The sequence below is a fragment of the Salmo trutta genome, chromosome 18 (assembly GCF_901001165.1).
Source record: "Salmo trutta chromosome 18, fSalTru1.1, whole genome shotgun sequence".
NCBI classification, from domain to species: Eukaryota; Metazoa; Chordata; class Actinopteri; order Salmoniformes; family Salmonidae; genus Salmo; species Salmo trutta.
The window spans coordinates 21299351-21587708 of record NC_042974.1 but is presented as its reverse complement, the minus strand read 5'-3'; the positions used below and the strand labels follow the sequence as shown (position 1 = coordinate 21587708).

General features: G+C 42.4%; 4 protein-coding genes and 4 long non-coding RNA genes across 14 annotated transcripts; 3 read left to right on the top strand and 5 right to left on the bottom strand.

Annotated features, from left to right (window-relative positions):
• Window positions 1-2417: 2417 nt before the first annotated feature.
• Window positions 2418-17017, bottom strand: LOC115152994 (leucine-rich repeat flightless-interacting protein 2-like). Of its 3 annotated transcripts, XM_029697969.1 has the most exons (12): window positions 16964-17008; window positions 12813-12878; window positions 12747-12778; window positions 9480-9551; window positions 8135-8305; window positions 7575-7667; window positions 4750-4882; window positions 4501-4550; window positions 4206-4356; window positions 3889-3968; window positions 3601-3705; window positions 2418-3494 (listed from the first exon to the last, which is right to left on the bottom strand). In XM_029697969.1, exons 1-12 carry the CDS (start codon window positions 16983-16985, stop codon window positions 3384-3386), a joined length of 1086 nt encoding a protein of 361 aa, XP_029553829.1. In that variant the 5' UTR covers window positions 16986-17008; the 3' UTR covers window positions 2418-3383. The 3 variants fall into 3 exon arrangements, with proteins under 3 accessions (XP_029553829.1, XP_029553831.1, XP_029553832.1); XM_029697971.1 differs by having other exon boundaries at window positions 12747-12878; window positions 16670-17017; XM_029697972.1 differs by lacking the exon at window positions 9480-9551 and having other exon boundaries at window positions 12747-12878; window positions 16670-17015.
• Window positions 17018-17025: 8 nt separating this feature from the next.
• Window positions 17026-26020, top strand: LOC115152995 (uncharacterized). Its single transcript, XR_003867624.1, has 5 exons — window positions 17026-17381; window positions 17489-17638; window positions 20980-21242; window positions 21341-21468; window positions 25445-26020. It is a non-coding gene; the product is annotated as an uncharacterized LOC115152995 (long non-coding RNA).
• Window positions 26021-69082: 43062 nt separating this feature from the next.
• cutc (cutC copper transporter homolog (E. coli)) lies at window positions 69083-75256 on the bottom strand. 2 transcript variants are annotated; one of them, XM_029697963.1, is made up of 10 exons: window positions 75164-75256; window positions 73773-73925; window positions 73564-73634; window positions 71618-71677; window positions 71178-71387; window positions 70989-71024; window positions 70719-70852; window positions 70433-70460; window positions 70196-70301; window positions 69083-70070 (listed from the first exon to the last, which is right to left on the bottom strand). In XM_029697963.1, the coding sequence occupies exons 3-10, from the start codon at window positions 73631-73633 to the stop codon at window positions 69959-69961; spliced, it is 756 nt and encodes a 251-aa protein (XP_029553823.1). In that variant the 5' UTR covers window position 73634; window positions 73773-73925; window positions 75164-75256; the 3' UTR covers window positions 69083-69958. The 2 variants fall into 2 exon arrangements, with proteins under 2 accessions (XP_029553823.1, XP_029553825.1); XM_029697965.1 differs by lacking the exon at window positions 75164-75256 and adding an exon at window positions 74113-74200.
• cox15 (cytochrome c oxidase assembly homolog 15 (yeast)) lies at window positions 74132-94841 on the top strand. Its single transcript, XM_029697962.1, has 9 exons — window positions 74132-74265; window positions 87706-87887; window positions 88126-88248; window positions 88855-89041; window positions 91132-91299; window positions 91384-91465; window positions 93381-93535; window positions 93783-93896; window positions 94049-94841. Exons 1-9 carry the CDS (start codon window positions 74191-74193, stop codon window positions 94178-94180), a joined length of 1218 nt encoding a protein of 405 aa, XP_029553822.1. The 5' UTR covers window positions 74132-74190; the 3' UTR covers window positions 94181-94841.
• LOC115152991 (uncharacterized) lies at window positions 75405-76985 on the top strand. Of its 2 annotated transcripts, none has more exons than XR_003867621.1 (2): window positions 75405-75453; window positions 76004-76985. It is a non-coding gene; the product is annotated as an uncharacterized LOC115152991 (long non-coding RNA). The 2 variants fall into 2 exon arrangements; XR_003867620.1 differs by lacking the exon at window positions 75405-75453 and adding an exon at window positions 75498-75838.
• Window positions 94842-95824: 983 nt separating the features above from the next.
• LOC115152989 (Kv channel-interacting protein 2) lies at window positions 95825-204559 on the bottom strand. Of its 3 annotated transcripts, none has more exons than XM_029697967.1 (8): window positions 204199-204559; window positions 106502-106626; window positions 104604-104673; window positions 104147-104217; window positions 103593-103700; window positions 101978-102082; window positions 101796-101858; window positions 95825-98379 (listed from the first exon to the last, which is right to left on the bottom strand). In XM_029697967.1, the coding sequence occupies exons 1-8, from the start codon at window positions 204284-204286 to the stop codon at window positions 98332-98334; spliced, it is 678 nt and encodes a 225-aa protein (XP_029553827.1). In that variant the 5' UTR covers window positions 204287-204559; the 3' UTR covers window positions 95825-98331. The 3 variants fall into 3 exon arrangements, with proteins under 3 accessions (XP_029553827.1, XP_029553826.1, XP_029553828.1); XM_029697966.1 differs by lacking the exon at window positions 204199-204559 and adding an exon at window positions 143371-143728; XM_029697968.1 differs by lacking the exon at window positions 204199-204559 and adding an exon at window positions 114001-114109.
• LOC115152990 (uncharacterized) lies at window positions 182246-184934 on the bottom strand. The gene is made up of 2 exons (XR_003867619.1): window positions 183205-184934; window positions 182246-183070 (listed from the first exon to the last, which is right to left on the bottom strand). It is a non-coding gene; the product is annotated as an uncharacterized LOC115152990 (long non-coding RNA).
• A 49202-nt stretch (window positions 204560-253761) lies between the features above and the next one.
• On the bottom strand, window positions 253762-254555 carry LOC115152993 (uncharacterized). The gene is made up of 2 exons (XR_003867623.1): window positions 254325-254555; window positions 253762-253970 (listed from the first exon to the last, which is right to left on the bottom strand). It is a non-coding gene; the product is annotated as an uncharacterized LOC115152993 (long non-coding RNA).
• Window positions 254556-288358: the final 33803 nt, after the last annotated feature.

The following is a 288358-nucleotide window of genomic DNA, read 5'->3' as shown; positions in this document are numbered from 1 at the left end:
TTATTGCAAAACATGTAAATGATGTAGCCTCACTGGCAACACCATTCTGTGTTTTAGGAGGAGACTAGAATTGTCCATTGAACCCACTGGTCGATCAAAAACCTCCCAACCAGAAGGTATCTAGGATAACTAAGGGTATACATATTTGTGATGATTTCTGTCTGCATGATTTCGAGCACAACCTATTTAAATTTGTCAGAGCATGTAAGCGCTTTTCAATACAGATTACACCATGCCTGTGAGTTTGCCAGTGAGAATCTGGAGAAGGCACAAACGAAAATAAAAGTTTGGTATGATCGAAAGGCCCGAAACCGCACTTTCGATGTGGGTAACCAAGTCCTGGTTTTGTTGCCCGTTCTGGGGTCACTGTTGCAGGTTCGCTTTTCAGGCCCTTACCTCATAATGAAAAAAAAATGTAATCTGGATTCCATCATTGCCACACCAGAGCACAGGAGAAACTCGACTGTGTCATGTCAACATGTTGAAACCACACTTCACCCACTACGATCGGTGGCAAAGTTGGTGGAAACCAGTAATCATGTTCTGCCTGTGGCCATTGCTGTCACCGTTGACTATAGTCTTCTCAATAGTATGAGGAAAGCCCAATACACCCTGTGCCAGTTGGACGGTTGAGCAACTGAGATTTTGGAAAACCTTGATGTATTTTTGGCATACTTGTCTGCGGAGGAAAAAGGCGACATTGTTGCACTGCTTTTAGAATACTAGGGTTTATTCTCAGATGTGCCAACCCAAACAAATGTACTCGAGCATGACATTGACATTGGGGACTCTGCCCCGATCCAACAACATGTCTATCGAGTGAACCCTTTAAAGAGAGAAAAGTTACTAAGAATATTGTAGGAGTTTCCCCTTGAAATCAGACAAGTCTGTGGTAAGGACAACTTGGTTGTTGATTGTCTTTCAAGGTTGGTCAGTTCATAAGTTTTGTGTTGTCTTTAGCCAGTGTGTAGCCCTGGCTCACCATTTATTTTGACTGTACGTTTTGCCGTTTTAGATATGAATATTGTTTTACACTGATTTAATAAAATCAAAAAGTAACAAGAAAATTGCATAATAACAAGGCTATATACAGGAGTTACCGGTATCCAGTCAATGTGCGGGGGTACAGGTTAGTCGAGGTAATTTGTAAATTGACTAAAGGGGGGGGGGGGGGGGGGGGGGGTGTCAATGCATATAGTCTGGGTGGCCATTTCATTAATTGTTCAGCAGTCTTATGGCTTGGGGGTGAAAGCTGTTAAGGAGCCTTTTGTTCCTAGCAGAGAGAACAGTCTATGATTTGGGTGACTGGAGTCTTTGACAATTATTTGGGCCTTCCTCTGACACCGCCTAGAATATAGGTCCTGGATGTCAGGAAGCTTGGCCCTAGTGATGTACTGGGCCGGACGCACTACCCGCTGTAGCGCCTTACGGCCAGATGCCGAGCATTTGCCATACCAGGCGGTGATGCAACCGGTCAGGATGCTCCCGATGGTGCAGCTGTAGAACTTTTTGAGGATCTGGGGACCCATGCCAAATCTTTTCAGTCTCTTAAGGGTGAAAAGGTGTTGTCGTGCCCTCTTCACAACTGTCTTGGTGTGTTTGGACCATGATAGTTCGTTGGTGATGTGGACACCAAGAAACTTGAAACTCTCAACCTGCTCCATTTCATTAAGATTTACCCATTGAGTAAAATCTTCTGAGAAAACGTCAAAACAGAGCTTGAGGGCATGTTCATATGTCCTATAAGAATGGACCCATGGCTATTTGTACTGGGTGTCGTCGGGAACAGGCCCTCACTTACTTAAGCACAGCTTAATCTTCTTAAAAAAGTATTATTTGTGGCCTGCAAATGCATTCTCCTTAACTGGATAAAAGATCACCCACCAACAATAAATCAGTGTATTGTGAGATCTTCAAAGTGTTACCACTGGAGAAAATTAGTGCTATATTTAGGAACAAAGGAGATTTCTATACAATATGGGACCCCTTTTTGCTATCTCTTCCCCCTAATCTTGCAGATACCCTGAGAAGTGTCAATATAAAAATTGGATTAATTTATGGGTCAACTGGACCTTGGTCACTTTCTTGTATAAAATAAATATCTTGTTGTGTAGGTATTTTACACACTACAGCCACATGTGTTGCGTGTCAAATTATTAATAAAGGTATCTAAGGAATGAAATGTAAAAATAAAAAATAAAATAAAAAGCAGAGCACTGAAAGGGAATGTATAATCATTGTTTTGGTATTTGTTGGTTATGTTTTATGTTACCGTTTTGGAATTCAAATATATGTACATACTGTATGTACAATTTCTTGATGTTGACCCAAAACAAGGAAAATTATATAACAATAATAAAAAATATCTAACAATTTGTTCATGATTGATGGAAAAATGTTACAAAAAAAGGCCAGTATAAATCTGGTATAGAGTTTATTCATAGAGTATTTCAATGCAGTAGGTGCCCCAGTCACAATTACTGTGTGGTCCTGAGACTTGAAACTGCTTGGCTTTCAGAGCAATGAACAAGGTTTGAGGACAAAGTGGAATGTAGTGCCGTCTTCTGTTGCTGTACTTGCCTTTCTTTTTTAGCTCAAAGAACCCTGAATCATCACTCCTCTTCCAAAGGGAATTCAATGTGCCATAACCCATGCAAAAAAATAAAAAATAAATCCACCTTATATATACACACAGTTCTGTCATTTGCACATTTATTTTCAAGAAATCTTTTTAAATATATATATTTTTTAAATTCTTTATGAAATCTCAAAACAATTGGTTCTATATATTTCATCAAATCATGACTGCACCTTTAAATACATTATTTTGTGCAAGTTATTATATTTGTTTAGAATCTTAAGATAATGTAAAACCCTCAGTCTCTAGGTGTGAGAAGGCACTTCACTGTGTGAGGGACTATAGATAGGTGCAGGCCAGAGAGAGCAGCCTTGAGGGTTTAACAGTTCAAAATAGTCATAATACTCATTCATGCAACTTATCAAAAAATACAAAACAAAGAAATAGCCAATCACCCAGCCAGAGAGAAGTAAAACCTTGTGAATAACATGTAGTCCAAAGCATTGAAAAATAAAGTCATGAGTTGCGAATTTCTTAGATTCATCATCATCCCCTAATAACTATGGTTTAATAGGTTTTTGAGGTTCCCTTCGAAAGACACTGGCACACAAAAAAGACAAACCAATGCCTATATTTTATTTAAAAAATACTTTTGCCTCTCTGCTACCAGTGTTGCTTTTTTCTGTAAGTGTTTTTGGTTTTGCTACACAACAAGTGTTACTGAGGAAGAATGGAAACGTGCCTCAGACGCAATATGGCAGTCAAAGGTACGAGTTTAACGGCTTCTGTGGCAATCCAGCGGCCTTCACTGCTGAGACAGAAGGGCGTTCCGATTGGCCTTCATCTTCTCAAGGCGCTTTACTAGGTGGTTGTTGGTCATCTCCATCGCCTCAATCTTATCTAGTGCAATACGCAGCTGTGGGAAAAAGAGGGGAATGGTTAGAAATGAAAGATTAGACTATGTTTTATGTCAAATCAAACATCGGCCACTGACATTTTTTATCTATTGTTTTGTTCCTTACCTCTCTTTGAAGTTTCCTTTTTTCAATATTCAGTTCATCTTCTATTTTCTCTGAGTTATCCACTGATGCCTTGTATCTGGACACTTGTCCTTCAAGTCTGTTGATCTAGATATGAGGATAATGAAACAAAAACAAAGTAAATGCAACCTTCACATCTGACGCTGACATTTATTTTCATTTTCTCATTCAAACACTAAAATGTATGTATATTAATGTGTCTGGTTCAGCAATTTGCATTTGGTCAGCTAGGGTACATATGGAAAGTATGTCAGTGTTTCCGTGACTTACGTTTTGTTCCATTGTGCCCATTTCCTGTTCTGCCTTTGAGAGCTTGAACTTGTATTCACTTATCTGTCTGTTGGCATCTCCTGCAGAGAGTAAAACATTAGAACATTTGAGTTAGTACATTTACATTACACAGGACAAGGGAATTAAGATGTGAGCCTTGCTGTTAGTTTCTTTTTGGCAGTATATGTTTAATGTAAAGAGAAAGCCTTTTAGTGAGTGTGCATAGGCTTTGTATCAATGGTGACGTGTATGCCTTTGTATGTTTTGTGTGAATGGTAGTGTGAACTTTTGTAGGTTTGGGCAGGAACGGGACTTACTTTGCATCTCAATGAAGTGCAGGTCAGTGCCATTCTCCATCCTCTCTCCATCTGTGAAGGCATTCTCCATCCTCGCTCCATCTGTGAAGGCATTCTCCATCTTGGAGTGCTTCTGCCTCTCATCCTCCAGACGCATTTTCAACTTCCTGATCTAAGGGACACCACACAGAATGGACAGCATGACTAATTATAGCTGAACAGACAGTTAAAAAAGATCATGAGAAAATAGTCAAGAGGAAACTAGTATAGCCCTGCCAGACATCACTGGGGTCGAAGAGGAAAATTATACATGTACCTGGGCTAAAAGTTCGTCCTTTTCATCCGCAAGCTTTTGTATCCTAACATCTGCAAAGGAGAAAAAAATATAATAATTATAAAAAAGGTGCCTTGCAACTATGACCGCAGCACCATTGTGCTAAAATAACAATGAAGTTCGCCCCCTGGTGTATTATTGACTGAATAACACATGTACATCACAGATATTAATTCATTTATTTCTCCCACTGCTCCCTTTAGGAGAACCTGTTCTGTCCCCTCCACTCACCCAGAGACCCTTCCCCTGCTGACTCCAGGACCTGGGCAGCCTCCTGTGTGACCACGGTGATCCCTGTGGCTGGGTCATTATGGTTGATGTCCCCGTTAGGCATTCCCTCTGGGATGATGGCCAGGCCGTGTTTCTAAGGAGTCAAAGGGACACAGGGTTAAAAGAGGATCTCAACACAGAGAGGCTATGTCTCAATATCCACACTAGCATACCACTCAGTGTGAATTGGACCATGATAGTATGGTTATTGAAACTTGGCTAGTGTGAGGCAGCATAGGAGGGTTTACAACTTAATGTATTTCACGGTTTGAAATGCAATAAGCCACAGAGCTGTATGAAGTAACGGTTTACTGAGGTTTCCATTGCTTGTACACAGACTGACAGACACACAGCATACACTTAGTATACAAAACATTAAGAACACCTGCTCTTTCCATGACAGATTGAACAGGTGAAAGCTATGATTCCTTATTGATGTCACTTGTTAAATCCACTTCACTCAGTGTAAATTCAGGGGAGACGACAGATTAAATAAGGATTTTAAGCCTTGAGACAATTGAGACATGGATTGTGTATGTGTGCCATTCAGAGGGTGAATGGACAAGACAAAATATTTCAGTGTCTTTGAACTGGGTATGGCAGTAGGTGCTAGTCACACCAGTTTGTGTCAACAACTGCAACGCTGCTGGGTTTTTCACGCTCAACAGTTTCCCGTGTGTATCAAGAATGGTCCACCACCCAAAGGACATCCAGCCAACTTGACACTAATGTGGGAAGCATTGGTATAAACATGCGTCTGTGTAATGCTTTTGACACCCTGTAGAGTCCATGCCCTGACAAATTGAGGCTGTTCTGAGGGCAAAGGGGGGTGCAACTCAATATTACGAAGGTGTTCCTAATGTTTGTTATACTCTGTGTAGTTCAACACATTTGTGGAAGAAACAACCTAGTAGGAAAAAAGACAAAACAAACTTAGGTACACAAGAAGACATACATAGCTACATACCACAAGTTGCTTTATTATCACTGTTGTTTCTAGCAAGCTTATTCCTGGAACCTACTTCGTCTATTCAATGGGGATATAGACTAATCCCAGCCCTCTGGTGGTGAGACCTACCTCTCCTGTTTTGGCCTTCGCCTTGATGTCAGCCAGCTCATCCCTCTTATTCCTAATACAATCAAATAACTCTGTCTTTCTAGGGCTTGGTGACCACACGCAGGAGGGAGAGAAGACAAAAGGAAAGAGAAAGGAGAGAAAATAAGTTGAGGAATGGTTGGAAAGACTGATATACGTACAGTATATGCATGCACACTACAATGACCTTTGTAGATGCACATTTGTCTGTATAGACATGCAAACGGTACACCAGAATGGTAAGGTTGAGTTGGAAAGGCAAAGCGACAGATGTTGACACAACCACCACATGCTCACAGATAAAACACCACATGACAAAACAGTTCTGTAAGGGAGAGCTAAAGGCCAAATAAAAATATCAATCTGACACTAGACAGGCAGAGCTTTAAGTCTAGGTCTATATAACTTAAATGGATTTCATGCTGTCATTTCAGGGTAAATAAAATGAGTTTTAAAAGGGGAGAAATTTCTATTTTTTTCCCCGATACACATCAAATGCTTGAAGGTTCACAGTTTCCCTTGCACTGACTAAACTTTACGGAGTGCACACAAAACCTACATCTTAACCTAAAATGACCACAGCATCAAAGGTTTATGAAATTAGTGAGCCCACAGTCATCATATCACATGCAAATTTAGGGAAACTCCAAACTGTGAATTAGAATTGGTCCAACAACTACTGGCTATTATCCAGAGTCCCTGTCGTGCAACTATGAGAGGCAATAAACTGTTTAGGACCAGTCGATTACCTGATACAGATTTCATTGATCGGTGAATCAGCACCAAGTTTCCTTCAGGAAACTCTAGAGGTTTATATGGGTGGTCCGATTCCATAGCCTTCTGCTGAATTGTACACTCATATGACTGCCCCTCATGGATTTAAAAGGAATTGGACTGATGTAAGGAATATGGTGGAAACTCCCTCCAGCCATGCTTGCACCAACCCAATGCTTTTAAATACACGGGAAGGGAGTGAACGACTGTACACTTCTGGGTGAAGGGTATTGAATCTAAACACAAACCTTCAATTTCCATTTGGTCAGAGAGAAACATACAAACTAAAACAATACAAGCTGTCTGTGCATATCTATTGCCTCTCACAATCCTTCAGAGTCCCCCCAAGCGTGACCTCCTACCCCAATGTTTTTGTCCTTCCAGTTTATCGTTTCCTGCAGGGCAAACACCTCTCTGGTGAGGGTATCTAACTTAGTCTGGATTTGCTGGTTCTCCTTTAGTGGTATTGCGTACAGAGAGTGAGATACGGGATACAGGGTAAAATAGAATGAAAAACAGAATAAAATAGATGAAAAGGATGGAAAGAGAAATGACAGGATGAAACATAAAAATGTCGATGGCCTTGAATAGAAAGTGAGTGATAGAGTGATGAAAAGTAAGGGAGCAGAAAAAAAGACAGGTGGCCAGAAAATGATCTGGAATAGAGATAATTTCAGTATAGAGAGACGAGGCAAAGAAAAGTGACAAAGACCAGACAGAGAAAACGATGAAAAAGGAGAGGAGACACTGGGATGAGTGTGAGACTATGAGAGAGAGAAGTATAGTCTCACACTATGGATCTTCATTAAGCTACTGCAGTACACAGACTACAGGACTGGAAAGAATGGAAGTGTAGAAAGAGGTGTAGGTGTGAAGTGATGGCCACCAAATGTTGGTTTTCTTAGTGCAGCCATACCGCAAAGTGCTCATCTCTTCGGCGGATTCCCTCCTTTAACTCCACTTGTTTTTGCTGCAGGATTGCGCATGTGTGCTTTTGTCTTTCTAGTTCCTGGAATGAAAGAGGGCCGTTGTAAGAGTCACAATCAATCAGAAAGTGCAACCATTCTTCATTACACAAGTTAAAAATCTCAAAACCACCCCAAAAAAAGAGTGCAGTCATGGGCAGTGAGCAAGATTCCATTGACATTTACACTTATAGCATTTAAGTCTAGCCAGGTAATTGGATCAGAGAGATTTGGCCTTGTTTCCTCTGGAATTATATAGCTACACCCATTGTCAGCAAAGAGCAGTGGATCTCATGGTCAGACAGACAATGGTGCAGTTGGACTTGGCTGCTTTGCTGATTATAAGACCTGCACACATGAATGAGTTAAAGTATGTGAGCAAGTTGATAGTGCGGTTGGAGACTTTGCTGCAATTTGCATATGCTCACCTCTGTCCGAGTCTGCATATGTTAACAGCAGATGATAACGGTTATCTACTATGCTGTGTGTGAGAGAATGTTTAACACTTCACCTTAGACTTGTCCTCAGTTTCCCTACGCAGCTCGGCCATATGCTCTTCCATCTCCTCGATGACATCTTTGAGTGTGTCCACGTTATAGATGAGGTTGGCTTTGTCGTTGTCCAGCTGTGCGTTCGACACCATGGCTTTCTTATACTTCTCCTCCACCTCCGACAGCGACTCCTACCAGACACACACACACACACACACACACACACACACCTCTTTACAGAATGAACCATGAGGGAGATACCACAGAACAATAATTACTATTATTACTATAGTAATTACAGTAATAATAGTACAGCTCTGCACAACCACACTAGGGTTGGGCGATAGTATCGTCTGTCGACGATGATTGACAGCCATCATCAATGGTGACAACATCGTGATGTGACAGACGACGATGGTTTAGCTTATTTGAACTTGACCGGCGCCGCGCAGCAAAGAAAACAGTCTCGCAGTGCACAGCAGGGCAACACACAAGTGACATTCCGAGTAATTTTCCTATTTCTTTTTGCTATAGCCTATTTCAATAAATATTCTATATAGCCTACAGAATGCAAGAGAGGAATGTAGGCCAGACAGAGCGGAGAACTCCACCAAAGCAGCGCAAAATGTCCATTCAGAAAATATTATTTCTCTCTCTCTCCCATTCATGGGCATTTAGGCTATAGCCTAAACCTATTTATTATTATTTTTATTATAAAAGGACACTAGTGAGATCGACAAGTAATAAAACTGATCCACTTGATATCGATGGTGCATTGATTCAGTCGGCGGAATGATTCAAGCCACTGATAAAAAATTTATAAATAAGGAACTCTCAATTCCAAAGAACAAAAATATATCAAACTGGAGTGAGTTCAGCTATTGTGTTTCAGTTCTACCAAAGTGCAGGACATGCCAGGAATCAGGTGTGTTAGTCAACTACCCTTTTAAACACAAATAGATTCAGAGAACAGTGAGCTTTTAGAGTGACTACAGAAAAGAAACCAGGAGTTCCTCAGAGCTGTGTGAATGAAAGCTAATTATAGATTTTAGCGTAGGACTACAAACCTATCCAACAGACAGAAGATTGTTGAAAGACAAGACAAATCATGGTCTTGTTCTTACTCCCCAAGCACTGCTAGAGTTCAAACGAGGCTTTCAATCCATGCCATAAACAGTGCGTTTCAAACTGAGCAGGAAAGGTCATGCAGGGAATATGCCATCAGACTGAGTGTTTTTGGTGTTACAGTTAGCGGTTACAGTCAGTGGGGCCCTAGAGGGGGTGAGTTGTAGGTACAGTGGGGTTAGTGATGCCATAACGCTACCAGGGGACAAGAGAAGGCACACTGAGCTCAGGTCTCTCTACCTTCAGCTCTTTAAGTCCCTGCATGTACCGCCCCTCTACATTCTGAATCTGGTCCTTTAGATCATAGATATCCTGTAGAGCAGATGGGAAGAAAGGGTTCATGGGTTGGGGTGAATTGGGGGAAACCAGGAAGAATTAAGGACAGATTTCAAACAAAGCACCCATGCCGTTGGCATCTCCAGACAGTAATTTACTGTAATGGAAATTATATGATTAAAGGTTTGACTAAATGATTTCACCCTGAAAATGTATAACCAAGTGATTATAATGTTAATGTACTAATGTGTGGGCATGGGACAAGCTGAGACTTTAATATTTAGCAATGTAAGTGAGACGTTCAAGGAAAAGGGGAACTGTTAACAGACAACTTGGGACCACGGAGGAACTGATAACAGGAAGAATGTCTCCCCACCCAGGGAGGGGAGAAACCTTGAGGCTTACAGTGGATTGGGTACCAGGTGCAAGATATGAGAAACAATGTATGTGTTGTAGCAAAGTTTGTAAACTGCATCGTCAGTGTTAGAGAAGAGGAGGGACATTTGTATGACGAAATGTGTAATATAAAAGGCTGTTTGCATTGTATGGATTTTAGAGCTCTCGTAAATAAACATTCTGATCATTGTAGGCTGGGTCTCAGTCTGTTTCTTTCAACCGGAACCTTACACCTTCTGGTATACAAACTGAGTAGTTAAATTGAAGTTCGGTTTAAGAACATTGATAACTTAATTCCCCATAACATTTACCCAACGGTAGGCCCAGACATACAGGATGACAGCTTTATAGGAAGTTTAAAAAACATGTCACATACAATCTTCCCGTGCATACATGAAGTCCACATGTTAAATGAGGTGCTGAGTAGCAACGCACATGCCCCGCCCACCTGAGGATCTGTCTTTTTAAGCAATCTATTTCCTGTGTTTGAGGGACGCAAAATCCGCTTGTCACTTAAATCTCGCTGGATTGATTGCTTTCATTTTACTCCAGTGACTCTTTCATACTCTTGCTTGTGCCTGTTGTTTTCCCCCGTTAAAGTTATGAACGCGGATATGTTTATAATGACCTGTCAAACACCAAAATGAAAACTTGGATAATAGTGATGTCTGATCTCACAATGTAAAGTATGTATAGATAGGTGTAATCTAGAGCCAAGCATGTTGATTTTTGATCCGAGGGTATCTTGCTATTGACACGCTTGTTGAATTATGCAACAGAACGTGACAACAGTAATTAAATGAGGAAATCTAGACAGTGCAGGTGAGTGCAGGTAGGCCTAGACAAAGAAAGTTTGTGGTTCCAGCCCTGTTCCACCCCTCTATGTTAATGTATTCATACCCCTTGACTTATTCCACATTTTGTTATGTTACAGCCTGAATTCAAAATGTATCATTTATATATATATATATATTTTTTTACCAATCTACACACAATATACCCCATAATGACAAAGTGAAAACATGTTAGAATATTTGCAAATTGATTGAAAATGAAATACAGAAATATCTAATATACATAAGTATTCACACCTGAGTCAATACTTTATAGAAGCACCCTTGGCATCAATTACAACTGAGTGCCTTTCTGGGTAAGTCTAAGAGCTTCCACAAGAGGATAGTGCAACATTTGCCCATTATTCTTTTAAAAATTCTTTCAATTCTGTCAAATTGGTTGCAGATCATTGCTGGACAACCATTTTCCGGTCTTGCCATAGATTTTTAAGTAGATTTAAGTCAAAACTCTAACTCGGCCACTCAGGAACATTCTCTGCCTTCTTGGTAAGCAACTAAAGTGCAGATTTTGGCCTTGTGTTTCCTGCTGAAAGATGAATTAATCTCCCAGTGTCGGGTGAAAAGCAGACAACCAGGTTTTTCTCTAGGACTTTGCCTGTGTTTTGCTCCATACCATAGATTTTTTATTCTGAAAAACTCTACAATCCTTAACGATTACAAGCATACCCATTACATGATGCAGCCACCACTATGCTTGACAATATGGAGAGTGGTACTCAGTAATTTTCTCCAAACATAACACTTTGTTATTCAGATCAAAAAGTGAATTGCTTTACCATATTTTTTGCAGTATTACTTTATTGCCCTGTTGCAAACAGGATGCATGTTTTGTAATATTTTTTATTCTGTACAGGCTTCCTTCTTTTCACTCTGTCAATTAGGTTAGTATTGTGGAGTAACTACAATGTTGTTGATCCTTCCTCAGTTTTCTCCCATCACAGCCATTAAACACTAACTGTTTTAAAGTCACCATTGGCCTCATGGGGAAATACCTAAAGCGGTTTCCTTCCTCTCCGGCAACTGAGTTAGGAAGGACGCCTGTATCTTTGTAGTGACTGGGTCTATTGACACACCACCCAAAGTGCAATTAATAACTTTGCCATTCTCAAAAGGATAATCAATGTCTTTTTTGCGAGGCATTGGAAAACCTCCCTGGTCTTTGTGGTTTGAAATTCACTGCTCAACTGAGGGACCTTTCAGATAATTGTATGTGTGGGGTACAGAGATGAGGTAGTCATACATTTTTTTTAAATGTTAAACACTATTATTGCACACAGAGTGAGTCCATGGAACTTATGTGACTTTACTCTTGAACTTATGTAGGCTTGCCATAACAAAGAGGTTGAATACTTAGACTCAAAACATTTTAGCTTTTCATTTTTTTAAAACATAGTTCAGTTCCACTTTGACATTATTGGGTATTGTGTGAAAATGTCAATTTAATGCATTTTAAATTCAGGCTATAACACAAAATGTGGAAAAAGTCAAGGGGTTTGAATACTTTTTGAAGGCACTGGACATCCAGTATATTTATGCAAATAAAGCAAATCTAATTGTCTTTATTTTAACACAAAATAAATACCTGATACCATTAGAAAATGTATGACTGAATTCTAATAAAAAAAACTGAAATTTGACAAAATGAATACCTGAATTCCCACCAGAATCCCTGAACTCCATTCTTAGTCTGTGCCAGTAAAACGTTTTAATGTGCTATAATTCAGTCAATACCAGATGCATACCAGTTTGGAGTATTTTCATCATTGTCCAACTGTTGCATTTATTAGAATTGTTTAAAACATGAACAATTTTGATCACTGTTGCTACGGAAAGCCGAGAGAACTGTGGATGTTTCAGATATTATTCTCTGACCTCAAATAAAACAGTAGTGCGGAAAAGAGTAAACTACTACACAAATGGTTCATGGTGGTTAATGGTGGTTATGCAAGTGGAGGTGTGTGTTGGTGCGCAGGCATCTTACCCTAAATTCACTCAGACTGGTGTCAGGATCGACAATGCTGCCCGTGTTTGCACTGCCCCGTCTCGAGGAGGTCCCCCCCAGGGAGGCCAAGTTGCCCGCAGAGAGACAGGGAGTCGTGCAGCACGAAGACGGCTGGAAAACAATATAAAACAAAGCACCTTAGTTAGAGCTCAAGTCAACACAGCAAATAAAAACAGTCAACACACCCCAGGACTGTCATTCAACACCAACCCTGCCATCTGACACCACCGGGCCCTGGCTTCACTTATTCTCCCACTAAGCTTGAGCAGTATACAGTATATACCCTGTATACTGGGGTATTCTGAAATACCAACTATTTTGGGGGGTTGGTGGCCACTGCTTATTATAAATTAACTATCTAAGATGTGCCAAATAAATTATCTCCAGCTCAGGGCTCAAGCTATGCCCCCTTCCATAGACCTACATGGTAACTATGACGAGTTCCGGAGGACATTCTCTAACCAATCAAAGCTTTTGCCGTATGAACTGATATGTTGTCCATCCAATTAGAGGATCAGAGAATGAACCTAGTATTACGCATGTGGATTTAGAAGCTTGGTGAAATTATGACATTGTTGGATAGATTGAGATAGTTAAGCATTTTTTGATATTATTCAATTCAAATTAGTTTATTCAATCTACAGGAGATGGAGGAGGTAGATTATATATTGTTTTCTTAGTTTTAGAACTTTATTTTCGTGTCAAGTTAGCAAATTTGTAGTAGCAAGCAGCTAACTAACTACCAGAATCCAGTTATATCCACCAGAATGGCTAGCTAATGACAATTTAGTGGATTTTTATTTTTTCTTAAGAACCCTTTTTATTGAAAAAGCTGCATCAATCAGGTAATGGATGAAGGTCTGCATATTCAAACTGCAACTCAACGAGAAGGTAAGAAGAAACAGACTTTGACACTACTGCATTTTTGGGCAACACATAGTACCAGTCCAAAGTTTGGGCACACCTACTCCAAAGAAATTGTTAAACAAATCCAAATATATTTCATATTTGAGATTCTTTAAAGTAGCCACCTTTTGCCTTGATGACAGCTTTACACACTCGTCACGTGGTTGTCTAAGTCTTAACTGAAAGGAAAAAACACTAGGCCCTCCATGGAATGAGTTTGACACCCCTGGTCTAAACCATTCGATTATGAGATGAGGGCGAAATACAAAGTTGTGCAAATTTTTGAAGATAAATATTGATACATTACTAGCTCAAACACTTTTACATTTGACAAATTAATTAGTGTGTGATTGTGATTTCAGATCAAATGGGGGGGGGGGGGCTCAGCTCAGGTGCCTACATACACACACACACACACACACACACACACACACACACACACACACACACACACACACACACACACACACACACACAGCTCAGATAGATCCAGCTCAGAGAGCTCATAAGCTCCATTAGCAACAGATTTTAATATAGAATGGAAAATTAAGGTGTTTATGCAACAAATGTTTGCGCATCGAATCAAATAGCATTGAACCGAATCACATCGATTCGTTCCTCTAATCAAACCAAATGGTTTTAAACTAAAATGTATTGTTCCTGTATCGTAACCCATGTATCTAGATACACATCGAATTGTCTTGAAAGGAAAAGATGCACATCCCTACTGGTTAATATGTCTAAAAACAAGTTTGTGGGTGTCCTAGCAAGCTAAACAGACAATTAGCTAGCTTGTCAGTGACCGTAAAAGTATGTAAAAGCTTTTTTTTCCCGCATGGCTGAAACCACAGACATCAACTGTGGCTCGCAGTTGTAAGTTATAGCCAGTAATGTGGATGATCAGGGCTTTATTCAAGAACGTTTCTTGGGCTGCATTGATGTGTCAAGTGGAGGGCACAGGCCCACCCATTTGGCAGCCAGGCCCACCCACTGGGAGGAGAGGCTCAGCCAATCAGAATGAGTTTCTCCCCACAAAAGGCCTTTTTACAGACAGAAATACCTCCTTTTTTTCTTACCCTCGCCCCCCTTCTTAGATATTATGCACACTGATAGCAAATGTCCTTGCCATTTGATTAATCATAGTAGCAGGCTAACAAGAGGCAACAGCAGTCTGAATGATCAGACTGAAACAGAAGTGAAAATGATCAGGTGAAATTATGACACGAGTGGACAGAGAAATACAGCTTCACTATCCAATCAGAGCAGCAGGACCAAGGTACACCCCGCCCTTCTCTTTACAGACAGGCAAACTAGCCAGTTGAGTTATTTAGACCATGTAGAGCCTCACTTGACTGACCAACATGAGAAAGATGCGTGCTGGCACCAGAATATATTTTTTTCACCCTGATCACAGATCATTACAAAATATATTTAGATCGTAATCATATTCAGAAAATTGCCCATATCCGTTACGATACTAATTTTGTCTGACTACAAGGCCTCTACTTCTTAGCAAAGAGTAATAACTCAAACAAGAATTTTGCAAGGACCATCTGGGAGTGGTCTGAGTGGGGAGGAGGAAACTGAAAATTAGCTGTTATTGGCAGAGAGGTTTGGAACTCTTTCCTATTGGTCTATTAACTAATTTACCACCTGGTGATGTCACCAGGCAGGCCAAAACTCTATCCCACCAAAACAGGCTGAAATTTAAGGCAACCTTTTCAAACAGCTCTTACACAAAGGGCATTATCATTTTCACAATATTATTCCAACCTCATAGTGCGGAAATAAAATGAACAAAAATATGAACGCAACATGTAAAGTGTTGGTCCCATGTTTCATGAGCTCAGTTGGTAGAGCATGGTGTTTGCAACACCAGGGTTGTGGGTTCGATTCCCACGGTGGGCCAAGTACGAAACCCCCCCCCCCCCAAAAAAAAAAAAAATGTATGAAAGGAAAATGAAATGTATGCATTCACTACTGTAAGTCGCTCTGGATAAGAGCGTCTGCTAAATGACTAAAATGTAATGTAAAATGTAATAAAAAAATCTCAGAAATGTTCCATATGTACAAAAAGCTAATTTCTCACTTTTTTTACCTCCCTGTTAATAAGCATTTCTACTTTGTCAAGATAATCAATCCACCTGACAGGTGTGGCATATCAAGAAGCTGATTAAACAGCATGATCATTACACAGGTGCAACTTTGTGCTGGGGACAATAAAAGGCCACTCTAAAACGTGCAGTTTTGCCACACAACACAATGCCACAGGTGTGTCAAGTTGAGGGAGCGTGCAATTGATATGCTGACTAGGAATGTCCACCAGAGTTGTTACCAGATAATTTAATGTTAATTCTCTACCACAAGCCTTCGTTGTTTTAGAGAATTTGGCATTACATCCAACTGACCTCACAACCGCAGACCAAGTGTAACCACACCAACCCAGGACCTCCACATCCGGTTTCTTCGCCTGCGGGATCATCTGCATTTTATCGATGGCAATTTGAATGTAAAGAGATACCGTGACGAGATCCTGAGGCCCATTGTTGTGCCATTCATCCACCGCCATCAACTCATGTTTCAGCATGATAATGCACAGCCCCATGTTGCAAGGACAGGGCTCTACAGTGCGAGTATTTCACTTGCATTTGCCCCTAAAAATAGAAATGTGCGAGCAGAGTGTGGGAGTAAAGATTACAACCTACCGTGATATATTCCCCCCGCTGCTAATTGTTTAAAAACTACAGGTCCCTACATTCCACAAGCGGCATGCGCCAATCACAGTAGAGTTGTATGTGATGACGCAGTCCAGTCAGAATGAGAAAGTTGAACAACACTGGAAAAAAGTATCGGTATAGGCTATAAATTAATTTGCAAGACATCTCTAAAAATGAAGCCCATACAATTTTATTTTAAGCGAAAAAGAGACGAGAAAGAAGAATCCGGCGAGGGGAATTCGCAAGGTTCAACTAATGAAGCCTTTTCACAAGGTTTACCTGAGGTGGATAACGTTAGGGATGCTGAGAACAACTTTAGCGAAGCTGCTGAGAACAATGTTAGCGAAGCAACCGTGACCCCCGCTGTCACTTCAACGTCCACTGTAGCCGGCGGAGGGAGAACATATAGATTCAGTGCGAATTGGCTCAAAATGTACCCATGGCTAGAGTTCTAAAACAACGTCATGTTCTGCAAATATTGTAGAGGGCAGAAACAGGCTCGTCCTTCGTGTCAGGAAACTCGCATATGAAAAGAACATTTCGCGGCGGCCTATCCAGTGCAGAGATCTGTACCTGTTGAGACAGGAGAAACCATCAGTCAGCGTATCAGCAGCATTGAGGAGGCAAGTGCTGCTGTCTGAGGAGGAGAAGAGGAGGCGGCTGAAATTGAAGATAAACATCGCATATTCATTGTGAAGGAAGAAACTTCAGTCAAATTTGGACCGCTTATCAGACTCCACCACAAAAACGGAGTTAACATTAATCCCACATACGACAATGAGGTAAAATGTGCGAAGATGATCGGTCAAATTGCTGACATAATGAGAGAGAGCCTGTCAGCAAAGCTGAAAGACGCAAAGTATCTTGCCGTTCTAATAGACACCTCTATCCAACACCAAATGCAAGATTTTCTACATGCGCTTGTTGGAGGATGGGAAGCCAGTCAATCTCCTGGTCGGACAACAGACCCTTGAGCACTCCCATGCCATTGGTAAATTGTTTCTCTTTATAGGCTTTATTCTTGTGTCAAGTTTAATCATTATTTGTAATGGAGATACTTTTGTATAATCGTTTTTTTGTGTTTTGGATGCCACCAAGGCTGCATTTCGTGCTGTTTGTCCAAAGGATGGAGGGTCATGGATAAAGTGCCTCTCCTTCGGGGCAGATGGTGCCAACGTGGGGGAGTGATTGCCCACCTGCAGAGAGAGGCAGGGGGGCATATACACTGCGTGCACAATTATTAGGCAAGTAAGTATTCTGATCTTATCATTATTTCTATTCACATTTTCGAACTCCAAACCATATAAACTTGAATGCTTATTGGATTTAATCATTTTCAGGTGATATGTATTTGTGTAATGAGGGAGGGTGTGGCAAAAGTGAATATCACCTTATATCAAGGTGTGCATAATTATTAGGCAGCCTCATTACCTCAGGTAAAATGGGCCAAAAAAGAGATTTAACTGACACTGAAAAGCCAAATGTAAAATGCCTTTCAGACGGATGCAACACTCTTTAAATAGCTAAACTATTGAGGCGTGACCACCGGACAATCAAACGTTTTGTTGCGAATAGTCAACTGGGGCGCAAAAACGCATGGGGAAGAAAAGGCGCCAATTAACTGCAAAAGACTTGAGAAGAATTAAACATCAAACTACTAGGAACCCATTATCCTCCAGTGCCACCGTATTACAGAACTGCAACCTACCTGGAGTGTTCAAAAGTACAAGGTGTCAAGTGCTCAGAGACATGGCCAAGGTCAAGAAGACTGAAACAAGACCACCACTGAATAAGATTCACAAGTTGAAGCGTCAAGATTGGGCAAAGAAATACCTGAAGACAGATTTTTCAAAGGTTTTATGGACAGATGAAATGAAAGTGACTCTTGATGGACCAAATTGATGTGCCCGTGGCTGGATCAGTAATGGACACAGGGCACCACTTTGAGTTAGGTGCCAGCAAGGTGAAGGAGGGGTACTGGTATGGGCTGCTATCATTGAGGATGAGGTAGTTGGACCTTTTCGGGTTGAAGATGGACTGAAACTCAACTCCCAAACCTACTGCCAGTTTCTGGAAGATTCTTTCGTCAAACAGGGGTACAGGAAGAAGTTCTCAGCACTCTAGAAGGCCATGATCTTTATGCAGGACAATGCTCCATCACATGCATCCAAGTACTCCACTGCTTGGCTAGCCAGCAAGGGCCTCAAAGATGCCTGAATAACGACCTGGCCCCCTTCCTCACCTGATTTAAATCCTATTGAGAACTTCTCAAACTTGAGATTTACAGTGAGGGAAGACAATACACCTCTTTGAACAGCATTTGGGAGGCTGTGGTTGCTGCTTCAGTGAAAATTGATTGTGAACAGATCAATAAACTGACAGACTCCATGCATGGAAGGCTCATGGCAGTTCTTGAAAATAAGGGTGGCTATATTGGTCACTGAATATTTGTGAAAGGCCAAAAATGTTATACAATTGTCATTTTGTGTTACTTATCTGTTACACTTACTCTAAAAATGGAGAATCAACAAGTGAGTTGAGTGTTTTTGTAACTTAGTTGCCTAATAATTCTGCACACTAATAGTTGCCTAATAATTGTGCACACATATATTTCCCTGAGAAAGACAAAACTCACTTCTCCTTTGTTAAACATTCAGGTTTGAGGTTCAATAACGTTTTGGATTGTGTTTATTTGTTCATCAATAAAATTAATCCAGAGGAATACAATTTGCCTAATAATTGTGCACACTGTAATCTCAATCCACTATATGCCACATAGGTTTGTAACTAATAAATTCTCTATGATTTAGTTTTATTTGCTTGCAGAGAATGTTAAACAATACTGTGTGTGTGCTAAGTGCTGGAATGGTAAATACCATAGAATTGTTTTCTGTTGGCACAAGAGACAGGGGGGAAGGAGACGTTGAATTGTTTGGAAGATTCTGTTCTGACTTTCACAGGCTAGAGCTGGCAATACTGACCATTCAGAAAAAAGATCCAAAGGTGTCTGTCATGTACGACCTTCTGAATCTGATATGGAAGATGTATCACTTCAGCGGAAGATCCAAATGAGAGCTCTATGTTCTCGGGCAAGAGCTCGGTGTGGATATTTGCACACCGTCTAACGTCAAGGGAACTCACTGGAACCCCATGTCCGCAGAACACTCAGTGTTCCTGCAGCATGGACAAGACAAGGACCTTGCCGACGAAGGCCAGTACTCCGTTGTTCTGCAGGACCTGGACCTGGCCGTAGTATCAACAGCGGAAGTTCAAGGGCGAGCAAAGAAGTTCAGTTTTACACAGGAAATGTAATACCACACTAGTTTTAAAAAATAGGTTCAAGACTCAAATTAACTTTAAGAATCAAGTAATTGACAGGTGACAGTTTATTTACTGACTACTTAACAGATACATCGGGAAATGGAGAATGCACTTGTGTATTCTGCCATTTTCTCTCAGACATGCTTGAGGAGCTAGCCTCACTCTGCAAAGGAATGACCTGATCCTCCCCCAAGCCACATCAGAGTTGAGGAAGACTGTGACCAGACAGGAAGCACTAAAGCTTAGGGCAAAGGCAGGAGGCATGCTGGAGAATATCCAGACCATGCTTGCTCAGCAGCAGGGTGATGAGGAGATTCCAAGTGTGTTAGGATGAGAGCTTGTTAGGATGTAAGAGAAATCGATGATTACTGTAATTTCCGGACTATTGAGCGCACCTGAATATAAGCCGCACCCACTGAATAAAAAAATATATATATATATTTTGAACATAAATAAGCCGCACATGTCTATAAGCCGCAGGTGCCTACCGGTACATTGAAACAAATGAACTTTACACAGGCTTTAACGAAACACGGCTTGTAACAAAAATAAATAGGCTTTAACGAAACACGGCTTGTAACAAAAATAAATAGGCTTTAACGAAACACGGCTTAAAATAAAAAATTAGCAGTAAGCTTTAGTTGTCTTTTTGCACTGAGTCAATTCCTCACACTGCTGTTTCCAACGTCTTATCATCGACTCATTAAGACCAAGCTCCCGTGCAGCAGCTCTATTTCCTTTTCCAACAGCCAGATCAATCGCCTTCAACTTGAAAGCTGCATCATATGCATTTCTCCGTGTCTTTGCCATGATGAGGGTGACAAAATGACTACCGTAATCAGAATGATGGGAAGTTTGAGAGCGCTCGATTTAATCTAAACAGTAAACAAAAAAGTTGTTTGACCTTAACCCGTTTGGCAATTTCATTGGTTTAATGAAAGATTCATGCCGCCAAAAACTGAGCACGTCACAGAATGTGTTTTTTTTGGAGAAAATTCAATTGAAAGCGGGAAAAATCCATATATTAGCCGCGTCATTGTTTAAGCCGCGAGGTTCAAAGCGTGGGAAAAAAGTTGCGGCTTATAGTCCGGAAATTACGGTAAGACAGATTCTCGGTGTGAGAATCAATGTACGTTGCCCAATATAATGATTTGAGGATAAGGAGGGAAATGCAGTGGAGAAGTCTTTAAAAAATGGTTTTATGGGAGACAGACAAATGGCCAAACATTTCATTGTGTGTTGGTGTGTGTGTGTGTGTTCTGTTAAAGGGAAATAACACTGAAGGGGAATCTGAAAGGCTTCATGGACCTCACCAATCCCCAGCTGAAGCAGCATATGGAGCCGGCCATCAACATGGATGATCTCAAAGCCAGGATTGATGGTTTGCTGAAGGATGAGGGTGTCCAGACCCCAGTGGAGTCTTTCAGAGTGATAAACCCTGACACATGACCAGAAGACCAGGCCAGCCTTCTCACCCATGGCGATGATGTTGTGGCAGACCTGATGAGGCATTTCAAGGAGCCCTAGAGAGGTAAGAATTTATTTCACACTGCATTGCCATATGAGACAATGTTATGTTTGCATATTTTCAAACTCACTTGCTCTGTTCAATCGGGGTGTGACATGCAGATCGGGGTGTCACATGGCTGCAATCCAGGATGAGTGGCAGGGACTGAAAATCCTGGTCAGCCACAAGTCCTACAGTGGCCTGTGGGAGACCATGTTGACAAAGGACCCCTACAGGCACGATTTACAAGGTAGGCTAACAGTCCCGAGTGGTTATGAATGGTATCCTTCTATGGTTGGTTTTGATAAGTTAAAACCTGTTATGGCTTGATCCCGTTAGCGGGATCGATATGACGACAGCCAGTGAAAGAGCAGGGCGGCAAATTCAAGACAACAAAAATCTCATAATTAAAATTCCTCAAACACACAAGTATTATACACCATTTGAAAGCTTTACTTCTTGTTAATCCAGCCACAGTGTCTGATTTCAAAAATGCTTTACGGCGAAAGCAAACCATATGATTATGTTAGGTTAGCGCCAACACACACAAAAACACAGCCATTTTCCAGCCTTAGAGAGGAGTCACAAAAAGCAGAAAGAGGAAAAATGAATCACTAACCTTTGATCTTCATCAGATGACACTCATATGACTTCATGTTACACAATACATGTATGTTTTGTTCGATAAAGTTCATATTTATATCCAAAAATCTCAGTTTACATTGGCGCGTTATGTTCAGTAATCTTTTGCCTCCAAAAACATCCGGTGATTTTGCAGAGAGCCACATCAATTTACAGAAATACTCATCATAAATGTTCATGAAAATACAAGTGTTATACATGGAACTTTAGATAAACTTCCCCCCCCTAGGAAGAAGTAAACATTTCGCGCCCCCCAACTCTCCGCCGCGACTGTAAATAGTATCATTTGTCTATAAAATTGTTATAAGTACACCTCTGAATAACATTGTATCCTTATTAACATTAAAGAAAACAAAAAAAGAAAGAAATATAGATCAACTTACAACAAAGAATAACTTTAATTGTTTTTTAGTCTGTAACAGAAAAGACTTAAAGTGCATCAATTTGCCTGAAATTCAAAAAAATATATATTTAAACTGTAAACATTTTTTGACCATTTGATACTGAAAAATAAAATTAAAAATAAAATAAATTCAAATTGATCAGCAACATTAACTCAGGAGCACAATATATGAAACACTTTGACCTATAAAACAAAAATGAAAACAATTTGTGCTGATTTTTAAAAAAAAATCAAAATGAGGAAGTCAGGATTAATGGCTACAATGAGCACGTTTTGCAGAGCACAGCTTTTCGAAGCGGGGTTTGAAGCATGATACTGCAACTGTCAGCTCCTGCTCAATGTTTAGCTGGGACCTGCACTTGGTCTTCACTGCAGCAACAGCAGAGAAGCCAGTCTCACAAAGATAAGATGTTGCAAAAGGAAGAAGAATGCCCATGGCCCTCTGCCCTAAGAGTGGATACTGCCTCTACACTCAGCCAGAATTCACTCAGTGTCTGTGATGTGAACCTCAGTCTCAATGTGGAGTCAGACGTCATATCAATGAACTGGTCCTCCTCTGCAGAGCTGAAACCAGTTGGAGCTGGTGCATTGAAAGGATCTCTCACCCAGTCATATTGGGAACTGTTTTCAGGGAAGTACTTTTTAAAGAATCCCATCAGTGATGAAATATGCTCCTTAATATATGGAATCACTGAGGTGGCATCATAGTCAGTAGTGTCAACAAATTCATGCAGGTTCTCCAATGAATCAGTATTTCCTTCATCAAGTCGCCTGCCCCACATTGCAAGCTTTCGAGTGAAAGAGCTGATCTTGTCTGTGACCTGAGGGAGGTGTTTATCTTTCCCTTGAAGCTGTAGATTTAGTTCATTTAGCTTTCCAAATATGTCACTCAGGTAGGCCAGTTTTGCCAGGAAGTTCTCATCACTAAATTTTTCTGCGAGGTCATACTTGTGCTCCTGCCCCAAAAACATTATTTTCTGCTCTCTGAGCTCAAAAACTCAAGACAATACTTTTCCTCATGACAGCCACCTTGCTTCACTGTGAAACAGCACAGCTTGATGTTCAGCTCCCGTCTCCTCACAGATAGCAGAGAAGACTCGTTTTTAGTGGTCTGGTCTTTATAAAGTTGACTACACCTACAATGTCAGTCATAACCTCACTTAATTCAGAGGAAAGGTGCCTTGATGCCAGTGCTTCTCTGTGTATAACACAGTGTGTCCACTCAGCATTAGGTGAGGCCTTCTTGATGAGTGCCCGAAGTCCTTTTCTCATCCCTGCCATGGTCTGTGCACCATCACTGCAAACACCAATGCAGTTCTCCCACTTTAGCCCATTCTCAGTCAGGAAGCAGTCCAGCATTTTGAATAGCTCTTCAGCTGTGGGTCTGTCTCTGACATATTTACAAAATAGTAGCTCCTCACACAGGGAGTTTGTCATGACAAAACGTACATAAGCGATAAACAAATAGTCTTTGTTGCTGTCAGTTGCTTCATCGAACTGTAAGGCAAAACATTTGTCTTTATCTACCAGCTGTTCTTTAAGATCGTTAGCAATATCATTTATACGTCTGGCGACAGTGTCATTGGACAGAGGGATAGTTTTTATTTTTGCAGCACTTGCGTCATCCAGCATGACAGAGACCATGTCTAATGCTGCAGGCAGTATCAGCTCCTCTGCTATGGAGTGTTTTTTTTTTTGTTGCACTGAGCAATTTGGTACGCCACCTTATATGATGCTAACAGTGCTCGCTGGTTTACTGAAGTAGCATTCACAAAGTGGGACGATTGTTGGCAATATTCGGCACGTTTTCACTGAAAACTCAAGCGGCTTATCAGCGTGATTGGGGTGTAATGTCTTTAAGTAACGCCTTAATTTATTTGGCTTCATGCTGTCCGCTGCCAACATTTTTAGACACAGTAAACATACCGGTCTCTCCTCGTCTCCCACCATAGTCACAGTGAAGCCAAGCGCTACATACGCTTCGTCATATTTCCTCGTCTTAGCTTTCGGGAGACTTACGTTTGTCTCATTATCTCCGTCTCTCTCCGCCTTTCTTTTCATCCCTGTTAAATATTTTTCCATGGTGTCTCTTAAGGGTTTGTTATCTGCACTTCATATCTTCTGCTCTGTGCTGTGTGCTCTTGTTTGGTGCAAAAAAACCCTACTCCCTGAGGCAAAAAAAAGCATGTTCCCCGGGGTCACACGCGCCCCCCTGGCATCGCTCCGAGCCCCCCCAGGGGGGCGCGCCCCACTATTTGAGAAGGACTGCCTTAATGCAACCATTGTGTCAGATTTCAAAAAAGCTTTACCGAAAAAGCTATAATCTGAGTACGGCGCTCAGACACAAAAACATGCCATACAATATATCCGCCATGTTGGAATCAACAATAGTCAGAAATAGCATTATAAATATTCACTTACCTTTGATGATCTTCATCAGAATGCACTCCCAGGATTCCCAGGTCCACAATAAATGTTTGTTTTGTTCGATAAAGTCCATCCTTTATGTCCAAATACCTCCTTTTTGTTTGCGCCTTCAGTTCACAAATCCAAATTCAGGACGCACATGTCAGACAAAAACTCAAATTTCCATTACAGTTCGTAGAAACATGTCAAACGATGTATAGAATCAATCTTTAGGATGTTTTTATCGTAAATCTGCAATAAGTTTCAACCGGAGAAATCCTTTGTCTTCAGAAATGCAATGGAACTGAGGTACCTCTCACGTGAGCGTGTATGCCTGAGGCTCATGCCCTGCTGGCAGTGTTCTGACTCCAGTAGCTCTTATTCATCACTTTACAGTCGAAGCCTCAAACAAGATTCTAAAGACTGTTGACATCTAGTGGAAGCCTTAGGAAGTGCAACATGACCCCACAGACACTAGTTTGAATAGGGAAATAATTGAAGTCCTACAGACCACTTCCTGTTTGGATTTTTTGTCAGGTTTTTGCCTGCCATATGAGTTCTGTTATACACAGACATCATTCAAACAGTTTTAGAAAATTCAGAGTGTTTTCTATCCAAATATACTAATAATATGCATATCTTAGTTTCTAGGAGTGAGTAGCAGGCAGTTTACTCTGGGCAAGTCAGTCATCCAAGCTACTCAATACTGCCACCATCCATAAGAAGTTAATGGTAAGAGTTTAAATGCAATTGAAAGATATAATCTTTTCCCTAGAACATACTGGAGTTTATGCTGGCGCTCCCCATTTCAGCTGCCCAGTGTGAGCGAGGCTTCTCTGCGCAGAACCGGATTAAGAATTTGACAAGAAGCTGCCTTGGGGCCTCCACCACCGAAGACCTGATGAGGATCAGCCTGGATTGGCCTTCTGTCGAGGAGTTCAATCCCACTCCTGCCGTGGACCGCTGGCTGACCTCTAAGCATGCCAGACGGCCAACATACAAAAGCAGCTGGACAACTGATATCCTTTGTGTCTAGTAGGCATGGGTCAATGTGTGATTTTGGTGGTTTGTGCTGTTGCACAGATGTGTGTCCCTTAGTACACGCACACACACGCAGTATAAATATGTATGTAATGAATTGTTTGTTAATTTTTTTTTTTTTTTTAAATGTCACTGTGCTCCTAAAGGTCTTTGTGCTCCTACATTTTTTCATTTAGGGAAAAAAAGTTTGCATTGAGCCCTGAAGGATCTTGCACACAATTCCCGGATGCTGAAAATGGTCACCAGACATGTCACCCATTGAGAATGTTTGGGATGCTCTGGATTGACGTGTATGACAGCGTGTTCCAGTTCCTGCCAATTCCAGCAACTTCGCAAAGCCATTGAAGAGGAGTGGGACAACATTCCACAGGCCACAATCAACTCTATGCAAAGGAGATGTCGCTCTGCATGAGGCAAATGGTGGTCACACCAGATACTAACTGATTTTTCTGATCCACACCCCTACCTTTTTTTTAAGGTATCTGTAACCAAGAGATCCATATCTGTATTCCCAGTCATGTGAAATCCATAAATTAGGGCGTAATGAATTTCAATTGAAAGATTTCCTTTAATGAACTGAAACTCAGTAAAATGTTAATTGTTGCATTTATTTTTGTTAAATATATACAGTTGAGTTCTAAACTTGAAATATTGTTAGTTATCAGGTATCCTATTGGAATATTGAGTGCCATAGTCTAGTTGCTACACAAGAAGTTAATGGTTATCTGTACGGGGAATGTATTGAGTAAAGGAAGGGAATTCTAATGTTAAGGTGCATCAATACATATGGATTGCTGGATGATACGGTACAATTAATTACATACAAGGCTCATAGTCTGTGTCTTGCGTTAAGACCCAAGGATGAAAATGAAGGCGACGGGCATGGGGACCCATGGGCATAGAACAGAGCGGACAGAGTCCCCCCCCCCCCCCAGAGGAGGGATTGGTGTATATTGACTAATTGATTTGAGAATGTTTTAGTATGGCTATAACCATAGTAGTGACTAATGTGTTACGGGCTAGATGGAATGATTTATGTGCAAATGTATTTGCAGCCTGTGTTTGAGACAGAATGTTTGCATAAGGCTGTTAATCATAGAGTCTGGGCTCATAAATTAAGGAAGTGGGTAATAGAGTCTCTGGGGTACGATACCACTCCTATGTATATTGTTAGAGGGGATCGCTCGAAGGAGAGGAAGGACAGCTAACTGTACAATATAGAGACTACTATGACGTTAAATTGAACGTCACACATACCCAGATCATGGTGAGAGTAGCAGAGATAGTGTTGTCATTTCAGACAATATTGTCCACTTTCAAGAAACCTGTGACTCAGAGTTTTGTTTGGTGGGATAGTAGTAACTGAAGGATACTAAGGTAACAGGAAGGAATTGGACTAGGGCGCAAATTAGGGATTATAAGGTATGAGTCATGGGCAGTGTTAGTAGTAGCAGGGGTTACTTTAGTAGCATTGTTGGTGTTACGAATCCCTTTGGCCCTGCAGTCTAGGGGGGGATGGAGACGAGACCCGTAACATAACCCATGCAAATTATAATAGTGATAAAGAACAGTGAGAACCAATAACCACAGACAATTTAACTCTACCGTCAAACTCTTAGGGTTTATTTATGAACACACGGTAATGGGGGTGTGAGAAAAGGGGCTGAGCTGGACCCAAGCAAAGAAACAATAATCCAAAACACCCCTAAGCTAGACTAGCCTACTTCAACAGCTAACTAACCAAAAATACAGTGGGTGGTCCGCCCAGTTCTAACTAGGGTACTTAGACAAAGTATTCCTACGGGTAATGTATGCACATGGGCGACTTGTCTTGGTACCCCCTTTTCCCAACAAACAAACAGTCAACACTTTAACAAAAACAATACTCACAGGTGGGATGGACAAAGTGACATGTAGTTGCAAAAACAAAAGAGATCAATACAGAGAGATAGCGATAGATAGATAGAGCTGGAGAGAGAGAGAGAATTAACTACATAGAGATTGATCTGGGGAGAAAACAACTGACTGGGTTTTTAAACCAAGGGAAAGGGGATGTGATTGGTTGAGGGAAAAGGAGCAGGTGTCTTCTGATTGGGGAGTGATGATTGTCACCTGTGAGGAGGAGAAGGAGAGAAAAGATATACACACACACACAGGACACCTGTATCCGTAACAGTTGGGATATCATTTTCTGAGGGGATTGATGTTGAAACGTATATACAGTGCTGAGTTACCTCAAGAGGAGGTAAAGTTGATTAAGGCCACCACATGTACAGTTGAAGTCGGAAGTTTACATCCACTTAGGTTGGAGTCATTAAAACTCGTTTTTCAACCACTCCACAAATTTCTTGTTAAAACTATAGTTTTGGCAAGTCGGTTAGGACATCTACTTTGTGCATGACAAGTCATTTTTCCAACAATTGTTTACAGACAGATTATTTCACTTATAATTCACTGTATCACAATTCCAGTGGGTCAGAAGTTTACATACAATAAGTTGACTGTGCTTTTAAACAGCTTGGAAAATAACAGAAAATTATGTCATGGCTTTAGAAGTTTCTGATAGGCTAATTGACATCATTTGAGTCAATTGGAGGTGTAGCTGTAGATGTATTCCAAGGCCTACCTTCAAACTCAGTGCCTCTTTGCTTGACATCATGGGAAAATCAAAAGAAATCAGCCAACAATGTAGACCTCCACAAGTGTGATTCATCCTTGGGAGCAATTTCCGAATGCCTGAAGGTACCACGTTCAAGTATAAACACCATGGGACCACGCAGCTGTCATACCGCTCAGGAAGGAGACGCGTTCTGTCAACTAGAGATGAACGTACTTTGGTGCGAAAAGTGCAAATCAATCCCAGAACAACAGCAAAGGACCCTGTGAAGACGCTGGAGCAAACGGGTACAAAAGTATCTATATCCACAATAAAACGAGTCCTATATCGACATAACCTGAAAGGCCGCTCAACAAGAAGGATACCAGTGCTCCAAAACTGCCATAAAAAAACAGATTACGGTTTGCAACTGCACATGGGAAGAAAGATCGTACTTTTTGGAGAAATGTCCTCTGGTCTGATGAAACAAAAACAGAACTATTTGGCCATAATGACCATCGTTATGTTTGGAGGAAAAAGGGGGAGGCTTGCAAACCGAAAAACACCATCCCAACCCTGAAGCATGGGGGTGGCAGCATCATGTTGTGGGGGTGCTTTGCTGCAGGAGGGACTGGTGCGATTCACAAAATAGATGGCACCATGAGGCAGGAAAATTGTGGATATATTGAAGTAACATCTCAAGACATCAGTCAGGAAGTTAAAGCCTGGTCGCAAATGGGTCTTCCAAATGGACAATGACCCCAAGCATACTTCCAAAGTTGTGGCGAAATGGCTTAAGGACAACAAAGTCAAGGTATTGGAGTGGCCATCACAAAGCCCTGACCTCAAACCTATAGAATATGTGTGGGCAGAACTGAAAAAGCGTGTGCAAGCAAGGAGGCCTACAAACCTGACTCAGTTACACCAGCTCTGTCAGGAGGAATGAGCCAACATTCACCCAACTTATTGTGAAAAGCTACCCGAAGTTAAACCCAAGTTAAACAATTTGACCCAAGTTAAACAATTTAAAGGCAGTGAACCATATACTAATTGAGTGTGTAAACTTCTGACCCACTGGGAATGTGATGAAAGAAATAAAAGCTGAAATAAATCATTCTCTGTACTATTATTCTGACATTTCACATTCTTAAATTAAAGTGGTGATCCTAACTGACCTAAGACAGGGAATTTTTACTAGGATTAAAATGGAATTGTGAAAAACTGAGTTTAAATGTGTATATATATATATATATATATATGTATATGTGTATGATATCTCAACTAAAGCACAGGTAAATCATGGTTTTGACTGCACTGGGCCATTAATGATTTAGGCCTGCATTGGTCATATTCATCAATGATAGAAATAAAATGGCCTAAAGACGAACAATAGAAAGCTCTCTTGCTCGTACTCACCCGGCTGTAGTCTACGAAGGTCTTATCACATTTTTCCTCCAGCTGAAAATAAGGAAACAATTATTAACAGACATGCCAAATCCGTTCATAGCCTGCAAATCAAAAAGAGTTAGTCGATAGAGTATGAGTAAAAGGTACTGCTGCATGTTCATAGATCACACCAGGCATAGACAACCGAACACACACACACACACACACACACTCATATTATGAGCCAATAAAACATACACAGGTTATTCAGAACAGATAACTTTATTTAATTGTCTTTATTTGTACCAAACACATGCTGTTAAGACACAAACATATCCATAATACTATTCATAACTAGTCCCTGATTTTTATTTCACCTTTATTTAACCAGGTAGGCTAGTTGAGAACAAGTTCTCATTTACAACTGCGATCTGGCCAAGATAAAGCAAAGCGACACAAACAACAACACAGAGTTACACATGGAATAAAAAAGCGTAAAGTCAATAACACAATAGAAAAAAAAGAAAGTCTATATACAGTGTGTGCAAATGGCGTGAGGTGGTAAGGCAATAAATAGGCCATAGTAGCAAGTAATTACAATTTTGCAAAATGAACACTGGAGTGATAGATGTGCAGATGATGATGTGCAAGTAGAAATACTGGTGTGCAAAAGAGCAGAAAAGTAATTAAATACTATGGGGATGAGGTAGGTAGATTGGATGGGCTATTTACAGATGGGCTATGTACAGCTGCAGTGATCGGTTAGCTGCTCGGATAGCTGATGTTTGAAGTTAGTGAGGGAAATATAAGTCTCCAGCTTCAGCGATTTTTGCAATTCGTTCCAGTCATTGGCAGCAGAGAATTGGAAGGAAAGGCGGCCAAAGGAGGTGTTGGCTTTGGGGATGATCAGTGAGATATACCTGCTGGAGCATGTGCTACGGGTGGGTGTTGTTATCATGACCAGTAAGCTGAGATAAGGCGGAGCTTTACCTAGTAAAGACTTATAGATGACCTGGAGCCAGTGGGTTTGGCGACGGATACGTAGTGAGGGCCAGCCAACGAGAGCATACAGGTCGCAGTGGTGGGTAGTGTATGGGGCTTTGGTGATAAAACGGATGGCACTGTGATAGACTACATCCAGTTTGCTGAGTAGAGTGTTGGGGGCTACTTTGTAAATGACATCGCCGAAGTCAAGGATCGGTAGGATAGTCAGTTTTACGAGGGTATGTTTGGCGGCATGAGTGAAGGAGGCTTTGTTGCGAAATAGGAAGCCGATTCTAGATTGGAGATGCTTAATGTGAGTCTGGAAGGAGAGTTGATAATCTAACCAGACACCTAGGTATTTGTAGTTGTCCACATATTCTAGGTCAGAACCTTCCAGAGTAGTTATGCTAGTCGGACGGGAGGGTGCGGGCAGAAATCGGTTGAAGACCATGCACTTAGTTTTACTAGCATTTAAAAGCAGTTGGAGGCCACGGAAGGAGTGTTGTATGGCGTTGAAGCTCGTTTCGAGGTTTGTTAGCACAGTGTCCAAAGAAGGGCCAGATGTATACAGAATGGTGTCGTCTGCGTAGATGTGGATCAGAAAATCACCAGCAGCTAAAGCAACATCATTGATATATACAGAGAAACGAGTCGGCCCGAGAATTGAACCCTGTGACTGCCAGAGGTCCGGACAACAGGCCCTCCGATTTGACACACTGAATGCTATCTGAGAAGTAGTTGGTGAACCAGGCGAGGCAGTCATTTGAGAAGCCAAGGCTATTGAGTCTGCTGATAAGAATGCGGTGATTGACAGATTCGAAAGCCTTGGCCAGGTCGATGAAGCAACTGCACAGTACTGTCTTTTATCGATGGCGGTTATGATATCGTATAGGACCTTGAGCTTAGCTGAGGTGCACCCATGACCAGCTCGGAAACCAGATTGCATAGCGGAGAAGGTACGGTGGGATTCGAAATGGTCGGGGATCTCTTTATGAACTTGGCTTTTGAAGATTTTAGAAAAGGCAGGATGGATAGATATAGGTCTGTAACAGTTTGGGTCTAGAGTGTCTCCACCTTTGAAGAGGGGGATGACCGTGGCAGCTTTCCAATCTTTGGGGATCTCGGACGACACGAAAGAGAGGTTGAATAGGCTAGTAGTAGAGGTTGCAACAATTTCGGCTGATAATTTTAGAAAGAGAGGGTCCAGATTGTCTAGCTCAGCTGATTTGTAGGTATCCAGATTTTTGCAATTCTTTCAGAACATCAGCTGCAGGGGATGTTGGATGTTAAAATGTTGGCCAGGGTAGGGGTAGCCAGGTGGAAAGCATGGCCAGCCGTGGAAAAATGTTTATTGAAATTATTGATTATCGTAGATTTTTCAGTGGTGACAGTGTTTCCTATCCTCAGTGCAGTGGGAAGATGGGAGGAGGTGCTCTTATTCTCCATGGACTTTACAGTGTCCCAAAACATTTTGGAATTAGTGCTACAGGAAGCAAAATTCTGTTTGAAAAAGCTAGCCTTATCTTTCCTAACTGACTGAGTATATTGGCTCCTGACTTCCCTGAAAAGTTGCATATCGCGGGGGCTATTCGATGCTAATGCAGAACGCCACAGGATGTTTTTGTGCTGGTCAAGGGCAGTCAAGTCTGGGGTGAACCAGGGGCTGTTAAGTCTGGGGTGAAGAGCAACCAGGCATCCTCTACTGACGGGATGAGGTCAGTATCCTTCCTTCCAGGATACCCGGGCCAGTTCGATTAGAAAGGCCTGCTCGCTGAAGTGTTTTAGGAAGCGTTTGAAAGTGATGACGGGTGGTCGTTTGACCACGGACCCAGTACGCACGCAGGCAACGAGGCAGTGATCGCTGAGATCCTGGTTGAAGACAGCAGAGGTGTATTTAGAGGGCAGATTGGTCAGGATGATATCTAAGAGGGTGGCCATGGTTACAGATTTCGGGTTGTACCTGGTAGGTTCATTGATGATTTGTGTGAGATTGAGGGCATCTAGCTTAGATTGTAGGATGGCCGGGGTGTTAAGCACGTCCCAGTAGAAGTAGAAGCTCTAATTGTTTGGACACAGACCTGGATAGTAAGCCTGCAGAGTTCTGTCAATCTCTGCAGTAGATTGCAACTCTGCCTCCTTTGGTAGTTGTATCTTGTCGGAAAATGTTATAGTTAGGGAAGGAAATTTCAGGATTTTTGGTGGGCTTCCTAAGCCAGGATTCAGACACGGCTAGGACATCCAGGCTGGCGGAGTGTGCTAAAGCAGTAAATAAAACAAACTTAAGGAGGAGGCTACTAATGTTAACATGCATGAAACCAAGGCTTTAACGATTACAGAAGTCAACAAATGAGAGCGCCTGGGGAATGGGAGTGATGCTGGGGGCTGCAGGGCCTGGGTTAACCTCTACATCACCAGAGGAACAAAGGAGGACTAGGATAAGAGTACGGCTAAATGCTAAAAGAACTAGTCGTCCACTGCGTTCGGAACAGAGAGTAAAAGGAGCAGGTTTCTGGGCGCGGAAGAAATGGTTCAATTCATTGTACTTCCGGCGCCAACAGAGATGGCCGCCTCGCTTCGCGTTCCTAGGAAACTATGCAGTATTTTGTTTTGTTTATGTATTATTTCTTACATTGTTACCCCAGGTAATCTTAGGTTTATTACATACAGTCAGGAGGAACTATTGGATATAAGAGCAACGTCAACTCACCAACATTACGACCAGGAATACGACTTTCCCGAAGCAGATCCTCTGTTTGGCTTACCACCCAGGACAATGGATCGGATCCCAGCCGGCGACCCAAAACAACAACGCCATAGAAGGGGCAGACGAAGCGGTCTTCTTGTCAGGCTCCGTAGACGGGCACATCGTGCACCGCTCCCGAGCATACTACTCGCCAATGTCCAGTCTCTTGACAACAAGGTAGACGAAATCCGAGCAAGGGTAGCATTCCAGAGAGACATCCGAGACTAACGTTCTTTGTTTCATGGAAACATGGCTCACTCGAGACACGCTATCTGAGTCGGTACGCCACCTGGTTTCTTCACGCATCGCACCGACAGAAACAAGCATCTCTCTGGTAAGAAGAAGGGCGGGGGTGTATGCCTTATGATTAACGAGACGTGGTGTGATCATAACAATATACAGGAACTCAAGTCCTTTTGTTCACCTGACTTAGAATTCCTCACTATCAAATGCCGACCGCATTATCTACCAAGAGAATTCTCTTCGATTATAATCACAGCCGTGTATATCCCCCCCAAGCAGACACATCGACGGCCCTGAAAGAACTTCATTGGACTCTATGTAAACTGGAAACCACATATCCTGAGGCTGCATTTATTGTAGCCGGGGATTTTAACAAGGCTAATCTGAAAACAAGGCTCCCCAAATTTTATCAGCATATCGATTGTGCTACCAGGGGTAGCAAAACCCTGGATCATTGTTATTCTAACTTCCGCGACGCATATAAGGCCCTCCCCCGCCCTCCCTTCGGAAAAGCTGACCACGACTCCATTTTGTTGCTTCCAGCCTATAGACAGAAACTAAAACAGGAAGCTCCCGCCCTCAGGTCTGTTCAACGCTGGTCCGACCAATCGGATTCCACACTTCAAGATTGCTTCGATCACGTGGACTGGGATATGTTCCGCATTGCGTCGAACAACAACATTGACGAATACGCTGATTCGGTGTGCGAGTTCATTAACAAGTGCATCGGTGATGTTGTACCCACAGCGTCTATTAAAACATTCCCCAACCAGAAACCGTGGATTGATGGCAGCATTCGCGCAAAACTGAACGCGCAAACCACTGCTTTTAATCAGGGCAAGGTGACCGGAAACATGACCGAATACAAACAGTGTAGCTATTCCCTCCGCAAGGCAATCAAACAAGCTAAGCGTCAGTATAGAGACAAAGTGGAGTCGCAATTCAACGGCTCAGACACGAGAGGTATGTGGCAGGGTCCACAGTCAATCACGGACTACAAAAGAAAAACCAGCCTCGTCGCGGATCACGATGCCTTGCTCCCAGACAGACTGAACAACTTTTTTGCTCGCTTTGAGGACAATACAGTGCCACTGACACGGCCCGCTACCAAAACCTGCGGGCTCTCCTTCACTGTAGCCAACGTGAGTAAAACATTTAAACGTGTTAACCCTCGCAAGGCTGCAGGCCCAGATGGCATCCCCGGCCGCGTCCTCAGAGCATGCACAGACCAGCTGGCTGGTGTGTTTACAGACATATTCAATCAATCCTTATCCCAGTCTGCTGTCCCCACATGCTTCAAGAGGGCCACCATTGTTCCTGTTCCCAAGAAAGCTAAGGTAACTGAGCTAAATGACTACCACCCTGTAGCACTCACTTCCGTCACCATGAAGTGCTTTGAGAGACTAGTCAAGGACCATATCACCTCCACCCTACCTGACACCCTAGACCCACTCCAATTTGCTTACCGCCACAATAGGTCTACAGACGACGCAATCACCATCACACTGCACACTGCCCTAACCCATCTGGACAAGAGGAATACCTATGTAAGAATGCTGTTCATCGATTACAGCTCAGCATTTAACATCATAGTACCCTCCAAACTCATCACTAAGCTCGAGACCCTGGGTCTCGACCCCGCCCTGTGCAACTGGGTCCTGGACTTCCTGACGGGACGCCCCCAGGTGGTGAGGGTAGGTAACAACATCTCCACCCCGCTGATCCTCAACACTGGGACCCCACAAGGGTGCGTTCTCAGCCCTCTACTGTACTCCCTGTTCACCCATGACTGCGTGGCCATGCATGCCTCCAACTCAATCATCAAATTTGCAGATGACACTACAGTGGTAGGCTTGATTACCAACAACGATGAGACGGCCTACAGGGAGGAGGTGAGGGCCCTTGGAGTGTGGTGTCAGGAAAATAACCTCACACTCAATGTCAACAAAACAAAGGAGATGATCGTGGACTTCAGGAAACAGCAGAGGGAGCAGCCCCCTATCTACATTGACGGGACAGTAGTGGAGAGGGTGGAGAGTTTTAAGTTCCTCGGCGTACACATCACGGACAAACTGAAATGGTCCACCCACACAGACAGCGTGGTGAAGAAAGCGCAGCAGCGCCTCTTCAACCTCAGGAGGCTGAAGAAATTCGGCTTGTCACCAAAAACACTCACAAACTTTTACAGATGCACAATCGAGAGCATCCTGTCGGGCTGTATCACCACCTGGTACGGCAGCTGCTCCGCCCATAACCGGAAGGCTCTCCAGAGGGTAGTGAGGTCTGCACAACGCATCACCGGGTGCAAACTACCTGCCCTCCAGGACACCTACACCACCCGATGTCACAGGAAGGCCAAAAAGATCATCAAGGACAATAACCACCCGAGCCACTGCCTGTTCACCCCACTATCATCCAGAAGGCGAGGTCAGTACAGGTGCATCAAAGCGGGGACCGAGAGACTGAAAAACAGCTTTTATCTCAAGGCCATCAGACTGTTAAACAGCCATCACTAACATTGAGTGGCTGCTGCCAACATACTTACTCAACTCCACCCACTTTAATAATTGGTAAAATTGATGTAATCAATTTATCACTAGCCACTTTATATTATATAATGTTTACTTACCCTACATTACCCATCTCTTATGTATATACTGTACGCTATACCATCTACTGCATCTTGCCATCTGATGTAATTAAATGTATCACTAGCCACTTTAAACAATGCCACTTTATATAATGTTCTCATACCCTACATTGCTCATCTCATATGTATATACTGTACGCTATACCATCTACTGCATCTTGCCATCTTGATGTAATGTATCACTAGCCACTTTAAACAATGTCACTTCATATGTTTTCATACCCTGCATTGCTCATCTCATATGTATATACTGTACTCAATACCATCTACTGCATCTTGCCTATGCCGTTCGGCCATCACTCATTTATATATTTTATGTACATATTCGTATTCATTCCTTTACACTTGTGTGTATAAGGTAGTTGTTGTGAAAGTGTTAGGTTATATTACTTGTTAGATATTACTGCACGGTCGGAACTAGAAGCACAAGCATTTCACTACACTTGCATTAACACCTGCTAACCATGTGTATGTGACAAATAAATTTGATTTGAAGGCATAATGTACAGACAAGGGTATGGTAGAATGTGAGTACAGTGGCGGTAAGCCTAGGCATTGAGTGACGATGAGAGAGGTTGTCGTCTCTAGAGGCACCATTTAAGCCAGGTGCGGTCACCGCATGTGTGGGGGGTGGAACATAAGGGCTAGCTAAGGCATATTGAGCAGGGCTGGAGGCTCTACTGGGAAATAGGGCAAAAATGACTAACCAAAACAGCAATAGACAAGGCATATTGACATTATTGAGAGGCATGTGTAGCCGAGTGATCATAGGATCCAGTGAGTAGCTAGGCGAACTGGAGGCACGGCGGTTCAGACATGTGTACCGGAATGGCATGCGTTTGCCTTTTAAAGTAGGTCCTGAATCCTAAGGTGGTTTTTAGAAATTAGTTGTGCCTAGACACAATCTTGTCTCGGAGCTCTACGGACAATTCCTTCGACATGGCTTGGTTTTTGCTTTGGCATGCACTGTCACCTGTGGTACATTATATTAGACAGGTGTATGCCTTTCCAAATCATGTCCAATCAATTGAATTTACAACAAGTGAACTCCAATCAAGTTGTAGAAACATCTCAAGAATGATCAATGGAAACAGGATGTACCAGAGCTCAATTTAGAGTTTCATAGCTAAGGTCCTGAATACTTATTTTTTGGCTTATATATTTAAAACATTTCTGAAAACATGTTTTTCGCTTTGTCATTGTCAGGTATGGTGTGTAGATTGCAGAGTCTGTGTTCTTTTTTAATCCATTTTAGAATAAGGCTGTAACGTAACAAAATGTGGAACAAGTCAAGGGGTCTGAATACTTTCCAATGGCACTGTATATCACTACTACATTTACCGTTAATTCCCAATCTACAATGTTTGGTTACGGACATTTATGTCAATATGTTATTACAGTCGTTTACCTTTCTCATTGTCGGAATGACACATTGTTTGCAGAGCACAAAACCTATGCTACACTTGTAAGAAACCAATTTTTGGTTTATTTCATTATATTTGCGAGATGTCCATTTATTCATTGTACAGTGCATTCGGAAAGTATTCAGATCCCTTCCCTTTTTCCACATTGTTACGTTACAGCCCTACTCTAAAAGAGCACTCATGACCTCAGATGGCGGCGAAGGTTTACCTTCCAACAGGACAACAACCCTAAGCACACAGCCAAGACAACGCAGGAGTGGCTTTGGGACAAGTCTCTGAATGTCCTTGAGTGACCCAGCCAGAGCCTGGACTTCAACCCGATCGAACATCTCTGGAGACCTGAAAATATCTGAGCTGCAACGCTCCACATCCAACCTGACAGAGCTTGAGAGGATCTGCAGAGAAGAATGGGAGAAACTCCCCAAATACAGGTGTGCCAAGCTTGTAGCGTCATACCCAAGAATACTCAAGGCTATAATAACTGCCAAACGGTGTAAAGGGTCTGAATCTGCCTGCCTGGAGCGCTCCTGTCATATTGAGTAAGGACGCGCACCTGATTATGCAAATTAGTAAAAATAGACTACCTGGCCTGTGCGCAAATGTATAAATGTGCCTTAGGGAGGTCCCAGTATTTTTTACTTCACCTCAAAAACAGCAAGTAAACAAAGTATTTTCACATTCATTGAGAATGACAATAGTTCCTCAATGTATCCAGCCATTTCCCTTTCAATAACTGGGTTTTGGCATGAAAAAGAAAAAAAATGTCATGCTCTGATTCAGTAGAAACATAATAAAATACCAGATTACTTGTGTGTCTTTCCAGAGCTCACTGGCACAGGAGACTGAGGGCCCAGTATAGTTTATACAATGTTGCAAGTTTGCTAGTGATAGCTGCTGGCTATACCCAGTTGATACAATGTTTCAAGTTATTTGCAGACAGGCTTAGTAGTGATGAATGCGATTGAAGAACATGAACAAACCCCCAAGCATAGCCAGTGACTTATAGGATATTTATTTATAATATCAGGATATTTCCTACCTGCAATGTTTTTATTTGTTGGCTTCATGTAGACCATTTTAACCTAGTTGAAAATAGAACAAAAATACATACATACATACCTACCTACCTACGAGAACCAGTCAAATATTTGGACACTTAATAATAAGGGTTTTTCATTATTTTTACTATTTCATTATTTTTACTATTTTCTACATTGTATAATGTATAAAATCCTCCCCTTCATCTACACTGATTGAAGTGGATTTAACAAGTGACATCAATAATGGATCATGGCTTTCACATGGATTCACCTGGTCAGTCTATGTCATGGAAAAAGCACGTGTTCCTAATGTTTTGTACACAGTGTATATGGGAAAATAGGTTTTAAAAAATGTAGCAATCCATTGGTCAAAAGAACAGAAGACTCTCGGTCGGGGACAGCCCTAACGGACTGACAGACGTGCTGTGGGAATGCGTGTTCACAATGCAGATTACAAGAGTCGTGAAAACGAACGGCACACCAAGTCATTGCTACATTTTGAGAAAGTAATTCAACAGTTAATAAGTTGAATAGATTTTTTGGTTAGGAAAATATGATAGTGTTTCATAAACAATTAAAATGTCCATTGCTAACATGCCGATTCATTTGAGGTAGCCAAGTAATTTGTCTATATTTAGACTTTAGTCTTAATAACGCCATCTCAGCTGTTTGAATGTTGTTAGGAGCCACATAGCCATAGGATCTTAGCCTACCCCATAACAAAATATAGCACTGCCTAATATATACACTGAACAAAAGATAAATGCAACAATTAAAGATTTTACTGCGTTACTGTTCATATAAGGAAATCAGTCAATTGATATGAATTAATAAAGGCCCTAATCTATGGATTTCACGACTGGGCAGGGGCGCAGCCCTCAATCTCACACAAATCATCAAGGAACCTACCAGGTACAACCCCAAATCCGTAAACACAGACATCCTCAGATATCATCCTAACCAACCTGCCCTCCAAATACACCTCTGCTGTCTTCAACCAGGATCTCAGTGATCACTGCCTCATTGCCTGCGTCCGTAATGGGTCTGCGGTCAAACGACCACCCCTCATCACTGTCAAAAGCTCCCTAAACACTTCTGCGAGCAGGCCTTTCTAATTCACCTGGCCCGGGTATCCTGGAAGGATACTGACCTCATCGTGTCAGTAGAGGATGCCTGGTGATTCTTTAAAAGTGCTTTCCTCGTCATCTTAAATAAGCATGCCCCTTTCAAAAAATGTAGAACTAAGAACAGATATAGCCCTTGGTTCACTCCAGACTTGACTGCTCTTGACCAGCACAAAAACATTTTGTGGCGTATTGCATTAGCATCGAATAGCCCCCGCGATATACAACTTTTCAGGGAAGTTAGGAACCAATATACACAGTCAGTTTGAAAAAGCTAGCCTTTCCTTTCCTAACAGAAACTTGCATCCTGTAGCACAAACTCCATAAAGTTCGGGGACACTAAAGTCCATTGAGAATAAGAGCACCTCCTCCCAGCTGCCCACTGCACTGAGGCTAGGAAACACTGTCACCACCAATAAATCCACGATAATTGAAAATTTCAATAAGCATTTTTCCTACGGCTGGCCTTGCTTTCCACCTGGCTACCCCTACCACGGCCAATAGCTCTGCACCCCCCACAGCAACTTGCCCAAGCCCCCCTCTCTTCTCCTTCACCCAAATCCAGATAGCTGATGTTCTGAAAGAACTACAAAATCTGGATCCCAAAAATCAGCTGGGCTAGACAATCTGGACCCTCTCTTTCTAAAATTATCCGCCACAATTGTTGCAACCCCCATTACTAGCATGTTCAACCTCTTTCGTATCATCTTGAGATCCCTAAAGATTGGAAAGCTGCCACGGTCATCCCCCTCTTCAAATGGGGAGACACTCTAGACCCAAACTGTTACAGACCTATATCCATCCAGCCCTGCCTTTCTAAAGTCTTCAAAAACCAAGTTAATAAACAGATCCCCGACCATTTCGAATCCCACCGTAGCTTCTCCGCTAGGGAATCTGGTTTCCGAGCAGGTCATGGGTGCACCTCAGCCATGCTCAAGGTCCTAAATGATATCATAACCCCCATCGATAAAAGACAGTACTGTGCAGTTGCTTCATCGACCTGGCCAAGGCTTTCGACATTCTTATCGGCAGACTCAACAGCCTTGGTTTCTCAAATGACTGCCTCGCCTGGTTCACCAACTACTTCTCAGACAGAGTTCAGTGTGTCAAATCGGAGGGCCTGTTGTCCGGACCTCTGGCAGTCTCTATGGGGGTGCCACAGGGTTCAATTCTCGGGCCGACTCTTTTCTCTGTATATATCAATGATGTTGCTCTTGCTGCTGGTGATTCTCTGATCCACCTCTACGCAGATGACACCATTCTGCCCCTTCTTTGGACACTGTGTTAACAAACCTCCAGACGAGCTTCAATGCCATACAACACTCCCTCTGTGGCCTCCAACTGCTCTTAAATGCTCGTGAAACTAAATGCATGCTTTTCAACCGATAGCTGCCCGCACACGCCTGCCTGACTGACTAGCATCACTACTCTGGACGGTTCGGACTATATATGGACAACTACAATTACCTAGGTGTCTGGTTATAGTGTAAACTCTCCTTCCAGACTCACATTAAGCATCTCCAATCCAAAATTAAATCTAGAATTGGCTTCCTATTTCGCAACAAAGCCTCCTTCACTCATGCTGCTAAACATACCCTCGTAAAACTGACTATCCTACCGATCCTTGACTTTGGCGAAGTCATTTACAAAATAGCCTCCAATGCTCTACTCAGCAAATTGGATGCAGTCTATCACAGTGCCATCCGTTTTGTCACCAAAGCCCCATATACTACCCACCACTGCGACCTGTATGCTCTCGTTGGCTGGCCCTCGCTTCATATTCATCACCAAACCCACTGGCTCCAGGTCATCTATAAGTCTTTGCTAGGTAAAGCCCCGCCTTATCTCAGCTCACTGGTCACCATTGCAACACCCACCCGTAGCATGCGCTCCAGCAGGTATATTTCACTGGTCACCCCCAAAGCCAATTCCTCCTTTGGCCGCCTTTTCTTCCAGTTTTCTGCTGCCAATGACTGGAATGAATTGCAAAATTCACTGAAGCTGGAGACATATCTCCCTCACTAACTTTAAGCGTCAGCTGTCAGAGCAGCTTACCGATCACTGCACCTGTATACAGCCCATCTGTAAATAGCCCACCCAACTACGTCATTCCCCAAATTGTTATTTATTTTTGGTCGTTTTTCACCCCAGTATCTCTACTTGCACATCATCTGCACATCTATCACTCCAGTGTTAATGCTAAATTGTAATTATTTCACCACTATAGCGTATTTATTGCCTTACCCCGCTAATCTTACCACATTTGCACACACTGTGTATAGATTTTTCTATTGTGTTTTTTACAAAATGTGTTTATCCCTCTGTGTGTCTCTGTGTTGTTGTTTGTGTCACACTGCTTTGCTTTATCTTGGCCAGGTCGCAGTTGTAAATGAGAACTTGTTCTCAACTGGCCTACCTGGTTAAATAAAGGTGAAATAAAAAATTCAAATAATTTGCGAGCGAGGCCCATCCACTAGGGAGGAATCCGATTGAGTTTTTACACACAAAAGGGCTTTATTACAGACATAAATACTCCTCCGTTTCATCAGCTGTCCGAGTGTCTCGTCTCAGACAATCCCACAGGTGAAGAAGCCGGGTAATGGAGTTCCTGAGCTACCGTGGTTACACGTGGTCTGCGGTTGTGAGGCAGTTTGGACGTACCGCCCAATTCTCTAAAACGACGGGGCAGCTTATTTTAGACATCTGTGACATTGTTGTATGACAAAACTGCACATTTTAGAGTGGCCTTTTATTGTCCCCAGTACCAGGTGCACCTGTGTTATGATCATGCTGTTTAATCAGCTTCTTGATATCCCACACCTGTCAAGTGGATGGATTATCTTGGCAAAGGAGAAATGCTCACTAACAGGATTGTATACAAATTTGTGCACAAAAATTTGAGATAAATAAGCTTTTTGTGCTTATGGGACATTTCTGGGATCTTTTATTTAAGCTCAAATCATGGAACCAACACTTTACATGTTGCGTTCATGTTTTTGTTCAGTATAGTCCAGCTATCTTTCTGTCACCCAGCTGTGAATTCAACACTGGTTTTTTTGGCCAGCAAACCCATCCCTGCTTCCTTTCTGCACAAACAGTCATGCCATCCATCCCATCCAATCTTTATCCTGAAACATACACCACCAGGTCTCTTCAACAAGAGGTGCTGGCCCGGCTTTAATGAGATGCCCAGGTTTCGCAATGAGGCCGACTTCAATACCAGAACAGACACATCACAACATAATTACTCAAGGAACATTGAAGTATTCCAATTTCCATGTTATACATGATCAAAGTCTAACAATTAGACATAAGCCAATGCAATTTTGACAAGGTCAATGGCTTCAAACGTCAGTGTGGCCTTTACAATAAAATTCTACATCCATATTAAATAGACTAAAATAAATCGCATGACATCGTCAACGAGATGTAATGTACCCACCCTGCAGCTTCCAGTGCTGTGGACCAACATGACATCCTGTTGCGGAGAAACATGGGGGACAGAAATAGGACAGGACAAGTTAGGACGTAAGGTGAGAAAGAGATATGAAGTAAAGGATACAAACCCGGCAATGATGGCTACTGGATCTACTAGTGCTCCAGAGTGTCGGCCATTTCTGTGTCAGCCTGGTAATGGAGGAGAATGTTGGTAAAGAGATGAGGGAGATGCAAGGAAATGCAAGGAAAAGGAGCACAGTAAAGGTAAACACAAGAAGATACAACAGGCTAATACTCTACATGTGATGGCACAAATAAATTGCCAACAAGCTGTGCAGCTCCATTAATCCATCAGAAACACTGCAACAGGAGCTGTTCAACCACAAATGGACAGAACTTAAGGGAGAAAACCTGGGCTTGCATTCTCCAGGTTTCCACAAAGAAATACCTTTGAAAGGTTACTAGCTAGATACAATATTGAACACTCCTGTAATTTCACTATGTGACTATCACAATATACTACAGTCAGTTCATTCCAAGTAGCATAACCAAGGCCGAGTTTTGGTTGGGGGCCTATGCAACCCATCAGGGGTAAGTTTCCATAAAACATAAAGATCTTTAGCTTACCACTGGACTTAATAATCTTAGTGCAAAAAATGATCTTCATGTTTTTGGGAACTCACCCAATTTCAGCAATGCTCACTCAATAGTGGTTAGAGAACAGAAAACAGGATCAAACTGCCTCATTCCAATGAAATTCAACATGAGCCCCAAACTGCCTCATTACATAGCATAAGTCTAAAATAAGGTAAGACGCCAAAGCCAACTAAACGCACAGATAAAGGCGTCTCCAAAGCAAATATATGGCTGAACAATATTTGTAATGTGATGTAAGGTTCTGTCAGAGGGCACTCTTCCGGGGGATAGAGGCCAAATTCCACAACAGAGCAGACTGATAGTAGAGAGAGGACCATGCTCCTTGGCCTAGCGTTACCATCCATTGGTGGATCGAGCCCCAGCTTTTCCTGCTGCTGGATGAGGAATGGTGAGAGGAGAGCTGGACAGAACAGGGGGGGGGGGAGAGTGCTAGGGAGTTTACATACAAATACCTTATATGATATAGACTCAGTCAGTCACAAGGTTAATAATTTGCATACAAGGGAAAGAAAAATAAATACAGATCTGGATTTGATCTGTGAACATGCAGCATCTCCTGGTTCAACAGAAATGGCGGGAACTCTTTCTTGAATGAATCAAAGTTGACTGTACCTGTATATGTGTGGCACGGTATACAGAAACTTCAATTACTTTTGAGACTCGAACATAAAAAAGGTTTGGTATTAGATAATTTTTTACTTTCAGTACTTCTGTCAAATGTCTCACGTCATCCACAAATTGAGAGGATTGAGTCGGTCTAGCAATTTGTTGGAATCTTTTCAAGAGAGCAGTAGTAGGCTGGCTACTTGCGCTTGCAGCGGACACAGCACAAGCCACTTTTGAGAAGCAAGCGAGAGGAGAAAATGCAGACAGCATGGCTAACGAAAACATACCTCCACGCCCGCAGCTTGTTGACAAAACTGGCTCCAGAAGCGAACGATAGGAATACTTTGCTAACAGAGGAGATGAGGCCCAGCCTCAAAAGGTGTTACAAAGCAGTGCAAGGGAGGTTTGCACTTGAGATTAATAAGCTTCTTGTGCGTATACTTTTGTTCAGTGTATTTAGAAGACTTCATGTTTGTCTGGGCTTACTATCGGTAGCCAGCCAGCAACCCTTGGTTGAGTATTGCACCCTGGGAGTTGAAATACACAGCATATCATGACTCCGAGTGTAAAACCTATTGTGTCTACGATTTATAGACTTTATTGCAATATAGAAGCTTCAGATATGAGCTTCAAAGTGTTTTTGTCATTTTGGGACCAAAACTATTAATTTAATACGTGAAATGATTTAGCTGTAATGAATCATAGGTCTAATTAATGTATTTGACCCAATATTATGACTATAGATGAGCATTTTTAACCTTGATATTTACCAAATTAGATATCATTGGAAAATTGTGAATGCTCTGAATCTCAGATATGGTTTTGCATAAGGAAAATGTAAGATATTAATTAACCGAATACTAATGGTATTTTTTGTAAAAATTTTAAGAGATTGAATTTAGAATATATTCTATTTTTTATTTTATTTCTACCAGTTAAACATATTGTTCAATGTTTTTTTTGTTTTTTTAAACCTAGTGGTTATTCTGTAACTTAAGCCAATAATTATTTTTTTTTGCTGTGGTATCAAGAATCGTTTTGGTATTGAGTATCGCAATACTAAACCCGGGATCGAAGTCAAAATTCTGGTATTGTGACAGTGTGTGTAGGCAGTGGCGGTTGTAGACCATTTCAACTGGGGGGGCCAAGCTGGGGCCAGTTCTACTGTTAGAGGGGGCAGTTACATTAGACGTTATTGTTGTCATATCGTTTTCTTCACTGCATTGCAGGCATTAGCAGGCAAAAGACCATGTAAAAAAAGAACGACAGCAAAAATTAATTATGAGAAAATGATTTCATACTTCACATTTAGGGGGGCCACAAGGGGGTCCAAAATTGTTGTCACAGGGGCACTGGCCCTCCCTGGATCCCCCCCCCCTGTATTGATGCACGGACCAGTTAGGGTTTTTCCCTTTACCTTCCTTCTATACATTTTTTTTAAATGTTTGGCTTGTTAAATGTGATACGCTACTTCACCGTGTGTAACATCCATTTTTAGAGTTTACACCGCTACTTGAGAAAATCTCTCTCTGCTCCCTCTATCCATGCCGCATTCCACAGACCCAGCCCCGCCCCCGTCACTCAAAGAGCACAGTTGTTATGCAGGAAATGCAGAAATGTATGAAAATGCTGAAATAAAATGTGAGTTGAAGTTTAACTGAACAGTATAAAACAATCCAAATGGAGAAATCCACATTGAAATAATTTACAATGTATGTGTTGCCACCCTAGGGCATTGCAATACACAAAGTAGATATATAACTTTTATTAAAAAACATAAAATACCGTGAAATACAATCAGAATTTGGAAAAATAATGTTTAATGATATTTTGGCCATAATGCCCAGCCCTGTGTGTGTGTGTGTGTGTGTGTGTGTGTGTGTGTGTGTCTACCTCTTTCTGTTGCCGTTCAAGTTCTCTCATTCGGATGTCCCTCGCCTCCGCCCTGGCTGCTCTCTTTGCAGCCAGCCTGGCCTCCGCCTGTGGGACACAACATGAATACAATCCTTTGGGCTGAATGCCTACTGGCAGGTTCCCTTACTCTGGGGAAACTCACATGTGAGAGGTACAAAAACATCCACAAGGGTCAAGTAGCCCACACTACAGAAAGAGCAACCCCACCACAAAAGTATTTATCACACACTGAACATTAGAGAATTGTTTTATATACAGTACCAGTCAAAAGTTTGGACACCTTCTCATTCAAGGATTTTTCTTTATTTTTACTATTTTCTACATTGTAGAATAGTGAAGACATCAAAACTATGAAATAACACATATGGAATCATGTACTAACCAAAAAATATATAATGTTAAATCGAAATGTATTTTATATTTGAGATTCTTCAAAGTAGCCACCCTTGATGACAGATTTGCACACTATTGGTATTCTCTCAACCAGCATCCCCTTGAATGCATTTCAGTTAACAGGTGTGCCTTGTTAAAAGTTCATTTGTGGAATTTCTTTCCTTCTTAATGCGTTTGAGCCAATCAGCTGTGTTGTGACAAGGTAGGGGCGGTATACAGAAGATGGTATTTTACCAAATAGGGCTGGGTCCATATTATGGCAAGAATAGCTCAAATAAGCAAAGATAAACAACAATCCATCGTTACATTAAGAGATGAAGGGCAGTCAATCAGGAAAATCAAGAACTTTTAAAGTTTCTTAAAGTGCAGCCACAAAAACCATCAAGTGCTATGATGAAACTGGCTCTCATGAGGACTGTCACAGGAAAGGAAGACGCAGAGTAACCAGACAGCTGTATGTTGATGTTGTCGTTCAGCCACGGGTCATTTGAAAGAAATAATCTCCAGCAACATCTTGCTAAGTGGATGGGTCTCTACAGAAGGTGTAAACGGTACAACGAAATGGTTACTTGCAAAGTAGCAATATCAGAAACAGATTGTGTCAATAAAGAAAATAATATTGAGTATGTACAAGAACAATAACGATATCAGTGATTGATGAGGTAGTTATATGCATACAATCAGGGGTAAAGTGGTTGAGCAGCAGGATAAAAAAATTGAAGCAGCAACATATGGCGTGTGTGTTAGGCGAGAGTAATTTGAATAGAGGCACTGCAGATAGTGCTGATGACTGGGAACTCGCCCCCAGTGATGAACTGGTCCATCCGAACCACGCATGAACAAGATAATCTATATTCGGAGAGGCTGTTTCTGTTTTGCCCTTGACATTGGAGCCGGAATTGTGATGTCCATAGCCTCTTCGTCGCAAAACTCCCTGATCTTCTCAAAAAGATACGTTTGACTAGCTGTGCCCAGTCCAGGTGGTGCTTGTACAGGGAGACCATCTATGGGAGGAAGGATATCAGCATTGCACAGCAGCTGAAACCTGGTCCCGACGGAGTCCAAACACTCCTTGGCGACAACACCAGGCTCCAGAGCATCGAAGCTGTAAAACAGGAAATAACAAAAAATAGGCTGTAAAATCAATAAAAGTAGGTCCAATCAAGTTGGAGGTAAATTAAATAATCAAAACGTGTTGTTTATGCTTTACATACCAAGTATTGTCATTGATTCCTTGTAGAGACGCCACACCGCTGCTTGTCGTCACATTGGATGGCAGCAGCTTTCCACCAAGTGTTTGTGTTCTGGATTGTGTCCTGGTAATACTATTTATTGCATTATCCTCTGCGTAGTTGTTGATGAAGTTCACCACTCGCTGCAAATCCTCATGCTTCAGGTGTAACCTGTGCTTGCTTGGGCCAACTCTCTTTTTGATGGGAAGCAATGATGGGAGACCATTCTCCTTGTATGACTGGTGGAGGAGAGTCAGGCATGTTCTACTGATGCTGAAAGACAAATTCCAGATACAAATATGTCAGCATTATTATACGATAGCCGTAATCACCGTCAGAAGTGGAGTCTTTTAGACATGCTAGCTAAACAATGAGCCATAATCCTAATCCATAGGACTAGCAATACAAACCGGTTGTCATAGCTAGCTAAAGTTACCCAAATAGTTTCAATGTTAGCTAGCTAACATTAGGCAATAACTTGAAATGCAAATTGCATTTGAGATACTACACACAGATCATAAACGTAATGTTAGCTAGAGAGCCAGCCATCTAAATGTCAGCTAGCTAACAGTAAGCTTTAACTTGCAATGAAAATAACTTAGACAAAATTAGAAACCTATATCTGAAACTGTAGCTAGACTCTTACCCGTATACATGGATGAATGCTTCACGGCAGACAGCAACCCCGTTCATTAAATAAGACGTCCTGTGTCGTTTCCGTTATGTTTGTACAGCTTGCTTGGCCCGTTGGGTCAAGTCACTCTGGTTCACACTGACTGTGTGCAATGCCATAAGAATCATCTTAAGCTTTAGCCCCCACCCAAGCACCGACCATTTTACTCGCCCTAGCAGAGCTGGTTAGGCTGTTTTCATGTTATCCAGAGCGTTGGTGACTAACTGTGCTCCTGGCAACAATTGAATTATGCTTTATTGCAGAGGTTTACTGACACCGGCCATATTCAACCGGTGTTGAGCATATGTAAATTCATCAGTTATTCTGCACTCTGGCACACTCAGACGAGAGTGCTCTGAAACGGTTGTTGCAGTGACATTCTATTGAAATGGATACTTGCATAGTGGCGTCTTTTGTTAAGTTTTACTACGCGATACATTTTTTTTTAAAAGCCACGTTAGACAGGATTACTCAGACATACCAACCTGTTCAAATAGACAGAAGCGTGCTATATGGCAGACCAATTCAAGCTCATCTCTCGGCATGTCCAGCCGACTCATTATCTTAGCCAATCATGGCTAGCGGGAAGGTAGCTGGCTTTTTCTGTGGCTAAACCAATTTGCCTCGTAATTTAACAATTGCATTCGTATTTACAGATGGCATACAAGTGTTACATGAAAGTTCACATGTTCCAGAAGGGAACACGATAACATTTTTGTTAAAATAAAAAAAAAGTTTACATTCAAACGGCTCTCCTGTGAAGTAGTGACCAGCGACATACGCCTAGTTTCCTGAAACAGGTCACATTTGAGAAATTTACCGGACCCATATGCATTGGGTGCGTAACCTGATTAGGGCATTCACTCACAGTGCTCAGAATGACAAATCAAATTTAGATCATTCATATTAACAGAACATACAAGTGGAGGATGCAATGATATGCGGTCCTTCTTACCCAATTCTGATGCGCACTTTGAAGATTGAAAATGTGGACCGTATTCTTACAACCAGAAGGAAGGCCTAGGCTACATTTAAAAGTTCAAAAGTTATGAGTCTGATTCAACAAATTAGAACATTCAACTTAAATTGATAAACTAATATTTCTTGACATTATAAGAACAACAATGCGCACAAGGCAGTAGGTAACGCGCAAATGTTCATTCCATAATGCAATTAGCGGGAAAACATGTATGTTGGAAATAACAAGATTATGTTATAATACTTTTATTGCATCAAATGGTTGTTTTATGCAACAGAATAAGGGGTTGTTAGAACGTTCATCTGTGTGTGTTCTACTGAGGATGGGCCTCTGGGAGATAACACTGACAGGAGATTTACAATGTATTTTGGGTGATAAAACCTAGAGACCACATTCCAGAGCATGAGTTAATGTTTCTGTTCTATATGGTACCAGTGAGAGATGACCCCAGGGCCAGACCCTGGTCTCTACACAAAGATAACTGTTTTTACAGCAGATACTTATAATTCACCGCAGACAGTATCTTTCATACCAATCTTCACCTTGTGACCCATTCTATACATCTGTTGTTCGTCATGTAGGTTGAAAGGGGTGCATCTTGGCTATAAAAGACCTTTGTACTTTTGTTTCTGGGCTCTCAACGAATCATCTGAGGGTGATTCGTTGACCAGCCATCATTATTGAAGAGCACTCAATCGGTTGTCTTTATATGTGTGCGTTGTATTGACCTGCTCCCTTAATAGTCAATAAAGATTTTGTTTATGTATAACTGACTTGTGTGATAAGTTTGTCTCTCCTCATTTGATAGTAAAGAAATTAACCATCACACACAGAAGCGATTTCATGTGACAGATGAAAATATCCATGAAATATTTAGAAAGATGGGAGATCTAATAGGCTATGCAACAACTAGCTTGGGTTGCTAATGACTAGGATTGTACCTTTGGCTACTGGACAATGAAAGAGAGTTGATATAAAATAATTGCCTCCACAGATGGTCTGATTTTGGTTAGGTTACTTTATTATGCCTCAATATGTAGTAAAACATTCAGGTTTTAAAAATTAAGCATGTTCCCAAAATGCATATTGCCTCCAGCTCATTGTGTGAGGTGCTGATGAAACCTGCCTTCTGTTGCCTATGCATTTGCAGTGTGAGACACTAACAGCGTTGTACGCATGTGATAAAGATAGAACAAATATACTTTACACACAAATGTAATTCTAATCAATTATGCAAATGAACCAAAAGACCGATAAGCATCACCAGTCAAATGTATTTCCATAAATGAATAGGCTAAAAAGCATTATTTCCCAATGGGATTTTCTCTTCTGCAGAACAATTGGCTGGTGCCAATTTTATTTATCTGCATTTCTATTTATTTAAAAATCAGAGTGAGAGAGATCAGTTAAGACAGATCCAGCTATAGTGAGTTTATGCAACATATGTTAGTGCATCGAATCATATTGCGTCGATTCGTTCCTCCAATCCAGTGGCTCCCAAAAACTTTTTATAGTCCCGTACCCCTTCAAAACACTCAACCTCCAGCTGCATACCCCCTCTAGTACCAGGGTCAGTGCACTTTTTTGCCATCATTGTAAGCCTGCCACACACACACAAATACATTTGTCACAACCCAGCTCGTGGGAAGTGACAAAGAGCTCTTATAGGACCAGGGCGCTAATAATAATAAATAATTTTACTCTTCATTTAGCCATCTTACATATAAAACTATTTGTTAATCGAAAATTGTGATTAACTCACAGGTTAATGAGAAGGGTGTGCTTGAAAGGATGCGCATAACTGTGCAATGTTGGGTTGTATTGGAGTGTCTCAGTCTTAAATCATTTTCCACACACAGTCTGTGCCTGTATTTAGTTTTAATGCTAGTGAGGGCCGAGAATCCACTCTCACACAGGCACATGTTTGCAAAGGGCATCAGTGTCTTAACAGCGCAATTTGCTAAGGCAAGAAACTCTGACCGCAGCCCTATCCAGAAATATGGCAGTGGCTTCTGATTCAATTCAATTTTCACAGAACCTCTTGTTCAGATATCGGTAAGTGGACTGGAGGCAGGGCATGACAGGAATAACGAATCCAGTTGTTTGTGTCGTCCGTTTCGGGAAAGTACCTGCATAATTGCGCACCCAGCCCACTCAGGTGCTCCACTATATCACATTTGACATTGTCCGTAAGCGCGGGTTCATTTGCACACACACACAAAAAACTTGAGTTCATTTGCACACAAAAAATCATACAATGATGGAAAGACCTGTGTGTTGTCCTTGTTAATGCAGACAGAAAAGAGCTCGAATTTCTTAATCATAGCCTCAATTTTGTCCCGCACATTGAATATAGTTGCAGAGGCCCTGTAATCATAGATTCAGATCATTCAGGTGAGAAAAAGTATCACCCAGATAGGCCAGTCGTGTGAGAAACTCATCATCATGCAAGCAATCTTTCAATCTGTCAGGAATTCCCTTGGCAGCAAGAGCCTCTTGGTGGATGCTGCAGTGTACCCAAGTGGCGTCGGGAGCAACTGCTTGCAGGCGCGTTACCACTCCACTGTGTCTCCCTGTCATGGCTTTTGCGCCATCAGTACAGATACTAACACATCTTGACCACCAAAGTCCATTTGATGTTACAAAGCTGTCCAGTACATTAAAAATATCCTCTCCTGTTGTCCTGGTTTCCAGAAGAGAATATCTTCCTTAATTGACCCCCATAAACGTAACGGACATATACCAGGAGCTGTGCCAGACCGCCACATCTGTTGACTCATCCAGCTGTAACACATAGAATTCACTGGCTTGTATGCGAAGCAGTAATTGTTTCAAAACATCTCCTGCCATGTCACTAATGCGTCGTGAAACAGTGTTGTTTGATGAAGGCATTGTCTGTTGGGATGCACAAAATATCGGTGAACATATCACAATCGGACGATATTAGCTAAAAATGCCAACATCGGTATTGGCCCGATGTCTAGTTTAACGCCGATGTGCAAAACCGATGTCAAAGCTGACGTGCATACCTATATAACGTAGGTACATAACGTAATGATGCCACATAAAATGTTGCGCTACATGTGCAACACAACATTCCTAACCTAGCTCACAATGTCTGCTGTGTGGATCGAGCACTCAACATGTCGAACAGTCATTTGAGAGTAAGAAAATTTCAGCCAAACAACTCATGCAAAATCCATTAACGCCACGATAATTGAATTCATTGCCCTTGACAATGAACTGTTCTCTGTCGTGGGTGATGTTGGCTTTCGCGACTGGTCCAGCACCAGTACAACCAACCAAGTGTGCTATTTTTCAGATGTTGCACTACCGAAGTCACACAGTAATAGCGTCACTGCTATTAGCTTCACGACATACTATGGAACACAGTTTGGGTCTTTGCGTGCCGAAAAACATACACGTCAAATAACACTATTTGATGCGTTAAATACTATTTTAATTTGACACGTCAAATAACACAGTTCTATTATAGAATGTTGAGTGTTCTGAATTTGCACATGCAAGCCAAGCGCCACCACTACTATCAGTAGCACTGTCAAAGCTGTACAAAAAAGTCTGCAAACAAGCAAACACCAGGCACGAACGATGTGTTTACAACCGCAACTTCAGGGGTACCTAGCTAGCTGCAGTAGAAACTGCAGTCATTTTCATTATTATTAGCAATGATTCAGGAATCTTTGTGAGTAAGTATTAGCTAGGTAGCCACTTGTTGTTCGCCTATTGAAATTGAACTTCAGTTCATGAAAATAAATAGTTAGCCAGCTAGCCTTGTTGCCGAAAGCTAACGTTATAAGCAGCCTGCTAGCTTCATCTGGCTCGTAAGGCTTGACCAGACCGGGTTATGTGTTGTGAAGCTAGCCACAATAAGGATTAGGCACAATAGTGGAATTTGCGGTTTGCCTTCAAAATAAAAGTGATGCAGAAAAAAAGTGACGCAGAAGGTTACAATTGGTGGAACCATGCCACATTTAGACTAGATAATGTTAAATAAGGTTGGAATGTGAAGCAATGAAATGGGGTATCAGTTTACTCGGTGACACCCAGAGAACACAACTGTGAAGAGTTTACGCAAATATTAGCGTTGTAGCTCTTATCGCGGGACTGTGACTGTGTGAAATCACCTCCCCAGTCAGCCTATTGTGTGTATTGACATTCATATAGCACTGTACAGCTCTAACTATGGATTGGGTATCAATGAAATGGGGTATCAGTCTACTCAATACCCACGCTATTTTTTCCCCAACGTCCTCTTTAGAGTTATCAGACTCCAAAACATCCACGCAGTAATGCTTTTCCTTGGGAATAGTGTTTAATACACACAGGTTGACAATAAACGTGGCTCAATTCACAGTTGTTTCAGAGTCCCGCAATAAGAGCTATGATGCTAATGTTCTCTGGGTGTCACTGAGTAGACTGATACCTCATGTCATTGATCCACAATCCATAGGTAAGGTTGTACAGTGAAATAAGTATGCTCCCAATGCAATTTTAAAGTATAATACATCCAGTGTGATTTCAACAGAATTTTGTCAAATTAACAAATTATTGTCTTTTGTTGATTTTATATAACAACATTCCAAACTCGTTTAGCATGATCTATTCAATTATGGCATAATTCTACTATTTGTATTCATTTGCATCACTGTCAGTGTCATACTTTTATTTTAAAGGCTAACCACAAAGTTCACTATTGTGCCTAATCCTTATTGTGGCTAGCTTCACATAGATGGGTCCGACCACCATTAATAAAACAATAACTGCCATATAAATTAGGGTTATTTTAGATGATGACACCTAGCTATATAGTTAGCTAGCTACTGACAACTGAAACAGATGTCATTTTGCTATGTTATTGGGGAAGAACATTGTTTGCGTCCATGAGCTAGCTAGCTTTTTTTGACCAGCACTGTAGGTGCGCGAGACAAGTTTACCAGCATCAAAGCATATGTATCGATGAATCGTTGTGACATATGAAATATGACTGATTGTGTAATCAATGTGTAATAACTACGTAAAAAATTTATGAAGGCGTTAAATTTTAATGTGACGTGCAGCCATATTCAGGTCCTGATTCGTCAACAAGCGTATTAGTGTTTTGACTTGTATCTTTTTTTGACATGCAAAGATCCAAACAGCGTTCCACAGAAATCCTGGTTGAGAATGAAATGACTGAATAAATGAACAATGAAACAGCACAGCAAGTAAGTGAAAGAAATAGGTTTTACTGGTAATGGGGACATATGTAAATGCCAATAAAATAAATTTTTGGTCAGTGTGGTGTGTGTGTGTGTGTAACCTATATTTAACTAGGCAAGACAGTTAAGAACACATTCTTATTTACAATGATGACCTACCCCGGCCAAACCTGGACGACGCTGGGCCAATTGTGTGCCACCTTACGGGACTCCCAATCACGGCTGGTTGTGATACAGCCTGGATTCGAACCAGGGACTGTCGTGACACCACTTGCACTGAGATGCAGTGGCTTAGACCGCTGCGTCAATGTGTGTGTGTTTTAACTATTTAACTGTATTAGAATGCTTAAAAGGATCAGTTATCGGTATCGTTTTTTTTGGGAAGGAAAATATCGGATAATGGTATTGGGCAAAAATGTCATATCGGTGCATCACTAATTGTCCGGATAGTTTTTTTGTGCCTTTTCCCCCAGTATTGTCCCAGCCATATCCGCAGCAGCAGGAAGAATTAAGTCCTCCACAATAGTATGGGGCTTGCCTGTCCTAGCCCCTTCTTAATGGTATCTGTTGCTTTTATAGGTCGTACTACTCAAAATTCGTCTCTATTCTCGCTCAAAAAACTCCCGTGGCTTATTTTTCTAATTGTCATGTTTCGTTTCTAAACGTATGCGCAAGAGTGAAGGTTTCCCACGAGAGAGTAACAGTTATGTGATTGGATGTTAATTATTTGACTAGGCTACCTGTATTTGACATTGTGTTGTTATTTCGCTGAACACTAGATGGTTTAATTTTATTTTTGGCAGTGAAACGAGGCTACTCAGGTGAGAAAAAACTTCACCCAAATGTTGGAAAATTTAAATGTAATGTTTGATATAAAAAAAATATATATATAATTTTTTTTTTTTAATCACATTTTTATTTGGCGTACCCCCGACGGCGTTGCTCGTACCCCTGGGGAATACCTGTTCTAACCCATCGCTTTTTATTACATATAGTAATACGATTAAATTATAACTTTACATTAAAAACCAATGTCTATCAGAATTCCAGTCATTCCAATAAATGTTATACCCCTTGATCTTCAAGAATAGGACTTGGAAATATGGAAGTATAGGTTAGCCATATTGTTTTACCTGAGTATAACCCCAAAATGAAGGACTTATTAGCCAGCCATACTCTGTTGTTTATGATTTTGATGTCATGGAGGACAGATTTTGCTCATTGATTCCAGTTGAAAAATAAATGCTGTGCTCATGGGATGGCATGTCTTGAGCACTACTGAAAAATGCTATTTACATGTGAAAAATGAATGCCATATGCTGCATTTGCTATAGGCCTATTGTTAACCTTTTTGTTTGTGACACTTTGATATCTTGATAATATTTAAAGGGCAAATCTACAGATGAAACAATAACAAAACGGCCACCCCGCCTCTGTTTTGGTTAAAAGCTGAGGGATTGGCCTGGAGAAATATAAGGCCTGACCATCCATGATATCAACATTATTGTATTTACCATGTTATGAGGCTATACAGTGTTTGTCAAACCATTGGACACTGCTGAGCCGGAGAAGCTGACCACGACGCAGTGCCACGAGCATATCAGAGAGAGATAGAGCTGGTTTTGGGGCTGTGTTCACAAACACAACCAGACCCCACAGAGCCCCAGGAGCGCAATACAATTGGACCCAACCAAATGATGAGAAAGCAAAAAGGAAGCAAAAAATATGACACACTGGAAAGAATCAACTAAAAACCTGAGCAAATTGGAACGCTATCTGGCCCAAAACAGAGAGTACACAGTGGCAGAATACCTGACAACTGTGACTAAACCCAAAATTAAGAAAATCCTTGACTATGCACTGACAGTGAGCATAGCCTTGCTATTGAGAGAGGCCACCATAGGCAGACCTGGCTGTCTCTGAGAAGACAGGCTATGTGCCAACTGCTCACACAATTAGGTGGAAACTAAGCTGCACTTCCTAACCTCATGCTAAATGTTTGACAACACGGAATACACATTTCCTACAGAGCCACAAAGAATTTGAAAACAAATCAAACATCGATAAACTCCCATATGTTAGGCGAAATACCACAGTGTATAATCACAGCAGCAATGTTTGTGTCCTGTTGCCATTAGAAAAAGGCAACCAGCGGAGCACAAACATTGTAAATATCACCAATTGTCACATCTACTCCCCTCTGGTGTTCGACGTCGCCGGTTGACTAACCACCGGACCTGGCATTCATCATTACGCGCACCTGCGCTTCATCATTAGGTACAGCTGGACTCCATCACTTCCCTGATTACCTCCCCTATATATATATATATATATATATGTCACTCCCTTAGCTCCATTCACCAGGTAGTATTGACTATGTGTCTCATGTCTGTACGCTACTCGTGGCCGAATCCGATACTTCTCATGGCATGAAAAATAATTGTCAGTTTTTACAATGTAAAAATTCGAATAAACGCAACTAAAGGTAATTCGAGTTGCCCATTTGTTAGATTCCCCCCATCTCTCTCAGAACTAGAATCAGATTGACTTTATCTCTCCCTCGCTCTCTGTATTCTGATAGATATAAACCTGCAACTCATCTATCCAGCACTGCACTTCATCATTTATTTCCTTATAGAGCCGCCCGAAGGGTTCTGGAGGAGCTGCAGCACGCCTGATAAATTGACATACATTTGCCAACGTTAGTTACTGCTGTCTGTTCAGAAATTAATTAAATAATAGCCTCCACGAGAAAGCCTCAAATGTAGCTACAGAGTATAAATAGCTTTCTTAAGAAATAGCCTAACTGTGGAGTATAGCCTACAGTCGGGAACGCGCAGCAAATCTGTCAGTGAGCAGACAAAACCGGCCTTTCGCAATATTGCAAATAGTCTGCAATAGCGGGAAAACACAGTTTGGAAAGAAAATGGCGCCTGCTGAAAAAAGAAGACTAATCTGTCAACTGTAGGCTACCTTAACATTTGATCAACTGGTCTTCCAAAAATAGTTTTACAAAGTAAAATGAGAGAGAGAGGCTTTTGGCACGAGCGTATGCCATCACCAGGGAGAGAGCTGCGCATCATTGGGTGAGTCAGTGAAACTGGAAAGCATTTTTAGGACTATAATTTCCTCCTCATATTGTAAACATACAATGTCTCCACACACCTAGGCCTAGGCTATTGATGGATTCAAGACAAGGTCGTTTTGTTTGGTTTAATATTCTCAGTTTGTCAGTGTCAACGTAGCCTGTCATTTGGATAATTTGTGCTTTCAAGACAACTGGGAACTCGTAAGAAAAACTAGGTCGAATCATGACGTCAGTGATCTTCAGGTCGGAAAGCCAGAGCTCTAGAAGTTGCCAGAGTCCTTCACTTATTACCATATCTAAGGATCAACAGGAAAGATGCTCATTAAATTGTATACCTATTATTGAAAAAAATAATAAGTTGAACCATTGGTTGCAGAGGGATTTATCCTTGAAAGGTCGAGTATTGCTTTCTAAAGCTGAAGGTATCTCCAGACTTTCTTATGCAGCCCAGTCCCTATATCTTGACAACAAAATAGGTAAAGCAGTTGACCAGGTGCTTTTCAACTTCATCTGGAAAAATCGTACACATTATATTAGGAAATCTGTCGTTATGAACTCCTATGAATAAGGTGGTCTCAATTTTTTTGATGTTCATACTTTGAATAATAATTTTAAGATAAATTGGGCTAAACATTTTTTTAAGAATCCAACTTCAATTTGGAATTTCATCCCTCATATCTTCTCACGTTTTGGTGGCCTCCATTTTATGTTACTTTGTAAATATAAGTTTCCTGCAAAATTATCTGCTTTTCATAGACAAGTATTCATAGCGTGGTCGTTAATATAAACAATTTTTCCCCGCATAGGTATTTCATTTGGAACAATAAGGACATTTTGTATAGAAACAAGTCTTTATTTTTTAAGAAATGGTTCAATAATCATATCCTGCTGGTGAGTCAACTTTTTAATGCACAAGGATTGTTACTTAATTATGAGGAATTTTTATCTCGTTACAATATCCCTGTAACACTTAGAGAGTTCGCCATAGTCTTTGATGCTATTCCATCTGGAACTCTCATGTTATTTAGAGGTGTAGCCAGACCTCACCTTCTTGACCTACCCTCGCTTAATCTAGTTGACTCTCCAATAGGGAAAATATTTTTCTCTTTGCTCCCTCAGAACAACAGATCTATATGTGCTTTGTTTCAAAGGGATATTGTATCCATTCCTTATGTCACAAGTTACTGGAATACATTGGTCACTAATATCTGTTGGGGGAAAAAGTCTGGTTATTACCACACAAATACTTGCTTGTTAACAAGGTCAAAGTGGTCTCTTTCAGAATGATCCATAAGTATTACCCTGCGAATCATTACCTGAAGAAACTCAAAAAAGACATCAACATTGATTGTACTTTTTGTGTTGAGCATCCAGAAACAGTTTCGAATTTATTTTGGCATTGTCTACATGTAAAACAATTATGGAAAGATATTCACAGTTTTATAATTGTTAATATTCTTGAAGACTTTTGTTTTATGGGAGAATGTGCTGCTCGGTGTCCTTAACCATAATAAGGATATTTTTTTTAATTTTTTTATATATTTTTTTATTTTTAAAAAGAGTCCCCCACTTGGAATTCCGTGCTGGATGACCGTTCAAAACAAATTTTCCCAGTCAGAGCTAGATTTTCCCCAATTTCCCAGTTGTCTTGAACGCACTGAATTCGGAAGTAGGAGATTTTACAGCTCCGAGTTCCCAGTTTTTCTGAACGCAGCATTAAAAAAAGATTATGCCAAAGTCTCCAGTCATGTAAAATGAGGTAGAATGCAACTTCTGTAAGTGCCTCTACAATGCTGCTCTATGCCACTACACAAATGTGATGATATGAATGCAATGCTTTATTAGAAAGGTGATATTTTTTAAATCATGTGTTCTGATTCCCACGGGGGACCAGTACGGGAAAGAAAAAAAAAATGTATGAAATGTATGCATTCACTACTGTAAGTCACTCTGGATAAGAGCGTCTGCTAAATGACTAAAATGTAAATGTAATACCTCAGAGCTCCTCAGGTCATCCCCCTCTCGCGCTCACTTTTTGTTCCGGCACCTTCGGATGTACAATTTAAGCACAGGGCTACAGTCACATTAGCATCGTCAGATTCCATAACTGTTAACAGCCGAACCGATGTTAGCAAGGCAGCACTGCAAGCCGAAACTTCAACAAAAAACCCCATCAAACTATATACATTCGGTAGTTGGTTGTCTTAAGGGATTTTTTTAATGCACGTAATGCTGAAATAATCCATGTAATTTTGTAGTCTGGGACCGGGTCCTAAATTCGGACTATTGTCTCGAATCTACATTGGGTCTGATATAATTGCCACGGGTCTCGGTTATGGGAAATTATAATTCATTTATATACTGGACCCGCCCTCTGTTCATTTAATGTGTGTGTGTTAGGTGATTAGAACGGTGCGAGCTTGTTATCTGTGTCAGCCAATTGAATCTCAATAAAACATATAGTTGAGTGCATTCGGAAAGTACCCTTGACTTTTTCCACATTTTGCTACAGCCTTATTCTGAAATTGATTAAATTGTTTTTTTCGTCATCAATTTACACACAATACCCTAAAATTACAAAGCAAAAGCAGGTTTTTAGAAATGTTTGCAAATTTAGAAAAAATGTAACTGAATTATCACATTTACATAAGTATTCACTTTGTTGAAGCACCTTTGGCAGCGATTATAGCCTCGAGTCCTCTTGGGTATGACACTACAAGATTTCTCCCATTCTTCTCTGCAGATCCTCTCAAGCTGTCAGGTTGAATGGGGAGCCTCACTGCACAGCTATTTTCAGGTCTTTCCAGAGATATTGGATCGGGTTCAAGTCCGGGCTCTGGCTGGGCCCCTCAAGGGCATTCAGAGACTTGTCCTGAAGCCACTCCGTCATTGTCCTGGCTGTGTGCTTAGGGTCATTGTCCTGATGGAAGGTGAACCTTTGCCCCAGTCTGAGGTCCTGAGCACTCTGGAGCAGGTTTTCATCAAGGATCTCTCTGTATTTTGCTCTGTTCATCTTTCCCTCGATCCTGACTTGTCTCTCAGTCCCTGCCACTGAAAAACACCTTCACAGCATGATGCTGCTACCACCATGCTTCACCGTAGGGATGTTACCAGGTTTCCTACAGCCGTGACACTTGACATTCAGGCCAAAGAGTTCAATCTTGACTTCGTCAGACCAGAGAATCTTGTTTCTCGAGGTCTGAGAGTCCTTTATGTGCCTTTTGGCAAACTCCAAGTGTTCTGTCATGTGCCTTTTACTGAGGAGTGGCTTTCGTCTGGCCGCTCTACCATAAAGGCCTGATTGGTGAAGTGCTGCAGAGATGGTTGTCCTTCTGGAAGGTTCTACCATCTCCACAGAGGAACTCTGGATCTCTGTTAGAGTGACTATAGGGTTCTTGGTTACCTCCCTGACCAAGGCCCTTCTGCCCCGATTGCTCAGTTTGGCCAGATGGCCAGCTCTAGGAAGAGTCTTGGTGCTTCCAAACTTGTTCCATTTAAGAATGATGGAAGCCACTGTGTTCTTGGGGACCTTCAATGCTGCAGAAATGTTTTGGTACCCTTCCCCAGATCTGTACCTCAACACCATCCTGTGTCGGAGCTCTACAGACAATTCCTTCGACCTCATGGCTTGGTTTTTCCTCTGACATGCACTGTCAGCTTTGGGAACTTAAATAGACAGGTGTGTGTCTTTCCAAATCATGCTCAATCAATTTAATTTACCACGGGTGGACTCCAATCAAGTTGTAGAAACATCAAGGATGATCAATGGAAACAGGATGCACTTGAGCTCAATTTGAAGTCTCATAGCAAAGGGTCTGAATACTTAAAGTAAATAAGGAATCTGTTTTTCATATGTAATACATTTGCAAAAATTCTAAACCTGTTTTCGCTTTGTCATTATGGGGTATTGTGTGTAGATTGATGAGGGAAAACAAATATTTAATCAATTTTAGAATAAGGTTGTAATGTAACAAAATGTGGGAAAAGCCAAGGGATCTGAATACTTTCTGAATGCACTGTATGTCTGGCTGCTCAACTCACGTGTGCCTTAACTTTTATTTATTTCCATATTTATCATTTGTTTTATTATTATTGTATATTATTAGTATTGTAGGCCTATTTAAGAATGTTAAACCAGTTCTTTAAATATGCAAGTGTTTTGTTTCATTTTGTTGAGACATTTTCGTTGGCTAAATTAAGTTTGAACTCTTTTTAATTTTGTTGCCGTATTTAGCTTAAGATAGGTTAAAGGTAGGCCTGTTTTAAAATAAATAACATTAGCCTTGTTGTCATTTGTTGGGTAGTTTGCCTTTGTTGGTAATTGCTGCAATATAAGCCTGTTCAAAACTTTTGAGACATTTTCTTTGGACAAATTAAATCACATCTGTAATGTGTTTGACGCAATATAAATAATTACTGGTAGGCCTACTATAGGGCTACTCGCACACATGAAAAGGCAAAACTAAAGAGGGCGAGATGGAAACTTAATTTGATGCCGCAATATAACTTGTTCATATTTTCTCTATAAACAATGACTTGACTTAATTTTGATATTAAACTAATAAAATTAAGAAACTTTTGAAGGTTTGGTGTGGTATGGCTATTATTAGGCTTAGCTACTGCATGCCTAAGAATGCAGTGCGCAACAGCGTTACAACGGACTCCAGACAGTTGAACTTGAGGTGAGGAAGAATGTTGAAGGCCTACCAGAATATATCTAACAATATGTTTATCTTTATAAAAAATATTCTGATTGAACATTTACAAATTAGCCTCATTTACGCCTATATCTGTATAGCCGTAGTAGACTATCTGACAAGTATAAATAAATGCATGTCGGTGTCGGGAGATGGCATCAACATATCCATATCTTTCTCTCAGTCTCTCTAGGGCTGTGGTCACCCACCGGTTGATCGCCATCGACTGGTCTATCTCCAACGCGTTCCTAGTCGATCACCAAACATTTCTGTAAAAAACCCAACGATAAAGCCTTGCGTTCATATTTTTGTTATTCGTTTCCCGCTGTTGACGGTAGGTGCACCCCGGAAAGGCAAAGTGTTCCCATTTTTAACAATTTCATTTGTTTGAAGGTAGAACTCTGCCTACCCGGCAGGCCCAGAGATCAAATCAAGTGCACCTATAGCTCTACCGCTGGCCAATCAGATATCTCAGATCATGTCTGAAAAAGTTTCCTCAAGCTATATATTGTAAAAAGAAGCCTCGAACGCACAGAAATTGACACGGTGAGATTTCAAAACTTTTAAACCATGACTAGAGCGAGACGAATACAACAAAAAGCTGCTGTTATGTGTAAGTTCATGTTTAAGTTTTTATTCAGCACTGTCGGCAATTTGTTCAACACCTTTATAAGCCATAAAATGTGCGTTCTCCCTACGCTACAACCAGCACCGCAGCTGCAATGAATGAGTATAGGAACGTGTTCCGATAAGCTTGCGTTGTTATTATTAGTGGCTTGTGTCTTTTTTAATATCGAGGAACATTTCACATTCTTTAGTCATAGGAGTAACAACATGAATTTGTGCATGAGACAAAATAATGCTGTGCGACATGAGTTTCGCCATCAGCTGGAAGACTGTCCCCTTTTCTCAGAGTCGGGTGACAGGCAGCCTCACCGCTGCTCCCTCCCCTCAGACTGACCATCAGATGCAGGCCATCAGTTCAGTAAAAACATGTTTATTTTTTCTATTATGAGCACTTAGCTGTGCCTCACAAGTTCTGACGGCACTGTACACTGGTAACTTTTTTATTTGGGAGACTATAATTCTCTAAATTGGGGAATAGGAATAGAAGAGCATCTGCAAGGTTAAATTAACAAACTAGGCATGCATAGCTCACCGCATGACCCTCAAACCAATGACTGGCCAAACTCGTGTTTCTAAAAGTGAATTCAATGACATTGTAGAATGACTGTATAGCCTAATTTTGTTGTTTAATTGTTGTTTAGTTCTAAGTCATTTAAATGAAATTTTATACAGCCTAAATGCAAAATGTATAGGCATGCTGTTGAAGTGCTTTTGTTGTTTAAATGCTGTGTTTCTGCCAGGCTTTCGTGTATCACAAATGCTTCACAATTTATTAAATGGCATCCTATAGCCTTGAAATAATAATATTGCCTAAATAATTAATTTTCGTTCTTTCTTAGGATACCTGCTTGCTCCTGACTTATTTAGAGTTAGTATGTTGTTTAATAGCCTGTTGAAATGTTGAACGTCAATTGATAGTGAGAGAATCACACATTACTTCCCAAGTCCATTTTTGCCCCCCGGCTGTAAAGGTTGTTGCGCAGCCTCTGAGTCGCATCTTTCCCCGGCATTTTAAAACTTGTTTCTAGCATAAAGCATTGTGGACTAAAACATTGTTATAGATCTCTTTATATAAATCAGGTACATTTATTTAATTTTTTTTGTCGAAAGCTAACAAGGGGTAGGCCTATGCTTTTAGCCATTTTCTTTAACAAAAGCCACAATACCTTCACAATTTGAGCCCTGGTTTTAACTTAACACACCAAGCCCTTCACTGATACTGAGATATTTAAAGAATGCATGGTGACTGAAATAATTGGCTGACAAAATCTATGGATAGTAGACTGTGGCAGTGGAATCAACCAATCACAATGTGACTTGTAATGAGTGGGACTGTTTTTACAAAAAAACGTATGGAAACTTCTGCCTTCTCAAAGGCCAACAGGTCACTGTGCAATAGCGAGCAGTAGTTCTCCCGTGATCTAGCTAGCTTTCTTTTGTTGTAGGCTAGTTTGCAGTGGCGGCGGCAGGTGTTTATTGAAAATAATGTTTTTGGTCATTTGTTAGCGTCTCCCTTTTCAAGAATAACTTTCAACAAGGAGTTTTACTGCGATGGGCTGAATCAGGGTCACAGGGTGATTCTTGGCAGTCTTAAACAACTCTACATTGAAACGAAAGAATACACTTCACACATGGTTATGGACTTGGCACCTGTACCATTACATTTACATTTAAGTCATTTAGCAGACGCTCTTATCCAGAGCGATAAAACTGAATACATTTCAACTAAGTTTGCATCCCAATATTACACTAAGGAGTATTTTTGGTATAATAATGTATTTTGTTTTTGCTCAATCTGATTGGGTGGGCCCAGGGGCGGAAATCCCGGGGGGGGGGGGGGACACACGACCCCCCCCCATCCTGGGAAAAATATGATTTGTCCCCCCCAATATCACTGAAACATAACTATGTAATTTAAATAATATTAATAATACGCAATGAAAGCAATTGTGCTGATTATAGACACTTAATAGCGCGTTTTTAAGTTTCAAAAGATTGCGACCCCCCCACCCTTTGCCTCAATGGTTTGATCCACTGCCAGTTCCTTAGTTGGCAAGGTAAGAGGGGTCGTATCCTCTGTCTGAAAGGCACTCAATGAACGTAACTGACGTGAGGTTAATCCCGTCAATCGCGCACACACACTAGCTGAATATGCAGAGCTAGCGCGCAAATATTAACTATTAAGCTAGCTAGTACCTATTCCATTTGTGGCCTCGTCAAAGATGGAATCTTTGCTATCGTCAATTTATTCCAAGATCAGCATGCAGATGATGTAAGTTAGTGCTTCAAAGTCCCTGTGATAAGGTTAGCGATAAACTGAAATCCAAACTGAACAGAACTACACTCTTCTACCATCGTCTTAAATATATTTAATGGTCTCGTTGCAAAAGCTAAATTGTCGCAAGGGAACTTTTATTTATTTTATTTCACCTTTATTTAACCCGGGTAGCAAAGATTATAGCAAACACCACTGAAACGGAATTGGTGCTCGCTAGCTTTGCAAATTCAGCTATTGTTGGAAGCCAGCCAATATGAAACAAACTATTACAATTACAAATGGTTGCAGCATATGTTGTGTAAATGGTGAACTCATACAGCTGTCAACTCTTGTCATTTTAATCCGTTTCACATTTGCTAGCTACCTTTTAGATCGAAGCCCAAATAGAATGATAAAAGATGATAGAAGCCCATCTCCTACTGTAAATAACCTACACACTGTGTGTGTGTAGCCAGCCAGCCAGGTAGAAAAATGGCAGAAAAATAAAAGACGGGTATTTTTCAGTACACCAAAACGCAAAGTAAGAACCCTAGTAGCCTAATATCTCAAAGACTAGTTGATAAAATGTTCATAAGAAAGAAATGAAATTCTAATGGAAATGTTTCACAATGATGTCATTAGGCAGAGCAGGCAACAGATGGCACACAGACAGCAGAGTTGGGGACAGACTGGCAGAGACAGGGAGTCTCAGGTAAGTTTGTTGAGTCTTTGTTTGGCAACATTATGAAAGGTTCTCTTTTTTTAACTTGTAAAATAGGAACATAATTGGAAAATGCCATGGATACCCCCACTCTCAACTTAAACTGGTGACTGAACTAAGATTTGTTAAAGGCAATGGTATTGCTGTTGTGATTAGTTGTGTAGTTTTGGGTACCGGTAGTTAGGAGTACGGCAAACACATTTCTTTGGTTCCTCAATATACATTTACCCTATTACAATGTAGGCTATGTGTTACAGCACTACTTTTGGTGTTCCCCTCAGGAATTGCTCTTGAGAAAATGTAATGTAATTGTCCCTTCCAAAGTTGATAGATTTTCGCCCCTGGGTGGGCCTGGCAGGGCCATGCCTACGTCCCTGATACAAACAGCACATGATGACTGAATTACACATCATAAATAGCCTACTAACCCAGACTTTGTACCAAACTTTTTCAATACCTGGTACTTGGTAGATATCATAAGTTGAAACGTCTTTCCTACCTACCTTACCGGCCACCGATGTCATTCTTCTGTGAGCTGCTCCATGCCAAAACCAGATGAGAACTGCGAGCAGATGATATTCCGCTGAAACCAGGCTGTGTGCTGCACGCATGTGAATATATTTCATATGCTTTGTGATTGTGTAGGCTACTTTGTGCATGATTTCTCTACTGTACTACATCATTGATAAATCAGTGGGGATTGAGGGAGTATACACAATGCCCACTGAAAAATAAGTGTGTATACGGCTTATAACTGCATATAGCATCCACTACACCACTGGCCATTTGTGTTTTACAAAAAGTGCACTCCTACATGAGTATGCTCATCTTATTGTTGCTGTCCTTTCAGCATCACGAACCAGTCACACTGACGACCAAGGTCCAATAGGTTCGCCACTGCGTAAACATGTCAATAATAGATAAAGACTGTTCAGGTATGTCCCAAGAAAGGAGTGTATATATTTGGCCTGGTGAAGCGGTTTTAGGAATTTACTCCGCTGGTCTCTTCAAAACGGGCAGACACTCTAGACCCAAATTGTTACAGACCTATATCCATCCTGCCCTGCCTTTCTAAAGTCTTCGAAAGCCAAGTGAACAAACAGATCAGACCATTTCGAATCCCACCATACCTTCTCCGCTATGCAGTCTGGTTTCCGAGCTGGTCACGGGTGCACTTCAGCCACACTCAAGGTCCTAAACGATATAACCGCCATCGATAAAAGACAGTACTGTGCAGCCGTCTTCATCGACCTGGCCAAGGCTTTCAACTATGTCAATCACCGTATTCTTATCGGCAGCCTCAACAGCCTTGGTTTCTCAAGTGACAGCCTCACTAACTACTTCTCAGAGTTCAGTGTGTCAAATCGGAGGGCCTGTTGTCCGGACCTCTGGCAGTCTATGGGGGGTGCGACAGGGTTCAATTCTCGGGCTGACTCTTTTCTCTGTATATATCAATGATGTCACTCTTGCTGCGGGTGATTTTTTGAGCCACCTCTATGCAGACAACACCATTCTGTATACATCTGGCCCTTCTTTGAACACTGTTAAACCTCCAAACGAGCTTCAACGCCATACAACACTCCTTCCGTGGCCTCCAACTGCTCTTGCTAGTAAAACTAAAATGCATGCTCTTCAAATGATGGCTGCCCGTACCCACCCGCCCGACTAGAATCACTACTCTGGACGGTTCTGACTTAGAATATGTGGACAACTATAAATACCTAGGTGTCTGGTTAGACTGTAAACTCTCCTTCCAGACTCACATTAAGCATCTCCAATCTAAAGTTATCTAGAATCGGCTTCCTATTTCGCAACAAAGCCTCCTTCACTCATGCTGCCAAACTTCCCTCGTAAAACTGACTATCCTACCAATCCTTGACTTCGGCGATGTCATTTACAAATTAGCCTCCAACACTCCACTCAGCAAATTGGATGCAGTCTATCAGTGTCATCCGTTTTGTCACCAAAGCCCCATATACTACCCACCACTGCGACCTGTATGCTCTCGTTGGCTGGTCCTCGCTTCATATTCGTTGCCAAACCCACTGGCTCCAGGTCATCTATAAGTTTAAGCCAATGACTGGAGAAAAAAAATAAATCACTGAAGCTGGAGACATATCTCCCTCACTAAATTTAAGCATCAGCTGTCAGAGCAGCTTACCGATCGCTGCAGCTGTACACCGCCCATCTAACCAACTACCTACCTCCTCCCCATATGTTTTTCTGCTCTTTTGCACACCAGTATTTCTACTTGCACATCCTCATCTGCACATATCACTCCAGTGTAAATTGCTAAATTGTAATTACTTCACCACTATTGGCAGATTTATTGCCTTACCTCATTTGCACACACTATACAGATTTTTCTATTGTGTTATTGACTGTACGTTTGTTTATCCCATGTGTAACTCTGTGTCACACTGCTTTGCTTTATCTTGGCCAGGTCGCAGTTGTAAATGATAACTTGTCCTCAACTGGCCTACCTGGTTAAATAAAGGTGAAAAAAAAGAAGTAAAATAAAGTCTTAGGTAGAAATTACAAATGTATCCGATATCGAGACAAGACCCAGACACTCAAAACGTTGTCTCTAGACCAGACTCCAGTACTACAACATTGGAATCAGGAATGAGGGGCAGCGTCGGGCACACGTCGAGATATAATAAGTAGCTAATTCCCAAACATTGAGCAATATGACATTTAATCGATTACAAATTACATGACCCTCCCCTGGACTAAATTTAAAAAAAATACTAAACACGCCCCCATTGAAATATAAAAAGCATGACCCTCCCCCATTTTCCTCCTGGTGATAATTGTGTAAATTTCGACTGCTCCCTAAGAACATTTTAAACATGAATTTATAATAAAAAACATGTATTTTTCATCATTAACAGTGTGCAGGTCTCTCTTTTCTATCAATAACTAATAATAATTGGATTTATATTGTGCTTTTCCCTATATTCAAAGCACTTTTCATTGTATGGAGGGGAACTCTCCACATAACAATCAAGTAATGACATCAAGCTGAACCTCCCGGAAACATGACTCTGCGATTGCATAATTCAATGCATAATCAACTATTGTGAATACAAAGCTGTATGAAACCTCACACATCTTACAATGCCTAAGGGATTTGATGATAGCCCATTTACCTTTTTATTTAGTCATTGTGTAAACATGACCTCACTTTTAGAAATGACTACAAAAACCCATTGATTAGCTTCCAACTTACACCCTATTCCAGGGTACTCCAACCCTGTTCCTGGACAGCTACCCTCCTGTAGTTTTTCAATCGAACCCCAGTTGTAATTTACCTGATTCAGCTTATAAACCAGCTCATTATAAGAATCAGGTGAGCAAGATTAGGGTTGGAGGGAAGACCTACAGGATGGTAGCTCTCCAGGAACAGGGTAGGAGAGCCTCGGAACTATTCCCTATATAGTACACTATTTTTGGGTCAGGCTCAATAGGAGCAGGAGGACCTGCTACCCAAAGGGGCTGAGGACAGCTGTCCAGCAGCCATACAGGGAGTTCAGGTGTGTATGTGCTTGTCGTCACTACAGGGTGTTCTTGGCTATAGCGTTCAGAGAGCGGACTTTGCTCACGTCTGCCACCTTCAGGCCATACTCGGGAGCTGTCAGCGAGGCACCCATGTTCACACAGGAGTTTCTGCAGCGGAGAACAGACAGAACTAATAAATGAAGTACTAATTTCATTTATGTAGCACTTTTAACTAAACGCATTGTCACAAGTGCTTTATGGGTAAACGGGTTTGCTTTATGGCAAGGACTCACCTGAACTTCATGGCAGAGTCCTTACTGGAGCGAGCAGAACAATGGAATTCCAGAACCCCAGAACTTTCTAGAATCCTCTGGAGATTCCGCTCTGTAATACCCCCTCCTAGAACAGACACACACATTAGAAAGATAAGAACATTAGGTACATTGTTACTGCAGACTTGTATGCAGTATCCAGTGATGATCAGCTGAAAGGGGGAATTCACTTTACTTATACAAATGTAGGGCACTTACCAGGCATAATGGTTATTCTCCCTTTAGCCTGTTGGATGAAAAAGTAGCAAAGGACAGATCAGAAAACATGTAAGGGGACAGAGGGGCATGATAGGTTGGATAAATAAGGTGTGAAATTAGTTTTGAAACCTATTTCTTCGAAGGTAAATGGGAGGATATTAGGTGAGAAAGTCTCTTCAGACTATTGAGATGCACCCTGTGTGTAGGGAGTTTGGGGTTGTTTTGGGACTGGGTAGGAGGAGTAAGTTTTAGGATTGGATCCCTGCCCATTGTTCCAGACTCTCACCTGTTCCACCAGGCGTTTGATGAGAGGCAGTCCCTCCAGAGCGGAACAGTCACATCCGCTGGTCAGAACACGCTCAAACCCCAAAGACACCAGCGTCTCCAAGGTAACCATGGGGTCGTGCACCATGTCAAAGGCTAAAACACAGCAATCAAAGGTCAGGGTTGGGGTGAATTTCTTTCATGTGTCAGCTGTTGCTTCTATGTCTTAACATAAATGTCACCAAGACCAGACCAAACCAATCAGTCATGAAACCATAGGAATCTGTTTTACCTCTGTGAAAAGTAACAGGTAGAGGACGAGAAACAGCTGGTGGAGAGAGAGGGAATAAAGGAATAAATTGGATTAAATGATAATCCGCATCACTGACAGTTTCTGTTGATTTTCAAACACTCGCTCAAGGATCCCAGGAACCTCAGATGGCAGGGCCAAGACCCTGTGCCCACTCACGCACACTCCTACCTAGCAATTCCATACAGAGTTCAGCGTCTACTCTCCCATCCTCAGTCAGAGCTCCCAGCACCAGTCCATCTGCCCCATGACTCCTAACCAGCTCAATGTCCTTTCTCATCACCTCCACCTCACGGTCCGAGTACAGGAAATCCCCCCCGCGTGGACGGATCATGGTATAGACCGGGATACGTACATACTGCTTCACCACCTGCAGCAGACCTGGGCCAAACCAAGTGATGGAGAGATAGGGGGAAAGAGAGGTTACAACACAGCATTGATACTTAAGTTATGAAAAGTGAAAAACACTACCTTCATACAACATAAAGCACAGACAGTGAAAAGCCCTACATGCACGCAATCTTTTATGCCATCCGTTGACAGACACCCATAAACATGAATTGAGATCTGTATGGGTTTACCCATATACAGGCTGTGGGTCTCACCCTCACCTATACTGGGCGTGATTCCTCCTTCTAGCAGACTAGAACACAGCTCCAGCCGACCAGCACCTGTGGGTTATAAACATACACCAAGTATTTATTTTGATTTAACTAGGAAGTCAGTTAAGAACAAATTCTTATTTACAATGATGGCCTACTCTAGATAATGCTGGGCCAATTGTGCGCTACCCTATGGGACTTCCAATCATGTGATGCAGCCTGGATTCGAACCAGGTACTGCAGTGACGCCTCTTGCACTGAGATGCAGTGTCTTAGACCACTGCGCCACTCAGGAGCAGATTGGTGTTACGTTTCCCTTTTTAACTCGGCAAGTCAGTTAAGCACAAATTCTTGTTTACAATGACGGCCCACGGTGTGTAGCGATGATCAACTACATACCGCGCCCGCCAAGTTAAGCCACGCAAGAGCTGGGTTCAATAGGGTCTGGCTTCAACAGACATGTGTGCTAGCTAGCTAGCGTTGTACATGCTAGCTAGCACACGCTAGCACTACCTAGCTAGCTATTAGCATTACATCACTACATGCCGCACCCACTAGCATTACGTCACTAGAAGCATTACATCATTACATGCACACTAGCTAGTACTAGCTAGATAGTGTATATTAGCTAGCGTGCATGTAATGACGTAATGCTAGTGGGTGCGGTATGTAGTGACGTAAAGCGAATGGTAGTTGTACTCCTACAAGTACCCTCAATGACAGTGAGTGCCACTATAACCTTCAACCTGGTATTTCTGCTTTCCACAACCGCACTGTAGTTCCACCAATCTGTCTTACAGTCTCTGCATATGATACATCATGACTGATTATATATCTCAACCTCTCTGCACCTGGTATCCACTGAATACTGCACTATGTTCCCCTCCACAATTACAACACTTAACCTTCACATTGCTCCCATATATTCACCATAATCATGTTCCCCTCCACACTTGGCACATATTTTATTTCCTTTACACTGAACAGCTACATGTCCCATTCTTTGACATTTAAAACACAGCAATGGGAATGGCGACAAATTCTCTGACATTGAAACTACGGAATCCTATCTGTACTTGTCCAGGCAAAACCTCAAACCTCAGCAGCACTGATACGCTTTCACATCTTTGACCCTCTTTCCTACTGATCAACCTTTTGGCCTCAATCACTGCCTCCCTTCACATTAATATATTCTATGGACATAGATATTGGAACCCCGGCGATGACTCCCTCAACCTAGCATAAGCACCAGGGACATGGCTTTTAATCTTATCTTTTTTATTGGCAGGATCTTCCCTTGCTGAGCCGGACTACCACAAAATATTATCTATCTACCTTCAACGAACCGGGCTAGTTTGACTTCACCTCGCTCTTTCTCTATGACATTGGTTAGTCAGATGTGGTGTAAATGAGGCCTTGTGGTCTCACCAAACACCATCACCACTTTCCACTCCAACACATTATTACTTGTGCGTCCTACCTTGGCCTTCTTTATGATCGCTCTTCTTCCTTCACCCTCATCCTCCCGCTCCATAGCAATCAGAACTGACACCAATATTGTTCGCATTCCAGCACAGCTGTTGCTTCTCCAACCTTTCCTCCATGTCGTCCACAGTACTGGCTGCCATTTCCAACCCGAGCGTGTTGTCAAGACCTTTCTCACACTCAAACAAGGGCCAGCCTTATCATGTTTTTGATGAGGTAAATAACATTTAAACTGTTTTCAGCGTCACAAGTCTACTCCTCTTCGGCAAGCACACACCCAACCCTAATCTAATCTAATGCACCTGATTCTAATAATTAGCTGGTTGATAAGCTGAATCAGGTTAGTTACAGCTGGGATTGGATTGAAAACCTACAGGAAGGTAGCTCTCCAGGAACAGTATGGCAGAGTCTTGGTCTAAAGTCAACTTCACTTAGGGGAGGTTAGTTTACACTATAGTATTACAGCCTACCTCCCCTCTCGGCGTTGATGGCAGACTCCACACTGTCCACACACACCTCCATCAAAAAGCCCTCTGCCATCCTACACACACGGAGAGAAATATTGTTTCCATGAAATGCCAGACTGGTGTAACGTTACTCAAAAACAATTCACACAGCATATGTCGACAAATACCAAACTTTTATGCTATTTCAAGTTTCGACTTCCGTGTTCACCTACCCGTCAACCAAAGATTTGTATTACTAGCTCCTTGTTCTGTGTGCGCGTCAACTCTCCACCGTTTCAGCCTTCACTAGTAGTCAAGATCCAACCCTTCATTCGGCCATTGGTCACGCTCATCTGTTTTGCCCTATCTGTGATCGATTAATCGTCCTGGTGAAACGTCAATCATAGAAAGAGTTGATTGAATATGGGTTTTTAATCCACAAGTATCAATACATGTATGTTTGTGATGTTAAAAATGTTTTAAATAGTACAACTGTAAAATGTTATTTGCGTAGCCTCGATGTGACGTCAGAGGTCAGAGTTGAATTGCATGGCTCTGTTAGGAAACACTTACGGTTGTGTAACGTTTTTTTTTTTAATCGATGCCCCGTCTTCCTACCGCTGTTGCGTGAGAGGACCATTTTAAATAAGGATGCTGCTCCCTTCGTTACGGACGTTGGTGTCGTGTGGCTGTCGAAATGCTGGGAGAGGATTTCAGCAGAGCAATGTAAGTGGAGAAAATGGGCTAGCTAGCAAGTTGCTAACGTTATCATGACTGACTAACCTGTATCATGTCGGGAAAAATGGTCATATCATGACGTCAGTGATTTTTCAGGTCGGAAAGTCGGAGCTCTAGAAAGATGCCCGATTTCCCGTCTTGGAATTCTAGGTTGAATGACCGTTCAAAACTATTGTTCCCAGGCGGACCTGGTTTTTCAACTGAGTTCCCAGTTGTCTTGAACGCACTGAAATCGGAGTTTCGAGTTCCCTGTTTTTTTTTAACGCGGCATAAATTTCACTCCAAGGTGAAGGAAGCACAGTAGATGCGGTAGCTAAAGAGGGCAATGGAACGCAGACCGTGGGGTATAGAACAAGGACGCTCGATTGAAGCACATTAAACAACTCTGATCTAACAAAGTGGATATTCGTCATGATTGATGTATTGTAACACGCCCACAATGTGGTTACTAAAGTCAAATTTGGATATGTGGCAGTTTTTCGCTGTATAACATTTAGAAGTTGTTCCTTTTCAGATTTAGAAGTGACTGCTAAATGCTAAGTCCAGTTCATATAAACTGGTAGCATAGCTAGCATACAGAAATCGGTGCTGGTAGGCAGTCGTTTTTAACTGCAATGCAGTTGATTGGTGACGATGACATTTATGGGGTCAATTTCACGCCATATGTATTGAATTAAAAATACATTAATTGTTAACATGAAAAATAAAGTTGAATGTAAACATTTGAGGACGGGTTAAATAATGATGTTGTTAGCAAATCATTTTAAACTCTGTGACATGATTAAAAAATATTTGAAAACGAATGCAAAGTCGTTTATGGTTAAACTTTCCCAGCAATCAATCCTATTGAATACATTTTGCCTACGCCCTTGCCTGCATGTACTACCTTTTTGGTTGCGCCACTCGTATCTTTGCTTTCACTGCCAGTCTTTTCGATTGCGAGTTTTGTCATTATTTTTCCGTGAAGGGCGGGGTTTAGAGGGAAGCGTAGACAATGAGTCTCCATTGGTCCGCTAGTTTTGGAGTGACGGTTCGTCTTAACCCAATCAAATGAACATGATAGACAGGCTTTTTTCTTCTATTGCCTACTTAAGTAGATGGTCTGAATTACCTGTTGCACAGGTGTATGGCAAACCAGTTACCAACACCTGCGCCGAACGTTACGTTGTGCAACAGGTAATTCATATGTTTAACCAAGTAGTTAGATGGTTTGTCATTAAATGTATTAGATAGACATGCTTCTAATATCCGTACATTATTGACCCATGACTGACAATTTTCAAGTACATTAGCTAAAACGAGGTGACGTCAGACCGTCTACTTAAGTAGGCAATAGAAAAAAAGCCTGTTCAGGAGACTCCAAGATGGCAGCTTGAGCACATGCTTCCTTCTGAGCTCTGCATACCAACTTTTTTGAAAGATAGTGAAAAGTGTATTATTTTGAACTACCAAATTAATACTTTGTTTGCTAAAAACACCAGGTTATTGATGACTTAAGATTATATTTTCCAAAATGTGACAAAGAGAAATCTTGGCTACCTCCTCGGTCGTTATACAGGAGGTAAGTGCTTTGATTGACAACTGCCACAGCTATACTGGCCTGACAGACTGAGGATTTTCCTTCTTTGCGTATAATCCCACGCAAACCTCCAGCTTTCAAGAAAGGCATGTTTGAACTGGGCCCAGATGCCACTGGCAATAATGATGTTATCACCACTCTTTCCAGGCTCATCAATGCAAGGCTGATGCCATAGAGAAAATGGTCAGTGACAACGCAATGAAATAGAGGGCTTAAAAAAAACTGTTGACTTTGCATGCATGGAAATCAAGAATGTTAAGGTCACCCACATCAAAAGCATGTCAAAAAGGAGGGAAAGATGGACTTGTGCTGAAGAAGAATCGCGGAACTCGAAAGCTACTCCAGACGGTGGATTCTGAGACTATGGAGTTCCCGAGGCAGATGGGGAGAACGTGTGGCAAGAGACCATCAACGTCTGCCAAGCTATCCTACCTAAGGAGAAGGCTAAGCTAGCAGATGTTGTCGACACTACATTGCCTCGACACGAGAAGGCAGGGTGACTCCAAGCCCAGAGGTGTCATTCTCCAGTTCACATCACGGATCTACAGGGATACCACTTGGGAAAGCAGCCAAGAAATCTACCTTCCTACGTGACCGCAACCTGCGGTTTGCTGAATACCTCTCGAAGGCAGACAGAGAAAGGAGAGAGAAACTGTGGCCAGCTATGGAAAAATCACGAAAAAAGGGGAAAGCGGCTTACTTCATCAGAGGGCGCGCTTTCATCAACGGATCCGAAATCAACCTTCCTCCATGAGGACTGTCATGGACTGTGCCTGGTGATAAGCATAGGCTACCTAGATAGCTAGCTCTGTGATCAGATCCCATTCCCGGCTCTAAGGTTATTTCACTTTCATTCTAACTGCACAGGACTACTGGAGTAATGGATATTTACTATTTCATTTCTGATATTTTTATCTGCAGTATAGGCAGTGAGCAAGCTCTTTTTAATCTTTTATGCTAAACTATTCTCACTCAATCATTTATATCTATATGGTGTGCAATGCTGGTTTCTTTTCATTCTGACTCGATTTGCGATTGTTTAGCTCGTAGTACTTTCTGTTCTGTATTCCACTTTGTCGTTGTCTATAGTTTTACTCAATAAAGCTAGGGGGTTAAGAAATAATGTAAAGCGGAAAGCCTTATTTTTATTTGCCAAACAGTTTAAAACAGATTTATGTTTTTTTCAAGAGTCTCATTCAGTTTCTACTGATGTCAACTTCTGGAGATCTCAGTGGGGAAGTTATGTATGGCTCTCATGGTTCTGAACGCTCTGCTAGAGTTATCACTCTAAAGAATAATTTCAATGGAAGCATTTTTCACTCTGACTGACTCTTTTGGTCACTTTCTTTGCCTTGTTATTAACTGCAACATTATTATTATTATTATTATTATTATTATTATTATCACCAACATTTATGGTACAATTCCATACTTGAAAATGATCAGTTAGTTGAATCTTTGGAAAAGCGTATTCTCCATTGGCTAACCAAGTTCCCTAATGCTTTACTTATAGTAGGTGGGGATTTTAATATTTCTCAGAATAATTAAATTTATAGATGGCCTCTGGGACAGTCCACTTCTACGAATACAAGTTTGAGGCAGTTTATGGGTCTCATTGGGTCTCATTGATATTATAGGTATTTGGAGAGTAAAGTTTCCTAATGACAAGTCTTACCTGGAGTAATAAGGCACACTCCAGACAATCAGGCATACATTTTTGGCTGGTGTCTAAATATGTTGATTAACAGGGTAGTTCTGTTAACATCCTTGCCACTCCCCTTACTGATCAGAGCTATTTATATTGACATTCAACTTTTAATCTCTGATTATGGTCTTGGCAGAGCATCCTACTGGAAGCTTAATGGCTCTATATTAAAACATGAGTTGGTCAAGATGGAGATAAACAATTTAATCACACACTTCTGGAACAAAGCTGTAAATGACAATTCATACAGTAATAACTGGGAGATTTTTAAATATGAGGTTGGAAAATATTTACGAAACTATGGGAGTATTCTTGCCGAGGAGAGCTGAAGAAGTGTAATTACAAATATCACCTGTCTTGTTCAAAAGCCTGTTGAAAGTCTCTCAGAGGAGGATAAATATGTTCTGAGTTACAACACAAGTTGGAGGATATGTATTAACTTAAAGCAGAGGGAGCCTTTCAGATCTAGGAAGAAATGGCTAGAGGGTGAACAAAATTCCTTTTTTTCAGGTTAGAAAAATACCACTCTAAAAATAATACAATTCAACAATTAAATGTTAATTTTCTCATCACAGATGATCCCAAATTAATCTAACTTTAGTTGCAACTTCTACAGTAATTTATATAGTTCTAAGTTTTGTGAGGTTTCCTCAACTCTCTTTTTTTTGACTCTGGGGAATGTGAAATCAATTGGGGAGGAGGCTGAGAAGGAACGGTGTGATGACCCTATTATAGTTGAAGAGGTAATTTATTCTATTGAACACCTTAAAAATAATAAGTCTCCTGGGACTGATGGTATATCTGCTGAGTTTTACAAAACTTCTTCTCAACAGTTAGCCCTATTTCTGTTGGTCTTTTCTGAAAGAATTGCAAATAATGCTTTCCCTCCCAGTTTGACTCAAGGTCTGATTGATTACATTAATATCTAAGCCCAAGAAATACTTGCTTCTCCTCAGTAATTGGTGTCCAGTCTGTCTGCTCAATAATGACTACAAAATATTAGGCAGTATTGGACTCAATTATATAAGAGACCCAATCTGGCTTCATGAGAAATAGACATATATCTAGTAAGATCTGACTGGTGTTATTGGTGTTACCTTATTGACTATTCTGATCTAATCATCGAAGATAGTTTTGTCTTCTTAGACTTTTATAAAGCCTTCGATACATTGGAACATGCATTTCTATTTCTCTCCCTTGAAATTTTGTTTGGGGGAATTATTTTGTTGTACTATGAATGGGAACAGTTCCATTAAATTAAAGCATGGTATTTCTCCTAGATTTGATTTGAAAAGAGGAATTAGGCAAGGTTGCCCAATTTCGCCTTACCTCTTCCTGCTTGCAACCCAACTTCTTACAAGTTCTGTTAAATCCAGCAATTTTAAAAGGGATCTCTATTGCTGACAGAGATATTATCATAAGTCAGCTTGCAGATGACACCACCCTCTTTTTGAAAGATGCTGACCAGATTCCTAGAGCAGTCGATGTGATAAATATTTTTTCCAAAGCATCTGGTCTTTGCCTAAACCTTAAGTGTGAATTGTTTGCTGTTAAACACTGTGATACCCTCTATATGCAATGTTCCAGTCAAGGAAAAAGTAACATACCTTGGGATTACCGTATCTAAGGTAATCAACAGGAAAGATGCTCATTAAATGTCATACCTATTATTGAAAAAAATGAAAAGAAGATGAACCATAGGTTGCGAAGGGATTTATCCTTGAAAGGTTGAGTATTGCTTTCTAAAGCTGAAGGTATTTCAAGACTTACTTATGCAGCCCAGTCCCTACAAGTATAGGTAAAGCGGTTGTCCAGATGTTTTTGAACTTCATCTGGAAAAATCGTACACATTATATTAGGAAATCTGTCGTTATGAACATATATGAATATGGTGGTCTCAATTTTTTCTTAATAATGCTTTTAAGATAAATTGGGCTAAACATTTCTTAAAGAATCCTACTTCAATTTTGAATTTCATCCCTCATATCTTCTCCTGTTTTGGTGGCTTCAATTTCATGTTACTTTGTAACTATACTCTCAAAAAAATAAAGGGAACACTTAAACAACACATCCTAGATCTGAATGAAAGAAATAATCTTATTAAATACTTTTTTCTTTACATAGTTGAATGTGCTGACAACAAAATCACACAAAAATAATCAATGAAAATCCAATTTATCAACCCATGGAGGTCTGGATTTGGAGTCACACTCAAAATTAAAGTGGAAAACCACACTACAGGCTGATCCAACTTTGATGTAATGTCCTTAAAACAAGTCAAAATGAGGCTCAGTAGTGTGTGTGGCCTCCACGTGCCTGTATGACCTCCCTACAACGCCTGGACATGCTCCTGATGAGGTGGCGGATGGTCTCCTGAGGGATCTCCTCCCAGACCTGGACTAAAGCATCCGCCAACTCCTGGACAGTCTGTGGTGCAACGTGGCGTTGGTGGATGGAGCGAGACATAATGTCCCAGATGTGCTCAATTGGATTCAGGTCTGGGGAACGGGCGGGCCAGTCCATAGCATCAATGCCTTCCTCTTGCAGGAACTGCTGACACACTCCAGCCACATGAGGTCTAGCATTGTCTTGCATTAGGAGAAACCCAGGGCCAACCGCACCAGCATATGGTCTCACAAGGGGTCTGAGGATCTCATCTCGGTACCTAATGGCAGTCAGGCTACCTCTGGCGAGCACATGGAGGGCTGTGCGGCCCCCAAAGAAATGTCACCCCACACCATGACTGACCCACCGCCAAACCGGTCATGCTGGAGGATGTTGCAGGCAGCAGAACGTTCTCCACGGCGTCTCCAGACTCTGTCACGTCTGTCACATGTGCTCAGTGTGAACCTGCTTTCATCTGTGAAGAGCACAGGGCGCCAGTGGCGAATTTGCCAATCTTGGTGTTCTCTGGCAAATGCTAAACGTCCTGCACGGTGTTGGGCTGTAAGCACAACCCTCACCTGTGGACGTCGGGCCCTCATACCACCCTCATGGAGTCTGTTTCTGACCGTTTGAGCAGACACATGCACATTTGTAGCCTGCTGGAGGTCATTTTGCAGGGCTCTGGCAGTGCTTCTCCTGCTCCTCCTTGCACAAAGGCGGAGGTAGCGCTCCTGCTGCTGGGTTGTTGCCCTCCTACGGCCTCCTCCACGTCTCCTGATGTACTGGCCTGTCTCCTGGTAGCGCCTCCATGCTCTGGACACTACGCTGACAGACACAGCAAACCTTCTTGCCACAGCTCGCATTGATGTGCCATCCTGGATGAGCTGCACTACCTGAGCCACTTGTGTGGGTTGTAGACTCCGTCTCATGCTACTACTAGAGTGAAAGCACTGCCAGCATTCAAAAGTGACCAAAACATCAGCCAGGAAGCATAGGAACTGAAGTGGTCTGTGGTCCCCACCTGCAGAACCACTCCTTTATTGGGGGTGTCTTGCTAATTGCCTATAATTTCCACCTGTTGTCTATTCCATTTGCACAACAGCATGTGAAATTTATTGTCAATCAGTGTTGCTTCCTAAGTGGACAGTTTGATTTCACAGAAGTGGGATTGACTTGGAGTTACATTGTGTTATTTAAGTGTTCCCTTTATTTTTTTGAGCAGTGTATAACATTGATAAGATTCCTACAAAATGATCTGCTTTTTATAGACAAGTGTTCTTAGTGTGGTCGTTAATATATAAACAAAATTTCCTAGCATAGGTATTTCATTTGGAACAATGAGGATATTTTGTATAGAAACAAGTCTGAACTGGTTCAATAATCATATCCTGCTTGTTAGTCAACCTTTTAAAGCAGAAGGATTGTTACTCAATTATGAGGAATTTTTATCTCGTTTATAATATCCCTGTTACACCTTGAGTTCGCCATAGTCTTTGATGCTATTCCATCTGGAACTCTCATGGTGTTTAGAGGTGTAACCAGACCTCACCTTCTTGACCTACCCTCGCTTGGGGCAGCAGGTAGCCTAGTAGGTAGAGCGTTGGGCCAGGATCCGGAGGTTGCTAGATCGAATCCCCAAGCTGACAAGGTAAACATTTGTCATTCTGCCCCTGAACAAGGCAGTTAACCCACTGTTCCTAGGCTGTCAGTGTAAATAAGAATTTGTTCTTAACTGACTTGCCTAGTTAAATAAAGGTTGAATTATTATATATTTTTTTTACGGCATTCTAGAGCGAGTGTCACGTCCTGGCCAGTATAAGGATTAATTGTTATTGTAGTTTGGTCAGGACGTGGCAGAGGGTATTTGGTTTATGTGGTTCGGGGTGGTGTTTTTTCTAAAAGGGCATTTGATTTAAGTATTCCGGGGTTTTTGGGCACTGTTCCTTGTTTACGTATTTCTATGTTGATCTAGTTAGTTGTATGTCTATGTTTGGTTAATTGGGGTGGACTTCCAATTGAAGGCAGCTGTGTGGTGTTGCCTTTGATTGGAAGTCCTAAATTAGTTGGGTGTGTTTGTCTGTGTAATTGTGGGAGATAGCGTGAGTGAGCCTAAACAAGAACCAAACAGGACTGTCCAGTATATCGTGAGTACGTTTTGTTATTTTGTATATTCATTTTGAGTTTATTAAATGTTGAAAATGAACTATCTCAACTTTGCTGCATATTGGTCTTCATTTTCCGACGATGATTTCGCCATATCGTCTGACGACGAAGAAATCCCTGACAGCGAGTGTTAGAGGATTGCGCAGTCAGATGGACGAGAGTACATGTGACCGACCGCCTCGATCTTATGTAGCAACAATTTAATTTTTACAAATATTTACATTGGATAAAAGTGGAGACGCCGAGCTAGAAAATTGTATATCATACACTGCAATTGAGGAACAATGGGAAAGTAATTCTGCTTTGAAAGTTGATGAACTTGTAACCCCGCTTTTGAGAAAATGATCCTTGAATGTTTTGGTACATCTACTGGAGCGTTCTTCTTTGTCTACACCCATTTAACATCATTCACATGCTCTTAAGCCTTAGCCCAGCCCGTCTCTTTAAGGATTCACATGTGAGACCATGTGCTAAACAGAGTGAGTAGTTTAGTAAACAACCAAAGATTTCAAAACTAAAAGTGGTAAAAGTAGTAGCCTACAATAAGGGAAAAACTGCAGGTAAAAATACACTTTAGCTAGCCCATAGCCTACATCCTAATCTGACTGCAGGTCATGAAGTTGGACATTTACATACACTTAGGTTGGAGTCATTAAAACTCGTTTTACAACCACTTCACAAATTTCTTGTTAACAAACTATAGTTTTGGCAAGTCGGTTAGGACATCTACTTTGTGCATGACACAAGTAATTTTTCCAACAATTGTTTACAGACAGATTATTTCACTTATAATTCACTGTATCACAATTCCAGTGGGTCAGAAGTTTACATACACAAAGTTGACTGTGCCTTTTAACAGCTTGGAAAATTCCAGAAAATGATGTCATGGCTTTAGAATCTTCTGATAGGCTTATTGACATAATTTCAGTCAATTGGAGGTGTACCTGTGGATGTATTTCTAGGCCTACCTTCAAACTCAGTGCCTCTTTGCTTGACATCACTGGAAAATCAAAAGAAATCAGCCAAGACCTCAGAAAAAAATGCAGACCTCCACAAGTCTGGTTCATCCTTGGGAGCAATTTCCAAACGCCAGAAGGTACCACATTCATCTGTACAAACAATAGTACGCAAGTATAAACGCCATGGGACCACGCACCTGTCATACCGCTCAGGAAGGAGATGTGTTCTGTCTCCTAGAGATGATCGTACTTTGGTGTGAAAAGTGCAAATCAATCCCAGAACAACAGCAAAGGACCTTGTGAAGAAGCTGGAGGAAACCGGTACAAAGTATCTATATCCACAGTAAAAGGAGTCCTATGTCGACATAACCTGAAATGCCGCTCAGCAAGGAAGAAGCCACTGCTCCAAAACCGCCATTAAAAAAATCCAGACTACGGTTTACAACTGCACATGGGGACAAAGATCATACTTTTTGGAGAAATGTCCTCTGGTCTGAAAAAAAATAAAATAATAGAACTGTTTGGCCGTAATGACCATCGTTATGTTTGTAGGAAAAAGGGGGTGGCTTGCAAGCCGAAGAACACCATCCCAACCGTGAAGCACGGGGATGGCACCATCATGTTGTGGGGGTGCTTTGCTGCAGGAGGGACTGGTGCACTTCACAAAATAGATGGCATCATGAGGAGCAAAATTATGTGGATATATTGAAGCAACATCTCAAGACATCAGTCAGGAAGTTAAAGCTTGGTCGCAAATGGGTCTTCCAAATGGACAATGACCCCAAGCATACTTCCAAAGTTGTGGCAAAATGGCTTAAGAACAACAAAGTCAAGGTATTGGAGTGGCCATCACAAAGCCCTGACCGCAATCCCATAGAACATTTGTGGGCAGAACTGAAAAGTGCGTGGGAACAAGGAGGCCTGCAAACCTGACTCAGTTACACCAGCTCTGTCAGGAGGAATGGTCCAAAATTCACCCAACTTATTGTAGGTAGCTTGTGGAAGGCTACCAAGGCAAAACCCTGAATTAGTATTTGGTATCATGCAAACTTCTGACCCACTGGGAATGTGATGAAAGAAATAAAAGCTGAAATAAATCATTCTCTCTACTATTCTTCTGACATTTCAGATTCTTAAAATAAAGTGGTGATCCAAACTGACCTAAGACAGGGAATATTTACTAGGATTAAATGTCAGGAATTGTGAAACACTGAGTTTAAATGTATTTGGCTAAGGTGTATCTAAACTTCAGACTTAAACTGTATATTGTACTTCACATTACTCTTGTCTCTGGTAAACACACTATATCAAATAAAATCTACGTGTATTTGCACAGGATACAGAAGGTGTAAATGGTACAGTGAAATGGTTACTTGCATTAGTAGCGATATCAAAAACAGAAAGTGTCCAGATAAAAATATTTTATAATTTTTTTTATAATTATTGAACTTGTCTTAATTGATGGGTCATATGAAGGAAATGCTATAATGCTGTTCACTAGCTAGCTAACAGTATGCTTTAACTTGCAATGAAAACAAAATTAGAAATTATAATATCTGAAAATGTAGCTTGACTCTTATCCATATACACAGACGATCGCTTCACGGCAGACTGGAACCATATAACTATGTTTTGTTTGTAGCTACATCTTGTTTGGCCAGCGTTGTGTCAAGTCACTCCGGTTCACACTGACCGTGGCATGTGCAGCAAGTAGCCCATCACTTTTTGCTACTGATCTGTCGATAGCGCCTGCTAAATTCGGGGCATCAATGTTGGTGAGAAAAGTAGCAAAACTTTTGTAATTCTCAATGGCTAACGTTATATCTTTGAAAAACGGCGCGGTAGAAAGGACTATCAACACATACTGAACAGCTCACATTATAGACAGAAGCGGGCTACATGGCAGACCAATCCTCCAAACTAATCTCCTGGCATGTCCAGCCCATCCATTATCTTGTGGAATAGACACCGGCTGGAATGCGGTTTTAACCAATCAGCATCCAGGATTAGACCCACCCATTGTATAATTAAGCAATAAGACCTGAGGGGTGTGGTATATGGCCATTATACCACGGCTTAGGGCTGTTCTTAGGCACAACACCCTTAGCCGTGGTATATTGGTCATATACCACAAACCCCAGAGGTGCCTTATTGCTATTATAAACTGGTTACCAACATAATTAGAGCAGTAAAATAAATGTTTTGTCATATCCGTGGTATATGGTCTGATATAGCACGGCTGTCAGCCAATCAGCAGCATTCAGAGCTTGAAACACCCAGTTTATAATCCCGGTATATCAGCACAGTAGAATTCAATGGCTAAAGTTCATTCTTGCATGTTCTATGTTTGCGCTGCCTTAGAAGCATAAGTCGAATTGAAAACGTTGTCATTGTTGAATTCTATTTTCAAAATAGCAAGCCAGGACCGATGGTTTGGTTAGCTAAACTAGCAGGTTTGTTTTGTTACCAAGGCAATGTGCTAGCTACTTCAGTGAATGTTGAACACATTTCTACCTGCAAATGTATTAAATTATAGCCATTGTATAAAAGGATTAATCAACTCGGCACTCTGTCTTCTCTCAAAAATAATGCTACTCTGGAAAGGGCAATTTCATGAATATTCATGAGTCTCGACATAGAACCCACCGTGTGATTGGTTGAGCCTTCTTGAGTGCGTGACGTCACACAGATGCTCTACAAAGCCTTCTGTTTAGCAAGCTCGTGCCGCCGGCAAATTGTCAGAAATTGTCAGTCATGTTTTAATAAGGGTTCAGAGAGACGTCACGCAACCAAGAGAATCTGTCGGGTGATTAGTTTAGCCCTATGTCGTAACTCATGAAATTGCCCCCAGCCTTCCTACGAAAGGAAATTTCACTTACCGCATCCTATAGAGATCTTATTAAATACTAGAGGGGTTATGTCATAAACCCTAAAAGTTCCATAATGGGGTGAAAATGGGAGCCATCTTGGTCAGGGAGAAATCCAAAACCAGTCTAATTGGAATGAATGGCAGTAGAGGCATCCCACCTAGAAAAAATGTTGTAAAGACAACTGCCTGACATCCAATCTATTCTCAGTTTTGGTTGAAAGTGAAAGTTAAAGGACACAATTTTCAGGTCGTTGTTTCAATGACTTGAAACAATTTAATTTCAATATACTTGTTACCTATACGCATGGACGCAGTATAGAATATTTTTTTATGAACAATTTTATTAACAATCATACATCACTCCAGTATTTTTTTACAACATTCAAGTGCTAATTGTTTTTATTCCACTGAAGAAGCATGACTCAAATCATCGTACCTACTCATATTTCAAACATCCAGCATGACAAAGACAACATTTTCCCATGCCTCACTATTAACTTAATTATTGCCAATACATATTAAGAAAGTTTTTTTTATTTTGACCTAATTTTCAGTTCATGTAACATTTAGTCATTATTATTTATGCAACAAACTGATAATTGTTTTGTACACTTATATTGTTTACCAAAACAAGCTGGACATTACATCCGATTCTTACTCTTTTAATCAATGGCATCAACATATTGCAAAACCAATGAACTGACCAATCAACCGACTGTTGCAAAACCAATGAACAAATATGTGCAAAAACAACACATCCTGGTCCATCTTAGTATGAGAAACAAGGGCCTCCCGAGTGGTGCAGAGGTCTAAGGCACTGCATCGCCGTGTTGAGGCATCACTACAGCCTGGGGTTCAATCCCAGGCTGTGTTACAGCCGACCGTGACCTGGAGTTCCATAGGGCGGCGTACAATTGGCCCAGCGTCGTCTCGATTAGGGGAGGGTTTGGTCGGGAGGCTTTACTTTGCTCATCGTGCTCTAGCGACTCCTTGTGGCGGGCGTCTGCAAGCTGACTTCGGTCATCAATATTTCCTCTGACACATTGGCTGGCTTCCGGGTTAAACGAGCAGGTGTTAAGCAGCGTGGCTTGGCAGGTCATGTTTCGGAGGACACATGACTCGACCTTGCAGGGATGAGACAAGATCACATTTTGATATCACGAAATTGGGGAGAAAAAGGGGGTAAAAAAATAAAACGCAGTATACATTCATAAAATTGTCCATGGTATGTACTGAGTGTACAAAACATTAGGAACACCTTCCTAATATTGAGTTGTACCCCCTTTTGCCCTCAGAACAGACTCAATTTGTTGGGTCATGGACTCTGTAAGGTGTCAAAAGCCTTCCACAGGCCCATGTTGACACCAATGCTTCCCACAGTTGTCAAGTTGGCTGGATGTCCTCTGGGTGGTGGACCATTCTTGATACACATGGTCAACTGTTGAGCGTGGAAAAACCCAGCAGTTTTGCAGTTCTTGACACACTCAAACCGGTGCGCCTGTCACCAACTACCATACCCCGTTCAAAGGCACTTAACTTTTGTCTTAGCCATTCACCCTCTGAATGGCGCACATACACAAACTTTAACCTGCCTCCTCTCCTTCATCTACACTGATTTTCTTTAAAAGTGGATTTTAACAGGTGACATCAATAAGGGATCATAGCTTTCACCTCGTCCGTCTGTCATGGATAGAGTAGGAATTTCCTAATGTTTTGTACACTCAGTGTATAGCTGAAGGTTTAACATCCCTCTCTTCCATAACAACAGCGGACTCCTCATTTGCGGCAATGGCTGGCGAAGAGAAGCCAGCACTCCATCACAGCAGAGGCAGGAGTCAACACAGCTCCAGCTACATTTCCAAACGCGGCCACCAATCGGATCCTCGGCCGATGGCTGTTGGGCTGCAGTGGACTGGTGGTCGGGGCAGTGGTGTTGGGTGGTGTCACAAGGTAATGCAACACATCATGGAAGTGAAGCAATGTATTATGTACTGTAGTTGTAACCACATTGAATGGATCTTCAGTGTTCAAGGGAATTACAACTGAGAATGGGCCTACTTTGATTTAATGTGAGATGAAAAACTTGGAGCTGCAAGACCTAGCTAGTTAGCTGTAATGGTTGTGAAGACGACTCCTACGTAATATATTGTATTGAGAGATCCTGTTTGTGTGTGTTCTCCCTATCCAGGCTGACGGAGTCAGGGCTCTCAATGGTAGACTGGCACCTGGTGAGAGAGATGAAGCCTCCTCAGACTCGGGCCGAGTGGGAGGCTGAGTTTGCCAAGTACCGGCAGTTCCCAGAGTTCAAAATGTGAGTGCCTGGCCTGAATGTATAAGTCTTGATAGTTAGGCTACCTCAAAGTCTACATCAACAGAACATGTATAATTATGTTTTAAAGGGATACTGGGAGATTCTCCTGTTTTTTTCTACTTAGTGTTTGATGAACTCGTGGACACAATTTATTGTCTCTGCGTGCGATATGAAGGAAGTTAGCAGTAGTTTTGCGAGCCAATGCTAAGTGGTGTTAGAGCAATGACTGGAAGTCTACAGGTACGCTAGCATTCTTCCTCTGACTTCCTTCATACTGCACACAGAGACATGCAAATGGTATCCACAAGTTCATCTGATTTTAGAATCATGCAATATCCCTTTAAGAACCTGTTTCTGACCTTTCTAAGATACTTGACAGTGGTGTGAAAATGCTCAATTTATAGCTGCCTTAAAAAATAAGTCCTCCAAATGTCCTCTTAAAATGCTAAAGGAATTAACTGTCTCAAACCATTGGTTAGTTTTAATTTCACCTGGGAATCACTCTAAAATAGCAAGCCTTTCTGTCAAATATAGCTTGTTGCAAACTACTTAACTTTTGACTACTCATCTCATTGTTGACTCACTGTCCGCTCTGTTTTTCTCCAGAATGAACCATGACATGACCCTACCAGAGTTTAAGTTCATATTTTACATGGAGTGGGGCCACAGGATGTGGGGCAGGCTGGTAGGGCTGGCCTATGTCCTCCCCACCATCTACTTCTGGAAGAAAGGCTACTTCAACAGATCTATGAAGGGACGTGCACTGGGACTCTGTGGATTTGTCTTCTTTCAGGTAAGCGAGTAAGGATGGGGGGGTTATAGTTCAACAAATTTATGAAGGGATGCGCACTGAGACTCTAGATTTTGTCATCTTCCAGGTATGGAGGAGGGTTGGAGGATGAAGTGATGGAGAGGGAGAAAAAGAAAGTGAGAGCGAGCACACGATAGTTCAACAGATAGGGACATACACTGGGATTTGTTTTCTTCCAGGTAAAGAAGGATGTGATTGAGGGTGAGAGAGGGATTTATTTTATACTTGCCTGGGTTGAACCTGGAACGGGCGAAAGCAGGGAGGGAGGAGCGCCCTTCTCAAATCGAAAAGTAATCTGCGCCACTCGGTCATGATGTCAACAAGGCAGCATGGTGTATCGTCCAGAAACGTACATCTCTTTTCCATAAAATAAATGCTGGAATTGAACTCGTTTTCATTGGGGAGGCATGTAAAGTGTGTTCACTTTGCATGGGAAGACACAGAATCTTACTAATTACAACATGTGCCTAATTCCGCCACTTTGTTTTGAGCCGGCTTCGCCATCAGACAGAGCATGGCAACTGACTCACACTCGACACAGCCTGGTTCCACATCGAATGCAATCAACTTTCAGCCGGTGCAAAACATGCCTACACGGGCGCCCGGGCGAGATTAATCGAACCCCCTCAGAGTGAGAGGGAAAGGATAGGTCAACCGATCTATGAAGGGAATGGCGTAGTACTGAAGCACTGGATTCGCAGACCTGACAACCTGCAGGCATTTTGCGTATCATGCACACAATTTGAGGTAAAAATATGCTGGTACAAAAAACTACTCTAAAATATGCAAAAAAAAAAGCTTATTGTTGGCACGTTGTGGTTTTTGACTCAACCGTCTGAAGTTGGAGCTGAGCCAATCAGGGGGGCATCTCATATTGTATGTGTTAGTCAAGCACATATCCACAATTCTTTTGTAATTTGCTCCTTAGCTAAGGCGACATTATGACGAAGGTAGTTAGCTACAGCGGTTAGTCAACTAAGCGAAAAACGTTCTTGCCCACACGTGCTTTATCTCTGCAACGGTAGCGAGGCCATTCAGTAACATGCGGTGTTGCGAAAGTTCAGTGCGCATTGCTGCGTGGATGGAAACAAACATGGCAGATACCGTCCTTCAGAGAGCTATGTTAGACTGTTAAAGATTTAGGAGGCTTATGTTAGTTAATCGGTTCTTGATCTGTCCTCTTGATCCAGCTGTATGTCAACAGTAGGCTGCAAATGATGTGATAATAGTCAGTTCACCAATGTCAACAAGGCATGTTGAATGAATGGGAGCCTAGTAGTCAGACCTAACTTGATGGAGTAGGTCAGGGATGGAGACAATGACTGAATAAATGAAGATGATGGAGCTCTGAAACAAGCTCATATAGACCTAGTTCAGTTGCTTCATATTCTAAGTAACCTACAGTACGCTAGACTTCAAGATGGTATCCAGTAATTTAATTCCGAATTTTCTCCCCAACAAAATGTAAGAATAAGACAATTTATATTTTCACTAGACTATCCACATAAAGACACCTATTAATTAGAATAATCATTACCACTAAATGTTACCTATGAAAGTGTCATGGAGACCACCTTAATTTCATTAAATATCAAACACAAGGCTTTTGCTATAATTTAATGCTGACCACCTCTGGACCTCCACCCTACCCAACCTTAGGCTTACATCAGCACCACCTTGTCTGAAAATCCTAGGGAGAGCCCTGATTGTACATTTAAACGTATTTCTAGTTAGCTACTGAAGAGCAGCCAATTACCTAGTACCCATAACTCTATAGCCTACCATTCCTACCGAGGCAGTCTTCTGCCAACATCATTATTAGGCAAAAAAAGGTGCATTTGCCTATGACTTGAGCAGTGTGAGTGTCGCTTGCGCAGTTGTGGGGACAAGCCACGATGCTGAAGTGGTACTCATACAAATTATTCAAGATTGGCAGGTCTGGATTTGCCTCTTCCAGATGATACAGTACACAAATGTTCTGGGACTGTCTGAGAACCTAATCTGTACATGGCTTCTACAGTCTTAAGTTGTCTAAAATGGTTTCCCCATCTCTTTCCATTCCCTTCTTGTAGGGCCTCCTGGGCTGGTACATGGTGAAGAGTGGTCTGGAGGAGAAGCCAGAGTCCTATGATGTCCCCCGAGTCAGTCAGTATCGCTTGTCTGCTCACCTAGGGTCAGCTCTGCTGCTCTATTGTGCTAGTCTATGGACCGGACTCACACTGATGGTCGAGCCGCACAAGGTACTGAAACACGCACACATGCGAAAGCTCAAACTTTGCATATTAATCATGTTTTGAATCCGTGTCCCCTTCCTCTATTCCTAGTTGGCTAATACTAAGCGTCTGAACCAGCTGAGGGGGTTTGCTAAGGGCACTGTAGGATTGGTCTTCCTCACCGCACTCTCAGGTAATGGTGTGTGCTGTGTGTGCCAAAGTGACGGTTGTAGCAGGTTTGGATGTGCATTGTGTATATACAGTGTCTTCGGCAAGTATTGAGACCCCTTGACTTTTTCCACATTTTGTTAGGTTACAGCCTTATTCTAAAATTGATTAAATAATTTTTGTTCCTCATCAATCTACACACAATACCCCATAATGACAAAGCAAAACAGGATTTTATACATTTTCGCTAATAAAAAAAAAGAATATATTACATTTACGTAAGTATTCAGACCCTTTACTCAGTACTTTGTTGAAGCACCTTTGGCAGCGATTACAGCCTCGAGTCTTCTTCGGTATGACACTACAAGCCTGGCACACCTGTATTTGGGGAGTTTCTCCCATTCTTCTCTGCAGATCCTCTCAAACTCTGTCAGGTTGGATGGGGAGTGTTGCTGCACAGCTATTTTCAGGTCTCTCCAGAGATATTTGATCAGGTTTAAGTCCGGGCTCTGGCTGGGACACTCAAGGACATTCAGAGACTTATCCCAAAGCCACTCCTGTGTTGTCTTGGCTGTGTGCTTAGGGTCATTGTCCTGTTGGAAGGTGAACCTTCACTCCAGTCTGAGGTCCTGAGAGCTCTGGAGCAGGTTTTCATCAAGGATCTCTCTGTACTTTGCTCTGTTCATCTTTGCCTCGATCCTGACTAGTCTCCCAGTCCATGCCGCTGAAAAACATCCCTACAGCATGATTCTGCCACCACCATGCTTCACCTTAGGGACGGTGCCAGGTTTTCTCCAGATGTGACGTTTGGCATTCAGACCAAAGAGTTCAATCTTGGTTTCGTCAGACCATAGAATCTTGTTTCTCATGGTCATTGTAAATAGTGTTTGGCCAATATTCCGTTAGGCCAATTTACCATAAAGGCCTGATATATGGAGTGCTGCAGAGATGGTTGTCCTTCTGGAAGGTTCTCCCAACTCCACAGAGGACCTCTAGAACTCTGTCAGAGTGACCATCGGGTTCTTGGTCACCTTCCTGACCAAGGACCTTCTCCCCGGATTGCTCAGTTTGACCGGGCGGCCACCTCTAGGAAGAGTCTTGGTGGTTCCAAACTTGTTCCATTTAAGAATGATGGACGCCACTGTCTCAGAGCTCTACAGACAATTCCTTTGACCTCATGACTTGGTTTTTGCTCTGACATGCACTGTCAACTGTGGGACCTTTTATATAGACAGGTGTGTGCCTTTCCAAATATGTTCAGTCAGTTGAATTGACCACAGGTGGACTCCAATCAAGATGTAGAAACATCTCAAGGATGATCAATGGAAACAAGATGCTTTGTCATTATGGGGTATTGTGTGTAGATTGCTGAGGATTTTTGTGTTTAATACATTTTAGAATAAGGCTGTAACGTAACAAAATATGGAAAGAGTCAAGGCTGTGATCAAATCAAATTTATTTATATAGCCCTTCTTACATCAGTGATGAGACCAGTATTGTAAGGCTGTGATGAGACCAGTATCACAATACTTTTTTCCAAGGGAAAAATAAATAAATGTGACTCTGGATGACAACAGGGCGGCAGGTAGCCTAGCGTTGGGTCAGTAACCGAAAGGTCGCTGGTTCGAATCCTCGAGCCGACTAGTTGAAAAATCTGTTGTTGTGCCCTTGCTTCTGTAAGTCACTCTGGATAAGAGCGTCTGCTAAATGACAAAACATTTAAATGTAAACATAATGATGTTTCCAACATTAGGGCTGTTTTCCTAAAGACTTTAAATACGCTTCATGTTTTGTTTCCTTGCCACGATACCAATGCGTATCGCCATGCTGGTATCGTCCCGTCCCTAGTTTTGTTTCCTTGCCACAATACTGGTATCATCCCAGCCATAATAACCTTAACATGACTGACTATGGTGTGTGTCCGTGTTTGTGTGTTACAGGTGCGTTTGTAGCAGGGCTGGATGCTGGGTTGGTGTATAACTCGTTCCCTATGATGGGAGACAGATGGATCCCTGACGACCTTCTGGCCTTTTCACCAACACTCAAGAACTTCTTTGAGAACCCCACCACTGTTCAGTTTGACCATCGAGTTCTGGTACATAACGCACACAGCCTCGTTTTATTAATCTGATTTCTGTTATTTATGTAGGTGATTAATTTCGCACTTCATACCTTTTACAAAACAATGCAGCTTACGCTCATGCATGCATGCATACATTTTCGTATGGATGGACCCAGCGGCAATCGAATCCACAATCCTGGCGTTGCAAGCGCCGTGCTCTACCACCTGAGCCACAGATGACAACTAAACAGTAACTGTTACTCCCTGCCTCTCCCTCCAGGCAATCTCGTCTCTGACGGCCATCACAGGTCTCTATATGTTCTCCAGGAGGATGATGCTACCTAGGAGAGCTAAGATAGCCATATCCTGCCTTACAGCTATGGCCTATGCGCAGGTACACACACACACACACACACACACACACACAGTACGTCATACACCAATGCTTTCTTTTACACTGATGCTTTTAACTCTGTGAGGGGAGAGTGCTTTTGAAAATCAGTATGTACAATGGGTGTTCATTTGTCCCTGTGTTTCCATCCTCAGGTTGCCCTGGGCATCAGTACCCTGCTTCTTTACGTGCCCACTCCCCTGGCAGCGACCCACCAGTCAGGCTCTGTCGCCCTGCTCTCATTGGCCATCTGGGTCCTCGCAGAGCTCAGGAAGGTGGCCAAGTAGATGCCCACTTTGCCATGACTCAAACAGGCCTCCAGAGACAAACCAGTCCAAGGGGGAAAAAAAAAAGAATATTCACAAGATGTTCCAGGAAAAAAGAGAGGAGAGGAGAGAATCATTCTATAAAAAAATGGTTTGTGTCTTTTGATACTATGTCGGAACTTCTATGTTGCAAAGCTGCAAGCTCCTTCCATGGGTTTGAAGTTATATCATAACATTAGAATTAAGTCATATAAAGGTTGTTTTGATTGATGCAATGGCAAGAATGTTCAAGCTTATTTTACTAAATTTTTCCCCTGCAGTGCAGTGGTTGGGCCAGGAGGTGAGTCGCCTGTAGTTCAGAAATCTCACTGAAAGGCATTACTGTAGCTGATGACAGATGTAATTTCAATGTCACTAAATAGTGACTATTAATAAACTGAAATTGAATTGAGCAATGTAGAATTTTAGCAACCAGGAAATTAGCGATTTACACTAGATGACACGGCCACAAATTCAGAACAGCTTTCCAAGTTTGAAAACCGATTCTGCTCCGGCGGGAGAAATCAATAGGGGAATATCACAGCCAATCACAACACTGGCGGGTAAGTAATGCTGTGAAACACTGATTCCACTGTTAGTGGCAGACATATTATGGACATTTTCTGAAATTAAATAGCAAAAATTCTAAAAAGAAATCCTATGTTGGCACCTTTTAATGCCTTCAGAAAGTATTCATACCCCTTGACTTATTCCACATTGTTGTTACAGCCTGAATTTCAAGAAAAACTCATCCATCTACAGTGCATTCTGAAAGTATTCAGACCCCTTCACCTTTTCCACATTTTGTTACGTTACAGCCTTATTCTAAAATGGATTCAGTCGTTTTTTTTACTCTTCACACTACCCCATAATGATAAAGCAAATATAGGTTTAGAAATGTTTGCACTCTCCCCTCACATATATAAAAAACTATCATATTTACGTAAGTATTCAGACCCTTTACTCAGTACTTTGTTGAAGCACCTGTTTTAATTTTGTCATTATGGGGCATTGTAAATTCAGGCTGGAACGCAAAAGTCAACTGATCATTTTAAAGGCTTGCATACAATAATTACATAATACTAACAGGTACATAGGAAGTGTGTGTGTGTGTGTGCGCCTTTTGCTTCTGAAAAGGACAGGACATGAATGCTTTTGACTTTAGTTGTTTCTCATCCTTTGACTTCTGTCTGTTTCTGCTGATCAATGCACTGCCTCTTGATTTTTCTGTATTTTCATACTGAGGTGAATATTAATGCTTGCGGTAACCACAGATCAAGGATCAGTTACCCAACCCCCCAATCCTTACCTGAACGATTGAGGTATACCGGCATATCTGAGCCAGGATCAGTGGCTGGAAGGCAATCTTTGTATGTTAAATAATGTATTATATATTGCTTTAGGACGTGAGTGTGTGTGTGATAAATACATATGGAATCTTGGGTTTGTTTTGTTACTCGAGATGTCTTTAAATAAAGGCAATGTTAAACCATATCAGTATTTTTAGAGCTTCATAACTCCACACTCTTTCCTTCTCAATGGACACAGTTTAGGAATAGGTTGTAGTTACATAGTGAAATTGCGAATGAAGCAAAATGATCACTAAAAACCCTTCACACAAGAAGATGCATAGCAATGTGATTTTTATTCTCTGTACAAAATATACACATCTTAAATATGCAATGCAACAGTTGAGGCTAGCCAACTTACTAGACACGGTCAGTAACAATGGGTTAGTAGGTATCATTGCTTTATGACAGTACATGCGAGTATAGACAGGTTTCACTGGTGGTCAGTTCAGGAAATCCCCTACGGGACCTGCAAGGGGGCAATCAGAGCCAGACCACTCCCCCCGCCTCCCCAAAAAAGAGATGTGAAAACGTTCAATTGGATAAAATGGAAATGTAAAGAAATCAGAAATTACAAATACTGTGTTGGAAGAAAGTGCAGGTTATTACAACAAGGGTGTTAACCGATTAATAAAACACTCTTGGTGGAAGTTGGCCTTAACCAGAGTTCTAGGGTCAGTTATCCTTCGCAATCATAATCAGTATGTGACTGTAGGAAAATTGGAGTCTGGACCAGTGGGTTAGGGGCAACTTTTATCTACTCCCAGGAGTAGGTAAAAGGGGGTAAAATATGGACATTATTGCTTATGCCACTGTTGTCGTTTTATTGACCCACCTGATGGCATATTATAATTTTTTGGGGGGTTGAAAGTGAAGTAATTAATGTAATTTAATGAAAGACACAGGAAGTAGTTGATGGATACAGGTAGTGCTATCTTACAAAAGATCAGCATTCTATTCAGAACCACGAGGCAGGCGTTCCACACCATTTCAAACAGCATTTTTTTAACACCCAGTAGGAAACGACATCAAGTTGGCAAAGAATTGGGAAACTGTACTATTCAATCGACAAATCTTCACTCTCTCACAATGTACACACAAAAACACTCATACTCTCCTTTCCACTCCAATCTCTCTTTCTCTCCTCCTCTCTTCCCTCTCTCACATTTCACAAATGTGTCTATTTATACCCTGATATAACTGAGGGTGGCTTTAAATACTTCAGTTGGTGTGCCTGACTCTTTGGTGTCAGTGTGGGGGAAAGGCAGGAAACATTGGTGGTGTCTTCATACCCACACACCCACATGCACACACGTAGACATGTAACAAGAGGCTTAATTTGGATTACGAAGGAGATTAAATTGTTCTTGACATGTTGCTGCTCTTTCATAGTTGATCTAAACAGAAATGCTTTCAGTTTCAACTGTATGATCAGTATAATGCAAAATAATCATTATATAATGTATTACAGTATTGAACTTCAATTCCCATAATTCACTGCATCAGTTAGTCACCTGTAAATACAGAAAGGGGTCTTCGGGAGCCTAGATGGTCCAACCAGCATGTTCATCAATATAGCGGCACAGACTGTTTAGTAATTCTTGACCACAGGGTTATTGGAAGAGGTACAACAGTCAACAGTCAGCATACACCTACAGCTAAGGTGACAGGTATAAAGGCCAGAGGGTAAGTTAGTGTTAGTACGAAGGAGGTCTCATGGGTTTGAAATCTGAATGGGTTCCTACCGGAGACGGGAATGCCAGTACAGCCTCTCTGACATGCACGCAAATACGTACACACGCATGCACATTCGCACACATACACGGAGCGAGGCACCTGTGGGTGACTCTAGGACCAGCAGACAGACAACAGACAGGCTGTAGTATTTCTGTAAATATATATAGGTTATTATTAAAGACATCGTCATGCGATATTAAAATCAGTCCCTTATCGAAAACAACTATGTCTCTTCTGTTCGTGAAGAGTGAGTCTCATCCTTCAGATCCTCAGTCCCTTCTGTTCTGTTCTCTTTTCCAGGTGTCCTTTCCTCCCTTTGTCCACTAAGTGGTACTAGTTACCTCTGTATTAACGACAGAAGTTTCAGGAGTCAAGCTGCTCTGGTAGAAGTTGCCATCCACAGATCTAGGATCCGCTGAACCACTCCTGACCCTAACCTTAACAATTAGGTGGGGATATGCAAAACTGACCTTAGGATTAAATCCCCCTAGTCACTGATCTATGTTGAGTCCAGCCAGCAGGCTACAGCAGCTTTCTCAGAAACGGGAGTGTTTAATAATAAAATGGTTAATGAAACGAGTGTATTCAATGAGGCAAATCACCTCGAACGTTGCAGATAGACAAATAGAGCTGACACGATTGACTCCCTATTACAAACGACAGGCAATCATATCTGTTCTGCACAACACATTTCTATCTGAACATTCTGTAATGTTGCACATTCCTGAACAGGTCCTTGGTGTGGTTGTGGGTGTGGATCAGAGTCTATGAGCCAGCCCCTCTCTTCTCTGTGTCTTTGGAAGAGATGAAGCGTTGGATAAGAGGAGGCGCCTCCTTTTGGCTTGGAGTGGGTGCGGAGAGAAAGGAGCTAGAAGGAGGGGTCAGGATTTTGGGGGGGGGGGGGCTGAGGGTTAATGTCCAAGGCCCTCTCGGAGCCCCCCACAACACACAAATGCACGCACACACGTGCACAAACACACAAATACAGGCGCACACTCACACCCACACCTCCCCTGTTCTCCAGACCCTTTTCTGTGTCAGAGGCTCCTAGATGACGTTGTCAAACAGCTGCATGGACTGCATGATGTTCTCATCCTGAAGAGAGTGAGAGAGGGATGGAGAGAGAAGGAGAGATAGAAATCTTAGTTAAAGAGAGACAGCAAGGACAGCAAGTTTCCAGAGGCACAATGAAACCCTGTTTGTTTCAGCTTCTTGTTCTTTCTCATGGGAGTCTGACTCCCTAAAACAGAGATGACAGTAGAGGTGACCCTCAGAGTAGTCTCTCCCTCTCGTCGGAGTGCATGCTGGGAGTGAGTCAGGAAGCAGGCGCGAATGTGGTATCAACTGGAATTATTTTAACTATATTCGGCAGTTGAGTTGTTTTAAGGTTATATTGTCTCACTATCACTGAGCACGTATAGGGGTGGTGGGATCGTTGAGGTTGGTTCTCTCCAGGGCGCAACCAGTGGGAGAGGCTGGTTGTAATGGCCACTCGTGGAGGTTTAGAGTTTGAAAAACTTTGTCAGGGGCATGGGGTGAATATTCCAGTTGCGGCAGGGTGTTCGGTGGAAGAATGTAGTTAAGCAGTGGGCGCTATCATTGGGTATGATAGCATAAAATCAGCCTCAATGATGAATAGCGCTGTAGTAATATTCTTAGATTCCATTTAAAAGGTGAATACGATAGTTGAGAGTGGTGTTGTGTTGCGGTAGACACAGACCTCGGTATTCCCTCTGTTGAATCCGGCGAAGAAAGTTATACTTTCTAACGTGCCCCAATGTGTTAGAGATGAAAGTGTTGGAGCGAGAGTTCTCGTCATGGACAACTTGTATCTCCAATAAAGAATCTTATTTTTGGATGCAAATCTCCTTTGCTGAAACATGTATCTCATAGGAAACAAGTGCACATGATTGTAAAGAAGGATACTGACGAATTGAATTGAGCGTTTTAGTTTCAAGATTGATGGCTTTGATTATGTGTTCTACGCTTCTACTAGGGCTATTGGATTAGATGCTGGTCTAATTTCAATTGATCAGGAAAAGGCATTTTGAGGCTTTTGGTTTTAGCTCTGATTTTATTGCCATTATCAGGGTGATATATGGTGACATTGAAAGTGTATTGAATGTTAACGGTGGTTTGAGTGCCCCTTTTAAAGTGTGTAGAGGAATTAGGCAGGGGTGTTCTTTGTCAAGAATGTTATATGCCATCGCTATAGAGCCACTACTAAATAGCATTAGAAGTCGCATTGAAGGGGTGCACCTTTCAGAGGATATTCCTCCTATTCGTCTCTCAGCCTATGCTGATGATGTAGTTATTTTGGTGAAGAATCAAGCAGAGGTGGATAGTTTGAGTCTCATGGTTGATCGGTTTAAGGGAATATCCTCTGCAAAGGTAAATTGGGAAAAAAGTTGTGCTTTACAAAAGTTGTGCTTTACCTGGGGCGGCAGGTAGCCTAGTGATGAGCATTGGGCCAGTAACCGAAATGTTGGTGGCTTGAATCCCCGAGCTGACAAGGTAAAAATCTGTCCTTCTGCCTCTGAACAAGGCAGTTAACTCGCTGTTCATAGGCTGTCATTGTAAATAAGAATTTGTTCTTAACTGACTTGCCTAGTTAAATAAATGTTAAATAAAATAATAATAATTACAGATTGGGAAATGGTCTGGAGGGGTCATGGCTTTGCCAAGGGGGTTGGAATGGTGTAAGGGAGGTTTTAAGTATCTTGGAGTGTACCTAGGGGATAAGGGGACAATGGAAAAAATGTAATGGGGTGCTTGAAATGGTGGAAGGAAGGATGAGGAGATGGCGTTGGTTGTTATCTTGAATGTCATACAGAGGCGTACTATTATTGTTAACAATGTGGTTACCTCTGCACTGTGGCATCGGTTGTCATGTTTAGAGCCACGGTCTGGCCTTCTGGCTAAGATACAGGGAATTATTGTAGATTTATTTTGGGATAAATATCATTGGGTTCAACAAAGTGTTTTGTATTTGTCAAAAGAGGAGGGGGGACAAGGTCTTGTACATCTTGCTAGTAGGGCTGCTGCTTTCCGGTTTCAGTTTATTCAAAGGTTGTTTTATGGACTGAAAAATGTGGTGTGGAGAGGGGTGGCAGGTCTTGTATTACAGAAGGTAGGGGGATTAGATTTAAAGAAGGCTTTATTTTTGGTTGATAGTAGCCAGATTTCTAGGGATGGAGTACCTCCATTTTACAGAGGCCTTCTTAGGGTTTGGAGTATAATGAAGGTGTCCAGACGCACTAAGGTGGAGTCAGTGCATTGGCTGTTGGAGGAACCTCTGATGTATTATGGGGCAAGACTGGATTGTACAACTGAAGCTGTTCCACATTTCTCCAAGATGCTGGTGAAGGGCAAAATCATCACCCTAAGGAAGTTAATGGACATGGCTGGGCCCACATTAATGGATGGAGGACAAGTGGCTGAACATTTGGGGGTGAGGTCGGAAAGGATTGTCGGACAACTGCTGGAAGTTGCAGGAAGGCTCTGTCAGCAGAAGAGTGGATTATGCGCAAGAGTCACAAGAAAAAGGCACAAGATGAAGACGCCCATTTTCCAAGACTTGGGATTACACCTAATATCCCAGAGTCAGACAGAAAGGTTTAATTACTGGATTTGAGGGGGTTGGAAGAGGTGGGTTTGGATGAGGTGAATGGGAAGGAGTTATATAAGGGGTGTGTCAAGGTTTAAAATAAAGATACATTGAAAAATAGAAAAGACACTCCTTGGAGGGTAAAACTGGGCCTTGATGACAAGGTAAAGCCAGCATGGAGAGCACTGTACAAGCCACCGGTACAAAAGGGCACTGGTGACATGCAATGGAGGGTGATGCATGGAATCATTGCAGTTAATGCTTTTGTAGCTGTCATTAATTCAGATGTTGGAGATGGATGTCCTTTTTGCAATATAAGAAACAATTTTTCACTGTTTTATGGAGAGGATAAAACCTATTTTTGAAATACTAGAGCCTTTGATTACAGCTGTAGCAGAGATTTTCAATAACACTGTTTTTATTTTGGGGTTTCAATACAGTTAGCAACAGAAAAGAAAATGTCAACTGTTCAATTTTATTTTGGAACAAGCTAAGATGTCAATTTTTCTGAGTAGGAAAAATAAAATAGACATGGTAAAGATGTAAGATGTGTTTTTAAAGGATTAATAAAAGCGAGAATAAAAGTGGATTTTTAGTTATTCTCGGCTGTAAAATATCTCCCATTGTGGACTTATGCGAAGTGGACTTATGAAGGAGCGGTATGTTTTGTGGAGGAGGGGAAACAATTTTTTGTTGATGAAATAAGTTGAATGTAAATCATTTAACATTTTTATTATATATTTTTTTTATATGTTTATTTAAGAATGACACATTGTTGTGTAATTTCCGAAAAGGCAGTGTGCCAATATTTGTTTTAATACTTGGGTATAAAATAAAGCCTCCCTCCCTCCCTCCCTCCCTCTCTGGTCACTTAAATAACTTTAAATAAAAACACACAACCTACCTTTTGGCATGTCTCAATGAACTCATCAATAGTGACCACCCCATCATTATTACGATCCATTTTCTAGAAGGGAGAAAGGGGAGGAAAAATGGGTCAAATGTCAAGCAGTGCCTGCCTGTGGAACAGTTTGGGGGTTAAGTGCCTTGCTCAAGGGCTTTGATAAACACAAAGTGTCTGTTGACCTGGAAGAAGCTCTCCACATGTTCTCTGGGCGCTTCGTCCTGCATACAGGGATATGTGTACTTCCCCATCATATCATAGATAGACTTCATTATATCCATCATCTCCTACAGAGAGAGGGAGAGAGAAAGAGAGCGAGAGATGACACAGGGTATACTTCCACAGTACAAGATCTGTCAATCACTCTCCAATTTGAGATTGATGGTCAATTTAAGAACTGTCCATTTTAGAATAGACTTTAGATTTCTGTCTGATTTCTCTATTGAGGCTTATGTCAAATGTAAGTGATTTGCTCATTTTTTAACGTTTTTAAAAGTATAGATATCATACAGTGTAGTTTAGTAAACCTGGGAAGATATGCTGCTTTAAAAGTTGATAAACTTGTTATCCCATTTAGGAGACAACTTGGAGAAAATTCCCTTAGCAAGAATTTTGCTAGGACTCTCTAGGAGTTGTTTTAATGGGGAGGGCAAAACTGAAAATGTATTAACCACATGTTGATTTCATCATGGAAGGCAAAAACAGCCTGAATTTCCAGGGTGTCTTTTCAAACAGCTCTGACACTAAATGGGCATTATCATCATTTTCACAATTTCAAAGTATTATTCCAACCTCATAGTGTGGAAATATATATAAAACACAGGAAAATCACATTTTTGTGAGTCAGCATAGCATTGTCCTCCAGAAAGTAGTCTCTTTACTTAAACCCAGCTAAATTATCGTTAATGCCGTTTTTGGTGTGCTTATCTATGATTTTTTTAACATTTTTATCGAGTCAAACAAAAGTGTACATTGCGTGAAGTTTAAAATGCATTCTGTCATTACTAAATGTGTAATGTGATATATTTTAACATTTTACAGAAAAAACTAAAACATTTGATTAATAAAATATTAAATCAGTTGTCTTCCTTAAATGAAGGGGATGATGATGCAATCTTTGCAAGAGGGAGGGAATCTGACTTCCTTGGTCCTCAACTCGTGGCTCAGTCATTTGATTCAGGGTAAGTGAAGTTAGCCGTGAGTTAGTCTGTTAGCCAGGTTAGTTGTGAAGGATTCGTTGACATAGAAATGTATCTGGCTAAAAGGTGAGCCACTTTCGTATGACCGGTTAACTCGAGTTGAACTCAGAGTTGACCAAAGTTACCTCACTAACTCCTCAAACCTGCTTCATTGGATACCCCTCAGGGAAGCCCCCATTATGTTATAGACAGAAGCCTGTAACATGACAGACCAATCAGGACTTATCTCTCTGCATTTCCAACGACACAATTATCTCAGCCAATCATAACTAGCCAGGAAGTATCCTGTCTTTCTCCCTGAATAGCTCAGTGCTTTCTCCTTTGGTATTCTAGGCAATTTTTTTCTTGATATTTACAGATCTCATACACATTTGTAATTAAGGCACATGAAAGTTCACATGTTCAAGAAGGTTTTAAAAAAAAATGTAAATAATGATTTTTAATGGCCTGTGAAGGAGGACATAGTGTCAAACGCCTCCTGTAACCGGTCACATTTAGAACAAAGAAAGCTCAGAACTTAGAACTTCAGAATTCAGAATGGTAGGTATATTGTGTGCGTGTGTGTGTATATGTATGTGTGTGCATCCGTGTGTGTTACCTCTTTGGTGATGCAGCCGTCTTTGTTCAGGTCGTACAGGTTGAAGGCCCAGTTTAGCCGGTCATTTATCGTTCCTCTCAGAATGATAGACAGACCGAACACAAAGTCCTGTGAAAAGACAGAAAAAAATTCCTCGCCACCTGTCACACATTCAACATTTACCTTTTTTCCACCACTACAAGTTAATAACCATCCATACAAGCTGTTTAAAGCTATGCACTGACATTGAGTGTGAGGAAGGGCATATATTGTGTTGTGATATCACAATACGAGTTGCCTGGGGCTATAGCATCAGCAAAGAAGATTATGTGGCTCACTGCAATACATTATATGCTCACCAGTGTGTTCATCAACAATGTTGCGACCCTTAGGTTGTGTGTGTGTGTGTGTGCGCGTGTGCGTGCGTGCGCGTGCGTGTGTGCGCGTGCGTGTGCATGTGTGTGTGTGTGTTGAAAAGGAGAGGAAAGGTATGTATTATGTTACAGCTGCATATTTACAGATGGAGAGTTTTCCTCACTCCCTTAGGAAGTAGACAATAGTAAAAATAGTCTTACCTCGAAACTAACTGATCCATTCTTGTTAGTGTCAAAGGCTTCAAACAAGAAATGTGCATACGCACCCGAATCTGAAAGGACAGAGATGTACACAATGTATCATAGAAAATATATCTGGGAATACTTCATGCAAAAAAAATATACTGAGAACAAGACCCAAAGACCCTTTCCTACTGTAACTTGATCAAACAAGTTGTGAGTACATATATGTCACTTCAAACAAGGCACTATCCACCTGTGACAAGCAGTTGAATAAAAATTCAACCTAAATATAATTTCAAACACAGCCGTGTAAGTGTCCTACTGTAAGTAGCACAGACATAATGTTTAAAAAATATATTCAATGGGGCATCACATAAATACAAGTGTCATTGTTGTTAAATGTTGCCCTCCTTGTTCAATTTGTCAGTTACTTTGGGGAGTATCAGATCTTTGAAATACTATGTTAAAAACTCACCACCCTGGGGGAAGAATTTAGAGTAGATGGTTTTAAAGGTTTCCTCATTCACCACTCCACTCGGACACTCCTACAAACAACAACACAGAAAATAACAGGATCAGAGTCAATTTGCAAGTCTGCTACCATGTAAATACTTCTACTATAACAGTTGAAGTCGGAAGTTTACATCCACTTAGGTTGAAATCATTAAAACTCATTTTTCAACCACTCCACACATTTCTTGTCAACAAACAATAGTTTTGGCAAGTCGGTTAGGACATCTACTTTGTGCATGACACAAGTCATTTTTCCAACAATTGTTTACAGACAGATTATTTCACTTATAATTCACTGTATCACAATTCCAGTGGGTCAGAAGTTTACCTACACTAAGTTGACTGTGCCTTTAAACAGCTTGGAAAATTCCAGAAAATGATGTCATGGCTTTAGAAGCTTCTGATAGGCTAATTGACGTCATTTGAGTCAATTGGAGGTGTACCTGTGGATGTATTTCAAGGCCTACCTTCAAACTCAGTGCCTCTTTGCTTGACATCATGAGAAAATCAAAAGAAATCAGCCAAGACCTCAGAAAAAAAATGCAGACCTCCACAAGTCTGGTTCATCCTTGGGAGCAATTTCCAAACACCTGAAGGTACCACGTTCATCTGTGCAAACAATAGTACGCAAGTACAAACACCATGGGACTACGCAGCCATCATACCGCTCAGGAAGGAGACGCGTTCTGTCTCCTAGAGATGAACGTACTTTGGTGCGAAAAGTGCAATTCCAGAACAATAGCAAAAGACCTTGTGAAGATGCTGGAGGAAACAGGTACAAAAGTATTTATATCCACAGTAAAACGAGTGCTATATCAACATACCCTGAAAGGCCGCTCAGCAAAGAAGAAGCCACTGCTCCAAAACAGCCATAAAAAAAGCCAGACTACGGTTTGCAACTGCACATGGGGATAAAGATCGTATTTTTTGGAGAAATGTCCTCTGGTCTGATGAAACAAAAACAGAACTGTTTGGCCATAATGACCATTGTTACGTTTGGAGGAAAAAGGGGGGGGCTTGCAAGCCGAAGAACACCATCCCAACCGTGAAGCACGGCTGTGGCGATGCTTTGCTGCAGGAGGGACTGGTGCACTTCACGAAATAGATGGCATCATGAGGCAGGAAAAGTATGTGGATATATTGAAGCAACATCTCAAGACATCAGTCAGGAAGTTAAAGCTTGGTCGCAAATGGGTCTTCCAAATGGACAATGACACCAAGTATACTTCCAAAGTTGTGGTAAAATTGCTTAAGGGCAACAAAGTCAAGGTATTGGAGTGGCCATCACAAAGCCCTGACCTCAATCCTATAGAAAATGTGTGGGCAAAACTGAAAAAGCGTGTGTGAGCAAGGAGGCCTACAAACCTGACTCAGTTACACCAGCTCTGCCAGGAGGAATGGGCCAAAATTCATCCAATTTATTGTGGGAAGCTTGTGGAAGGCTACCCGAGATGTTTGACCCAGGTTAAACAATTTAAAGGCAGTGAACCAAATACTAATTGAGGGTATGTTAACTTCTGACCCACTGGGAATGTGATGAAAGAAGTAAAAGCTGAAATAAATCATTCTCTCTACTATAATTCTAAAGTGGTGATCCTAATTGACCTAAGACAGGGAATTCTTACTAGGATTAAATGTCAGGAATGGTGAAAAACTGAGTTTAAATGTATTTGGCTAAGGTGTATGTAACTTTCTGACTTCAACTGTATATATCAAAACAGCTTTGCTTAAAGAAAAGCTTGTGAAACCCCTGTAAAGAACTTGAAGTTTCCTCCCCTTTCCCAACCCCCATCCTCAGCCGCAGGCTTCTAACATCCCATAACTCCATCCCCATACCCTCTCCCGCATCCCCAGACTCACATTCTTGAAGCCCCTGTAGAGAACTTGTAGTTCCTTCTTGGTGAACTTGGTCTGCTCCTGTAGTTTGTCCAGACCCTCTGGTCGATGGCACACAGTGGACAACTCAAAGTCATCTTCTACGCTGTCTGTGGGACAGAGAGAGGTACTGTATGTTATATATACGTACCTATAGGCTACTCCTACAGGTGCCTGCCTGGCACACCTTATAATTGGTACTAGTAATTAAAAACATAACCAAGCACACTGAGTGTACAAAACATTAGGAACACCTGTTCTTTCCATGACATCGACTGGCCAGGTGAATCTAGGTGAAAGCTATGATGCCTTATTGATGTCAATTGTTAAATCCACTTCAAATCAGTGTGGATGAAGGGAAGAGACAGGGTAAAAAATGATTTTTTTTATCCTTGAAGCAATTGAGACATGGATTGTGTATATGTTCCATTCAGATGGTGAAAAGCAAGACAAAATATTTAAGTGCCTTTAAACGGGGTATGCTTGTAGGTGCCAGGTACACCAGTTTGTGCTTAGAACTGCAGCTCTGCTGGGTTTTTCAAGCTCAACAGTTTCCTGTGTGTATCAAGAATGGTCGACCACCCAAAGGACATTCAGCTAACTTGTCACAAGTGTGGGAAGCATTGGAGTCAACATGGGCCAGCATCCCTGTGCAACTCAATATTAATAAGGTGTTCTTAATGTTTTGTACACTCAGTGTATATCAATGTTAATGATCAACTTTTGAAATATCATTACACTACTGTAGCTTTACCTGAACATACAGCTAGATATAAGTAATCGTTACATTTACATTATATTACAATTCTCCTAAACTGAAGAGCGCCGCTAAAGCTAACTCTCTCTCCTCTGCTCTCATCCTTCTAGACCTATCTGCTGCCTTTGATACTGTGAACCATCAGATCCTCCTCTCCACCCTCTCCGAGCTGGGCATCTCCGGCGCGGCCCACGCTTGGATTGCGTCCTACCTGACAGGTCGCTCCTACCAGGTGGCGTGGCGAGAATCCGTCTCCGCACCACGTGCTCTCACCACTGGTGTCCCCCAGGGCTCAGTTCTAGGCCCTCTCCTATTCTCGCTATACACCAAGTCACTTGGCTCTGTCATATCCTCACATGGTCTCTCCTATCATTGCTATGCAGACGACACACAATTATTCTTCTCCTTTCCCCCTTCTGATAACCAGGTGGCGAATCGCATCTCTGCATGTCTGGCAGACATATCAGTGTGGATGACGGATCACCACCTCAAGATGAACCTCGGCAAGACGGAGCTGCTCTTCCTCCCGGGGAAGGACTGCCCGTTCCATGATCTCGCCATCACGGTTGACAACTCCCTTGTGTCCTCCTCCCAGAGTGCTAAGAACCTTGGCGTGACCCTGGACAACACCCTGTCGTTCTCCACTAACATCAAGGCGGTGACCCGATCCTGTAGGTTCATGCTCTACAACATTCGCAGAGTACGACCCTGCCTCACACAGGAAGCGGCGCAGGTCCTAATCCAGGCACTTGTCATCTCCCGTCTGGATTACTGCAACTCGCTGTTGGCTGGGCTCCCTGCCTGTGCCATTAAACCCCTACAACTCATCCAGAACGCCGCAGCCCGTCTGGTGTTCAACCTTCCCAAGTTCTCTCACATCACCCCGCTCCTCCGCTCTCTCCACTGGCTTCCAGTTGAAGCTCGCATCCGCTACAAGACCATGGTGCTTGCCTACGGAGCTGTGAGGGGAACGGCACCTCCGTACCCTCAGGCTCTAATCAGGCCCTACACCCAAACAAGGGCACTGCGTTCATCCACCTCTGGCCTGCTCGCCTCCCTACCTCTGAGGAAGCACAGTTCCTGCTCAGCCCAGTCAAAACTGTTCGCTGCTCTGGCACCCCAATGGTGGAAGAAGCTCCCTCACGACGCCAGGACAGCGGAGTCAATCACCACCTTACGGAGACACCTAAAACCCCACCTCTTTAAGGAATACCTGGGATAGGATAAAGTAATCCTTCTAACCCCCCCCCCTTAAAAGATTTAGATGCACTATTGTAAAATGGTTGTTCCACTGGATATCATAAGGTGAATGCACCAATTTGTAAGTCGCTCTGGATAAGAGCGTCTGCTAAATTACTTAAATGTAATGTAAATGTAAAGGAAGACACGTAGTTGTCAAGTCATCAATAGAAAATATCAACATCACACTGTCAGTTTCCTGAATATCTATGCAGTGGTTAATATAGTAAACTGATGTACTCATTGACGATAACGTTCAGTGAAAGTAGTGGTAACCTATCGAAACAACAGTGTAACAACAAAAGCCATCAGATCTTCAACCAAAATGATATGATCCTCACATTACATCTCTCCCTCCTCATCCATTTCTCTCTCCACTCATCCCTCTCTTCCTCTATCCCAACCTCCTTACACACACGGTCAGCTGAAGACAACCATCCCCCACTTGTTCTCCTATCCCAACAGGTATAGCATGGGCGACTGTCTGTCCCCATCTCACCTCTGCACATCAGACTCCATCACACACCATATCAGACAAAAATATCATCATTTTCCCAGGAGACCAAAACACACAGTACAATGATACTGAGATACAGTATATCCAGATATATATTGTGTGTGTGTGTGTTTGCGTGGGTGTGTGTGTGCGCATTTGCGCTCCCGTGTGTTTGTAGAGAGTGAAGAGTCACTTGCATTGACTGACTGAGGCGGCAACGGAAGGCGTGCAGCAGGGGAGCAGCTTGAGGAATCTCTGCTTTATAGTCTTTTTACTTTTGATGGTGGGAGTGTTACCTGTAATCACCAACCATAGCAGAGGTTAGACAGAGCACACACAGAAACACAATCTCACAGACGTAGACCTGCACATGCACATAAAATGACATGCAAACCCACAGCCATGCACGCATGCATGCACACACAGCATAAGCAACACGCATTGAAGCATGCGCGGCAGTCTCCCATAGTAAGGGCAGCGGTTTGCGGTTTGGTTCGCTGACCTGGCTTTTCTAGGACGGGCGTCCATTTCAGCTATTAGTTTACACCACCATACACAGACCTCTACGGGGGAGTCATTGGCAAACACAAACAAATCATGAATACTCAGTATGAAGCCATAATTACATCTTTAGTCTGAACCGACTATAGGGAACTGAGGGAAGTCAATGGCAAACAGAGCAAGATAAAAGGTTCTTATGAGGTAGGAATCACATTTATGTCATATTTTCAGAGAGATTAAGGAATTAATGCAGCACAATTTCTAGACAATTCCTAGGCTACCATAATACGGTAAGCCAGTTGAGGGCAATTCCACAATAACAGATTTGTCAGTTAAAATGTATGACACACAACAAAACATTGATTTCAAAGTTGAACAAACCATACAACTCCATACAACTCAATGGGTTTACACACGGTAACGGAATTGCGGTAACGGAATTTCATCATGGTTCCCTGATCTGTACTACAAAGAAATGCATAATTATGGATATGAATGTAATTCTTTTCATGGTGATAGGTACAGAAAGGTATAAATATTCAATGTCCTCCTTTGCATATTTGGGTATTATTCTACACACTGGCTATTATTTTAATGAACTTTGCCCCCAAACAAGACTACAAGTCTGAACCAATCATAGACGTCTATGTTTTACAAGTTTGGACATCAAAGTAAAGCACAGTAGATCATAGTACAGTAGAGTTCAGTACAGTAGAGTTCAGTACAGTATTGTGAACCTAAACCTGTGAACCCAAATATGTTTTTTTAATACTATGATTTGCCATTGTAGCCAGTTGAATTGCAGAAATTCAGCCACCGATTTGGTAACGGAATTTTGAGTTTGGATCACTTAATGGGAGCTTGGTCATAAACAAAATTGATATCAGTAAAAACACTAACTTATTGATAGTTTTACATTTACTTGTTACTTCTATGAACTTTCATTATTAACGATATGTGGGTTTTTGGTAACGGGATTTCAAGGCACAAGGCAATGTTTCTTAAACTTACAGAAGGCAGAAAAATTATCCTAAACTAAAATGTGTTGCTATTAGTTGGCAGTGGTCTTTACTTCAACATTGTTATTTTTTTATATATTTCTAATACATTTTAAGACTTTTTTTATTCCTAATTATAAGGATACAAAATGGTTGAAAAATGTATATATGCTTTCTTTTCTCCAAAATAGTTTTCATTTGATACCCAATTTGACATGCTCCTATGAACTTCACATGTTGGTGCTCATGGGTCCTATTACTTGGAAACGACTTTGAGCTATCTGTTCGATCAAGATTCACAGGGACCTTAATCGAACAACTCAAACCCCACCAGTCCTCACATTCTCACAGAGCAGAACTCATCCACCAGAACTCAGCCATCAGATCTCCAGAACTCATCCATCAGAACTCCAAAACAAATCCATTAGAACTCATCCACTAGAACTCATCCATCAGAACGTCTCCATCAGAACTCATCCACCAGAAATCAGCCCATGTTACTCGCTGCTCACCCCATCTTCACCTTATCACACAAACAGTACAAGTACAACCCAAGTATAACAATACTGCATCCCTCTGTGTCCTAAAGGTTAAGGCAAAGAGAAGAAGAGAGGGACTTACTCTTGCGTCTCCATGGTAACAGCAACTTCACACCTTTGAGTAGAACTCCAGCAGTCTGAGGGATGAAGGCCATGATAGAGACCAGCACTGTATAACCTTAACCCTAACTATAGCAATACATTAATACACTTCTGTACTCTGTATTGTATATCAGTACTCTCTATCTATCTAACTCTTTACCTCTCTCTTTCTCCATGTCTCTTCCTCTCTCCTGGTCTGTGCTGGTCATTGGGAGTCTGTTGTTGTCATTTGAAAGCTGACCATGCAGCCAATTAGGCCTCAGATAATACATCTGGCCACGTCGCACAGTTCCAGTCAGCCCTCAGCCCCAGGGTGTGTGGTGTGTGCACTTGAGAGAAAGAGAGAGTGTGTGTGTGGATGGGATTCTGCCAGCAAGTAATGTACTTTATAATTTGTGCTTGTCAATGCAGTGTTTTGCCATTACAGAGATTGAATTACACAAGTAAAGTAGTGGAATACAGCTCAGAGGGATGTACCAGAGTGGTTTTAGGAGCAGCGTATAATCATGACAGCTGCTACTGTATCTGTATGATATATTACCTTATTTTTCAGCAGAATTTTTTATTTACTCCAGTCTGAATCACCTAAAGAGATGAAAACTCTTTACCCAGGTGGGAACTCTGTGTATGCAGTTGTGAAGGCCGGGGGGGGGGGGGGGGGGGGGGGGTAACAGATGTCTCACTTTGCTCACAATAGCTCTATATTGCTCTCTGTCATCTGGTAACCTGAATGTCCCACGGCAGCCCCCCCAACGGCAGCCCCCCCAACATGCACACGCACACAGTGCCCTAATATACACACAAACACACACACACAGGTTGACATAACAACGACTATGTTTCAACGACAAGCTGTTGACCTGTTTACCGTAATTTCCGGACTTTTAAGCCGCTACTTTTTTCCCAGGCTTTGAACCTCGCGGCTTAAACAATGACGCGGCTAATATATGGATATTTTTTTTTTTTTCAAAAACAAACAAAAAAACACATTCTGTGACATGCTCAGTTTTTTGGCGGCATGAAGCTTTCATTAGACCAATGAAATTGACGAACGGGTTAAGGTCAAACAACTTTTTTGTTTACTGTTTAGATTAAATCGAGCGCACTTAAACTTCCCATCATTCTGATTACGGTAGTCATTTTGTCACCCTCATCATGGCAAAGGCACGGAGAAATGCATATGATGCAGCTTTCAAGTTGAAGGCGATTGATCTGGCTGTTGGAAAAGGAAATCGAGCTGCTGCACGGGAGCTTGGTCTGGAGCAATGACTTTCTTGGTAGGCAACTGTTTACTGCTCATTTTTTATTTTTTGTTACAAGCCGTGTTTCGTTAAAGCCTATTTATTTTTGTTACAAGCCGTGTTTCGTTGAAGCCTGTAAAGTTAATTTGTTTCAATGTACCGGTAGGCACCTGCGGCTTATAGACATGTGCGGCTTATTTATGTTCAAAATAATACTTTTTTAAAAATTCAGTGGGTGCGGCTTATATTTAGGTGCGCTCAACAGTCCGGATATTATGGTACCTTGTCCTACCCCCTACAGGTGTGCTGCCAAAATAGGTATCTCAAGGTTAGATATTAGAGCTAGAGGTACTGACACGCACACACACACACACACACACACACACACACACACACACACACACACACACACACACACACACACACACACACACACACACACACACACACACACACACACACACACACACACACAGTAGCCCAGGGAGATGGGATGTAGTGTGTGTGTTTGTGATCTGGCCCAATCAGGGTAATCCCAGCCATATGGCCACTAGGGCTAAGTCACTCACATACTGCTCCGTCTCTAGCCAAAGCGCACGCACACACAGGGTGACATTATTACCTATGTAATGAGGAAAAGCAGTTGATGAAATGGACCCTATCATCTCAAGTCAAAGAATGTCTGGAATTTTTGTTGGGTCTTTTCGGCTAACTCTGCCTTGTGTTCCCTTGAGGGTACCCATACACAAACCACGTTTAGGAAAAACATGTTTACTATTAACCTCAAACTGCCACAATCCATGACCCACTATCCAAAAAATTTCATCTTTCCAGTACAAATATAAACTCTAGACTGTCCCAGTCCACAGCTCATTAGGCACAGAGAAGAGTGCAAGAGGACAGAGAGAGTAGACACACATGCAGAGCTATTTCTGCCCCACATCTCCCAAACCATCGACACACACACACACACCTGATGATAGGGAGAAATCAGGTCATGCTAATTTACTACGTATGTTTGGGTTAGGGCGCATTAGCATGGCTTCACACACACACACACACACACACGCACACGCACACGCACACGCACACACACACCACTTACTTAGACATACAACAACCTGAATTATAGCCAATAAAGTCCACCATTTATCGGATAGCTGAAGGATTTAGTCTTCTTGCCGCACATAGACGTTCCTGCCTTGAATAACAACCAGAAACATTTCCCTCCTTTAATATTTTTATTTTCTCTTTCCCTTCTTCTTCCCCTACTGTTATCCCTACCCCGGCCTGAATCACCACCTTCTACACCTACTTCTGCCCCAGAACATGCTACTGCCCAAACCTGACTATCTTTTACCGAAACTCTAGTGTTTACCCCTCTGCCTCCTACCCTTCCCTTTCCCCGGAGCTTATCCTCATCCTAATTGCAACCTACCCCTGTCCCCAAACCTAATCCATGTCCCTAACCCTCTCCCTAACCCGAAGCTCCTACTTCTGTCCCCAGCCCATAACCTTGCCTATTCTCCTACCCATATCCCTACCTATGCCTGTCCCTTACCTCCCCCTGTCCCCTGTCTCATATCCATCCCTCAGCCCCCTGTATCTTACCTTCTGAGGAGAAATCGATGAGCCCCAGGAAGTGCATCAGTTTGAGGGAGCTACAGACCACCAGGAGTATCCCCACGGTTTGCAATCCCTCCATCTCCCACACCTCATGGAAAAACAACAACTGCATCTTGACACACTGTCCCAGAGAGAGAGAGATAGATCTCTCCCTTCCCTCTTTCTTTTTCTCCTTCTCTCGGTCTATCCGTGTCAATCCAAGAGAGCCCCCCTTAGCTCAGACCCCCTCCGGTCTCTCAAAGTCGCATTTATATCTCTGTCCACCTTGATCTCTCTCCTTGTTCAGTCTCCCACTATCTGCCAGTAGAAAGCCATGGTACGTCCACTCAGGTCAGAAGTGATGACGATGTAGAGTTTCACTCTCTCTGTCCCCTCTACTCTGTCTGTAGTAGGTAGTACTGACATTGCAGAGTTGACTCTGTCCATAGCAGCAGACCTGTCAAGAACAGCTCACAGGTGGTTGTCTGTCAAAGGTATAGAGAAGGTCCTCTGTAACTCAGCCCCACGGGTTGACCTGTCAGCCAGCCTAGTCAACTCTCATCAATCGTCCGTTACTTCTAATGATCGTTATCTGGACTAAGAAGAACTCTCCAATATCATTAGGTAGTTAACCAGAGTAAAGAGGTGATCATAGTTCTCTGTAGATCTAAGCTATATCTAAGGTTCATGATTTTACTCTCACTCCTACACACTTAGAATAAACGGTTCCAAAAGGGTTCTTCGACTGTCTCCATATGATAACCCTTTTTGGTTCCACACTCTCTGTCGAAAGGGTTCAACATGTAACCTAAAAGGGTTCTACCTGGAACCAAATGGGTTCTTCAAAGGGTTCTCCTATAGTGACAGCCAAAGAACCCTTTAAAGTTCTAGATACCACCTTTATTTCTAAGAGTGTATCTATCTACCTACTCGCTTTTCTTTCTGTAACTCTGTTTGTTTCTCTTCCCTCCCTTTTTCCATCTCTCCATCCCCTCCTGCTCAGTCCCTCCTAGTGTGTAGTTGGGTAGGTAGCATGAGTTTGGATAGAGGGAGGAGAGGGATGAAAGGAGGTGAGAGGGGAGAAGAAGGAGGAGAGGAGGAGACGGTGGAGAGAAGAGACAGGATGGTTGAGTCGGGGGAGAAGAGAAGAGGGAAGGAAAGGGGTGGAATGGGGGAGGTGAGGGAGGAGAGGGAGTGACATGCAGCTAGGATTCACACGTCGCTGGCAGCTGTGGCCAGACTCACAGATGTGGCTCTCTTTCCCATGAGTGCTTCCCTTGGCTTGCATATACACTAACATACCCACATGAAGGTAGGTGTGTGCCAGTGAGCTGTAATGTGTAAAATTGGGTGAAATCTGACTCCGGGTGTATCACGTCTCTGTGCCAGTAAGATGCCAGACCTCAGGATGTTTAGACTGGATGTCATAATAACACCACAATTGCCAAACTAACACCATGCCAACATACCAAAAACTGACACCAAACCAACAGTAAACCAACCAATTAGACTAACAGACCAACCATAGTTCAACTTACCTAGCCAAACAAAGCAGAGACTGACAAACTATAGCCACAGTTAAACTAACCAGTGAAACTAAGTGATCAAAACTAAACCAAACCAACACTAAACCAACACTACGCTTAAGCCTAAAAAAATGATCTCACTTTATAGCAAAAAGAGAAAGACATTGTGTCACAACCTTTTAGGTACAAGATGTGGGACATCAAGTGGAACATTTCAACAAGTGGAAATATATCCACTCTCAAGGAGATTGATAAAACTGTGGAAGAAGAGTAAAAAGGAACAAGGGATGAGATGGAAAGTGGGTTGAGGATCAAGGCTGTGTGTGTGTGTGTTCTCAAGGAATTTTCACTCAAAAAAGCAAAAGGGGGAAAAAGGGGGGTGAGGGGGGAAATAGAGGGGTGAGAAAGGGGGGAGAAGAGTGAGGAGGACTGGTCTGTTTGCTCAGTGATTAATAATGCTCCACAGGCACTATCGGAACTAAGCTCCTTGGCAAAAGCTCTTAAGGAACCATGGAACACTCAGCCACACCACTGAGCAAAATGAGTCCTCCAAGATTCAGTCCTTGCTAAATCAAATAACTTCACTCAACACACACACACACACACACACACACACACACACACACACACACACACACACACACACACACACACACACACACACACACACACACACACACACACACACACACACACACACACACACACACACACACACACATTCCTGTTGCTTAACTGTCTTTTAACCCTTTGTATTGCATAACAGTTCAAATGAAATGCCCCTAATATACAGTGCATTCGGAAAGTTTTCAGACCCCTTATGTAAAATGTAAAATTGTTTTCTTCCCTCATCAATCTCCACACAATACCCCATAATGATAAAGCAAAAACAGGTTTTTAGCACATTTTGCAACTTATAAAATAAAAAAAACTGAAATATCATATTTACTTAAGAATTCAGACCCTTTACTCAGTACTTTGTCGAAGCACCTTTGGCTTCGATTACAGCCCCGAGTCTTCTTGGGTATGACGCTACAGGCTTGGCACATCTGTATTTGGGGAGTTTCTCCCATTCTTATCTGCAGATTATCTTGGATGGGGAACGTCGCAGCACAGCTATTTTCAGGTCTTTCCAGAGATGTTCGATCAGGTTCAAGTCCAAGGTGAACCTTGGAAGGTGAACCTTTGTCCCAGTCTGAGGTCCTGAGCGCTGCCACCCCCATGTTTCACCGTAGGGAAGGTACCAGGTTTCCTCCAGACTTTGCGCTTGACATTCAGGACAAAGAGTTCAATCTTGTTTTCATCAGACCAGAGAATCTCTAGGAATAATCTTAGTGGTTCCAAACTTCTTCCATTTAAGAATGTTGGAGGCCAGTGTTTTCTTGGGGACCTTCTGTGCTTTGACACAATCCTGTCTCGGAGCTCTACGGACAATTCCTTGGACCTCATGGCTTGGTCTTTGCTCTGTTCTTACAGTATATAGACATGTTTGTGCCTTTACAAATCATGTCCAATCAATTGTATTTACCACAGCTGGACGCCAATCAAATTGCAGAAACATCTCAAGGATGATTAATGGAAACAGGATGCACCTGATTTTTTTTATTTCACCTTTATTTAACCAGGTAGGCCAGTTGAGAACAAGTTCTCATTTACAACTGCGACCTGGCCAAGATAAAGCAAAGCAGTGGAACAAAAACAACAACACAGAGTTACACATGGGATAAACTAACGTACAGTCAATAACACAATAGAAAAATCTGTGTACAGTGTGTGCAAATGAAGTAAGGAGGTAAGGCAATAAATAGGCCATAGTGGCGAAGTAATTACAATTTAGCAATTAACACTGGAAGTGATAGATGTGCAGATGAGGATGTGCAAGTATAAATACTGGTGTGCAAAAGAGCAGAAAAACAAAAACAAATATGGGGATGAGGTAGGTAGTTAGATGGGCTATTTACAGATGGGCTGTGTACAGGTGCAGCGATCGGTAAGCTGTTCTGACAGCTGGTGCTTAAAGTTAGTGAGGGAGATATGTCTCCAGCTTCAGTGATTTTTGCAATTCGTTCCAGTCATTGGCAGCAGAGAACTGGAAGGAAAGGTGGCCAAAGGAGGTATTGGCTTTGGGGATGACCAGTGAAATATACCTGCTGGAGCGCGTGCTACAGGTGGGTGTTGCTATGGTGACCAGTGAGCTGAGATAAGGCGGAGCTTTACCTAGCAAAGACTTATAGATGACCTGGAGCCAGTGGGTTTGGCGACAAATATGTAGCGAGGACCTGCCAACAAGAGCATACAGGTCGCAGTGGTGGGTAGTGTATGGGGCTTTGGTGACAAAACGGATGGCAACTGTGATAGACTGCATCCAATTTGCCGAGTAGAGTGTTGGAGGCTATTTTGTAAATGACATCGCCGAAGTCAAGGATCGGTAGGATAGTCAGTTTTACGAGGGTATGTTTGGCAGCATAAGTGATGGAGGCTTTGTTGCGAAATAGGAAGCCGATTCTAGATTTAATTTTTGAATTTTAATACATTTCAATTTTTTTTTTAACTTGTTTTCATTTTGGGGTATTGTGTGTAGATTGCTGAGGAAAAAAACTGTATGTAATCCATTTTAGAATAAGCCTGTGACGCAACAAAATGTGGAAAAAGTCAAGGGGTCTGAATACTTTGCGAATGCACTGTATAGTGTGCTGCTGATGTTTTCCAGTTGTTTGCTTGTGATGTTGACCATGTCACGGTCAAGCCAAACACCAATTTTCTACATGGATTCAATTTCCATCTATTCTCAGTGATAGTGACAGTTCTGTGATATGTAGGTCATGTGGTGCCATGCTAGAGAACGTCTTGTTTGTCTGTTACCTGCGAGAGCGAGTTCTGAGCGGTACTCTGGATCTGCCTGGTGCAGGTTTGATATGTGTATGTTTCAAATGACAGTTTGGAAGTAGGGCAAACTGAGAAACCTTTTCCTTTTCAAACCGAGTTGTCTTTATACTGCAACCTTTTATGCTCAGACTGAAGAGATGATAATAGGATAATTATTTTTTATATCTTGATTGCATCTGTATGTGTGTGTGTGCGTGTCCTGATATCCTGAGAATGTACACCATTTCACTGCAATTAGCTCAGTTAAATGGGCTGTCTGTCTGTCAGACATTCTAGAGACATGCGTTCAATAGCTCCCATTCCATGTCATACTAACACACACACACACACACGCATGCACGCACACAAACACACATTCTTCACCTGGATCAGGTCCTTCATAGATTCTGAGCTTATTGCAAATGGCTGGGCTAATCAAATACAACATTGTGTCTGATGAATATCCTGCTGAAATGAATTCTTTTTCCAAACAGGCTCCTCTGCTCTAGCTCCTCACTGTGTAAAAGCAATTATTCATCCATCATTGTATTCTCTACCTTACAGGAGGTGGCGACAGGTAGAGAAAAGCTGGAAGATTGTTAGTTTAACTATGGAACAAGGGGGAATTGAACTGGAAACTGGAGGGCTGCTAGTTTCAGATGCCAGGTAAAATCTACTATCATTAGGTAGACCAACATCTTACTATGAACACCTACAGTAACTGTAAGATAATGATATGTGAATACCTGGTCCTCCATCTCTGTCTAAACACAGCTTGAGGCAGCAGAAATGTTGACATATTAACCACGCCCTGTCTGAAACGGACCTGTATCCCTCTGTCTATTTCAATCCTGTACAGTCTGTCTTGGTTTGATGACTGCTGCGTCCCTGTAGGGATGTCTGTTGGCCTGCTGAGTAGCAGGTAGGGCAGGATGGACACACACAAACACACACACAGACAGCCTTACACAGCCCTACACAGAAAAAAAGGGTTCAGAAAGGGTTCTTTGCAAAGGGATAGGGTTCTACCAAGAACCGTTTTCATCTGAAGAACCCTTTTTGGAAGTAGAGGGTTCTTTGTAAGGCAAAGGGTTCTACCTAAAACCTTTAACATCCTAAGAACCGTTTTCTTGGAAGAAAGGGTTATTTGATGACTCAAGAAGGAAGTCAGTAAGGATTCTTTGGAAGGCAAGAAGGGTTCTACATACAGTAGAACCCTTCTGAATCTGATAGGCTTTTTTATTGTCTTTTTAAATTTATTTTAAATAGTTAGTGTTAGTGTTTACCTCAGTGTTTATCCTTTAACATCAGGAGTTTGAGTTTAAAAAGATACTTGTGAGAATGTTTTAAAATGTACCTATATGGGAATATTTGCGCATGTATCTAGCATTCCCTTAATCATTTTACATACAGTATACAGTACGGACATAGTTGATCTCTTTGACATGATTTCTATCTTTCAAATTAGTATTTTCTGTGATTTTATTGAGCAGAGAGTAGGAGAATAGAAGGGAATGAGTGAACCAGCAGTGTTTTGTATGGTAAACAGCAAATTGCCCAGTTTTACTTAGTGCTGATTTTTCAGTGTAACATGTCTAGTGTTGATTCAGGAGTTAAATTAACGCAACACTCAGTGGTGTAAAAGAACCTTGGTGTTGGTGTTAAAGAGCCACTGAACACGCCGATGTGCTCGTGTATTTCTGTTGCTCACTAGAAAAATGCGATTTCAGTCTTGGAGGTGTGTTTCCTGACCGATTCTGTATTTGGTTAATGATATTTGTCCCCTATGAGACACTGTGGCCTATTTCACTTCCTCGAAATCCCTAGAATGCTGATGGGCAGGTCTGTCTCACTGTCTATGCTATAGAGAGCAATCACCGCAGCTGTTCACTCCATGTAAGTGAGTAAATGGACATTGACAAATCAAAACCCAACCTTAATTTACACGTTGTGATGCACAGATGTTTCAAACTCCATTTTAGACAAGACTGACTTTATGACCAAAATTATCCTATTTACACTTTGTAGTCAATTTTGACACTAGAATAACTGTTTCTGACTCATATCGATGCCACATAGGTCATTTTCATAGGAATTTGTTGCTTTTTTAGCAAATTTTTACTCTATGTAGAGTAAAACGCTCAAAACCACACCCGTCATGAACATATTTCCCAGCATGCTCTACTGCAGGTTGATTTTCAGAATTGCAGAATATCTGTGTTTTTGCATGTATATTGTTTGGTTGATTAATATTATGCTACACAAAGATAAAATATATATATTTTTCTAAACGAATCCAATCTTTTCATAGTTGGAGTTATTGCACATGTTACTGAGATGGTTGTTCCAGTTTAGATTTTTTTAGGTAATCTCCTTACTCAATTTTCCCTATTCTGGCAGTCATTCTGAATGCAGGATGCAGGTGATTAAAAGCTCCAATTGTTGGATATCCTCACTCTGGCTGGATTCCAATAGGCAACTCCTGGTTTACAGATGTGGCCTGTAAACCAGGAGTTTCCTAACACCACTGTGTTAGGATATAGCTAGGCCCTCAAAGAAGGTCTTATGATATAGGCCTGTGTAATGTATTGTCATAAAGAGTTTACTTTTGAATATTTTTTTGAAATATTGTGTGCATATCCTTGTATTTTTAATTTGTGTGACCGTCCTTGTCTATTAGTGTATCAGTGTTTTGTTACTTTTCATGTTTTGTGTTTTTTTGTGGACCCCAGGAAGAGTACCTGCTGCTTCTGCAAAAGCTGATTAAAAAAAACTAATAATAAACAAATAAAGGCTAATAAGGCTGGTGGAACTGTTTATAGAGGGTTCTGGGAAGAACCCTTCAAAGATGAAAGGGTTCTTGGTAAAACCGTTTATAGAGGGTTCTGGGAAGAACCCTTCAAAGATGAAAGGGTTCTTGGTAAAATCGTTTAAAGAGGGTTCTAGGCATAACCCTTCATATAGGTTTTTAGATAAACAACATTTACAGAGGGTTCTATGAAGAACCCTACATAGAACCCTACATGGTTCTACCTTCTTTTCTAATCAGCCGAACTGTGTATTAGTTATGATGATGAATACTTTGGAGCGGGAGCAGGCGTGACAGTTATTGTGAAGTGGAAACATCTAGGAGCAACAACGGCTCAGCCGCGAAGTGGTAGGGCACGCAAGCTCACAGAACGGGACCACCGAGTGCTGAAAATTGCTCCTCGGTTGCAACACTCACCAGACAGTTGAAACACCTCCAGATGTAGACTTCTACCTTTGGAATTATCCCTCTGAAAAGATAATAAGCAAATTAAAATATCTAGCTGTGTGTGTGTTTCCATGTGTGTGTGTGTGTGTGTGTGTGTGTGTGTGTGTGTGTGTGTGTGTGTGTGTGTGTGTGTGTGTGTGTGTGTGTGTGTGTGTGTGTGTGTGTGTGTGTGTGTGTGTGTCTGTACGTGTGTGCACGCATGTGTGTGAGTGAGTGCGTGTGTGTGTATACTGTAGGTGAGTGAAAGAGGGGAGCATTGACGAATGGCGCTCAAAATTGGGTAACATGTTTCCAATTACTGTAAGTAAATGAAAGGGGAGATCATTTGCATAGATCATTAGCTTAGGGGAGTTTTTTTAAATAGGGATCTGAAACAAAAATAGATTAATTACAATAACTAAGCCCTTTTGGCATGAACTACAACAACGGACAAATCTTACTACAAAGTAGGAAAAATCTTCACTGTGTTCAAAACAGAAGTATGTACGCACACACACATGCACTGAACTGGCAGCATTGAAGGATCTGCTTTGAGGATGTCTTTTTAGTCACATTATCAAAGTTTTGTTGACGCCTCCTTTCTAAGCCAAAATACAGCATTACCTTTACCTTATTCTGCTCAAATTATGTTATTCTTGCTCATTGGTACCTAATTTTAATAATGCATAATAAACTAGTCATAACAGTCATTAATCAATTCATGATTGGAATTCACTAACATTCCTCCTGAGGGCAGTGTTGTATAAATCAAATGGAGCATTATCATTAACATTTGTATTCAACAGTGATTTGTCTGTCTAAATTCTACCTCCTTTATTTCTTCCTGCCTGCCTGCCTGCCTGCCTGCCTGCCTGCCTGCCTGCCTGCCTGCCTGTCTGTCTCTCTGTCTCCTCTCCCTTTCTGTAATTGTCCTTCATTCAGATTGTGACTGCGCAGACAAACAGTGGGAAGGTAATGAAGGATTATTGGCTATAAAAAGACATGCACACAGCACAGAACTTCACAGTATGGCATTCGGTTCTTACTGAAACGATTTATACATAAATATTTTGTGGGTGTTAATGGTTATGATTATGATTATCATCAACATCATAACCATTTTTTAATTTTTTTATTTAACCTTTATTTAACTAGGCAAGTCAGTTAAGAAAAAAATATTATTTACAATGACGGCCTACTCTACACTGAGTAAACCAAACATGAGCCTTGGCAGTAGAATGGCCCGTACTGAAGAGCTCAGTGACTTTCAATGTGGCACCTTCATAGGGTGTCACCTTTCCAACAAGTCAATTCATCAAATTTCTGCCCTGCTAAAGCTGCCTCGGTCAACTGTAAGTGCTGTTATTGAAAAGACCTACGCTGGAAATGAGAAGCAGGTACAGGGAGTTGAACATTTAATGTGGAACAGACAGGTAACAAGACAGGAACAGCGTCAGCACACGGGTAACAACAACATTCGGGCATTTAATGCAGCTTCAGGGAACAGAGCTGGGGAACAGACAAATATAGAGGAGGTAATAAACAGGTGATTGAATCCAGGTGAGTCCAATAATTGCTGATGCGCGGGACGGGCGGAAGGCAGGTGTGCGTACTGAAGGTGGCAGGAGTGCATAATGCTGGGGAGCCTGGCGCCTTCGGGCCACGCTACAGCATACAATGACATTCTACACGATTCTGTGCTTCCAACTTTGTGGCAACAGTTTTGGGAAGGCCCTTTCCTGTTTCAGCATGTCAATGCCCCCGTGCACAAAGCGAGGTCTATACAGAAATGGTTTGTCGAGATCGGTGCGGAAGTACTTGACTGGCCTGCACAGAGCCCTGAGCTGAACCCCATCGAACACCTTTGGGATGAATTGGAACGCCGACTGTGAGCCAGGCCTAGTCGCCCAACATCAGTGCCCGACCTCACTAATGCTCTTGTGACTGAATGGAAGCAAGTTGTTGTGGCAATGTTCCAACATCTAGTGGAATGCCTTCCCAGAAGAGTGAAGTCTGTTTAGCAGCAAAGGGTGGACCAACTCCATATTAATGCCCATTATTTTGAATGAGATGTTCAACGAGCAGTTGTCCACATACTTAGTGTATTTTGTCTTGCCCATTCACCATCTGAATGGCACACATACACAATCCATGTGTCAATTGTCTCACGGTTTAAAAATCATTTTTTAACCTGTCTCCTGCCCTTCATCTACACTGATTGAAGTGGATTTAACACGTGACATCAATAAGAGATCATAGCTTTCACCTGTAATTCACCTGGTCAGTCTATGTCATCGAAAGAGCAGGTGTTCATACTGTTTTGTATACTCAGTGTATAGCGGTGTTACATAAAAATCAGCAGTAACTAAGATCAAATCAAATCAAACTTTATTTGTCACATGCGCCAAGTGTAGACCTTACCGTGAAATGCTTACTTACAAGCCTTTAACCAACAGTGGAGTTTAAGAAGAGTTAAGAAAATATTTACCAAATAAACTAATGTAAAAACAAAAAAATTATAAAAAGTAACACAATAACAGAACAATAACGAGGCTATATACAGGGGGTACCGGTACCGAGGCAGTATGCGGAGGTAGAGGTTAGTTGAGGTAATTTGGACATGTAGGTAGGGGTGAAGTGACTATGCATAGATAATAAAGAGTGAGTACCAGCAGTGCACAAAACAAATGAAAGGGGGGGTCAATGTAATAGTCTGGTGGCCATTTGATTAAATGTTCAGCAGTCTTATGGCTTGGGGGTAGAAGCTGTTAAGGAGCCTTTTGATCCTAGACTTGGCGCTCCGGTACCGCTTGCCGTGCGGTAGCAGAGAGAACAGTCTATGACTTGGATGACTGGAGTCTCTGACAATTTTATGGGTTTTCCTCTAACACCGCCTATTATATAGGTCCTGGATGGCAGGAAGCTTGGCCCCAGTGATGTACTGGGCCATATGCACTACGCTCTGTAGTGCCTTCCAGTCAGATGCTGAGCAATTGCCAAACTAGATGGTGATGCAGCTTGTCAGGATGCTCTCAATGGTGAAGCTGTAGAACTTTTTGAGGATCTGGGGACCCATGCCAAATCTTTTCAGTCTCCTGAGGAGGAAAAGGTTTTGTCGTGCCCTCTTCACGATGACTCTTCATGTCTGGTGTGTTTGAACCATGATAGTTAGCTGGTGATGTGGACACCGTGGAACTTGTATCTCTCGACCCGCTTCACTACAGCCCCGTTGATGTTAATGGCAACCTGTTAGGCCTGCCTTTTCCTGTCGTCCACGATCAGCTCCTTAGCCTTGCTCACATTGAGGGAGAGGATGTTGTCCTGGCACCACACTGCCAGTTCTCTGACCTCCTCCCTATAGGCTGTCTCATTGTTGTCGGTGATCAGGCTGTTGTGTCCTCAGCAAACTTAATGATGGTGTTGAAATCGTGTTTGACCACGCAGTCGTGGGGTGAACAGAGAGTACAGGAGGGGACTAAGTACACACCCCTGAGGGGCCCCAGTGTTGAGGATCAGCGTGGCAGATGTGTTGTTGCCAACCCTTACCACCTGGGGGCGGCCGTCAGGAAGTCCAGGATCCAGGTGCAGAGGTAGGTGTTTAGTCCCAGGGTTCTTAGCTTAGTGATGAGCTTCGTGGGCACTATGGTGTTGAACGCTGAGCTGTAGTCAATGAACAGCATTCTCACATAGGTGTTCCTTTTGTCCAGGTGGGAAAGGGCAGTGTTCAGTGTGATTGAGATTGCGTCATCTGTGGATCTGTTGGGGCAGTATGTGAATTGGAGTGGGTCTAGGGTATCTGGGATGCTGTTGATGTGAGCCATGACCAGCCTTTCAAAGCACTTCATGGCTACCGACGTGAGTGATACGGGCGGTAATCATTTAGGCAGGTTACCTTCGCTTCCTAGGCCACAGGGACTATGGTGGTCTGCTTCAAACATGTAGGTATTACAGACTCGTTCAGGGAGAGGCTGAAAATGTCAGTGAAGACACTTGCCAGTTGGTCCGCGCATGCTTAGAGTACACGTCCTGGTAATCCATCTGGCCCTGCAGCTTTGTGAATGTTGACCTGTTTAAAGATCTTGCTCACATCGTTATCACACAGTCATCCAGAACAGCTGGTTCTCTCGTGCATGCTTCAGTGTTGCTTGCCTTGAAGCGAGCATAAAAGGCATTTAGCTCGTCTGGTAGGCTCTCGTCACTGAGCAGCTCACGTCTGGGTTTCCCTTTGTAGTCCTGAATAGTTTTTAAGCCCTGCCACATCCGACGAGTCTCAGAGCCAGTAATCCTGTATTGACGCTTTGCTTGTTTGATGGTTCATCTGAGGGCATAGCGGGATTTCTAATAAGTGTCCGGATTAGTGTCCCGCTCGTTGAAAGCTGCAGCTCTAGCCTTTAGTTCGATGGGGATGTTGCCTGTAATCCATGGCTTCTGGTTGGGATATGTACATACTGTCACTGTGGGGACGACGTTGTCGATGCACTTATTGATGAAGCCAATGACTGAGGTGGTATACTCCTCAATGCCATTGGATGAATCCCGGAACATATTCCAGTCTGTGCTAGCAAAACATTCCTGTAGCGTAGCATCTGCATCATCTGACCACTTCCGTATTGAGCGAGTCACTGGTACTTCCTGCTTTAGTTTTTGCTTGTAAGCAGGAATCAGGAGGATAGAGTTATGGTCAAATTTGCCAAATGGAGGGCAGGGGAGAGCTTTGTATGCATCTGTGTGTGTGGAGTAAAGGTGGTGTAGAGTTATTTTCCTTCTGGTTGCACGTGACATGCTGGTAAGGATTTGGTAAAACTGATTTAAGTTTGCCTGCATTAAAGTCCTCGGCCACATGGAGCACCGCTTCTGGATGAGCCTTTTCTTGTTTGCTTATGGCCTTACAGAGTTTGTTGAGTGCGGTCTTAGTGCCAGCATCGGTCTGTGGTGGTAAATAGATGGCTATGAATAATATAGATGAGAACTCTCTTGGTAGATAGTGTGGTCTACAGCTTATCATAAGGTACTCTACCTCAGCCAAGCAATACCTCGAGACTTCTTTAATATTAGATATTGCACACCAGCTATTATTGACAAAAACACACACACCCCCACCCATCGTCTTACCAGACGTAGCTTCTCTGTTCTGCCGGTGCATGGAAAATCCCGCCAGCTCTATATTATCGTTTGAGGAGAAGCAGTCTGCCTGCTGCCAACCAGCTAGTACGATTAACTGACAGATAGCAATCTAAATGCCCCGCTATATGTAAACTAAGCAAGCTAGCACACTAATTAGATATGGTTACGAGTAGAATTGCTTGTTTTCAGATACAAAAATATAGCTAAAGTTGAATCATTGACATTGTAAAAAAAATAGCACCATTGCATTGATTGGTATGCCGTGTTGGTGGCGACTTTGACAGACTGAGCAGTAGCCTACTGGAAGAAAGTGAAGAAAACCACTCAGTGGGGTAGTGTCGCGGAAATTCCCACCAGGGACACCTGAGGTCAATCTTAAATTAATCATTATGTTTATTAACAGCAAGCTGGAGAGGTCACAGTCGAACTTAAATGCATAAAGTACCGGTCTGAAGTGAGCTCCACCTGGGCAGTCCTGTTAGTTCTCTTATATACTGCTTACACAGACAAGTTATTTTTGCATGATTTAGCTTATTCATATTGAATTCATCATTAACGTTTGGTTCATACATGCGACTGACCAATTCCTCACGAGGCTTCTTCTCTCCAAGCTGAGACCTTGAAACTGAGATATCCTTTTTGTTCTCAAAACAAGGTTCTGGGCATACCGCCAAATTGTAGATACTGATAGGGAGGATTCCTCCCAGGCACGATCAATCAGTCACTTGCATGAACCCAGTCAAATTGGTTATTAGAGACGCACAAACATAACATTTTCATTCACAGTAGCTAGCTACTATAATGTATCTATCTGGCTGTGATGTGTTAATCTGATCCCTTCCAGAATGTCAACAAAATTACAAGATGTCTATACCCTTTTATTCCAATAGAGTGTGCATGTCCTTCCATATAAAACAGCATGCACCAGTATCATGAAAGGTAATAGGTAATTGACCTAATGGTAAATGCTAACTTTGAATTGTGGTCATGTCTAGCATTTGACATTTATGTTTCCATCATTCCCCGCCCCTGGTATGGTGAAAAGCTGAGGGATGGGCCTGGAGAAATGTAATACCACTCTCAAATTCATAGACAGATGCAGGGACTGACCATTCATGATATCAAAATTATAGTTTTAACCATGTTGTGAGGCTATATAGGGTTTGTTTACATTTTCCTTGTTTAGTAAAACAAGCTTGTACTTTGGGTTCTGATCGGGTATGACAGTTGAACTAAAGCTCATGAGGCTTTTACAAGTATATTCTTCAAGAATCAATGAATACATATAATTAAGTAAGAAAATTGATGTTACAACTGCTGATTGCCCCTTGAAAGTTTGCACATTGGAAAAACTATCCATCAATGCCAATTGGAGGCTACCCCACTGGAAGAAGAGGTCAACCACCTCAGGTGTCAACTGCCTGTCTCTGCCACCTCAGAAAACGCAGTGCCTTGCCCACACAAAGGTAGTGACAAGGGAGACGGAGGCAAAAGCACCAGTCAAGATCCAGGGAGGAAACTGCTGGCAGACCATGCCAGGGCTGCCCACAACAGAGAACAAAAAACATAGGCCTATCTTAAAATACTTATCTCTCAACTCCTACTCTATAAAAAGGCATATTATGCAATAAAATGTAGCCTAAGCTATGATATTGGATAGCCTATTAGTATGAAGTATCTATTATCATAGTGTTTATGATGGAAAGTAAAAATTGTTATCAAATGATTAATAGGCATCAGGTAGGTGCCTGTAATGGTGTTCTGTAATGTCCGTATTTATGCTGTTTCAGAGTTTGATGAGGGCTGCATTTTCCGTGCTAAACTGACCAAGACGCACCTCCAACAACACATAACACCTCACATTATTCTGCCCAAAAACAATGAGAACTTCTCTCACCCAGTGGCGTAGGGGCTATTTAGGTGAGTGCTGATGCCATGATAGGCAGTGCCCCCTTTGCCAAAGGCAGGGGCACAAAATATTTAGCTCCACCAACACTCCAACAAATTAATTGAACGTTTTGTTGCCTACGGTGGAATGAGTAGTAGCCATTGTGGGTTTTTCTGTAGCCCATAGACTGGAGACCAAATGTATCACAATGTCATGAGACAGACACTTTTTAAATCATTAAGATATTAACGAGGAGAGAGAGTGCAAGATAGAGGCAGTCACAATGCCCAAGCGATAGGCAACTAAAGAGCACCATGCATGGTGCAGCTCTAGTAAGAGACCTGCAATTTTGCAAAAGGCCTGAATGTGTACAAGCAAGCACATACAGGAATGATGTGCGCACACACACACACACACACACACACACACACACACACACACACACACACACACACACACACACACACACACACACACACACACACACACACACACACACACACACACACACACACACTCCCCTGGACAGGACCAACGATACTCCGTATCTAAATCATGTTACTTGGCAACTTCCTACACCACTCTGAACAGACTCTGACAGCCTCACAACTTCCTACACCACTCTGAATAGAATCTGCCAGGCTCACAATATTCCTCAAAGTACAAATGAGCAATACATACACTTTTGCCAACTGACATTCAAGGAGTGGGGAGAGGAGGAAGGGAAGAGGGGTGGAGGAGTAATGAATGAGAGGTCCTTTGGCTGTGTCCCCGGAATGAGGTGAAAAGTAGAGAGAAATAAAATGAGAGAGAGAATGGGAGACAGAGAGAAAGAGGAAGGAGGGAGAGAGGTGGAGAGAGTGAGACAAATAGAACATCCTCTCAGAGTAATAAGTTATCAAAAGGATTAAAGATCAGCTCACTCAGTGTGTGTGTGTGTGTAGGTGATGTGTAAGTGTGTGTGTGTGTGTGTGTGTGTATATATGTGTTATCATGGTCCTCCAGCCCCCAGTCAGCAGAGCAACAGCGCATCGATACGACCTGTTCTCTTATTCACTGACAGAATTACAGAAAAGGATGCCACACAGGCAACACACACAAGTCTCTGTCCAAATCCGTCTGATCGGCATGAAGTAGTAAGGGGCTAAATGTTGATTTGGAAAGGGAGATCACACAAGGCATCCTTTCATTCATGCATTATACCTCTGCTCGATCTGACTAAAATCATTGAGATCGAAAACTTGTCTATAAAGGTGGTAATTGCAATCATATACAGTGTGCTGGCCTTTCTGTTCTTTTAATGTATACTTTATTAGCACAGCACCTAAGTTTTTGTGTGTATAACCACACAGTTTTTTTATACAGATGTAGGATCTTAATTTGATCCCTCTTTTGTTGCTGAGAATTTTCCTGCATCTCAGGAGATGTAGATGAGCGTTATGATTGACATGAATTCACAGAAAACACGCAATAACACATGGTTAGATTAACAAGATTGCACTTTCATGCAGCCAAATTTTGGCCAGCTAATAGCCAAACCACCGATGAGGCAACGTTATGGACTAAACGTTAAAATCCTTTTGCTGCAGAATTTTTTTACTGCGCCAATATTGGTCAAATTAAGATCTTACACCTGTACCTCTTCTCTCCAATATACACTAAGTGTATCAAACATTAGGAACAACTTCCTAATATTGAGTTGAACCCTCTTTGACCTCAGAATCTTGTCAGGGCATGGATTCTACAAGGTGTCGAGAACGTTTCACAGAGATGTTGGCCCATGTTGACTCCAATGCTTCCCACAGTTGTGTCAAGTTGGCTGGATGTCCTTTGGGTGGTGGACCATTCTTGATACACACGGGAAACTGTTGAGTGTGAAAAGCCCAGCAGCGTTGCAGTTACTGACACACTCAAAGCGGTGCGTCTGGCATCTACAACCACACCCCGTTCAAAGGCCCTTCAACTTTTTGTCTTGCACATTCACCCCCTGAATCCCTGAATGGCACACATACACACATCTCAATTGTCTCAATGCTAAAAAATCCTTATTTAATCTATTTGGGATAGGGGGCAGTATTTTCACGGCCGGATAAAGAACGTACCCGATTTAATCTGCTTACTACTCCTGCCCAGAAACTAGAATATGCATATAATTAGTAGATTTGGATAGAAAACACTCTAAAGTTTCTACAACTGTTTGAATGGTGTCTGTGTGTATAGGCCAAAACCTGAGAAGATTCCATACAGGAAGTGCCCTGTCTGACAATTTGTTGTCCTTCTGTACCATCTCTATCGAAAATACAGCATCTATGCTGTAACGTGACATTTTCTAAGGCTTCCATTGGCTCTCAGAAGGCGCCAGAAAGTGGAATGACGTGTCTGCTGTCTCTGGGCGAAGAACAGCAAGAGAATTTGTTAGTGGTCAGCCTGGGAACAGTGAGACTGAGAGGCGCTTTCACAAGAATTCTCAATTTTTTTCTTTCAGCATTTGAATTAATACAACATCGCCCAGTTGGAATGTTATCGCTATTTTACATGCTTCGAAGTACGGTAATGGCATGCTTCGAAGTACGGTAATGGAATATTTTGAAATCTTTTGTCACGAAATGCGCTCGCGCGTCACCCTTCGGATAGTGACCTGAACGCACGAACAAAACGGAGCTATTTGAATATAACTATGGATTATTTGGAACCAAAACAACATTTGTTGTTGAAGTAGAAGTCCTGGGAGTGAATTCTGACGAAGAAAAGCAAAGGTAATCCAATTTTTCTAATAGTAATTCTGAGTTTAGTGAGCACCAAACTTGGTGGGTGTCAAATTAGCTAGCCTGTGATGGCCGAGCTATCTACTCAGAATATTGCAAAATGTGCTTTCGCCGAAAAGCTATTTTAAAATCTGACACCGCGATTTGCATAAAGGAGTTCTGTATCTATAATTCTTAAAATAATTGTTATGTTTTTTGTGAACGTTTATCATGAGTAATTTAGTAAATTCACCGGAAGTTTGCGGTGGGTATGCTAGTTCTGAACATCACATGCTAATGTAAAAAGCTGGTTTTTGATATAAATATGAACTTGATTGAACAAAACATGCATGTATTGTTTAATCTAGATGTTCCGCTAGCGGAACACCTGCTCCAATATCCAATGATGGGCGTGGCGCGAAATACAAACTCCTCTAAAATCCGAAAACTTCCATTTTTCAAACATATGACTATTTTACACCATTTTAAAGACAAGACTCTCGTTAATCTAACCACATTGTCCGATTTCAAAAAGGCTTTACAACGAAAGCAAAACATTAGATTATGTCAGGAGAGTACCCAGCCAGAAATAATCACACACCCATTTTTCAAGCTAGCATATAATATCACAAAAACCAAAACCACAGCTAAATGCAGCACTAACCTTTGATGATCTTCATCAGATGACACTCCTAGGACATTATGTTATACAATACATGCATGTTTTGTTCAATCAAGTTCATATTTATATCAAAAATCAGCTTTTTACATTAGCATGTGACGTTCAGAACTAGCAAACATACCGAAAACTTCCGGTGAATTTACTAAATTACTCACGATAAACGTTCACAAAAAACATAACAATTATTTTAAGAATTATAGATACAGAACTCCTTTATGCAATCGCGGTGTCAGATTTTAAAATAGCTTTTCGGCAAAAGCACATTTTGCAATATTCTGAGTAGATAGCTCGTGTTACACGGGCTAGCTAATTTGACACCCACCAAGTTTGGCGTTCACTAAACTCTGAATTACTATAAGAAAAATTGGATTACCTTTGCTGTTCTTCGTCAGAATGCATTCCCAGGACTCTACTTTACACCCAATGTTGTTTTGGTTCCAAATAATCCATAGTTATGTTCAAATATCCTCTGTTTTGTCCGTGCGTTCAGGTCCCTATCCGAACGGTGACGCGCGGACGCATGTTGTGACAAAATATTCCATTACCGTACTTCGAAGCATGTCAAACGCTGTTTAAAATAAATTTTTATGCGATTTTTCTCGATAAATAGTGATAATATTCCGACCGGGAGTAGTTGTTTTCGTTCAAAGACTGAAAGAAGAAATGGTGTCTTCACGTGCACGCGCGCACCCGTTTCATTGTTCTCAGATCGACCACTATCCAAATGTGCTACTGTTTTTCAGCCAGGGACTGCAGAGTCATCATTCCCCGTTCTGGCGCCTTCTGAGAGCCTATGGGAGCCTTAGAAAATGTCACGTTACAGCAGAGATCCTCTGTTTTTGATAAAGAGGCTATAGAAGGCCAAGAAATGGTCAGAGAGGGCACTTCCTGTATAGAATCTTCTCAGGTTTTGGCCTGCCATATGAGTTCTGTTGTACTCACAGACACCATTCAAACAGTTTTAGAAACTTTAGGGTGTGTTCTATCCAAATCACACACTTATATGCATATTCTAGTTTCTGGGCAGGAGTAATAGCCAGATTAAATCGGGTACGTTTTTTATCCGGATGTGAAAATACTGCCCCCTACCCAAGAGAGGTTAACGAGAGTCTTGTCTTTAAAATGGTGTAAAATAGTCATATGTTTGAGAAATTGAAGTTATAGCATATTTGAGGTATTTGTATTTCGCGCCATGCTCTACCATTGGATATTGGTGAGGCGTTCCGCTAGCGGAACATCTGTCCTTAACCTGTCTCCTCCCCTTCATCTACAAGGCATGACGTGGATTTAACAGGTGACATCAATAAGGGATCACGTATTTCACCTAGATTCACCTGGTTAGGTCATCGAAAGAGCATGTGCTCCTAATGTTTTGTGCACTCAGTGTACCTACAGTGCATTTCGGAAAGTATTCAGACCCCTTCACTTTTTCCACATTTTGTTACGTAACAGCTTTATTCTAAAATGGATTAAAGAAAATAAATGTGCTCATCAATCAACACACAATACCCAATAATGACAAAGCGAAAACAGGTTTTTAGAAATTTTTGCAAATGTATAAAATCTCAACAGAAATACCTTATTTACATAAATATTCAGACCCTTTGCTATGAGACTCGAAATTGAGCTCAGGTGCATTCTGTTCCATTGATCATCCTTGAGATGTTTCTACAACTTGATTGGAGGCCACCTGTGTACATTCAATTGATTGGACACGATTTGAAAAGGCACACACCTGTCTGTAGAAGGTCCCACAGTTGACACTGCATGACAGAGCAAAAACCAAACCACGAGGTCAAAGGAATTGTCCGTAGAGCTCCGAGACAGGATTGTGTCGAAGCACAGACCTGGTGAAGGGTACCAAAACATTTCTGCAGCATTGAAGGTACCCAAGAACCCAGTCGCTTCCATCACTCTTGAATGGAACTAGTTTGGAACCACCAAGACTCCTCCTAGAGCTGATCGTCCGGCCAAACTGAGCAGTCAGGGGAGAAGGGCCTTGGTCAGGGAGGTGACCAAGAACCCGATGGTCACTGACAAAGCTTCAGAGTTCCTCTTTCGAGATGGGAGAACCTTCCAGAAGGACAACTATCTCTGTACCAATAAGGCCTTTATGGTAGAGTGGCCAGACAGAAAACACTTCTCAGTAGAAGGCACATGACAGCCCGCTTGGAGTTGGCCAAAAGGCACTGAGGGGAGTCAGACCATAAGAAACAAGATCCTCTGGTCTGATGAAACCTGAATGCCAAGCGTCACATCTGGAGGAAACCTGGCACCATCCCTACGGTGAAGCATGGTTGTGGCAGCATCATGCTGTAGAGATGTTTTTCAGCGGCACGGACTGGGATTCGAGGGAAATATGAACGGAAACCTGCTCCAGAGCACTCAGGACCTCAGACTGGGGCGAAAGTTCCTTTTCCAATAGGATAGTGACCCTAAGCACACAGCTAAGACAACACAGGGACAAGTCTTTGAATGTCCTTGAGTGGCTCAGCCAGAGACCGGACTTGAACACAATCGAACATCTCTGGAGTGACCTGAAAATAGCTGTGCAGCGATGCTCCCCATCCAACCTGACAGAACTTAGGAGGATCTGCAGAGAAGAATGGGAGAAACTCCCCAAATACAGGTGTGCCAAGCTTGTAGTGTCATACCCAAGAAGACTCAGAGGTTGTTTTCGCTGCCAACGGTGTTTTAACAAAGTACTAAGTAAAGGGTCTGAGTACCTACACTACTGTTCAAAAGTTTTAGAACACCTACTCATTCAAGGGTTTTTCTTTATTTTTTACTATTTTCTACATTGTAGAATAAATAAAACAAATGATAATCACACTAAGCCCAAAACAGATGGGATGGCGTATCGTTGCAGAATGCTGTGGTAGCCATGCTGGTTAAGTGTGCCTTGAATTCTAAATAAATCACAGACAGTGTCACCAGCAAAGCACCCCCACACCATCACACCTCCTCCTCCATGCTTCACCGTGGGAAATACACATGCTGAGATCATCCGTTCACCCACACGTCTCACAAAGACGCGGTTGGAACCAAAAATCTCCAATTTGGACTCCAGACCAAAGGACAAATTTCCACCGGTCTAATGTCCATTGCTCGTGTTTCTTGGCCCAAGCAAGTCTCTTTTTCTTATTGGTGTCCTTTAGTGGTGGTTTCTTTGCAGCAATTCAACCATGAAGGTCTGATTCACACAGTCTCCTCTGAACAGCTGATGTTGAGATGTGCCTGTTTCTTGAACTCTTGTGAAGCATTTATTTGGGCTACAATTTCTGAGGCTGGTAACGCTAATGAACGTATCCTCTGCAGCAGAGGTAACTGGGTCTTCCCTTCCTGTGGCGGTCCTCATGAAAGACAGTTTCATCATAGCGCTTGAAACTTTCAATGTTCTTGAAATGTTCCGGATTGCCTGACCTTCATGTCTTAAAGTAATGATGGACTGTCGTTTCTCATTGCTTATTTTGAGCTGTTCTTGGTATTTTACCAAATAGGGCTATCTTATGTATACCATTCCTATACCAAGGAAAGAAATTCCACAAATTAACATTTAACAAGGCACACCTGTTAATTGAAATGCATTCCAGGTGACTACCTCATGAAGCTGGTTGAGAGAATTATAAGAGTGTGCAAAGCTGTCATCAAGGCAAAGGGTGGCTAATTGGTTACTACATGATTCCATATGTGTTATTTCATAGTTTTGATGTCTTCACTATTAATCTACGATGCAGAAAATAGTAGAAATAAATGATGAGTAGGTGTTCTAAAACTTTTGACTGGTAGTGAAAAAAACCTGTTTTTGCTTTGTCATTATGGGGTATTGTGTGTAGATTGATAATATATATATTTTTAAATCAATTTGATAATAATGCTGTAACGTAACAACGTGAAAAAAGTCAAGGGGTCTGAATACTTTCCGAATGCACTGTACATGTATAAAAAGCAGCATTTTTCCTTCTCTCTCTGGTTTACCTTTATATACTAAAGACCAGTGATACTTTGCATTGTTAAGAGATCAGAGGCCCATGTAATGTAAAGCAAAAGAGACAAAACAAAAGAGACTCTTTCTATCCCTATGGAATAGACAGCTGTAAATGTACCTCAGACTCCCCCAATTTTGTAATTTTTACATTTTTGTTTTTTAATTGAACCTTTATTTAATGCTAGGGCTAGAGTCCTTTTTTTCTCAATTTCCGCCTGACTGATGTGCCCAAAGTAAACTGCCTGTTGCTCAGGCCCTGAAGCCAGGATATGCATATATTTGGTACCATTGGAAAGAAAACACTTTGAAGTTTGTAGAAATGTTAAAATAAGGTAGGAGACTATAACATAATAGATATGGTAGGTAAAAATCCAAAGAAAAACCAACCGGAAACGTTTTTGTTTTGAGAGCCTATGCTCTTACAATGGAAAGTATAGGGAAATAATGAAATCTAGCTCCCAGTATGCAATTCCTCTGGTTTCCATAGGTGTCAGCACTCTATGTTCAAGGTTTCAAGCTTGTTTCTTCCAAAACGAGTAAGAAATATGAGTTTTAGTACTGGGACACACGTGTTTGGACGTGCGATGAAGACAAGACGCACCTGCTAATATCGGTTTCCTATTGAACGTACTTCTTTCTGTATGAAATATTATAACTTGATTCAATTTTAGGGTATCTCAGGAGTCAATAAAAATGTATTTTGACTTGTTTTAACAAAGTTTAGCGGTAGATTTTTGGATTCCTTTCTCTGCATGTTGAACGAGTGGTTAACTCAAATCGATGGCTCCAACTTAACTGACTTTTTGGGATATAAAGAAGGATTTTAATGTAACTAGTTGACTCTGAATCAGATTCCCTTTTCTACCCTAGGGTTTTTAGGCTAGAGTACTTGAAAGTTCATACATGTGGTCCCTAAAGAGACACCTATGAAGTTGTAGCTCTTTGGTCTCAGGTAAAACAATAGCAATAGGTAGCGTTCATACTTTGTTGTCTTTGCTGATGACAATGCCCAGGTCTGTGAAATCCTCAATGCAACCTCCAGATTTACAATCCCCCATGTCAAACTTCTAAAAAGCCAAATACAAATCCCCATGTTGAACCAAATACAAGTCAACACGTCCTGTCAGTCAATTCCTTGGCAATATCTGAGCGTGATTTACCAATCCGAAGCTCACTATAGATTCCAGCCCCTATTGGATTGGCTGTTGATACCTAGCACTACCTACCATGCTACTAGGTGGCATGGAGAGGATCTGTGTCTGCACCACGTGCTCTCACTACTGGTATCCACCCAAATAAAATAAAATGTTATTTGTCACGTGCTGAATACAAGCATTTCACCTCACAGTGAAATGCTTACTTACAAGCCCTTAACCAACAATGCAGTTATAAGAAAAATACCTAAAAAAATAAGAAATAAAGTAACAAATAATTAAAGAGCAGCAGTTTGATTAGATGTTCAGTAATTTTATGGCTTGGGGGTAGAAGCTGTGCAGAAGCCTCTGGGACCTAGACTTGGCGCTCCGGTACCGCTTGCCATGCGGTAGCAGAGAGAACAGTCTATGATTAGGGTGGCTGGAGTCTTTGACAATTTTTAGGGCCTTCCTCTGACATCGCCTGGTATTGAGGTCCTGGATGGCAGCAAGCTTGGCCCCAGTGATGTACTGTGCCGTATGCACTACCCTCTGTAGTGCCTTGCGGTCGGAGGCCGAGCAGTTGCCATACCAGGCAGTGATGCAACCAGTCAGGATGCTCTCGATGGTGCAGCTGTAGAACCTTCTGAGGAACTTGAAGCTCTCAACCTGCTCCACTACAGACCCATCGATGAGAATGGGGGAGTGGTCGGTCCTCCTTTTCCTGTGGTCCACAATCATCTCCTTAGTCTTGATCGCGTTGAGGGAGAGGTTGTTGTCCTGGCACCACATAGCCAGGTCTCCGACCTCCTCCCTAAATGCTGTCTTGTTGTTGTTGGTGATCAGACCTACCACAGTTCTGTCATCAGCAAACTTAATGATGGTGTTGGAGTTGTGACTGGCCATGTAGTCATGAGTGAACAGGGAGTACAGGAGGGGACTGAGCACGCATCCAGGGCAGAGTTCTAGGCCCTCTCCTCTTTTCTCTTTACAGCAAGTCACTTGGCTCTGTCATATCCTCACATTGATTCTCCTATCGTTGCTATGTAGATGACACTCAACTACTCTTCTCCTTCGCCCCTTCTGACACCCAGGTGGCGACACGCATCTCTGCGTGCCTGGCAGACATCTGAGCTTGGATGTCGGCCAAGAGCAACCTTGACAAACTCCTTCTTCCCAGGAAAGTCCTGCCTGCTCCAAGACCTGTCCATCATGGTTGACAACTCCATGGTTTCCCCCTCCCAGAGTGCAAAGAAGAGGAAGCTGGTGGGAGAAGCTGTAGGAGGACAGGCTTATTGTAATGGCTGGAATGCAAAAGATGGAACAGAGTCAAACTAGGTTTTGATATATTTGATACCATTCCATTGATTCCATTTCAGCCATTTCAATAAGCCCATCCTCCTATAGCCTTCACTGGTGAAAAGAACCTTGGTGTGACCCTGAACAACACCCTGTTGTTCTCTGCAAACATAAAAGCAGTGACTCGCTTTTATGAGCTGGCGGGATTTTCCATGCACCGGCAGAACAGAGACACTATGTCTGGTAAGACGAGGGGAGGGGGTGTGTGTCTTTTTGTCAATAACAGCTTGTGCGCGATGTCTAATATTAAAGAAATCTCGAGGTATTGCTCGCCTGAGGTAGAGTACCTTATGATAAGCTGTAGACCACAATATCTACCAAGAGAGATCTCATCTATATTATTTATAGCCATCTATTTACCACCACAGACTGATGATGGCTATAAGACAGCACTCAACACACTTTGTAAGACCATAAGCAAACAAGAAAAGGCTCATCCAGAAGCGACGCTCCTAGTGGCCAGGGACTTTACTGCAGGCAAACTTAAATCAGTTTTACCAAATCCTTACCAGCATGACACATGTGCAACCAGAGAGAAAGAAAATCCAAGACCACCTTTACTCCACACACACAGATGCATACAAAGCTCTCCCCTGCCCTCCATTTGGCAAATTTGACCATAATTATATCCTCCTGATTCCTGCTTACAAGCAAAAACTAAAGCAGGAAGTACCAGTGACTCACTCAATACGGAAGTGGTCAGATGACGCGGATGCTAGGAATGTTTTGCTAGCACAGACTGGAATATGTTTCGGGATTCATCCAATAGCACTGAGGTGTATACCACCTCAGTCATCGGTTTCATCAATAAGTGACCGTACGTACATATCCCAACCAGAAGCCATCGATTAGAGGCAACATCCCCCATCAAGCTAAAGGCTAGAGCTGCAGCTTTCAAGGAGCAGGACACTAATCCGGACGCTGATAAGAAATCCCGCTATGCTCTCAGATGAACCATCAAACAAGCAAAACGTCAATACAGGATTAAGTTGGAATCCTATTACACTGGCTCTGACGCTCGTCGGATGTGGCAGGGCTTGAAAACTATTATGGACTACAAAGGGAAACCCAGACATGAGCTGACCAATGACACGAGCCTACTAGACGAGCTAAATGCCTTTTATGCTTGCTTCAAAGCAGGCAACACTGAAGCATGCACGAGAGCACCAGCTGTCCTGGATGACTGTGTGATAACGCTCTCGGTAGCCATTGTGAGCAAGATCTTTTAAACAGGTCAACATATGGATTATATGGATTACCAGGACATATGGATTACCAGGACGTGTACTCAAAGCATGTGAGGACCAACTGGCAAGTGTCTTCACTGATATTTTCAACCTCTCCCTGTTTCTAGCAGACGAGCGTAGTCCCTGAGGCCAAAGAAGCGTAGGTAACCTGCCTAAATTATTACTGCCCCATAGCAGTCACGTCGGTAGCCATGAAGTGCTTTGAAAGGCTGGTCATGACTCACATCAACAGCATCCTTCCAGATACCCTAGACCCACTCCAATTCGCATACCGCCCCATTAGATCCACAGATGACGCAATCTTAATTGCACTCCAAACTCCCCTTTCCCGCCTGGACAAATGGAACACCTATATGAGAATGCTATTCATTGACTACAGCTCAGCGTTCAACACCATTGTGCCCACGAAGCTCATCACTAAGCTAAGAACCCTGGGACTAAACACTTCCCTCTGCAACTGGATCCTGAACTTCCTGACGGGCCGCCCCCAGGTGGTAAGGGTTGGCAACAACACATCTGCCACGCTGATCCTCAACACTGGGGCCCCTTGGGGTGTGTACTTAGTCCTCTCCTGTACTCCCTGTTCACCCATGACTGCGTGGTCAAACACGACTCCAACACCATCATTAAGTTTGCTGACGACACAACAATGGTAGGCCTGAACACCGACAACAATGAGACAGCCTATAGGGAGGAGGTCAGAGAACTGGCAGTGTGGTGCCAGGACAACATCCTCTCCCTCAATGTGAGCAAGACTAAGGAGCTGATCGTGGACTACAGGAAAAGGCGGGCTGAACAGGCCCTCATTAACATCAACGGGGCTGTAGTGGAGCGGGTCGAGTGTTTCAAGTTCCTTGGTGTCCACATCACCAACAAACTATCACAGTCCAAACACACCAAGATAGTTGTGAAGAGGGCACGACAAAACCTTTTCCTCCTCAGGAGACTGAAAAGATTTGGCATGGGTTCTCAGATCCTCAAAAAGTTCTACAGCTAACTATTGAGAGCATCCTGACCGGTTGCATCACCGCTTGGTATGGGAACTGCTCGGCATCTGATTGTAAGATGCTACAGAGGGTAGTGCATTCGACCCAGTACATCACTTCCAAGCTTCCTGCCATCCAGGACCTATATAATAGGGGGTGTCAGAGAAAATTGTCAGAGACTCCAGTCACCCAAGTCATAGACTGTTTTCTCTGCTACCGCACGACAAGTGGTACTGGAGCGCCAAGTCTAGGACCAAAAGGCTCCTTAACAGCTTCTACCCCCAAGCCATAAGACTGCTGAACAATTAATCATATGGCCACCGGACTGTTACATTGACCCCCCGCACATTGGCCACTATTACCTCAACTAACCTGTACCCCCGCACACTGACTCAGTACCGGTGTCCCCTGTATATAGCCTCGTTATTGTTATGTTATTGTGTTACTTTTTATTATTTTTATTTTTTACGTTAGTTTATTTGGTAAATATTTTCTTAACTTTTCTTAAACTGCACTGTTGGTTAAGGGCTTGTAAGTAAGCATTTCACGGTAAGGTCTACACTTGTTGTATTTGGCGCATGTAACAAATAAAGTTTGATTTGATCAAGACAAGAGAGACAACACAACACTACATAAAGAGAGACCTAAGACAACAACACAACATGGTAGCAACACAATATGACAACAACATGGTAGCAACACAACATGGCAGCAGAACAACAGGGTAGCAGCACAAAACATGGTGCAAACATTATTGGGCACAGACAACAGCACAAAGGGCAAGAAGGTAGAGACAACAATACATCACGCAATGCAGCCACAACTGTCAGTATGAGTGTCCATGATTGTCTTTGAATTAAGAAATTGAGATAAAACTGTCCAGTCTGAGTGTTTGTTGCAGCTCGTTCCAGTCGCTAGGGATGTGTGTGCTTTGGGACCCAGGGATGTGTGTGCTTTGGGGACCTTTAACAGAATGTGACTGGCAGGACAGGTGCTGTATGTGGAGGATGAGGGCTGCATTAGATATCTTAGATTGAGGGGAGTGAGGCCTAAGAGGGTTTTATAAATAAGCATCAACTAGTGCGTCTTGCGATGGGTATACAGAGGTGACCAGTTTACAGAAGAGTATAGAGTGCAGTGATGTGTCCTATAAGGAGCATTGGTGGCAAATCAAATGGCCGAATGGTAAAGAACATCTAGCCCGCTCGGGAGCACCCTTACCTGTCAATCTATAAATTACGTCTCCGTAATCTAGCATGGGTAGGATGGTAATCTGAATCAGGGTTTGTTTGGCAGCTGGGGTGAAATAGGAACTATTACGATAGAGGAAACCAAGTCTAGATTTAACTTTAGCCTGCAGCTTTGATATGTGCTGAGAGAAGGACAGTGTACCATCTAGCCATACTCCCAAGTACTAGCATGAGGTGACTACATCAAGCTCTAAACCCTCAAAGGTTGTAATCACACCTGTGGGCAGAGGGGCATTCTTCTTACCAAACCACATTACCTTTGTTTTGGAGGTGTTCAGGACAAGGTTAAGGGCAGAGAAAGCTTGTTGGACACTAAGAAAGTTTTGTTGTAGAGCATTTAAAACAAATCCGGGGAGGGGCCAACTGAGTATAAGACTGTATCATCTGCATATAAATGGATGAGAGAGCTTCCTACTGCCTAAGCTATGTTGTTGATGTAAATTGAGAAGAGTGTGGGGCCTAGGATCGAGCCTTGCGGTACACCCTTGGTGAAAGGCAGTGGCTGAGACAGCAGATGTTCTGACATTATACACTGCACTCTTTGAGAGAGGTAGTTAGCAAACCAGGCCAAAGACTCCTCAGAGACACCAATACTTCTTAGCCGGCCCACAAGAATGGAATGGTCTACCGTATCAAAAGCTTTGGCCAAGTCAATAAAAACAGCAGCACAACATTGCTTAGAATCAAGGGCAATGGTGACATCATTGAGGACCTTGAAGGTTGCAGTGACACATCCATAACCTTAGCGGAAACCAGTTTGCATAGCAGAGAGAATACTATAGACATCAAGAAAGCCAATCAGTTGATTATTGACAAGTTTTCCCAACACTTGACAAACAGGGAAAAATAGAAAGTGGCCTATTAACAGTTAGAAAAGTGAAGGACGACCGTTATACCGATGACGTGTTTCTGCTCATGAACTTAGCTAGCCAACGTCGCTTACAAGTGTGATCAGGGATTTCTATTGGAGAAGCAGTTCCTGCCTATCTTCATACTGTACTTTCTTTGTTTCTATTATATTTTACAGCATATTTTATGCAGCAATTTAGCAACAAACTGAATATAGCTGTTATTTTGATAGGGTCATTAAAGAGAAAATATTAGTGTGCCATTCATCTTCATGACAAATTAATTCATGTTTTCTGTATGGTCTCTCTTAATCTATCAATTTCTCTTTCAGTCTGTCAAATCTAACCTGCAGAAATGACATTGATTCTAGCTGAACTTGTTCTGATTCTTTTTGTGGGGGCTCAAACCAACATGTGGGCTTAAGCCAAAGCTAAAGCCAAAACGGTAGCCAAATAGGCCAAAATGCCAAATGCCCCCCCGTCCCCGTCCCCGTCCATTACCTTCCTCTCCTACAACTTCGAAGAGTCCAAACTGCTCCAGGACTTTGACGATCAGTCCCATCACCACCAGGACAGCTATAATCTCCAGCCCATCCAGACTCAACATCCTGGGGACACGATCTCATCAAACCAGGCCCAGCCAAACCCAGTCCCTTGTGCCGGATTACACCTATATCCTTTGCCTTTTCCCCCAAACAGAGCAGTACATCTGCCTGTACCAACAGAACTAAGCTGGGCCAACCAGATTCAAGGTGGGTACACCCAAGTGGTCACCAAGTATCCACAAAAAAGTCCTGTTATCCCATAATCTCCTGCAGCAACAGTTGAGAGAGCTATTTGGATTTCTCTGATCCCTCCTCCAGAACCCGTCCTCTCCTCTGCGCTCGCTCCCCGCTCTCCCCATCCTGGGATCAGATCCCCCCCCCCCCCCCGGAGCTAGAAATAGGTGTCCATACAGCCCCAATAATGTATCAGTCCTGGACTACCATCAGGTAAAAATTCCCCCTTCCTCCTCCAACATCACAGGGAAAGAGTGAAACTCTTCTCCTCTACTCGCTTCCCTTCTTCTTCTCCTTTCTGCTCTTTCCTGTCCTCCACCCCCTGTTTGAGTAAAATAATCCGGGGAAGAGTGCTGTCTGCTAGTCCTTTGGCTGTGTGTGTGTGTGAAGGAGAGATGACTGAGTGAGGTAGATGCGGGAGACAGCGGGAGGGAGAGAGAGTGAAGGGGAGGCGGGAGAGTAAGAGAGACAGGGAGGAGAGGGAGGTATGCCCAGTGATATTACTTTCATTGATTTGCCAAATGTGGTTTCCAAGGTAACTGGCTGAAATTGTTTGGAAGAACCAAACTCGACAACATGCATGACTACAGAAGCAACATTTAATCTTGCTTTTAAAGAAACAACTATTTCACAATGACAGAAATAACTGTTTAACTTTTTAAATAAATGTCTAATTAGATGTTTTGGCAGTCTCAATACACTCTCTTGCAGTATGCAGTAAACCTCTACCGAAATAATGAATGCAGTATTTCATTATCTAGGTTACGTAAACACCAACACAAATTCCCTTCAGTATTAGCATTAGGAGAAGCAGCAACAGATGCATCTTAGCAATGAGTGGGTGGAGGCAACAGTTAGATGGAGGAACACTGGTAAAATTGAATGGCTTAGACTGATGTTTAATCAAAACAATGAATCACAAAGATGGACCCAATCACAAGAAGGTAGAGACAGATCAATACCCGATTAATTTAAAACCAGAGTAGTATTTCACTACATGACAGGGGGAAAGAGGAAGGGAGTGAAACAAATAGAGAGTGCATGAGAGCAGAAAAAGGTTAAAGAAAGAAAATAAGAGAGAAAGAGAGAGATGAGAGGGTCACTCCTCCCCACTTGTGAGTGTAACTCTAGCTTATTCATTTCTGTATTCTCTCCTAGACCAGGGTTTCCCAAACTCGGTCCTGGGGCCCAACATGGGTGCACGTTTTGGTTTTGTCCAGCACTACACTGCTGATTCAAATAATCAAAGCGTTAGGGCAAAGAGCTCTTCTCCCATGCTTTGTGAATACAGAAATCATCCATGGGTGGTCAACTAAAATAAAATGTAAATAATATATATATATACACATACAGTGCCTTCGGAAAGTATTCAGACCTCTTGACTTTTTCCAATTTTTGCTGTTACAGCCTTATTCAAAAATGTATTAAATAAAATACAAATCCTCATCAATCTACACATAATATCCCAGAATGACAAAGCAAAAACAAGCTTTAAAAAAAATAAAAAAATTACCCGATATAAATAAATATTCAGACCCTTTGCCATGAGACTCGCAATTGAGCTCAGGTGCATCCTGTTTCCATTGATTGAGATGTTTCTACAACTTGACTCGAGTTCACGTGAAGTAAATTCAATTGATTGGACATGATTTGGAAAGGCAAACACCTGTCTATATAAGGTTCCAAAATTGACACTGCATGTCAGAGCAAAAACCAAGACATGAGGTGGAAGGAATTGTCCGTAGAGCTCCGTGACAGGATTGTGTTGCGGTACAGATTTGGGTAAGGGTACCAAAAAATGATGGTCATTCTGAAAGAGCTCCAGAGTTCCTCTGTGGAGATGGGAGAACCTTTCAGAAGGACAACCAGTTCTGCAGCACTCCACCAATCAGGCCTTTATGGTAGAGTGGGCAGTTGGAAGCCACTCCTCAGTAAAAGGCACCACAGCCCGTTTGAATTTTGCCAAAAGACACCTAAAGACTCTCTGACCATGAGAAACAAGATTACCTGGTCTGATTAAACCAGATTTAACTTTTTGGCCGGAATGCCAAATGTTACATCTGGAGCAAACTTGGCACCCTCCCTAAAGTGAAGAAAGGTGGTGGCAGCATCATGCTGTGAGGATGTTTGTCAGTGGCAGGGACTGGGAGACAAGTCAGGATTGAGGAAAAGATGAACGGAGCAAAGTACAGAGAGATCCTTGATGAAAATCTGCTCCAGAACACTCAGGACCTCAGACTGGGGTGAAGTTTCACCTTCCAACAGGACAACGACCCTAAGCACACAACCAAGACAACGCAGGAGTGGCTTCGAGACAAGTCTCTGAATGTTCTTGAGTGGCCCAGCGATAGCCTGGACTTGAACCCGATCGAACAACTCTGGAGACCTGAACATACCTGTGCAGTAAAACTGCCCATCCAACCTGACAGAGCTTGAGAGGATCTGCAGAGAAGAATGGGAGAAACTCCCCAAATACAGGTGTGCCAAGCTTGTAGCTTCATACCGAATAAGACTCGAGGCTGTAATCACTGCCAAAGGTGCTTCAACAAAGTACTGAGTAAAGGGTCTGAATATTTATGTAAATGTGGTATTTCAGTTTTTTTAAACAGTTTTTGCTTCATCATTATGGGGTATTGTTTGTAGATTGATGAGGGGAAAAAACAATGTAATCCATTTCATGATAAGGCTGTAATGTAACAAAATGTGGAAAAAGTCAATGGGTCTGAATACTTTCCGAATGCACTGTAAATGTGATATTTCAGTTTATTTTATTTTATAAATGTGCAGAAATGTCTAAAAACCTGTTTTTCCTTTGTCATTATGGGGTATTGTGTGTAGATTGATGAGGGGAAAAAACGATTTAATCAATTTCAGAATAAGGCTGTAACGTAATAAAATGTGGAAAAACTCTAGGGGTCTGAATACTTTCCGAATGAACTGTAACAGCACTGGTAAAGCATTCTCTCTCTCTCTCCTCTCTCTCTCTTCTCCCCCTCTGCTGGTGTGATCTCACCAGACCATTACTTAGGCCTATGCTAGCTAGTGTACTATAGCTCCCTGAGATGGTTGTAAAGCCATTGTATATCAGGTTTCCCTTCTACACCCACATCAGCAGGTGCATTTCTCTCTCTCTCTCTCTCTCTCTCTCTCTCTCCCTCTCCCTCTCCCTCTCCCTCTCCTCTTTTCTCTCTCTCTCTCTCTCTCTGGTTGTCCTTTTCTTGTGGCAACAGGTCACACATCTTGCTGCTGTAATTGCACACTGGCATTTCACCCAAAGGATATGGGAGTTTATCAAAATTAAATTTGTTATCAAATTCTTTGTGGGTCTGTGTAATCTGAGGGAAATATGTGTCTCTGATATGGTCATACATTTGGCATCAGGTTAGGAAGTACAGCTCAGTTTCCACCTCATTTTGTGGGCAGTGTGCACATTGCCTGTCTTCTCTTGGGAGCCAGGTCTACCTACGGTGACCTTTCTGAATAGCAAGGCTATGCTCACTGAGTCTGTACATAGTCAAAGCTTTCCTTAATTTTGGGTCAGTCACAGTGGTCAGGTATTCTGCCACTGTGTACTCTCTGTTAAGGACCAAATAGCATTCTAGCATTTTTTGTTAATTCTTTCCAATGTGCAAGTAATTAGAGATATTTTGTCTCATGATTTGGTTGGGTCTAATTGTGTCGCTGTCCTGGGGCTCTGTGGGGTCTGTTTGTGTTTGTGAACAGAGCCCCAGGACCAGCTTGCTTAGGGGACTCTTCTTCAGGTTAATTTCTCTGAAGGTGATGGCTTTGTTATGGAAGGTTTGGGAATCACTTCCTTTTTGGTGGTTGTAGAATTTAACGTCTCTTTACTGGATTTTTATAATTAGCGGATATCGGCCTAATTCTGCTCTGCATGCATTATTTGGTGTTTTAAATTGTACACGAAGACTCTCTCTCTCTCTCTCGCTCTCTCTCTCTCTCCCTCTCAGTGCATGCTGGGAGTGTTTGTAGTTGAGAAGCAGTGAGAAGGGCTCTGTTCTTACTTACTTTCTTGCTTCTTAATTTAGACTTTTTTCCCCAAAAATGTTTTTGTATGGTGTGCCATACGGTGTACTAAACCAACGCACTGTTAGTTTAGTGGTACCCACTGTTTTTGTTCAAAGTTAGGGATGAAGGGGACAGAGTTTTGGTTTCCTGGGGTTTGAATGGTGTGTTGTGCGCGATGGCTTTGCAGCCTAGTGTGGAGGAGACGCTGTCATTAGGGCATGTATTCAGGTGTGTTCCTGAGAATGGAGTTAAGGTGGAGGAGGTTCTGCTCACGGATCTGTGAACAGTTAGGAGCTGAATTTATGCAGTCTGCATCCAGAATGAACAAAGCTGTGGTTGTGTTCATGAAAAGAGAACATTTAGTGGGCAGGCTGATTGCTAGTGGAATATTTGCAAGGGATGTCTTGGTGCCGATTTCTCCTCTTTCGACAAGGGTTGTATTTGCGAATCTGCCTCCGTTTATTACGGATGATCAAATCAGGAAAGAGCTGAGTTGTTTTCGTAAGTTTGCTAGCGATTTTCGTGTACTGTCGGCAGGTGTTCAGGCTGATGCAGTTAAACATATTGTTTCGTTCCGGAGGCAACTGTTCATGTTTCTGAAAAACAATGAGCAACAGTGAAATGCGCATTTCAAAGTGAGGCATGGGGAGGGGCTTTACGCAGGTTTGCCAGCACAGATAGTCTGCGGTGTTTTGAGTGTGGGGATTTGGGGCTTAAGAGCTTTGCATGCCCACATATAGGCCGTGGACAAGGTGAGGGCACCAGCGGGGGAAATTGAGGTCAACGTGCAGGGGGCCAAGAGACTCAGGCAGCAGAGACTGGGCCTAGTCATGCTATGGATGGTGGTGTAGATAAGGCTGGGTCTAGTCATGCTGTAGATGGTGGTGTAGCTGAGGCTGGGTCTAATTATGCTATGGATGTGTAGCTGAGACTGGGTCCAGTCATGCTATGGATGGTGGTGTTGTCCAAATTCATCTTTTCTGTCAACAGTATACAGCTCTCTCATTCTCAGAGGCCTCCATGCTAACTTAGCTGAATTATGTAGGGACCTGGGCAGTTTTTTCAGATTAAAGCAATGGGAGCACTTTTAAGAACTAGGTTCTCCATGTTTCAGGAGATGGACGCTCCCAGCTCCTTCTTCTTTGGTTTAGAAAACCGATCGGTGGACCCAAGGGTATGCATTGTCTACAGCTGTCGGATGGGCAGGTGACCACTGTGGTGGGGGAGATGCAGGAGCGGACTGTGGAGTTTTATACTGAGTTGTATAGGACAGAACTGTGTGATCCTATGTGTGCTCAGGTCTTGTGCTCCAGATGTCCCCCGCCATGCACCGGGGGTCGATGGACTCCCAGTGGAGTTTTATTCTGGGGAATAATTGGACAGGACTTCTTTTGTGTGTTGAGTGAGCGCGTCAGGATAGGAGAGTTGCAGATTAGCTGTCGCCAGGTGGCTCTGACTCCTGCCCAAGAAAGTGGACTTGTGTGAATTTAAGAACTGGAGGCCTGTGGCATTGCTCTGTGCGGACTACAAAATATTTGCCAAGGTCCTTGCTAACAGACTGAAGTCCCATCTGGATTTTATACTACAGTACACAAGGACCAGACATATTGTGTACCGGGATGCTCAATCACGGACAACCGGTTCTTAATCAGGGACATGTTGGACTTGTCGAGAGTTGCTAATGTGATCTTTGGACTGGTCTCTTTAGACCAGTGGTTCTTAACCTGGGTTCGATCGAACCCCAGGGGTTCGGTGAGTCAGTCTCAGGGGTTCGGCGGAGGTCAAGACACACACCTGACTCATATGATTCGTGATGACACGCCCCGCTTGGCCATCATTGGCTGCAGGTGATCACGCAACATCGCTTGGCCTATCTGTGCTGCAGGGAATTTGGCGCGCTCAGTAGTCGAATTGTGACTGTCGTGATGGTATGTCGTGTGATTTCTTTCTTAATATTTTAATCCCTTCATACTAACTATGTCGAGCAAAAAAATAAAGTGGTCGGACGAATATGTACAATATAGATTCACATGAATAACGGAACGTGATGAGAGTCAGCGTCCTAACTGCATGATTTGCAATGTCTAGTCTAGCACCGGCAAAACTAAGAGAACACTTCCTTAAGCTGCATGAAGATGGACAATACAAGAACACAACGCTCGCTGAATTCAAGGTGAAGAGAGACATTTTTCCAATTAAGAAGGGTTCGGTGAATGCGCATATGAAACTGGTGGGGGTCAGTACCTCCAACAAGGTTAAGAACCACTGCTTTAGACCAAGAGAAGGCTTTTGATAGAGTGGACCATGAGTGTCTGTTTAATGTGATGTCTGTGTTTTGGTTTGGGGAAAGGTTTTGTCCTGTGTGAAGATGTTGTATGCTGGGGTGTCATGTATGATCAAGGAGGGAGGGGGGCTCAGTAGGCCAGTCTGGGTGAGGTGGGGCATTAGACAAGGATGCCCTCTATCGGCGCAGTTATATACACTAGCTATAGATCCTTTTTTAGGCCTGCTATGCTGGAGACTGCGGGGCGTGTGCTGGACAGGCATGGGTGTGTTTACAGGCATAGCAGTGTCGGCATACGCAGATGACATTACATTTTACATTTTTTTTGTCATTCAGTCGCTCTTATCCAGAGCAACTGACAGTAGTGAATGCATACGTTTCAACAACAAAAAAATCCATACATCTCTGGGATGGTCAGGGATGGGCAGGACATGCAGGCACTAGAGACTAGTCTGAAGGTGTATGAGGGAGCTTCGTCAGCTAAGGTGAATTGGGGTAAGCTCTGTTAGGTGTGTCTTCCAGGGGGTTTGCAGTTGGGTTGTGAAGGGCTTAACATTTTGGGGGTGTACCTGGGCTCTGAGAGGTGGGTCAGGAAGAACTGGGAGAGGCTGTCACAGGCAGTGGTGTCAAGACTGGCCAGGTGGAGGTGGCTCCTGTCCCAAGTGTCATATAGAGGGAGGGGGCTGATAATCAACAACCTGGTGGCATCCTCCCTGTGCCATAAATTGTCGGTCCTCAACACCCCCACTGGTCTGCTCGTAGACCTGCAACGCAAGCTGGTGGATTTTTTTCTGGTTGGGCCATCACTGGCTGAGGGCGGCAGTGTTGTACAAGTCCATCCACGAAGGAGGACAGCGCCTGGTGAACTGGAGAGGACGGTGGCTGCTTTCCGACTAAATGTGGCGCAGAGACTGCTGTACCATACTTATGTCGCCTGGAGGGAACCAGCATGCACGCTGCTGAGGAGAGCTGGCGGATTAGGGTTCCTTATGAAGCTGGAGAGGCTGAGTACAGCAGGTCTCTCTGACTTTTACTTTGTGGTGCTGAGGGCCTGGCAGCTGCTAGAAGAGGGTGTGGAGCCTGGGCTGTGGGTGTGGGAGGAGCCTATCTTCCACAACCCAGCCATCCTTTTGAGATCAGTTCAGTTGGCCACCCTACAGAGGTGACTAATGGCATTGGGTTTACTAAGGCTGGGTGACCTGCGCCTGCTGGGGGAGGAGGGGTGGAAAACCCCAGAAGTCCTGGAACAACAAACAGGACTAACATCTCTTAGGCTGCTGGAGAGATTCCTGGGGGAGGTCCAGGAGGCACTGTCTGAGCCAGTAAGGGGGGTATTTGAGCAGCCAAGAGAGAGGGGCCTCCAATGTTTCTGCCACTGCAGGTGACGGCAGAGACTGGGGACTGGCAAGGGGATCTGGAGGACTTGTTAGAATTTGAGGGGGTTGGAGATAAAGCCCTCTACAACCTCTGCATTAAGGTGAGGAACATTAGGAGCCTAACAGGAGTGAAGGCACATCAGTGTCAGGAGGTATGTGGGGTGGAGAGTATGGTGAGTTTTAGATAGAGGGGGCTCTATAAACTCCCAGTATCAAAGAGGTCAGCGGACCTCCAGTGGAGGGTTCTACATGGAGCCCTGGCCACTAACAGCTGGTTTGCAAGGGTCGACCCGGGACTCGGACAGGGGTGTCCTTTCTGTGCCATGAGTGAAACTGTGCGTCATGTGATTTCTGTGTGCTCCAGGTTAATGCCATTACTGTCTCTGTTGGAATGTCTGTGTGTGAGGTTGGGGGTGGAGTTTGCTGTTGGGATGTTTATAATGGGGTACAGGTATTCGAAGAAGGAAAAGGCCAAATGTGTGTTGTTGAATTTTCTGTTTGCTCAGGCGAAGTTGGCTTTTTGGCTAACAAGGAGGAACAGGGTCAAAGGTGGCGGGATAACAGACCCTTTATTATTATTTAATGTGATGGTCTCTGCGCGCATTCGGATGGAATTTGAGTTCTATAAAATGATGTGTGGAGTGTGGAGATGTACAGCTGGGGAAGATATACGGTTGTAGAAGTGGTGAGGTTTTGGTTATTGTGATGTGTGGCGTTGTTTTATATCGTGGGGTAGAGGGCAAGGTGAGTATGCAGCACAGGGGCTATTTGTTTTTAAAGGGGGGTGGGGGGGTGGGGGGGTGGTGAGGTTTTAATTAAATTAAATGAGGATATATCATTAAAGAAAGACAAAAGGTCAACAACAAAAAATTGTCTCTCTCTTTCTCATTTCAATGCCTTTCTACTTCCCCCTCTATATGTTTGTGAGTCATGTCTGTGTTGTTTGAGAGTCTCTGCACTAGACATCTCATTAATATGATGGCTTTCTCAGCAGTACACAACACCAGGGAACACCACGGCATGACATGCCGACTTAGCCTGTCCTTGGCTGACACACTACAGGTGGGCATACAATATGATAGGGAACACAATCTGACATAACTGCTGATATCTGTGGGGGTTTGACAACAAAACAAACACCATGCTGTGACCTGTTCCTCCAATCGATGTTGACAGTAATGTGTATGTCTGTATTAAGCACAGGCTACTTTCAAAAACATACTAGCCTCCTGTCGGCACACACACACGTACATGCATGAGCACACATGCATGCTCACACACGCATGGACACACACACACACACACACACACACACGCTTGCGTGCACACACACACACACACACACACACACACACAAACACACACACACACACAGAGCTCAGGAGGAACGTTCGTTAGAGATGACTCTTGGATGTATTGATGAGGTGTCATCTACTAAGCCAGGGATGAGAGGAGAGAGAGGGAACAAGGGATTATTTCATAATAATTACTGTGTAAATGAACATGCACAATGTAATCATGTATGTCAAAGTGTGTCAAATATGTAAGTTGAACACATTGTATGTTAAAAGCACTGTTTGTGTGTGTGGGTATCCCTAACCTTGCCAACAGACAAAGAGCTGTAAATGGATCAGTGGTTCACCAATCAGGGCTTGATGGGCTCGGCAACAGCTAGTGTGGTGTGTAAAGAAACATTACTTTTTTCAGAGAACGTTTCTTTGGGAACATCAGGCGACGTCCTAAAAACTTATTTAGGGACATCCCCGGAACAAGCTGGGAACTAAACATAAACCTCCGATGGACCATGACAGAACGTCCTATGTTTTATCCATTATTGGACACAGGAATGTTCTTGCAACGTCTCCATGAAATGTGTCTAGAATATTCATATCTTATATTCTGAGAACATGCATGGCAATCATGTTCTATGTATGTTTGGTGTGACGTTGATGGAATATTCTCCTAACCTTCAGAAAACTGGACATCTGAATGTTCTTGCAATGTTCCCATGAAACGTGTCTAGAATATTAATATTACAAAGTCTGAGAACATGGTAACCATGTTCTGGATATGGTCTGTTCGATATTAAGGGAATGGTCTCTTGGAAACAGTCCTTGCACATCATTGGACCATTCCTATGAAAACGTTATGTAATGACCTAATGAGGCTCGTAAGGGAACGTTCTCTAAAGTTGTGAAAACGTTTGTTGTTAGCTGGGTAACGTCTGACGACATTGTAAGTGTCAGGGAGAGAACGACAGAATGAAGAGAGGAAAAACCATCCCTACTTTATTACCCTCCATGACCTTTTTTCTCCTGCAGTATTCTTCACCTCATTCTATCTGTCAGCTGGTAAATTGGCCTCGCAGATGTGTTCTCTAGTTGTATAATCAGCTCTCCTCCCTCTTCTCCATCCGCTCTCTTCTCCTCTACTCTACTCTTCTCCCCTGCTCCCTCTTCTGGTCCTCTTCCCTCTCTCCTCTGATCTCCTCTCTCTCTCGTCTTCTCCCCAAACATCCCTGGTCATCAATACACAGTTATACACAGTGCCAAAGCCAAAGCTATTGATGAAGTATAAAAAAGCCAATACTATAAACACACACACACACACACACACACACACACACACACACACACACACACACACACACACACACACACACACACACACACACACACACACACACACACACACACACACACACACACACACACACACACACACACACACAGTGTTGCTATTTAATTCACCAGTCTCAGTGAATTAATAAACATCACCTCAGAGAGTTCATCTAACTAGCGCTAAACAACACACACAGCTTTCATTTAGCCTTAGCGCCTGCCTCTCTAACCCTCCATACAATAATGCTGTTATCAAATACACTCACTCATCTGTCAGGATGAGGTCCGGGTACAGAGCGGAGTGGAAGGCGGAGGAGGGGACACACAGACACAAAAAACACACAAAGACCATCAGAAAGATGTTTACACGCACACACACACACACACACACAGCCCATCAAAACCAAACACAGCCTATTATAAATGAAGAACAGCTTGCCTTGTTCTAAAGCTATCTGAAGCCTTGGTAAGGAATGAGATAGAGGGGACAGGCAGCTCTGACTGTTCCTGTTATTTCCGAGGCGTATGGATGACTGCTGTATTCACACACTGAGCTGGGATAACTAAAACTAATGAGCTCCATTCAATACTCACTCCACTCCATATTCTTTTAGTAGTATATTTTGAACCTCTTTCTCTCTTTCTCTCTCTTGATCACTTTAAACAGGCCAAATGATATTCTCTACAGCAGTGCTTCATTTGTAAATGGGGAGGTGTCGGAACAAAAAGTGAGTGTGAGAGTGGGGTGACCTGGGGAGCTCTGACGTACCAGAACGCATGAGAGAAAGATCACCTTTATAATAAAGCATTGCATGCGTATCATCACATTTGCTACCTAATAACTAGCTAATACAAACAAATCTAAGTAAAGGAATGGAATATGAATATATTCATGTTAATATATGGATGAGCAATGACAGAGCAGCATAGGCAAGATGCAATAGATGGTATAAATTATAGTATATACATTTGAGATGAGTAGGCAGCAGCCTCTCTGTGTTAGTGATGGCTGTTTAACAGTCAGATGGCCAAGAGATAGAAGCTATTATATTTGCATTGTGGCATAGAGCAGTAAGTAGAGCCACTTACAGAAGTTGCACACATGGGAAACATTTTTTGTGGTCTAGGGCACGGGAAATTACTGGCCTTTTATAAACGCATTTCATGCAATTCTACATAATTTTACATGACTGGAGACTTTGGCAAATCTATTTTATGCCACGTTCAAAACAACTGGGAACTCTGGGCTGAGAAATCACTGATTTCCAACTTCAGTGTGTTCAAGACAACTGGGAAATTGGGGAAGAACGAGCTCTAACTGGGAAAATTCTTTTTGAACAGTTATCCAACTCAGAATTCCAAGTTGGTGTAACGACCGCCCAAAGGAGTAGACCAAGGTGCAGTGTGGTGAGTGTTCATCTTAATTTATTATAAACCAGAAAACTTTAAACAAAATCATAAACAAACGACCATCACGTCTTGCAGGCTATAACAAGCAGTACAAAAATAAGATCCCACAACTACAGGTGGGGAAAGGCTGCCTAAGTATGATTCCCAATCAGAGACAACGATAGACAGCTGCCTCTGATTAGGAACCATACTCGGCTCAACACAAAGAAATAGACACCATAGAATGCCCACCCCACACCCTGACCTAACCACATAGAGAAACAAACCGTCTCTCTCAGGTCAGGCCGTGACAGTTGGCCTCTTCTAGATCTCCGACTTTCCGACCTGAAGATCACTGACGTCATGATTCGACCTTGTTTTTTTCAGAGTTCCCAGTTGTCATGAAAGCACAAATGGAAATGACAGGCTACTTTGACACTGACAAACTTAGAATCTCAGGTCAATGAAAACGACCTTGCCTTGAAACCATCAATAGCCTAGGCTTGGGTCATCGCCATCTCCCCCGACGTCATCGCCACCTCACCCGCTCTTAAGATAACATTCGGGCCAACTGGGGGCCCAAGGCTGGTTAGGAGACACCGCAATTGTGATGAGCTGAGAGAATATTAGGGTAGCACTGTAATTCATGAATCATATGCTGTCTGCCACTGTTCTTACCTCTTTCCCTTTCTGTCTTCTACACCTCTCTCCCCACCTCGTCTTTCTTCCTCGTTTTATAATGCACACCATATATGTATTGAAGTACAGATTGAACTTGTATTTATAATATTACAATTATTATAATTATAATGCATTTATGTATTTATAACACCTGGATAATGAACTTCTTTCAATAAAGCCTTTCACATTCCCCACTGGTTGAAATTAAGTATCTCATTGAAATACTATCCTGTGTCCTCAGATTAATGCAGATGAAGGGAGTTAGATATACATAGGTTTTTTTCTTCTGTATAAATGAATTACAAATCAATCATGTTTCTAGTCTATTGCATAGTTACAATATGTAATCCTTGATGTCCCAAGAGCAGGAGCGGTAAGCACTGTTGAAGTGTATAATTGTAATACATACATGCAGACACAACATCATTCAAATAATGGAGTTTGATATGACTGAAAAAGAATGTCTCAGAGACATACCTGAACCACACCTTTATTTGCCAAGGAAGAGTACATGATCAGTGAATATATTCAATGTACAGGCTACAATGTGGGAATCTCATGCATGGTAATAACTACAGTACATGTATATAGGACTTGCTTCCTTGGCACAATAAAGTTATTATATTCTACTCTATCCAGGCTTCATTAATGCCATTCAGACTTGAAGTTGATACAACAACTATGATAGCTGAGGTTCATAGATTGGTATGAATATTAGTTCAGAACCTAACGTTTCAGGGTCCATACACAGATCGGCTACATACTGTAGTTAGCTACACATCCATAGGCATACAGTTATTTTTATCCTCCACTACACAATAAGCAAGTAAATACTTAGCTAGCTATGTTACTTCAGCTGCATTGCAAGGAAAGCTTACACAATTGTACATTGAATTTGCAGTAAATGCTTTAGCTAGCTAGATTCTTTACATCCACTGTTTCACAAGACGACAGCCTGGTTTGCTGGTTTTCTCAGGAGTCCCTAAAACATTAAACAACACAAATTACAAATTCATTCTCCTAACACAAGCTAGCTGGTTAATAGTAGCTAGTCAGATAACTTGATAAATAGAGATTTTTGTAAATTAACTTTCTGACCAAAAAATATGCACAAACGTTTGTCTCTACGTTAACTACGATATTCCTCTCAATTGTAAATGTTTTGCTTGACTCGTTATGACATTATAACAACTTACATCTGGTTCCACCGTCATGTTTTGTCAGCCATCTTTGTTGAAGAACGACACAAGGAAAGGGTGGCTCGCGTCAAAATTCGTCATTGGAACCACTCGATATGATTGGTTATATAAAAACCTTGGGACCCAAATGCATAATGAGTGCTCTAACTCCCCCTTGTGGTGATGCTGGGTACCTCTAAGTGCAGTGGGGCAAGCTCGCAACTTTTAAAGGAGGAACCATTGTAGGTGTGTGGAGACATATTGTATGCTACAATATGAGGAGGAAATTATAGTCCTAAAAATGCTTGCCAGTTTCACTGACTCATTCAATAATGCACAGCTCACTCCCTGAGGATGGCATATGTGCTCGTGCCAAAAGCCTCTCTCTCTTTCTCTCTCTCTCTCTCTCTCTCTCTCTCTCTCTCATTTTACTTTGTAAAACAATATTTGGAAGACAAGTTGATCAAATATTTTGGCCTACAGTTTACAGATTAGAGAATACTCTTTTTAGCAGGAGCCATTTGCTTTCCAACCTGTGTTTTCCCGCAATTGTATACTATTTGAAATATTGCGAAAGGCTAGTTTTGTCTGCATGCTGTTTTTTCACTGACAGATTTGCCGCGTGTTCCCGACTATAGGCTATGTCTTGTTATTGGGCTACACTCCACAGCTACACTATTTTTAAAAGAAGCTATTTATACTCTGTACTCTATACTTTGGGGCTTTCTCATGGTGTAGTAGTGCTACAGATGAGGGCTACAGTAGAATGAGTCTGTCAGCTAGAATAGGACTCCTAGTGGACTCCTAGTGGGCAGAGAGATTAAAAACAAGACCCAAAGACAACTGTTGAATATAGAATATGACTATTCTTCAAAATAACATTTATGGCATTTAGAGCCTTCAGGGACTGTTGGACTAAACAAATCCTTAAATATGCAAACATTCAAAGAAAGAATGAGACACACATACTCGTGCGCACACACAAACACACACACACACACACACACACACACACACACACACACACACACACACACACACACACACACACACACACACACACACACACACACACGGGAGCTAAACTCACCCTTTCCAAACAGTAGATAAAATAGAGGGAATAGAGACATGATGACGACAGCGCAGAGACCTCCCATCCCCTTCTCTGGGGGGACTTGGAAATGCCAATGACCCGACAAGCATAGCCAACACAGAATGTGTGTGTGAGAGAACAAGTGTGTATTTGAATGTGTGCATGAGGAGGTATATTCTGACCTACTGCCACACCCAAGTGTCCCCTCCTTTCTAAACAAGATCACACCCATCCCTGTACCATCACCTGTGTTCAAAATGTGTTATAAAAATGGTTTACCGAAACTTAGCCAGTGTTTGCAGCTATAGGTAAATATATGTGATTTATGTGTGTGAGTTATTAGCCCTGTTTAGCTATTCTGATTGTGCCCACATTTGAAGACAGGTGTAGACAATTAAAAGATGCTTTGGGATCTGATTGTGATTAGATCTTCCAGACCACCTCTGGAGGTATCTGGATATCAATCAAGTGTAAACTGATCCGGATTATCAAGTCACTTATATCATCATTATACTGGCCTCTAAAATCATTGACACCATCTCTCTCTCTCTCTCTCTCTCACTCTCTCTCTCTCTCTCTCTCTCTCTCTCTCTCGCTCTCTCTCTCGCTCTCTCTCTCGCTCTCTCTCTGTCTCTCTCTCTCTCTCTCTCGTGGATATGATTGAACGCACTCTCATACAGTGTGACAGGATCACTGCCTGAAAATGTCAATTTCCAAATTTCCACACAAAAACACAGCCCCCAGCACACACACACACACACACCAACACATACAGAAGAAAGACAAATTGATTCAATGTTGAGTGGAAAAGACAATGCAGAAATGTGAGCTCTGTATAAAACTCAGGGAGAGTGCAGAATGACAAAATAAACAGAACAGGGAATAAATAATAAAAGAAAAGAAAGACAGGAAGAGACAGACATAGAGCGAGAGAGATAAGAGGGAGAAAGCAGAGGGTGCGAGAGATTCATAGGGAAAAGCACTAAAATAGAGAGGGAAAGAGAAAGAGAGACAGAGGAAGAAAGTTCACTCAATCCACAGAGAGAGAGGAAAAGCGAGAGAGAGATATGAGGTGTAGAGAGCTAGATGAAAGCTATAGTCAGGGCATGGAGCATAGACACCTATATTAATGATGTTGGTACTCTCAGAGAGATAAAAACTAAGGACACACACACACACCACTCAAAACTGACTTTATGAGCTGGCAGTTACTCAGTACACATTCCCTACTGGCCTGCAAGTCTCTCACTAGCTCACTATTCTGTATTTCTGTCTTTCTCATAGACACATACGCTACATGACCAAAAGAATGTGCACACCTGCTCATCAAACATTTCATTCCAGAATCATGGGCATTAATATGGAGTTGGTCCCCCCTTTGCTGCTATAACAGCCTCCACTCTTCTGGGAAGGCCTTCCACTATATGTTGGAACATTGTTGCGGGGACTTGCTTCCATTCAGCCACAAGAGCATTGGTGATGCACTAATGTTGGGCAATTAGGCTTGGCTCGCAGTCGGCGTTCCAATTCATCCCATAAGTGTTTGATGGGGTTGAGGTCAGGGCTCTGTGCAGGCCAGTCAAGTTCTTCAACACCGATCTCAACAAACCATTTCTGTATGGACCTCGCTTTGTAGACGGGGGCATTGTCATGCTGAAACAGGAAAGGGCCTTCTCTAAACTGTTGCCACAAAGTTGGAAGCACAGAATCATGTAGAATGTCATTGTATGCTGTGGCGTTAAGATTTCCGTTCACTGGAAGTAAGAGGCCAAGCCCAAACCATGAAAAACAGCCCAAGACCATTATTCCTCCTCCACCAAACTTTACAGTTGTCAGTATGCATTGGGGCAGGTAGTGTTCTCCTGGCATCCGCCAAACTCAGATTCGTCCGTCGGACGGCTAGATGGTGAAGCATGATTCATCACTCCAGAGAACACATTTCCACTGCTCCAGAGTCCAATGGCGGCGAGCTTTACACCACTCCAGCCGGCGCTTGGCATTATGCAAGGTGATCTTAGGCTTGTGTGTGGCTGCTCTGCCATGGAAACCCATTTCATGAAGCTCCCGACAAACAATTATTGTGCTGACATTGCTTCCAGAGGCAGTTTGAAACTCGGTAGTGAGTCTTGCAGCCAAGGACAGACTTTTACGTGCTACGTGCTTCACCACTCGGCGGTCCCGTTCTGTGAGCTTGTGTGGCTTAGCACTTCGCGGCTAAGCGGTTGTTGCTCCTAGACATTTCTACTTCACAATAACACCACTTACAGTTAACCGGGGCAGCTCTAGCAGGGCAGAAATTTGATGAACTGACTTGTTGAAAAGGTGGCATTCCATAATGGTGCCACGTTGAAAGTCACTGAGCTCTTCAGTATGGCCATTCTACTGCCAAGGTTTGTCTATGGAGATTGCATGGTTGTGTGCTCAATTCTATACACCTGTCAGCAACGGGTGTCTTAAATAGCCAAATCCACAAAATGGAAGGGGTGTCCACATACTGTAAAAGCTGTACAATTCTAAATTTCGGTGTTCAAATAAAATTAGAATATACACTGCTCTTTAAAATAAAGGGAACACTTAAACAACACAATGTAACTCCAAGTCAATCACACTTCTGTGAAATCAAACTGTCCACTTAGGAAGCAACACTGATTGACAATACATTTCACATGCTGTTGTGCAAATGGAATAGACAACAGGTGGAAATTATAGGCAATTAGCAAGACACCCCCAATAAAGGAGTGGTTCTGAAGGTGGTGACCACAGACCACTTCTCAGTTCCTATGCTTCCTGGCTGATGTTTTGGTCACTTTTGAATGCTAGCGGTGCTTTTACTCTAGTGGTAGCATGAGACGGAGTCTACAACCCACACAAGTGGCTCAGGTAGTGCAGCTCATCCAGGATGGCACATCAATGCGAGCTGTGGCAAGAAGGTTTGCTGTGTCTGTCAGCGTAGTGTCCAGAGCATGGAGGCGCTACCAGGAGACAGGCCAGTACATCAGGAGACGTGGAGGAGGTCGTAGGAGGGCAACAACTCAGCAGCAGGACCGCTACCTCCGCCTTTGTACAAGGAGGAGCAGGAGAAGACTGCCAGAGCCCTGCAAAATGACCTCCAGCAGGCCACAAATGTGCATGTGTCTGCTCTAACGGTCAGAAACAGACTCCATGAGGGTGGTATGAGGGCCCGACGTCCACAGGTGGGGGTTGTGCTTACAGCCCAACACCGTGCAGGACGTTTGGCATTTGCCAGAGAACACCAAGATTGGCAAATTCGCCACTGGCGCCCTGTGCTCTTCACAGATGAAAGCAGGTTCACACTGAGCACATGTGACAGACGTGACAGAGTCTGGAGACGCCGTGGAGAACGTTCTGCTGCCTGCAACATCCTCCAGCATGACCGGTTTGGCGGTGGGTCAGTCATGGTGTGGGGTGGCATTTCTTTGGGGGGCCGCACAGACCATCCATGTGCTCGCCAGAGGTAGCCTGACTGCCATTAGGTACCGAGATGAGATCCTCAGACCCCTTGTGAGACCATATGCTGGTGCGGTTGGCCCTGGGTTCCTCCTAATGCAAGACAATGCTAGACCTCATGTGGCTGGAGTGTGCCAGCAGTTCCTGCAAGAGGAAGGCATTGATGCTATGGACTGGCCCGCCCGTTCCCCAGACCTGAATCCAATTGAGCACATCTGGGACATCATGTCTCGCTCCATCCACCAACGCCACGTTGCACCACAGACTGTCCAGGAGTTGGCGGATGCTTTAGTTCAGGTCTGGGAGGAGATCCCTCAGGAGACCATCTCATCAGGAGCATGTCCCTCAGGAGACCACCTCATCAGGAGCATGTCCAGGCGTTGTAGGGAGGTCATACAGGCACGTGGAGGCCACACACACTACTGAGCCTCATCAGGAGCATGTCCAGGCGTTGTAGGGCGGATGCTTTAGTTCAGGTCTGGGAGGAGATCCCTCAGGAGACCATCTCATCAGGAGCAGATCCCTCAGGAGACCACCTCATCAGGAGCATGTCCAGGCGTTGTAGGGAGGTCATACAGGCACGTGGAGGCCACACACACTACTGAGCCTCATCAGGAGCATGTCCAGGCGTTGTAGGGAGGTCATACAGGCACGTGGAGGCCACACACACTACTGAGCCTCATTTTGACTTGTTTTAAGGACATTACATCAAAGTTGGATCAGCCTGTAGTGTGGTTTTCCACTTTAATTTTGAGTGTGACTCCAAATCCAGACCTCCATGGGTTGATTAATTGGATTTCCATTGATTATTTTTGTGTGATTTTGTTGTCAGCACATTAAACTATGTAAAGAAAAAAGTATTTAATAAGATTATTTCATTCATTCAGATCTAGGATGTGTTATTTTAGTGTTCCCTTTATTTTTTTGAGCAGTATATATATATATATATATTATTATTATTAATATATGTACAAAAGAGGTTTATCTAATAACAAAACTTGCACACTCATTCTCACACACTTCCTACCAGCACATACTGGATGCCTGTATGTTCATTATGCAGACGCTAAGGGGCAGTGTAGTCTCTAGTAGAACAATATGCAGATAAACACAGATCTCTCAGTGGGAGCATCAGAGTGTGTTTGTCCTGATGACTTTGCGGTGGTCTCTAAATGTCAGCTAAGGAGATGATATTCCATAGTAGAATTGTATTCATGCCATGGTTTAAAAACACCTTCAAGCACTTGTTTGAAACAGAGAATAGAGTGTGTGTATGCGTGCGTGTGTGTGTGTGTGCGTCTGTGCATGCGTGCGTGTGTGTGCGTGCATGCGTGAGTGTAGACATCAGTGCAGTATTTATGTGTGTGTTTGATACAGTGTTTTTTTTTAAACGTCAGGTGTGAAATCTTTAGACAGGTGTAGATGATTAAAAGATCTGATTGTGATCAGATCTTCCTGACCAGCTCCGGAAGTAGTCAGTGACTAATTGTATCTGGATATGAATCAATTGGAAACAGATCTGGACGGTCAAATCATTTAAATCATCATTACACCGGCCAAGACAATCCTTGACAGGTAGCACCATTGACTTACGGCATCAATAACTGTCTTCAAATAAATACATTCATATTATCTTGAAAGAATGTCTATCAAAAAATGTGCATACAGGGAGGCACCAGGAAATATGGTCACAATGCAGACACAGTGGCTGGACAAACCTTGATCAGTTAGTGATTGGATCATATTGGTGAGATCACGAAACCCACGTTAGTGGAAGGTGTAAATGAGGCCTATTTGTTGTATAGAAATGAGGTTAGCCCAGACCGTCTTTCCTTTAGACAACACGTCTTTCCTTTAAATCAGCCGTTTTCAAAGTCTGAGATAGTGGGCCTCCCTTCAGAGAACATCATGACAACTGCTTTAAAATGTGTTTTTTCCCCATTCAGAATACGCTTTACTTCAGTCTATATGCACAAACAGACAAAAGGTACCTGTCATAAACAAAGATCCCCAGCAACAGCAGTACCACAAATTGACATTTTAGAAAAAACAAACTTCAGTCATTATGATGAGAGATACGCTATCTCCCTCAAATCATCTTTACATATGAGATATTTACTGCAATCTCATTTATTTATACGACATAGTTCAAAGTGGTTGTGGTGAGTTGAAAGCTGATTGGCAGGAGAGGCTGTTCTCTCTCTGGCCTCTCTCCCTCTGTCTCCTTCACCAATTCTGTTGTTCAGTGGTGTTAAAATGCAAACACCATGTTCACACCCTGATACCTTTTTTATTTTTTTATTTCACCTTCATAGGCCAGTTGAGAACAAGTTCTCATTTAGAACTGCGACCTGACCAAGATAAAGCAAAGCAGTGCGACAAAAAACAACACAGTTACACATGGGATAAACAAAAATCCAGTCAATAACACAATAGCAAAATCTATATACAGTTTGTGCAAATGGAGTAAGAAGGTAAGGCAATAAATAGGCCATAGTGGCGAAGTAATTAGAATTTAGCAAATGAACACTGGAGTGATAGATACAGATTATGATGTGCAAGTAGAAATACTGGTGTGCAAAAGAAAACAATATGGGGATGAGGTAGGTAGTTGGATGGGCTATTTACAGGTGGGGTGTGTACAGCTGCAGCGATCGGTAAGCTGCTCAGATAGCTGATGCTTAAAGCTAGTGAGGGAAATAGAAGTCCCCAGCTTCAGCAATTTCTGCAATTCGTTCCAGTCATTGGCAGCAGAGAACTGGAAGGAAAGGCGGCCAAAGGAGGTGTTGGCTTTGGGGATGACCAGTGAGATATACCTGCTGGAGCGCGTGCTACGGGTGGGTGTTGCTATGGTGACCAGTGAGCTGAGATAAGGCGGAGCTTTACCTAGCAAAGACTTATAGATGACCTGGAGCCAGTGGGTTTGGCGACGAATATGTAGCGAGGGCCAGCCGACGAGACCATACAGGTCGCAGTGGTAGGTGGTATGTGGGGCTTTGGTGACGAAATGGATGGCACTGTGATAGACTGCATCCAGTTTGCCAAGTAGAGGGTTGGAGGCTATTTTGTAAATGACATCGATGAAGTCGAGGATCAGTAGGATAGTGAGTTTTATGAGGGTATGTTTGGTAGCGTGAGTGAAGGAGTCTTTGTTGCGAAATAGCATGCCAATTCTAGATATAATTTTGGATTGGAGATGCTTAATGTGAGTCTGGAAGGAGAGTTTACAGTCTAGCCAGACACCTAGGTATTTATAGTTGTCCACATATTCTAAGTCAGAACCGTCCAGAGTAGCGATGCTAGTCGGCGGGCGGGTGCGGGCAGCGATCGGTTGAAGAGCATGCATTTAGTTTTAATAGCATTTAAGAGCAGTTGGAGGCCACGGAAGGAGTGTTGTATGGCATTGAAGCTTGTTTGGAGGTTTGTTAACACAGTGTCCAAAGAAGGGCCAAATGTATACAGAATGGTGTTGTCTGCATAGAGGTGGATCAAGGAATCACCCGCAGAAAGAGTGACATCATTGATACATACAGAGAAAAGAGTTGGCCCGAGAATTGAACCTTGTGGCACCCCCATAGAGACTGCCAGAGGTCCTGACAACAGGCCCTCCAATTTGACACACTGAACTCTGTCTGAGAAGTAGTTGGTGAACCAGGCGAGGCAGTCATTTGAGAAACCAAGGGTGTTGAGTCTGCCGATAAGAATACGGTGACTGACAGAGTCGAAAGCCTTGGCCAGGTCGATGAAGACGGCTGCACAGTACTGTCTTTTATCAATGGCGGTTACGATATCGTTTAGTACCTTGAGCGTGGCTGAGGTGCACCCGTGACCAGCTCGGAAACCGGATTGCACAGCGGAGAAGGTACGGTGGGATTCAAAATGGTCAGTGATCTGTTTGTTAACTTGGCTTTCGAAGACTTTAGAAAGGTAGGGCAGGATGGATATAGGTCTGTAACAGTTTGGTTCTAGAGTGTCACCCCCTTTGAAGAGGGGAATGGCCGTGGCAGCTTTCCAATCTTTAGGAATCTCGGACGATACGAAAGAGAGGTTGCACAGACTAGTAATAGGGGTTGCAACAATGGTGGCAGATAATTTTAGAAAGAGAGGGTCCAGATTGTCTAGCCCAGCTGATTTGTACAGATCTAGGTTTTGCAACTCTTTCAGAACATCGGCTATCTGGATTTGGGTGAAGGAGAAGCTGGGGAGGCTTGGACAAGTAGCTGCGGGGGTGAGGAGCTGTTGGCCGGGGTTGGGGTAGCCAGGAGGAAAGCATGGCCAGTTGTAGAGAAATGCCTCGATTATCGTGGATTTATCAGTGGTGACAGTGTTTCCTAGCCTCAGTGCAGTGGGCAGCTGGGAGGAGGTGCTCTTATTCTCCATGGACTTTACAGTGTCCCAAAACATTTTGGAGTTAGAGCTGCAGGTTGCAAATTTCTGTTTGAAAAAGCTAGCCTTTGCTTTCCTAACTGACTGTGTGTATTGGTTCCTGACTTCCCAGAAAAGTTTCATATCGAGGGGCTATTTGATGCTAGTGCAGTAAGCCACAGGATGTTTTAGTGCTGGTCGAGGGCAGTCAGGTCTGGAGTGAACCAAGGGCTATATATGTTATATTTTTTGAAAGGGGCATGCTTATGGTGAGGAAATTACATTTAAAGAACAACCAGGCATCCTCTACTGACGGAATGAGGTCAATATCCTTCCAGAATACCCGGGCCAGGTTGATTAGAAAGGCCTGCTCGCAGAAGTGTTTTAGGGAGCGTTTGACAGTGATTAGGGGTGGTCGTTTGACCGTGGACCCATAACAGATGCAGGCAATGAGGCAGTGATTTCTGAGATCCTGGTTGAAGACAGCAGAGGTGTATTTGGAAGGCAAGTTGGTAAGGATAATCTGAGGGTGACCATGTTTACGGATTTAGGTTTGTACCTGGTGGGTTCCTTGATAATTTAGATTGTGGGCATCTAGCTTAGATTGTAGGATGGCTGGGGTGTTAAGCATATCCCAGTTTAGGTCACCTAACAGAACAAACTCTGAAGAAAGATGGGGGGCAATCAAGTCCTATATGGTGTCCAGGGCATAGCTGGGAGCTGAGGGGGATCTATAACAGGTGGCAACAGTGAGAGACTCATTTCTGGAGAGATGTATTTTTAAAATTAGAAGCTCGAACTGTTTGGGCATAGACCTGGAAAGTATGACAGAACTTTTTAGGCTATCTCTGCAGTAGATTGCAACTCCTCCCCCTTTGGCAGTTCTATCTTGACGGAAAATGTTGTAGTTGGGGATGGAAATTTCAGAATTTTTGGTAGCCTTCCTAAGCCAGGATTCAGACACAGCAAGGACATCAGGGTTGGCGGAGTGTGCTAAAGCAGTGAGAAAACAAACTTAGGGAGGAGGTTTCTGATGTTAACATGCATGAAACCAAAGCTTTTACGGTTACAGAAGTCAACAAATGAGTGCTCCTGGGGACAAACAGCGCCTGGGTTAACCTCTACATGACCTGAGGAACAGAGGAATAGGATGAGGGTATGGCTAAAGGCTATCAGAACTGGTTGTCTAGTGCGTTGGGAACAGAGAATAAAAGGAGCAGATTTCTGGGCGTGGTAGGATAGATTGAGGGCATAATGTACAGACACGGGTATGGTAGGGTACAGGTACAGTGATGGTAAACCTAGGCATTGAGTGACGATAAGAGAGGTTGCATCTTTGGAGGCACTAGTTATGCTAGGTGAGGTCAACGCATGTGTTGGAGGTGAGACAAAAGAGCTATCTGAGGCATGTCGAGTGGGACTACGGGCTCCGCAGTAAAATGAAACAATGATAACTACCCTAAACAACAGTATACAAGGCATATTGACATTAGACAGAGACATAAAGCGAGGCATAAAGCAATCACAGGTGTTGATTGGGAGAGCTAGCTAAGACAACAACACTAATCAGCTAAGACAACAATAACAGGTAAAATGGCGATGAATGGGCAGAGAGGGTCAGTTAACTATACACAGGGCCTGAGTTTGAGGCTGGAGCCGACAGATAAACAAAATGGAATACAGTGATTAATGAACAGTCCAGTAGGCATCAGCTATGTAGCTAAGTGATCATAGGGCCCAGTGAACAGCAATAGATGAAACAGGGAAGGCGTTAGGTAGTCGTTACCACGCTAGCCGGGAGATGCTCCTGGTTTGAGGCTAACTGGTGCTATCTTCGGGACAAGGGCGTCACCAACGTCCGGCAAAGGCCGGTTGAGGGCACATCGGCCCGGAATTACGTCGGCAGACCAGTCGTGATGGATCGGCGGGGCTCTATGTCGACAAAGGGTCCAGGCCAAATTGGCAAAAGAGGTATTGTAGCTGGAGTAATTTTGTTTGCTAGCCGGGAGATGCGCCTGGCTCGAGGCTAACTGGTGCTAGCTTCGGGACAAGGGCATTAGCCACTATAGCCACTCCGGTGCTTCTGGTGCAAAGGTACAGAGCTTACGGCAGGAATCCGGTGATGTAGTGGCTTCTAGTCGTGTTAGTGAAGAGTCCGGGAGGCGCCAGCTGTGTAGCCGAGTGATCATAGGGTCCACTGAGCAGGCTGGGAGATGGGCCTGGCTCAAGGCTAGCTTCGGGGCTGGGCCACTCGGTAGCAGCTAGCTTGTTGCAGTGATCCGGAGTAATGGTCCAGAGCTTACGTCAGGAATACGGTGATGTAGTGGAGAAAAACAGTCCGACATGCTCAGGTTTGATATCGCGCTGTGTAGACTGGCAGGTATTATCCAGGCTAAAAGCGGCTGGTGTCTGAGCTAAAGGTACAGTGGGGCAAAAAAGTATTTAGTCAGCCACCAATTGTGCAAGTTCTCCCACTTAAAAAGATGAGAGAGGCCTGTAATTTTCATCATAGGTACATGTCAACTATGACAGACAAAATTAGAAAAAAAATCCAGAAAATCACATTGTAGGATTTTTAATGAATTTATTTGCAAATTATGGTGGAAAATAAGTATTTGATCACCTACAAACAAGCAAGATTTCTGGCTCTCACAGACCTGTAACTTCTTCTTTAAGAGGCTCCTCTGTCCTCCACTCGTTACCTGAATTAATGGCACCTGTTTGAACTTGTTATCAGTATAAAAGACACCTGTCCACAACCTCAAACAGTCACACTCCAAACTCCACTATGGCCAAGACCAAAGAGCTGTCTAAGGACACCAGAAACAAAATTGTAGACCTGCACCAGGCTGGGAAGACTGAATCTGCAATAGGTAAGCAGCTTGGTTTAAAGAAATCAACTGTGGGAGCAATTATTAGGAAATGGAAGACATACAAGACCACTGATAATCTCCCTCGATCTGGGGCTCCACCCAAGATCTCACCCCGTGGGGTCAAAATGATCACAAGAACGGTTAGCAAAAATCCCAGAACCACACGGGGGGACCTAGTGAATGACCTGCAGACAGCTGGGACCAAAGTAACAAAGCCTACCATCAGTAACACACTACGCCGCCAGGGGCTCAAATCCTGCAGTGCCAGACGTGTCCCCCTGCTTAAGCCAGTACATGTCCAGGCCCGTCTGAAGTTTGCTAGAGAGCATTTGGATGATCCAGAAGAGGATTGGGAGAATGTCATATGGTCAGATGAAGCCAAAATATAACTTTTTGGAAAAAACTCAACTCGTTGTATTTGGAGGACAAAGAATGCTGAGTTGCATCCAAAGAACACCATACCTACTGTGAAGCACGGGGGTGGAAACATCATGCTTTGGGGCTGTTTTTCTGCAAAGGGACCAGGACAACTGATCCGTGTAAAGGAAAGAATGAATGGGGCCATGTATCGTGAGATTTTGAGTGAAAACCTCCTTCCATCAGCAAGGGCATTGAAGATGAAACGTGGCTGGGACTTTCAGCATGACAATGATCCCAAACACACCGCCCGGGCAACGAAGGAGTGGCTTCGTAAGAAGCAATTTAAGGTCCTGGAGTGGCCTAGCCAGTCTCCAGATCTCAACACCATAGAAAATCTTTGGAGGGAGCTGAAAGTCCGTGTTGCCCAGCGACAGCCCCAAAACATCACTGCTCTAGAGGAGATCTGCATGGAGGAATGGGCAAAACTACCAGCAACAGTGTGTGAAAACCTTGTGAAGACTTACAGAAAACGTTTGACCTGTGTCATTGCCAACAAAGGGTATATAACAAAGTATTGAGATAAACTTTTGTTATTGACCAAATACTTATTTTCCACCATAATTTGCAAATAAATTCATTAAAAATGCTACAGTGTGATTTTCTGGATTTTTTTTCTAATTTTGTCTGTCATAGTTGAAGTGTACCTATGATGAAAATTACAGGCCTCTTTCATCTTTTTAAGTGGGAGAACTTGCACAATTGGTGGCTGACTAAATACTTTTTTGCCCCACTGTAAAGGCCGCTAGCAGTGGCTAACAATGACTAAATAGCTAGTAGCTAATTAGCTGGTTAGCTTCTGATGAAGGTTTTAGCTAAGGTCTAAAAATAGAGAGCACTCTCTCCGCTCCGGAGAGAGTGCTCTTATTGACAAATTAACCTCTACACCTCTTTCCTTTCCCCTTTTCTCTTTCCTTTTCTCACCTGTTCTCCTTGAATAATTGTCTCCTCTTGTCTGTCCTTCACCTATTCTTCTCCTCTAATCTCCACCCTCTCTATCATTCTCCTCCCTCCCTTTTTCATTCCCTGATGGAGGTGTATTGTCTTTAGCATAAGAGTTGATTGCAGTGCTTCACTGATAAATTATCTCTCACAACACTACACTCACTGTTGCAGACACCTGTGTATGGTCCAGTGTGTGTGTGTGTGTGTGTGTGTGTGTGTGTGTGTGTGTGTGTGTGTGTGTTTGTGTGTGTGTGTGTACGTTTGCGTGTGCGTTTGCGCGTGTATTTGTGTGTGTGTTTCAATAAGAGTGTTAAGAGTGTTGTGCGTACAGCATACCGGCCACACACCCAAGCACACCCCATACATACACACACACACACACACACACACACACACACACACACACACACACACACACACACACACACACACACACACACACACACACACACACACCTGGATCAGTCAGAATAATCAGAAAGAAGACAGTCAGAGAAAGCAGAGAAGACAGAAATAACCTCCCATATTAGATATTACCACTACTGCAATACACAGGGTTGAGGAGTTACGGCTTACATGTAATCTAAGGGATCTAAGGGACATTCAAAAAAGGCGCAAGTTTAAGTTTGTTCTATCTAAGCGAGTCTGACTACAAGTCAGAGACCACTATGATGACACACCAAATGTGTTTGATGGATCGCGGGAAAGAGCAGGAATAGGCTTTTGTAGGCTACAGTCCAAGCTATGTCTCCCAATGGTGCGACTGCTGCGGCATCCAAAGATTATCCAATTTGAATAAATGCTTGGAGGTAAGGATGACAGCAGTGGTGTAGTCTACGGCGATACGGATATCACTTATTGTTGATAAATACATAGCGCATTGATGTGAACCACACTGCTGCTCTCTCATTTAGCCATTTGCGTCTTACGGATTGTGGTTGTTGTGGATGGCTGTTCACAAATCTAAATGTGCTTTGGAATCCAATAATGGTTGAATTCAAGAAGTTTAAGCTGCCTATCAATCATTGTTTTTGAAACCAGTGGACAGCCAGTGAAAAATGCGCTTGGGCAACAGCTGCATAGTGCGGATCCCAGCCCATGGAATAAAAGTGGGGCTTTTATTGCTCAATTTAATTAATGCTTATAAAAAATAAAAATCCATAGGCCTAATGGACACATGCTCAAACTCGCACACTTTTGATAGATTTAAAGGGGCAATCTGTAGTTGCTATATCCATTTTTGGACTTATATATATATATATATCCATTGCTTATTGAAGGATATAACTTAGAAATGTCTCATGAGCTTAGTTCAACTGTCACATAATGAGTCTAAACAGTCCTCCATGACATCAAAATCATAAACAACAGAGTAGGGCTGGCTAATAAATCCTTAGTTTTGGGATTATGCTCAGGTAAAATTTTTGGCTGACCTATACTTCCATATTTCCAAGTCCTATTCTTGAAGATCAAGGGCTATAATATGTATTGGAATGACTGGAAATCTGATAGACTTTTGTTTCTAATGTAAAGATATCATTTAATCGTATTATTATGTGTAGTAAAAAGTGATGGGTTAGAAGAAGCCTAGATAACCAACCCATAAAGTAAAATTTAACATCCATATATGGCCAGCAACTTTAACATTGATTTATCCTGCAATAAATGTCGTTCAATTGGTAACATACATGTTTGTCTTCTTCTAATGCCTCTTAAGGCGAAAGTAATCTAAAAGTAACTGAATGTAATCAAATTATGTTACTTAGCTTGGGTAATTATTATTTACAATTTTTTATTTAACATTTAACTAGACAAGTCAGTTAAGAACAAATTCTTATTTACAATGAAGGATTACACCGGCCACACCCAGACGACGCCAATTGTGCGCCGCCCTATGGGACTCCCAATCACGGCCAGTTGTGATACAGCCTGGAATCAAACCAGGGTGTCTGTAGTGACACCTCAAGTCCTGAGGCCTTAGACCGCTGCGCCACTCGGGAGCCCTATCCAAAAGTTACGTTACTGATTACAATTTTGGACAGGTAACTAGTAATTGTTAAGGATTACATTTAGAAAGTAACCTACCCAAGCCTGGCAATACCATAGCAATGATGATAATGGGGATGATAGTTCAAATCAAATCAAATCACATTTTATTAGTCACATGCGCCGAATACAACAGGTGTAGACCTAACAGTGGAATGCTTACTTAAGAGCCCCAAACCAACAGTGCAGTTAAAAAAAATATGGATAAGATTAAGAGATAAAAGTAACAAGTAATTAAGGAGCAGCAGTAAAAAATAACAATATATACAGGGGGGTGCCGGCTACAGAGTCAATGTGCGTGGGCTCCGTTTAGTTGAGGTAGTATGTACATGTAGGTAGAGTTAATTAAAGTGATGACGATTGATGGTAATGACAACGATTTAATCTGAACACCATACTATAGCAACAGTATAGCAACCCTAATCTCAACCCCAACCCCATAAACACCATTCAATAAAACATGCATGTTCCAAACTGACAGAACCCACACATTGAGTCAAGGAGGCCATACATAAATAAGTAATGAACTCTAAAGCTTATGGAATCAAATATGTATAGGAATGAAAATGTGTTCTGTATGTTATTCTGATGTGCACTTTAAATATGTATCATACAAATACGTTTTAAACTGTACTTCTAAATATATACAGTGAGGGAAAAAAGTAGTTGATCCCCTGCTGATTTTGTACGTTTGCCAACTGACAAAGAAATGAAGAGTCTATCACTTTAATGGTGGGTTTATTTGAACAGTGAGAGACAGAATAACAACAAAAAAATCCAGAAAACGCATGTCAAAAATGTTAGAAATTGATTTGCATTTTAATGAGGGAAATAAGTATTTGGCCCCTCTGCAAAACATGACTTAGTACTTGGTGGCAAAACCCTTGTTGACAATCACAGAGGTCAGACGTTTCTTGTAGTTGGCCACCAGGTTTGCACACATCTCAGGAGGGATTTTGTCCCACTCCTCTTTGCAGAGCTTCTCCAAGTCATTAAGGTTTCGAGGCTGACGTTTGGCAACTCGAACCTTCAGCTCCCTCCACAGATTTTCTATGGGATTAAGGTCTGGAGACTGGCTAGGCCACTCCAGGACCTTAATGTGCTTCTTTTTGAGCTACTCCTTTGTTGCCTTGGCTGTGTGTTTTGGGTCATTGTAATGCTGGAATACCCATCCACGACCCATTTTCAATGCCCTGGCTGAGGGAAGGAGGTTCTCACCCAAGATTTGATGGTGCATGGCCCCGTCCATCGTCCCTTTGATGCGGTGAAGTTGTCCTGTCCCCTTAGCAGAAAAACACCCCCAAAGCATAATGTTTCCACCTCCATGTTTGACGGTGGTGATGGTGTTCTTGGGGTCATAGGCAGCATTCCTCCTCCTCCAAACACGGCGAGTTGAGTTGATGCCAAAGAGCTTCATTTTGGTCTCATCTGACCACAACACTTTCACCCAGTTGTCCTCTGAGTCATTCAGATGTTCATTGGCAAACTTCAGACGGGCATGAATATGTGCTTTCTTGAGCAGGGGGACCATGCGGGCGCTGCAGGATTTCAGTCCTTCACGGCGTAGTGTGTTACCAATTGTTTTCTTGGTGACTATGGTCCCAGCTTCCTTGAGATCATTGACAAGATCCTCCCGTGTAGTTCTGGGCTGATTCCTCACCGTTCTCATGATCATTGCAACTCCACGAGGTGAGATCTTGCGTGGAGCCCTAGGCCGAGGGAGATTGACAGTTCTTTTGTGTTTCTTCCATTTGCGAATAATCGCACCAACTGTTGTCACCTTCTCACCAAGCTGCTTGGCGATGGTCTCGTAGCCCATTCCAGCCTTGTGTAGGTCTACAATCTTGTCCCTGACATCCTTGGAGAGCTCTTTGGTCTTGTCCATGGTGGAGAGTTTGGAATCTGATTGATTGATTACTTCTGTGGACAGGTGTCTTTTATACAGGTAACAAGCTGCGGATAGGAGCACTCCCTTTAAGAGTGTGCTCCTAATCTCAGCTCGTTACCTGTATAAAAGACACCTGGGAGCCAGAAATCTTTCTGATTGAGAGGGGGTCAAATACTTATTTCCCTAATTAAAATTCAAATCAATTTATAACATTTCTGACATGCGTTTAAAAAAAATGTTTTGTTGTTATTCTGTCTCTCACTGTTCAAATAAACCTACCATTAAAATTATAGACTGATAATTTCTTTGTCAGTGGGCAAATGTACAAAATCAGCAGGGGATCAAATACTTTTTTCCCTCACTGTATAAGCATCTGGCTTAGTAAAGTAGGACAGGATATGGCATAACGGAGCCATAGTTGTAGATTCTGAATCATTTTCTTCTTGTGAGTGTCAATGTTTTGTCTGCATTGTTCTTATCTCTTGTGTTTAACACAAATAAAAACTATGTGTTGCATGACAATATAGATTCAGATTGTAATAACATGTCAGGCAACATGTCACATACAGTAGAATGTCCTTGATCTATTCTGTATTCTGACTCTCCTACCTACAGTACCTACCCAACAGTAAAAAATTGGCTGTGTACCTTCTGACAACTCTGTCAAGGTGCTTCACCTTGATAGAGAGAGAGAGAGCTGAGTGGTCACGAGGTAGGTCTACTGTGAGTAAAAACACCCTGTGTCATCCCTCCCTAGATAGAGAGAGGTCTTTCATGTGGAAAGAGTGAATGTGTGTGTGTGTGTGTGTGTGCATGTGTGCTTGTTTGTGTGTGTGTGTGTGTGTGTGATAGGTGAACACATCTCCCTCCCCTCCTGCTGTTTTCTCACCTTCAGTTCACTCCCCTGCCTCCTTGTGAGATGCATAGTGAGACCCAAATGAGACACAGATGAGACGAGAAGAGACGAGACAAGACAACAGGAGACATGACTCTAACGCTCCATATCTAATAATAATACTGTCTTCGAAAGCCACGTCATCCTGAGAGCAACACATTGTTTACACGTACACAGACAGACAGACGGACGGACAAACAACACTCCAAAACACTCCTCCATGAGAATACATTCAGCGAGAGAGGGGGGGGGGGGGCAGAGAGAAAGAGACAGAGTAACGGATGACAGACGAATGTGTACTGCCTGGGAGAGCGAGATATAACTCCTGACAAACAAATGACAGAACCACAGCAGACACGGTGATGAACATGAAGTTTGAAAAGAGGGGCAGAACTCAGACTTGTTCATTATCACATGCAACGGAAAAAGTCTTAATGGGAGTTTCTTATTGGACAAGAAACAATGGTTTCTTATTGGACAAGTTCAGGTTCTCTCCTGGTTCTCTCCAGTTTTCTTCCGTTTGGTGCCTAATGAACACGGCGCTGTTTATCTTTAAGCCCATCAGTGTTATGAGCTGTGAGACTAAATGAAAACCTTTTTACAAACAATAAGTAAAGTTAAGCTGTGTCAATATGCCACTAACAGAATGTGTAAGGGCAGTGTGCAATATTGATTATGTATGTGGCTATACAAGACATCTAAATGTGTATGACATGGGTATCTTGCAATGTATGTATTATGTTGAGTGTTTATTGTTATGTACAGTGTTTATTTTGATTGCAGTAGTATTGTAATATTTTGTCTAAGACTATTTTCCTGTCCTGTCATACCCTGTCCTGTCCTAATCCATTATTATTTTATAATCATCATTTTATAAGGCTCTGCAGTGCAATGCCTCTGTAAAATGATTTGTTGTCAAGATACTGTATACAGACATACTGCGCTTTCGGAAAGTATTCAGACCCCTTGACTTTTTCCACGTTTTGTTACGTTACAGCCTTATTCTAAAATTGATTAAATAAAACATTTCCCTCATTAATCTACACACAATACCCCATAATGACAAAGCGAAAACAGTTTCTTTGAAATTTTTGCAAATTCTGCAGTGATACGCCATTCATCCCATCTGGTTTGCGGTTAGTGGGATTATCATTTGTTTTTCAACAGGACAATGACCCAACACACCTCCAGGATGTGTAAGGGCTATTTGACCAAGAAGGAGAGTGATGGAGTGCTGCATCGGATGACCTGGCCTCCACAATCCCCCGACCTCAACCCAATTGAGATGGTTTGGAATGAGTTGGACCGCAGAGTGAAGAAAAAGCAGCCAACAAGTGCTCAGCATATGTGGGAACTCCTTCAAGACTTTTGGAAAGCATTCCAGGTGAAGCTGGTTGAGAGAATGCCAAGAGTGTGCAAAGCTGTCATCAAGGCTACTTTGTTTAACACTTTTTTTGGTTACTACATGATTCCATATTTGTTATTTCATAGTTTATGTCTTCACTATTATTCTACAATGTAGAAAATAGCAAAAATAAAGAAAAACTCTGGAATGAGTAGGTGTTACCAAACTTTTGATTGGTACTGTACATCTCAGATATGTGGAGTGAGGATTCATGCAGGTTATTTTCCTGGCATTTCTATCTGCACGATTTGGCATGTTACATATTTCTGACTGCAACCCTGGTCTCACTGGCATTCAAATCAACAATGTGAAAATGTTCAGAGAGATTACAAATATATTGAATATTCAAATGCATGTATGAGAGTTAAATAATGAAGTCATGAGTGACTTGATGTAGGAGGAGAGAAACGATAAGGAGCTAACAAGTGTCTTATTCAGAAACTTGATTCATTGCTCTCTCTCTCCTCACTGTTTGTTTATTTTACATTGGCTTCTCTTCCCCTTTCTCTATCTTTCCATCTCCCTTTCTGCCATTTAGTTCACTCTCTCGCTCTCTCTCTCTCCCTCTCTCTGTCAGCCGCTCTCCCTCATATAACTTCAACTCCCCCTCCTGCTCTCTCTCTGCAGTACTCAGTAGGGGACATAGTGAGAGTGTTTCAAGGTCATCTCTCCCCAAGGTCTCGTCTCGTCTCACTAGCTCACTGGAGTAGACAAGCAATTCCCAGAGGGTAGTCACATACACATTTAGCGGCCCACACACACATGCATAAACTCAGGTGCACACACACACACACACACACACACACACACACACACACACACACACACACACACACACACACACACACGCGCAAGGGACGCAGGCACGCACACACACAAAGAATGTGTTTGTGTAAGTGTGTGTGTTTCTTTGTTCTGAAGCTGCTGCAGGCCACACACACACGCACATACACAGGTTAATCTTGGCTACTAACCCAAAGTTAATAAAAAGTTAATGGAAAAGATAGGGAACGAGTGTGTGTGTGTGTGTGTGTGTGTGTGTGTGTGTGTGTGTGTGTGTGTGTGTGTGTGTGTGTGCGTGCATGTTTTTGTGCGTGTGTTTGTGTGTGTGTGTACTTTATGTGAATAGAGAGATCCCTCCGGCGTTTAATAGCTATAGTTAGACTAGATTTATTCACTGATTAGAAAATGTATGATTTATCAATATACTACAAAAAATGTCCATGACATCATTAACTAGTCATTATGTTGAAAAGTGAATGGGAATGATTGTTATGTACAGCCTCTGTCAGTCTCTAGGGGTGCACACTTCGGCTGTCCCCATAGGAGGACCCTTTGTAGAAGCCTTTTGGTCAGAGTAGAACCCTTTTTATGTAAGAGTGTAGTACACTGTATATAGAGACACTGTGGAATAGCTCCCCAAAAAAAGCCTGGTGATACAGTATATGACAAACTTTTGTGTAAATTAAACCAGCAGGAGGTTGGTTTGCCCATACACACTACGCGCAGCAGCTCCCAGTCACACAGGGCCAACAGCTGGTGGAACTTGAGGAGGGTGGCATCTACTCGCTCTCCTAAATGAGTGAGCGTCAGTCACACAACTACAGGTGTATGTATGTGTGTGTGTTTCCAAGCACATGCTCATAAATTCTCAATGGGAAAGTGGAGGGTGGGGTGGGGGTGATGTCTATGACAGATCTAAGGCTGCATAGGCCATGGGAGATATAGAGAGGCAGGGACAGATGTTCATTAAGCCTACCTTGAAATTATCTCTCTCGCACGCGCGCACACGAACCCACACACACACACACCTCCTCACGCTCTCCTCCATTATCCACTCATCTCCTTATGTGCATGCTTTATCTTATCTCTCGCTTCTTTCTCCTCTCTTCCCCTTTCCCTGTTCTTCTTTACTTTTCATCAACTCATCTCTTTCTCTGTTATCCTATCCTCTCCTCTCCTCATATTTTCCTCTCCTTCCCTAACCATTCTCCTCTCCTTCCCTAACCATTCTCCTCTCCTTCCCTAACCATTCTCCTCTCATTTTCTAACCATTCTCCTCTCATTTCCTAACCATTCTCCTCTCCTTCCCTAACCATTCTCCTCTCCTTCCCTAACCATTCTCCTCTCCTTCCCTAACCATTCTCCTCTCCTTCCCTAACCATTCTCCTCTCCTTCCCTAACCATTCTCCTCTCCTTCCCTAACCATTCTCCTCTCCTTCCCTAACCATTCTCCTCTCCTTCCCTAACCATTCTCCTCTCCTTCCCTAACCATTCTCCTCTCCTTATGTACACTTTGTCTCTTTTCCCTGTTCTCATCTCTTCCTCCCTGTCAGACTGCTGTTAATAGGAATGAATTTTTAGTGTGAGTGTGTTTTTTAGTGTGTGTGTGAGAGGTGCGTGTGTCATTGATGGATGAAGGTGATGTTTCACATAGGGATGTAATGATTGACCGATATTCAGAATTGTTTTTTGCTCAAGGTACTTTCTTTCTACTTTCCAAAAATGCCTCTCATCTTTTGTGACAAATGACGCGTCCTTACCTTCAGTGTCAAACTAAGCATGTAATTGTCTTGACAGTCATTGATCTACAAGTCATTTTGCATGCCGCCCAACCCCAGGCAATATCAGTAGCCTAGTCAATCTGCACGCTGTGCGCAGCTTTGGGCACTGACCAAGGAGAGGTAGGCCTATTCCTGATCTGGCACATCTGCAGGTCACTTTCAGCATTCAAATGTTTGTAAAATGGCTAGCGCAATATTAGGCGTTATTAGCTAAGTGACAATAAGTGCAATTTTCTAAAAGCAAACCCCCCCCCCCACACACACACGTCAGTGCAGACAGATCCAGCTCAGAGAGGCCTAGCTCATGAGCCTACAAGCTCTCACAGTATCATGTCAGAATTAGACGTTCATCCATGTTCTCAAACGTCACATTTTGAAGTTATTCCAAACCTCAAATTTCAAAGTGTTTAACGTTAAGTTTAGGCATTAACACCAGCTTTTTTAAGTTAGGGTTAAGTTCAGGCATTAACTCTGAATTCTTAAGATTAGGCATTGACTCTGAATGGTTACGGTAAGGGTGAAGGTTTGAGATAGGCTTAAAACAAAAATATCAAAAACAACTAACTATCACTGAATTCAAACATGTAAACATCTCCCGACATTCTCAGACATGGATGGACGTCAAATGCTGACTTGTATCACAGGTGACCTGCCTGTATTATTCACCACTTCCAGCTATATCTGGTCTCCCGTCCAGGGACCGACCAGGACCGGCCCTGCTTAGCTTCAGAGGCAAAAGAGTAGTGGGATGCAGGGTGCTATGTTGCTGGAATGAATGTACCAAAACGTTCAACTAAAAAAAAGGAAACAAAAGCAAAAGCCAGGGTTACTTAGGGAAAATTGCAGCAAAGACAGAGGTGTTTTATTTAATCGCGTTTTTGAGAAAAAAAAGGAAACTCTTTTTTTTGCATCCATTTAGAATTAATTTGTTCTCGCATTTCAAAACTTTTTCCTTGCAATATTTTGTTTTGCTATCAATACTTTTGGGTTCATGATTTTCTTTCAATATCATGCATTTTTTGTTGCAATATTAAGAATTTTGTTCTCGGCTTCAGAAGTTTTGCTTGATATTAACGGCACACAAGTAACTCACTCCTAGATTTGGGGACTGTGAAGAGACCCCTGTTGGCATTTCTGGTGGGGTAACTATGTCTGTCAGAGCAATTCACCTTATTCTGGAACATCACAGTGATCGCGGTGAGGTAGTTGCAACTGCGTTTCTCTTTCCAGCAACATTCGCTAGCGCATGCAAAAGTGGTACTTTTAGTTGAGAGCTTAAATAGTTTTACACTGACAGAACCTCACAAAATCCTAAAATCGATCAACATGACAAGCATTATATGTTCAGTACGAGGTTGTCACAATAGTTTTTACAACAGCAATGTTTTGAACATCAACCTCTACGTCTATCTGAATGTACCTGTGGAGCCCCATACGACCTGCGTCCACCTCCTAAAGACGCAGTCTTTGCGGCACTGGCTCAAAGCGTTGAACCTAAAGAAACGTCCCTTTGTGTGCTCCTACCACTTCTTTGACAAGAAGCCTACAGTGGAGCATCCTTCCCCAGAAAAATGGCTTGCCTACGATGCTCCACTCATGAAGAAGCATAAGCAGTTTGTCTGCTCTCATTTTGTGTCTCCCTCTCCCTTTTGTGTCTCCCTCTACCTTCTTCTTGTATCTAAGCACAGTCTCATAATAGCACAATTAATTTCCTCTACAACTCAATAAAAAAATCCCATTTTATATATACGTAATTATTATGATTATTACATTTTATTAGGAGCGTCCATGCAGTATGGTGTTTTATTGTACGGTTTTGCTATTAATTGTCCATTGACTTAACAAGCCATACTGGTTTCTTAACAGATGACACAACAGGCTCACGTGTTTACCAAATTGAAAATGGGGATTGGCCAACACAGACAGAAGGAATGGATATGCCTTCAGAGAAGGATGCCCAAACCCAATGGGAAGACCCATCTCTAAGTGATCACAACTACAGCTCAGGTGATCATGTAAAGCCCCCTACCTGTGAGGCAGGGACACAGTGCCCAGCAGCACCTCTCTACAAAACCCTGCTGAGTAACGAAGCACTCTGTCCACTGCATACAGGCTTGTCTCTTGCTGCCTTTTCTACCCTGGCGGAACGTCTTCTACCACTCTACAAAGGCAGCTTTCAGTTAGACCTGACAGACCAACTCCTGATGACACTGATGAAGCTGTAGCTCAACTTGCTGCAGCAGTACCTAGCAGAAAAGTTTGGTGTTTCCCAGAGGATTGTCAGTCGAGTGATTAGTTATTGGATTGACATGATGGAAGAGAATCTGAGGGATTACATTCCATGGTTGCCAAGGGAGACCATCCGTGCTACAATGCCACAATGTTTTAAGGACCACTACCCAGGAACAACCTGCATTATTGACTGCTCAGAAACTGCAAGAACCTGGATTCGAGGGAGGAGTCATTCAGCCATTACTATGCCCAGAACACTATCAAGTACCTGGTGGCCGTCACACCTTGTGGTCTAGTGATGGTCATCTCCTCAGCATATGGAGGTATATATAACATCGGATTCTGGGTTCCTGGAGTACCTCTGTCCAGGTGATGAGATCATGGCTGACCGGGGCTTCACAATCCGTGTTCTGCTACACGAGAGGAAGGTCAAATGAACAATTCCAGGCTTAACAAAAAGAGGCACACAGCTGTCAGAGGAGGACACCACATGTACAAGACAGATAGCTAACATGAGGGTTCATGTGGAATGTGTAATTCAAAAGGCTCAAATGGTTTACAATCATCTCACAGAGAGTGCCAATCAACCTCTCATCTAAAATTAACAAAATACTTAGAATCTGTGCTGCCCTGTGTAACCTGCGTAGTGATATCATTCATGAAGATGCTGAATGAACTGACCAGTCAAATGCCATTCACAGGGTCGATTTCCCAATATGAATTAAAGTTGTGTCAAAAGTTACGTTAAATATTTCAATTCATTCTATAACATCTCGACTTAATTATTTGTTTTGCATACTCATTAATATTCATAAAAAACAAAGGCCATAAAAACAATTTCCACAATACTGTGACTGTTGATGCATTAAGTCAGGCTTTTTAATTGAAAAACAATGTGTTAATAGTAACTGCAAACAGGAGAGACATCTGAATACATACTTCTACAGAGCTGCATATATTTGTGACAATCTGCCTGCCTGATGCTCCACAACAATAAATGGCAGCATGTGTGTAAAGTACAATGCCTTCAACCTCAGGAGAGGCTCTGCAGAGAACTGTGCATCATAGCGAACAGGGATCATAACTTGCTGGGATGGAGTCCAGATGAGCACCTTACATTCTCCCAGTCCTGTGTAAAACATACCAATTTGCATCGGCATGTAGTAGCTACGTGGCCCATGTGGTTGCAGTTGGGGTGTGCCCTCCAGCTCCTTCACATCACAGGCTTTCCCACTGAAGACATCATCCAGAGAATCACAGCCCGTCCCCATGACAGGACACTTGATCTCCAACAGCTCCTTTGGAGTTCAGCACTCCGTCATGGCTTGCTGATAGCCATGGCTCTTCAACACTGACAACAGTACCTCTGTGGTCCACAGAGTATCCACAGTCTTCCAGCCACTCATTATCTTTCCCTTTGTGTGTTGCTGCATTCCCTCGGAACCTGGGATATAGATGCTCTTGGAGAAACTTTCCAGGGTTGGTGGATTTCTTGACAGGGACCTTCTTGGCTGAGCTTGTAGTTACTCAAAGCTTCCTTGAGTCATGCCCCAACTGTGAGGCACTCTGCTCCTTTGTGATCTGTTCCAAAGCAGTCGACTGGGTTGGGTCAAGTTTCACAAATTCATTGTAGAAGGATAGGCACTTCTGGCAGTTGTGACATGCTCACCATGTGGCTGGGAAAGAGTAGATCATCAATATGAAGTTATTATATGGAGTTAGAAAGCATTGATCAGAAGAGACACACATCAGTTCAAATACATTAAAATGGTACAGCCACAAATAAATATTCATTTCAGTCCAATTTTACCTGGGATGCTACTGACTGTGATATTATTGTCAGTTCAGCATTAACACACTCAAAGAGCAGACTCCCCACAAGCAGATTCAGGTGTCTCAGGCTCCTATTCAATTCCTCCTGTGAGTGGAATGCAGGAGTGGGAGGCAGGGGTGGACATTCTGGATGCTTTTCTGCATATTGATCACTGGCCTTATGGTGTGTGAAGTCAATGCTGTTTAACTTCTTTGGCTCAAGTTTCCTCCGTGTCCCTGCATTCCATTTTTCGCTGCTCATCTTTGCAGTCTATGGCAGTTAGCCCACTGGACACTGCATTCTGCACCTGTGATGGAATGTTTGTTACAATATAAACATTCAGAGAAAATCCCATTAACAATTGTGACTGAGGACAATGTGATCAACTTAATCAAAACACATGCAAGTTTCATCATAAACTTACCTTGCTATTGTTCCCAATGAGATGAGACCACGTGTACTTACCATACTTTAGGCATTACCCCCAGCCACAAGGATACAAACCTTATTCACCCAGAAAAACAATAATAACAATAATAACACTAAAGAAATACATATGATGCTGACATGTTTAAACACGTAAGACCCTACTCACATGGACTCCATAAACCTACCTTGCTTCACCAACATGACATTTGACATACAGCAGTTCTGTTGATTCACAAATACCTGTTAACATCACCAATAAATCATGACATTCTCAATTCAGCTTTCATCCAACAAAACGTTTGAAATGCTATGTTAAGCCTGACTATTGTATCATTCTGTGTCTAGATAAGGTAGTATTGCACACTTTCATCTATAAAAGGAATGAAGAAAATAGGCTATAAACATAAATTACAAGAAGACCAAGTAACGCAGAGATTGATCATAGATATCATCTGAGAACTCTATCATAACGTTAGCCTATGGATTATAGTAACTGTCACCACATGTAGGCTGCTTGTATCCTGTAATCGCTTATGTCAAGTAATGTTAGACATAGAAATGCAAGGGACTTTGCTTATTAGCCTACCGTCTACAAAATTGAGGCTGCATGACTTTCCAAGGCCAGCGATGCAAGTGCATCCAGTCGTCTCTACTGATCCGTTGTTGGATACAAGTACCCATGCAGAGTGGCAAGAGCTGCTTGATTGGCTGGGCTGAACATCGGCCTTAAAAAATACCAATCCTTTCCCCTCCTCCTGGTGAAGAATGTGAGCCATGAAGATGTGATAATGAAGCGCGTTTTTTAATTATTAGCTAGCCCCCGTTCTGAGGTCATTCGCTAGCGTTGACAGACGTTGTGAAACGGAAACACAAAAACAATCGCGTTTGAATGGAACTGTGTCAAGTGCTCGGGGCCACATAAGGCTAATATGTAAGTTGATTTATACAGACAATTTTTTATTTTTAACACAATAATATAAATCTCTTCTACTTTGAGCCAAGACAGACTGACATGCATACTGTTGACATTAGCCTGCAGTTTACATTGAAGGGCAAGACGTGCTACTCTGTTCTAAGCCAGCTGCAAGGTCCTTCGTTGCAACACTTAGCCTGCAGGACTTGTTTGGTCGACTGTGGTGTTTCCGGACCGGACCCTTGAGCCACCGGTACCCAACTTCCAATCCTCACTCTGGCCCCCACTCCCATTACAAGACCCCAAACTGGGATACATCTCTACCCAACCCGCAGGCCTCACTCTGGCCTCCATCACCATAATTTGCCCCCCTCCCTGGCTGGGATCCAACTCTACCCAACCCCCAGGCTTCGTTCTGGCCTCCTGCTGGGCCCTGATATTATCTATTATACAGTGTCTATCAGAGCGTCTCTCTCACACACACACACACACACACACACACACACACACACACACACACACACACACACACACACACACACACACACACACACACACACACACACACACACACACACACCACACACACACAGCGGAGTGTCTCCTCTATTCTTCCTGGCGACAAAGACAGAGACACAGGGAGTCCCACTGTGTAGACATGGGGTTTGTTTTGAGTGATTTGTCCTTATGGAAATGAACATTTCTTCTCCTGTGGCTACTATTGACACACTCTTGGATAAAATGCTGCAGTCTGTTAGTCATTTCACACAAAATACACACGTATGTGTGCACAAACACACACAACAAGTGAGCATGTGCACACATACACACACAAACCACACCTCTGCAAGTACTCCCAACTCTTCAGTTGTCATGTCAGCCAGGATGTGGTTAATTCATGATCATTTATACGTTCACAATTTAAATCAATTTAATAATGAAGAGAATACGTGATAGAGAGACAGAAGCAGGAGAGATAGGCAGGAAGAGAAAGACAGGGGAGTGGAAAGGTGACATCATTACTATTATACTATTAGAATATAGGCTTATACTGAATTAAGGGTCAGAGAAGGATCTCTCTAACACCCACACACGAGCAGAGGTGACATCATTAGACATATAAACTCTCACAAAAGTGTATAGAGGTTCAAAAAGGGATAACTAAAACAGGTTTTTCTTTCTGTATGAGTTTACATTGGGTTCTGTATGGAATCAATAATTGGACCATCTATTCACAATGCACCTGACCTTGCAGCTGTGCAAGTATTTACTGTACAATTAAGTAATGTGCAACAAGTAAGAAACCGTTACAAAGCATGTGAAAACCTATTTTACCTTGTTAGTGAACCACTGATATACAATGGATGTAGTGTGTTTGTGTGTGCGTGTGTGTGTAGATAAGTAAAGCACCATGGGGACTGTGAAATCAGAGGTCATGAATTAATAGTGTGTGTACTGTATTAACGTTCCCAGGACACTGAAGAATGAACACTTTGTTTCCTTTAGCACCATGTCACTCTGACTAATTACTGCTACTGGTCGCAAGAAGGAAACAAACGTGATTTTAAACCCCCTTTGCTGCTGTGTGCTGTGTGTTGCCTACCTGTTTTTCACTTCTCCTTATCCTCTATTCCTTCAATCACCACAGTAAGTGTGTGTGTGCGCGTGTGTGTGTCTGTGTGTGCATGCGGTCACAGCCGTACATGTGTGCAAGCCTTTATCTACGGTAAATGAGTTAGAGAATAGGGCCGACTGATATTAATCTGATCATAAGAGACAAAACACAACAAAAGACAAGGCTCATACCATACAATCGCAGAATAGCTCATTAGCCATCTGGCAAAACAAGAAGACAATACTTTACTCCGCTGGCATATATTCTACAAGCTCTCACAGTCTCATGTCAGAATTAGATGTTCATTAGATGTTCAGTTTCTTAAACGTCAAATTTCGAAGTTCTTCCAAACTTAACCTTAACTTAAGGATCATGTTTATGCATTAACTTAAAGCAAAAATATAAAAAAACACTTTCTATCGCTGGATTCAAACATGCAACCTTTAGAATCAGAGGCAGATGCTTACGCCCATCTGCCATCCCTGTCCACAATGCCCTAGCAAAACCAAAATCTACAGTAAAGGTAACAGAGCTCATCTCCCGACGTCCTCACACATGGATGGACGTCAAATAGCAGAGGTGGTTCATTGAAATACGCTCAGGTAATGAGTACCTTGCTTGAGACCTGAAAGACCCATGTCAGCTCCCTGAGCTAATGCCTATGTTATGAATCAGATATAGGATATAGGCCTAGGACTGTCTGGATATTTGGTTTCTTATCATTCAGAGAATGACACAACCCAATGGATATCTTATCAGACAGACAATCAAATGAGTCAGACAAACAACACAAAACAAGAAACAAACAGACAGCCTAGAGGCACTGAGAGAAAGTGGAGAGAGCAAGGAGAGAAGGAGAGAGGGAGGGAGGGATAGTTTTGCCGAATAGTGTTTAATACCTGTTAATTAGTCTAAGTAGAGATATGGTTTCACAATAATATAACAGAGCCCTAGGGCAGAAAGGAGAACACACACACACCAAAACCCAGGCCTATGCTGTGAGAGCCAGTTTAATTATAGTTTTACCATACAGATTTGATTATCACAGTTACAGTTCTCTCTCTACCTCCCTCCTATCTCTCCCTCAGAAATAGTGGGGGGTAGAAAAACTCAAGTTGGTTCACTCTACTAAAAGAATTATGTGAGATTTCTATGGGTTGCTCAAACTGTGTGGCATAATGTTTTTCCCCTACAATGAACTTTTACCAAAGTAATTGTTTTGAACCTATTTAAACTCATTCTGTTATTGTATTAAAATCCTACAGGTTTTCATCGTTCCCCTCTAATCATGGACTGGGGGTCAAAAGTATAGACAGTGTACCAAACATTATGAACACCTGCTCTTTCCATGACATAGGGTGAATCCAGGTGAAAGCTATTGATGTCACTTATTAAATACACCTCAATCAGTGTAGATGAAGGGGATGAGACAGGTTAAAGAATGATTTTTAAGCCTTGAGACAGTTGAGACATGGATTGTGTATGTGTGTCTTTCAGAGGGTGAATGAGCAAGACAAAATATTTAAGTGCCTTTGAACCAGGTATGGTAGCAGTTGCCAGCTGCACCGGTTTGTGTAAAGAACTGCAACGCTGCTGGGCTTTTCACACTCAACAGTTTCCTGTGTGTATCAAGAATGGTTCACCACCCAAAGGACATCCAGCCAACTTGACACAACTGTGGGAAGCATTGGAGTCAACATGGGCCAAGATCCCTGTGGAACGCTTTCGACACCTTGTATAGTACATGCACCGACGAATTGAGGCTGTTCTGAGGACAAAAGGGGTTGCAACTCAATATTAGGAAAGTGTTCCTAATGTTTTGTACACTCAGTGTATATGTATAGTCCAAAAAATGTGTATCCATTTAGTAAATGTTATCTACTGTTACAGTTGATTGACTATATATTAGCTGGGCCCCTTTACATTGTCCTAAAATACCATGATGCTGAAATACAAACCATGATTGACATTGATGAAATCCCTACATACTATTAGCTAGCTCCCATACAGAGGTCCACATTCACCTCTATCTATCAATTTCTTTACCTCTGTCTCTCTATTTTCTCCATCCCCCTCTCTCCATCTCCACCCCCTCTCTCCTTCTCGCTCTCTTCCTGGAACAGACACACAAGACCCGGTTGTCATAGAAACCTGGCTCTCTCAGTAAACGTACATTTAAGTACACACACACACATGCTGTATTTAATAAATACTTAATGGATCTGCTGAGGGGGTTATTATAAGACCACTGACTTACTGACTGGACTGACTGATGCACAGTATTTCTGATAGAAGCTCTGCTGCATGTGTGTGTGTGTTTGTGTGTGTGCACTTTCTGAATATGAAAACACTCCTCTGCAAATGTCAAAGTCTAACGAGAGAAAGAAGAACAAGATAAATGAAAGAGTGAAAATGGAGGATGAAATATGTACCTTGACATAAGCTTAGGTCAAAGTGCATATTTACAATAACACACAGTAAGAACTCACTCCCACGTCTTCCTTTCCTCCTTTGGCTCTACGGGGATTTGGAAATTTCATTCATCTACAGCTCAAAGCATCGGAGAGAAGAAAAAACTAAGGAAGGAACTCATTGACCAGATACTCCTCCTTCTCCCTCCCTCCCTCCCTCCCTCCCTCCCTCCCTCCCTCCCTCCCTCCCTCCCTCCCTCCCTCCCTCCCTCCCTCCCTCCCTCCCTCCCTCCCTCCCTCTCTTCCCTCTGGTCCATACAAGAGCTTAGCATACAGATGTATCTTGCCTGCATTGTAGGGTCAGAGTTCCCTTCCTTCCTTGTTGGGTCAGAGTTCCATTCCTTCCTTGTAGGGTCAGAGTTCCCTTCCTTCCTTGTAGGGTTAGAGTTCCCTTCCTTCTGGTAGGGTCAGGTTTAGAGTTTCCTGCCTTCCCAGTAGGCCAAGTATGTCCTGACCCTCAAGTATGTCTTGTGTAAAAAACTAAGGAAGAAACTCATTGACCAGATACTCCTCCTTCTCTTAGCATAAATATGTAGGATCTTCATTTGATCACTCTTTTGTTGCACACAGTATCCCACTGAACAGGTTATCTAGTATAATTTCCTTGCTCAACAGTTTGTACACTATAAAAAAATTATAAATTAGGGGCTTATTAAATATTACATCCCCAAAAATGTACATAAAAATGCAGGTTTCTGGTTTTATTTCAATACTTGAATACCTTACTTCATTTTCATATGCTCAAAAAGCATAACATTTGAACATGTAAATTCAATTCAATATACTGCAAAATCTGAACAATTATTTTTGAGTTAAAATGACAACAATGGAAATGGTGTTTAATTGGCTTATAATATTTTCAATCAACTTGCCATGTGGCTCAGTTTTTAGAGGATTGTGGGTACTTTTACACAATGTTACAGTATATGCATGTCTATTTCTATACCAGTATTAAGCAGTTTGTTGTGCTATGAGGTGTAATAGATCATGATGAACTGATATCAAAACAGTTGGGCATATTGACGTTCAAAGATGAGATCACACTGCCCACTGGGCACTGCACCCGCCCAATCAGGTCAGATTGTTACCCACTGGGCACTGCACCCGCCCAATCAGGTCAGATTGTTACCCACTGGGCACTGCACCCGCCCAATCAGGTCAAATTGTTACCCACTGGGCACTGCACCCGCCCAATCAGTTCAGATTGTTACCCACTGGGCACTGCACCCGCCCAATCAGGTCAGATTGTTATCGTCGTCCGAAGGGAGAAGACACATTTGTCGCAGGACATTTAATAGGTAATTATCACTAATTACTTCATGTTACTTAGATAAGTTTCAGCCATATGTTCTACTGTATTTCTGTTAGTATTATTTAATGTTAGAGTTGCCAATGCTGCTTTACGTATTGTTTATCGTATGTAGTATTATTCCGTACTGCCATAAGTGTTATTATTGCATTGGTTGCACAAGTACTTTTGCAGAAGTGGTTTAATTGTTGTATTGGTAAACATAGTCTTTACATGCACACTCTACCACAGCATTTTCCATAGTGGCCTTTATTGTGCTGTCATGGGCGAGCTTCTAGAGTCACCCGAGACAGTTCTTGGAGCTTGCTCATGCGCAGATTAATTTACTATCACGTTTCAGGTAAGACCCAAATGCAGACCATGTTGAAATAACAATGTTTATTACAGCAACAGGGGCAGGAAAACAACAGGTCAAGGCAGGCAGGGGTCGATAATCCAGAGTAGTGGGGCAAAGGTACAGGACGGCAGGCAGTCTCAGGGTCAGGTCAGGCAGAGGTCGGTAATCCAGAGAAGTGGGGCAAAGGTACAGGACAGCAGGCAGGCTCAGGGTCAGGTCAGGCAGAGGTCAATATCGGGAAAAACAGGAACAATCATTTGACAGGAACAGAAGGGAAAACGCTGGTAGGCTTGACGAAACAAAACAAACTGGCAACAGACAAACAGAGAACACAGGTATAAGTACCCAGGGGATAATGGGGAAAATGGGGAAATGGGGAATAATGGGAAAACACCTGGAGGGGGGTGGAGACAAGCACAAGGACAGGTGAAACAGAGCAGGGCATGACATTTACGGCCCTGTGGCACCAGGGCAGATCTGATAAGGTCTCAGCCTGGCAGATTCTCACACAAGGCTGGAGAGAGAAGGTGCCATAAATCTTGACCCTTTGTCAATCCAAGTAATTCGTTTCTCTCTCTCTCTAAGAGGTGAACGTTTAAGTTTATGTTTATATTGATGCTGTGTTTATACCCCTTTATATACATGTTGTAAGTGTAATGTCATTTCACATTTATTCATGTACACTACTGGTCAAAGGTTTTAGAACACCTACTACTGCAAAGGTTTTTCTTTATTTTTTACTATTTTCTACATTGTAGAATAATAGTGAAGACATCAAAACTATGAAATAACACATATGGAATCATGTAGTAACCAAAAAAGTGTTAAACAAATCAAAATATATTTGAGATTGTCACGACTTCTACTGAAGTTGATGCCCCTCCTTGTTCGGGTGGTGTTCGGCGATCGACGTCACCGGCCTTCTAGCCATCATTGATCAGTTTTTCATTTTCCATTGGTTTTGTCTGGTCTCTTTACACACCTGTTTCATATCCCAGTAATTATATGTTGTGTATTTAACCCTCTACTTCCCCTCATTTCTCTGTCGGTGATTGTTTGTTTGTTATGTACGTGTTGTTTCTGTATCGTTGTGCGACGGGTTATTGTTTTACCTGGATTCTTTTTTTTACGTTGGTTTTAGAAATAAATACTCAATTTTTTAACCACTCTGTTTTCTCCTGTGCCTGACTTCCCTGCCACCTACATACACGGACTATGACAGAATCACCGACCAATTTTTTGAAGTCAGCAGGAGAAGATATCCCGGACAGGGAGGTGGAGGAGAGCATCCAGAAGAATGCAGAGAGACTATCACATCTATGCGCTGCTATGGATCGCGCTGTTCAGCTGATGGACCGCTTGGAGAGACGGGAGATTCAGCCAGCGCCTCCACCAGCCCAACCGGGGTCGATCCAAAATGCCCCTTGTCAACCTGAACCGGGTGGTATCCGTCTAGCCATGCCTCGGGGTTACGACGGAAGTACTACCAACTGCCGGGGTTTCCTGCTCCAATTAGAACTTTTTCTGGCCACGGTCCACCCAGTCCCATCAGACCGTGAGAAGATTTTCGCCCTCGTCTCGTGCCTCACCGGGAGAGCCCTGGAATGGGCAGGCGCTAAGGTTGAAGGAGGAGATACGGCGTTGGACCGATATGAGGAGTTCATCCGCCGTTTCCGGGCAGTCTTCGACCACCCACCCGAGGGCAGAGCGGCAGGTGAGCGCCTCTACCATCTGAGGCAGGAGACGAGGAGCGCCCAGGATTTCGCATTGGAGTTCAGGACCCTGGCAGCCGGTGCAGGATGGAATCACGGGGCCCTGATAGATCATTTTTGCTGTAGTCTGTGGGAGGACGTCCGTCGGGAGCTGGCCTGTAGAGACACCACCCTAACCTTCGACCAGCTGGTGGATCTGTCCATCCGGTTGGACAACTGGCTGGCTACTCGTGGACGTCCAGATCAGGGTCTGGTGGTTTCATCCTCCTGCACCCCCTCTCCTATAACCATGGAGCCAGGAGAGAGGATGCACAGGGAGACCGGAGGGAGTTCCCGCTCGTGTACCATCGGTGACCGCAGAGGACACACTGCTGGTCGGTGCCGGGTAGGTTCTTCTGGGAATCGAGGTAACAGGCAGGGCGCTCTGGCGCCACCCCAGGTGAGTAGGCACCATTCTCATCCAGAGCCCTCTGTTGCTCATATATTTGTGTCTGTAACTTTTTCAGATTTTTCCCCTCATTCCCAGCATAAGGCACTAGTAGATTCAGGCGCGGCTGGGAACTTTATTGATCAAACGTTGGCTCATAGTTTAGGGATCCCTATTGTAACGGTGAAAGTACCTTTTCCCATTCACACCTTAGATAGTCGACCATTAGGGTCAGGGTTGATTAGGGAGGCCAAGGCTCCATTGACTATGGTGACGCAGGGGGGTCACAAGGAGAAAATTAGTATTTTCCTTATCGACACTCCTGCGTATCCGGTGGTGCTGGGTTTTCCCTGGTTAACTAGTCATAACCCCACTTTTTCTTGGCCACAGAGGGCTCTTACGGGGTGGTTGCGAGAGTGCTCAGGTAGGTGGGTAGTGGTTTCCGTTGGTGCTACTACGGTGGAAAGTCCAGACCAGGTCTCCACCGTGCACATTCCCCCTGAATATGCCGATTTGGCTCTCGCCTTCTGTAAAAAGAAGGCGACTCAATTACCACCTCATCGACAGGGGGATTGTGTGATAAATCTCATGGCAGACGCTACACTTCCCAAGAGTCACGTGTATCCCCTGTCGCAAGCGGAGACGGTGGCTATGGAGACATATGTTTCTGAATCCCTGCGTCAGGGATACATTAGGCCCTCCATCTCACCCGTCTCCTCGAGTTTCTTTTTTGTGAAGAAGAAGAATGGGGGTCTGCGACCGTGCATTGATTATCGAGGTCTTAATAAAATTACAGTGGGGTACAGTTACCCGCTACCTCTGATCGCCCCAGTGATTGAATTAATGCACGGCGCACGCTTCTTCACAAAACTGGATCTCAGGAGTGTGTACAACCTGGTGCGTATCCGAGATGGAGACGAGTGGAAGACAGCATTTAGTACCACCTCAGGGCCTTATGAGTACATTGTCATGCCGTATGGGTTAAAAAATGCTCCATCAGTCTTCCAATCTTTTGTCGATGAGATTTTCAGGGACCTGCACGGGCAGGGTGTAGTGGTGTATATCGATGACATTCTGATTTACTCCGCTACATGCGCCGAGCATGTGTCCCTGGTGCGCAAAGTGCTTGGTCGCCTGTTGGAGCATGACCTGTATGTCAAGGCTGAGAAATGCTTGTTCTTTAAACAGTCCGTCTCTTTCTTAGGATATTGCCTACCTACGTCAGGAGTGGAGATTGAGAGTGACCGTATTACAGCTGTGCGTAATTGGCCGACTCCCACCACGGTAAAGGAAGTGCAGCGATTTTTAGGGTTTGCCAATTACTACCGGAGATTTATCTGGGGTTTTGGTCAGATAGCTGCTCCCATTACCTCACTGCTGAAGGGGGTCTGGTGCGCTTGCAGTGGTCGGCTGGGGCGAACAGGGCGTTTAGGAAACTGAAGGCTCTGTTTACCTCGGTTCCGGTGTTGGCTCATCCAGATCCGTCTCTGCAATTCATAGTGGAGGTGGATGCATCTGAGGCTGGGATAGGAGCTGTGCTCTCTCAGCATTCAGGTACGCCACCTAAGCTCCGCCCCTGTGCCTTCTTCTCTAAGAAGCTCAGCCCGGCGGAGCAAAACTATGATGTGGGGGACAAGGAGCTTGGCTATCGTCAAGGCTCTGAAGGTGTGGAGACACTGGCTTGAGGGGGCTAAACACCCTTTTCTCATCTGGACTGACCACCGCAATCTGGAGTACATCCGGGAGGCGAGGAGACTGAATCCTCGCCAGGCAAGGTGGGCCATGTTTTTCACCCGCTTTGTGTTTACCCTCCCTTATAGACCAGGTTCCCAGAACGTCAAGGCAGACGCACTGTCCCGGCTGTATGACACAGAGGAGCGATCCATGGATCCCACTCCCATCATCCCAGCCTCTTGTTTGGTGGCACCGGTAGTCTGGGAGCTGGACGTGGACATTGAGCGGGCGTCACGTGCAGAGCCCGTTCCCCCTCAGTGTCCAGCTGGGCGTCTGTACGTTCCGTCCGCTGTCCGCGACCGATTGATGTACTGGCCTCACACGTCACCCTCCTCTGGTCATCCTGGCATTGGTCGGACAATGCGCTGTCTTAGTGGGAGGTACTGGTGGCCCACCTTAGCTAAGGACGTGAGGGTTTATGTTTCCTCCTGCTCAGTGTGCGCCCAGTGCAAGGCTCCTAGACACCTACCCAGGGGTAAGTTACAACCCTTACCCGTTCCACAGCGGCCGTGGTCGCACTTGTCGGTGGATTTCATAACCGATCTTCCACCATGACAAGGTAACACCACGATCCTGGTCGTTGTGGATCGCTTTTCTAAGTCCTGTCGTCTCCTCCCTTTGCCCGGTCTCCCTACAGCCCTACAGACGGCGGAGGCTCTGTTTACACACGTCTTTCGGCACTAAGGGGTGCCTGAGGATATAGTGTCTGATCGAGGGCCCCAGTTCACGTCAAGGGTTTGGAAGGCGTTCATGGAACGTCTGGGGGTCTTGGTTAGCCTTACCTCGGGTTTTCACCCCGAAAGTAACGGGCAGGTGGAGAGAGTTAATCAGGATGTGGGTAGGTTTCTGAGGTCTTATTGCCAGGATCGGCCGGGGGAGTGGGCGACGTTTGTGCCCTGGGCAGAGATGGCTCAGAACTCGCTCCGCCACTCCTCCACTAACCTCACTCCGTTTCAGTGTGTGTTGGGTTATCAGCCGGTTCTGGCCCCTTGGCATCAGAGTCAGACCGGTGGACCACTGGTTCCGGCGCGCGGAGGAGACCTGTGACGCAGCTCACGTCCGCCTTCAGCGCGCCGTACGACGTCAAAAAGCTGGTGCAGACCGTCGCCGCAGTGAGGCCCCGGTGTTTGCACCGGGGGACAGGGTCTGGCTCTCGACCCGAAACCTGCCCCTCCGCCTGCCCTGCCGGAAGCTGAGTCCGCGGTTTGTGGGGCCGTTTAAAGTCCTGAGGAGATTGAACGAGGTATGTTATAGGTTAAAGCTTCCCCCCAATTACCGCATTAACCCCTCGTTCCATGTGTCTCTCCTCAGGCCGGTGGTGGCTGGCCCGCTCCAGGAGGCCGAGGTGCAGGAGGTTCCTCCGCCCCCTCTGGACATTGAGGGGGCCCCGGCGTACTCCGTTCGATCCATCCTGGATTCGAGACGTCGGGCGAGGGGTCTTCAGTACCTCGTGGACTGGGAGGGGTACGGTCCGGAGGAGAAATGCTGGGTTCCGGTGGAGGACGTGTTAGATCCGTCCATGCTGAGTGAGTTCCATCGTCTCCATCCGGATCGCCCTGCGCCTCGTCCTCCGGGTCGTTCCCGAGGCCGGTGTCGACGCACTGCTGGAGCCGCGCGTCAGCGGGGGGGTACTGTCACGACTTCTACCGAAGTTGATGCCCCTCCTTGTTCGGGTAGTGTTCGGCGATCGACGTCACCGGCCTTCTAGCCATCATTGATCAGTTTTTCATTTTCCATTGGTTTTGTCTGGTCTCTTTACACACCTGTTTCATATCCCAGTAATTATATGTTGTGTATTTAACCCTCTGCTTCCCCTCATTTCTCTGTCGGTGATTGTTTGTTTGTTATGTACGTGTTGTTTCTGTATCGGTGTGCGACGGGTTATTGTTTTACCCAGATTATTTTTCTACGTTGGTTTTGGAAATAAATACTCAATTTTTTAACCACTCTGTTTTCTCCTGTGCCTGACTTCCCTGCCAACTACACACACGGACTATGACAGAATCACCGACCAATTTTTTGAAGTCAGCAGGAGAAGATATCCCGGACAGGGAGGTGGAGGAGCGCATCCAGAAGAATGCAGAGAGACTATCACATCTATGCGCTGCTATGGATCGCGCTGTTCAGCTGATGGACCGCTTGGAGAGACGGGAGATTCAGCCAGCGCCTCCACCAGCCCAACCGGGGTCGATCCAAAACGCCCCTTGTCAACCTGAACCGGGTAGTATCCGTCTAGCCATGCCTCGGGGTTATGACGGAAGTACTACCAACTGCCGGGGTTTCCTGCTCCAATTAGAACTTTTTCTGGCCACGGTCCACCCAGTCCCATCAGACCGTGAGAAGATTTTCGCCCTCGTCTCGTGCCTCACAGGGAGAGCCCTGGAATGGGCCAGCGCTATGGTTGAAGGAAGAGATTTTTCTACGTTGGTTTTGGAAATAAATACTCCATTTTTTAACCACTCTGTTTTCTCCTGCGCCTGACTTCCCTGCCACCTACATACACAGACTATGACAGAGATTCTTCAAATAGCCACCCTTGGCCTTGATGACAGCTTTGCACACTCTTGGCATTATCTTTTTTTTAGTTTACCTTTATTTAACTAGGCAAGTCAGTTAAGAACAAATTCTTATTTTCAATGACGGCCTAGGAACAGTGGGTAAACTGCCTTGGGGATTTGATCTAGCAACCTTCTGGTTAGTAGTCCAACACTCTAACCACGAGGCTATCTGCCAACCCATCTAAACCAGCTTCATGAGTTAGTCACCTGGAATGCATTTCAATTAACAGGTGTGCCTTCTTAAAAGTTAATTTGTGGAATTTCATTCCTTCTTAATGTATTTGAGCCAATCAGTTGTGTTGTCACAAGGTAGGGGGTTATACAGAAGATAGCCCTATTACGTCTATATTATGGCAAGAACAGCTCAAATTAGCAAAGAAACGACAGTCCATCATTACTTTAAGACATGAAGGTCAGTCAATACGGAACATTTCAAGAACTTTTACATTTTCTTCAAGTGCAGTCGCAAAAACCATCAAGCACTATGATGAAACTGTCTTTCATGAGGACCGCCACAGGAATTTAAGACCCAGAGTTACCTCTGCTGCAGAGGATAAGTTCATTCGATTTACCAGCCTCAGAAATTACAGCCCAAATAAATGCTTCACAGAGTTCAAATAACATACACATCTCAACATCCACTGTTTAGAGGAGACTGTGTGAATCAGGCCTTCATTGTCGAATTGCTGCAAAGAAACCACAACTAAAGGACACCAATAAGAAGAGAGACTTGCTTGGGCCAAGAAACATGAGCAATGGACAATAGACCAGTGGAAATTTGTCCTTTGGTCTGGAGTCCAAAATGGACATTTTTGGTTCAAACCACCGGGTCTTTGTGAGATGCGGTGTGGGTGAACGGATGATCTGTGCATGTGCATTTCCCACCGTAAAGCATGGAGGAGGAGGTGTTAATATGTGGGTTTGCTTTGCTGGTGACACTGCCTGTGATTGATTTAGAATTCAAGGCATACTTAACCAGTATGGCTACCACAGCATTCTGCAGCGATACGCCTTCCCATCTGGTTTGGGCTTAGTGGGACTATCATTTGTTTTTCAACAGGACAATGACCCAACACACCTCTAGGCTGTGTATGGGCTATTTTACCAAGAAGGAAAGTGATGGAGTGCTGTATCAAATGACGTGGCCTCCACAATCCCCCGACCTCAACCAAATTGAGATGGTTTGGGATGAGTAGGACCGCAGAAGGAAGGAAAAGCATCCAACAAGTGGTCAGCATATGCGGGAATTCCTTCAAGACTGTTGGAAAAGCATTCCAGTTGAAGCTGGCTGAATGCCATGAGTCTGCAAAGCTGTCATCAAGGCAAAGGGTGGCTATTTAAAAAATATAAAATATATTTTGATTTGTTTAACACTTTTTTTGGTTACTACATGATTCCATATGTGTTATTTCATAGTGTTGATGTCTTCACTATTATTCTACAATGTAGAAAATAGTAAAATTCATAAAAATCCTTGAATGAGTAGGTGTTCTAAAACATTTGACCGGTAGTGTATATTGCATAGTTATAACTCTTAACTAATGTGTGTATATCTTTGTCTTATAGAAGCACAACAATAAGATTCCAATTCATTCAGATTCCCAAAAACCGTATAAACATCCTCAAATGGAAACAGCTGTGTCTGTGTGTGTGTGTGTGGTGGTGACTATCAAGAGTACAGTGATGGGCCTCAAAGTAATGCTCTAACCGGACAGCACTACAGAGGGCAGAACCAAACTAATCAGTTTTACAGTTGAAGTCGGAAGTTTACATACACCTTAGCCAAATACATTTAGACTCAGTTTTTCACAATTCCTGCCATAAAAATTATTTGTCTTGGGTCAGTTAGGATCACCACTTTATTTTAAGAATGTGAAATTTACATACACTCAATTAGCATTTGGTAGCATTGCCTTTAAATTGTTTAACTTGGGTCAAACGTTTCTGGTAGCCTTCCACAAGCTACCCACAATAAGTTGGGTGAATTTGGCCCATTCCTCCTGACAGAACTGGTGTAACTGAGTCAGGTTTGTAGGCCTCTTGCTCGCACACACTTTTTCAGTTCTGCCCACAAATTTCTGACCTCTATTGGATTGAGGTCAGGGCTTTGTGATGGCCACTCCAATACCTTGACTTTGTTGTCCTTAAGCCATTTTGCCACAACGTTGGAAGGATGCTTGGGGTCATTGTCCGTTTGGAAGACCCATTTGCAACCAAGCTTTAACTTCCTGACTGATGTCTTGAGATGTTGCCTCAATATATCCACATAATTTCCCTTCCTCATGATGCCATCTATTTTATGAAGTGCACCAGTCCCTCCTGCAGCAAAGCACCCCCACAACATGATGCTGCCACCCCCATGCTTCACGGTTGGGATGGTGTTCTTCGGCTTGCAAGCCTCCCCCTTTTTCCTCCAAACATAACGATGGTCATTATGGCCAAACAGTTCTGTTTTTGTTTCATCAGACCAGATGACATTTCTCCAAAAAGTATGATCTTTGTCCCCATGTGCAGTTGCAAACCGTAGTCTGGATTTTTTATGGAGGTTTTGGAGGTGTTGCTTCTTCCTTGCTGAGGGGTCTTGTTTTACTGGACTTGTTTTACTGTGGATATAGATAGTGTTGTACCTGTTTCCTCCAGCATCTTCACAAGGTCCTTTGCTGTTGTTCTGGGATTGATTTGCACTTTTCACACCAAGGTACGTTCATCTCTAGGAGACAGTCTCCTTCCTGAGCGGTCCCATGGTGTTTATGCTTGCGTACTATTGTTTGTACAGATGAACGTGGTACCTTCAGGCGTTTGGAAATTGCTCCCAAGGATGAACCAGACTTGTGGAGGTCTACAATTTGTTTTCTGAGGTCTGGGCTGATTTCTTTTGATTTTCCCATGATGTCAAGCAAAGAGGCACTGGGTTTGAAGGTAGGCCTGGAAATACATCCACAGGTACACCACCAATTGACTCAAAGGACGCCAATTAGCCTATCAGAAGCTTCTAAAGCCATGACATCATTTTCTGGAATTTTCCTAGCTGTTTAAAGGCACAGTCAATTTAGTGTATGTAAACTTCTGACCCACTGGAATTGTGATACAGTGAATTATAAGTGAAATAATCTGCCTGTAAACATTTGTTGTAAAAATGACTTGTGTCATGCACAAAGTAGATGTCCTAACCGACTTGCCAAAACTATAGTTTGTTAACAAGAAATTTGTGGAGTGGTTGAAAAACTAGTTTTAATGACTCCAACCTAAGTGTATGTAAACTTCCGACTTCAATTGTATGTATATAGCGGGTGAGGGCATTCACAGCTGACCGCTTAGACTGGTGAGGGCATACCAGCCAAGTGTTTTTACGTGGTCCTTTTAGACGGATTTAGTTACCAACAGTTTTTTTACATGGTCCGTCATTTCTCCGGATTTAGCGACCAATAGTTCTTACATGGTCCTTCAAGCTGGATTCTGATCTGCTATAGTTGAGATGAAGTACCCAGCAAATTAGTTTTTTCCATGCCCCAGGATGCAGACGCCTGTCACCACCCACCTCAGCCCATACGAGGTCCTACACACCTCTCTCATCTAAGAGCCTACCAGCCCTGCTCCAGGCCTCCTCAGTGGTCAGGGAGTAACCACACCCTCACCAGTTGGGAGCTGATGAGGGAATACGAGTACCTGCATCATGAGCAGCAAGAGATCAGGTGGCGTACTCTTGGACCACCCGGCCTGAGTCACCGCTGTGGGAGCACTCTTACCACCCCCGCTACTCTTACCACCATTGCTCTAGGCCTTCCCGGCTATCATAGTACTCCCTGAGTCGGCCCGGCAACTCTCCTGAGAGACACTACTCCAGGCACTCCGGGTTCCTCCACGGAACCGTTGGGACCCCCACTACATCCTGAGGTGGCCTAGCTATTCAACAGATCTTTGTCGCTACAGGCCCCCCCGGCTGGAATCTACGTTGTATATGCCCGAGTGTCGGGAGCGCCACCTCCCATCCGAGGGGGTCGTGTTGCTCTCCCGACCGACGTCCCTCTAAGCCCCCCCCGGCCAGAGGCACAGGAGCGTAGGGTCCATTTCTGCTCTCCAGAGCGGCCTAGCTCTCAAGCAGATGAAGACAACTCCAGAGTGCACAGTCCATGACACCAAGGTCTGCACCCTCCTCAGCCAGCTCCTCCAGTAGCCACATGACTGGAGACTCCCGCTCCAGTCATGGAGCCACAGCCAGCCGCTGCCATGGGATCTGTTCTGGTTGCCGTTGCGGAGTCTTCCTCTCATCCCAGTGGGAATACCCTGCTAGTAGAGGCAGACGCTCGGGTGCCCGAGGTTCGACTGTCTTCAACCCTGGAACCTTCAGCCACAAATACCCCTGCTCTCACCCCTGTCCCTCACAGCTCCTGGCCCAGAGTGCAAGCCCACGCTGAATTCGTTGCCCGCTCCTTGGAAGGAGCCACAGCCTGCAGCTACTGCAGAGGCCAAGTACATGCCAGACATTGGGGCATCTCCAGTCACAGCCTGGTGGGACCTTCTGATCCCAGGCCTGGAGCCCCTGCTGGCCCCACCTGCTAGCACCGTGGTAGTTCCAGCTCCGAGGGTCTTGCTACCTCCAGATATTGCCTCAGTTGACCTGCCAGACATCACCACAGGTGATCCACCAGAAGTCACCCCTGATGTCTGCCCTGACCTAGTTGTCCACCTCCATTCCTTCCTGGTAGGGTCAGGTCAGAGTTCCCTTCCTTCTGGTAGGGTCAGGTTTAGAGTTTCCTGCCTTCCCAGTAGGCCAAGTATGTCCTGACCCTCAAGTATGTCTTGTGTAAAAAACTAAGGAAGAAACTCATTGACCAGATACTCCTCCTTCTCTTAGCATACATATGTAGGATCTTCATTTTAGCAGGTATATCTCTCTGGTCACCCCTAAAGCCAACTCCTCCTTAGGTCGTCTCTCCTTCCAGTTCTCAGCTGCCAATGACTGGAACGAACTACAAAAATCTCTAAAACTGGAAACACTTATCTCCCTCACTAGCTTGAAGCACCAGCTGTCAGAGCAGCTCACAGATCTCTGCACCTGTACATAGCCCATCTTTAATTGAGCCCAAACTACTACCTTTTCCCCTACTGTATTTATTTATTTTATTTATTTTGCTCCTTTGCACTATATTATTTATATTTTAACTTTTAACTTTCTTCAAACTACAAATCTACCATTCCAGTGTTTTTCTTGCCATACTTTATTTACTTTGCCACCATGGCATTTTTTTGCCTTTACCTCCATTATCTCACATCATTTGCTCACATTGTATATAGTCTTATTTTTTTCTACTGCATCATTGATTGTATGTTGTTTTACTCCATGTGTAACTCTGTGTTTTTGTATGTTGTCGAACTGCTTTGCTTTATCTTGGCCAGGTCGCAATTGTAAATGAGAACTTGTTCTCAACTTGCCTACCTGGTTAAATAAAGGTGAAATAAATAAATAAAAATTTGAACACTCTTTTGTTGTACACAGTAACCCATTGAACAGGTCATCTGGTATAATTTCATTGCTCAACAGTTTGTACACTGTAAAAAAAAGAACCCAAGGCTTAGTATATATTATCCCCCCAAAAATGTACATAAAAATGCAGGTTTCTGTTTTTACTTCAATATTTCAATACCTTACTTCATTTTTATATGTTCAAAAAGCATAACACCCGCTAAAAGTATACAGCGGGAGAGAGCATTCACAGCCGACGCTCAGACGGGTGAGGGCATACCAGCCAACCATTTTTACGTGGTCCTTCTAGCCGGATTTAGTGACCAACAGTTTTTACAAATATTAAACAATATGACACGATCACTGAAAGTAACTAATCAAAAAGATGAAGTAAATCTAACGGATTATAACAGTTTTTGGAATTGATAAAATGATGTCGGATCTAAGCAATTTTTTAGATGCTGAACTTAATATATTTAGTGTTTGTGAAACACCAAAAGTTAAGTACATTATACATAAAAATATCCCATGTTGGAAATACTCAGAAACCTGATGTAAATAGTTGACTCATTTTTTCAAACTAGAACTAACATGATATTTTTTACAGTGTAGAGGACAAATGTGTTTTGGTTCTGGAGAGCAATCCATTTGACTGCTGAAGAGAGAGAAAAGCAAAAAATGATTGAAAGGGAAAGAGAGAAAAGAAGGAGAGAAAGAGGGAGAGAAAGAGGGATTCATGGAGAGTTCACTCAGTCCAATTTTCCTTTCATTCTACATCCACAGCTCAATTACAGCTTATAGAGTCCTGGTTTGTTAACAAAGTGTTAGCCTACCTGTCAGACCTTTACAAAAACAAAACAAATGTGAAAAAAACACATCGTTTACATTTACTTTGTTTACAAACATTGGAGTAAAACAAGCTTATATTTTGGATTCTGATGGGGTACGACAGTTGAACTAAGCTCGTTAGAGATTTATACGTTATATTCTACAAGAATCAATGGGTACATATCATTAATTTATAAGTCCAAAAATAGATGTAGCAACTAAGGATTGCTACTTTAACAGGCAGTGACCTTCATACAGCAGCAGAACTAGAGTGTGATTCAATAACCTGCCCCCCAAAAATATATTCTGTCCACTGTTCCACGAATGTCCCACAAAATCATTCCCATGTCCCGCATTTTGGCTTTTAGATGCAGTCACCATAAGTTCACCGGTGTAAACATTGCTACTGCAACATGTCAAAACCATCTTTTCACATGTGAAGAGAATAACATTATTTCAACCCCACATGTGAAACTGCTAATTTGACTTTCACTTTCAAATGTGGAATTGCAAGTTCACATGTGAAGTAAAAATATGTTATTGTCCTTACATGTGAAAAGGTGGTGTTAATATGTGAAGTCTACATTTAATACATGGAAAAATATGGTTTCAAGTGTGAAATTGAAGCTCAATATGTGAAAACAGCTATTTCACATGTGAAAACATTACGGAGAGTACAATGTCTCACACAGTATCTCTATCTCTATCTCACACACACACACACACACGCTCACTCACACGCGCACACACACACACACACACACACACACACACACACACACACACACACACACACACACACACACACACACACACACACACACACACACACACACACACACACACACACACACACACACACACACACACACACACACGGCTAATATAGAAAACCACACAGAACCAAGAGATATAAAATATCAGATACCAGCAGTACCACATAGCTAAAACACTCCAACTCCTAGACCTAGAATGACAAAGCTGGAACCACATAGATAGAACCATAGGGCTAGATCACTCCAGCTCCTAGACCCAAACAATTGTAGATTGAAGCAAGAACCAGGATCAGATCCAGACCCAGAGCTCTGCTCCCACCTTACCTGTGGAGGTGAGCCCGGTGCAGGGGTCTAGATTAGAAGTATAGGGGGTTTAGGAGCTGGAGGTAAGGGAGGTTACAGTGGAGAGACTGCCTACCTTTCTCGAGTGTCCCTGTGAGGAAGCGGTAGAAAAATCGAAAGACTTTGGTCAGCTGTCGCTTGCATCTCTTCCTGCAATGGCTCATCTTGACTCTGTAGTGGCTAACGATAGTCACAAATGTTGGGGTAAACGCGAGTGTTGGGGGGTATCGACTAGGCAGAAAACAAGTGAAAAGAGGAAAGGAAGTAAAGGGGGCGTAAAGTGTAGCTGCTTTCTGCTCCTCTCTCGCTCGCTCTCTCACTCTCTCTCTCTCTCTCTCTCTCTCTCCTCCTCTCTCTCCGTTTATTCGTGGCTCCACCTGTAGGACTGTAGACTGTTAATCAACAACAGTGTTCTGTCTCCTCCCCTTTATCCTTTGAGAATCCCCTCACTCAATCTGATTGGCTGGGAGGAGAGTGGTAGAAAATTCCGGACCAACTGACTTGTACTACACAACTACTCTTGAGTGACAGGTTGTTTTCCTCTCCTATTTTCTCTCCTCTCCTCTACTCTTTCTCTTTTCTTCTCTTCTCTTGTTCCTCCAGTTACTTTTTATTTTCTCCTTCTCGTCTTTCTCCTGTTGTTTTCCTTTACTTGCTGCTTTCAAAGAAACAAACACTGCCTGGGAGGTTTGTTTTGGTGCGAGCCAGCAGGAGAGTAAGTGTGCCTGCCTGTTGTGTTTGTGTGTGTGTGTATTTGTGCCAGAGGGAGGGTAAGTAATGCGACGGGGAGAAACAAAGCAAACACGGCAATTAGCGCCACGCACCACTCCTCTCCTTCCTCACTCTCGCATATTTCTCTCTTGCTCTCTCTCTCTATCTATCTTATTCATCTCCTCTCTTCTCTTCTTCTCTCCTGGTGCACAGATTTATCATCTTAACTTGAGCCAGTTTGCTACAGCAGGAAAATAATCCAGCAGTAACAGGACAATATTATGTGGATTATAATTAAATTACATTTTTGTAGGAGTTGATACATTTTTTGCTAAGGCAAATCAAGTCTGACATTTTAAAGTGGAAATTACAAACTTTAGAAGCCTTTTTAAACTTTGAATACAGTACAAGTTAGCATTTCCTGCTGTGCAGGAACCTTCTCAGCAACAAAAGAGTGATCAAATTAAGATCCTAAATCTGTACCCTAAACTCTAGTATGGACCAGAGGGAAGAGAATGAGGGAGGGAGGGAGAAGGAGGAGAATCTGGCCAATGAGTTCATTCTTTAATTTTTCTTCTTCTCTCCGATGCATTGAGCGGTAGATGAATGATAGGTCCAAAGCCCAGTAGGGCCAAAGGAGGAGAGGAAGACGGGGAGTGAGTTCTCCCTCTACAAGTAGTACAGTAGCGGAAACCCCAGTAGAGAGAGGAGTGGAGGAGAAGGAGAGAGGGAATACGTTTTTCCACTTGTAATAGTAATGCCAGTTGATGGAGAAAAAGAATGAGAGATATACTAGTATCAGTCTGTCAGACGAGAGGACTAGGGTTCTAATCCTCTAAAGACCGCCATCTCTCTTGCTTCCGTTCTCTTTCTCTGTCACACATCTGTCTTCTCTTCTCCTTTCTCTCTTACTCTTTCGCTCCTGTCCTCTCAGTCCCTGACCCATCACTCAGTCAGTACAGTGGAAAAAAACAGAACTCAGTTGAAGTCTCCCTCGCATTCTAGTGGACCCTGCTTTCACCTCTAATTTTATCTCTCTCTGTCTATCTAGTTAGGTAGACTAGAGGATATTCCGTTGGGCCAGTAACCGAAAGGTCGCTGGTTTGAATACCGAAGCCGTCAAATGTGCCCTTGAGCAAGGCACTTAACCCTAATTTGCTCCAGGTCCGCTGTAGTACTATGGCTGACCCTGTAAAGCAACACATTTCACTGCACCTATCTGGCGTATGTGACCATAAAACATTCTCTCTCAGCTGAATTAGAGCTGATTATGGTTGCCAAGGCAACCACAGATTTCCCCCAAAAAAGCTTTGCCAACTTTTGCTAGAAGAGCGACTGAGATGATGTTGATCAATGCTGACTATTGAAAACTCTGATGTATGCACTCACTCTTTCTATCTTAGTACAACTTTAATACACACAAGCATGCAAACACACACGTATGCAAGCACACATACAGCGTCAGAGTATGATCTGATGATAATGTAGGTAGTTAATATTTGATGGACTCTGCTATGCCCTGAGGCAAATTCAGGAGAGAGTGAAAGGACTACCCAGCATTCATCTCTCTCTCTCAGAGATTTCAGAACAACAGACAGCGACTGAATCAGAATGCCAACATCCGACCTCAGGTTAGTGGAGAGTGATTGTCACAGGTGAAGATGCAACTGCTTTTCAATTAGTTAATAACCATCCGTTCAGACATAGCCACAGAGTCAAACACACCAACAAAGGTTTGCCAAAATTTGTGCAGGAAGATAGGAGTGAGAACCAACATGTGGTGTGTGTGGGGACCGAGAGGTATGTTTGTGGGGGGCCTGGAGGTGTTTTTCTTCTAACTGTGTGACACATGTACAGGAGATGAGCCAAAACACAGCGGCCAGTTCTCAGTCTGCGCAGTGTGTGAGTCACCACAAAGACTTACAGGGTGAGAGGCATATTGAGACAGGTTTTGCCTAAATAGAGAGAACAAGAAGAACTCACTGATCGTGGACTTCAGGAAACAGCAGAGGGAGCACGCCCCTATCCATACCAATGGGACCACAGTGCAGAAGGTGAAAAGCTTCAAGTTCCTTGGCGTACACATCACTGACTATCTAAAATGGTCCAAACACACAGCCAGTGTGCTGCAGAAGGCGCACAGTGCCTCTTCAACCTCAGGAGGCTGAAAAAATGTGTCTTGGCCCCTAAGACCCTCACAAACATTTACAGATGCACAATTGAGAGCATCCTGTCAGGCTGTATCACCCCCTGTAACGGCAACTGCACAGCCTGCAACCATAGGGCTCTCCAGAGGGTGGTGCGGTCTGCTCAACGCATCACCGGGGGCACACTGCCTGCCCTCCAGGACACCTACAGCACCCAATGGCACAAGAAAGCCAAAAAGATAATCAAGGACATCCTCCACCCAAGCTTCTATCTCAAGGCTGTTAAACTGTTAAATAGCCATACCTTTTGCAGAATATCAGTCTGTCCCTGATGTTTTTCCTGGAGAGAAGTGGCTTGTTTGCTGCCCTCCTTGACACCAGGCCATCCTCCCAAAGTCTTCGCCTCACTGTGCGTGCAGATGCACTCACACCTGACTGATGCCATTCCTGACCAAGCTCTGTACTGGTGGTGCCCCGATCCCGCAGCTGAATCAACTTTAGGAGACGGTCCTGGCGCTTGATGGACTTTCTAGGGCACCCTGAAGTCTTCTTCAGAACAATTGAACCATTCTCCTTGATAAATGGTTGATTTAGGTGCAATCTTACTGGCAGCAATATCCTTGCCTGTGAAGCCCTTTTTTGTGCAAAGCAATGATGACGACACGTGTTTCCTTCCAGGTAACCATGGCTGACAGAGGAAGAACAATGATTCCAAGCACCACCCTCCTTTTGAAGCTTCCAGTCTGTTATTCGAACTCAATCAGCATAACAGAGTGATCTCCAGCCTTGTTCTCATCAACACTCACACCTGTGTTAACGAGAGAATCACTGACATGATGTCAGCTGGTCCTTTTGTGGCAGGGCTGAAATACAGTGGAAATGTGTTTTTGCGATTCCATTCAATTGCATGGCAAAGAGGGACTTTGCAATTAATTGCAATTCATCTGATCACTCTTCATAACATTCTGGAGTATATGGAAATTGCCATCATACAAACTGAGGCAGCAGACTTTGTGAAAATTAATATTTGTGTCATTCTCAGAACTTTTGGCCACGACTGTAGCTGTACCGCAACAAAATGTGGAAAAAGGCAAGGGGTCTGAATACTATCCGAATGCGCTGTATACACACTATATACTTACTCGCGCGCGCGCGCGCACACACACACACACACACACACACACACACACACACACACACACACACACACACACACACACACACACACACACACACTACACTGGCATTCTCACACAAGACCCACACACATTCCCATAAACTACACACACAAAACACACACATATAGACACTACGCACACACACACACTTTCACACTCATCATATGCTGCTGCTACTCCGTTCTTTATTCTTACTCTCATGATTATCTATCCTGATGCCTAGTCTATCCTATGATGCCTAGTCTATCCTATGCCTAATTTACCCTGCCTTTATGTACCAACAAGCTCTCACAGTCAAATGTCCGAATTTCTTGCATGGAGCCCCAGGCCGAGGGAGATTGACAGTTCTTTTGTGTTTCTTCCATTTGCGAATAATTGCACCAACTGTTGTCACCTTCTCACCAAGCTGCTTGGCGATGGTCTTGTAGCCCATTCCAGCCTTGTGTAGGTCTACAATCTTGTCCCTGACATCCTTGGAGAGCTCCTTGGTCTTGGCCATGGTGGAGAGTTTGGAATCTGATTGATTGATTGCTTCTGTGGACAGGTGTCTTTTATACAGGCAACAAGCTGAGATTAGGAGCACTCCCTTTAAGAGTGTGCTCCTAATCTCAGTTTGTTACCTGTATAAAAGACACCTGGGAAACAGAAATCTTTCTGATTGAGAGGGGGTCAAATACTTATTTCCCTCATTAAAATGCAAATCAATTTGTTGTTATTCTGTCTCTCACTGTTCAAATAAACCTACCATTGAAATTATAGACTGATCATTTCTTTGTCAGTGGGCAAACGTACAAAATCAGCAGGGGATCAAATACTTTTTTCCCTCACTGTATATCATTGAGTTAATAAAGCCGCATACAAACATGTAAGGCAGCTCCAAAATGCAGGTGTTTCAGCCTAGCTCAGTCAGCAGAAAATAGGAGCGTTGCGCCGTGATTGGCTCAGTGTTCTGTCACTCATGGGGACACTACGTCACGGCCAAGCAGTAAAGGTAGACATCGAAAATTCAAGCCCTTTGGCTCCTGCCATAGAATTACATTAGTAGTGCCCTTCCAAGAAAGCTCAAGGTCATTGGCCACAGATAAAATGACGTCAAATCTCGTTATATGTACAGTAGCTTTGATTGGTTTGATCATGTCAACATCTTACTTTCAAAATCTTAGCTAGCAGTCATCATCATAAATAATTTTGACAATCTACTGGCAAATCCTTTTTAATCCTTGTCATTATGAAGAGAAATAATGAAGAGAAATTATAGATAAAATGTATAGGTGCTCATCAGCCACTGGACATAAATGTCACGCAACAAGTTGGAAATCGCAAATTCAACAATGAGTGGTTTGGAAGGAATCGGTGACAGTGGCTAACTGCAAGCATTGCAACTTGAAAGTCAGGCATAAACGAGCCCAGACTGGGAAAATACGTTTTGAATGGTCATCCAAATCCAACTCGGAATTGTAAATCCGGCCTCTTTCTCTTATGACAAAATTTGCCCACGAAGGATCGCAACACCACCTTCCTGTTCAAGTGAGCACATCACAACAAGGTGAGTCCAAAAAATGTATTGTATGCTGCTGCATAAATGATGTAATTTGCCAGGGAGATATGTATACTGTAGCTAAGAAAGTAATACTAAGTGTATGTTGTGTAGTAAGTTGTTAGTATCCCATGTGCCTCACCCTAATAATTTGGTCTATTTTTACCTCGTTATTTTGATTAACGTTACTGTTCTGACTCGGTGGTGCACATGCAGCCTATAACCTGTTTTTGAGAAATGTAATCATCAAATATTGTAAGAACTTTCCTTGTCTGCTTATATGCCCCCTTTATTTATCCTACCATTCTGACTTGGTGTACAGGGGAAACACTGTAAGAACGGCCCATGCTCTGAATTCTGTCGCTGTACATTTCAAAAGTGCTGAACAAATAGTTATATTGACTACGTCCATCCTGGCTCGTTCATTAATGTCTTAATTGAAATTACGGATTGCCTCTTATCCGCTTGTCGTCCCCTTATGCCATAGTTTGTACATCTCAATTGTCAGTAAAAACCACATTTGTTTAAGCAAGTCAGCCATATCAGCTATGTTTTTTAAACTGTTTCACTGCCAGATAAAGCTCCGCTGATAGCCAGGTGTAGTGGGTGTTGGGACAGCTTTATGCAGGCCCTAATAGTTTGTGGGCATCGTTTGTCACCGTTATAGTGCAATTCATGTATTGTTTAGTGTTGTGTTGTGTAGTGAATTTGCTGGCATGCATCCCACTTGTATTTTTTTTGCCCCACCAAGATTTACGTGATAAAATCGCCACTGGTCCGGATCGAGGGAAAGATGAATGGAGCAAAGTACAAAGAGATCCTTGATGAAAACCTGCTCCAGAGCACTCAGGACCTCAGACTGGGATGAAGGTTCACCTTCCAACAGGACAACGACCTTAAGCACACAGTCAAGACAACGCAGGATTGGCTTCGGGACAAGTCTCTGAATGTCCTTGATGGCCCAGCCAGAGCCTGGACTTGAACCCGATCGAACATCTCTGGAGACCTGAAAATAGCTGTGTAGCAACGCTCCCCATTCCACTTGACAGAGCTTGAGAGGATCTGCAGAGAAGAATGGGAGAAACTCCCCAAATACAGGTGTGCCAAGCTTGTAGCGCCATACCCAAGAAGACTCGAGGCAGTAATCAATGACAAAGGTGCTTCAACAAAGTACTGAGTAAAGGGTCTGAATACTTATGTAAATGTGATATTTCATATTTTTATTAGTCAAAAATGTACAACAGTTCCTAAAAACCTGTGTTTGCTTTGTCATTATGGGGCATTGCGAATAGATTGATGAGGGGAAAAACAACAATTTAACCATTTTAGAATAAGGCTGTAATTAACATAAATTTGTCAAGTCAAGGGGTCTGAATACTGAATGCACTGTATATAGTCTCGTAAGTGTGGATAGAGTCAGTGCAAGATAGGGTCAACGCAGATAGTCTGGGTAACCATTTCATTAACTATTTAGCAGTCTTATCGCTTGGAGGTGGAAGCTTTCTCGGAGCCTGTTGGTCCGAGAACCAATGTTACGGTAGCATTCGCCGGGCGGTAGCAGAGTGAACAGTGTATGGCTTCGGTAGCTGAAGTCTTTGGCAATTTTTCGGGCCTTCCTTTTGTAACAGTGTAGGTTCCGTCCCTCTCTTCGCCCTAACCCGGGCTCGAACCAGGGACCCTTGCACACATCAACAACTGACACCCACCGAAGCATCGTTACCCATCGCGCCACAAGAGCCACGGCCCTTGCAATGCAAGGGGAAACCCTACTTCAAGTCTCAGAGAGAGTGACGTCACCGATTGAAACGCTATTAGCGCGCACCACCGCTAACTAACTAGCCATTTCACATCGGTTACACTCACCCCCCCTTTGACCTCCTCCTTTTCCGCAGCAACCAACGATCCGGGTCAACAGCATCAATGTAACAGTGTAGGTTCCGTCCCTCTCTTCGCCCCAACCCGGGCTCAAACCAGGGACCCTTGCACACATCAACAACTGACACCCACCGAAGCATCGTTACCCATCGCGCCACAAGAGCCACGGCCCTTGCAACGCAAGGGGAAACCCTACTTCAAGTCTCAGAGAGAGTGACGTCACCGATTGAAACGCTATTAGCGCGCACCACCGCTAACTAACTAGCCATTTCACATCGGTTACACTTTGACAACCGCCTGATATTGAGGTCCTGGATGGCAGGGAGCTCGGCCTAAGTAATGTTTTGGGCCACTCTCTGTAGGTCAAGTTCATCATGATTTTTGTGTTCTAAATTATCCACAATGTGGTTACTCATATCTGGCTATGGATATATTTAGCTGTTTTTACAGTAAATGCTAACTGCCGTTCATTCAAGCTGGTAGTTAATCTAGCCATATAGAAATCGGTGGTGGTACTTGAAGCTGTTTTTAAACGTAGTGCAGTATTAGGGTTAACTTCCATATAAGCATTATACTCAGATTTTTTTTACCCCCAAATAGTGTGAAATAGACATATAAACAATAGCCTAAATGTAGACTTATTTTGATGGGGGGCAATGAGGAGATTTTGAATCTTTCCCTGACGGGAAAGCGTGATTGGTGTTGCCATGGCATTTCCATTGCTTTGGTCGAGTTCCTTTGATATATTTACCACATCTATAATCGTGAGTTAGTAATGTCATCTTTTCCTTGAATTCCAACCCTGGTCTGTCTCCATAGCACACAGTCACAAACGAATGCAAACAATCTGCCCTTCTGATAAACTGAGTCAAATATGTCCTACTTTGAACAGTTTATTCATTCCTTTACTCATCACAGGGCTTGATTACTCACTGATGGCAGAGAAAACAGAGAGAGGAGGGGGTGAGGGTAAGTGTCAGAGAGAGAGAAAGAGAAAGACAGAATAAGAGAGAGCAGAAGAGAACTGAATTGAATGCACAGAAAAGGGAAGAGAGCAGAAAAGGTAATAAAAATATGTTTAGAAAGTAGAATAAATCCCTTTGTGCATGAGATGAGGAGCCAGAGAACATCTGTGATATGACACGCACACACATACATACAACCTATTCACGTGGCATGCAAAAGCACCAGCTGGTATGACACACTCAACACTCATTTCAACGTGAACATGATGGAGGGAGCGAGAGAGAGAAACAGAGAGATGGAAAGAGGGAGGCACCAGGTGGAAGTGCTTGTGTCAGAGAACTATGCTGACTAATGTTGGACAAGCACGCACACAGGCACACGAACACACCCACACACACTTTCATCTTTGGTAGTAAAGCTTTAACTTGAACGCAAACACCATATAGTTCTGGGGTCATATAGAGGTTAGGGGTCAGGGACGGGGTTCAGGAACTGAAAGGATGAAAAGCGCCAGGGCTAACCAGGGCTGATTACCAATGTATCCTGTTATGAGGGGGAGTGATCGAGTGCACAATTCAGAGTGAAAGGACACAAAACAGAGTGCAACCAGAATGATGCCATCTCCCATCTAGAGGTTGAAGAGGTTGAGACACCCAGACAGATCTGTCATGTCTCTCTGTCATGGGTAGCTGAGGTAAGCAGAGCCCTCAGGGTGTTTAACATGTGGACATTAGTTGGTTGGATAGCCAGCCAGGCATGGAATTGACTGTTAAGTACAAATATTAGCAAATAATGATGAGGCACATTTTAATCTCTGTAGTTTATTTGAAATAAACTTAAAAGAGGAACTTTTATCAAGTGTCATGCATGTCATGTACAGCATACATATAGATAGCAACAGCTATTTCTAGACTAGATAGAAGCAGTGGGACTCTTCATCAGCATAAATCAGATACAGTATATTGTTGATCAAACAACATCACCACTATGTGTGCAATTCAAAGACATGAGACAGCTAGTTGAGATCAATAACAGACCAGGTTTGAATAACCTAAACATGAGTTTTACAGTCGGGACAGACTGCTCGGCCCGAAATGGAGTGAGTGACACAAGCGACAACGTTCAAGCAAGCTATAGCCAGCAAGCTAGCTAACTTTTTTCCAATTAAGGCTTTTGTTTAATTATCCATCTAATGTTGCTTGCTAGGTTATATACATACAGTGCATTCGGAAAGTATTCAGACTGATTCCCTTTTTCCACATTTTGTTACGTTACAGCCTTATTCTAAAATTGATTAAATATTTTTCTTTCTCATCGATCTTCACACAATACCCCATAATGACAAAGTGAAAAAAGGGTTTTAGAATGGTTTGCAAATTTATAAAACATTAAAAAAAATAAAAACTTATTTCCATAAATATTCAGAACCTTTGCTATGAGGGTCAAAATGTATTTCACGTGCATCCATTTACCATTTACCATTAATCATCCTTTAGATGTTTCTACAATTTCATTGGAGTTCCCCTGTGGTAAAATCAATTGATTGGACATGATTTGGAAAGGCACACACCTATTTATATAATGTCCCACAGTTGACAGTGCATGTCAGAGCTCCGAGACAGGATTGTGTCGAGGCACAGATCTGGGAAAGCAAACCAAGACATTCCTGCAGCATTGAACGTCCCCAAGAACACAGTGGCCTCCATAATTCTTAAATGGAAGAAGTTTGGAACCACCAAGACTTTTCCTAGAACTGAGCAATCGGGAAAGAAGGGCCTTGGTCAGGGAGGTGACCAAGAACCCGATGGTCACTTTGACAGAGCTCCAGAGTTCCTCTGTGGAGATGGGAGAACCTTACAGAAGGACAACCATCTCTGTAGCATTCAACCAATCTGGCCTTTATGGTAGAGTCGCCAGACAGAAGCTGCTTGGAGATTGCCAAAAGGCACCTAAATGACTCTATGACCATGAGAAACAAGATTCTCAGGTATGATGAAACAAAGATTGAACTCTTTGCCCCAAATGCCAAGGGTCACGTTTGGAGGAAACCTGGCACCACCCCTATGGTGAAGCATTGTGGTGGCAGCATCATGCTGTGGGGATGTTTTTCAGCAACAGTGACTGGGAGACTAGTCAGGATTGAGGCAATGATGAACGGAGCAAAGTACAGAGAGATCCTTGATGAAAGCCTGCTCCAGAGCGCTCAGGACCTCAGACTGGGGCAAAGGTTCACCTTCCAACAGGAGAACGACCCTAAGCACACAGCCAAGACAACGCAGGAGTGGCTTCGGGCTAAGTCTGCAGAGGATCTGCAGAGAAGAATGGGAGAAACTGCCCAAATATAGGTGTGCCAAGCTTGTAGCGTCATATCCAAGAAGACTCAAGGCTCAAAGGTGCTTTACCAAAGTACTAAGTAAAGAGTCTGAATACATGTAAATGTGTAATTTCAAATATATATATATTTTTTAAATTAAAAACCTGTTTTTGCTTTGTCATTATGGGTTATTGTCTGTAGATTGATGAAACGTTAAAAACAAATCAATTTTAGAATATGGCTGTAACGTGACAAAATGTAGAAAAACTCAAGGGTCTAAATACTTTCCAAAGGCACTGTATATATATATATATATATATCTATATATATATATATATATATATATATATATATATATATATATATGAAGTTGGAAGTTTACATACACTTAGGTTGGAGTCATTAAAACTCGTTTTTCAATCACTCCACAAATTTCTTGTTAACAAACTATAGTTTTGGCAAGTTGGTTAGGACATCTACTTTGCGCATGACACAAATAATTTTTCCAACAATTGTTTACAGACAGATTATTTCACTTATAATTCACTGTATCACAATTCCAGTGGGTCAGAAGTTTACATACACTAAGATGATTGTGCCTTTAAACAGCTTGGACAATTCCAGAAAATGGCTAATTGACATCATTTGAGTCAATTGGAGGTGTACCTGTGGATGTATTTCCAGGCCGACCTTCAAACTCAGTGCCTCTTTGCTTGACATCATGAGAAAATCAAAAGAAATCAGCCAAGACCTCAGAAAACAAATTGTAGACACCCACAAGTCTGGTTCATCCTTGGGAGCAATTTCCAAACGCCTGAAGGTACATCTGTACAAACAATAGTACGCAAGTATAAACACCATGGGACCACGCAGCTGTCATACCACACAGGAAGGAGACGAGTTCTGTCTCCTACAGATGAACGTACTTTGGTGTGAAAAGTGCAAATCAATCCCAGAACAACAGCAAAGGACGTTGTGAAGATGCTGGAGGAATCAGGTACAAAGTATCTATATCTGCAGTAAAACGATTCCAATATCGACATAACTGCTCCAAAACCTCCATAAAAAATCCAGACTACGGTTTGCAACGGCACATGGGGACAAAGATCATACTTTTTGGAGAAATGTTCTCTGGTCTGATGAAACAAAAATAGAACTGTTTGGCCATAATGACCAACGTTATGTTTGGGGGAAAAAGGGGAATGCTTGCAAGCCGAAGAACACCATCCCAACCGTGAAGCACGGGGGTGGCAGCATCATGTTGTGGGGGTGCTTTGCTGCAGGAGGGACTGGTGCACTTCACAAAATAAATTATGTGGATATATTGAAGCAACATCTCAAGACATCAGTCAGGAAGTTAAAGCTTGGTCGCAAATGGGTCTTCCAAATGGATAATGACCCCAAACATACTTCCAAAGTTGTGGGAAAATGGCTTAAGGACAACAAAGTCAAGGTATTGGAGTGGCCATCACAAAGCCCTGACCTCAATCCTATAGAAAATTTGTGGGCAGAACTGAAAAAGCATGTGCGAGCAAGGAGGCCTACAAAACTGACCTAGTTACACCAGCTCTGTAAGGAGGAATGGGCCAAAATTCACCCAACTTATTGTGGGAAGCTTGTGGAAGGCTACCCAAAATGTTTGACCCAAGTTAAACAATTTCTGAGGCTGGTAACTCTAATGAACTTATCCTCTGCAGCAGAGGTAACTCGGGGTCTTCCTTTCCTGTGGCGGTCCTCATGAGTCCTAGTTTCATCATAGTGCTTGATGGTTTTTGCGACTGCACTTGAAGAAACTTTAAAAGTTCTTGACATTTTCCATATTGACTGACCTTTGTGTCTTAAAGTAATGATTGACTGACATTTCTCTTTACTTATTTGAGCTGTTCTTGACATAATATGAACTTGGTCTTTTACCAAATAGGGCTATCTTCTGTATGCCAACAGATGTCTACATTTTTTTGTGTAAACACTGTTTAGGCTACATCCATTAACCCTCCACCACACCACTGGATGTGACCACAAGCAACAGTGTAAACCAAAGATATTGTGAGGCACCCACACAGAGCCTATGTGCAAATACACATCAGTTCGCTTCACACTTCTCTAATGTGATTGCTGCATGACAACTACTGCTGAGGAAATTCTCTTCACTTTGCACTGTCTTTGTTTGTTTCTCTTTGCTAATACTAATTTATATCTCATATCGCTGAGTCTACTTTTAAGGCCTGACACAAACAAAAAAACGGGTTGGAATCTGTAGATTATAATCCAGGACTAGAGCAGCTCAGGAGGACAGGAGTACAACAACATGAGAGGAGGTTAGAGGTGAGAGACAGAGGAAGGAGAACAGAAGAAAGAGAGAGGGAGTGAGAAGAGCGGAGACAGTGGGAGTGAGAGAAACCATCTGAAACAAATATTAAATCTCTGCTGCCTGGTTAAAAAAAGGTGAGAAAAAAAACAAAAAAAACAAACAATACACTTACATTTAGGTGACCAAGACTGGTCCCAGATAGCTACAGTGTGCACACTTTTGTTCCAGCCCTACACTAACACACTTGATGCAACTCATCACAGTCCTGATGAGAAACTGGTTGGTGTAATTTGGTGTGTTAATGCAGGACTGGAAATGAACCCTGCACAACATGTAGCTGATGTGTAGGACTCTGACTACACTAAACTCAGACTCTGGTGACATGTAGTGGTCCAGATTTAGTATTACAGTTTGCCACACCAACATAACCTCAGTTTATTTCTACTATTCAGTCTGCTCCATCTGAATAAAGAAAATATGATTTTAAGGCAAAGGTTTCACAAATTATGTGTGTGGCTCAGTTGGTAAGAACACAATGCCAAGGTCATGGTTTCATTCTCACAGGGATCAAGTACACATACATATTATGAACTTGCTCCTGTTCTGTAAATTGCTTTGCTTTGAATAAGTGTCTGCTAAGTGGGAATTCCTGTAGACTGGATTAATAGGATACATATAAACAATACCAATATTGTAATATCTTCATCTTGCCTTTTGATTAGCTGGGTGAAAAAGTTGCCGTTTTGTACACTCCCATCCAATCCTCTCAAATCTACAGGAATGACTAGGAACAAGGGCCTCGGCCAGGGGTTGTTTTGGAATTCAGCACTGGTGAATGTCATGTACAGTCCAATTGGTGCCAACAGAGGGCAGCCTAACCAAGGTGGAGCCAGGTGGAGTTACACTCATCATCAGTGTTTGACCACAAAGAGAAAGTGCAAAAATAAACTTGAATCATTGCAGATGTCCTTTTCACAAAAAAAGAGTATAGACATACTTTATATTTTACCTGTTGTTCTATGTTAAATTCCCTTCAGCCTATGAAGGCCAGCATTTAAAAAGGAACCTCATCCGCTGACTTGGCCTTGGTTTTTGCCTTGCGCCTCTAGAAATGCTGGTGGCCATGACAGAAGCCAAACTTTACATAATACCATAGAAGCAGTGTTCTGCTAATATAACAATGTGCACCTTTCACCTTTCATTGTCATTCACAGCCGATACAGATATTGTGCCTATCAACATTTTGTCTGCTGGTAATGGGGCTACATTGGCAAACAGAGTGGTCATTCTGTACTTTCTTGTGTGGTGTCCTGTACACAACAAGAGTTCCCTGATCCTAGTGCAGAATACACAGGGATTCTCTCTCCCCATATTGACAGATACTAATTCAATTCAATAGTAAAAAAAGACAATACAAGTAAAAGTTGTGTCTAGTAAAAATGTTATGCCGAGTGCCAGGTCTCTCTCCATTCAGAGACGTCAGTATCAAGCCTGCCTGTCAGTCAGGACTCCATCACATCATCTTGCAAGTCTCCAAGTGCTGGCTCCATAGATGCATCTGTGAACACTTACAGTCACTGTTCTATTACCAATGGCAGTTAGGATAGGTGATACTTGACAAACAAACATATACTACGTTGAAGTTTGAACAGGTCAGACTAAACCTACCTAATTCTGGTCTCCCCATTGATGACCGTTGGTGAGCAGACGAGATGTGAAACTGGAGGTGAGGTCTTTGCCAGAGCCCCACTGATGGGCATAGCAGCATTGATCAGCTCCTTGCCCCTCAAAGTTACTGGTCGGTCACACAAACACAGAGCACTGATTACATTATCAATGGTGGTTATGATTAGCATGGTGGAACCAACCTGATCGCTGCCTTCACCTTTCTATTTCACTTGATATATCATGATATGTGAAGTGAAATAGAATGGAAAACCCATAGATCAGGCTAATGTCATCAACTGCTCAGGTCAAATGTCATCAACTTGATTCAAGTGCCCTCCCTTTTCCATTTATACGAATGCTCACAGCGAGGGCAATAGACAGCCAAGTGGTAAATTGCATTTTGTTATGAAGAAAGGACAAAGCTTTTTTATAATGCACTTCACAACCAAAATAACTACTACTTGTATCTATCTGCTTGGCTGGGTAATTAACCGACTAGTTTATCAAACAGGGTATTGTGTCATACAACTTTCCACATAACACACATTACCGTTGTTGATGAAGCCATATTTGTCATTATGGCAGTAACTTGGGTCAAGCTAATTCAAGGTCCTCACTAATTACTACAGCCACAAAGTCATAAAGCCCTCCTATTTCTAAAATCTTATTAAAATCTTATTTTAAACCTAACCTTAACCACCACACTGCTAACCTTATGCCTAACCTTAAATTAGGTCCAAAAAGCTAATTTTTGTTTTCATACTGTACCAGTCAAAAGTTTGGACACAGCTACTCATTATAGTTTTTTATTTTTTTACAATTTTGTACATTGTAAAATAATAGTGAACACATCAAAACTATGGAATAATGTTTTAAACAAAACAAAATATATTTTAGATTTTAGATTCTTCAAAGTAGCCACCATTTGCCTTGATGACAGCTTTGCACACGCTTGGCATTCTCTCAACCAGCTTCACTTGGAATGCTTTTCCAACAGTCTTGAAGGAGTTCCCACATATGCTGAGCACTTGTTGGAGGCTTTTCCTTCACTCTGCCATCCAACTCATCCCAAACCATCTCAATTGGGTTTAGGGGTGATTGTGGAGGCCAGGTCATCTGATGCAGCACTCCATCACTCTCCTTCTTGGTCAAATAGCCCTTACATAGCCTGGAGGTGTGTTGCGTCATTGTCCTATTGAAAAACAAATTATAGTCCCACTAAGCACACACCAGATGGGATGGCATAATGCTGTGGTAGCCATGCTGGTTAAGTGTACCTTGAATTCTAAATAAATTACAGACAGTGTCATCAGCAAAGCACCCCCACACCATCACACCTCCTCCTCCATGCTTCACCGTGGGAACCACACATGCGGAGATCATCACCTACTCTGCGTCTCACAAAAACCCAGCGGTTGGAACCAAAAAACTCAAATTTGGACTCATAAGACCAAAAGGACATATTTCCACCGGTCTAATGTTCATTGCTCGTGTTTCTTGGCCCAAGCAAGTCTCTCTTATTGGTGTCCTTGAGTAGTGGTTTCTTTGCAGAAATTCGACCATAAAGGCCTGATTCATGACATCTCCTCTGAACAGTTGATGTTGAGATGTGTTATTTGAACTCTGTGAAGCATTTATTTGGGCTGCAATTTCTGAGGCTGGTAACTCTAATGAACTTATCCTCTGCAGCAGAGGTAACTCTGGGTCTTCCTTTCCTGTGGCGGTCCTCATGAGTCCTAGTTTCATTATAGCGTGTGATGGTTGATATTTTTTGCAACAGCACTTGAAGAAATTTTCAACGTTTTTTACATTTTCCGGATTGACTGACCTTCATGTCTTAAAATGTCTTATTTGAGCTGTTCTTGCCATAATATGGACTTGGTCTTTTACCAAATAGTCTTCTGTATACCACCCCTACCTTGGCTCAAACGCTCAAATGCTCAAACGCATTAAGAAGGAAAGAAACTCCACAAATTAACTTTTAACAAGGCACACCTGTTTATTGAAATGCATTCCAGATGACTAACTCATGAAGCTGGTTGAGAGAATGCCAAGAGTGTGCAAAGCTGTCATCATGGAAAAGAGTGGCTACTTTGAAGAATCTCAAATATATTTTGATGTGTTATCCTCTCTAGGGTATGTGGGACGAAATCGTCCCACCTACTCAACAGCCAGTGGAATCCCGTTATTGATCCTTTGAAAGCGTTGGGGCGATAAAACATAGGAGCTCTATTCAATAAAGGGAAGCAATTTGCACATGGAGCTTGGCAAAACGGGACATGATTTGTTGATGGGTTGTAATCCAAACCCAACCTTCATTTACTCGTTAGGACACACTGAGGTTCCAAACTCTATTTTAGACGAGACAAAGTTATCCTATTTACACTGTGTAGTAAATTTTTTCACTAGAATAAAAGTTTCTGACTCATATCGATGGCACATAGGCCATTTTCAAAGGGATTAGTTGCTTTTTAGGGGCAGTCGCTCTTTATAAGGAAAAAGAGAAAGTCATCCACACAAATGCACACACGCAGAAGCAGTTATACTAGACTATAGACTACTAGTGTGAACAAGATTAGAAGAGAACTTCTGTCTGCTTGATTCTCTTTCTTGCGCTCTCATTTAGCTGTGTTCTCTCCCCCCACTCTCCCTTAAGTTCTTGTATACCGTGTGCGTGCATTCGTGTGAGCATGTGCATGTGGAACCACACCAGGGCTTACACAAACCAGATACAGCTAGTGTGCAGCTATGTAGGAGGGTTTGGGGCATTAGGGCTCTGGAGGAGAGACGGAGGATCAGGGTACAGATTGAGGTGGCTCAGAAGCCTTTGATGTCTTGGGACTCACTCGGATCACCTCACTGGGGAACCAGTGGTATTCACACCACTCTGAAATATTTAATATGACACACACATATTCTCCAATTATCTCTCCATCTCTCCCTGTTTTTAAGGTTTTCTACCATTGGCCACAGTACCTCTCACTCTGTTCTCCTCCGTGCATAGATTACCACACCCCCTCGCATTAGTACTGCCTTCTAAATAGAGTCTACCTGATTGTCTCCACCCATTCCTAGGAATATATTTACTTGTCCATTCCTACTGTAAATAGAAAAAATAGAAAAACCATTTAGCGACTTACAGTAATGTGTGAACAATTACTTTTATGTTACACCTCGACTCACATTTGTTGAGCGGCTTGTACTTCTTTCGTTCCAGATATAGATGTGTGTGTGAGTGCGTGCATGTGTGTGAATGTCAGACACTGAGCTCTACCAGTGTGTGTGTGTATGTAGGAATCTTTCTGGAGCAGGAGAGCGCTTACTCCGCCCCCACCCCTCAGTCACATTGTTTGAACAACAGTGTGTGTGTGTTTGTAGCTGTGAGTGTTTGTGTGTGTATTTGTGTGTGTGTGTGTGTGAGAAATTATGAAAAATAAAGAGGGTGAGGGAGGGGTCAATGTGCAGCATGGACTAATATGACAAAGATGTTAAAACCTGTTGGGGCTAGGGGGCAGTATTTTCACGTCCGGATGAAAAACATACCCACTTTAAACAGGTTACTACTCTGGCTCAGAAAATAGAATATGGATATTATTAGTAGATTTGGATAGACAACACTCTGAAGTTTCTAAAACTGTTTGAATGGTGTCTGTGAGTATAACAGAACTCATATGGCAGGCAAAAAAAAGGAGAAAAATTGAATCAGGAAGTGGGAGAAATTAGAAATGTCGTTTTTCTTTTGAATCCCTTGAAAAACTACAGTGACATAGGATTTACGTTGCACCTCCTAACTCTTCCATTGGCTGTCAATAATCTTTAGGAACTGGTTTCCTCCGTCACCTGTTACCGGGCAGAAAATTGTGGCTCAGTCAATCACTGGCCAGTCTGAGGACAGGTGTCCTATGACGCGCGAGCACGTGACTTCGTTGTTTTTTATTTTTCTTCTGGGATGAATACCTATTGCCCAGTTGTAAAATTATCGCAATTTTACATTAAAAAATACCCTAAAGGATTGATTGTAAACATCGTTTGACGTGTTTCTACAAACGGTAATGGAACTTTGAACATTTCGTCTATGGATTTGCGTCCACGCCACATGGCATTGTAAAGTGTTCTGGATGGGTCAACAAAACGGACGTATTTGGACATAAATGATGGACTTTGCAGAACAAATGAACATTTCTTGTGGAAGTGGGTGCCCATCCGAGTGCATTCCGCTGAAGATCAGCAAAGGTAAGTAAATATTTAGAACATATTTTTAGAGATTTGTTGACGCCGTGGTTGTAGGCTAACTGTATAGCTTAGCATTGAAGGCTAAATTCTGTACTCAGAATATTGAACAATGTGCTTTTTCCGTAAAGTTATTTTGAAATCTGACAAAGTGGTTGCATAAAGGAGTAGATTATCTCTAATTCTTTAAATACTTGTTATAAATTTTGTCAACGTTTCTGAGTTCTTCTGTAAATTAAATGTGCCTATTCACCGGAGGGTTATGGGGAGAAAATTCTTTCTGAACGTCACGCGCCAATGTAAAAATTGGGTTTTTGGATATAAATATAAAATTGATCGAACAAAAAATGCATGTATTGTCTAACATGATGTCCTAGGAGTGTCATCTGATGAAGATTGTCAAAGGTTAGTGCTTAATTTTAGCTGTATATCTGATTTTGTGATGGCTATCTGTGCTTGGAAAGGTGCTATGCTAAAATAATCTAATGTTTTGCTTTCACCGTAAAGCCTTTTTGAAATCGGACAATGTGATTGGATTAACGAGTAGAGTATCTTTAAAATGCCGTATAATACTTGAATTTGAATTTTGAGATTTTTTTTTATTTTATTTCGCGCCGTGCTATCTCACTGGTTGATGTCCAACCAATCCCTTTAGCGGGATTGTATCTCGAAGGGGTCCTCAAGAGGTTTTAAGTAGCCTAATAATGAACCCATGTATTGACAGGTTCCTACTTACACTACCTTTCAGAGTTCCTCTGTCCAGTGTCTGTGTTCTTTTGCCCATCTTAATATTTTCTTTTTATTGGCCAGTCTGACTGAGATATGGCTTTTTCTTTGAAACTCTGCCTAGAAGGCCAGCATCCCGGAGTCGCCTCTTCACTGTTGACATTGAGACTGGCGTTTTGCATGTACTATTTAATGAAGCTGCCAGTTGAGGACTTGTGAGGCGTCTGTTTCTCAAACTATACACTCTAATGTACTTGTCCTATTGCTCAGTTGTGCACCGGGGCCTCCCACTCCGCTTTCTATTCTGGTTAGAGCCAGTTTGCGCTGTTCTGTGAAGGGAGTAGTACACAATGTTGTACGAGATCTTCAGTTTCTTGGCAAATTCTCTCATGGAATAGCCTTCATTTCTCAGAACAAGAATAGATTGACGAGTTTCAGAAGAAAGTTCTTTGTTTCTGGCCATTTTGAGCTTGTAATCGAACCCACAAATGCTGATGCCCCAGATACTCAACTAGTCTAAAGAAGGCCAGTTTTATTGCTTCTTTAATCGGCATAAAAGTTTTCAGCTGTGCTAACATAGTTGCAAAAGGGTTTTCTAATGATCAATTAGCCTTTTAAAATGATAAACTTGAATTAGCTAACACAACATGCCATTGGAACACAGGAGTGATGGTTGCTGATAATGGGCCTCTGTACGCTTATGCAGATATTCCATAAAAAAATGTGCCGTTTCCAGCTACAATAGTCATTTACAACATTACCAATGTCTACACTGTTTTTTTGATCAATTTGATGTTATTTTAATGGACAAAAAATATGCCTTTCTTTCAAAAACGAGGACATTTCTAAGTGACCCCAAACTTTTGAACGGTAGTGTATATAATAAATACAGAAATATATGGAATAAATAATACTGATTCAACTATTTGGCTAATATTAGGCCTAGGCTTGATCCATTTTAATTACAGTTAGTGACTTTTAATGGGTTACGGAGTACACTGAGATCTTCTACATATATTATTTACAGTTATTTACAAGAGTAATTGTATTACAATTCATGTTATTGAGAACTATTTACATCGTTCTGTTGTATTAGTTTACGCTACTGAACTGCAAGTAACAGAATGCCTTGCGACAGAAAGTGAGAACAAGAACGCTCCACTTATGAATCCAACAAGTGACAAGTTATTACCCAAGCAATGCTAGCTATCTTTTTTAACATTTCGTCTCATAACCGACATCCTGAGTCATAACTTTGAAGATAGTAATTCCATAACAGTAGCTGCTCATCATCTGAGAAAACATATTTTGTCAATTACTTCAACTTAACGATGGGCAGATGAAGACGGTGGCCGAAACAATGCAGTATTGTCCAGCTGTTTAGCTCCATGGCTTTTACCATGTTGGATGCGTTGTCAGTTGTAAAACACACAAGTCGTTCTTCTTTTAGTCCCCATAACTCCAGTGCATCCCTCAGCCCTAGGGTAAGCAACTCTCCTGCATGGTCCTCTGGGAAATAAGCCGTCTGCAAACATCTGCACTTCAGCTCCCAATCATCAGTTATGAGCTAATGTAAGGTTCTGATGTACGGCTTGACCATAAGTCGGTTGTGTTGGCAAAGTGTGCCACGTTCTCGATCTCCCTCTCTACTTTTTCAGCACATTCTGTGTACTTATTAGGCAATGCTGTTCCGCTAAAGTAATTTCAGCTTGGCAGTACATACCTCGGATCCAAAGTTTCGACCATGCTTTTAAATCCCTCCTTATCCACCGTCTGAACCACGTCCTTGGCGATGTGTAGAGTTATTGAATCCGTAATGTCCTTCCATCATTTGCTTTTCTTGTTGTAAGGGCATCCACCGGAAAATGAAGCGCCAGTGTACTTTAGTTCAAACTTGAAGTAGTTTTAGGCCTGGCACCGGGGGATGTAGGAGTGATGGGCCTCTTCATACTTTCGCCATATTCGACCACATGGCAGGCTTTAAGGTGGCTGAAGAGGTTACTTGTGTTTCCTCCTTTCGCGACGACAGACCGCTTGCACAACTTGCAAATTATGTTTTGCTGTTCTGTGTCAGTTTTCTTAAAACCAAACCATGTCCACACTATCAATGTTGCAGCTTTCTTTGGCAAGAATTATTTACTTGCCTGGGAAGTTAGCGGAGTCCCTAAGGCAGCATTATGACTGTCCGCATCCATCATGTCTTCACTCAATGTCTGTTTCCCACATGTTTGTTTACGTCAACACAATGCGCATGACATTCTTTTTGTGGTTGCTGGAGGCGCCTTTCATTCCAAAACAACGTTCTTGTCATTCATTACAGCGCTCTGAATCACACTGTAATTGGTCAGTTATTAAATTAACATAACATTAAAATACCATTATAGAAGGTAAAGTAAAAATCCAAAATGGTAAATAAAGACCACCGGTCTGTAAATGAAGAATGGTATATAATTGTTTACTATACCGTCGAGTCCTAATGGAGAGTGGACTGCAACTAAGTGGACCACTTACAGTGCTACAATAATTCCACAGCTAAATACTTAAATTCCCAGCAAGCCTTAACACCTACTAGACTAGAGCTTTCTCAAGGAGCTCTCTGTACATCTCTCAACCAAGACTTATTTAAGTACACCCAATTCCACCTCTCCTTTTCTATGTCTCTTCTCTTTCTCGCCCTGTTTTTTAAATTTAACTAGGCAAGTCAGTTAAGAACAAAATGTTATTTACAATGACGGCCTACCCCAGCCAAACCCTTCCCTAACCCGAACAATTGTGTGCCGTCCTATGGGATTCCCAATCGCGGCCGGTTGTGATACAACCCATGATGCAACCAGGGATCAAACCAGGGTCTGTAGCGGCACCTCTACCACTGAGATGCAGTGCCTTAGACCACTGCACCAATCAGGAGCTGTTAATAGCTCAGACTTTGCTGATAGCTATTTTATTGATGAAAAATGTTTTTACTGTGACTGTGATATGTGGTTGGCCCACCTAGCTATGTTAAGATGAATGCACTAACTGTAAGTTGCTCTGGATAAGAGCGTCGGCTAAATTACAAAAATGTAAATGTCTCTCTCGCCTTGATCTCTCTCTTTCCTTATGAAGTGTCAGTACTCCTGGCTGCCCCCCCCCAATCACTGCACATGTTGTGTTCCTCTGAAGTGTATTCTCTAGTCATAGTACTCTCATGCATCTCTCTTTCTCTCGCTCTTTCTCTCTCTCTCCCTCCCTCTCTCTGAAGTACGGCCCTGAAGTTCAGCCTAGCAGCTACCAGCTTTTCTCCTCTCTCCTCTTATCACACAAACACAGACAGCAACTCCCACTGGAAAACACCCCTCTGTCTCTCTCTTTATCCCTCTCAATTCTCCTCTCTCATTCTCGGTCTACCCCTCTCTCTTTCTACCTACCTCTGTTTCTCAACGTCCTCAAAACCCACATGTTTAGAACAGAGAGAACGACAGGAGCCAAAGAGCAGCACACTCACACCAACAACAACAAGTGTGATTAGTCAGTGTAATGGCCTTGAACTAGAGAGAGACAAAAGGTAAATTCTACACAGAAAGTCTCAATATTGTCCCAGACACAAACACACATGCTCTGTTCATATCAGCCCCACTGTTGGCTACAAGGGGTTTAGGGGAATACCAGAGCACTGGGGACTGTAAGCTGGCAAATACAAACACACACACACACACAGACACACACACACACACACACACACGTCAGACACACTCTCTGTAGACAATATACCCTGTGTCAATCTTAGACATTAGATGTGTTGAGGTCAATATGAACATACTCAACTGAGCACTTCATCACTGTATGACTTAATTCAAGCTAATATTAAAACAAATTATCATGAGAAAACCACAGCAAAAACAAAGAAGAATCACAAAAAAAAACGAGTGTGAAGTTAGAGTAAAAAATGTATCTGAGACAAGAAAAATATATTTTGATTTTCTAGGTAGCTAGCTAGCTAACGTTAGTTCACATTAGCTTACTTGTCCAAAGTCCAGCAGCTAGCCTCTCTAGCTAACTAGCTAGCTAACACCAGTCAGCTGAAAGCTAGTTAGCTAACAAACAGGCAAATAAAGGTAGCTAGTTATATTCCTTTATGAAAGGTTTGTTACACATATAACGTTTGCCATTATCTAGCTAGCTAAAGCCAGATAACAACAGCTGACTTCGACACAGAAGCTCGCTAACGATAGCTAGCTCTCCGCCTGTCCAGCATCACTTCTCTGGACGGTTCTGACTTAGAATTTGTGGACAACTACAAATACCTAGGTGTCTGGTTAGACTGTAAACTCTCCTTCCAGACTCACATCAATCATCTCCAATCCAAAGTTAAATCTAGAATTGGCTTCCTATTTCGCAACAAAGCATCCTTCACTCATGCCGCCAAACATACCCTCGTAAAACTGACCATCCTACCAATCCTCGACTTCGACGATGTCATTTACAAAATAGCCTCCAATACCCTACTCAACAAGCTGGATGCAGTTTATCACAGTGCCATCCGTTTTGTCACCAAAGCCCCATATACTACCCACCACTGCGACCTGTACGCTCTCGTTGGCTGGCCTTCGCTTCATAATCGTTGCCAAACACATTGGCTCCAGGTCATCTACAAGACCCTGCTAGGTAAAGTCCCCCCTTATCTCCGCTCACTGGTCACCATAGCAGCACCCACCTGTAGCACGCGCTCCAGCAGGTATATCTCTCTGGTCACCCCTAAAGCCAACTCCTCCTTTGGTCATCTCTCCTTCCAGTTCTCTGCTGCCAATGACTGGAACGAACTACAAAAATCTCTGAAACTGGAAACACTTATCTCCCTCACTAGCTTTAAGCACCAGCTATCAGAGCAGCTCCCAGATCACTGCACCTGCACATAGCCCATCTATAATTTAGCCCAAACTACTACCTCTTCCCCTACTGTATTTATTTTATTTATTTTGCTCCTTTGCACCATATTATTTATATTTTAACTTTGAACTTTCTTCAAATAACAAATCTACCATTGCAGTGTTTTACTTGCTATACTTCATTTACTTTGCCACCATGGCCTTTTTTTGCCTTTACCTCGCTTATCTCACATCATTTGCTCACATTGTATATAGTCTTATTTTTTTCTACTGTACCATTGATTGTATGTTGTTTTACTCCATGAGTAACTCTGTGTTTTTGTATGTTGTCGAACTGCTTTGCTTTATCTTGGCCAGGTCGCAATTGTAAATGAGAACTTGTTCTCAACTTGCCTACCTGGTTAAATAAAGGTGAAATAAATAAATAAAAAAACGTCCAAATGCATTTTTCCACAAAACATAGCTAGCTAGCTACATCAGTTCAAAACCAACACCAAACTTCGGAAAAATTGTCATGCTGCTACCTTACAATGCTTGCAATGCAATGGGATTTTGCAACACTAGCTAGCTAGCAACCCATAGTCCAAGCTACGGTAAGAGCTAGCCATATTTCACTGTAGGACAGGACACAACTCAAACTCTAGCTAAAAAAAATACAAAAACGCACATGTAAACACCGTGCAAATGCATGCTTGATGGCATCAAGAACATCCAGAATAGATAACAGTATGATCCTTCTACGGTCTTCTTGACATTTTAATCCAAATATGTGCTTATCAACAGTGCCAAACTAACAACTCTGCCATTTGACTGTGTTGATTGTACAGCTGAAGTTGGAAGTTTACATACAGTTAGGTTGGAGTCATTAAAACTCGTTTTTCAACCACTCCACAAATTTCTTGTTAACAAACTATCATTTTGGCAAGTTGGTTAGGACATCTACTTTGTGCATGACACAAGTAATTTTTCCAACAATTGTTTACAGGCAGGTTATTTCACTTATAATTCAATATATCACAATTCCAGAAGTTTACATACACTAAGTTGACTGTGACTTTAAACAGCTTGGAAAATTCCAGATAATGATGTCATGGCTTTAGAAGCTTCTGATAGGCTAATTGACATCATTTCAGTCAATTGGAGGTGTATCTGTGGAGGTATTTCAAGGCCTACCTTCAAACTCAGTGCCTCTTTGCTTGACATCATGGGAAAATCAAAAGAAATCAGCCAAGAACTTAAACAAAATGGGAGACCTCCACAAGTCTCGTTCATCCTTGGGAGCAATTTCCAAATGCCTGAAGGTACCACGTTCATCTGTACAAACAATAGTACGCAAGTATAAACACCATGGGACCACGCAGCTGTCATACCTCTCAGGAAGGAGATGCGTTCTGTCTCCTAGAGATGAACGTAGTTTGATGCAAAAAGTGCAAATCAATCCCAGAACAACAGCAAAGGACCTTGTGAAGATGCTGGAGGAAACAGGTACAAAAGTATCTATATCCACAGTAAAATGAGTCCTATATCGACATAACCTGAAAGGCCGCTCAGCAAGGAAGAAGCCACTGCTCCAAAATCCAGACTACGGTTTGCAACTGCACATGGGGACAAAGATCATACTTTTTGGAGAAATGTCCTTTGGTCTGATGAAACAAAAATACAACTGTTTTGCCATAATGACCATCGTTATGTTTGGAGGAAAAAGGGGGAGGCTTGCAAGCCGAAGAACACCATCCCAATCGTGAAGCACCGGGGTGGCAGCATCATATTGTGGGGGTGCTTTGCTGCAGGAGGGCTGCTGCACTTCACAAAATAGATGGCTTCATGAGGAAGGGAAATTATGTGGATATATTGAAGCAACATCTCAAGACATCAGTCAGGAAGTTAAAGCTTGGTCGCAAATGGGTCTTCCAAATGAACAATGACCCCAAGCATACTTACAAAGTTGTGGCAAAATGGCTTAAGGACAACAAAGTCAAGGTAATGGAGTGGCCATCAGAAAGCCCTGACCTCAATCCCATATTAGATTTGTGGGCAGAACTGAAAAAGTGTCTGCGAGCAAGGAGGCCTACTAACCTGACTCATTTACACCAGCTCTGTCAGGAGGAATGGGCCAAAATTCACCTAATTTATTGTGGGAAGCTTGTGGAAGGCTACCCAACACATTTGACCCAAGTTAAACAATTTAAAGGCAATGCTACCAAATACTAATTGAGTGTATGTAAACTTCTGACCCATTGGGAATGTGATGAAAGAAATAAAAACTGAAATAAATCTTTCTCTCTATTATTATTCTGACATTTCACATTCTTAAAATAAAGTGGTGATCCTAACTGACCTAAGACAGAGAATTTTTACTAGGATTAAATGCCAGGGATTGTGAAAAACTGAGTTTAAATGTATTTGGCTAAGGTGTATGTAAACTTCCGACTTGAACTGTATTTACAGATCTGATCTGGATGCTGGACTAGCCCATGTGTTGGATATCTGTCATTTCAGTGCCGTGGCGGCAGGGGTGTGGAGCTAATGTCGCCACAAATCCAGATTATATACATGTATAGGATATTTAACTATGCAATGCTTTCGACTAGAAACAAGCTTTAAAGGCACAAGAAAGTCGCAGGTCTAGTGTACATGGGGATATCTTGGTTTAGTCTCTATGGCTGAGTTACACGACCTTGTCATGACGTTGGCCTGTGGGTAAGGTTTATGACCCCCCCCATAAATACCTTTCTCCCTTCTCCTCTCTTACTGACCCTACTGAAGGACTGCTGTCCTGTTAAATATAGAGAGTCTGGGAACATCAAACAAATGGGGAAATGAACCATATTTACATAATAAAACCAGTTGGAAATATGCTTGATAACGTAATGAGTATGTATGTCAGGTTCGTTGTTATCGGGGACATTATGATTGATGACAGGACGACATAAACTGTACCTGAGAAAGTATACACCCTCTAGTTATCAGAGTCACATGGAATTGTTATGCAATTGAAATGTTTGATATTGAAATTGTTTGTTAGGAGATTAAATGTAATTTTAGCTTCCAAATGAGAGATTTGGGTTTTCATAAGGAAAGTGCCCTGCTCGATCAGTGACCCAACCCTGTGAAGAGACAGGGGTTATAAACGATGAAACACCTCCTTTCCCCCTCTCCACTATATAAGCCTTTGATGAAAAGATAACCAGTATGTTCCAGTACGGGAGGTCTGCAGCCTCTACGTTAGAAGGACACATGAGAACTAAGCCAACCTCGGCGTGAGCTATGGTATGAACTGGTATGAACTTTGAGCTTATTCACTACAGAAGTGATACTTCCTAGCCGCTGAGTTAGCCGCTGCTAACGTGGGCTAGGAAAGGACGGACGACGGATCCAGTCTAACAACCAGACGAAGATACCACCACGTATCCAATTTACCACCATTGACATTCTTCCACTACAGGAAGATCTGTTGGCCAACCCGGCCAGCATCTACGACCAATCTACCCAAGCGCAGCTCAGAGTAAATATTTATTGCATTTTCCTTTTCCAAATGGGCGGTAATTTAGAATGCATAAGATAATGTATTTACGATAGCATAGCTGCTGTTTCTTTGTTCCTAAATCTTCCCGCTCTTTCATTCAAGCCCAACCCCCTTTCCTTTGTGTAACCAGCCATGATACAGGCTCCGTCCACTAGGACGTTTTCTGTATGACATCATTTGTATTCTGTGTATTTGTAATTCTGTGTGATTAGTTAGGTATTTAGTAAATAAATAATTAAACCCAATTTTGTATTGCTGATTCAACTTGTTAGCCAGGGTTCGTGAAGATAACCAAGAATTTACAACTTTCATTATGAGACTGAAAATAAGTTAAGGGTTAATATTGACTGCTATCGATGTAAAATATTACTAAGTATTTTAAGAGTTTATTCGGAAGATAACAGCTCTATAAACGTTCTTCCGTGGTGCCCCGACTTTCTAGTTAATTACATTTCCATGATTAGCTTAATCAGGTAATATTAATTACAGAGAAATCATTTTATAAGTTAGCATGTCATATCACTTAATCCGGCATAGCCAAAGACACGACAACCTTCAAAAGTCAATGACTTAAACCTGTTTTCAGAATTTTTTTTACAATGTAAGACTGTCACAATCCATTCAGCTATTTAGTATGATATGTTATGTTTGGTATCATTACATAAGACAGAAGGTTATTTAAAATGCCCACACCAGCGAAAATAAAAAAATTCAGCTGAAAGACTACTCCAAAGGCTTACATGTGATGTTGCACAATGATTTAAGTCAATAAGTCATAGTTTTAGACAAAGATATATTTAGGCTTGAACAGAGAAAACCTGAAGTTATACTTCAAATTTTTTTCCCCCATTTCTATGCTGTGTGTTTACTAATAAAATTACGTACATACATATCTTGCGAGGGCACATGTGCGGGCTAATTACTTCATGTTTACATACTGGTGCTACGGCTTGGATGGGCTGATGGTGAAACAGTGAGCAAGAAAAAAGCTAATATTATTCTGATGAGCTACTGCCGTTCACATGGCTATAGTAAGCCTGGCCAGGCACACGTTACCCGAACAACTTATCATGGGCTAGCTTCATGGCTAATGTCACCTAGTTAACATTAGCTGGATAGCTAGCTAGTGACATCAAAAGTGGATGAAGACGTGGATAGGTGAAATGCCAACACAGCTGGGATACATAGTAGTTTCTGGAGACGTTATGCACTGCAGCACTACAGTAGCAGCAAGAGTGGGCCTATGGGTCACTACAGTGGTTCCTCCTTTAAAAGTTGTCATACTGCGGCACACTCTGCGTGCTGCTGTAGTATTCTGTGGCACGTCATTTAATTCTCAGCCATTTCTGTTACCTCAAGTTATTGCTAGTTTGACCACCAGTGGGCATCTTTGAGAAGCATTTGATAGTATTCTGTATTGGCATTACCAGAGAATTTCAAAACTTTTTTATAATAACATAGTATATGGGATTGATTTTAAGAAATTTGGCTTAATTCATTTGATTAATATTATTGTGTTTCCATTCAGAGAAAAAATCTGACCGCTTCGCTCTCGGAGCACAGTGGGGTTCTGGCCTTACAACGGCAGTCAAGCACCCAAGCTAACGTTGACTAGCTACTTCCAGACACAAATGAGACCACTCGGACCATTTTACTCGCAGAGCTGGTAAGGCAGTTTTCGTGTTAACCAGAGCGTTGGTGACTGTAAATGTGCTGCTGGAAACAATTTAATTATGCGTTTTTTCCGACGTTTACTGACATCGGCCATATTCAACGTGTGTTGAGCGCTCGTAAAGTAATTATTCTGCGCTCTGGTACACTCAGACGAGAGTGCTCTGAAATCTGTGTAGATAGTAGGCTGGAGACATTACATTTTTAACAACGTTCTTTTCTGATAAAAACTAGTTCATTGCATCCGCCGTGGAGCCCAGTTTCATAATATGACAATATTTCCCAGCTGCTTGCCGTCGTTTGGATGTAATCGCAAAAAAAACAGGCCTTATTTTAGTGCATTTTTCTCCCTGCCAGCTCCTATTAGTTCTATTAAGCACCGTTTGCACCAATTCACCTTCCAAACGTTCTATTCCCAGCTTATTGTTCAACGTCTCAATGCCTGCTTCACTATTGTTGGCAATGAGACCTGTTCACGTTGTTTCATAGTTAAACTGTAAACAACAAAACGTAAACAACAAAAATAATATTGGAACTCTGCGGTCTTCCCATTGTTTCCTATGGGGGAAATATAGGCATGTCTGTCTATTTCGCCATATATCTCGTAATATGTATATTTAGATTTTTTTCAAGTTGTCTGTAACCGGTGTGAAATTGTTAGCTAGGGTGCGCGCAAATAGCATTTCAATCAGTCACGTCAATCGCTCTGAGACCTGGAAGTAGTTGTTCCCCTTGCTCTGCATGTCACGTGCTGACCAGTAAAGAGGTTATTTGTTATTGTAGTTTGGTCAGGACGTGGCAGGGGGTGTTTGTTTAATGTGTTTCGGGGTTTGTTGGGCAATGTTCTATGTTAGTCTATTTCTATGTCTGTGTCTAGTTTATCTATTTCTATGCTTAGTTTATTGGTTTGACCTTCAATTGGAGGCAGCTGTTTCTCGTTGCCTCTAATTGAAGGTCCTATTTAGTAGGGGTGTTTTTTCATGGGTTTTTGTGGGTAGTTGTTCCTTGTGTAGTTGTGGTCCTTACAGGACTATTTTCTTGTCGTTGTTTTTTGTATTAAGTGTTTTGTTTTCTTCTCATTAAATAATAAGATGAGCATACACATTCCCGCTGCGCCTTGGTCCCATCTTTACGACGGACGTGACAGAACTACCCACCACCAACGGACCAAGCAGCGGGCCCAGGAGGAGCAAGGATCCTGGGCCAGGGAGAGAAGGGAGTGGAGGACATCATGGACATGGGAGGAGGTAATGGCAGGGGACAAGACCCTGCCATGGAAACAAGTGGAGACAGCGAGAGAGGAACGGCAAAAGTACGAAGAGCGTGCCCAACGACGAAAGCACGAGAGGCACCCTCAATAATTATTTTTGGGGGGGCACACGTGTAGTTTGGCCGGGCCAAGGGTGAACCCTAAGTCAACTCCCCGTGCTTATTATGGGGAGCAGCGGCTCAGAAGAGCGCCGGTCTATGCGGAAGTGCGCACGATCTCGCCCGTGCGCACGCACAGTCCGGTGCGAGCGATTCCAGCCCCTCCCAAGTGCCGTGCTAGAGTGGGCATCCAGCCAGGTAGGAGTATGCCTGCGCAGTACATCTGGCTACCTGTACGTCTCCTAGGCCCAGGCCACCCTACGCCTGCTCTACGCACGGCAGCCATCAGGCCTCTGCACAGTCCAGTTCGCCTTGTGCCAGCACTCCGCCCGTGCAGGGCTACTGTTACCACCCAGCCAGGATGGGTTGTGCAGGCTGTGCGCTCCAGATCTCCAGTGCGTGTTCATGGCCCGGTGTATCCAGTTCCTGCTCCTCGCACTAGCCCTGAGGTGTGTGTCTCTAGTCTGGCGCCTCCAAAGCCAGCACCACACACCAGGCCTCCAGTGTGTCAGCCCAGTCCAGTACGTCCTGTTCCTGCTCCTCGCACTGGCCTTGAGGTGCGTGTTAACAGTCTGGCGCCTCCAAAGCCAGCCCCACGCACTAGGCCTGTAGTGCGCCTGTCCAGTCCAGAGCTTCCGGAGACAGTTCCCCGTCCAGAGCTTCCGGCGACAGTTCCCCGTCTAGAGCTTCCGGCAACAGTTCCCCGTCCAGTGCTTCCGGCGACGTCCTACAGTCCGGAGCCTGCAAAGACGGCCCACAGTCCGGAGCCTGCAGAGACGGCCCACAGTCCGGAGCCTGCAGAGACGGCCCACAGTCCGGAGCCTGCAGAGACGGCCCACAGTCCGGAGCCTGCAGAGACGGCCCACAGTCCGGAGCCTGCAGAGACGGCCCACAGTCCGGAGCCTGCAGAGACGGCCCACAGTCCGGAGCCTGCAGAGAAGGCCCACAGTCCGGAGCCTGCAGAGACAGCCCTTCAGTCTGGAGCTCCCAGAGTCGCCCTCCAGTCCGGAGCTCCCAGATTCGCCCTCCAGTCCGAGGTCTCCAGCGACGCGCATCAGCCCGAGGTCTCCAGCGACGCACCTCAGCCCGAGGTCTCCAGCGACGCGCCTCAGCCCGAGATCTCCAGCGATGCACCTCAGCCCGAGGTCTCCAGCGATGCGCCTCAGCCCGAGATCTCCAGCGACGCGCCTCAGCCCGAGGTCTCCAGTGACGCACCTCAGCCCGAGGTCTCCAGTGACGCGCCGTAGCCCTGAGCCTTCAGCGGGGGTGGACAGGTTAGGTTGAGGACTAAGGCCAGAGCCTGAGCCACCTCCATAGTAGGAGGGTTGGGGAGGGGGGGGGGTGTAGCACAAGAACTGTGTTTTTTTTGTTTGAGGTGCATCCGGGGTCTGCACCTTTGGGGGGGGGGGGGGGATACTGTCACGTCCTGACCAGTAAAGAGGACATTTGTTATTGTAGTTCGGTCAGGATGTGGCAGGGGGTGTTTGTTTAATGTGTTTCGGGGTTTGTTGGGCAATGTTCTATGTTAGTCTATTTCTGTGTCTAGTTTATCTATTTCTATGCTTAGTTTATTGGTTTGACCTTCAATTGGAGGCAGCTGTTTCTCGTTGCCTCTAATTGAAGGTCCTATTTAGTAGGGGTGTTTTTTCATGGGTTTTTGTGGGTAGTTGTTCCATGTGTAGCTGTATGTCTCACAGGACTGTTTTTTCGTTGTTGTTGTTTTGATTAAGTGTTTTGTTTCGTTTTCCTCTCAATAAACAAGAAGATGAGCATACACATTCCCGCTGCGCCTTGGCCATCTTTATGATGGACGTAACACTGCAAGGGCTGCGGTTTTTGTGGAGGGATGGGCAACGATGCTTCGAGGGTGGTTGTTGTCTATGTGTGCAGAGCTAGCTAACATACCGGTACATACTGCTGTAATGATATGCTATGTGATTCGTAAGGACAGCATAGCTAACAAATTGTCAGCCAACATAAGGTAACTTATTTGTAAAGTCATTACTTTATTACATTGAGTAGCAAGCTACCCCTTGGTCATTAGGGCAAATCTGGTCTGTGATAGGAGGGGAGTTTTTCACACCTAGCTCGGCTATTAGACTATTCTTTAGTAAAGGTTGAATAGACTATTGTTCAGCTATTAGCCCTCCTCATCATTCTGCTCCTGAGTGACTCGCTTGTGGGCGTGCTGGCAGGCAAAAAATAAATCAAAAATAATTTCTGATAGCAACTTTTTCTGAAACAAAGGAAGTCAAAGCGGACACCTATGAAGATGGCATCTCAGGTAAGCAGCACTGGGCTGTATTGACGTATCCTAAAAATGACATCTGCTGCTTTAGATTGAATGGTCATATCTCAGTTATTGTTTTCATATCTATAGAAAATAAGCTGTTTTCTTTACTTTCAGAGAGCGCGCTGACCAAGGGGTCGAAAATGTAGATATTGCCAGATGTTCACTGTCCGAGGAACAGGCCGTGGAAGCTTTATTGCTGGCAAAAGTGTCCATAACCAGAGGTAATTAAACTGTTATGTTTCTCCATCTCTGCCTGTCTTGTTGTACATGGAACCTGTCTCACATGCATTAATTAAAAAACCCTTAAGATGCCAGCTGATAATTTTCAGATTTACACCACATAAACACAGCCATTTTTACTGGACTATCTGTTGCTGCCAAGTCATGATTTCCCTGGGGGTTAGCCTTGCAATAACCAAGTGTTGAGACACATAGCCCTCTATATTTAAATGTTTCAGGTACACTCTGATAGATGTCTGCACCACATACAGTATCTTCTGTTGACATTATCTTCTATTCTTTGTCCTCATGTGTCTGTTTTTCAGCATAAAGTACTCTGTAGCCACTTAGTGTGGACACCAGGTGAGACCACACACACACAATAACAGTCTCTCTTCTTCACTTCATCCCACTCCCCCTTCTCCCTAAATCCTCTAGGTTAAATCAGCTGTATTGGTGAACCCCTCCCGCATCTGAACTGGCTGACACAGAGGGCACAGAATGATCATAGGTGAGAAGCCACTTGGTCGGGTCAACAGGATGTATTAATAAAGAGATGCTTCACATTGAAATGCAGACCAAGTTGTAGTAGTCCCAGAGTTAATTATCCAAGGTCAGTTTTGCATTTCACCTCCTGATTTAAGTTGACTGACCATGTTAGAATAAAACAAACAAGGCTTAATCATAGTCTCTTGTCTGCAGGTATGTTTTGATATGAGAGAGGAAGCCAGTCCCGTCAACGCCACCTCACCCGCTCTTAAGATAACCTTCGGGCCAACTGGGGGCCCAAGGATGGTTAGGAGACACCGCAATTGTGATGAACTGAGAGAATATTAGGGTAGCACTGTAATTCATGAATCATATGCTGTCTGCCGCTGTTCTTACCGCTTTCCCTTTCTGTATTCTACACCTCTCTCCCCACCTCGTCTTTCTTCCTCGTTTTATAATCCACACCATATGTGCATTGAAGTACAGATTGAACTTGTATTTATAATATTACAATGATCATAATTATAATGCATTTATAACACCTGGATAATGAACTTCTTTCAATAAAGCCTTTCACATTCTCCACTGGTTGAAATTAAGTATCTCATTGAAACACTATACTGTGTCCTCAGATTAATGCAGATGAAGGGAGTTAGATATGCATAGTTTTTTTCTTCTGTATATATGAATTACAAATCAATCATGTTTCTAGTCTATTGCATAGTTACTATATGTAATCATTGATGTCCCAGGAGCAGGAGTGATAAACACTGTTGAAGTGTATAATTGTAATACATACATGCAGACACAGCATCATTCAAATAATGGAGTTTGATATGACTGAAAAAGAATGTCTCAGAGACATACCTGAACCACACCTTTATTTGCCAAGGAAGAGTACATGATCAGAGAATATATTTAATGTACAGGCTACAATGTGGGAATCTCATGCGTGGTAATAACTACAGTACATGTGTATATAGGACTTGCTTCCTTGGCACAATAAAGTTATTATATTCTACTCTATCCATAGGCTTCATTAATGCCACTCAGACTTGAAGTTGATACAACAACTATGATAGCTGAGGTTCATAGATTGGTATGAATATTAGTTCAGAACCTAACGTTTTAGGGTCCATACAGAGATCGGCTACATACTGTAGTTAGCTACACATCCATAGGCATACAGTTATTTTTATCCTCCACTACACAGTAAGCAATTAAATAGTTAGCTAGCTATGTTACTTCAGCTGCATTGCAAGGCAAGCTTACACAATTGTACATTCAATTTGCAGTAAATGCTTTAGCTAGCTAGATTCTTTACATCCACTGTTTCACAAGATGACAGCCTGTTTGCTGGTTTTCTCAGGAGTCCCTAAAACATTAAACAACACAAATTACAAATTCATTCTCCTAACACTAGCTAGCTGGCTAATGTTAGCTAGTCAAATAACTTGCTAAATAGCGATTTTCGTAAATTAACTTTATGACAAAAGAAATGCACAAACGTTTGTCTCTACATTAACTAACATATTCCTCTCAATTGTAAATTTTTTGCTTGACTCGCTATGACGTTATAACAACTTACATCTGATTTCACCGTAATGTTTTGTCACCCATCTTTGTTGAAGAACGCCACAAAGGCAAGGGTGGCTCGCGTCAAAATTCGTCATTGGAACCACTCGATATGATTGGTCATATGCATAATGAGTGCTCTAACTCCCCCTTGTGGTGGTCTGGAGCAATGAAGCCGGGACGCTGGGTACCTCTAAGTCCCGCGGTGCAAGCTCGCAACTTTTAAAGAAAGAACCACTGTAACTAGCTAGCTAACTATATTATAGGTAACTGTGCGGTGAAGTAAATCCATATGAAGTTGCTAAATTCCTTTATAAAATGGGTGTTTGAGCCCTGAATGCTGATTGGCTGACTGCTGTGGTATGTCAGACCATATACCACAGGTATGACAAGATATTTATTTTAACTGCTCTAATTATGTTGGTAACCAGTTTCTAAAAGCAATAAGGCACCTCGGGGGTTTGTAGTATATGGTCAATATACCACAGCTAAGGGCTCTATTTTTTTAGCCTTTTTTTATCATGTAAGTTTATTGAGAACACATTCTCAATTGCAGCAACAACCTGGGGAATAGTTACAGGGGAGAAGAAGGGGGATGAATAAGCCAATTAGAAGCTGGGGATGATTAGGTGGCCATCATGGTCAGATTGGGAATTTAGCCAGGACACTGGGGTTAACACCCCTACTCTTATAATAAGTGCCATGGTATCTTTAGTGACCACAGAGAGTCAGGTCACCCGTTTAACATCCTATCCGAAAGACAGCAACCTACTTAGGGCAATGTCCCCAATCACTGCCCTGGGGAATTGGGATATTTTTTTAGACCAGAGGAAAGAGTGCCTCCTACTGGCCCTCCAACACCACTTCCAGTAGCATCTGGTCTCCCATCCCAGGACCAACCAGGACCAACCTTGCTTAGCTTCAGAGGTAAGCCAGCAGTGGGATGCAGGGTGGTATGCTCTGTGTTGCGTCATGCCTAAGAACAGCCTTTAGCCATGGTATATTGACCATATACCACACCCCCTTGGGCCTTATTGCTTAAATATAGCTCAGCGAGGAAATCACTGCTTTACCAGTACTAACGCGACTGCTGTCTTACCAAACGCAAAGCTGTCTCCAAAACGGCAAGGTGTCGCTAGTGTAATAAACCTTGCTGTCAAAGGGAGTGTGTGCTTTCTAGCCAATGTGATACAAAATGTGAGAACTAATATTGTAGTTGCCTATATGCCATTTTCTCTTAGGCTACTATGGCCAGACACCTTCCTTTACATGGAGAACCCTTGAGTATGTCATTGTATGATAGAATTTAAACTGTACATTGATCCAATGCAGACAGACAGACAATGTGACTATTCGCTAACTTTGTGAGTCAACAGACAACAACAATTCAGCCTCACTGAAATTTGTCCAGAAAAATGCAGTGTACACATTCCTTTGAGTTGCTTATTGTGAAGGTAGGCCTATGTCACTGTAAATAACATCATAACTCACACAAGCCCAGAAAACTGAGTGAGGATTCTCTCCCAAAAAAATGTGAATCAGGTCACCGTCCATTATTGTCCAACCCTACTAAAGTCCTTACCCCACCTAGTTAAAGTAGAGTAGAGTCAGCATTACAACAAGGCTGGACAGTCATGGGTGGCTTGACCCGTGTGTTGATGTACACAGTGGATAGGAATCTGACAGCACTGTCTTGACTGTACACACAGAGAGAGAATCCCTGCCTGATTCTCAGGTCCCCCGCTCTGTGCAACTGAGTCCTGGACTTCCTGACGGCCGCCCCCAGGTGGTGAAGGTAGGAACCAACATCTCCACTTCACTGATCCTCAACACAGGGGCCCCACAAGGGAGCATGCTCAGCCCTTCCTGTACTCCCTGTTCATCCATGACTGCATGACCACACACGCCTCCAACTTAATCATGAAGTTTGCAGACGACACAACAGTAGTAGCCTGATTACCAACAATGACGAGACAAGATGTTAATTGACAGGCAATGCATTTGGTACAGAGTATGATTTATGATTTGACTAAGTCACAACCTTGTTCTAACCGGCTCATCAAAACAATGTTCAAGAAGTTGGGCTATTGTATTAGTAGCTAGCTATATTGCTATAAAAGTATTGGTTCACATTCTAGCTAGTGTCCATCACTGATATAGGCAACAGTTGCTTTCCTTGGCTCCCTACAAAAAGCTTTAGGGCAAACTGTTATATTGGTTGCCGTTAATAATGGCTGATCCCTGGCCATGACCCCACTCTGCGAGGGTCTCAAGGGGAGTTGGGATGTGCAAAAAACACATTTTCCTTTCACACCTCACACATGTACAGGTTACCCATTTGTACATGCAATGAAACAGGAAAAACATAAGTACCCCCGAATGGACCTTTTTGTTTGTAACCAGCTAGTTGGGATACTATTAAACATTACAACTAGGTTGTTCCATCTGTTGTTTAGTTAGCTAGCCAGGTAGCTAGCTAGTTAACAAGCTACCTGCATTTCGAGTGCAGTAGCTAGCTAGCTAGCTAGCTAGCTAGCTAGCTAGCTACAAACTACCTAACCTTTAATCTTCAGATAAGTAGGTTATCAGAAAAGCAGCCGAATGGTAGCTGACGAGCTAGCGTAACTACAGATACTCTTATGCTTAAAACAACTTTGGAGCAAATTATCCACAGTTGCTAATAGTTACCGGTAGCTAGCTACCTGGAAAGCTAGCTAGCTTTATTGGTCCAGGGAGTAGGTTAGCTAGCTTCAAGGTTCACCAGTAAAACTCCAGTATTACCGCTAAACTCTGTATTCATCCTTTATCATTAAATACCATTGCAGAAGAGGGAGGAGGAGAGTGGATGGTCCATCGCTTTGTCGTAGCTACCATTAACCTGTTAGGGCTAGGGGGCAGTATTTACACGGCCGGATAAAAAACGTACCCGATTTAATCTGGTTACTACTCCTACCCAGTAACTAGAATAGGCATATAATTATTGGCTTTTGATAGAAAACACCCTAAAGTTTCTAAAACTGTTTGAATGGTGTCTGTGAGTATAACAGAACTCATATGGCAGGCAAAAACCTGAGAAGATTCCTTACAGGAAGTGCCCTCTCTGACAAGATCTTGTTCTTCTTGTCTCTGTTTATTGAAGACTGAGGATCTTTGCTGTAATGTGACACTTCCTACGGCTCCCATAGGCTCTCAGAGCCCGGGAAAAAGCTGAATGATATCGAGGCAGCCCCAGGCTGAAACACATTTGCACTTTTGGCAAGTGGCCGATCAGAGGATAATGGGCTTAGGCGCGTGCACGAGTCGACCCCGTGCTTTATTTTCTTTCGTCTATTTACCTAAACGCAGATTCCCGGTCGGAATATTATCGCTTTTTTTACGAGAAAAATGGCATAAAAATTGATTTTAAACAGCGGTTGACATTCCTTCGAAGTACGGTAATGGAATATTTAGACATTTTTTGTCACGAAATGCGCCGTGCTCGTAACCCTTATTTACCCTTTCGGATAGTGTCTTGAACGCACGAACAAAACGCCGCTGTTTGGATATAACTATGGATTATTTGGGACCAAACCAACATTTGTTATTGAAGTAGAAGTCCTGGGAGTGCTTTCTGACGAAGAACACCAAAGGTAATCAAACTTTTCTAATAGTAAATCGGAGTTTGGTGAAGGCTAAACTTGCTGGGTGTCTAAATAGCTAGCCCTGTGATGCCGGGCTACCTACTTAGAATATTGCAAAATGTGCTTTCACCAAAAAGCTATTTTAAAATCGGACATATCGAGTGCATAGAGGAGTTCTGTATCTATAATTCTTAAAATAATTGTTATGTTTTTTGTGAACGTTTATCGTGAGTAATTTAGTAAATTGTTAGTAAATTCACCGGAAGTTTGCGGGGGGTATGCTAGTTCTGAACGTCACATGCTAATGTAAAAAGCTGGTTTTTGATATAAATATGAACTTGATTGAACAAAACATGCATGTATTGTATAACATAATGTCCTAGGTGTGTCATCTGATGAAGATCATCAAAGGTTAGTGCTGCATTTAGCTGTCTTCTGGGTTTTTGTGACATTATATGCTAGCTTGAAAAATGGGTGTCTGATTATTTCTGGCTGGGTACTTTGCTGACATAATCTAATGTTTTGCTTTCGTTGTAAAGCCTTTTTGAAATCGGACAGTGTGGTTAGATTAACGAGAATCTTGTCTTTAAAATGCTGTAAAATAGTCATATGTTTGAGAAATTGAAGTAATAGCATTTCTAAGGTATTTGAATAATGCGCCACAGGATTCCACTGGCTGTTACGTAGGTGGGACGATTTGGTGCCACCTACCCTAGAGAGGTTAACTGTCCTGTGCTCTATAGCAATGAGCTAAGTTTCCCTGATCCTGACTGTTTGCTTTTTGTATTTGGGCTGTGCACAGACGGAGGACTTTTTACCAATGTAAAAAACCCAATTTCAAATTTTGTTACATAAGACCGAATCTACGTTGTGTGTCACAAATGTGCCTACTCTGGTCTTGGCACATGTGCTCTAGCCAACTGCTCGCCGTTACAGTGCGGGTAGGCTAGACTACATGATGAGATTATTATGGATTAGAGCGAGAATATTTGTAATTGTTAAACGGCAATCAAGCATCGATCAGCATACCACCAGATTTAGACCCTTAAAACTTCTTTGGGATAGGGGGCGGTATTTTGATGTCCGGATGAAAAGCGTGCCCAAAGTAAGCTGCCTGCTACTCAGGCCCAGAAGCTAGGATATGCATATAATTGGTAGATTTGGATAGAAAACACTCTAAAGTCTCTAAAACTGTTAAAATAATGTATGTGAGTGTAACAGAACTGAAATGGCAGGCGAAACCCCGAGGACAAACCATCAACAACAACAAAAAAGAATTCAGCATACCACTGATTTCAATGCCTGGCACTTCTATAATAGGGCGAAATCGTCCCCGATTGCAGTTCCTAGGGCTGCCACTAGATGTCAACAGTCTTTAGAAAGAGTTTCAGGCTGGTTTTTGTAAAAATGAGGGAGAAGTTATAGTTTTTCTAGTGGCTCCCATTTTGGCTGTAGTGTTTCCAAGCGCATGGCCGAGAGAGCACGTTCTTTTTGTTTATCTCCGGTAAAGACAATAACGATTCTTCGTCTTAAATAGTATTGTTTATTTGCATATTAGGGTACCTAAGGTTTGATTATAAACGTTGATTGACTTGTTTGGATAAGTTTATTGGTAACTTTGGGATTCATTTTGTATGCATTTTGAAGGAAGGAAACCGAGTGGATTATTGACTGAAGCGCGCCATCTAAACTGAGTTTTTATGGATATAAAGAAGGAATTTATTTAACAAAAGGATCATTTGTAATGTAACTGGGACATTTTGGAGTGCCAACAGAAGAAGATCATCAAAGGTAAGGCATTTTTTATATTGCTATTTTTGACTTTCGTGTCGCACCTGCCTGGTTGAAATATGTTTTCATGGTTTTGTATGCGGGGCGCTGTCCTTAGATAATCGCATGGTGTGCTTTCGCCGTAAAGCCTTTTTGAAATCTGACACAGTGGCTGGATTAACAACAAGTTAACCGTTAGTTTGATGTATTAAACTTGTGATTTTATGAAAGTGAAATATTGATAATTCTGTAGTTTGAATTTCGCGCTCTGCAATTTCACCGAATGTTGGCCAGGTGGGACGGTAAGAAGTTAATGAGGTGTTTAGCGACATGTTGGGTCGCTGCCCAAGGACGCCCGGGTTTTCGTCTCTTCCTGCTCCACCTTCACACAGAGCAAGACACCTAGATACCTCCCCTATGGCAAACTCCACCCGCTGCCGGTTCCACAATGACCCTGGTCCCATCTGTCCATGGACTTTCTCACAGACCATCCCCCCTCGTAAGGGCATACCACCATGCTGGTTGTTGTGGACCGGTTTTCCAAAGCCTGTCATTTGATTCCTCTGCCTGGTCTCCCTACAGCCCTGCAGACCGCAGAGGCTCTCTTCTCTCACGTCTTCCGGCATTACGGGACCCCAGAGGATATCGTGTTTTAACTGTAGTCCTCAGTTCACCTCCCGTGTCTGGAAGGCCTTCATGGAACGACTGGGGGTCATGGTCAGCCTCATCTCAAGGTACCGTCCCCAATCTAATGGGCAGGTGGAAAGAGTAAATCAGGAACTGGGTAAGTTCCTTCGTAGTTACTGTTAGAACCAAATGTGCAAAAAAAAAATCTCCAAGCGCTGTGTCTTTGTGAGACGCAGAGTAGGTGAACGGATGATCTCCGCATGTGTATTTCCCACCGTGAAGCATGGAGGAGGAGGTGTGATGGTGTGATGGTGCTTTACTGGTGACACTGTCAGTGATTTCTTTAGAATTCAAGGCACACTTAACCAGAATGGCTACCACAGCATTCTGTAGTGATAGGCCATCTCATCAGGTTTGAGCTTAGTGGGACTATAATTTGTTTTTCAACAGGACAATGACCCAACACACCTCCAGGCTGTGTAAGGCCTATGCTGCATCAGATGATCTGGCCTCCACAATCACCCAACCTCAATCCAATTGAGATGGTTTGGGATGAGTTGGACCGCAGAGTGAAGGAAAAGCAGCCAACAAGTACTCAGCATATGTGAGAACTCCTTCAAGACTGTTGGAAAATAATTCAAGGTGAAACTGTTTGAGAGAATGCCAAGAGTGTGCAAAGCTGTTATCAAGGAAAAGGGTGGCTACTTTGAAAAATCTAAAATATATTTGGATTTATTTGTTTAACACTTTTTTGGTTACTACATGATTCCATATGTGTTATTTCATAGTTTTGATGTCTTCAACTATTATTCTACAATGTGTGTATATATATATATATATATATATATATACACACTACCGTAAAAAAATGTGGGGTTACTTAGAAATGTCCTTTTAACATCAAATTGATCAGAAATACAGTGTAGACATTGTTAATGTTGTAAATGACTATTGTAGCTGGAAACCGCAGATTTTTTATGGAATATCTACATAGGCGTACAGAGGCCCATTATCAGCAAACATCACTCGTGTGTTCCCATTCACGTTATGTTAGCTAATTCACGTTTATCATTTTAAAAGGCCAATTGATCATTAGAAAACCCTTTTGTAATTATGTTAGCACAGCTGAAAACTGGTATGCTGATTAAAGAAGCAATAAAACTGGCCTTCTTTAGACTATTTGAGTATCTGGAGCATCAGCATTTGTGGGTTCGATAACAGGCTCAAAATGGCCAGAAACAAAGAACTTTCTTCTGACACTATCAGTCTATTCTTGTTCTCCGAAATGAAAGCTATTCCATTTGAGAATTTGCCAAGAAACTGAAGATCTCTTACAATGCTGTGTACTACTCCATTCACAGAACAGCGCAAACTGGCTCTAACCAGAATAGAAAGAGAAGTGGGAGGCCCCGGTGCACAACTGAGCAAGAGGACATGTACATTAGAGTCTATAGTTTGAGAAACAGATGCCTCACAAATCCTCAACTGGCAGCTTCATTAAATAGTACCTGCAAAACGCCAGTCTCAATGTCAACAGTGAAGAGGCGACTCCGAGATGCTGGCCTTCTATGCAGAATTGCAAAGAAAAAGCCATATCTCAAAAAGAAAAGATTAAGATGGGCAAAAGAACAGACACTGGACAGAGGGAGATTGGAAAAAAAGTGTTATGGACAGACAAATCTAAGTTTGAGGTGTTCTGTTCACAAAGAAGAACATTTGTGAGACGCAGAAAAAATGAAAAGATGCGGGGGGAGTGCTCGACGCCATCTGTCAAGCATGGTGGAGGCAATGTAATGGTCTGGGGGTGCTTTGGTGGTGGTAAAGAGGGAGATTTGTACAGGGTAAAAGGGATCTTGAAGAAGGAAGGCTATCACTCCATTTTGCAATGCCATGCCAAACCCTGTGGACGGATCTTGATTGGAGCCAATTTCCTCCAACAACTGGACAATGACCCAAAGCACAGCTCCAAACTATGCAATAACTATTTAGGGAAGAAGCAGTCAGCTGATATTCTGTCTATAATGAAGTGGGCAGCACAGTCACCGGATCTCAACCCTATTGAGCTGTTGTGGGAACAGCTTGACCGTATGGTATGTAAGAAGTGCCCATCAAGCCAATCCAACTTGTGGGAGGTGCTTCAGGAAACATGGGGTGAAATCTCTTCAGATTAGAATGCCAAAGGTCTACAAGGCTATAATTGCTGCAAATTGAGGATTCTTTGACGAAAGCAAAGTTTGAAGGACACAATTATTATTTCAATAAAAAAACATTATTTATAACCTTGTCAACATCTTGACTAAATTTCCTATTAATTTTGCAATTCATTTCATGTATGTTTTCATGGAAAACAAAGACATTTCTAAGTGACCCTAAACTTTTGAATGGTAGTGTGTGTGTGTATATATAGATAGATATAGATATATAGAGATATACAGTTGAAGTCAGAAGTTTACATACACTTAGGTTGGAGTCATTAAAACTCGTTTTTCAACCACTCCACAAATTTCTTGTTAACAAACTATAGTTTTGGCAAGTCGTTTAGGACATCTACTTTGTGCATGACACAAGTCATTTTTCCAACAATTGTTTAAAGACAGATTATTTCACTTATAATTCACTGTATCACAATTCCAGTGGGTCAGAAGTTTACATACACTAAGTTGACTGTGCCTTTAAAGAGCTTGGAAAATTCCAGAAAATGATGTCATGGCTTTAGAAGCTTCTGATAGGCTAATTGCCATCATTTGAGTCAATTGGAGGTGTACCTGTGGATGTATTTGAAGGCCTACCTTCAAACTCAGTGCCTCTTTGCCTGACATCATGAGAAAATCAAAAGAAATCAGCCAAGACCTCAGAAAAAAAATTGGAGACCTCCACAATTCTGGTTCATCCTTGGGAGCAATTTTCAAACACCTGAATGTACCACTTTCATCTGTACAAACAATAGTACGCAAGTATAAACATCATGGGACCACCCAGCTGTCATACCGCTCAGGAAGGAGACGCGTTCTGTCTCCTAGAGATGAACGTAGTTTGGTGCGAAAAGTGCAAATCAATCCCAGAACAACAGCAAAGGACCTTGTGAAGATGCTGGAGGAAACAGGTACAAAAGTATCTATATCCACAGTAAAACGAGTCCTATATCGACATAACCTGAAAGGCCGCTCAGCAAGGAAGAAGCCACTGCTCCAAAACCACCATAAAAAAGCCAGACTACGGTTTGCAACTGCACATAGGGACAAAGATTGTACTTTTTGGAGAAATGTCTTCTGGTCTGATTAAACAAAAATAGAACTGATTGGCCATAATAACCATCATTAGGTTTGGAGGAAAAATGGGGATGCTTGCAAGCCGAAGAACACCATCCCAACCGCGAAGCATGGGGGTGGCAGCCTCATGTTGTTTTGGTGCTTTGCTGCAGGAGGGCTGCTGCACTTCACAAAATAGATGGCATCATGAGGAATGAAAATTATGTGGATATATTGAAGCAACATCTCAAGACATCAGTCAGGAAGTTAAAGCTTGGTCGCAAATGGGTCTTCCAAATGGACAATGACCCCAAGCATGCTTCCAAAGTTGTGGCAAAATGGCTTAAGGACAACAAAGTCAAGGTATTGGAGTGGCCATCACAAAGCCCTGACCTCAATCCTATAGAACATTTGTGGGCAGAACTGAAAAAGCGTGTTCAAGCAAAAGGCCTACAAACCTGACTCAGCTACACCAGCTGTGTCAGGAGGAATGGGCCAAAATTCACTCAACTTATTGTGGGAAGCTTGTGGAAGGGTACGCGAGACATTTGACCCCCAAGTTAAACAATTTAAAGGCAATGCTACCAAATACTGATTGAGTGTATGTAAACTTCTGACCCACTGGGAATATGATGAAAGAAATAAAAGCTGAAATAAATCATTCTCTCTACTATTATTCTTACATTTCACATTCTTAAAAAAAAGTGGTGATTCTAACTGACCTAAGACAGGGAATTTTTACTAGGATGAAACTGGAAGGAATTGTGAAAAACTGAGTTTAAATGTGTTTGGCTAATGTGTATGTAAACTTCCGACTTCAACTGTAGATAGATATATGTAAAGTAATTTTTTTCTTTTTTTCTTTGAGGTTTCTGTGACAGGATTCAGTCTTTTGATGCTCAAAGACACTGACACAAACACAAAGGTAATACAATGGCGAAGGTCCTTCAAATTAAAAGGTGTGTGTGTACATGCATGTGTGTGTGCATTCATGCATGCATGCATGCGTCCTTGTGTTCTCCCGCTCCTCAGGAGAAAGATAGAAGGATGGCGTGAAAAAGGGAGGGACAATTTTTCAAAACTTCCTCCATAATAGATTTTGGCACTGATCTTAAATGCATCTCTACCCTCCTGTTCCCCAGTCTAACACACAAACACACTTCTCTAGTTTCACTTTTATGTGGAGATATGCAATGGCTCATATAATTTTTAAACCTTCCAGTCTTATTTCATCTGAAACAAACCGCAGCTCCAGTCGGTCTTAAGTTCTCTCAAAAAAGAGGTTGTGGGATTCTACTTTCTCCTCAATCTCTAGCTATTACTCCTCTATTACCTCTCTCTTTTTTCATCCTCCTCCATCTAACTCCATTGCAGCCCCTATCACTCCATGTATCTCTCCCCCTCTCTCTATTCTCCCCTCTGTCATCTTCTGTCCCTCGCTTTCCTCCTAATGACGAGTGTCAGACTCCAGAATTTCTCTCCCCAGGGCACCACATATAATCACACTCACACCTGTATAGAAAGAAGGACAGAGTGGAAGAGAGAACGTGAGAGAGAGAGAGAATTAGACAGAAATTAGAGATAAATAAAGAGAGACCACTGAAATAGAATGACAGAGAGCGGAGAAAAGGGAGAAAGGATAGAACACAAAGAGAGGCATTAATAAATGACAGACAGGATTAGAGAAATAAAGGGAAAAAAAGAGAGTGAGAATGAGGGAGTTTAAAAGCTAGAACAGGTAGTCAATGTGTGACAAAGACACCTGGTGCAGTGAAGTGTGCAAACACACACAGACCTGCTGCCATCAAGCAGGGATCAAATCTACGGCTTATCCTCTCTGCTGATGTATGCACAAAGACAGTGGAGAATGAGAAAGAAACTAAATGTATTCACACACACGCACACACACACAAACACTTCCACGCCCACCTAACAAACGAAATTCCTATCTGACTAAACTAGATGGACGTTGTCCATCTATATCATATTACACCAACCTGGTCTCAGAGCATTTCATATTATTCTAGAAGTAAATCTGAGACCCTCCATTTAGCATGATATGTTGTTACGTTTCGTAAGGTATGTATTCATTTCTGAATGACCATCACCCATTTCGTATGATATGTTACAAATTACAATTCCTATTATGTTCCGAATTTACAACAAGTACATTATGTTACGAATCTGCAAACATACTATATGTTATGCATTTTCCAAATGTATGATACGTTTTGCACATTCGTAACATATGATATGTTATGGATTCTTGCTAGGTGGCTAGCTGGCTAACGTTAGCTAGGGTGTGTATGGGTGGGTGGGTGGGTGTGTGTGGTGATGATACAGTAGTTGAGGACATGTGTCAGAAAGGAAATAGGAAATATTTATATGAGTAACGGCCACTGACAGACACTTGTCCCCAGTCTACAGCTCCTCCCCCCTCCCTCTCATTCTATCTTATCCTCTTGTCAATGATGCCTCTTGTCTCTTTTGCCCACGTGTTTACCTCTGGTTTGTGTGTGTGTGTGTGCATGTGTGTGTTCAGGTTTTTGCCTCCAATGTCTACGCTTGTTTGGCTGTAGCTAATCTCTTCCTAGAGAGAGAGAGGAAATAATATACACTTCATTCAGGATTTATGAGAGGTGAACACCCAGACGTTCTGAGTCACCTTCCATTCCTGTCTGTTTTCTGATCCAGGGCATTTCTAAGCGAGATTTGGTTGGCGGCCCCTTCACCTCGCGGGCAAAACATTTTAGTGGCGGAGAGAAGACTTTGCAGCCTTAAATTGAATGTCCTGCAATTTTACACATTTTTACCATGGGGCGTAGAGAAAATTGTGCAGTTATAAAACAAATGTCATGCAATTCTGGTCATTTTGCCATGGGCTGAATTTTTTTTTGCAGTTTAAAAAGTAATTTCCTACAATATTGCCATGGGGTTTCGAAAAAAAAAATGCATTTTTAAAGTCAATTCCCAGCAGTTCTACACATTTTCCATGGGATGGAGATTTTTTTCTTCTGTTTTAAAACACATTTCTTGCAATTTTGCTGGGATTTATGCCATATTTACATGATATCTGAGTGAGAGTGACTAACAACATTATTGGGGGCCCCCTGGAGGTCAGGGCCCCTTGGCACATAATTCGGCCAGTAATTTCGGCCATGATTACTACAAGGTTTAGATAACTGGCAAGACTAATTTACCTAGCAATCTATAAAATGTTAGCTGACATGGGCTAATTGAGTGACTGTCAGTGACTGACATAACATCAGGAAAAAACTGCTGATGCACTACCAAATTCCTAAATTGTACGTTGTGTATTCTAATACCTTAACTAACATTAAGTTGAGACTGACTTCCTTTGGCCCTGAGCGGCTGCTTATGTCGCTTACGTCTAGAAACAGCACTGCTCTGATGCTTCCAGCCCGATCCACATTCATATGGAAACTATTACTTCAAGTTCTACATGTAAGCTTTAAATCATTGGATCATTGGACGAATTCTTTAAGTTTAGCTTATTGTCCCTACTCAATCTGAATGTGTAATGTTTTTCTGCACAGCGAGAAAGCAGATTATATTCACTTGAGTTGTGCTTCACACTATAAGGATTAATCACACTGTACGCACACACACACACACACACGCCTGTCCTGTACCAAGGTTTAAAGCCCCTGTGCTGTGTGCCCTCTAGCAGAGATGTCACGTCAGCATTTTAGAATGTTACCTCACCTCTTCTCCCTAAACCATCCATCCTCATTTAGACACTGGCATATCATTTGGGTTTCCCCCTGGGTAAGTGTAAGCACCCAGCCAAACTCTGTCAACAAGCACGGTACACACACACACACACACACACACACACACACACACACACACACACACACACACACACACACACACACACACACACACACACCTTTGTTTCTCTGAAGCTAAACTTTTCAGTGGTCTGTCACACATAGAGGAGGGATTGGAGTGCAGCTCTTGGGTGACATTAAATGGAGAGATCTCCTCTTCAGTTACATTAAGAAAGACAAGCCAATGCACTTAGAGAGAGCGGGAGAAGGGGCCGGGACGATACCAGTATCGTGATACTCGTTAGGAATGTGGCAAGGAAACAGCCCTAATGTTGGCAACAAAGATCATTATGTTGTCATCCAGCGTCACATTTATTTATTTTCCAAGCTATAGTACAAAATATTTTACACACAGCAGGTTTTTAAAAGACCAAAGAGTTTTGTCTGCTTCGTGTTTTCATTTTTGTCGTGAAAGAAATATTGTGATACTGGTATTGTCCCGGCCCTAAAGGATATGGGAAGAGGGATGAGCCAACTTTTCTCATTTTGAATACTGTTCTAATTCTAAACATTCAGTTACATAGCATTATTTAAATATTCCCCATGTAATGTTATTGGGGTGCTAACATGGCTGCCATAGAATGTTGTAGAAACCTCAACGTCCCACTCTCTAAATACGTACAGCCTCAAAGTTTAAAAATAGGAAAGCGACAGGGACAGGGTGAGGGAGGATACCTAGTCAATTGTACAACTGAATGCATTCATTTTTTTGCGTCATCACTGCAAGCCTACATGACTCTCAAAAGTCACGACAGCCGCTGTTTACTTCTGAAGATAGCTTTAGCGCCGCCCTAAAAACCTGATACAAATGCGACACAAATCTTCAAATAGGTATGTAATGACACATTATAAAAACTCTTTATAGTGTTTTATTTACATTTTAGAGGTGATAAGTTGGACAGATCGGGTGAAAAAAGTAGTTTCCCCACACAGCTTATCTCCCCCTTTCCCAATCACACAGTAGGTATCGCTTCACCATTTTAAAAAAGACCCAACGGAGCTCACTGCCTTCTTCAATCATGCAGAAACGGGTAACATGAAGGTCTCGTCATTGATTTTGCTGGAAAGGGGAGAAATTGTGCTTTACAATGGTATTCATATTACAGTTAACCTGGAAGTATTACGTTTTTTGGGCGCTAAAATAAGGTCAGTTGTACGTTACAGCGTGATGTACAGAAGTGCGTTAGCTTACAGTAGTTAGCTAGCTAGTTAGCTAGCTATCATTATTCTATAACTAGCAATGCGTAATGGCATTCTGAGATAACATTACTATACAGATCATTAACGTAATGTTATCTAGCGAGCCAGCCATCTAATGTCAGCTAGCTAGCTAACAGTAAGCTTTAACTTGCAATGAAAATAACTTTCTGACAAAATTAGAAACCTATATCTGAAACTGTAGCTAGACTCTTACCCGTATACATAGATGAATGCTTCACGGCAGACAGCAACCCCGTTCATTAAATAAGACGCCCTGTGTCGTTTCCGTTTTGTTTGTACAGCTTGCTTGGCCCGTTGTGTCAAGTCACTCTGGTTCACACTGAATGTGTGCAATGCCATAAGAATCATCTTAAGCTTTAGCTCCCACCCAAACGCTGACCCATTTACTCGCCCTAGCAGAGGGCTGTTTTCATGTTATCCAGAGCGTTGGTGACTAACTGTGCTCCTCGCAACAATTTAATTACGCTTTTTCAACCGGTGTTGAGCGTTAGTAAATTCATCAGTTATTCTGCACTCTGGCACACTCAGACGAGCGTGCTCCGAAACAGTTGTTGCAGTGACATTCTATTGAAATGAATACTTGCATAATGCAGTCTTTTTTGTAAAGTTTTACGGCACAGTACATAACAAAAGCTATGTTAGACAGGATTACCTACACATACTGACCAGCTCAAATAGACAAAAGTGTGCTATATGACAGACCAATCCAAACTCATCTCTTGGCATGTCCAGCCCACTCCTTATCTCAGCCAATCATGGCTAGCGGGAAGTTTTTTTTCTTTTTCTGTGGCTTAACCAACTATGCTTGTAATTCAACAATTGTATTAGTATTTACAGTTGGCATACAAGTTCGTTATTAAGGCACATGAAAGTTCACATGTTCAAGAAGGCATTTCTGCCAAAAAAACGCATTTTGATTTAAAAAAAAGTCTCTCCTGCGAAGTAGTGAACCACGACATATGCCTAGTTTCCTGAAACAGGTCACAAATAGGGGAATTACTTTTGTCCCAAAATGTTAAGTAGAATTCTATGGGAAAGCCATCCATTCCTGGTGCTTTTCTACGTGCAATTATTTTATCAGTGTCTATTATCTATTTTTGGGTGATCTGTTTTTAGTGATACATTTTTGTCTGCTGATAATTGCTTCACTGCTGTTGAGTCTAAAAAGGCTGTAGGATCAGTCCAACCTTTGTTTAATTCTGATTTATATAGATTTTCATAGAAGCTTTTAAAATTTGTATGTCTATCCTTTAAAATTATAATTGGTTTGACATGTATTCGTTTTGTGAGGGCTGTGAGATGTTTACCAGGTTTATTTGCGATAAGGTAGTATGCTTTATTTGACTTTAACCTGTAGTTGTTGGCTCTCTTCAAAAGTAAAATATTATATTCCTGCTTATGTTCAGAAATTGTATTTTCTTCTTTACCTTTTTTATGGCCTTTTTCTAAAGTAGGGATTTATTTTTCATACATTTTCATTTTTAACTCAGAATTTACTTTTGGCGAGTATGAGGTTATCATTCCCTTAATGTACCCTTGTTATATTTGGTAACACTTATTTGTTTTTCCTTCGCCTCCAACCCCTTTCGATGCGTGGAACGGATGTGGGTGGGGCTAGGTCTACATAAGGGTGCAATTTTTTTTAAATTCACAAAAGCTCTGACGAAGGCCGTGAGGCCGATACGTAAGCTTATTAAAGATTAGTGATACTATCAAGAGCAGTGTGCGGTTTCCTTTTTTCTTCACCCTAATGTACCCTTAAAAGCATCCCAAATTATATCGGGAGCCCTCTTTTATCTTTCCTCTGTCTACATTTGTAATGGTAAAGTTTTTCTTTTTTTCTTTTACATATTTAATACATTTCGGGTCTTGAAGATGCGCTCTGTTCATTCTCCATATTCTGTTGCTAAGTGTATTTAATGTTGGTATAATTAATTATGATACCGGAGAATGATCCGATATCACTGTCATGGAATTTTTAACCCAGTAAATTGTTGAGAGCATTTTTGGGAAATAAAAATGTAATCAATTCTTGAATAGCTTTTCTTACTATGAGAAAAAAAGGAGTAGTGTTTTGTAGTTGGGAATAGTAGTTGCTATGTATGTCAATCTTATCAAATATATGATTTAGGTCGCCTGCTAAAATAATAGTTCCTGTCTGGATTTGATCTAATATAGCTTTAATTATATCTGAAAACACCATAATTGCCCCTGGTGGGATATATAATGAAATCAATGTGTATATTTTACCATGTAAGGTACAATTAATTCAACATTATAAAATGGCCTTCTTGGTCTGTGTGCTGGGATACCGTATAAGGGAAAAGGGTTTATTCTTATTTATCAGGATGCCTACACCTCTGCTGTTACTACATTAGGTGGCAGCATAGGCCTCTACAACCCAGCTCCTCTCTGAATATAAAATTTATAATTTAAAAAAATATAACTCATGCAGGAAAACCACATCTGCTGACAATCTCTTTAAGTGTTTAAGAGCCATATTTTGTTGGTCTTTACTTGAATAAAATCAAAGTTAACCTTGTCTGTTCCATTTCTCATTGACGAACTAGATAAAACATTTTAGCAGACATGTCAGGTGAGGGTGGTGGGCATTTCATGGAATGGGAGAGTAATAGTATGAATACATAGTTATTGTATACATTACACATATAGAGCATGTGAGCTGAGCAGACATTTAACAAAAAAAGGTGAAAGGTGTTCAGAGTTGTGTAATAGAATAGGATTCATACTGGCATGTGTAATAGAATTCTATTTAAACTGGCATGAGTCGATTTGAGCCTATTCATTGGTTTTCTTTCTCCTTCTAACCAGCTGCCCATAGGAGATCATCAGTGTGTGCATACGTGCGTGGCTATGTGCGAGTGTGTTGGCACAGCCCTGCCAACCCATCATTGTGCCGGCTGTGCTGCTGTTTGTCCTGTTCTCTCATGCGCCACAAAGGTTAATTGTTGAGACAACCTTTTACTGAACAAACAATAGAGAGACAACAGAGAGACCATACTGGAAATGTTCTTACTGTATTTCTGTTTTCTATTTTTTATAAATGTTCAAACACTTTGTCGCAATGGGGTATTGTGTGTAGATTGATGAGGAAAATGTCATCTATTTTAGAATAAGGCTGTTACGTAACAAAATCTGGAAAAGGTCAAGGGGTCTGAATACTTTCCGGATGCACTGTACCAATAGGGGTGCCTAAGATAAATAATCCACTTCATTACAGAGACAAATTTTAATCAGTTTTTAGTAAACTGTTAAGTGAGTATGTTTGGGACAAAACACACCCCTTACAGTGGGGAAAAATGCCCCCAGGGCAACCAATGGTCCCAATATTAGCATTTTACAAATCATGACCAAATCAAAGTAACTTATTTCAGTTTGTATTGACAGGATGCATGCTTGGAATATTTTTTATTCTTTACAACCTTCTTTCTTTCCATTCTGTCAATTAGGCTAGCATTGTGAAGTAACTACAAAGTTGTTGATCCATCCTCAGTTTTCTCCTATCACAGTCATTGAACTCTGCATCTGTTTTAAAGTCACCATTGGCCTCATGGTGAAATCCCTGAGCGGTTTCCTTACTCTCCGGCAACTGAGTTAGGAAGGATGCCTGTATCTTTGTAGTGACTGGGTGTATTGATACACCATCCAAAGTGTAATTAATAACTTCACCATGCTCAAAGGGAAATTAATGTTGTTTTTTTTACCTATATTTTCTTTGCGAGACATTGGAAAACCTCCCTGGTCTTTGTGGCTGAATCTGTGTTTGAAATTCACTGCTCGATTGAGGCACCGTACAAATAATTGTATTTGTGGGGTACAGAGATGAGGCAGTCATATGCTGTAATGGAAATAAGGCCATGTTCATAAAATAATTGTCCTCCCTGATCTTAAATGGCACCGACTCCTACATAGCTAGAGCTCAAGTAAATGTTTTCAGGTTTCTATATTTGTGACGTTCATGTACATTTAAAAAGTTGATTTGTTAGAGGTTATGTATTCCCCAGATTGTTAATATCAATGCCAAAAATATAAATTAATTTACCCTCTGTGCTAGTTCGACCTCTTTCTGTTACAATTCACTCTCTCAGACAAGGCAGACACCTCGTGAAAGCCTCCCTTCAGAGGGATAGTAGGGAGTATTGGGAATTTCCAGTACATGTGTGACATCTTAGAGTAAAATAAGTGCACTCTATATGTGTCTAGGTCATTAGACATGCACCTGTCTTGGGAGTGGGCATGTCTGTTTATTTTTGTACCATTGCTATTGCCTAATGTTTCTATGCCCTAATGTGAAACCAAGCTAAAATGAGTGCAAGGCAAAAAGATAATGGTGGCAAAATGCCAGAGGTGATGAATCATTAACATAAAGAGGAGTTACTATGTGTAAGGATGAAACCTGTATAAAAAGTGTGTACCAAGGCTTCATCAACCAGCTCAGCTTCTATTAATTGTAATAAAGTCTATTTAAACTCACAGGCTCCGGTATTTGAGAAATATTATTGACTGAATATTTCCACAACATAAATGGCGAGTTTGCCAGGAGTGGCGAAAAGGGACCAGAGACGGTGAAAATCTGCAGCTGCGGACGGGCCTCTTGGACGAACATCACAAACAAATGGCCACTTCAAAATAAAGGTAAAGTTCTTGCCTATAGTATAGAGTTTGTGTGGTTCGCTCCGGGAACCTGCCTCAGCGGTAGGTCACCAAGTTGGTCTCTCCAAATTTGACAAACCAAAGAAATATTGGGAGCTTTTGGGTTCAATGAAATGCATTCAAAATAATGAGGGGATAAAAAGCTTTGAGGATTGCAACAGTGAAAGTATAATAGAAATATTAGTGGGGCAGCTGTGGATTGGGAGTTGTGTGTTTCATCTGTTTTGGATGGCCCAGTTGAGTGGGGTTATTCAACTGTCTTGTTCAGGTGGTTCATCTGACCAGTCTGTTCAGTCTGTTTGAGTTAGGATTGTGTTGTCTGATTCAGTTTGACCGGACCTATTTGTTTAGACCTGTTTGAGTTTGCCTATAAAACGCAACCCATTCATCTTATTCAATCAGTCCAATTCGGGTGGGTCATTTAATTCATCCAGCTCGCTCAGTCGCTCATCTGGGGTGGTTGTTCAATCTCGTTCAGGTTATCTGTCTGTCCTGTTGACTGTTCTGTTTGATCTAGTTTGGAGTGGCAGCTGTCTATCTGCATGGTCGAATAAGTGAGTAATCGATAGGGGACTGCTTGGACAGGAAAAGAGATCTGTGGTTACCGCCCTAGAGTAAATGTATCGATAAAGGACTGCTCAGACAGGTAAAACCCTGTATAATACCATTTCGGAGAAGGGCTGAATTTGCAGGTCGCTTAGGAAAGTGTAAGAGGGGTGTAAAGGTGAGTGTGAAAGTTCTCTGCTGTTGGTGGGGAAAGGTTTGCGCACCTCTTCCGAACCGTTGCTTAAGTGCTTAAGTGTTACTTAAGTGTGACCTGGTAGGGAGGACGCACCCGGTCCCACTAAAGGAGGGGAGTGTGAATGGTACATGAATAACCATTGAAGTAATATGATACTAAAGTTTGAATAGTTAGGATAAATAACAAAATACATGAACATTATAGTAAAATAGTAATAAATGTCAAGACGACATCAGCGATTGCCCAGTAAGGCCATTTATAATTGCATACTGTGTTGCAAGGTAGAAGAATATACAATACAGAGAAATATAGAAATTGGAACATTTGAAGTATGAATATACTCAAAAAGAGAGAACAATTATATAAACCTAGAGACAGGGGCAATAACCAATAGACCGAGTACAATAATCAGAGAAAGAAAAATAATGTGGATATAAATAGGAGGGAATAGCGTGTGGTCAAGTCATTCAGGGCTTAACAGGCTGTTAGGAAGATTCAGCCCTGGACCTGTAGGGAGAAATCTAAGAACAAGAGAAAGAGAATGATTTTAATAAAGTGACTAGCACAATAAAAAGAAACTAGGGAGCAAAGAATAAATGTGAAAATCACAGGAAAATAAGGAGAGGTTTGGAAAATAGGTAATAGAAGGTGTGTAATACCGAGTGAAAAAATCTAAAACACCCTAGACACAGTAGGGAGAGGTTTGGGAATAATAACTATTCATATGTCAACAAACAGCCCCGTTTCTCTCTGTAATATGGAGCTAGAGGATTTTAATAAAGCCATGGAGTCGCTGAAAGAAGCGCACGTGAATTCTATCAATTCGGCTCGAATATCGGAAGAATTGAGCACACTGGATAATATCGGGCAACATTTCCCTGCTGACTGAGAATTCAAATCAAATTCAGGGAGGCAATTATGACTTAGCACAATCACATAAAACTACAATCAAAAGCTCAATATACCAGCGTATTGAGGTTAGCGTTCTATCCGCGTAATCACATTAACCGCATTATTTGAGTATGGATACTGTTAAATGGGGTACTTGGAAGAATCGCTCAGGCTATTTTGTTCAGATTTCAAAGCACTGGTTTGGATGTACGAAAATATCTGATGAATTTACGAATGCTCAACGCATGAATATTTCCGGTGTCAGTAAACGTCAGGGAAATAACGTAATTTGAATTATTGCCAGCAGCACAGTTAGTCACCAACAAGTAAAGAGCCTAACCAGCTCTGCGAGGTGAGTAGAATGGAGAGTGAAGATGTATTCTCTTGTTTATGTCTGGAAGTAGCATTAGCTAAATTAGCTAGCCAACTTAAGCCAGTTAGCTTGGGTGCTTGACTGCCTTGTGGCAAGAAAATAATTATGCATTATGAATCAGAAAGCTTGGATCTATCCTGTTCCTTAGCAGATTTTGGGGTTGAATAATCCTTGTGAGAATCAAGGACAGTGGATATTAGGTAACATATTAAAATGGGCAGTATATATGGGCGAGAGCATGAATTATGTTTACGAATAGTCAAACTTTGTATCACGCCGTTGAGCGTGTAGATTTGAGGGTTCTGTGTTGAAACAAATGTAGTGAATTTGTTATTGCCGAAAAAAGACGAAGAAACTCATATACCAAACATAGTAAACTATGTGGTAGAGCAGGGTCACGAGGCATCACATGGGAAAGTACAACCAGGGAAACAAGAGATAATATATTACAGTGACCTTCCTGTGAACAGAAGTTATGTTGTTTTGACTATAAATAAAGAAAAATTGTTTGCTTAGTAAAGTAACGTTAGCGGATAGACGGAGGTAGAGTATAGTTGAGACTGTAGAGAGCTTTCTGAGTTTAAGGAAAGAGATGTAGACTAGTGAAGGTAACAAAGGAGATTTAGTCAATTGGAAAGTAAGAATTTCAAATTTGAATTGTTTGGATTGATTAAGAATTGGCTGATGTATTTTCTACATTTGGGCATTACAAGTTAATCTTCAAATAACAGATGTTTAATGAGTGTGAAGCAGTAGTTAGTGATACAAATATAGTAATATTGATAAGGAGGATTGATGTAAATGTAAGGAGTGTTGAAAGTATGTGAATGGTTATGTGTTATTACTGTTTTTTAGCACTCCACACAGTAATTTGAAAAGCTGAGGTTTCAACACAAGGTTAAATGATGAGTAGAGGGATTGAGCCTTGAGATTGTTAAAAAGATTAGCTGCGTTTGAAAGCAAGCAGGCAGTGGGACATTTGAAGTAGAGGTATGAAAAACATTCTTTGACAGTATCTGATTATTGTTGCTGGGTTTTATAGTTAGGTAACACCAGTGAATTTGAGCAGGAAGTTAATGTATTCTAAAATTAGAATCTGTTTTCATTACATGGAACAGTGTATAGTAATAAAAGTAGAATTAAATAAGTATTGACTATTAAGCTGATAAGACAGCACCAACTTTTTAAAGGTTCTACATTTGTTAAACAACAGTTTTGTATTTTACTAAATTAATGCAACAGGTTAAACTGATAGGATTACCGGAAAGGGGTTCTGGGATTGTTTATTTTAGATGGGGTCGATTCCACTTAATGGAACACTGTGTTATCTGATGTGTCTTGAGTAGGATTCTTGCTTCCAGGACTGATGGAAGTCCAATACAGTATGTATGTTAATTAAGGGAGACATAGAGGACCACGTCTCAAACAACTTTTTATTAGATGCCAGGAATCAACCATCACTGATTCCTTAAGATGAGAAATTGACTACATTTGCTGCAGGAAAAAGTATTACATTTAGAGAGGTTAACAGAAACAATCTAAGGTGAAACAGCGATTACATATGTTGATTGGACATTGGTCTAGTAACGATACCAGGATAATTGTACAGGGTTATGGAAGAGAGAGACCAATCATATAATACCATATGGGAGGGAATTGTGTCTAGGGGTAGTACAAGCTAAATAAAGAATGGGGTGGATTAAAACAAACATTTAATGATTGGAGTAAGGAGAGTGGATTTACCATTATCATGTTTGGTTTATAAATAATACTTTGGGAATGCTGATTAAGATGTAGCATAGTGAATGCTAATGAAATGTACACTTTCTTTTCCAGAATAGGAGGGGGTTTCATTATCTCTCTTTGAAATCTTTCCTGAGACTATGGTCTTGGGAGAGCAGTTAGTGAAATTCGGCAGTTTTATAGGTATAAAGGTATCCGGATTCGGTGATAAAGAGAAGTTACCAAATTAAATAAGGCCTGGTTATTTTTGTTTGTTTTTACCATATGGTTTACCACACACACACACACGAGCATGCGCACACAATTTACCGGTTATGAATATGCGTTAGTGGTGTTGATACTGTGAGATTTATTTTGGATGGGGTTTCTTCATTTCAATTTTAAATTGGGTATGCAGAAGGATGGACATGTTTAGAAAGGTATTTAAATGGTTTTGGAAGGTCAGGGAAAGAAAAGGGAGAGGAAATATGTTAATGGTGTCGAATGCCCTGTATCCCGACTTTCTGGTGAGGTCTGATCAATCTCACACGAAATGACAAGAACAGGTGGGACTTCATTATAAAATGAATGAGAAACACCAGTCTCTATTCAAATTGTACCATTACTGTATGATATACTATTATTTACTTAGGGAGTTATAAAGAGTTGTAATTATAAGTTGATTAGTTATTCGAATTGGTTTATTTTTTATTTAACATGTTGTTTTTGAGTCATGTGTTTGAAGAAGAAAATTACCAGTTTCTTGGGGTCCTGGTCTTTGGGTAAATCTACAAATGTACTTTGTTCAGTCTGTATGTAGAAGGAAAGATATATGTTTAGAAGGGATGACAGTTACTCCAAATGGAGTGTGATATGTGAATTGCTGATAAAAATAAAATTAAAATCGATACAAATTTCACCAGATTAGTATTTATGGAGTGGTTGCTATTTGATGGTGAGGTATTCCAGATTGAGAGAACAAATGGACTTTAGTTCCTGTACGTTACCACAATTACACCATAAGTTGTTAATCATTCAAAAAACTTTGCCTTTCTTTTTCCAGGGAGTTCTTTCTTCCTGTCTGTGTGATAGACAGAGAACCCCAATGGCTGAATGGACGGAGACAATGTATCCAGAGAGAGCCATGATTCAGTAAACGACAGTATGTTACAGTCCCTAATGTCTCTCTGGAAGTAAATCCTCACCCTAAGCTTGTCTATTTTATTGTCCAGGGACTGAACGTTAGCGAGTAATATACTCAGAAGTGGTGGATTGTATGCATTCTGACTAGAGCCCCCACTCTTGCCAACATCTAGCTGATCTGGGATGTAATCATTAGTCCAAACAGTTGCAAAAGTTCAGTTTTTCAACTAAAACAAGAGTTTCAATTGCCACAAATTCAGGTAGGTCCATCGCCATTTCATTCTGCTTAAGAAATGTTTTGCAACAGAATCGGTGGAATGAATACACCCCTGATCACCCACACAAAGTTCACTTTCATAGCAGCCACATACAGCATTGTCACTTTGCTCGTTGTACAATTCCTTAACGAATCTATGCGCTCTCCTCCTCTCACCTTTTCTCTTCACTTGTGGACTTCAGTGCACAACACAACAGCTGTATGTGAACAGCAAAAAAAACTCTCCAAGCCAAACCTTCATACCATAACCGCAAATCGCTACACAGCCTAGATTGTTGTTACCATATTAGCTAACGACATAGTCAACATAGCTGCTAGAACTAACACGTTAGTAAACTCACAATCCAAGCCATGTCTACAATCGCACAGTACAGTATACAGCAAGCGGTTTAGCAGTTACAACGGCGGGGCCCGAGTGGCAATAAATTAATAAAATTGAAAGCTTACCTGGAGTTGGAAGAGTTGCAGTGTTGGATAGCCTTAGCCAGCTAGCTAACATACATAGCATTCCTAACTGTTTGAGTAGGCTAAATTAGCTGCATTTGCTAACTAAGTAAGTGAAAGGTAAACTAAAAATAATAAATAAGTAATACAACGAAATCTTTCTCTCTCTCTCTCTGCTGCTTCTCTTTTATTTTTGAAGAAATGTATTGGTTCAAAACTGCTCAACTATTGTCTTTCTCTCTCTTTGAGTCAACTACTCACCACACTTATGCACTGCAGTGCTAGCTTGCTGTAGCTTATGCTTTCAGTACTAGATTCATTCTCTGATCCATTGATTGGATGGACAACATGTCGGTTCATGCTGAAAGAGCTCTGATAGGTTGGAGGACATCCACCGGAAGTCGTCATAATTACTGTGTAAGTCTATGGAGGGGGTGCAAACCATGAGCCTCCTACGTTTTGTATTGAAGTCAATGTACCCAGAGGAGGATGGAAATGATCTGTCCTCCAGCTACACCATGGTGCTAAAGAGTACTGTTGAGGCTACTGAAGACCTTCATTGGAAAACAGTGTATTTTCATCAGTTATTTGGTGACGTGAATATATTTAGTATAGTTTTATTTTAATGTTTCACTATTTAAATTTTTTTGAAATTCACTGAGTAAGATGGTATCCACTCGTGGATACTAGTCCATACATCCTTTTATCTTTCCATTACTTCAAAATAGATTTGTGTTTTGTTATAACAGATTAACCTGTTGGGGGTAGGGGGCAGTATTTACACGGCCGGATAAAAAAACGTACCGATTTAATCTGGTTACTACTCCTGCCCAGTAACTAGAATATGCATATAATTATTGGCTTTGGATAGAAAACACCCTAAAGTTTCTAAAACTGTTTGAATGGTGTCTGTGAGTATAACAGAACTCATATGGCAGGCAAAAACCTGAGAAGGTTTCATGCAGGAAGTGGCCTGTCTGACAAGGAGTCGTTCTTCTTGTCTCTGTTTATTGAAGAGTGGGGATCTTAGCTGTAACGTGACACTTCCTACGGCTTCCATAGGCTCTCAGAGCCCGGGAAAAAGTTGAACGATGACGAGGCAGCCTCTGGCTGAAACACATTATCGCCTTTGCCAAGTGGCCGATCAGAGGACAAAGGAATTAGGCGCGTGACCGATTCGACCCCGTGCTGTATTTTCTTTCGGCTGTTTACCTAATTGCAGATTCCCGGTCGGAATATTATCGCTTTTTACGAGAAAAATTGCATAAAAATTTATTTTAAACAACGGTTGACATGCTTCGAAGTACGGTAATGAAATATTTAGAAATCTTTTGTCACGAAATGCGCCGTGAGCATGACCGTTATTTACCATTGGGATAGTGTCTTGAACGCACGAACAAAACGTCGCTGTTGGAACATAACTATGGATTATTTTGGACCAAACCTAAATTTTTATTGAAGTAGAAGTCCTGGGAGTGCATTCTGACGAAGAACAGGAAAGGGAATCAAACTTTTCTAATAGTAAATCTGATTTTGGTGAGTGCTAAACTTGGTGGGTGTCTGTGATGCCGGGCTATCTACTTAGAATATTGCAAAATGTGCTTTCACCGAAAAGCTATTTTAAAATCGGACATATCGAGTGCATAGAGGAGTTCTGTATCTATAATTCTTAAAATAATTGTTATGCTTTTTGTGAACGTTTATCGTGAGTAATTTAGTAAATTGTTAGTAAATTCATCGGAAGTTTGCGGGGGGTATGCTAGTTCTGAACGTCACATGCTAATGTAAAAAGCTGGTTTTTGATATAAATATGAACTTGATTGAACAAAACATGCATGTATTGTATAACATAATGTCCTAGGTGTGTCATCTGATGAAGATCATCAAAGGTTAGTGCTGCATTTAGCTGTCTTCTGGGTTTTTGTGACATTATATGCTAGCTTGAAAAATGGGTGTCTGATTATTTCTGGCTGTGTACTCTGCTGACATAATCTAATGTTTTGCTTTCGTTGTAAAGCCTTTTTGAAATCGGACAGTGTGGTTAGATTAACGAGAGTCTTGTCTTTAAATAGCTGTAAAATAGTCATATGTTTGAGAAATTGAAGTAATAGCATTTCTAAGGTATTTGAAAATCGCGCCACAGGATTCAACTGGCTGTTACGTAGGTGGGACGATTTGGTGCCACCTGCCCTAGAGAGGTTAATGGTGGAGATAAAAACATTTGAGTTAGAACTTACCTCATAGGAATGTCTTGTCAAATCAAATCAAATGTTATTGGTCACATACACATGGTTCGCAGATGTTATTGCGAGTGTAGTGAAATGCTTATGCTTCTAGATCCGACAGTGCAGCAGTATCTAACAGGTAATATCTAACAATTACACAACAAAACCTAACATCTAACAAATTCCACAACAAAACCTAATACACACAATCTAGTAAAGGAATGGGATAAGTATATATAAATATAAAATATATGGATGAGCAGTGACAGAGCGGCTAAGATGCAAAAGATAGTATAGAATAGATAGTGTAGGATACAGTTTACAGTTTTTGTCCTTGATGATCTTGTTGCCTTCCTGTGACATCAGTGTTGTAGGTGTCTTGGAGGGCAAGTAGTTTGCCCCTGGTGATGCATTGTGCAGACCGCACCACCCTCTGGAGAGCCCTGCGGTTGTTGGCGGTGCAGATGCCGTACCAGGCGATGATACAGCCCGACAGGATGCTCTCAATTGTGCACCTGTAAAACTTAGTGAGGGTTTTCGGTGACAAGCCACATTTTTTCAACCTCCTGAGGTTGAAGAGGCACTGTTGCGCCTTCTTCACCACACTGTCTGTGTGCGTGGACCATTTCAGTTTGTAGGTGATATGTACACCGAGGAACTTAGAACTTTCCACCTTCTCCACTGCTGTCCCGTTGATGTGAATAGGGGGGTGCTCCCTTTGCTGTTTCCTGAAGTTTCTAAAACTGTTTGAATGGTGTCTGTGAGTATAACACAACTCATATGGCAGTCAAAACCCTGAGACAAATCCTGACAGGAAACTGAAATCTGAAGTGTGGATATCACTTCAAACATTTGCCATTGAAACACACAGGGGCTTGTGAATCATTTAGCACTTCCTATGGCTTCCACTAGATGTCCCCAGTCTTTACAAAGTGGTTTGAGTCTCCTATGGTAGTAACTGACCCAAAGAGAGGTTGTGGCACTTGGTCACAGGGGATGGGCCATTACCATTGTGACGTCGGCGCCCATGACTACTCTCCCTTTTCGAAACGTTTTGAAAAACAATGCAACCGTCCCAATGGAATATTATTGAAGCCCTGGTTGAAAAAGCCCCTAAAGATTTATGTTATACAACGTTTGACATGTTTGAACGAACTTAAATATTTTTTTTTTGCTCATTCCTGACGACAAGTCAGACGCACACGGTACATTTTCACTAGCCTTCGGAGCGCGCTAACACTATTGGGACATAAATTATTAACTTTTTTGAACAAAACTACATTTGTTATGGACCTGGGATGCCTAGAAGTGCCTTCTGATAAAGATAATCAAAGGTAAGGTATTATTTACAATAGTATTTTTGATGGTTGATCGTTCCAAGTTGGCTCCAACATGTATAGCCTAGACTTTTTTTCTGGGCATACCACGCCGTTTATTGCAAACTGTGATTTCCCAGTAAAGTTATTTTTAAATCTGGCAAAGCGATGGCATTCAAGACATGTTAATCTATAAGTCTTTGAATGACAATATTACATTTTAACAATGTTTTCGAATAGTAATTTTGTAAATTGTAGCGCTAATTCACCGGAAGCATTTGAGGGAAAAGATTTATAAATATGAACTTTATCGAACGAAAAATGCATGTATTGTGTAACATGATGTCCTAGGAGTGTCATCTGATGAAGGTTGTCAAAGGTTAGTGCTGCATTTAGCTGTGTGGTTCGATTCAGGAGAGGTGTATCTATAAAACGGTGTAAAATAGTCATATGTTTGAGAAATTGAAGTTATAGCATTTATGAGGTTTTGCATTTAGCGCGACGCAATTCCACTGGCTGTTGATTAGGGTGGGACCCAAACCAAAAAGACAAACTAAATCCGTATCCGAAGCCGGAGGAACCTTCTCCTCCGGCGACGTTGTTTTGTGTCAGCCTCTGGAATCAGTTCAAATGCCGGGGAGGTGCAGACAAAAGATCCGCTTTAGAAAAGTCGTATTCCTGGTCGTAATACTGGTTGTGCTGGTAAGTTGACGTCTGTCTGATATCCAATAGTTCTTCCCGGCTGTATGTAATAACACTTAAGGTTTTCTGGGCTAACAATGTAAGAAATAATACATAAAAAAACAAAACAGTGCACAGTTTCCTAAGGACTGGAAGGAAAGCTGCCATCTCTATTGGCACCATCTTTTCTACATTGTAGGTTTCTCTCTGTCCCCTTGCCACAGAGACTAGATCACTGAGTCACCTAGTTCAGTGGTTCCCAACCAGGGGTAATATGACCCCTGGGGGTACTTGGCCGATATCCACAGGGGTTTATTGAGAAGATTCATGAGACCATAGGCTTACTGGTAAAATGCACATGAGGGGATACTTCAGGCGTACCCCCAACAGAGCAAAATGTACTTGGTGATACAGTAATCGAAAAAGGTTGGGAACCACTGACCTAGATGATCAATCAAATAAAATACAATTATATTCATCACTTGCTTCGTAAACAACAGGTGTTGACTAACCGTGAAATGCTTACTTACGAGTCCTTCCCAACAGTGCAGAGAGAAAGAAAAGTCTTGAGACAATTGAGACATTGATTGTATATGTGTGCCATTCAAGGGTGTGAATGGTTAAGACAAAAGATTTTAGTGCCTTTGAACGAGGTATGGTAATAGGTGCCTGGCGCACCCAAGTGTGTGAAGAACATTAATGCTGCTGGGGTTTTCATGCTCAACAGTTTCCCGTGTGTATCAAGAATGGTCCACCACCCAAATGACATCCAGCCAACTTGACACTAATTTGGGAAGCATTGGAGTCAACGAGCTTTCTACACCTTGTAGAATCCATGCCCCGATGAATTGAGACTGTTCTGAGGGCAAAAGGGGTTGCAACTCAATATTAGGTTGGAGTTCCTAATGTTTTGTACACTCAGTGTGTATAACTAGGAATAAAGTGACAATGCAACAGGATAGATATTAAACAGTAGCAGCAGCGTATGTTTGTGCAAAAAGGGTCAATGCAGATAGTCCCAGTAGATATTTGGTTAACTATTTAATTAGCAGTCTTATGGCTTGGGGGTAGAAGCTGTTTAGGGTCTTGTTGGTTCCATATGTGGGAAGGAGTTCCCACATATGCTGAGCACTTGTTGGCTGCTTTTCCTTCACTCTGCGGTCCAACTCATCCTAAACCATCTCCATACCAAAGGACACATTTCCACCGGTCTAATGTCCATTGCTCGTCTTTCTTGGCTCAAGCGAGTCTCTTCTTATTGGTGTCCTTTAGTAGTGGTTTGTTTGCAGCAATCCAACCATGAAGGCCTGATTCACACAGTCTCCTCTGAACAGTTAATGTTGAGAGGTGGCTGTTACTTGAACTCTGTGAAGCATTTATTTGGGCTGCAATTTCTAAGGCTGGTAACTCTAATGAACTTATCCTCTGCATCAGAGGTAACTCTGGGTCTTCCATTCTTGTGACGGTCCTCACGAAAGCCAGTTTCATCATAGCACTTGATGGTTTTTGCGACCGCACTTGAAGAAACTTTCAAAGTTCTTGAAATGTTCATCATTGTTTGACCTTCATGTCTTACCTTCTATGGGCTAGGTGGGACGCTAGCCACCTGCGGGACCAAGCCAGTCAGGGCGGAAGATTCAAAAACAATAAAATGTCATAATTCAACTTTCTCAAACATACAACTATTTTACACCGTTTTAAAGATAAACTTCTTGTTAATCTAACCACATTGTCCGATTTCAAAAAGGCTTTACAGCGAAAGCAAAACATTAGATTATGTTAGGAGAGTACATAGACAAAAATAATCACACAGCCATTTTCCAACAGAGGACATGTGTCAATAAAACCCAAAACACAGCTAAATGAAGCACTAACCTTTGACGATCTTCATCGGATGACACTCCTAGGACATTATGTTACACAATACATGTATGTTTTGTTCGATAAAGTTCATATTTATATCCAAAAACAGCATTTTTACATTGGCGCGTGATGTTCATAAAATGTATTCCCACCAAAACTGTCGGTGAATGTGCACATCAATTTACAAAAATAGTTTCAATAGAGAATCAAAAGAAGAACTACAATTCTCAGACTTTCCACTTCCTGCTTGGAATTTTCTCAGGTTTTTGCCTGCCATATGAGTTATGTTATACTCACAGACACCATTCAAACAGTTTTAGAAACTTCAGAGTGTTTTCTATCCAAATCTACTAATAATATGCATATTCTAGTTTCTGGGCCAGAGTAGTAACCTGTTTAAATTGGGTACGTTTTTCTTCCGGCCGTGAAAATACTGCCCCCTAGCCCAGACAGGTTAAAGTAATGATGGACTGTTGTTTCTCTTTGCTCATTTAAGCTGTTCTTGCCATAATATGGACCTGGTCTTTTACCAAATAAGGCTATCTTCTGTATACCCCCCTACCCTGTCACAACACAAATGATTGGCTCAAACGCATTAAGAAGGAAAGAAATTCCACTAATGTACTTTTAACAAGGCACACCTGTTAATTGAAATGCATTCCAGGTGACTACCTCATGAACCTGGATGAGAGAATGCCAAGAGTGTGCAAAGCTGTCAAGGCAAAAGGTGGCTATTTGAAGAATCTCAAATATAAAATATATTTTGATTTGTTTAACACTTTTTTGGTTACTACATGATTCCATATGTGTTATTTCATTGTTTTGATGTCTTCACTATTATTCTACAATGTAGAAAATAGTAAAAATAAAGAAAAACCCTTGAATGAGTAGGTGTTCTAAAACCTTTGACCGGTTGTGTAGGTGTTCCTCTTTTCCAGGTGGGATAGTGCAGTGTCGAGTGCAATAGATATTGCGTCATCTGTGGATCTGTTGGGGCGGTATGTCAGTTGGAGTAAATCCAGGGTGTCTGGGATGATGGTGTTGATGTGAGTCCTGACCAGCCTTTCTAAATATTTAATGGCTAAAGATGTGAGTGGTATGGGGCAATAGTCATTTAGACAGGTTACCTTGGTGTTCTTGGGCACAGGGACTATGGTGGTCTGCTTGAAACGTGTAGGTATTACAGACTGGGTCAGCAAGCAATCATTGAGAGGTGTGGCCTTCGTCTACTTTACCACAAGGCCTGTGGTGAAGTAAGCGAAGGCTCCACCCTCAGGTCAGAAGAAGGGTTCTGTGCCACAGGGGCCCATGAAGAGGGATCCAAGGCTGATCTAAATGAGAGTAAACTTGGAATTTCATATTCATAGCAAGTGAATTGAACTATCAAATGAATACACAAACACTGAGAAAAAAAGCTTGTGTTAAAAGCAAATTATACACAAAACACATTGTCTCAGTAGCAAGTTGACAGAAATTTGCTACAATGGGTTTGTGTCACATCACACAGGTAGCTAAATCATATTTTTCTTTGGTTACGACCAGTGGCGGTTCTAGCTTCTATGGCTCCCTGGGCGAACCTCCCCCAAAAAGCACCATTCTGACTAAATGTATTTTTATTCAGACATTTGGAACAACACAAATGAATAATTTCAACATTTAAAACTATATATATATATATATATATATACAAAAATAAGACTGATAAATATCAAAAAGAAGTAACAAAGACAATAGAAACAAATTGTAGTATATAAAAACAAGTAAAAAAGATAATCGAATTATTACGCTATTACCCAATTGCTAACAAAAAAACACAAATAAAACTAAATTGCACAAATCCTATATCACACAAATAGAATAACACACTTATAAAGAAGAGAACCTGATTATTACACCATTGCACTTCAAACAAGAAACACACAAACTAAATTGCACAACTAATTGCATTACTAATTGCATTAGTACTGTACAACGTTATAGGTGCCTTTTGATAGATTCCCCCCTGCTCCCCCTACCTCGGGCTTCCAGTGGGGAGACCTGAGGTCAACCTATCCCCGCCCCCTCCCCATCTCGTACTTCTGAGTGGGAGACATTCCCAGGCAGTAGCCTGCCTAGCACACAAACTAGAATCAGGGCGCCCACTCCGGCAAGGTTAATTCACCCACAGTCCCACACGTGCAAATGAGCGATAGAAAACCGATCGCGCCCCATGCCGCCCCGGGCAAGATGCCGTCCTGGGTGGCTGCCCATGTCGCCTACGCCTAAATCCGCCACTGGTTACAAGTCAGTGAATGAGAAGGAAACGATTGACAATGAAAGTAATGCAGCGCAGTTATTGGCTTGAATGTACAATTACCCAGGGTAGGTTAAAGCAACAGCTACCCTGGGTAGCGCTGACTTGACCATATACCATGGAGCGGGAAGGTGGGAGGCAGGGGAGGAAAGTAGGGGAGGAAAGTATATGAGGATGGGGAAGGAGGGAGGAGTAGGGCAGGAAAATGTCAGTTTTATAGACTTATATCCTCCTGTGGCTGTCTCTCTCTCTCTCTGTGTGTGTGTGTGTGTGTGTGTGTGTGTGTGTGTGTGTGTGTGTGTGTGTGTGTGTGTGTGTGTGTGTAGTCATGTGTGTGTGTAGTAGTGTGTGAGGTAGTGTTGGGCCATTCCATTAACCAAAGCTGTTCCTCTGTCTCTGAAACATTTATATCTGCACAGTTCTCCTCAGAAATCACTCTAGAAAACACGTTTCCATCCATCCATCCATCTATCCATCCATCCATAACACAATTGATATGGTAGGAGAAAATTCAAAGAAAAACCAACCAGAATATTATTTTTTTTGAGAGCCCATGCTCTTTCAATGGAAAGGTATCGGTCATATGCAATTCCAGCTCCCAGATTGCAATTCCTATGGCTTCCACTAGATGTCAACAGTCTTTGTTCAAGGTTTCAGGCTTGTTTCTTCCCAAACAAGGAAGAATTTTGAGTTTTGGTACTGGGAGTCAGAGTTCGAAATCAGTCTGTGCGCGCGACGAAGAGGACGCGCACTTGCTAATTTTACTTATCTAAAATCAAATCAAAGTTAATTTGTCACGTGCGCCGAATACAACAGGTGTAGACCTTACAGTGAAATGCTTACTTACAGGCTCTAACAACTAGTGCAAAAAAGGTATTAGGTGAACAATAGGTAGGTAAAGAAATAAAACAACAGTAAAAAGACAAGCTATATACAGTAGCGAGGCTATAAAAGTAGCGAGGCTACATACAGGCACTGGTTAGTCAGGCATTGATTGAAGTAGTATGCATATATGATGAACAGAGTAGCAGCAGCGTAAAAGAGGGGTTGGAGGGTGGTGGGTGGGACACAATGCAGATATCCCGGTTAGCCAACGTGCGGGAGCACTGGCCCAAATTAGGTAATATGTACATGAATTTATAGTTAAGGTGACTGTGCATATATGATAAACAGAGAGTAGCAGCAGCGTAAAAAAGAGGGATTGGGGGGGCACACAATGCACATAGTCCGGGTAGCCATTTGATTACCTGTTCAGGAGTCTTATGGCTTGGGGGTAAAAACTGTTGAGAAGCCTTTTTGTCCTAGACTTGGCACTCCGGTACCGGTTGCCATGCGGTAGTAGAGAGAACAGTCTATGGCTAGGGTGGCTGGGGTCTTTGACAATTTTTAGGGCCTTCCTCTTACACCGCCTGGTGTAGAGGTCCTGGATGGCAGGCAGCTTAGCCCCAGTGATATACTGGGCCGTACGCACTACCCTCTGTAGTGCCTTGCGGTCAGAGGCCGAGAAATTGCCGTACCAGACAGTGATGCAACCAGTCAGAATGCTCTCGATGTTGCAGCAGTAGAACCTTTTGAGGATCTCAGGACCCATGCCAAATCTTTTTACTTTTCTGAGTGGGAATAGACGTTGTCGTCCCCTCTTCACGACTGTCTTGATGTGTTTGGACCATTCTAGTTTGTTGTTGATGTGGACACCAAGGAACTTGAAGCTCTCAACCTGCTCCACTACAGCCCCGTCAATGAGAGTGGGGGTGTGCTCGGTCCTCCTTTTCCTGTAGTCCACAATCATCTCCTTAGTCTTGGTTACGTTGAGGGATAGGTTGTTATTCTGGCACCACCCGGCCAGGTCTTTGACCTTCTCCCTATAGGCTGTCTGGTCGTTGTCGGTGATCAGGCCTACCACTGTTGTGTCGTCTGGAAACTTAATGAGGGTGTTGGAGTTGTGCCTGGCCATGCAGTCGTGGGTGAACAGGGAGTACAGGAGGGTACTGAGCACGCACCCCTGGGGAGGTCCAGTGTTGAGGATCAGCGTGGTAGATGTCTTGCTACCTACCCTCACCACCTGGGGGCGGCCCGTCAGGAAGTCCAGGATCCAGTTTCAGAGGGAGGTGTTTAGTCCCAGGATCCTTAGCTTAGTGATGAGTTTTCAGGGTTCTATGGTGTTGAACACTGAGCTGTAGTCAATGAATAGCATTCTCACATAAGTGTTCCTTTTGTCCAGGTGGGAAAGGACAGTGTGGAGTGCAATAGAGATTGCATCATCTTTGGATCTGTATGCAAATTGGAGTGGGTTCAGGGTTTCTGGGATAATGGTGTTGATGTGAGCCATTACCAACCTTTCAAAGCACTTCATGGCTACGGAAGTGAGCGCTACGGGTCTGTAGTCATTTTGGCAGGTGGCCTTGGTGTTCTTGGGCACAGGGACTATGATGGTCTGCTTGAAACATGTTGGTATGTATTACAGACTCAATCAGGGACATGTTGAAAATGTCAGTGAAGACACATGCCAGTTAGTCAGCATATGCCCGGAGCACATGTCCTGGTAATCCGTCTGGCCCCGCAGCCTTGTGTGTGTTGACCTGTTTAAAGGTCTTTCTCACGCCGGCTACGGAGAGCGTGATCACACGGTCGTCCGGAAGAGCTGATGCTCTCATGCATGCCTCAGTGTTGCTTGTGTCGTGTCTTTGGCTATGCCGGATTAAGTGATATGACATGCTAACCAATAAAATTATTTCTCTGTAATTAATATTACCTGATTAAGCTAATCATGTAAATGTAATTAACTAGAAAGCCGGGGCACCACGGAAGAACGTTTATAGAGCCGTTATCTTCCGAATAATCTCTTAAAATACTTAGTAATATTTTCCATCGATAGCAGTCAATATTAACCCTTATCTTATTTTCAGTCTCATAATGAAAGTTGTAAATTCTTGGCTATCTTCACGAACTCTGGCTAACAAGTTGAATCAGCAATACAAAATTGGGTTTAATTATTTATTTACTAAATACCTAACTAATCACACAGAATTACAAATACACAGAATACAAATTATGTCATACAGAAAACGTCCCGGTGGACAGAACAGATATGACGGCTGGTTACACAAAGGAAAGGGGGTTGGGCTTGAATGAAAGAGCGGGAAGACTTAGGAACAAACAAACAGCAGCTATGCTATCGTAAATACATTATCTTATGCATTCTAAATTACCGCCCATTTGGAAAAGGAAAATGCAATAAATATTTACTTTGAGCTGCGCTTCGGTAGATTGGTCGTAGATGCTGGCCGGGTTGGCCAACAGATCTTCCTGTCCTCGGAAGAATGTCTCTGGTGGTAAATTGGATACGTGGTGGTATCTTCGTCTGTTTGTTAGACTGGATCCGTCGTCCGTCCTTTCCTAGCCCACGTCTACAGCGGCCGCTGCTAACTCAACGGCTAGGAAGTATCACTTCTGTAGTGAATAAGCTCAAAGTTCATACCATTCGCCACCAAAGCTCACGCCGAGGTTGGATTAGTTCTGTACTTGACATGTGTGTCCTTCTAACGTAGAGGCTGCAGACCTCACGTACTGGAACAACCTGGTTATCTTTTCGTCAAAGGCTTATATAGTGGAGAGGGGGGAGGATGTGTTTCATCGTTTATAACCCCTCCTCTTCACAGGGGTGGGGCACTGATCAAGCAGGGCACTTTCCTTATGAAAACCCAAATCTCTCATTTGGAAGCTAAAATTACATTTAATCTCCTAACAAACAATTTCAATATCAAACATTTCAATTGCATAACAATTCCATGTGACTCTGATAACTAGAGGGTGGATACTTTCCCAGGTACAGTTTATGTCATCCTGTCATCAGTCATAATGTCTCAGATGACAACTGAACTGACATCCATACTCATTACGTTCCAAAGCATATTTCCAACTGGTTTTATTACCAAAATATGGTTCCTTTCCCCATTTGTTTGATGTTCCCAGACTCTCTATATTTAACAGGACAGCAGTCCTTCAGTAGGGTCAGTAAGAGAGGGGAAGGGAGAAAGGTATTTATGGGGGGGGGGGTCATAAACCTTACCCACAGGCCAACGTCATGACACTTGCCTCGAAGCGAGCATAGAAGTGATTTAGCTCATCTGGTAGGCTCGTGTCACTGGGCAGGTCGCGGCGGTGCTTCCCTTTGTAGTCTGTAATTGTTTGCAAGCCCTGCCACATAAGACGAGCATTGGAGCCGGTGTAGTATGATTCAATCTTAGCCCTGTATTGACGCTTTGCCTGTTTGATGGTTCGTCGTAGGGCATAGCAGGATTTCTTGTAAGCCTCCGGCTTAGAGTCCCGCACCTTGAAAGCCGTAGCTCTACCCTTTAGTTCATTGCAAATGTTGCCTGTAATCCATGGCTTCTGGTTGGGGTATGTACAGTGGGGGAAAAAAGTATTTGATCCCCTGCTGATTTTGTACGTTTGCCCACTGACAAAGAAATGATCAGTCTATAATTTTAATGGTAGGTTTATTTGAACAGTGAGAGACAGAATAACAACAAAAATATAGAGAGAAACGCATGTCAAAAATGTTATAAATCGATTTGCATTTTAATGAGGGAAATAAGTATTTGGCCCCCTCTCAATCAGAAAGATTTCTGGCTCCCAGGTGTCTTTTATACAGGTAACGAGCTGAGATTAGGAGCACACTCTTAAAGGGAGTGCTCCTAACCGCAGCTTGTTACTTGTATAAAAGACACCTGTCCACAGAAGCAATCAATCAATCAGATTCCAAACTCTCCACCATGGCCAAGACCAAAGAGCTCTCCAAGGATGTCAGGGACAAGATTGTAGACCTACACAAGGCTGGAATGGGCTACAAGACCATCGCCAAGCAGCTTGGTGAGAAGGTGACAACATTTGGTGCAATTATTCGCAAATGGAAGAAACACAAAAGAACTGTCAATATCCCTCGGCCTGGGGCTCCATGCAAGATCTCACCTCGTGGAGTTGCAATGAGCATGAGAATGGTGAGGAATCAGCCCAGAACTACACGGGAGGATCTTGTCAATGATCTCAAGGCAGCTGGGATCATAGTCACCAAGAAAACAAATTGGTAACACACTACGCCGTGAAGGACTGAAATCCTGCAGCGGAAGTATCTCTATTGAACATACTTCTTTCCGTATGAAATATTATAGTTTAATTACATTTTAGGGTACCTGAGGATTAAATAGAAATGTATTTTGACTTGTTTTAACAAAGTTTAGCGGTAGCTTTTTGGATTCATTTCTTTGCATGTTGAACGAGTGGATTACTCAAATCAATGGCGCCAACTAAACCGACTTTTTGGGATATATAGAAAGATTTTGTCTAACAAAATGTCCACGCATGTTGTAGCTGGGACCCTTGGGATTGCAAATCAGAGGAAGATTTTCAAAAAGTGAATATTTAATCGCTATTTGTGATTTTACGAAGCCTGTGCTGGTAGAAAAATATTTTGATGTGGGGCGCCGTCCTCAGACAATCGCATGGCATGCTTTCGCTGTGAAGCCTATTGTAAATCAGACAATGCAGTTAGATTAACAAGAATTTAAGCTTTTAACCGATATAAGACACTTGTATGTACCTAGATGTTTACATCTAGATGTTCCGCTAGCGGAACACCTGCTCCAATATCCAATGATAGGCGTGGCACGAATTACAAATTACTCAAAAATCCAAAAACTTCCATTTTTCAAACATATGACTATTTTACACCATTTTAAAGACAAGACTCTCCTTTATCTAACCACACTGTCCGATTTCAAAAAGGCTTTACAGCAAAAGCAAAACATTAGATTATGTCAGCAGAGTACCCAGCCAGAAATAATCAGACACCCATTTTTCAAGCTAGCATATAATGTCACAAAAAACAAAACCACAGCTAAATGCAGCACTAACCTTTGATGATCTTCATCAGATGACACTCCTAGGACATTATGTTATACAATACATGCATGTTTTGTTCAATCAAGTTCACATTTATATCAAAAACCAGCTTTTTACATTAGCATGTGACGTTCAGAACAATCATTCCCACCGAACACTTCCGGTGAATTTCTAACAATTTACTAAATTACTCACGATAAACGTTCACAAAAAACATAACAATTAGTTTAAGAATTATAGATACAGAACTCCTCTATGCACTCGATATGTCCGATTTTAAAATAGCTTTTCTGTTCTTCGTCAGAATGCACTCCCAGGACTTCTACTTCAATAACAAATGTTGGTTTGGTCCCAAATAATCCATAGTTATGTTCCAACAGCGGCGTTTTGTTCGTGCGTTCAAGACACTATCCCAATGGTAAATAAGGGTCACACGCACGGCGCATTTCGTGACAAAAGATTTCTAAATATTTCATTACCGTACTTCGAAGCATGTCAACCGCTGTTTAAAATCAATTTTTATGCCATTTTTCTCGTAAAAAAGCGATAATATTCCGACCGGGAATCTGCAATTAGGTAAACAGCCGAAAGAAAATACAGCACGGGGTCGACTCAGGCACGCGCCTAATTCCTTTGTCCTCTGATCGGCCACTTGGCAAAGGCGATAATGTGTTTCAGCCAGAGGCTGCCTTGATATCGTTCAGCTTTTTCCCGGGCTCTGAGAGCCTATGGGAGCCGTGGGAAGTGTCACGTTACAGCTAAGATCCTCACTCTTCAATAAACAGAGACAAGAAGAACGACTCCTTGTCAGAGAGGCCACTTCCTGCATGGAATCTTCTCAGGTTTTTGCCTGCCATATGAGTTCTGTTATACTCACAGACACCATTCAAACAGTTTTAGAAACTTTAGGGTGTTTTCTATCCAAAGCCAATAATTATATGCATATTCTAGTTACTGGGCAGGAGTAGTAACCAGATTAAATCGGGTATGTTTTTTATCCGGCCGTGTAAATACTGCCCCCTAGCCCTAACAGGTTTTAATAAATAAATGTTTTGGTTATCCTGACCTGGACACCATGTACAGTATTATTATGGGCTATTAGCAGGACAATATACCTTTACCAACACCTCTCTGTATTTTGATACTTTGTGGATGGGGGCTCCAGAGTGGATGGGAGATCCCGCAGTGCAAACAGATGCAGGTTTTATACCCGTGCTGGCTGCCACCGGGAGACCCATGAGGCGGCTTTAGAATCCTCCATATGTAATTATTGGCGGAGAGTTGTGTCATGTTTTTCGATATACTGTAGGCCTACCATAGGCGACATGAGTCTCACTAGTGTTGAGTAATGTGCTGTAGGTCTTATTTAGTTAAAGAGCATATTGAAGTTTGAAGCAATAGCCTACAACTATTTTAGCACCGTTTCGCACTGCTCTGAGACAAGCATGGGGACTGTTCTTGATAAATCAATTTGATTTTTATTTTCACTGAATCTCTGTTTGGGTATTGGTCAGACTACAATTATACAATTAGGGTGTAGAAATGTTATGCTCTTAATGCAACCTTTATTTAACAAGGCAAGTCAGTTATGAACAAACTCTTATTTACAAAGACAGCCTACTCCTTCCTCCCCATTGGGGAATTGAACCGAGGTCTCCCACATGCCCACATGACACAGGGATTCTTTAGCTAAATAGCCAAGTATTGTAGCCTACTCCCAACCGTCACATTGTACAGCGCCATATTTTCTGTTCCATTCATTTTTCTTGAAATAGAAAGATCATAATATTAATCAAATGAATTAAGCAAGTACCAGTCAAAGGTTTGGAGACACCTACTCATTCCAGGGTTTTTCTTTATTTTACTATTTTCTACATTGTAGAATAATAGTGAAGACATCACCACTATGAAATAACACATATGCAATCAGTTAAGAACAAATTCTTATTTACAAGGACAGCCTACTCCTTCCTCCCCATCGGGGAATTGAACCCCGGTCTCCTGTGTGCCTGCCCACACAACACAGGGATTCTTTAGCTAAATAGCCCAGTACTGTAGCCTACTCCCCACCATCACATTGTACAGCGCCATATTTTCTATTCCATCCTTACAGAAACCCAGAGGTTTTTTGGTATTTCTTGGAATAGAAACACCATAATATTAATCAAATTAATTAAGGAAAATTTGTCAAAATCAGTCCCATATACTATGTTCTTACAAAAAAAAGTTTAAAATTCTCTAGTACAGCCACTATTGAAGGCTATCAAATGCTTCTCAAAGATGCCCTCTGGTGGTCAAACAAGCACTAACTAGCATTAATGGTACCATTGGTTCACACTTAAATAACGTGCCATAGAATTGTGCAGCACCATGCAAGCTGTGCCATAGTATACTGCAACTTTTAAAGAACGAACCACTGTATCTTTAAGATACAGTATTTTCTAATTTCTCTCCCTCATGAGGAGGTGCATATTGAAAGTTCACAGAAGTAACAAGCAATGGTAGACCTACCAATTAGTTATAGCGATTTCACTGATATCAATTTTGTTTTTGAAAATTGTAATGGAATTAGCAACAAATCTGTAACAGAACTACTGCAACTAGATTGGCTACAATGGGAAATCATAGTAGTCACAAACCAGTGGTGGAAAAAGTACCCATTTTTATTTAACTAGGTAAGTCAGTTAAGAACAAATTCTTATTTACAATGACGGCCTACAGTACAGTACAGTACAATGAGTAGAGCACAGTAGAGTAGAGTACAATACAATACGGTGTACAGTACAGTACTGTACAGTCCAATACAATACAGTAGTACAGTACAATACAGTAAAGAAAAGTAGAGTATAGTACAGTATATTGTGCTGCACTCTACTGTACTGAACTATAATCTACTTTACTGAACTCTACTATACTGTTCTCTCCTGTACTCTACTGCACTGTACTAAGCTCTACTCTATTCTGCTTTGCTGTGCTGTATTGTACTGCACTTTACTGTGCTCTGTTGTGCTATGATGTCCAAACTTGTGAAACATGAGGAGAATGACATTCATATCCATAGCTATGCATTTCTGTGTAGTATAGTTCAGGGACCCATTATGTAATTCAGTTACCGTAATTCTGTTTCTGGGTGAAAATCCACTTCACTTACTGTAGTTAAAAAACAAAAAATATTTTTTTCAAACTCAAGGTGCCATGTCATAGCTGACATCCCATTCTTTCTGCAGACATATTTGAATCTTAATTTGAAGCTGATATTTACTGTGGTTACATGAAAACCCAAGAGACATTTTACCGTAATTCCGTTACCAAAGTTTGGATCTGCACACTTCTTCCACAAAATTTGTTTTTGTAAAATTTTCTGTGGAAATTGTTAAACACAGTCCTTGTTGTTAAACTTTGAAACTTTAAAATAAAAAATAAACTGAGTCAAAGCATAATTCCTGTAACATGGAATTGTCCCCTAACAAACATCCCTCCTCCAGTCAGTCTCAGTGTTCACACAGCAGTTAGGATTTAGTGAGATCAGAAACCCTCCTTTGACTCCCTGACAGCCAGCTGTCTGGATCTCACAGAATGGCCTTTGTAATGCAGAGAAAGAAGTTGATGTGTAAGGATTATTGTCTCAGCTCTCATGTCAATGCCACAGGCCTCCCAGCACAGCAGAGAACAGGTGAGAGGGTAATAGGTAGAAAGGAATTTGGGTGGACGAGAAGGAATTAAGGAAGAGAGAATAACATTTTTTATTTATCCATTATTTTACCAGGTAAGTTGACTGAGAACACATTCTCATTTACCGCAACAACCTGGGGAATAGTTACAGGGGAGAGGAATGAGCCAATTGTAAACTGGGGATTATTAGGTGACCATGATGGTTTGAGGGCCAGATTGGGAATTTACCCAGGACACCAGGGTTAACAACCCCACTCTTACAATAAGTGCCATGGGATCTTTAATGACCTCAGAGAGTCAGGACATCCATTTAACATCCCACCCGAAAGACAGCACCCTACACAGGGCAGTGTCCCCAATCACTGCACTGGGGCATTGGGATATTTTTTTAGACCAGATGAAAGAGTGCCTCCTACTGGCCCTCCAGCTCCACTTCCAGCAGCATCTGGTCTCCCATCCAGGGACTGAACAGAACCAACCCTGCTTAGCTTCAGAAGCAAGCCAGCAGTGGTATGTAGGGTGGTATGCTGCTGCTCCTTAAACATACTGACCACACCGCCCGCGTATGCGAGCGTTGCAAAATAAATGTACACATGCATGTTATTCAATCATTGCATCCACACTGCTTGCGCGCATCAACGAACATCTGCGTTGCCAGGCGCTGAAATATAACTTGGTTCTATTTGTGAAGCTTGATGCGCTGCAAGTCCCGCCTCTACAATCTCCTTATTAGTTTTTAGGAGCATATACCCACTTGGGTGATTGAAAGATGAACTGAGGTCCACACTCCAGTCTAGTTGGTGGTGGTAATGCACCATAAAGTGGGTTTCCAACAGAAGGTGGAGAGATTACTAGAAACTAATTTGGTTTACCCTTTTATCTGTTTAATAATTGTCGGAGTAGAGGACCTTGTGCATTTCAGGTAAAATAACAACCCAATGTCTATATCCCAAGACAAATTAGCTAGCAGCAGCAAGCTAGCTAGCTAAATTGCCATAAATGTTTAATTATTTTCAACCTGTCACCAAATTAATATAGTTGGTTTAGAGTTAATTTTGATATTTCAACCTGCGTGTCCTGATCGCGTCTGGTTTGGATGGACAAAATCAACATGCGCGGTCGATGGTGCACACGGACACACTCGCATGCCCGGTCTAGTTAGCATCTAAGAGGAGTAGGGATGACAGAGAACAGTGAGAAAGGGATCAAGGAGAGGAGGTGGACAGGAAGAGGGAGATCAGGGAGAAAGAGGAAGTGGTGGAGAAGGTTAAGTCAAGGAGCACAGTGAGAGAGAGATCAGGAAGTGAAAGATTACTATAACATTAATCAGAAATACCCTTTGTGATGTATTCAACAACTACAGTAATCCTATGTTGTCATGAACACACAGTTAGCTAGGCTGATGTTGTTAAGGGGACTTGTTTGTGTGTTCTCCCAGCAGGTTCAAACAGCACGGAAGATATGAAAGCTCCTGACCCACAGCTGCTCCCACTGTGCTGATAAATTGCTGTGGACTTGACTCAGCCACACACACACACACACACACACACACACACACACACACACACACACACACACACACACACACACACACACACACACACACACACACACACACACACACTAACCTGCCAGCCTCCTCTCTCTTATCTCCCAGACAGATCAGAGAGACATGGCACAGAGCATCTGGACTGGAGAGAGGAAGAGAGAGAAGAAGACAGAGAGAAGAGGAGACAGATAGAAAGAAAGGGAGGGAGGGAGAGAAAGAGAGAGATGTGGGGAGTGAGAACATGAGACAGAGAAAAAGAGACAGAGAAAGATGGAGGTAGAGAGGAAGGGAGAGAGTGTATGCCGGTGTCAGTGTGTGAGAAGAGAATTAGAGTCATGCAACAGCAGAGAATACCAGTTCATTTGAAACTCAGAGAACAGCAGAGCAGAGCTTCTATTCTATTCATTGTTCCATTCTATCTTTAGAAAGCCTGTCTGAGTGGAGTGGGAGAACTGAGACATGAAGCACACACCCAAACCTCTCACGCATTTCTGCATGCACACGCGCACATACACGCACTATCCCTTGGACATAGTGGCTTCTGGTACCTCTAGCTTACCTCTTATGATTGTTGAACAAACCCTGAATATACTTGTATCCTTTTAGTCTCTCGCAACAGACTGCAGATGAGATTTGGTTCTGGGTTCCTAGAATATCTATCCTCTGTGGTGCTGTAAGAAATGCATACAAATATATATTGTATATTTATAGTATTTATGGCAGTTCCAATGGTTTAGTTGCTAGCTGGGCCTTATCAGGCTGGCTGGCAGATTACAGTGCCTGTGTGTGTGTGGCTCTTTGAATGATGAGCATTGACAAGATCAGAGAGATCAGAGGGCACCACACTACAAAGTCACAATTTACATTTTATGATCACAGAGTGTTGAGTGAGGGGGTCCAGACAACTTGACACACACACACACACACACACACACACACACACACACACACACACACACACACACACACACACACACACACACACACACACACACATCTACTCACACACGCATGCACATACTTATGCACACGTGCCACACGAGGCTGCTGAGGGGAGGATTGCTCATAATAATGGCTGGAATGGAGTGAATGGAAAGGTATCAAACACATGGAAACCAAACCGTGTTCGATACCATTCCATTTATGCCTTTTCAGACATTACTATGAGCCTGTCCTCCCCAATCAAGGTGCCACCGGCCTCCTGTGACACACGCACACCCTCTATCTCTCTTACTGAGCACGGTTACATGCACACAATAAAATTATTATTGTGGATAGTCAATTTAATATAATAGTTTGTTTAAAATGTTTACATGTGTCACGTCCTGACCAGTAAAGGGGTTACTTGTTATTATAGTTTGGTCAGGACGTGGCAGGGGGTATTTGTTTTATATGGTTTTGAGTGTGTTTATGTAGAGGGGCATTTTATTTATGTTTCCGGGGTTTTGGTTTAGTTCTATGTTGTACAGTGCTGTGTTTATTTCTATGTTTAGTATTTTGGGATTGGGGCCTTCAATTGGAGGCAGCTGGTTATCGTTGCCTCTGATTGAAGGTCCTATAATTAGGAGATTGTTTGTTTTGGGGATTGTGGGAGATTGTTCTTTGTATTGCTGTGTGAGTCTACAAGACTGTTTGTCGTCCGTTCATCGTTTTCGTTTCGTTTCTTGTCTTGTCTTGTTTTGTTTCGTGTTTAATAAAAATGACCATTCACGTACCCGCTGCGCCTTGGTCCATCTATTACGACGATCGAGACAGAATCTCCCACCAACCACGGACCAAGCAGCGGAGGAAGGAGCAGCAGGTGGACTATCGGGAGTCGTGGACCTTGGAGGAGATTATAGCCGGAGAGGGCCCATGGAGGAAGGTTAAAGAGGACCGGGAATGTTACAGGGGTACACGGTTGGTGTTTAAACCTGAGAGGCAGCCCAAATAAAAAAAATAGGGGGGGCACATGGGTAGTTTGGCGGGGCCAGGATTAAGCCCCAAGCCAAATCCCCGTGCTTTTTGGAGGCAACCTATTACTGGTCAGGACGTGACAGTTTAAATGTGTTTGGCTAGGGTGTATGTAAACTTCCAACTTCAACTGTATACTCCCTCTCCGGCCTCTAGGTCATCAGGCTGCTGATTATCCCGCACACCAGTCACCATCGTCTCCATCACCTCCTTGATTATCTTCCCTATATCTGTCACTCACTTTGGTTCTGTCACGTCCTGACCATAGTAAGAGGTTATTTTCTATGGTAGAGTAGGTCAGGGCGTGACAGGGGGTGTTTTGTGTTTTCCATGTTTTGTGTTTTCCATGTTTTGTATTTCTATGTTTAAGTTCTAGTTTTTCTATTTCTATGTTGAGGTTTTTTGGGTTGATCTCCAATTGGAGGCAGCTGGTCCTCGTTGTCTCTAATTGGAGATCATATTTAAGTCTGGGTTTTTCTTCCTGGGTTTTGTGGGTTATTATATTTTGAGTAGTGCTTGTTTCTCTCTGCGTCACGGTTTGTTGTTTTTGTCAATTCAGTTATTTATGTTTTGCAAAGTTTCACAGATTTAATAAAATGTGGAACTACAACCACTCTGCACTTTGGTCCCCTCTCATCGACAGCTCTGTTTTCATGTCGGTGCGTTGTTTGTGTTTCGTGTTCATTGGTTATTTTATTTATTAAAACACTCACTCCCTGAACTTTCTTCCCGACTCTCAGCACACTCGTTACACCTAGTTTGTCCTGGTTTGTCCGACTTGCCAAAACTATAGTTGGTTAACAAGAAATTTGTGGAGAGGTTGAAAAACGAGTTTTAATGACTCCAACCTGTGTATGTAAACTTCCGACTTCAACTGTAGGTGACACTAGGACATGCAACTTTTTGTTGTTTACAAGTTAGAACAGAAAAGGGAAATAAGGATACTGTTGCTTCCTCACTTTCCAATGAGCAAATTACTTTTAAAAAGGAGAGGAAACATTTGCTTATATGAACACTGCATTAGACAAGTATTCTGTTTATGGTTTGAATTGGACATATACTCAGTTGAGGGTGGTAGTGGATGAGGGAGAGAGTATGTTTACATGCACACTAATAATTAGATATTAAACTGATTATGGCAGTAGGCCGAGTATGGAAATAGTCATGTAAATACCTTACTCTGCTTATCTTAGTCAGCGGAAGGTCAAAATCAAAGTAAGCATACGCCGATTAAAACACCTGGTTTTCTGAGCAATTTTTTTTATTATTAAGACAAGTAAACAGCTTAATCGGCATTCCAGTAGTGTATTTGTTCTGCGCATATGCCAGCACTGGTAACGCAAACCTCCATCTTATTCACGAGTGACGTGAGTTCGGAAAAACTGATAGTATGCAACTTACAAATAGTTCTCACATAGAAACTTTACTGTTATTCCGAATCAAATGGGCTTCGCAAAAAGAACATGGTCACTGTGATAGAATTTTCTGCATTAACAAAAGTCCCATCAGGTTGCCTGATTTCAGATGTGTCCATGTAAACAGGATTATTAGGGAAATTGTTGTTCTTAAAAAGCATGTGGCCACGATCGTCGTAATGGATGGACCAAGGCGCAGGGTATGTGAATGCTCATTTTTATTAAACATGAAACAAAACAAGAAAACGATGAACGGACGACAAACAGTCTTGTAGGCTCACACAGCAATACAAAGAACAATCTCCCACAATTCCCAAAGCAAACAAACTCCTAATTATAGGACCATCAATCAGAGGCAACGATAACCAGCTGCCTCCAATTGAAGGCCCCAATCCCAAAATACTAAACATTGAAATAAACACCCTAGAAACAGACAGAACTGTACAACATAGAACTAAACCAAAATCGCCGAAACATAAATAAAACGCCCCTCTACATAAACACACACTCAAAACCATATAAAACAAATACCCCCTGCCACGTCCTGACCAAACTATAATAACAAATAACCCCTTTACTGGTCAGGACGTGACAGTACCCCCCCCCCGCCCCAAAGGTGCAGACCCCGGATGCACCTGACAACAAAAATCCCCCCCCCCCAAAAAAAGCCTAGTGCGTGGTGCTGGTAGTGGAGGTACCAGACTGGGGACACGCACCTCAGGGCTAGTGCGGGGAGCAGGAACAGGACGTACTGGACTGGGCTGATGCACTGGAAGCCTAGTGCGTGGGGCTGGTACTGGAGGTATCAGACTAGGGACACGCACCCCAACGCTAGTGCGAGGAGCGGGAACAGGACGTACTGGACTGGGCTGATGCACTGGAAGCCTAGTGCATGGGGCTGGTACTGGAGGTATCAGACACGCACCCCAAGGCTAGTGCGAGGAGCGGGAACAGGACGTACCTGACTGGGCTGACGCACTGGAAGCCTAGTGCGTGGTGTTGGCTTAGGAGACACCAGACTAAGGACACGCACCTCAAGGCTAGTGCGAGGAGCGGGAACAGGACATACTGGACTGGGCTGATGCACTGGAAG

What these genes read in the sequence shown, in the direction of transcription:
- cox15 (XM_029697962.1), top strand. Translation starts at nt 74,191, where the DNA reads ATGCTGCTCCCTTCGTTACGGACGTTGGTGTCGTGTGGCTGTCGAAAT. An exon ending in GAGGATTTCAGCAGAGCAAT is followed by an intron (nt 74,266 to 87,705) that starts GTAAGTGGAGAA and finishes CCATAACAACAG; the next exon opens with CGGACTCCTCATTTGCGGCA. An exon ending in GTGTTGGGTGGTGTCACAAG is followed by an intron (nt 87,888 to 88,125) that starts GTAATGCAACAC and finishes CTCCCTATCCAG; the next exon opens with GCTGACGGAGTCAGGGCTCT.
- LOC115152994 (XM_029697969.1), bottom strand. Translation starts at nt 16,985, where the DNA reads ATGGTTTCTCCTGTCTCAACAG. An exon ending in CCTCCCTGGGGGGGACCTCC is followed by an intron (nt 12,779 to 12,812) that starts TCGAGACGGGGC and finishes CGGGCAGCATTG; the next exon opens with TCGATCCTGACACCAGTCTG. An exon ending in GAAGAGATGAGCACTTTGCG is followed by an intron (nt 4,883 to 7,574) that starts GTATGGCTGCAC and finishes TTGACTCCTTAG; the next exon opens with AAACACGGCCTGGCCATCAT.
- cutc (XM_029697963.1), bottom strand. Translation starts at nt 73,633, where the DNA reads ATGGCAGAGGGCTTTTTGATGGAGGTGTGTGTGGACAGTGTGGAGTCT. An exon ending in CATCAACGCCGAGAGGGGAG is followed by an intron (nt 71,678 to 73,563) that starts GTAGGCTGTAAT and finishes TATAACCCACAG; the next exon opens with GTGCTGGTCGGCTGGAGCTG. An exon ending in TCAAACGCCTGGTGGAACAG is followed by an intron (nt 70,461 to 70,718) that starts GTGAGAGTCTGG and finishes TTCATCCAACAG; the next exon opens with GCTAAAGGGAGAATAACCAT.
- LOC115152989 (XM_029697966.1), bottom strand. Translation starts at nt 143,476, where the DNA reads ATGTTGAGTCTGGATGGGCTGGAGATTATAGCTGTCCTGGTGGTGATG. An exon ending in ATGTGGAGAGCTTCTTCCAG is followed by an intron (nt 101,859 to 101,977) that starts GTCAACAGACAC and finishes TCTCCCTTCTAG; the next exon opens with AAAATGGATCGTAATAATGA. An exon ending in TCATTGAGACATGCCAAAAG is followed by an intron (nt 98,380 to 101,795) that starts GTAGGTTGTGTG and finishes CACTCTCTTCAG; the next exon opens with GATGAGAACATCATGCAGTC.